Genomic DNA, 277,750 nt, shown 5'->3' on the forward strand with positions numbered 1-277,750 from the left:
CGGTATCAGCACATCCACCGGCAGCCAGACCATCCCCCAGGTGCCTGCAGGTGCCTGTATCCAATCGTCTTGGGTAGAGCCATGCAAGAAGATAGACAATACAGACTGAGTGGACATGAATTTAAACCACCATTGATTTAAATGTACGTAGCTCATGTGCCAGTGATCAGCATGTGGCTCCGGCAGGCTAATCTATAGCAGCATAACTAAAGGGAGGGGTTCAGAGGTGACCACAGGCATGAGGGCTCACTAAGACATTGCTTTCCAGTCAAGTCATAGTCACAAATAGAGTGATGCCAAGACACAGCTGGATGACAGCATCAACATCTCAGATCACCAGAAATCTCAACGTCTGGGGGCCCCCAAGCCCCTACACCTTATTTCACAGTTTCTGTTCAGAGGCACAAACGCTTTACGAATGCTACGTAAACTATGCTGATGCACTTTCTTTACTCGTTTTGTTGGTGTCCACGAGCCAAAATATGACAGATGTTTACAGGGCCGGAGTGGGACACATTTTCAGCCCGGGAGTTTCATGTCCAAATCCGGCCCAAAATTATTTTTCCCTCCCAATCGGCCCAAACTAGAGACTGACATGAGCCGGCCCATCGGGAATCCTCCCGAATCTCCCGATTAGCCACTCCGGCTCTGGATGTTTATATTTACATTTATCATCTCTTAATTACATAAATGTACTTAAACAAGATTTACCATCCCCTCACCATTGCAGCCAACAAAGAAATCATGAATGGGATGTACAGGTGAGCCTTTTTAACTGGGGTCACCAATTCTGACGGCAGCCATCAGAATATGTGACCCCACTGAATCTCCAGGTAACAATAGTACACCGTGACCCCACAATAACAGAAAACAATGAAAAAATAACCCTAACCTTTTATTAGTCTATATTTAAACATTTTATCCAAATGTTTAGAATAACCATTCGTAATGACAGCATCTTGCTTACGATGAAGCTAGCTATTTTCGTGTAAAATGATGTAACTGTCACGTTGTGGGGGGGGCCCCCTACCGGTCGCCCCCGGTTACAGCGGCAGCGGTCCTGTTTTTGGTCACGTGATGTTCGTCCCTCAGGTGGGCGGGACCCGTGATCCGTCTCACCTGAGGGTCGTTTGTTCGTATATATATGTCTTGCCTTTGTACCAGTTGACTGCTGGTTATTATTTCCTACATTTGGAACAATGCACGGGTTTTTGGTTTGCACACTTTCTATTAAACCATCCTCTTTCCCTGAGACTTGGCGTGATCGCTTCCTTTTTAAGTTGCTCACCCTGCCCGTCACAGTAACGAAACATTATTTTTTAAGTACATTTATGTAATTAAGAGAAGATTAAATGTAAATGATCTGTCATCTTTTGGCTGGCGGACACCAACAAAACGAGTAAAGAAACGCATCAGCGTAGCATTCGTAAAGCGTTGGTTCCTGTAAAAAAAAAAAAAAAGACTCGAAAGGACTTGAAATTCCAAGTTTCAGACTTGGGACTTGACTTGACGGTTGCCTGTCTTGACTCGAGACTTGACTTGAGTTGACTGTCTTTGCTTGAGACTTGACTCGGGACTTGAGGATAAAGACTTGGACTTGCAAAACACTGACTTGGTCCCACCTCTGGTGATGGGTGATGATGGTGTGTGATAGATGATGATGGCGGAGAGAGTGTGTGTATGTAAACAGACAGTGTGTGATGGGTGATGATGGTGGAGAGAGTGTGTATATAATTAGACAGTGTGTGATGGGTGATGGTGTGTGATAGATGATGATGGTGGAGAGAGTGTGTATATAATTAGACAGTGTGTGATGGGTGATGGTGTATGATGGATGAAGATGGCGGCGAGTGTGTGTATATGATCGGACAGTGTGTGATTGGTGAAAGTGGTGTGTGATGGGTGATGATGGAGGGGAGAGTGTGTTAGACAGTGTGTGATGGATGATGATGGTGTGTGATAGATGATGATGGTGGAGAGAGTGTGTATATGATCAGACAGTGTGTGATTGGTGATAATGGTGTGTGATAGATGATGATGGTGGAGAGAGTGTGTGTACATAATCAGTGTGTGATGGGTGGTGATAGTGGAGAGAGTGTGTGATGGGTGATGATGGTGTGTGATGGATGAAGATGGTGGAGAGAGTGTGTGTACATAATCAGACAGTGTGTGATGGGTGGTGATGGTGTGTGATGGGTGGTGATGGTGGAGAGAGTGTGTGATGTGTGATGATGGTGTGTGATGGATGAAGATGGTGGAGAGAGTGTGTGTATATGACTAAACAGTGTGTGATGGGTGATGATGGTGTGTGATAGATGATGATGGTGTGTGATGGATGAAGATAGCGGAGAGAGTGTGTGTACATAATTAGACAGTGTGTGATGTGTGGTGACGGCTGTAAAGCCCTCCAGAAGGCCCACGCTCCCAACCCTCCTTCCCGGGAGGTAACGAGCACTCCCTGCATAACACTGAGCTCCACGCCAACCTCTGCGGCATGATGCAAGCACAGCCAAGCTCCCCCGCTCCGTCTGGACAGGTGATTTAGACTCTGCTCTCTAAGCACACATACAGTGTTCTGCTGAGGCAGGACTTTTTGAATGAAAGTGCCCTACGACTTGACTCAGCATTTTTCCTAGAGAGAGCGTGTCTGAGAGGAGGAGGAGGAGAGAGAGAGAGAGAGAGAGAGAGAGAGTGTGTGTGCCACTGTGGGGGAGTGTAGCCATCCATACTGGTAATGAGGAATGGAGGATAAGAAGACTGGGTACAGTTCTTGCTGAAATATTTCTTTCACGCTTTGGATATGGCAAAGAAAAATGCTTTAAACTTGAGTCATCATCATTAAAAAGTAAACATTTCTAGAAATGACTTCCAGGAAACAAGGCAGGTACTGCAGCACATTATGAAGTGATACCACAGCTGAAGCAGAGTTGCACCAGCTGGATTGTGGTGTAGGTGAAGCGAGCGTCTGCTCTCCTGCCCGGGAGACTCTCCACCTCGTCTGTCTGTCATGGACCAGAGTGCACTCAGCCAGCTAGACCCCAGTCACCCATCAGCCCTCCAGCAGGGTTGAGTTGGGGGCAGAGCAGCTGAGGCACTTGACCCCGGCCACGCTGACCCCTGCCCAGAGGGGCAGGATCCAAATAACTGCCAACAGCTCCATCTGACAGCTTCTCCCTTTTTGTCTGGGAAGGTAAAAATGCTTCACGGCGATCTGTGACTTGACCTAATTTCATAACAACAGGTCTTCAGTAAAATGATCACAACAAGAAGAGAAATTACTTCAAATTCATTTACTGTAATAACTTCCTAAATATGTCCTTCGGTGTCCCGTGGTGATACCCGGGCAGGGGAGAAATACTGGCAGAACGTTTTTCACTGAACTGACAATCTACTTCTTTTCTCTTGTAGTATTAAAAGATTTCCTAAGAAAAGCAATTGCACATTGTGGACCAAACCCCCTGAGGAGTCGTCATGCCGATATTAAAAGAACAGTCTGTTACCATTTAGATCAAAAGATTAAAGAATAGAAAACCCTGACATACTTTCCCACTCTCACTGATGTAGTCTTCACAGGAAGCCACTTCAGAAGGCCAAACCGTGAAGTCAGTAGTAGTGAAAGGATACTTAACACTTTCCATTTCTACATCGACCTCTGCTGTGAACATTATTGGACCTGTGCTCAAAACTACAGACAGAACACCGCCAATGCAGATCAGGGAACACCGTGACTACTGCCGTCTCTGACTTCCATTTAGTGGCAAATATTGTGGCATATCGACTATTTTCACCACAAGGTGGCAGTATTCTACCAAGATTGATCCGCAGGGCACCCAAGAGAGACTCCCGTGTATCTGCTCAGGCGTTCTTCTGAAGTCCTACAGTGCTGCCTGCAGTTGTGAACGTTGACTCTCGTTGACCTCATTGGATCAAACGGCTGCTGTGATGATCCGCTTTGATTTGCTGGGAGGCCGCTGTGGGTAGATGGAGGCGGGTCAAAGGAACCCATGCGTGGAGCATACCTTTACATCAGTAATGATACTCTCTCATCAGAATGTTGGATGACATATAGATTACTGCAAGCTCTGATGATAAGCCTGCTCAGGAAGGATGAAAGAGAGAAAGTGTGTGTGTGTGTGTGTGAGTGAGAGAGAGAGAGAGAGAGAGAGAGAGAGAGATATTGTGAGAGAGACACAGAAAGATAGGACTGACATGGCTGTGTATATTTAACTTTTTAAGGCAAGACAGGCCTAAACACTGCATTATAACACAGTACTCCACTGCAACAATTTCCTAAATAGGAATACCCTGTATTTCACGTCCGTGCTAAATCACACGTGCTGGATGAGCTCCGTGACTGTCTGAAGAGGACAGACTCCCAGCAGCAGGGCTGCTCAGATAGCTGGATAATGCCTGAACAACACCAACTCCTCCAGCTCAGAGCCTGTACACTGTCTTTAGGCATACCCCAGATGACCTAATCAAACCACTATTTCCAAACACATTCTCTGGTATGACACGAACAACCATTTCAGCAGCATTAAAGCAGCACAAATCTTTTTAAATGGTTAGCATCTTGTGTTGATCATAAAACAAATGAACGTTTCTGCTGCTTAAAGAGTTAGTCCTTTATCTTTCTAGTAATTACTCATTACAAGAGTTCCTCTGTACTTTCAGTCAGTAGAGTTCGCAGTGCTATGAATTTCACTTGTATTTGGAGAAATGTGACTTTGGAGCTCCACACACTGGAGTGTGATCGCTGTACTGTCATTTTAATAGACAGTCCAGCTTTCCTTATAGTGAGCACATTTGTACCCAGCACTGCTAGGCAACAGTCACCTAGGCATGTTTCACCAACAAACTCATTCCAACCCTTCTGTTTTAGACACATCAAGTCCATCTTCCAGCAAATGAAATAACCTGACAGGGATTCTGTGGCAGGAGATATCCTTGTCAGTTCAAGAAGTTTACTTGAGAGCCCATGAGAGCGAGGGACTGGTGTTCAGATTTGAACCTCGAGGGTTCTCTTTGACTACTTGCCCCACTTGATCATCTCTCTGGAGTTAGTGACGTTCACATTGGTGTGCCCAGACTCCATTTTACCTCCACTAATGGCACTTGGTCAGGTATAGCTCAGAGGGACCTCCCACTGGTATTTTACATTTTCTTTTTTAGTTACAAGGCAATCTGTCCTTTTTTCTGCTGGTTCCTATCAGGTCTCCATCACTGTCCTTCCTTTTCCTGCACGTGGATGTGTGTTTTCTGGGGGGGCAGTGCGGCTGGGCTGTGTTGCTGCCTTGTCTCCTTTCATGATGTTCCTGATGCTATTCTGCTTCTTAAGTCCTTTTCCAAATCCCTGTCACGAAAGGCCGGGGGCTCTGGGGGCGGGGCTCTGCCCCCAGAGCCCTGCCCCCCGACACCCCGTGTTCCATGCCCGTGTTGGGGAAATGCGCACGCTTTGACCTCAGGCATGTCTGACCTCATGCAGCACTGCTTAACATGGTGGACTGCCATCTCATTACCCTGTCACTGGCTCCTTAGTGCTTTGCCCCAAATAATCTCAGTGGAGTCATTCCTCCAGCCCAGAAAATCCTGTCAGGAGGGGAGAGATTCCTGCCCCGCGAACACACACACACACACACACACACACACACACACACACACACACACAGACAGAGTGCTCCTTCTTGTATCTCTTTAGGGGCCCTCTTTGCTTGATATGGTTCAAATGGGGAAAATAAATGCCTTTAAGAAAACAGACTGTAGTGCAGGAGAGGGATGTTTTGCGATTGTGAGATGTTCTTCTTGAGACAGGCTCGTTCCAGTGCCCTTCTCTGCTCCATGTTCGACCTGCTCAGGGTTTTGATCTCATTGTGGTTTTCCTGGAGTAAGATGAAAGCTGACCTTTCCGTTCTAGAGTGTTCCACACACCTGTGCCTAACGTCCACAGTTGGACCCTCTCGTTGTTAGTGAATGCACGTGTGTGTATTTGCTCAGCTTTCGTGAGACCTCTCTCCTCCCCTTAGCTGAGGTGAAATCATTGTGCGTCCATATAACTCTATCATATAGTAAAACAGGTGGATACAGTGCTACCTTTCACCTACATTCAGCTACATTTACTAGCTCATGGTGACTTCATTTCTCCTTTACAGGGCCGTTTCAGGACAGACGCTTTGCTCTGAGAATAAATGAGCGTTTCAAAACACTTTTCCCTTGAGCCTTTCGTACATAGCAGTGGCTCCGGAATCCAGGAACTACTCCAGAAGGCTGCGTCTATGGCAAGACTCTCCTCTCCAGTTATCCCAGGACGTTTGCTTATTCGCCGCACAGCGCCTGCAGGATTACGGTGCATTTTCCGCCTGGTTGCGTGCTGGCGTTCCGCTCCGCTGGGCCTGCGTCCCGTGTACGTGGACTACTGCAGTCTAGGGCTGTGCGGCACGGTGTGAGGACTCACTCACGTCGGGGACTTGCCCCACCTTCTCCACACCCACTCAAACAGGCAGAGCGATGGAAAATAAAAGGCTTGTCCCCATCGATAAAAGCACAACATCCTGTCCATTTACGTAAGAGGTCTGTATGTATATGTGTGTGTCTGAAAGCGTAAAGTGCCACCCTCTGATTCCAGGGATTCCCTAAAAACGTCCAGCTCCATTTTGACACCGCATCACCTAGTGTGAGCGAAAGGGTAAGAAGTGCTGTTCTTAAATAAATGAGGACGTGTGTTGGCTTAGCTGCTCTACTTCGATGAGCGGAGGGCGTTTCGTGGGAACAGCTGAGTGGTCTGTGTGGAGTGTGTGCTAACAGGATGTTGTGCTTTTCAAGGGTCATAACTTCTCTTGGCAGCAAATATACATCAACATGGTGTACTGGTGTCACTTAAGAACTTGGAAGAGACAGAGAATACTCCACAAAGTGTCTCCTGTTAAAACAAAGTAAGTGGGAGAGTTATTATAACATGTCAGCAGTAAAGGGGTTCAGAGGCTGATGAAACAGGATTCAGTTAGCACAGAGGGTTTAGCAAACCCTGACACGTCTCCATAGCCTCTCATCCTAGACAATCCACAAGTCAAACCCCCTTCTCAAAAACACACATACCCTCGCTCTCTCTCTCTCACACACACACACACACACACACACACACACACACACACACACACACACACACACACACACACACACACATAAAGACATGTCCTTTCATCCCCACAGGTGGACATTAAAGTTTGAAACTGGATTTACAGGTCCCCCGGACTGTGAGCACATAGAATATGTGGATTCGCCGCCTGTTTGCCTGATGCAGGTGGGCGATGCCTCATCCAGAAAACGTCTCTGCTTGCCCATTTGTTAGCTGTGCACATCGGGCTCTAAATATAGTCTCTCAATGACCTACTTTTCCCATTAGGACTCATGCATTGTTTGGTAGAACAGAAGAAGAAACGGGGGAGGGGGAGGGGCACCTTTTGATTCATTACAATAATTGATTCAGGAAATGACATGTGATCTTTAGGTTTGTTTGTGCTGCGGGGGGATCTGCAGGAACAGGTGTGGGGTGAAACAGTCCTGGTAGGTTCAAGGCTTCGGGAGACGGGGAGAGGAGATCGAGTTTGTTACCTGCCTGTTTTTGCCCCTCTGGGACCAGGCGCAGAGCGAAGGTGTGTGTTGACGGGCAGGGCGAAGGATGTCCGAGATACAGCTGTGGAGGAGATTGGGCCGACATGCTTGTCGGTTCCTGTTCTGGCCGATGAGGTCACCCCGGGCAATGTGAAATGACTTCTTCCTACCTTCATCTCCATCATGCTTGTGTATACATCAAGTGTATATAGCCATCTGAATACTGGCAGGAAGTCCCAGCATTCATACACACAAACACAGATATACCCTCTGATGTTGCTGCCGTGTGCTCTGAGAGTACACTGCCCACAGGTAGAGAGACTACTAAATATTCAAGACTTACAGATAGCGAATAAATTTACTCAGTGACTGACGGCCCTAGTCTTAAAGTCCATCTGTGAAATGAAATGAAGGAATTTAATATTATGTAGCCCAGCTAAGCAATAGAGCAAACAAAAGATCCTTTTTTTTTAAAGTTCTATACCTTCGTAGACACTTTGTGTGGTCATTTCATTGCTGATTAAACACGCAGCAATCAGTGCTCAAAGTAAATGAAAAAGAGGGGAAAAATATATTGTTGAATTGGTTGTGTTTGTGAAATATTTGAAATTCTTTTCTTTCTGTGAAACTCTGTGACATTACCTGTGATATACGCAGTTAGATTCGTGCAGGTCTTGGGGGTGTTAACAGCCATGAACCAGGAGTGTGTGCAGAAGAGCACAGGGGCTCTGGACACGGCCGCCCACCACGTGCAGCCTGCTGTCACTGTTAGTGAGGATATTAGTGGGTATGAAGAAGATGAAATCAAATCCAGGCTCTGTGTGACAACACGAAACCTTAATATACCAAGAATCTCCTTACGTTTCTCTGCTTAAGGGGCAGAAATAGCACAGAACACAAGCTGCATTTTATTACTGTGCTCCCTGCTGGACCTGTGAAAGGCATCTTTTCATATTGGAAACTCATGGGCTTTCTGAGTGTCCTGAACATGATATGACCCCCAAACCTAAACAGAGATGGCATCAATACACTATTTCATTATGACTTAGGCTGAAGGACAATAATAATATCTGTAAAAAAAGAAAGAAAGGGGGAAAAAAGAAAGAGACCTGGTTGCCCAGGTCTAGATTTTGTTTCAAGACACATCTCTGACTTTTCAAAGAGTCGGAAACTGTGGGCTTGCTTCATTGTTGTTTTGTCCGTTGTTGTTTTGTTGTTCGGTCATTCTTTGGGTGGACATATAACAATGCTAGTAGTTTACCTTTATTTCTGTGGTACTGCTATCAGGCAGACAAGGTAGTATGTATCTGAGCGAAGGCCGTTTTGGAGTATCGGCAGAGAGCTTCAGCGAATGGGGACCCACCATTTTGGTTTCTCCCCTTTGTAATACTAACCCTTGTCTTCTAAATAAAAATGGATGACAAATCAGAACTACATATGAGTGACAAAGTGTTACTGCACTTCTGAACAACTATAAATAAAAATATTACTGCCTAAAATGTCCAGACATATGTAAGCAAAAAGAAACCAAAAAAAAAAAAACAATCTGTTATGTAATGGGCTTTGGCCGAACCATTTCAAACAATTCCACCAGTTCATATTGTTTAGCGTCTGTCGTTTCTCTCCCAGAAAGATGAGCATGGGCCAATAAGACGCAGAGACAGAGAGACTGAGTGCTCAGACTGTCTAAAAGGTGACAGGACGTTTGAATCTATTCCCGTGGTCTCCTTTCTAAAGGACTGAAGTGCTGTCCCCAACCTTGATTAGTACCTATATGTGTCACTGTCTGACAAGGGCAAGTTGTAGTGCAAGTGTGGTGTGTCCTACTTTTGCTTAGAAACCAACACTGGACACACAAACCTTATTTGGAGGGTTTATTCTGACTGCTACACATATGCAAGAGTAGCGGTCGGAAGGGGCTACAAAATGAAAGTGGTGTGTACACTCTAACTGACTAAAACAAAAATAAAAATACAATCAAAGGAAATACGGTAATGGTCTGGAGAAGAACACCACCGTCCCATGAGCATTGTACAACATTATTCCATAATACACAATACAGTGAACATGGTCATGTAGCTATTAGCACAATCCAGCCTCTATACTTACTTCTACTCTTATACAACCAATGGCCTCTACCTCTGCCAGATAGCCACTTCCAACACCACGTTGTCTGGATGATTGTTCAAAATGGAGCTCTATATCACACTGCTGCATCCATACTCGCAAATCGCGCTGTGTCACTTCCTACTCTTGCCAGTACCAACCCACAGAAAAAGGTGTCAAAATAAAAGCCCATACTAACTTATGCACAGAAGGGAAGAAAATAAAAGTCATGTTCCACTTGGCCACATTCTCCCCTGCTTAATGTCATCGTCCACGATGACTTAATACAGAGTTCTAACCTCTTTAACCGCTTCTCTGAAGAAAACAGTACCTAAACTGGTCAACTCTTGGAAGAATACTTCTGGACCCAAAGAAATAGCCTAACAAGTTGTTCTTGGTTCATGGTATGGGTTGGAATGAAGACCAGCATTAACTCTTTTACTTCTTCTGGGTGCAGGTATTGGCCTACCACTTGCGGGTTCTGCTACATCACCCTCCACGCGTACTGTCCCTGTACAGTCTCCATCTCCCTGACGAAACTCAGAGAGTTCCGCTACAGGGTCAACAATACCCTCAGGATGTAATGACGCTGTAAGCTCTCCCTCCACATGATGGAACCCAGGTTGCTCGTGCACAGGCTCATCATCACAGTCTGCACCGGCGCCACCAGCTGAGACAGGGTCCATGTTTGTTCCTTCCCCATCTCTGAGGCTTGTATGATTCACAGTCTCAAGTACTAGACACTCTGGTTCAGAAAACTCCAACCCTGACTCTTCAACTAGAGCTTCTGCTCCGCCCAGGTCTCTAGGTGTAAGGTTCCCTTTAGATCGAGGCATAATTACAGGGTTCACACACGGACGCAAATCAGCCCTATGCACTCTCCTAAGAGGCCCACCTTCCACGGGCTCAACAGCATGTGTAGTGCCCTGAACTTCAACCACTCGGTACTCTGCAGGACTCCATGAATCTTGGATTTTATTTCTGCCTGTGGGCCTATGACGCAAGTAAACAAGCTGTCCGACATCAATGGGCGGACAATACATCTTGTCATTAAGCATCGATATCCTCTCTGCTGCTTTGCGCTCCATGTACTCTTTAGCCTTTTCATGAGCCTCTCTCAGTCTCTTTTGGTGGATAGCTAACCAGTCATGCTTTTGACTCACTACCTCTTCCCGTCCCAACAGGGCATCTACCGGGAGATGAGGGTCAACTCCAAAGAGCAAAAAGTATGGCGAGTATCCTGTGGTGGCATGAGGTGTGACATTATAAGCATAAACAACCTCTGGAAGGTGTTCTGACCAACGCCGTTTCTTCTCAGGGCTGAGGGCACGCATTAAATCATGGAGGGTTCTGTTGAACCGCTCACATTGCGCGTTTCCTTGGGGGTGATACGGTGTGGTTCGTGTTTTTTTAATTCCGTATAGCCTACACAACTCGGCAATCACCTCGCTTTCAAAATTTCGGCCCTGATCTGAATGCAACCTCTCGGGCACCCCATACTTCATGAACCACTCTTTAAGAAGAAGCTTAGCAGTGGTCTCAGCCCTCTGGTCTCTGGTAGGAAATGCCTGTGTGAATTTGGTGAACACATCAGTCACCACTAGGACATTCTCACGGCCATCTGAAGCTGGTTCAAGAACTGTGAAATCCACTGCTACAACTTCAAGAGGGCGTGAAGCTAGAAAAGATTTTGCCGGAGGGTGTATCCTTGGCTGAGGCATTTTAGTTAAGATACACCTCTGACACCTTTTCACCCATTGTTCTACATCCTGATGCATTCCTACCCAGAAGCATCTAGGCCTCAGCAGACCCAAGGTTCGTTCAATCCCTTGATGCCCCATGTTATCATGAACACCCTCCAATACTTCTGTCTTAAGACGAAGAGGCAGCAGTAGTTGCTTGCACTCACCATACTGAGAATCAGCCACAACCCGGTACAGTAACCCATCTCTTTCTTGTATGTGCTTCCACTGTTTTAATAAGCACTTCACTGTCCTATCCAGAGAAGGCCTCTCCTGACTACTGGGTAATTTCTTTCTGTCCCAGAAGTTTCTAAAAACCTGCAGAGTAGGGTCATGGGCCTGGAAGTGAGCAAGCTGCACCTTAGTGTAACTAGGAAAGGTAGCGGTGTTATATCGAGGCACATTATCCTCACTAGTCACCCCAGATTCTAAGGCGCGAATCTGTCTGATCTTACAACAATTGAGCCCAGCCGCTACCATCTCAGGGTCTAAAGGAGTTCCCTTATTCACCACATTACAGATAGCAACACAACCATCATACTCTGCTCCCTCACCATCAGGCTCCCCTGCTAATGGCTGCCTAGAGAGGGCATCAGCTGCTGCGTTTTGTCTACCTGGCCGGTATTTAACCTCAAAATCAAATACAGCTAACTGAGCCATCCATCTCTGCTCGAGGGCACCCAGCTTGGCGGTTTTAAGGTGGCAGAGGGGGTTATTGTCTGTGTAAACAACAAATTTTGATCCTAGGAGATACCCCCTGAACTTCTCTGTGATAGCCCATTTTAGAGCTAGCAGTTCAAGCTTCATACTGCTATAATTCCGATCGTTCTTTTCTGCATTGCGCAGCCTCCTACTGGCGTATGCTATGACCCTCTTCCCATCATCCTGAACTTGATATAGCACGGCACCTAAGCCCTGGTTACTGGCATCAGTCTCCACCATGAAAGGAAGAGTGAAGTCAGCATAGCCTAGGATAGGGGCAGAGGTCAGCTTTTCCTTTAGCAATTCAAAGGATGCTTGGCACTCCTTGGACCACAAAGACTCAAATCCTCTGTTCTTCCATGCCGCATTGCCTTCCTGAAGACACAAAGTGACAACATCATGAAGTGGCCCAGCGATGTTTGAGAAGCCCTCAATAAATCTTCTGTAATAACTACAGAAACCCAAGAAAGACCGCAACTCCTTCACTGAGCTTGGAATCTTCCACTGTTTGACAGCTGCAATTTTTCCTGGATCTGTTCCAATGCCTTGTGCTGATATCTCATGGCCTAGGAAACAAACCTGTTCTTGCAAAAAATGACACTTCTCAAGCTTTACTTTAAGGCCGGTATCTTTCAACCTAGTAAATACAGTCTCTAGCCTCTCCAAGTGTTCACTGAAAGTCTGGGAGTACACCAATATGTCATCAAGGTAAACCAGCATGATCTGGAACACTAGGTCATTCATGGTGGACTGCATCAGACGCTGAAATGTTGCGGGACCGTTACACACGCCAAAAGGCATACGCAAGTACTGGTATGTCCCAAAAGGAGTGGTAAAAGCTGTCTTAGGCTTATCACATTCACGTACTGCGACCTGGTGGTACCCACTAGCTAGATCTATCGTTGAGAAAAACCTAGCCTCCCGCAATGCATCAAAACTTTCATCTATCCTGGGCAGTGGGAAAACATCACGTTTTGTCTTCGCATTTAATCGTCTATAGTCGACACAAAGCCTCAAACTACCATCAGATTTCCTGACCAGGACAACGGGTGAAGCATAAGCACTGCTACTTTCCTCAATCACTCCTTTCTTCAGCAGCTGAGAGATGTGCTCCCTAACTTCTTTGTACTGAGTAGGCGGTATGCGCCTATAGGGCTGTGATACTGGGATATCATCAGTTAAATGAATCTCATGCTGGACCCGGTCTGTGTATCCCAGGTCATCATCCTCAACCGCGAAGATGTCAGAGAATCGACTACACAGAGTGCTCAGCTCAGCTTTTTGCTCATCAGTCCCACCTATGTGCAACTTCCCTAGTAGTTGGTCAGGTTTACCCTTAGGTAGCTGGGAGGCTTTAATGCCAACCGTGATCTGCTCTACCTTAGCCGAAATACGCTGGAACTGAACTTCACAGGCATCGCCAGTACTCACATCCTCCACCGGCGACAAAACGCCTAATCGAGTTCTGGGATTCAGCCAAACATCTTCCTGAGAAAGATTTACCACCTGCACCGGAAACACTTGATTCCTACCTGAGAGAATGGATGGAAGAGGACTCAGACCACCAGGTAGGGGCGCGCTTACTGGCTCCAGTAACATACCATTACAATGTGCGAGGGAGACATCCACTCGCCCCTTGGCCATTACGGTAGCAACTGACGAAGCTGGTACGTGTACTGCATCTCTTCCGGCCACTCTAACAAATACAGCTTTATGAGCACTGTTAGCACTTTGGGCCCGCTGAAATGCCTCTCTCCAGTCTGATTGTAACTGTCCACCAAGTTTTGTGTCAAACCTTGCATGTACCAACTGCCGACAGCGGCTGATAATATTCATACCGATGAGCCCTGGGACCACAGGAGCATTCTCTGTATCCTTCACCACTAAGAAGGCACATTCCGGTATGATCATACCCATAGTTTCAACGTCCAACTCAAGGTACCCTAAATATGGGATGTCTAGGCCGTTGGCAGCTGTGATCTTGAGCCAATTAGATGTGGACAGCATATCTTCATCATCCCCAAAAAGATTCTGTCTAAAGAAGCTTTCCGTTATTGTGCTAACTTGACTGCCAGTATCAAGTAAACATGTAACACTAACTCCCCCGATTTTAACATCTACCACCGGGCAGGTACCAACAGCGCGTTCTAACAGCCTGCTACGACTAGCCTCTGCGTCAAGAGAGCCTATAGCCTTTCCTAGCACTGCATTGTTCATGGCAGCTGCAGGTTCGACTGAAGACTGTGGGGAGCTAGGAAACCCCTTCCGTCGTTGGGCACAATTCCGAGCGATATGCCCCACACCATTGCATTTAAAGCAAATGGGCTGCCCATCCTCAGTGAACTTAGGTTCCATCTCTTGCCTACGGACAACATGCTCAGTCTTAGCCTTGGTCAGGGTGAGTTCTTTAACCGCATAGGTTAACTCACTGATCGCCTTCCCCTGCTCTGTCACTATCCTAAGTACGTCATCCAAAGTCACCGTGGGCTTAACTGGTAAGTCAATGTTAGAACACCTGGCTTCTGACAGATCATCTGACACTACACTCCTATTCCTTGCCCCCTTGGCACTGGGCTTGTCTTCCTCTGAGGACCATGTAAGGGCTTCCTCTCTTACTTCAATGAAGGTTGACTGTGGTTTCTCTCTCACAAACTTACGTAATTCTCTTCTAAGACTGGCATCCCTCACCCCTTCCACAAACTGGTCTCTAATGACAACCTTCTCATCCGACACAGTGTTTGGATACTGCTTCAGTATAGATGTCATTATCTGTGACAGTGCATGCGAATAGGTTCGAAGGTCCTCACCATCTAACTGTTCGCGGCCATAGAAAGTATGTAACAACTGAGATACACTGCGTTTCTCCCTAAATGCAGCTCTCAAACATGTAAAGATGCCACTAGGCTGCTTTGACCCTTCACCTGTCTGCAACCTCACTTCCTCCAAGGCGGCTCCCCGTAACATAGAGAGTACATAGTCTGCCTGATCCTCAACAGGCTGATCCCTACCTCGTAAAACGCTCTCTACTTCTTCAATGAACTCATCAACAGGTCTCCCATCCTTACCCAAGTCTCCACTGAAAGGCTGAATGTGTCTCTCTCTTGGTACGTAAATGTAAGATCTTGAAGACCCTGTATTTAATCTAGCTATAGCAGCCATGGCCTCTCCATGCTGTCTACTGAGTTCTTGAATTTGCTGCTGGATATCGCCCATATTACTTCCAGCACTAGCATCTCCACTAGCAGCATGAGCTACTTCCTCCACATCAGACATTTCTAGAAATTACATTCAATTCAGTTCTAGATAGATTTCTTTTCAGTCCATGTAGCTAGAAGGACATAGCCTGTGGAGGTCCCGCTCCAATTCTCTGTTATAGTTTTTTTTTCTTAGCAGGCGGTGTGCTTCGCTGATGCTCGTTGAATATGCACTCCGGTCCCGGAGTCCAGTTCACGTGGATACGCAGATTAAGGTCCTTCTTTGTCTCTGGAAACTCTTCCGCTGGACTCCACTGGCATCAACCTGTACCACCACCGTATTTCCACTGATTGCACTAGCCCTCTAACAGTCAGAAAATACCCCACTCCTGGTACCAATTTGTGGTGTGTCCTACTTTTGCTTAGAAACCAACACTGGACACACAAACCTTATTTGGAGGGTTTATTCTGACTGCTACACATATGCAAGAGTAGCGGTCGGAAGGGGCTACAAAATGAAAGTGGTGTGTACACTCTAACTGACTAAAACAAAAATAAAAATACAATCAAAGGAAATACGGTAATGGTCTGGAGAAGAACACCACCGTCCCATGAGCATTGTACAACATTATTCCATAATACACAATACAGTGAACATGGTCATGTAGCTATTAGCACAATCCAGCCTCTATACTTACTTCTACTCTTATACAACCAATGGCCTCTACCTCTGCCAGATAGCCACTTCCAACACCACGTTGTCTGGATGATTGTTCAAAATGGAGCTCTATATCACACTGCTGCATCCATACTCGCAAATCGCGCTGTGTCACTTCCTACTCTTGCCAGTACCAACCCACAGAAAAAGGTGTCAAAATAAAAGCCCATACTAACTTATGCACAGAAGGGAAGAAAATAAAAGTCATGTTCCACTTGGCCACACAAGTATTTAAAAAGTTTGTTCCTATAGCAACCAAAAAAAAAACTGCTTAAATAATCACAAATAGTAAGTCTCTGATCCTCCACCTACACATGTGCTTGACAACAGCAAACCTTTCAGAAACTCATCAGCATAGCAACTTTGTGAAGCCTGGCGGTGGCTAAAGGCTAACGGTACTTAAGCAGGTCAGGGCAGTGGGGATGAGGTGTGAGGAGCACAGAGCAAACAGGTCAGGGAGCCAGCAGACGTTTACGCACCTGTGCCCTCCTCCTGGAGGAAAAACACATTAGTACAGTAATAGGTAGAAATGTCACAGGTAACAGAAAAGTAGAAATGGATACAGCAAAAAAAGAGAAGAGCTTGTGTTTAATGATACATGGAGGACAGTGACATTACAGGAATGGTTCTTAGAGCATAAAGCACCCTGTCTAAAGTTCAGGAGGGATGGACTCACAGTCAAACTCACTCCAGCAATGAAAGTTTGGCCCTAGTGAGATTTTTAGAAATTCAGAAAACATCCAGCTGCCAAACATGTGACACATAAATCTTTTGAAGAAATACCACAAACATGAGAGAGAGAGAGAGAGAGAGAGAGAGAGAGAGAGAGAGAGAGAGAGAGAGAGAGAGAGAGAGAGAGAGAATGCTGCTGGAGTAAGTGAGAAAGGGATCATGTTATTGGTGTCATCTGCCAGTGGCTGCCTGCTCTGAGTGTTTTATAGATGTCAAGGTTCAGTCTGCTCTCTGGCCAAGGACATGCTGTCCTCTGCAGCAGAGCCAAGCCTCAGTACAGGAGATCTCAGCGGGGACAGCCAGACACTACGGACACCCCCATACTGGACCACTCCACACACACACTTTATGCCTTACTCATGCCTTAAGTTTTCACACCAATACACAGGGAGAGAGAGAGAGAGAGAGAGAGAGAGAGAGAGAGAGAGAGAGAGAGAGAGAAAGAGAGAGAGGGGGAGAGTTTTTCCCTTAACTCTATTATTTATTCCTTACTCAACTGTAAATGAGTAACAGCCTGCTTTCTATCTGTCTTTATCTCTCTTTATCTCTCCCTGTCTTTCTCTCTCTCTTTTTCTCTTTCTCACTGTGACAGGCTTGTGAGGTGTTTCCTAAATGTTTGCGCAGATGGCTTACAAAAATGTTGGAAGTCAAAATGAAAACAAGAGCTTAAAGCCAACAGACGCACACACACACTCGCACACGCACACACACACACACACACACACACACACACACACAAACAGATGTGTGTGAGCAAGTAAGAATCATGCAGCATTCTTAAATCCATTCTCTCCTCTGGGCTTTGTGGCTGAGACACCTCTTTTCTCCTATTGGTCGACACGTCATGGGCTGTCAAAGAATCATCCAAATTCTTGGGAGGCCTTTTGAGTTCACATCACAAGCATTCCTCCACTGGCATCTCAGCAACGTAAAGAACATCAATTGTCAGTGAAGAAAATCGGCTGTTTTAAATTAAGATGATCAAAAACACCTCTCAGGGCGTGTGATGCCACTGGGGCCTTGGAGGCGATAGGAGCCCAAAGGAGCGAATCAATATCCACCGTTAGTCACTACGGGAAATAAACACAAGGGAATGGAAGCGTCCATGGCTACATGATGAAAAGGTATTGTCCTGTCTGCCATCTTGAATCATCTCTGACAGTTCTCCACCCGCAGTTTCCTAGCCTGCTACCATCGACTGATGCTTTATCCCACAGTGCTGTTTCATGTTGGTATTTTCACATATGGCATTCTGCATGGGCCTGCTTGTTATTAACAAGGTCTCTGGTACGTCTGTCAATCTGCCCCGCCCTGTGAATGATGATGTGAGGTCCTTTTGAAGGTGCTTCCTGCTGGGTTCTGGCGAGGGCCTCCTCTATTCCGCCCGTCTCATCCAGAGAGCTCCCCAAACCCTCTGCTGACACGTCACGAGCAACAAGCAGAGAGAAGAAAATGCAGGCATGAGAAACGCCTCGTGTGGGGGTGGGATATGGAGAAGGAGCAGACTCCAAGAAGACGTGAGGCACTATAATCACTCATTTGTTCCATGTACGTAACCACTGTGTCGAGGTTTTGGCAAAGACAGACGTGACTAAGTGTGTAAGGGCAACTAACACACGCATGCAGTCAGTTTCCGTTAAATCCCTCCACTGTCCATGGAGTGGCTGGCATGGTAGAATCGTGCTGGTATGGCTTTAGATCCTCCAGAGCTCTGACTTCACTTCACATTTTAACCAGGCCTTGATTCACAGAAACTCAGTGATGGCCACCGAATCTCAGTCCACCATCTCTGCATCGCACTGAACAGAAGACTGAAAGGTCTTGTTCAAGCACAAAATAGTGTTTTATTAAAACTTGCATGATTGTTCTAAAAGTGAGAAACGACCCATTGTCTGCTGGAGTAACTGGTGTTGGGAGTCTTTTGCCAAACTCTTCCCCTTTCTGGAGACTGAGAGATTAGATCGGTGACAGTTACACAATATCGTTACTCTTTAAGCTGACATTGATATCATTGTCATCTTACCCCGATTTAGGAGTTTCTTGCACATTCTTTTACTCAATTATTAAGTATTTCTCCAAGAGAGAAACTTCTCTCTCGTCCCGTGTCTCTGTATCTGCCGAAGAGTGGCATATTCCCAGATGTGGAGTTGAATCTACAGCTTTAGATTTTCCCGCGAGTAGTCTGTTCGCCTGGAATGGGGGAGCGCGCCCAAAGCGAGCGCGCGGCAAACCATCACGGAAAAAACCCCGAACGGCGCAGAACATCTTCAGAAGCCTTTGATCGCACACCTTCTGAATCATTTACCGCCAAGACGACGAGCGTACCAAACATGCATGGCCGGCAAGGGATACGAATAACCGCTACAACATGGAAAAGCAGGATCGCTCCCGAGAGGGGTCATTAAACATTAACAAAGTAAAGGTTTAAAGGCGGATGATGGCTGTTCGGTTGAGCTCGGGCAGAAGAAGTCCATTTAAATCCACCGAAACGAAGACAGTAGTCGGCAGTGAGTCGAGAGCGTAATCTTATCTTAAGTCCCAATGCGGGCTCTACCGGCAGATGGGACAAATCATTGAGCTCATTATGTGCGGAACAAGGTGATGAAGAGAAACGGCGAGAGACCGACGGCATGATTAGGGACGCCACGTGAATTGCGTTGATGAAATTTGGTTCGTCAGTTGCATACGTGAAACAACAAGAGTTGACAGCTGATGAGGGTCTTTTTTTTTTCTTTTTGCGAAAGTGATGTATCCAGGCGAACCTTTGATAACACAAAGGTGTGCTTCCAGTCTGGTGGATGAAAGGTGTCGAGCAACGCCTGAGCACGACTTCATTAAAACGTTGACAGCACCGCCCCTAGGGTGGGAAACAAATTAGGATCTCATTTAGGATTCTCCGTAGCCACGCTCATCTGCTGCATGGCCTTTATTACCTCCCCTCTCCAACCTTTAAAACATCACACCATCTTTTACTCACAATCATTTTTACGGATTTGATTTGAACATAAACAGCTCAAAGTGGCATCTCTGGCTCAAACAGTCGATCTATCTTTAGCATAGGAGTGTTTTGTACCTGTTTGGGCCTGCTGTGTACTCATAGCCATCAGAAAACCGTCTTTCATCATCCCCATGGAAACAGGCAACGTCGTGACTACTAACCAGATATATGATTTTAAAAAGTTTCGTTTTGAACGTCTGAAATTCAGGATGATGGGGGGGGGGGATGTACATATGCAAGGTTAGAGTAATACATGATGAGTTACATCATGCAAATGTCTGCCTTCCATGTCTCTCCTGTTACATTTACAACCTAAATTAAATTAGAACTCAATTAGATGAGCATAAAGTTATTTTAAACATTTCCACTTTATGCTCCTGTGCTGGAAAACGTTGTATGGCTGACAACAAAAGCACACGTGTGCTATCTGACTTGAGAGCCAAAAAACTGAAATACTGCTTGTCAACCTAAACAGGCTGAGAAAGCTTTCAACACATAAGGTGCATTCTGACCACCAGTGTAGTTCCCTGCAAAATGGACTACACATGGAATTTGGCCATTTAAGAGAGATTCCAAACAACAGGGAGTTAAAATGTTCAGTTTGAAGACATTTTCAAACTGCGCAGGGAGTGGTGTTTATCACTACGCAGGAAGTTGACGTGAAACTTTACCCATCAATCATTGCCCATTTCATCAAGATCTTCTGGCAAGTCGAGCCTGCTGGCTGGCGGATTATCAGAAAGCAGCAAATGCTTGGGAAAATGTAAGAGTTCACGTGTGTGTTATAAATGTTATAATAATGTTATAAAACGATCAGTGACGTGGAAGCAACCTGCAGAGAAAAAGGGCCCAAATTAGCCTGACAAGCAAGTTATCCTGAGGTAAATATTGGAAATAGCAAACTGTTTAGCTAACATCGCCCAGATATTAGTTTTACGTGCAAAACAGAGCCAGTGTTACACAGCCACCGTTCAGTAGTTTGCTTGCCAGAGAAGCAAACAAAATGTCTAATGGCCCAGCTGTTAAGGGGAAAAAGATCACGACGCGCACGTCTTCTGCGTGGTGACGTTGCAGAGCATCACGAATGAAGGGATTCAATCAACTTCTGTTCCCTTGACCCACATCACATGATTAGTGTGGAGGGAATACAAGGGTACTCCTTAGGTACCCTGTGGAGTAAAGAGAAATTATTTAAGGAAATAATACTGGGGGGTCATGGTGGGAGGCAGGCACAGAGCTGCGTGGAAGCCTGTGAGGGAAACATGTTTTTCCTCATTCTCACTTTGACATCACACGGTATGTGCTTTCATGCGGCGAGAGAGAGAGAAGTAAAACAGCAGAAAAACAAACCCAGTGTTTATTTACTTACCTATAATAATAAGTCATCTATTTATTAGTAATTATTATCATCATCTGCCCACACTGCTAACGCCACAGGTTAGCAGTGAGCATTGAGCATGCATGCTGGACTAGGAATAAGTTTCCATGGAATTCACTTACTCAAAGCAACCTTGTGCCAGTCGGTATGTCACGATAACCAATTATATATTATAATTATATATTTATATAGATGTAAATATAGTAAAACAGCGTAAAGAGTGTGAACAGAATCATGGGAATTTGAGAGTGAATTACCTTAGATAAATAAGGATTTCACATGAAGATGTGGATATATAAAAGTACAATTAACAAAATCTACTGAGTTCTGCCTTGCTACTAGTGAAAAGACTCGGTCAGTTTGGCCATGCTCACAGACTGAGATCTGAGCACTTCTGAGACAAACATGAAGAAAGTGGAGGTTATTAATGACCTGTCACTGAGAGAAGAAAAGCACAGCCTTGCGTGTTTCTCTCTCTCTCTCTCTCTCTCTCTCTCCCTCCCTATTCATCTTTATAGCTACGGACATCGTGGTGGGATGAGCTAATGCCCACCACTGTGAAAAAAACAAGCTATCGTGGAGCAGCCGGAGATGGCTGCACGGGAGAGCGCGTCTGAGTGTGGGAGAGGAGACGTTGAGGGTACGAGCTGTGGATTAGAGCAGCGCGGAACAACGCGCCATCGACCGGGCCGGTGCGTCAGCGCCGCTTGCCGAGTCTGCGGGTTGTCATAGTTACATATTAGAATTAACAGTGCACCCTAGCAACTGAAAGGTCAAAGCAATTCAGTGCTGAGATGTACGGATGTGATTTTGTGCAGGAGCACGTACACTTGTTTGGTACCCACGTTCACTGGACTGCTGTTCTACTAGAGGGACCTAGGTTGACTCCTCTGATCTAATATCTTCCCCTTTGCTAGTAAGCACTGACTGCAGAACACAGACATGTGATTGTGATAATGAGACTAAATGTAATATTTGCAAAATAGCAATCTCTTGAGACTAATTAATCTAGCATGCAGTGTAGCCTACCAACCTTTGACTAAATTAACAGGTGACCTTGTGCTACAATACTCAACTATTTTGAACACACACACACACAAAATGTGAGTGTCAAAAGGTCAAAGTAAGAAGATGGTAAGATCACACAAGGTAAGATCACACAAGTGTATATATGAGTGATGTGTTCACATTCCACATTGTCTTCATGTTCCTTGACATAAATGCTTGCAAAGTTTGAACACAAAACCATTCTCAGAGTACCTCAGAGTAAACATTAAAATCATTAAAATGATTGCTTAAATTAAAATAATATTCCACATATATTTGTGGAGGACTAAATCTGAATTAGTACTTTAAAAACCACATCAAAACACATCAAGATGATGAGCTGCACCATGGTAACGGTGTACACAAGCAATAGTTCACCGTGTGCTTCCAGGAGCAACGGTACCCACTATAGAAACACAGAGTTGCAGCGCTCCGTCTCACTTAAACACAGCTGCAGTCCTCTCACTGATCTCCCGAGCAGAATGGATGTGTGTATTTAGACAGAAGAAGGCTGTGCCAGTCGCCCTCATGCCATCAATCATTAGTAAGGCCACACACCCAAATAAACCACGTGCCTTCAAAGCAGCCTTGTGAGTTAAACGTCCTCACTGTTGGAACAGCCTTGTGCCTTGCGAATTAAAAATGACATCCTGCCACATGTGAAGGGGGCGTTTTGGGGGAGGGCTTGTTCAAAACATCTCGTCACTTCAGGGTCCCTGCATGCTGTCTGTGGTTCGGTGTTGGTTCTAAGCCCGTCATAAAGACCCAAAAGGGAAATAATCATAAAAGGAGGAAGGTTAAAAATATTTGAAAGAAAAACTACAAAGACCGTCGGTCAAAAACAACAATACATTCCACTGTTAGAAACCTTAACATACAAAACATTCTGTCCAGCGTTAAGTAGGAATGACTCGGTCAGTTTGTTCCTTTCTTTGCTTTGTTGATGCTTTACTCTCACTACGAGGCCACTGAGGCACGAGACTGCCGACCACAGTGGGCGGGGCTTCGGCAACCAGCATGTGCTGCAAAACCGATATGTACAAACCGCATGAACGTCAGGGTAAGGGGAGGAGCACACAGCAGACCCAGGGTCTACGTCCACCGTGCAGAAGTGTTGGAAACAGAGGCTCTCGTCCGCAATCTCGTGCCTCAGTGGCCACGTAGTGAGGCGTAGTCTCTGTGAGCATGTGTTGACGTGTTGAGGCTGACTGACCATCCTTTGTTTCTCTGCACATTCAGCTGAATCGTTAAGAGGTCTCCTAGTTAACAGCTTTGATCAGTTCTAAACCGTTTTTTTCTTTTTACAGATTTATGCAGAATGAAATAAGGATGACCAAGAACTAGGCATGCTGGGTAATGTACAGGAGTAATGAACTGGACAGAGGAGTTGAAATGAATGGTGTTGCCCCATTGAAGTTCAAACCTCATTCGAAGGTTTGGGAGTGTGAGAATTCACAGAGGAAGCTTCCATAAAGACACATACACACACAAACACTAAAGTGTGAGTGCTAATCCTTCAGTAAGATGTGTTTGGGAGCTGCAGAAGTGAAGTGAGGCGGCTCGTGTGCGAGAGGAACATGTATGACCTAGATAGAGCTTATAGGGGTGACTGAGTGACAGCAGGGCAGCATCAGTACAGGCTTTATCACAGAGAAACAGCCTAGAACAGCACCAGAAAGGAATTCAAATGATTCCCACAGAACGGCTCTGGAAAAATGGTTTAGGGAAAATGGAGTGAGCAACTGAGCGGAGATATCCTCAGGGAAGTGCCGCTGTTCCTTTGGCGGACACCCTTCCCCCATCATACCCCCATCACACCCCCATCATACCCCCCCATCATACTCCACCCACTCATACCTTTCAAAGTGAACCTGGTGTGTTACAGTAAAACCACAAATGCCAACAACTGTGGTCTGTTTCACCACAAACTGCCTTGTAAATACAATTAAGAAGCAAACAAGTATGCAAACAAAGAAACAGTAAGTAAATACAAGTCACAATACACCACTGCTTGACCACCAAAGGCAGCTTTAAACTTCTCCCTGAATCCAGTGAGTGTTGTCAGCTGCCTTATAGAGAAAAGGGTGCCTGAGGGGCCATGAGGGCCCATTAAAAACTGCTTCAGAGCAAGAGCAAGGCCCCTGAGCAAGGCTGCTGTCCCCTAGCAGCAGCGTGGGAGCTCTGGAAAAGAGCGCAGACTAACAAGGTTCCTACACAGATGAAATGACAACATACTTAAACAGCACAGAGCCACGGCAGGCTGGTTCAGCCCGGAGCTATGTTTTCTCTCCATCATCTCACCAGCTTCCATGAACCATGCGAAAGAAAAAAAACCGGGATGAGGATGACGACGGTGGTGGTGGTGGTGATGGTGGGGCATTCCAATGTTCTCTTGATGCTTTGAAGAACAAAGTACATTTAAAATACAGCTGGGGTGTGTATTCTATCCTTCTCAAAGATAGCCATGTTACCAGATCCTGAGGCACCTCCTGTTCAAAACAGGATACAGAATAAGTAAGCAAGTAAATAAGTACGTAAGTAAATAAATATGCAAAAAAATAAATAAAAAATAAAAAACGGAATCCTCGAAGCCAAAGTTTGGACGGGTGGGGTTTGTTTGTGAGAGGTTGGGAAATAACAGTACAAATTCGGGAACATTTTGCTCAAACAACCTCTGGAGGAAACAAATGGCCAGTTACCACAATCAGATGTTCAACTCCCAAACTCCCATTGTGTCTTCGCAAAAGAACCAGACAAGCGCTCCGGGCTGCTGGGGAGATTCAGAACTGTCGTCGAGTTCTGGTTAATACGTAATTAACACAAGCTGAGAGTGTTTACGGATATGTAGTCCTAAAACCTGAGAATTACGTTCTCGGTCTTCAGTGGAATAATGAAAAACAAAACAAAAACAAGAAAAGTCAATTTTTATTTGTTTCAATGAGGTTTTAACAATATTTTGTAAAATAAATAATCAGTTGTGAAAATCCTTCCCCTTCAAGTTCATACCTCTCAGGATGGTATTGTGCTCCATACCCCAGAGATCCAGACCCTCTTTTTCATACATGATCATCCTTGAATATTTTTATTACTTCTTTCTGCCTAAATCCAACAACTGAATGTGTCGACTGGTCTGCCGAGTGAATATTTCATCATCTCTTTTGCTTTGACACCGTTTCCTGGTGTGGAAGGTGGAGTTGACCTCTTCATGGAACACCCTTCCTTTTGCTGTTTTTACCCTTTGGCACTGGGATTGTGATTTTTGTGCGAGTCAGAACACAACAAACAAAGGAATATTCATTTGTTACAGCTTATATGTCCACCAAAAAAAGACAACCCATATCCTTACTTCCAAACAGGAGGCAGCAAATGGAATAGATGCTTTTGACTAACCTTACCAAGGCTAATTTAAAAGGTTTCTTTTAACTTTATGTAACCTCAAGCCAATTAAAGTGTAATATCACTTAAAGTATAATAACTTCAGCAAGCAAACTTAAAGTTTGATCACGTACTTTCTATTTTTTGTCTGAAACTTCTAAAAACTAGGACGGCCACCCATACACAAACTGCACCTTGTGTCTTACTGATGCAATGACTAGGCAATAGGCTCTACACAGCAGTTTTTGCACAAACCTCGTTCTAAGCTCCTGTGAAATATGGGGGGGGGGGGGGGGAACACCTGCCATCTTTAATTTATTCATTGATTAGTTTATTAATTTAGTAATGAATACATCCAGCTAATTACAATCATGACCTGCATGAGCTCAAGTTAAATTTAGATTTACAAATTCACCAATCCCCTGTAAGCAGCTTTGGCAGACCCCTGGCAAGGCTGTCATTCCCAACGCTGCAGTTCAGGTCAACAGCAAGCATCACTCTTCAAAGATTAAATGGATCCATTGAAGTGCGGCAATCAGTTCTCATGCCAAACACGTATACTACATGATCTAGATCTAGGTGATCTAGGGGGTAATTTGTGAGCATTCTGGGCCAGTACAGTCTGCAAACTGCACTGGTCTAGAAAAATTGGTCACTGGAGTGACCATTAAATGACGTGTTCGTACAGTGAGAGACAAACCATGAAGCGTTTGGAATGTGATGGGAGTGTCCTGGAGAAGCAAAGACATGAACACACTTTAAAACACGGAGCAGGAGGAAGTTTGACAAGTTTGAGGTGAATAATTTATCACGCCAGTGTTGTGACTCCCTTTGTTCTCAGTCCAAAGGATGTGCATTTGAAGCTTTAACAGCATTTGTGGCTGGACTTATTATGTATTATGTGTGATCAAATAATTCTCTGTCCAGGGATTTTCAAAGGATTCTTGTTTTATTTCTCTCAGCTGTAGAAGTTTATGAGGCCACATGGGTACGTTATCATCTCTCCTTTCCCCATCCTTATTTTAAAATTACAAATATATAGAAGTGTCCTGGGTCTTCTATATATAAAAAAAAAAAAAAAAAAAACTCTTCATAAGAAAGGCTTAAATTATTCATAGCGTTAAACATTTATTTTGTTAGAGTCTCACACTATCAAAGCCAACAGTCTTCCAACAAATGCAGGCATTCAGTTTATATCGTAGTAATGTGGCCTAAAACCATCTCTCTTAGTGATTTGAGTTATTTAAGGTTATTGGATAAAGAGTCTCCAGGAACCTGACCTAGATTTAATCACACAATTTGCTCAGGATACATGGGTATAGCGGAACAGTATAACTTCATCACTGAATTAACCAGTGGTGAAACTGATCAAACAAATATGAACTCCAGTGAAAAGAATCTGAAGGTGAAAACAGCATCATAATTTGTATGGTGACTGAAGAAGGCCCTCATCGTCATGTTCCTGACCCTCCGTACTGTTGGTCAGTTTGAGTTTTGAATTTGCCTAATTTTTGCTTGCACAATTAACGTTCTGTGTAAATCTGTGTTAATGACCTGGTGTAATGCGAACACTCGCAAATATTAGATTCAGACACTTGAGTTAATTGTGTTTCATTGAACTGATGAATATTTCCGGTGACCCTAACAACCTCCAAAGGGCAATCTCCACCTGACACTGAGTGATTGTGCAGAAAGTTAATTACACCACATATTTATGTCTTGCCATTCAATATTCATAAGCTTAATAAATAAGCTTTACTGAAGGAACAGGGGGCAATTAATAATACACCTCGGTCTTGTGTTTCAGATTGGCAGAGGACTGCAGTGCAGGGGATCCCTTATAACTCCATTAGCATCACTGAAAGTCGAACCAAATGTCCCCAGGGGTTTTGGGAAGATTTGGGATTTGGGAAGATTTTATAGGTTCAGAATGTGATGCATACAAAACAAGCAACGGTCCGAACTGTCATTCCACTCGGCCAACACGGTGATCCTGTTGAAACCCTCCAAAACTCTCGTGGTTTGCGATGGCTGGGAATCATTTTGCTTCCTTCATCTGCTGGTCAGTGCTGAGGCAGCACACGTCTCCTGGGTTTGGCACCCGGGTTTGGCACGCGCTCCTTAGGGCAGATCAGAGCGAACGTGCACAGCATAATAGTGACAGAACCAAAGCTCCCAGGACTTTGAGGAGCAGCAGGGTATTCTGGGCCTTGGCTGGGAGAGTTCAGGACAGAACAGGGACCCAGCTCGGCCAAACAAGTCCCACGGGCCAATCAGTTGACAGACAGACATCCTTCTTCTCACAGTCAAGAAGCCAGGTGGAGGCACACATATGCCGTTCCAAATGCTGGACTTTGAAGAGAGGTTAGAGAGAAGACGAATCATTCCCCGGATCAGTGCTGTCAAAGAGGTGCAGACGGCCGGGTGGTCCCTTACGTTCAGAGAGAAACGGAGAGTGCAGAACCCACAGACAAGGCTCTGAAGGTTCAGTCAAACACACTGTAATCTCAGTAACTCCGCCTGGTTTGGGACAGGGGGTGAAAACCTGCTACAGGTAAAAATGAGAATAGACAAGCTCCATGTGGAAGAAATCAAAGACATTTGAAGGTTGCTCATTGCTGAAAAACTTCTATAAATGTGAAGAGCCACTATTATGTGCTCAGTAAAATGTCCAGCGCTGACTTTATTTTTTGTCTTTTGGGACACCTCCAGTCCTTCCAAACCTCTTAGCTTTGGCGTGATAAAAAACTTTATAAAACAGTGATTAGTGCAGCTTTCTAATCGTCTTAAATAGAAACAGCTATTGAATCTGACCAGGCAGAAAACAAACAAACAAACAAACAAACATACAACTCCCCCACCACCCCAACTCCTTCCCACAAAAAAAAAATTGTTCCCATAAGTGGTTGGCTCTTTCTTCAGCTTTTCCACTCTGAGAGTTGTGGAAAGGCTGTAAAGGTTATAGGGGCGCCATAAAAATAAGAGCGATTGCTTTGATAGGACGCTGGCGTCTCCCCACACTGCCTGCCTGAATTACGAAGGTATGAGGCTGTGAATGTTTATGAGGGCACAAGCTGAGTTCGTAATTGATTAATGGCTGTCAGGTCCGAGCAGACAGCTGAAGGCCCCGTGGCACAGCAAATGCTTGCACACTTAATACATGAAATAAATGTTAATAAATGCATGTGTGATGCAAGAATGCAAGGCAGTCATCAAATCAGCAACACACCGAAGCTCGATCCAATCACTTGTTCTTCACTGCACTGGGGGCAAAGGGAACAGGTGGTGCGAAGTGAAAGCTGGAAAACTGGAAAATCTTTGAGCTGTATCAATCTGCCAGGATTACCTTAAAACATTTCACTCAGGGTGTGTGAACTCCGATGAGGTTAACAGTTAGCAAAGCACACTCTGGGTTATTAAACTATGCAGCCTTTACTGAATGTCTGAATCTATCATGCAGCTCTGTTTTAGAGTCAGTGTTGGGTATACGGGGCAAAGCATTGTGGGTTTTTTTTTTTTTTATCCAGGTCACCAAGTTTTTTGAACCCATATGTAAGTTAATGCCATGTTGGTTTGCCATTACTCTGACTGCAGCTCACCTGATGTGACCTTTCACTCCTAGGAGGAGAGACCCACACATGACTGCTTCACACCAACCAGTAACCCCAAAGATAAACTCAATCCTCGGTACGCATGGTGGCTTAATTACCTGACAAAATCTCATCATTTTGTTTTCTAAACAGCCTAATGATCAGCCTACTAGCTGAGCACAAAGACAGAAGCACTGAGAGAAAATCAACAACAGCAGTGAAGGGTAAATTAAGCCTTCCCATCCACACCGGGACTAAAATAACACCCCTGGGCGGTGAATCTGCCTGCACGGTCACACAGCTGACCTTTCTGCTCACATCTCACTGAACATCATAGCTCACAACTCTGTAAAAAATAGGAAATACCTCCCTGTGCATGCCAGATAAGTGCACCATATGAACCATTCCGTGAACGCTGTGAATTACAGCAATTTTCAGACGGTGAAAAATGTATTTGTTCACGCTTCACTGCTTTGGGCCCTTCATCAGTGGATCACAACAGTCTTCGTCATGCGGAGTTAACAGAACATCTCCCCATAATCACCTTGTTTAGGATCACATGTTCTTTCATCTGCTTTTATTAACGCAATTGTTCACATGCTGGAAATGTTTGTCAAAGGAAAGCTTTTTTATTAAAAAGGCCAAAAAAAAAATTATATTTATCATTAAATTAAAGTACCTTTAATTGCATTATGAGACGTAAAACATGCTGCATCCAGCAGTCAGTAATGAACAACCTTATATCCCTGTATTTATCCATACGCTTTTTAAAAGCTAATATTAGATATACTTACATTCTTGGTGCGTTTCTGGATGATATATCTGTTATACTCCGTCCTTGAGAAGTAAATAGTGGTACTTCAAATCTGAGCTTTTATGATGCATGTTCCAGTGGCATTAAATGCTTGAAAGGAACAATTATAACTATTAGAATCAAGCTCAAGGTAAGTCAAAGTGCTTTTATATATCACTACAAGTTACTGGAGGAGATTAGTTTTGAAGTTCAAAAGAGGGACCTCAGATCTTTACAGGACACATTTGAAGTTCATAAAGTCATTGGTAAATATCCAATTGCTTGTTCAATGTTTTCTCTTCAATTGACTGTCTGACACTTTTGGTGTCGTTCCCAGTCAAAAGTAAAACTGGCCAAACAATCAATGAAACAAACCCAAAGAGCAAACTACACCAAACGCATCTTTTTTTAGGTTGAGAACTGGGGGCCCCAAATCTGTCTGTGAATAGTGCAGTGTGGAAATGGACCCGCTCAGATACTCCATAAACTGAAGTTGAATCAGGCACACTTGCTCTGGAAACTCACGAAACTGTTGAATTCCAGCCTTCTACAGCCGGAGCAGAGAACTGTGTAGAACAATCTGTGCCTCTTTTCATGCCATGCACTCTCCAACACACGTCTGACATATCCAGGGTGTTTAAGGCACAATTAGTGATGACAGTGAGCATGACCCTCTACCCACCCTGACTCTAAGGTGGTCACTCCCAGAAGAGGGATGGAGTGACCAGAGAGGGCAGAGCAGATCTGAGAGAAGGCAGGGCTGCTCATTGCCCCTGGGCAGCTCAAGACAACCTGTCTCTCTGACAGCCTGTCTCGCTGACAGCCTGCTCTGCTCCTGGCTGCCGTATTTTGACATTTCCTGGAATGTCATTGCACATTATTCAAACAGCAGTTTGTGGAATTCTCCCCCTACTCATATAGCCATAATTCATGAACTACCGTGTATGCAAAAGTGAGATAAAAGCAGGGCATCACAATACAAACCTGCCGTAAAGTACGGCCAGTAACGCAATAGCACCTTGCCTCCTCTCTTTTCTATAACTAAATGTATTGTTTTGTGCTGAGCGACAACATCATTCAGCACCATGGACAGTACTGAAGGTGTTACGAATAGTGTCACGCAGAAAGGTGTACGCAAAAAAAAAAAACAAAAACAAAAGGGTTGTTTGAGGAAGACAATGACTGTCATTTTTTTAACATGCTCTCAAACTTTAACCACAAACCACACAGTTAAGGTTCTCAGTCACCGTTGTATCTGCAATCAGTATTAAACCTTTAACATAAAAGCTATACCATATGTTTAAATGACACCCTAAAAATCCCTTTCTGGTTGTTTTTCGCTTCACAAATGCAGCACCAGGGCCCAGGTGGCTGTTATTACAGCCCTTTCCTGTGAAATCAATGCTGCCCATGACATTTCTCTCTCCAGGGGGATTCACCTAAAATTAAATGATGACACTAAACTCTGGGTGCCACGGTGACCAGGAGGACAACACCCACCCACATTGCAATGTCATGTACATCTGACTTAACAACGGTTTCGTTTTCTGCAAGAGAGAAGTGGGCCAGATTACTACAATTTCAGATTACAAGATCTACCAGACTACCAGACACTGGTGCTAATCATTTCTGCACATTCACCCCAAAATAAAAATTAGTAAATAACCACAGAAAATATTAGAGCTCTCTAAAAGGATCAGGGCTATTCAGAAATGCCTTGACTTCTTCCTGGAGGGAAAGTGTAGGCTCTCTCTCTCTCTCACACACACACACACACACACACACACACACACACACACACACACACAGACTCACGGGAACACATGACAGACATGTTGGCCAGAGGCACCTGCACTCAACATTTTGTTGGTAAATAACAGGTTAGAACAGAAAGCCCTTCTGGACCAGACACGAAGAGCATGTCTTCTTAGTGTGATCTTCAGCTGTTCATGGAAGCAGTTATAGGCTCTGTCCCACTGAAAAGCAGTGAAAACAAACGTATGTGCATGGATCAACACTGTTGACAATGCTGCTCTTATTCAGTGCTGCGGACAGAATCCTCACATACAAAAACCCCTTCATTCCTATGCAAATGATTTTGTTAAAGACTGTTTTAGTTTTTGAATATATTCAGGGTACAGCATCTCTCCACGCTAACCAATCTGCTGGTCATCTCAGAACGGCAGCTGAAGAGAGTCAGAACTCCTCATCTGAAAACCCGACAGCTCAGTTATGTCATTAAACTCTTGAAGGCATCTGGAGGGTCTGTAGGGATGGAGGCTGAGTTCTGGTTTGGCACACGTGACAAGTCTCTAGAGCATATGGGAAAGTTATTTCATTTCATTTTATTTCGTGGATGTTTGAAGCCTCTGAACTTTCTAGTGTGCCTTTTAATTTTCTTAGTACCATAAGGCCTTTCTCTCTATTTGTTAACTTTATGACAAATTCATTTTTTATTTGAAGTTGTCTGCACTATAATTATTCTTTGTATTGCAGTTTTTCGCACTCTGTAAAATACTGACACCTTTTTAAAGACAAGTTTACAAAGTCTATTTCACTCAGACTTTTCAAAGTTCCCCTTATTTGTCCAGACATGTGAACACTGTTTACCTCTGATGAATATAAACACTCCAAACCACACCGTACTGACTGTGGTGGAACAGAACACACTGCATGCAATCACACTACACTGGTAAATTCTTTCCTCTAGGTGTATACTAAAATCCTGACTAAATTAGCCAAAATTCAAACATCAGACTTTTAGAGGAAGTGTCTATGAAGGAAGGCTTCTAAGCATCAGCTAGCACCATTACCTCTTTGAACTCAGGAAAAAATCTTCACTATGATTTCAGGCTGTGAAAAGACAAAACAAACAAACAAGTGTATGACTGTTGGCTTTTTTATTTCTCTATCAATTATTAACATGGGCTGTTTCAGCGACGTCCTCTGGGATCGGTTTCCTTTGGGTTGTTGGTCCAATTTAGTAATCTGAAGAAAATAATAAAATGGTTGCTGAGTTACAGCCAGCTCTCAGAGTGCCAGTGAAGATGACAAATTGAAAGGATTAAATCAAAGGACTCGGAAGGCGCCGGTTAAAGGTCCTTTCTGGGGGCCCTTAAATTATTTTAAGGACTCCATCAAGCTGATTCCAGCAGCATGCCCGAGTGGAAGAAACCAAGGGAAAATATCGCAGGAAAACGCTGTCAGACTGCGACAAAGATATGTTTTCTGGAGGAGTTGGAAAATGAAGGGCGTCCTCAAGAGGTGTCAGGAGAAATGAATGCAAAAAGAATTTTTCACAGGCAACTAACAACCCCGGGGCAGCTGGGTAGGCTATGAGTGAGCCACTGAGAGCATCTTCCTGGTTCAGCAAGTCTTTACCAAGGAACCATTAACAGTTCGACAATATGATGGAGATTTTTCATGTTACCTGGGTAACTTGCCGACAGAGAAAAAAGATCTGAAGACTATGACCCTTGGTCTCAGAAGACCTTGTATTTTGATACAAGATGTAAGATGTAAACATTGTAAAGGCTGAGGTAAAAACTTTATTCCCCTGGATTTAACCTGAGAGCAAATTTGGAATTAAATATAAAATATAACCAATGTAACCACACAATAAAAACAAGGTGACTCTTATGCAAAGAATGTTTATTAAAGCTAGAGATAATGATACAGAGAGGGTTAGGAATGCTTGAAAATACAAATGAAATTTTGACAAAACACTCGTGTCAGAAGGCATGGTGGAGTTCTTCAAGGGTACATTTGAGAAATGGCTTCATAATAATGCATTTCAACTCAGTTTTTTTTTTCTTTTTGCATAATGTTTAGTTTTTAGACAAGGCAAAACATGAAACTGCTCTGGTAGCAGCTCTGGAAATGCCTCTGGGGCACTTTACAGCCATACAGTAATCATCAGTTCATTACTGTGCACAGCAGTGCAAGGGGGCTTTATTTAGGCCAAAAAATCACACAGTTCTTCACCTGAAATGTCCTACACACACTCTGCTGCTATGACATCCACACCAAACCCCTCGACCAAAAACAAGAAAGGACTCTCATAACTCTGGGAATTAATACATATGTTTTGGCTTTTAAATCCATGCCACTTACTAAGAATAAATGCCAAGCAACTACCCCCTCCTGACTGTGATAAACAAATTAAGACTACATTTTACTCCCAAGATGTAATAACATGATTTAGTGCCTCGTGGATGTTTAAAATGTTTAGCCAATTCATGACTCGAAATAGTTAAAAAGATAAAGAAAAAGGAATAAGATAGCAGGTACTACAAGAATGAGCACCAGAAAGAATCAGCAGTGGCCTTTCTGGTTAAAGAATGATACACCTCAGATCTCTCGCTCACAAAATAACACCACAGGGCTGCTGCCCTGCTCACCAGTGGACACGTGATGAGCACTAGAGCAAAGCCCAAGAGAGACGGAGTCCGAAAGACGTATCACTTTAACACGATTCAAAGACGCATCACTTTAATACGATTCAAAGATTTCCTGAAGAGTACAAACAAGCTACAGGTAAGGTCTGCATAGAATTCTATTTAAAGTGTCAATGCAATAACGAAGAAGAAAATTGCATATTGTTATTTTACCTTTACAAAGCTAAGAAATACACCACAGCACGAGGAGGCGTCTCCCCACATCAGAACGTCATTTTGTTCTTTCTCTCAGGTCTAATATGACTCAAGTTCTCGGTTGGACAAAGCATGAAACGCAGCTCCCCTGCTGCCACGGCAACAGACCGGCACCACCCAGATGATCCCGGACAATCCTTCACGTGCATCGCTTAGAACCTTTAAGACTTTTTCTCAGTCACACGTAAGTCACTGTGTGTGATTGTCACACCGTAACGTCAAGGTGATGAGTGATGACACTTAAGCGTTTCTTACTCTGGAAGGCAGCGGAGCTACTTTGCAGGAAGGCTAGGGGGCGCTGACGTGTGCGCCCAGCAGGAGCACAAGCACGTGCCTCTGAGCAGTCCTGGACCAGGACACACGCATGAGGAAGACCACGGTGCCACGAGGGGAAGCAGTCTCTCGGGTTAAAGGTAGCAGCAGTAACCATGGTAGCGGCGGAATACCAGCGCACTCCGGCTTTGGTTAAATACGTTTGCATCTACGTTTGCTCTTCTTGGTCATTCACAGTCCTATTCCGTACACTTAACCTCTCTATGAATTGCATAAGTATATATACATACACACACATACATACACAAGGTAAAGGTAGCTCTTTGGGGACTTGTGTCTCCTCTTGGAATGTAATTTTGGAATGAAGCAGTATGTATCGGCCTACGTGAAGTTTACCTGCATGAATTCAATTACAACACTGCTCTGCAGATCTTATACATTTAGAGTAAAAAAAAAAAAAAAAAGCCAAATACTAACAGTCCCAATTTCTTTAACCGATGTGCTTGGCAAAGTCCTTCAACTTCGCAACTCGACGTCAGCTCCTGTTTTGATTTAGTTACAGATCTCAGACTCTTCCAATCCATTTGCATATCCCTTAACTCAACAAACAATCCTGACAAGCACTTCTGCATATTACAAAAGAACTTCAGAAGAAACAAGAAAGTGTTAAGCTATAATATTATATCTGCGCATTCATGTCTGAATGAACAAACCTGTGAACAAAGGCATATATGCGTATGCTGCATTTGCGACCTGAAATGTGTAAAATATTGAAATGAAACGAAAACGAAGCCATTAGCTGCTCGCTGGGAAGGGCTGATGCAGTAGACACCACGCTGGCTCTGCCTGAGCTGTGCGCTGTACCGAGCTCTGCCAGAGCATGGCGCTATAGGGCTGCAGCTAAGCAGAAACACAGAATGGGATGGGGGAAAGAACGTTCCAGAACTGGCAGAGAGGCAGGAGTTCCACGCACCTCTGCAGGAACCTGCTGAAGGTGGACAATACCTATTTTTCACATTTTGTTCTTTTGCTGGTGGTTGTATGGATTGTTGGGCAGGCCAATGCAAAGAAGCCTCCTGCTTTTCTGCTACCACTGCAGGAAGCAAAGGCACTTCAACTCAAACACCACCAGGAGTCTTCACCACACTGTAGCTCAAACACCACCAGGAGCCTTCACCACACTGTAGCTCAAACACCACCAGGAGCCTTCACCACACTGTAGCTCAAACACCACCAGGAGCCTTCACCACACTGTAGCTCAAACACCACCAGGAGCCTTCACCACGCCGTAGCTCAAACACCACCAGGACCCTTCACCACACCGTAGCTCAAACACCGTCAGGATCCTTCACCACACCGTAGCTCAAACACCACCAGGAGCCTTCACCACACTGTAGCTCAAACACCACCAGGAGCCTCCTGTGTGTCCCAGCTCAAACACCACTCTGAAACTTCAGCATTCCCTAGATTAAACACCACTCTGAGACTTCAGCGTCCCCTAGATTAAACACCACTCTGAGACTTCAATGTTCCCTAGGTTAAACACCACTCAATTTAAATGTGAACCTTTACTGGGTTCTCTACTTACTATTTTGATGGAATCCTTAATTTTAGCATTTTCTCAAGTTTCAGAGGAATATTCTACTTGTACCTTTATAGACTCCTTATATGGTGCTCGTTTAAATTAACAGTCACACTAGGACCCGATGTCTGCACAGATTGTTAAAAGTTTTCTAAGCATACATAAAATATTCTAAACAAAGCTCATAAACATATGAAGATTCATAGTTATGCACTGTGTGTATCTGTGAGTGTGACAGCAGGTAGTATTAGAGTGAAAAAACGTTTAATAGTTTAATAGCATAAGTATGTGTTTTTCCTGCATCGCAACTGCACTGATGAGAATATGATATGATGAAATTAAAACATGATTACATGAAGGAAATGTGTGTGAGAAAGCATGTGCATGTGATTGAGTGTGTGTGTGTGTGTGTGTGTGTGTGTGTGTGTGTGTGTGTGTGTGTGCGTGCGTGTGCGAGAGAGAGAAAGAAAATGTCGAGCTCAGAGGTCAGTGGTGGCCTTGGCGGTCAGGGCCTGGATGCGGCTGGTATTGCAGTTCTTGCAGAGAATATGACCATCCAGTGGGTAACAGCCCTGATTACCCCCCTCAGAGAGGAGACCGCCACAGTCCTGCAACACACACACACACATCCAACCACACACACACACACACAGTACTGTGAGAGTGTACAGGAACACACACGCCAACCTAGTACTGTGTGAGAGTGTACAGACAGGAACACACAAGCACACACACACACACACACACACACACACACACACACACATACCCACCTACCCACACCCAGTACTGTGTGAAAGTGTACAGGAACACACAAGCACACCCACACCCACACCCACACACCCACCCACACCCAGTACTGTATGAGAGTGTACAGGGACACACAAGCACACCCATACACACACCCACCCACCCACACCCACTACTGTGTGAGAGTGTACAGGGACACACAAGCACACCCACACACACACACCCACCCACCCACACCCAGTACTGTGTGAGAGTGTACAGGAACACACACACACACACACCCACACCCACACCCAGTACTGTATGAGAGTATACAGGGACACACAAGCACACCCACACACACACACCCACCCACACCCAGTACTGTGTGAGAGTGTACAGGAACACACACAACACAGCCACACACACACCCACACCCAGTACTGTATGAGAGTGTACAGGAACACACACAACACAGACACACACACACATACCCACCCACCCACACCCAGTACTGTGTGAGAGTGTACAGGAACACACAAGCACACCCACACCCAGTACTGTATGAGTGTGTACAGGAACACACACAACACAGACACACAGTACTATCTGAGTGTACAGTGGCAAAGTCGTGTACACAGACACTAAACCCTGTCCAGTCATTTGTACGCCCACACACAAACACACGTACACACTCTGCACAACACACACATACCTCGCAGCGGTAACACTGCACATGGAAGTCCCTGTCCAGGGCCACAATACGCACGGTCTCCTCCTGGCCTGGAGCAGGCATGATGGGCCCTTGACAAACAGAGCAGCGCGGGGCAAACTTCCTGCACACACACACACACACACACACACACACACACACACACACACACACACACACACACACACACACACACACACACACACACACACACACACACACACACACACACACACACACACACACACACACACACACACACACACACACACACACCTGAGTTCAAACGGCATCAAGTCCACCACACTACACAATCCCACACCACCGACTGGTTAATATGCATCATGTTAGGCACCATCTGATCACACGTGTTACTGTCAGCACCTGCCATTTTCTTCGGCAGAACTACCGCAAATCTGAAGTCACGTGAGCCGAAGTCACGTGAGCCGAAGTCACGTGAGCCGTATTCAAACAAATCTTTGTGGTTTATTGCTCCGAGTGCTGAAGCCGCTGTGTTGAATAACATTTTGTTTCGCATCTTTTGGGGGAGGAAGAGTCAGAGGGAACAGAAACGTGACTGAAGAAACTAGAGGATGCGAGGACAAAGGAGGCTTTCTGGTCTGGGCAGGTGAGCGGACTTCTTCACTGGGTTATTCCAATAAAGTTGGAGAAATGGGAAGTAGCCCACGCCGCTGTCCTGAGACACGGCAGCGCACGCCCAGAATACACGCTGTTCCTCGACACAAAGGGATTTCTGTTGAAGCCACAGTCACACAATTAACGGCTTCCATTTGAAAACCTTTCAGTTCCTCAACAGACACCTTTGCCTCCCCAGTACTGTAGAAGTCTTATTTCTCTTTTTATCGACCTCAGTCTGCACTATGTGCAACGTTCAGTACAGACACACAGACAACCACACAGGCATCGGACAGTTGTGAATACAGCTGCCCACTCCCCACACAACCCCCCCTCCACTGATATTGGGCCATTCAGTACCAGTGTGTGTGTGTAAGTCATGTGTGACATGGAGTGTTACTTGTGGAAGTCCTCGATGCAGTGGATGTGGTTGGAGGCGTCCACGGTGAAGGGGATGCCGTCCAGGCTGCGCTGGCACACCACACAGGTGAAGCAGTGGGGGTGGTAGGCCTTCCCTGTGGCCCGCAGGATGCGCTCCATGATGGGCTTGCTGCAGATGTTACAGGTCTCCAAGGTGTTCTGAAGTCAATCCCACACACACACACACACACACACACACACACACACACACACACACACACACACACACACACACACACAAAGACACAATCCTTCTTTAATACTCCGATCACGAGAAGCAGGTTTAATGGTGAGAGATGGTTGCAACACAGCGGCACGTTGCTACCAATACACAACCATCAACAGATCTGAACACCATCTCCAAAAGATCTGTTCACCTTCATAACCACCAATAGATCTGACCACCATTACTACCAACCCACAGATCTGACCATCCCCACTACAACCAACAAACCTGACAAGTAAAACATTCTGAGTGAATCAAACATTTCCAGCCAGCCGGACGTCTCAGAGGGCAGCCAGAGGTTGTGTATTCAGGAATGCAGCACAGTCAAGCTCCGTGGAAAGTGTGTGTGGTGCCAGGTGCAGGGGCGGGGTTAGAAGCAGGCCACTTATGTAAGAGCAGAAGTGCTTCCCAAGGCCAGGACAGCCTGTGTGTGTGTGTGTGTGTGTGTGTGTGTGTGTGTGTGTGTGTGTGTGTGTGTGTGTGTGTGTGTGTGTGTGTGTGTGTGTGTGTGTGTGTGTGTGTGTGTGTGTGTGTGTGTGTGTGTGTGTGTGTGTGTGTGTGTGTGTGTGAGAAAGGGAGTGAGGCAGTGTGAACCAACCTAGACACTCCACACACACAGGGGGAGGAAAAAGAAGTGGAAATGGAGTGACATTTATTTGGGGGGGGGTTGTTAGGGGGATGGGTGGGGGTAGTTGGGGGGCAGTTGAAGGGGTAAGAAAGGGAGAGAATCATGCAAAGCCTCCCTGTGCACTTTTACTGCATCAGCTCTTTGGCTGTAACACAAATGAACTGTGGGATACGCAGTGTCTACAACACCAGGCAGCTACAGCACAACTGAAATGAATTCTTGCAATTCTTGCGCAATACGAATGAATGATGACATTTTTTGCTATGCATCTCACTTTCCTGTGTTAGTAGCCACTGTTCTAAGGCCTTTTTTCCAATGGCTGCCTGCATCTAATCGTCCCCTTGACCGTCTGAGAGTCACAGTGTGGAGTAGATCTGGTATATGGGAGCGTGAGGGGCAGGCGTTGTGGCTGCTCTCTGCCTCATAAACAGAACAATCTTTCACTCACTCCCTGGTCCCGCTGCAGACTAGGCAGTAAATATGTCTGCTTTCTGATGACTGCAGGCTTCAGCGCCACCTCAGAGCTCACGCAGGTGCCCAGCCGACGGCCTCTCCCACGTGCCCCTCTGTGTAATGTCCACCCGGGTCCATTAGGGACGTATTTAAAACGTTATGACCTTGTCCCTCCTGATTATTTGAACAATTATTGCAAACGATAAAGAAACTGTCTGTGGGGTTTCAATTACAGACGCCTTGTGTGAATGACACTTTGTTGTCTGATTATTTGTATTGCGTGTATGTGTGTGTGTGAGTGAGTGAAAGAGAGAGAGAGAGAGAGAGAGAGAGAGAGAGAGAGAGAGAGAGAGAGAGAGAGAGAAAGAGAGAGAGAGAGAAATATTTCCTAGATCTCTCTTCCAGGTTCAGTGGCCTCAATATATCTCTGCTGGCACAGAGACTGTAGAAAGCAGCTATTTTCTCTCACAGAGTGTGTGTGTATGCATGTGTATGTGTGTTTGTATGTATGTGTGTATGTGTGGGTGTGTGTGTGTATGTATGTGCGTGTCTGTGTATGTCTGTGTGTGTATGTGTGCGCGTGTGGCACTTCGGTGCTTCATCACCCTGCTGATCTGCGCTGGGTCATGTGACCAGGCCTGTCCATCAGGCTGCACTCCTGCACACGCTCAGATGTCACCCTGCACTACACCGGCGGCACCACTGTTACCATGGATACACACGCCGCTAAAGGGACAACGTGCAGGGCCGTTTCCTCCACACAGACAGGAGGTGCTAGAAGGAACTCCCCCCAGGAGCAGCGCTCCACCGCTGGGCCCCGCGGCCCGGCCTGCTGGTTGTCACCAGGCTGAGGTGTGGATCAGAGATCAGCTCAAGCAGTCAAGGCCTCTGAGCTTCAGAAAGGGGGATTTGCATGTCAGCACAGAGTTTCAGACAGAGAATACTGAAGAGGAGGTGTGTGTGTGTCACAGCCCTCCTGACAAAGGAGGCTGGATTTCATAAAAAGCTTCAAGTACACCAGGTCATAATTTCTCTTCTTTCTTCCAAGAGCGTAATATAAATCAACATTACTCTCCCACTGCAGCAGCTATTAACGAGCTTTCTGCTGGGGGCCCGCGGGGTTTCTCCTCAACTCCGACAGAGAGAGAGAAAGAGAGAGAGAGAGAGAGAGAGAGAGAGAGAGGGAGGGGGAGTGAAACTGTGTGTGTGTGTGTGTGTGTGTGTGTGTGTGTGTGTGTGTGTGTGTGTGTGTGTGTGTGTACATAATCCGAGCAGATTCATGGCAGCCTCAAGATGAGGAGCCAAATGCTGGTTCACCTGTACATGGCTCTTCAGTGTGTACCTGTGTGGCCCTGATCAAGAGAGTCTGCACAAACACACACGCTGCACCTGTCGTTGTGTCCTATGCTACACTCACCTCCCAAGATCTGAAACCAGCTTAATCATCCATCTCATCTGAACAGAGGCCATTTCAGCCCAGCTCGAACCGACCACGTTAAAGCGCTTTGGTTTACACGCCGTAAATTCGCTGGCCGACTTTCAGAAAATGGTTTAGAAAAATCCCCTAAACGTATGTCCAATGAAAGTCCTGGGGCAGGCATATCTACCACCACTAGAGGGCACTAGACGTCTGCAAATATTCATATATCAGCCCTTTCTGCCTCTAAAATGTATTCAAGCACATGTATCTCTTTTTTCTCCCTCATGCATTTCTCTAAGTGTTTGCCCAGAAGGCTAAACAAACGTCTAGGCAGATGAGGTAAAGTGAATTTGGGTCAGGCAGCCCGCCGCTGAACAGAGGGCCGTGTGGAGCGCGCTGAAGTCAATCACGGCCACTCAACTGCCTCACTGCTTTTCCAATTTCCTGACAAAGTGCCCGATTGCTCCTTCTCTCTCTGTCTCTCTCTCTTCCTCCCTTTTTCTTTCTTCCCCCTATTTTCCGTTTCTCCTGCTCTTTTCCCTCAAGTCTTCCTTTCTTTCGCTCTTCTCTCTCCTTTTTTCTACTCCCCTTCTCTCTCTCCCTCTCTTGACCTTACAGAGGGGCACAGTACCACACACGCTATATCCCACAGTACCACACACGCTATATCCCACAGTACCACACACGCTATATCCCACAGTACCACACACGCTATATCCCACAGTACCACACACGCTATATCCCACAGTACCACACACGCTATATCCCACAGTACCACACACGCTATATCCCACAGTACCACACACGCTATATCCCACAGTACCACACACGCTATATCCCACAGTACCACACACGCTATATCCCACAGAAGCTCCCCTGTCTTCCGTGTCCCGTCCCGGTGGGGAGGCTGATGGTGTGTTGCGTCTTGACTGAGCTGAGAGTTTTGACAGATGGGCGGAAGGGGGGGGGGGGGGGGGGGTAATTGGCGGGGTATGGGGGGAAAGGGGGGAGGGGTATTGGCGGGGTATGGGGGGAAAGGGGGGAGGCACACTGAAGCCATGTGGTCATGTGAAAGCCAGCAGACACACATGCTAGGTGAGCTTTGCTTTATACCAACCTAATACTTCACAGTCATACTAACACATGGAACCAGCACGTCATCATGCAACAGAACGTCCAGTGTGCATGAGGTTGTATGCATGTGTGAGAGCCAGAGAGGGCAGGAGATAAGATATCTATGGAGGAACCTTTCCCTCTTTCCCCCTGTCGTCCTGCTTTGACTGTGTACCTAAGCAAAGTTCGGCCACCTCGCTGAATGTCTCCTCTGATCTCAGGAACGTCTCCTCTGATCTCAGGCAGCATCGTTTCTGCACGATGCTCTGCTTGCTGCATGGACTTGTTTCGCAGTGAATATTAAAACGTCTGCACACTTTTCAGTGCTTTGCCTCTCTACCACATTAATCTTTGCCAACATCTGGAAAGGACGTTTAAAAATAATCCCTAAAGAATGGAAACTGTGATCGTGACCGTTTGAACCGCAAGCAAACGTTTTACTGTCTAATTTCTCAGATGGATTCGTTTTGGGAAATTAATAAAAATTAATGGCAAAACATTTGCTGTGTACACAGTGTATTTTAATGGTGGATGAAAAGTCAAACGTCACTGCAAAGAGGTCGAAAAGCCAAAAGGTTAAAGTGTCGGGGAGTCACCGCTCACCTGCTTTTTGCTATTCCAAACCCAATTGAAGCTACTGATCTCTTGCCTTAGGTTTCCTGTCTAAAATAAATGTCATACTTACGATGTCTGAATAAATATGCAGGGGGCCAATATGCAGCAAAACGGAACACGTTCAACTTGAAAACCATCTGTTGAAGAGCTAAACGGTGTTAAATTAGCACATGTAAAAGAGTTAATAACAGATCAAACTGGCACTGAATGAGTAGCTCTCAGCCCCTCACAGACCTTCTGCCTCACATGAGCCGTGCAGTAACAGAAACTTCCGTTAACTTTGGTGCCCAGTCAAAGAGCTTCGGTGAACGGCTCAGTTTCAGCTCTGTCCTCCGAGGAGCACAGGGCAAGTCCACCCCCAGTCCTCTCAGGGGACGGGGGTGCAGAGAGAAGACAGGACTGCAAAGGACCGTGGGTAAGACTTCTAAACCAGAGGCATGAGGTTCAAATGCTTTTCATGCTGCGAACACGGAATGAGAATCATTCCTAAACGCAGACAAAAATAAAGAACAATCCAGAAAGCATCGGGCAGTCACTCCCCGGGAAACGTCCGGGCCTGCCCAGAGCGTCACCCAAAGCAGACATCTGAGAGCGACTTAAAAGATCCAGATAACACATACAGGCACCAAGCAATGCAACCTGTGCTACACGCATGCACGCACACACACATACACACACATGCACACACTCACGGCTTCCTACAGCAATCTAACTCACACAAGTACTATCTAATTGGGACTCTCCTTTGAGGAACAACAGTGTGCTAATCATCCCCAAATATACAGAACTCCATTAGGGGCTCCGTGGTACCGAGACACATGAATATTTCATGGCAGAGGTGGGCGGGAGGTCTGGATGATGAACACGGCTGACGTGTTCCTGAAGGAAGCGGAGAGGGTGGCCCTACCTGTCTGCTCAGAGAGCCACAGGCGTCTCCGGCTGGGGGGAGACAGGGACGAGGCGGTCCGGAGAGGGAGCTCCAGCCGGGGGGGGAACGAGCCCCGTCTGCTGCCCCCACCTCCACACCTGTCAGGCAGGGCTGATGGCTGGGTGGGAGGTTGTGTCAGGTCCAATCGGGGGGGAAAGCAGATGAAAGGGCCTCCCACTCTGATGATACCGCGACTTCTGGCTGACTCCCATGCCCAAACTCTGGAGTTTGACTTTAATGAGTGTGATTAACCATGACAGGTGTTTGCTGGTGAGGAGAACAGCGTGGTTTTATTTTTGTTTTTTATATGTTTATATATATTTTGTGTCATCCTCCAGAGAGGTGATGGCACTGTGGGCGGGGCTTTGTGCCAGAGGGTGAGGTGGCGAGTGACAGGCGATCTACCCAATAAGCTGAGAGAATCATGTTAAAGAGGACACCTCCAGCAGCCTGGCACTGCCTGTCGCCATGCTGCCTGGATAACGTCCCTGCACACGTCCGAGACTGGCGTGATTCACCCAGACACACCGCTACACCGTATTTACACACCACTGTGCATTTTAATAATCGGCTGTCAAGTGCTATTGCTGCATCAGTAATATGAGTTAATGATTTCCAGGCACGACACGCAATATTCCTTTCTCCTTCTAAGGCCCCTGTTCTGAATCCAGGGAAAGCTATCAAGCTTTTTTCACGACTCCTCTGTAAACAGGGCGGCGAGATACTTCCCTGTCACCAGAATTTATATCAACGGTTCCCTGAGCACAGTCTCTGAGAAGTGCTTCGTAAAATTAACACCATGACAAATAGCACCGCATGAAGCCACTGGCAACATCAAAGAGAGCGTGGCAGTGCGAGGCTGTGTAAATTACACCTCTTCTCAGCACCAATAAAGAACTCTCACCACTCTCCTCCTCAAGGTGCAACAGGCAGAGTGAGTGGGAGGGCACAATAAAGACCAATCACACGGTTTTACAGGTGATTGACAGGTCACACCTTACAATGCACCTTTGTTCCATTAAATAGTGAGACAAGATCGTTGAAAGGAGCAACCACAAAAGGACTCAATTGAACGTATCCTCAAAAGATAATACACGCTATTAAGTCTGAATCCCAGAACATCACCATATTATCAGCTACCTGAGTTACCTGTATGTTTCATAAGGACACGCTGTACTGGTCACGGAGGTGAATCATATCTCCGTCATATCTTCTCAACTGACGGAAAAGCTCTGAGTCAACTGTTCCTCTCCGTAATGTACAATCTCACAGTGGAGACCACGTTTCTCTTCTCATTATCCATGGCAGTAAATCAGTTGGAGGGACTTGAATGCTTATCTCAGCCAGCCTCCATCCAGCAGGTTGTCTGGGTCTGAATAATCACGCAGTAAAAGACCTGGAGGAGAGGGGCCAGCGCTAAACACGCCCGTTTACCACAAATTATGATCTGCGATTAATTAAACGCCCGAGGCCGTTAAGTGCTCCGACAGTGGTAATGTCAGCTTCTTGGCAGGGACACAGTGATGCGGCCCGGAGAGTCAGAATCAAGAGTGCCAGTGATGCACATCCTCTGGTCCATAATTAACGCCAGGGCCCTGGAACGGGCCGGTCCGGCCACCTGAAAAGCACCAGGACGAGCTCAGACCGAAGGGGGCGTCCCAAAAGGCCACACTGTGCAGATGGGGTGTGCCAAACGGCTCCACGGGTCAGAGAGCAGGGAGCTGACGACTTTGCAGCAGCGAACAGCGGCGTCTGAGACCCGTGACACCGGGGTCGTTCTGTCTGATCGGTTTAATGAGAAAATTACACCAGTTTGGTACTGGTACGCAAGGGCAAGTGCAAGCGCAAGCTCTTGTAACTTTTAACATTAAATGTGTGAAATCTCTGGCTGGCAGTCACGCACGTCTGACGGCAGGTCCACCCTGGCACTGGCTGGCAGTCACGCACGTCTGACGGCAGGTCCACCCTGGCACTGGCTGGCTTGCCGTGGACACGTCTGCTGCTAAGCAGTGAGAAGATTCATGACCCAGCAGACTTACAGGAAGTGGTCTTGTGGAAACGTAAACTGGGTGCCGCTGTTCAGTCTGCGTCTGAATGATGGGGGCTGTCTGCGTCTGTGCGGGGAGACCAGGGGAACTGACAAACACAGATAAGGTGGTGGACCCGGCCGGGGCCCGAGAGACACTCCACCACAAATCCCTCTTTCCAGTGCTACACCCAGCCAGGGGGGGATTTTTTTGTCCTTAAATATTTATGCAGAACAGTAAACACATGTCAGAGCTGATATTTTGCTGGCGAACTGGAGCCAGAGCATCGCAGTGGCGTCTGATGGCTGCGTGTTCTGAGCCTCCCCAGCACCGCTGATGTATGCTAATGCAGCCCAGCACCAGCGGACTGGGAGAGTCGCGGAGAACACACACACGTGCCCAGTCTGTGCTGGACACACATGTCCTCAGCCACTGCTGGACACTTCCACTTCTGTGGAACACAACACAACACACTCAATATGGCCATTTTAAAACGTTTGAATGCTGGGTTAATTAAGCACCTTTAATTTGCGACCGCTGTAAGGGCCTGTGACACCATGCGCTGAAGCTGCCACCAGGTTTCCTGTTAATCAAGGCAACCAAGCAACCACTGGACAAACGTCCACTCAGAGGAGGGGCTAACGCGGCGTTTTACATATTTTAATTTTACTGTTTCCATGGCATGGTTGTGGAGTGACCAAGGCAACAGCCTTAAAAACACATGTACGTACAAGCAGGAGTGTGTAAGCCAGTGCCTGGGAACTGCGGACGTACCCCCCCCCACCCCCCGCTGTTTCTCTGGAGTGCAGTATCCTGGCTCACTCTGAGGCACAGCTTGTAAGCTGCTACCGCTCCACTCGGCACTTGGTCTGTGAATGTTTCTTCTAATCACAGAGACCACAGCGAGCCCTCGGGGCACTTGGGTTCAATCATCCCCACTAACCCCCTGGGTGACTGGGCTCACGGGCTGCACAGGCGAGGGATTACCGGGTCAGAAAGAGTGCTGGTGGCTCTGGGAATTTCAGGGCGGAAACAACTGAGCGCGTGTTTTGCAGATGTCCAATTCCCACTTGGTTATTTTGCATTGATTGACTGAAGACATTTACCAGCAAGGTTTTCATAAAACCAAACCCAAAGAACCGGTCCCTTGATATTCCTCTTGGAATTCCCTCTCCTATATGGAGGGCTGGTATTCTGTAGAGCCCTTTGTAACCATTATCCTGAACCTGAGCCGTTGGTTCAATCAGTATCATCCTCACTAATGGCCAGCTCGGCTAAATCTATTTTACTGCAAATAGTGCATACGAGAAGCCTCCACCTCATTAACACAGAGCGGGAGAGTCCTGAGGCGTCCCACAAGGATTCACAGCAGGCCATCGAGAGGAGGAAGGAAAACCGAGAGGAACAGAACGAGCGTCGCCACACGAACGTGACGACACGATCACAGAGCGCTTCATGCAAAACAGAGGGATTAATTGAGCAGTTTGTGTTCCACGTTCTGGATTCAAACAAGCAACAAGGGGGGACAAAGGCTGATTCTCCGCAGATCAGCCGAGACAGAGAGGTTGGAGGGCACGAGTGATAAGACCACAGACCAGTAGGAAGCAGATGGCTGAAGATGGCACAGAGGGTCTGGGTTCCCTGTCCGTTACTAAAAGGAATGAATGGCGTCTAGTGTTAAATACCAGCATTCACAGAGACGGAAGCTCACTTACAGTACGAGGATCATCCTTAACAAAATATATGCAAAAGCTCTCGTTTGAATAGATTATATCAGATTTTCCATTTTGATGACAGGGAGAAATATTACTGGATTGCAATACTGGATTGCTTTGTTAAACTAAACAAAGTCCCACAGTATCCAGCTCTGCTTTTGTGTGTGCTCAATGCCCCATATATCTACGTCAATTATCCTGAACACCTAAATCACAGAAGAGATTCTCTTCCTGCCAGAAACCTTAAATGCTTGGTAAACAAGTACAGTGCTGCTTGAAAGTTTGTGAACTCGTTGAGCAGTTTAGATTTTTATGTTGTTTTACCACAATTCTGTTATTTTATCAACACTGGCTTTTGTATATAAAATGTCAGGTTTATGTTCAAATCTATTTACTTGTTTTCAGTGAAACGTGTGAGTTGCCAACAGACTACTTGTGCAAAAGTAAACAGCTGCATTAACAAAGTCAATTAAGTAAAACACTCAGGTGAATGCTCAAGTTATCAATGAAGCAGACCAATCAAATGAGATGTCCTTGGGAAAAGATTTAAGTCACACTGATTAAAAGGGAGAGGAAACCAACCAAACCACTATTGTGCCAAGGCACACAGATCAACAATGCAGAGAGGAAAGGAGATAATTCATTTAAATGCCAACCTACACATCACCTCCACAGAGTTGCAGACCTGGCAACTCTCTGGCAGCATCTGGGATAAATGTACATGTGTCTACAATGAAAATCAACAGAAATGACATTCATGGGATAATCCTAGAAGGAAGCCTCTACTCAAGAAAGAACATGACGCCATATTTGTAGAGAAGTCAATGCTGCATATAAAGAGAAGAACCTCCTCCCAACAGTCAAGCATGGTGGTGGAGATGTGAAGGTCTGGGCCTGCTTTATGGCTCCAGACATGGACGACTCCATATTACCCAGGGAACCATCAAATCCCAGGCCAATCAACAAATTCTTGAAGAGAACTCCTGCCATGAGTCAGAGTTTATGCAACAAGATAACGACCCAAGGCATTCCAGCAAAACTATCAAGGAATGGCTCAAGATAAAGAAGATTTTCACCCTTTTTTCCCCCCAAAAGTTTAGGCCTCAATCCCATAGAAATGTTGTGGCAAGATCTGAAGCGGGTGGTACATGACAGATGTCCTTCCAACCTCTCTCAACTGGTGGAGCTCTACATGTAGGAGTGGGCAAAAATACCTAAACGCAGATGTGAGACACTCATTTGTGGTTACAGAAGACATTTTGTTGAAGTAATGGCTGCAAAAGGAGGTGACACAAGCTATTACTAAGAGTTCACATACACAGACTTTTGCTGAATAAAAAAGGAAAAAATATATATCTTTTTTCCTGTGTGTGCCTTATTTGGAAGGTCTGTTTTACAAATTGAAATTTGGTTAATTCATAAGATTATTATTATTTTTATTATATGAAAAACAATGACCATGTATGGGAGGTTCACAAAAGTTCAAGCAGCACTGTAGACACATTTTAAGGAGGGCCTATTTTTAAATCAAAATGAGAAACAAAGAACCACAGACCCAGACAGCCACGCTGATGTCCAGCGCAGGCTGAGAGATGGACCCAGACGGCCACGATACCACCCCCACCCCTGCTTTTAACATCACAAATCTGCAGCCCTGGCACACCGAGAACGGCAGACAAATAACTACATCAATAAATAATCTGGGTCTCGCGCCTTCCGCTGGAAGATTCCTAGAGCTACACGCCGGCCTTGCCCCGAACCTCGCCGCTGGCACACCAGGGGCTGGCGCATCTCTTTAGAGACCCACGTCTCACATTCCTGCTCTAATCACACAGAGGCATACGACCCTGAGGATGGGAAGAAGAGAAAAAGAAATTACTTTCATTAAGAAATTCAGATTTCTCCCCATCCTTTTGATCTCGTGCCAGAAGTACATTTATGCTGATGAAATGCATAAGTGAAGTTCTTAAATTATCCCGTTCCTCTTTAGTGCATGGATGTGAGCTGGAAAACTTCCAGACAAGACAACCACAATCAGGCTGAGTGCTGGTGGATGGGACTGATTTAAGAGGCATGAGTCACTCACGCCACGATGTTCAGGGCAGCGTTTGTTTCAACTGCACACACAAAGGTATGCCAAACAAGTGTGAGATAACGATGGCACACACAATTAGAACACGCCGCAGCCTGGAATCTAATACCAGGACAAAAATAACCACGCAGTCAGTTTCTAGCATCACAAACAAAACAAACTAGAAGAAAAAAAAAGAGGAAAAACAACTCCCATGATATCTCACATGTCCACAACTCACATGTGCAACTGCACTCTCTTACTCTTTCATTCCACTTACTGCAATTACACTGTATTGATGTTCATAGTTGCCAAGGTAACTACTGGCTTTCAGTCCAGTCGCATACCTGTTTATTTCTTAGTAAGTGAAGGTTACAAGGTCTGCTGACAAAAAAGAATCAGGAAGAAGTGAAATGAAAAATGAAGGGAAAACATCACTAATTCGATGGTCCCAGAATTAATCCCTTTATGATGATAATTGCACAGCCCTGAGAGTTTCATTGAGTATAGAGGCCACAGGAGGAAGGGACTACCAAGGATACCCTGTACATCCTGCATCAGCCACTTGTTGGAGTGAAATGAAGCAGAAAGCTTTCTGAAGGCCATAACTCTCAACAAGTAGCGACACACGCAGCAATTAGAAAAGGCAAAGCAACTCTTAACTCTGCTCTGATTGGTTCTGCGCTCCTCCAGAGTCCCGCCCCTCATCCCTGCCTCTTCCATTCTACCGTTTCCTGTGGCGAGCTGTGTGGGGATGGAGAGTTTTGGTGGGGGTTGATGGGCCTCGGTGGGGATGGTAAACTGCACGTTACCACCATGTGAGCAAACCTGGCAGACTTGCTTCTCTGCAGACGTCAAGGCTATGTGAAAAGGCTGCGTGGTTTCTGGTGTGGCCTTTCCCAGACGTGGTTGGGCTTTCTTCATTCTCTCTGTGCCAGTGAGCAGCAGAACAGGTTGGTGAAATCTCTCTGGGCATTGCTCAGGCAGAGAGCAGCCCATGCTCAGGCACTGAGACACCGCTGCATCCTTTACCCAGAATGCAATTCAGCATTTATATGAATTTATATGAAAACAATGCAAGACTTAAAAACCTTCTCAAAGGTTTTTTGTTTGTTTGTTTAGGCATGAAACATTTTTATCAGAGGTACGTGTCTACCGAAGTAAAGCCTCATTCGAACAGTCATGCACAACGTGATGTTTGGTATATAATATTCTAGATTTTGGAAGGAGAAGTGTGGGAAGATTCTGTCTATGGGCTACACACAAAATCCACACTGATGAGGCCAGGAAATAACCAAACCCAGCGTTAGCAGGCAGGTTTGCCCATGTGCCGGTCTGGTCCCAACATGATATGGACTTCTGAACGACTTCAGTGCTGCCCCATTCTCTGCAGACAAGCCACCTGAAGTTTTAATGTTCAGACTTTTCATCACAGCTTGAAGGGGGACAGTCCATTTTCATAAAGACGTCACCATGAATCTGACCAAGTGCAAGTGCTCGGGCATCAGCCTCAGAGAATGTTCTCATTGAACACCCCTGGTATATAAGGTGAGCTGAGGTCAGCTCTGGCCTTTCCTCACCTCAGTGTAAACTGCAGCGAGTGACAGAAGCTCTAAACATGCGTTCTATAGTTGAGGTGTGAAGGAGTTTTCTGACATCATATGCGTGATGTCACAGTTTCTGACACTCGACTGTTGGTATGCATTACTGCACTATTGGCGGTTTGTAAGCCAAACATGAGAAACATTGATGGAGTGGGTTTTGGCATAGGTTGGAGTGGAGTGTTGGAGTGGGCGTGGTCACATGGGGCCAGCATAGGAGTGGGCGTGGTCATGTGGGGCCAACACTGGTGTGGGCGTGGCCACATGGGGCCTGCGTTGGAGGGGGCGTGGTTGCGTGGGCAGGAGATCCTGCTTTTCAAACAACCACACTCACCTTTGGCTCCTCCACACATTCAGAAAATGTGAAATTCAAAAAGAATGGAATGACAGTTCAGCCTGAATCTCACTGCTGACTTCATATGTAGTCCTGTCCCTGCTGTGTAAATGCCTGAGCTCTGGGAAAGTGAGATGATTAAGTTCCTAAGATCTGCAGGTCCATGAAATGTCAGATTTCCCATCTTAGTAGAACTTATCTAAACTTCAACTGAAGAAATAGGAGAATTTCAACAAATATTTTCAGCAACAAAAAAAAAAGGAAGAAAGAATTCAGAGAGAAAAAACAAGCAAATTTTTCGGTTTCCAATCTACAAAGCAGAGTAATCCTATCTGGCATTCTAATGTGATTTTAATACCTGCGTTACATCTCAAATGCAATTTGCCTGAGTGAACCCTTATCTGATGAACTTGGGGATGGAGTGAAACACAGTGTTCAGGCCTTTGCATGTGTGCTTTCAGTATGGGTAATCTCTATGGATTTGACTACAGGCTAACTGATGGGAAGAAAATAACCATGTAAGCGATAGTCTGGGAAGAGGTGAAAGATTATGAGAGGTAAACTGGAACTAATCTACAGCACGCTGCTCTCTGCGTTCGTAAAGAGTGTGGCAAACTTTTTAGATCAGAAAGAAAAGAGAACTTCAAAGAGCATGCAGACAAACTTCCTGTCTTCCCCTTTCTGCTCTGTAGCAACAAATTCAGTGTTATTAGTTAACCATGTGTGTTAGAGAGAGAGAGAGAGAGAGAGAGAGAGACAGACAGACAGTGAGAGAAAGAGAAGAATCCCACAATTGAAGTTATTAAGATCTACCAGTAATGTTAATATTAAAGTAAACTAATGTTAACTCTTAATTAAACTCCCAGTTCAATTTGATCAGTAGAAGTTAATTCAACACAGTGATTTCTCTCTGTAATTTTAGATTGCTCTGTAGGTGGGAACGTGGGATTCTGAGCTGTGTGTGTGTGTGTACGGGCAAAAGATCACACTTACAATGTAGCAGGGTTCGCAGTATGCTTTCTTGTCCACAGCGTAGAAGGGCTTCCCTCTCAGCTTACAGCTGCAGGTGGTGCAGATAAAGCAGTCCACATGGAAGACCTGGTCCATGGCAGTGCAGCCGGTACCCTCCCCAACCACGTTGTCCCCGCAGCTCGCACAGCGGCCTGCAGGAAACACCACACACACACGCACACACACACACACACACACACACACACACACACACACACACACACACACACCTTTCTAAATAAAAGTACTCAAACACAAATACAGATGCATGTGCACACAAAAATATACTCAAATATAATGCTCCATCAAAATATGTATATCGATAAACTCAGATATAGTGCATAGGGTTAGAAATACATGCAATATGTTCACAAGCATATTTGGGGCTGTTTTTACAAGCTGTAAAACAAACAGGGTAGATGGGGAGAAGACACACAGCCATGGTGACTTGCGATGGCTGATTTAACAGAGGCTTCTGCAGATGACACTGTACTTAATAAGTACCAACGTTCAAGAGCACATGTGCACAAACTCCTGGCAAAGGGCTCACTGGTGAACCTGTGGAGTGTCTTAACATCAAGTCCTAGCAATTCCACTGATAGCGGGTCAACCACATGGGTCAGACATTAAGCATTCAGAGCAGTGCAAAATGAATAACTCTGAGTTCAATGATAATTCAATATTTCAGGCATAATGACTAGAATGTTTTCTCCCCACTTTTATAGCGTGACTCTTTCTCCTACGTTCTCTACAGAGATCTGATCTAGAATTGTGTGTCTGATGGATAAAAGACTTTCTAATCAACGTCAAATGAAACTGAACATGAGGAACACTTCTAAAGTTAGCTCGATAGCATCTCAAGGGAATTTACCCCTTTATACTGTTGTGACTTTTTTTTCCTATTTAAAAAAGGGTAAAGTGATCGGATGCCCTACAATTGAAGAAATCTAAGGCATTTAATAAGGTCAGTCCTTTAATGTAGTCCAGAGTGAGCACAAATTCATAAATTATTTTTTTCTTGTTTGGAAATTAGAGATCAATATGATACTAAGACAAATGGTATCCACCATCCATCAGCTAACGGTGTTGGGCAAATACACTCACAGTGCTGTCTACTACAGTCTATGGACAAAGACACAGACAAAAAGTTTTTAAGTTTGCATTACAACATGACATATAGTCTGATTAGCTCCACCAACAAGATGTGCTGTATGTTAACATCTAATACTGCATACATTCAAATTAACCTGACAAAACCCAGCATACTCATTTATTTTCAGTTACTTTCACACTTTTTAAATATTATTTTTTAACTTTCCATGCCCACAGCCCGATGGCCAGCGAGCTGCCATTCTAGTGCAGAAGACACACATAACAGTACCCTAGATATAGCTCAGTCTCACTTTTCATGATAAACGAAACTTTGGCCGCACAGAGCAAGTAAGTTGATTGGGTTACAGGGCATGTGAGGAGATACTATTGCACCCCAAAAAGAATCCAGATTGCATATTGTGGGACACGGCATTTGAATATCTTTAATTGAGTTGAAGATATTTTTAATTGAGTTTAAGATGTCTCCAACTCAATGCAAAGATATCTTCAACCCCATTAATGACGCTAGCAATTTAATTAGTGGTATCAGGAAATAATGGGCTTTAAAACCATATCTTGTGGTGTTTTCCTTTTTACACATCTGAGAAATGATACAATCTTGCAAAAAAAAGAAGAAAAAAGAAAATGTGAGATATTCTGAATTAATTGAACTTTATTCTGTAGCTCCTGCTTTTTTATTTTTTAAGTTTCCTGTCTTTTTGCATCATTTAAAGCAGCCTTTAAAGGAGATTGCTGTTCGGGCTGCACGCATGGCAGAGTTCAGTCATGTCACAGACAAAGAGGCACGAACTGGTGCAGACGCAGCATCAGACGAACGCTCTCTCCCCCCGCTCGCTGCGTTGGAGGGAAGAGAAGAGATGCCTGTCTCTCTGTTCAGATTAGATATCACAGCTTGGCTGGGCAACTCCCTCTTCATCTCAGATCGCTCTCTTCCCTTGACAGTATGTTAAGAGGTAATCTTTTTTTTTAAAGACACCTCTGTTGCCCCCAAGTTAAGTAAAACCCCCTGAAAATATTACCAAAAAGAATAAAAAGTTCTACACTTCTACACTTTAATTATGAAATCACTTTTTAAGGATGATTTAACAGAACAGATCTGAATGGTGTTTCATTAAAAATGAACAACTAAATAAATTCTATTTATACAGAATTCTATTCAGTTCTATTCTACTGAAACCACAGCACCACAATGTCCATGTACCTGTGCAGACTGTAGTGCTTCAGAACTGACTGTGATGACGCATGTGTGCAGGCTCTTGTCATGGATGATGTCTTCATTATGGCATGGTGCCTCTCGAGAGGCAGGTGCATCACTAAAGCATAACCGAGGTTTCATGTTCCTCTAGCCCGTGTATGTGTGTCTGTGTGTGTGTGCGCACGGTTTTCCCCATGACAGCAGCAGTTGCGGTAACAGGTGGAGGAGTGGTGGAGGACAGGAGCGTCTCCCTACAGAGCTTCCCGGGGGACAGCAGGCGGGGGTAATCAGTTTGGAAGCGCTGGAGGGGTGTTGGAAGCAGATCTCGATCACAGGCCTCTCAAAGCCAGCAGAGAGCAGGAGAGGAACGAGGGAGTCGGGAGAAGATAGACAGAAAAACAGACAGAGAAATGGAGTGTAGAAAAGAAAGACGAATATGGATCTAGAGGAGATGGAAGAGTCCAAATCCAAGAGTCCAAGAATCACGGAGCCCACACCACACTCTCCAGGGGCCAAGACTCTCAGAGACACCCCCTCCTCTCCAGGGGCCAAGACTCTCAGAGACACACCACACTCTCCAGGGGCCAAGACTCTCAGAGACACACCACACTCTCCAGGGGCCAAGACTCTCAGAGACACACCCTCCTCTCTAGGGGCCAAGACTCTCAGAGACACACCCTCCTCTCTAGGGGTCAAGTGACACTGCTCCACAGTGTATGAAGCACAGTGTGTGTATGAAAGAGATCCCCAGTACATACATTACTGTACTGGGGATGTGTGACACATTTTGTATATATTTCCTATATTTTTATTTCATTTTTAATTTCAAGTAATGAAAGGAAACAATTACTATACACCACATAACACACACACACACACACACACACACACACACACACACACACACACACACACACACACAGAGAGAGACTGTGAAAATGTGTCACTTGAAAAGGAGGGAAACTACAAATTTGGTTTTAAAACCAAGAAGCAAACTGGTAATATTCATATGTGATAGAGAGCGAGAGAGTGTGTGTATGTGTGTGTGTGTGTGTGTGTGTGTGTGTGTGTGTGTGTGTGTGTGTGTGTATGTGTGTTTTACAGCAGGTCCTTGCCCCAGGGCTGTGAGTGACATTTCTCTCAATGACTCAGTCACAGTAAAGGAAAAGAAATGTAGACATTATCCCCACTCTAGATATGTTACATAAGAAGCTCCAAACACACACACACACACACACACACACACACACACACACACACACACACACACACACAGTATGATCTGCTCTCTCATGTAAAGCTCAATCAATAACAGAAGACAAGAGAAGGTCACATGTCCACAGGTGTCTCCAAAAATGAGGCCATAATGTAGATTCATAATGATTCATTCTGCAAACGGCAGTAATGATTCACTTGGTCTGATGAGGATGTGGATAACAATTTATGTTTGGTTCCACTCAAATATTGTTCATTCAAATGCTTAAGCCAAGTTATCTCAATCGCTGAAATACGACCATGCATTTTGTCACCTTAGATGCAAAGGAATTTTCTCTCACATTAACAATTCTGACTAATAAGACTGTCAACATACATAAATTTGTGACAAAGGATGTTACTGGGTTTCTTAGGAAACCAGCCAGTATGCCCACAGAGCTACGCAGGCTCCCCAGCCGTCCCCTTTGAGCTGGGCAAAGGCAGACCATAAAGGCCCCCACCCCCCATCCCATCACCACCACCCTTAACAACCCCTCCGTGCCCCCTGCTCAGGGAGCGGAAGGCGAGTCTTCATATTAAAACTTCAAATGGCTCCTTTGTAAGCTGAAGGAGTGGGTTCATATCCACTTTATACGGGCGCATTTCTTCCACGCCGTCCCTCTGAAGCCTCCGCTCACTCTTATCCAGAGCAAAAAAAGGGAGGGGGGTGCAAAAGAGAGGGAAGAATGAGGGAAAGAAGAAAGAGTCTGTGTGCGTCGCTGGCAAGCCGGAGGAGGCCGGTGCTGGTTAGGCAGTTTAATTGGATAAAAGAGGAAGATTAAAGCCGTCTTCTCGCTGCTCCATAAATAATTGATTTCTAATGTATTTGTGGTGGCAGCCCCACACCGCTGTTTGGCGATGGCGGATCGTTTGAGTGGCAGGGCGGTTCAGATTCCTCACGCTCCTCCATCACGCTGCTCTTTGTGGGGTTTTTTCTTCATTTTTTCCCCCCACGCAGATACACAGCGTGCTTGAAAGTCAGACATGAGCGCGCACACGCGCGCGTGCGCTCACAACGGCAATTCTGATCTCACATCTCCGGAAATCAAACATCACGCACGTAAAGATGGCACACAAACAACTTTTTTGTTTTTTTATTTTTTATTTTGGAAGGACAAACTTTTCAGACTGAGAAAGGCCTGGCGGTGCAGTGCGGGGGGGGGGGGGGGGGGGGGGGATTCAGCTCTGTATGGAGGACGGTGCTCTTTCAGCATTAGGAAACAAAGTCTACACATGTAAACAAATACGCAGAGCCCACAACATATTCTGGGTTGTCAGGAGTTCATAAACAATGGAGGGTTACAAGACCAAAATAGTGGCAGAACACAGCGCATCCTCGTGGATTATCTTGGTTTTCAGGAACAACTGAAGCGACCAAAACAAAACAAAACAAAAACACAAAAAAGGAGATTGAGAAAAGCATCTGTCGCCATAGCGAACTCTGCTGCAGCCAATCCGGCTGCTTTGTTTCACACGTTTATGACAGACCTACGATGTAAACACACGCACTTTCCCTCTCTTGCTTTCTATCTCTCCCTCACACACACACACACACAATTTTTTTGTGACTTGAGATTAAACAAAAAGGCCCAAAGCCACACAGCCTCTTAACGAAGACGGTATACAGATCACTGAGCGCTGTGCCGCACAGACAGAATCCGTCTAAATGTGTTAGGGCTTGAGCTGCCGGCTCGGTCACTGATCTGGGTTGCACCTCCTGTTTGGATGGAGCAGGTTCTGAAGGCCCCCAGGGAAGGCCCCTGAGCACGTGAACCTGGGCCAGCCTGACTATGGACAGAGTCAGCAGGATTACACTCTTGGGTCAGCAGACAATGGCGAGGGGCCCAGGCAGGGCTCGGGTGGAGCGGGGCTCCCAGGTTGATAAGAGGACAGGAGAGCAGGTGGCCAGTCAGACGGGTGTAATTTGAACATGAAAGAGGGCAGAGAGTGAGTGTGTCTGCAAGTGTCTGTTTCTGGCTGCGTGTCTGTGTGTGTGCGTCTGTGTGCGCGCGTCTGCAAGTGTCTGTTTCTGGTTGCGTGTCTCTGAGTGTGTACGTCTGAGTGCGTATCTGTGAGTGTGCATCTGCAAGTGTCCCTGTCTGGCTGTGTGTCCGAGTGTGTGTGTGTCCGAGTGTGTGTGTGTCCGAGTGTGTGTGTGTGTGTCCGAGTGTGTGTGTGTGTGTCCGAGTGTGTGTGTGTCCGAGTGTGTGTGTGTGTGTGTCCGAGTGTGTGTGTGTGTGTCCGAGTGTGTGTGTCCGAGTGTGTGTGTGTGTGTGTCCGAGTGTGTATCTGTGAGCTTTCAGCTGGACTCTCAGCTAGATCATGTGAGGCTCAGTGAAGTTGTGTAAGTGACGCACAGCTGCAGGGCATAGAGAGAGAGAAAGAGAGAAGGGGGGAGAGAAAGTGGGAGAGAAACAGAAAGAGAGGAGGATAGAGAGGAAGAGTGGGGGTGTAGAGAGAGGGGTGTAGAGAGAGAGAGAGGGCGGTGGGTGGAAGAAAGACAAGGCCTCCACTCTGGGTGAGCTGACCAGACCAACATAAGACAAACCAGCTTCCAGCTAATCACAACACGCAAAATCTTTTGTATTCATCTAAATAGTAAAAAAGGGTTCTAAGCGCAAGTCTTCCTAACAAGAGTACTTCCTTACAAGTGATAAATAATTCATACATACATACTTTATGTTGATGAACCAGACTTGTTGCTTGTATTTTGAATTGTTCTACTGATTCATCTACTTTGTAGCATCTGTGTTAATCTGCAAGTGTAATGTAAAAAATTCAAGTTGAAATAACCAGAGGAGATCATCCATGCTTCCGGGATCCTTTCAGATGACTGACAGACAGCAGAATTCAACTGGCGGCAGACAAACAACCCGGCTCACTCAGGCTTGCTGCAAACATTCTCTCCGCCACAGATTATCACGGCAACCAGACAAAACTGTCTAGGGGGAGCCCAGAACAACTGCCATCACAGGCGCAGGAACAATAAATCACGTCCGCAGCTCCGCGAGCACCTTTCGTCCTGCGCTAGATTACAATGTCAAGGAGAATTCTTTATTGGAAAATCAGATTTGCCTTCAGTCTACAACAGATCTATGAGCAAGTCACATTGCTTCGTCTTTACACAAACATGAGCTGTAAGTACATAAGCTGTTAGAAGCCTCAATAGTCAGTTTAACCACTAACTTCTCATTACCTTTGTGCAGACACATCTGTGTAATCACATATACACACCTCCTTTTAGAAATCTCTGAATAATACTTCAGTAAACTGGTGCTCATAAGGTGCACCAGTCTAGTTCATCTCCAGACCAGTCTAGACAGCTCCAAACCGTGGGCAGACAGAACACTGCACAGCCAACAGACTCACTGGTCCAACATTATTACTCAAGACCGAAGGACTTATTATTTATAACAAAAATAACAATTCCTGCTCCTCAATCCATATGCACCATTCCCACACTAAGGTAACAGCTGTATCTGTTGGCTGGATGTCCAAACATTCACCCCATATTTGACAGGAAGGGCAAGTGCAGGAGGTGGAGCTTAAATAAGGAACCGCCTTGTTCCTCTCCAGGGTTCCGCATTCAGAGCGTAGAAGATGGCATCATCATGCAAACCACTTCATTATCCAGTGCATTAAAAATGTCGGGGATGGATGCTCTCGGAGTTCAACACGCCACCCCTCCCTCGCACCAAAACAAGCTCAAAACACAAACTAGATAAGGATGAGCACGTACCATAGAAACGTGTTTCTAGGACAACGCTCAGAACACTGATGTAAAGCCCTGATTATTACGCCATCATTCCTTCCTTTCCAGGCACACAGACTTCTGTTAGGAACACACAGACTCACCCTAAACATCTTCTGATCCATTTACCTCACGCAGTCCCTCGTGTCCTGGCCCAGTACAGCAGCTAAGCAGAACCTGACCCCTCCCCAACTGTTCCATCATCTTTTCTCCACGCAGTGTTTTGTAAAGGGCAGGGAGACATCCTGATGATGTCACGCAGACAGGAAGGTGGCCGTCAGACAGGTCATCAGACGTTTCAGAGATGTGCAGCTAGCCCCTGAATGCCCCGGCCCGATCGGGAAACGGGAACGAGTGCACGTGAACATGTAGCTGGCGTTCTGAACGGCTCCCTGGGAGCCACTCACACTCACCCTCACAACTCTCAGCCTTCGAAGGTAAGCTGAACTCTTCCTGAACGCTCCAGTACACCTCACACCTCTGGGAAAATAGATATATAACGTTTCATATTACGTCTGTCTCCACAGAAACCATTCTTTTCACGATCACACCGCAGGACAGCTACAGCGATGACGGAGCTGTACTACGCCCGCCAAGCACCACCGTGGAGTGGTCAAGCCGCGCCTGCGCACGGGTTCCCGCGGCAACTGTAACGATGTGACGTGATTGGCCTGTGCGGCCTCAGACGGCGCAGTCCTCCCTCCAGACGTCTGGAGCAGGAGGGATCTTCACCCTTCACTTCCACCGCAGAAGTCAAGGCCTCCGCTTGATTACCAGCTCATCAAAGCGATTAGTAACACCAATAAAAGTTCATTAGAGGAGGACAAAGACCACGTCCAGCAGAGACACCAGGGCCTTCTGGTTAATTACTAGCTTTGGGGTTTCCCTTCATCAGAAACCCCTAACAAGTCCTTTTAAAAAGATGAGTCCTGAACACATGTAGCACGATGCACTGCAATTACAGAGCTCCATGTGCTCTGGGGGGAAACTTTGATCAACGCTGTAGTGGTGAGTCTTGTCCGACCAAAGACTTCAGGGACCTCGGGGAAGAGAGGCGAGTCCCAGCGTGCGGACAGACAACCAAGAGACGGAAGAAGTCCGTGTTTTGTGCAGGATCAGCCCGTTTTCTGACCGACACACTAGAGGATGGCAGGACGTCCCTGGATGGGTGAGGAAGTGGGCGTGGTGCGAGACTCCCACGACACACGCCACGCCTCCGTGTTTAGTGAGGTCTACTCTCCTACACCACTTTTGGTTGGTGCCAAGGAAGCTTCCACAGTTGGGGATGACAGTCACGAATTGCACGGCTCGATGTGAAACGGGATATAGAAAATGTTTGACGACGTACTGTTCAGAGTCAAGATTTAGATACATGTTGCACTGCATACTGCAATATGTTCCACTGTGTTACGGGTGATCTCCACGAGGGCTCCTTGGGTTTGTGTGGCACTTGTGCCCCCTGCTTTTGCAACACTGTTGCACACGTTTCTGGAGTTACTGTTGGGTTCTGAGGATCGAAACCTTCTGCTCCAGGGCACTCTGACAGAAGTGTACCCTAAGGCAGAGCCATCTCACTCTGTCTAGTCCACTCCAAGTGTGTCTGGCAGAGGTCTTTTCAGCACAAATAAATAAAGGATAGAGTATGAGTGAGAAAGAGAGAGGGAAGGCGCAGGGTAGAGCGGCCAGGTAGAGCGGTCGGGTGGCTGTAGGTCTGCTCTAGAAAGCAGAGGCAGGAGCTCAGAGTGCTGAAGCTCAGCAGACTCGTCTCACAATTTCTCCTTCTTCTCAGACTCCATCATGCAGCTCCACCTACGACCTGCTCCCGCCGCCGTCACTGCTTCTACACCGCCTCTGGCCAGCAAAAGGCGTTTGTTCACACCGGTGATGGGCGTGTGTGTGTGTGTGTGTGTGTGTGTGTGTGTGTGTGTGTGTGTGTGTGTGCACTCTAAGGTAAGAAGTGCTGATGCACTGTAGCTGAAGGAACGCTGTGCATTTCCACACAGGCCTGGTCCCCACCCGCCCCTGCAAACCAGGGCAAACCAGACACTGAGGTTTGTGGGTAGCCTTGCGGGGCACGGGACTACAGCACGGGACTGCGTGTGCGAAGGCAGCGAGCTGTTACACGTACAGCTACGCGCTTTCATCATCGGCTCCGGCTGGAAGGCAGGTTGAAAGGGCTTTGGTGGCGTGTTGAGGGGGTGCGGAGGTTAGGTTCAGATGAGGAGATGGAGGCTCTGGAGGCCACGACTCTTCAAAAGGACCCCAAAAAAATGCCAAAGCGAGCAAGAGTCAAAGAGTCAAAGAGTGAGAAAGAGAGAGAGAGAGAGAGAGAGAGACAGAAGCAAGAATCAAACATGCACTTGAGAGCATCATTGGCATGAACACCACCGGATTATTCAACATGGCATCTCGCAACGAGGTTCTTTCGTCACATTACGCAAAGCACTATAATGGGAGCTGAGATTGTACGCGGAGTGAAAGTGACGCACACTTCACACACACTTCACCACCTTTGTCAGGGTTAAGTTCACTTCTGCAAAGTGACAAGCGCACCTGTTTGCGAGATGGAAAAGAAGAAGCTTTCTCCCATCTCCACATGCAAATGAGGCCCAGGCAGAGTCCGAGGCAGAATAAACAGCCACATCCTGATTTCACACAGCTAATAATAAGTCAATAACACTCCCAACCACGTCTCCCCAGCACCACCCCCCCCCCCCCCCACACACACACACAAATATATACATGCATGCAAAAAAGAAAGAGAAAGAATGAGGAGACTCAAAAGAGGGGCATTAATACACGTGGTGTGACTCATTAAAGACATGTCAGCAGATTTCTGCCATAGAACATACAATGAATATTTTCTTCCTTTCTCTCTCTTTACACACACTCACACACACACACACACACACACACACACACACACACGACAAATGCAGAGTACGACTTCTTGCCTCATTTTGAGCTCGGAGGGCTTTTCTGATTCGCTTACCCCATGTGTGCATGTTCATGTAGGCATGTGTATGTAGCCTTGGCCCAAACGGACCGCCCTTCCTGCACTAATCTAGGAGGTGCGAGAGGGACTAACCGAAGTACTCCTCCGTCGGGGGGTGGTTCATATCGTACAGCATCTTCTTGGTCAGCCTGTCCAGTTCCTCGTCAGGACGGGCAGTGGGTTGGCCTAGGCCCTGAAACACAGTGACACACACTTTCACATACACACACAAACAAAAATGTGCAATGTTGACCCTCACCCCCCAACACACTAACAAGCTGGTCACTCCCATCCCTAGTTGAGCATATAACTGACTGGTAGTGATGTGCGCAGCACACTGGGAGCACTGGGAACACTGGCAAGCAGCTGTATGTCTCAAGTACCCCCTCCCCAACACTGAAACACCATGCACTTTCCAACAGCGTGCTCAGCAGTAGAGCAGCTAGAGCAGCTGTTTGGGTCAGAGCAGAGTCTCAGAGCAGCAGCTGTCTGGGTCAGAGCCAAGCCTTAGAACAGCAGCTGTTAGGGTCAAAGCAGAGTCTCAGAACAGCAGCTGTCTGGGTCAGAGCCGAGTCTTAGAACAGCAGCTGTCTGGGTCAGAGCCGAGTCTCAGAACAGCAGCTGTCTGGGTCAGAGCCAAGCCTTAGAACAGCAGCTGTTTGGGTCAGAGCAGAGTCTCAGAACAGCAGCTGTTTGGGTCAGAGCCGAGTCTTAGAACAGCAGCTGTTTGGGTCAGAGCCAAGCCTTAGAACAGCAGCTGTTTGGGTCAGAGCAGAGTCTCAGAACAGCAGCTATTTGGGTCAGAGCCGAGTCTTAGAACAGCAGCTGTTTGGGTCAGAGCCGAGTCTTAGAACAGCAGCTGTCTGGGTCAGAGCAGAGTCTCAGAACAGCAGCTGTTTGGGTCAGAGCAGAGTCTTAGAACAGCAGCTGTCTGGGTCAGAGCAGAGTCTCAGAACAGCAGCTGTTTGGGTCAGAGCCGAGTCTTAGAACAGCAGCTGTCTGGGTCAGAGCAGAGTCTCAGAACAGCAGCTGTTTGGGTCAGAGCCGAGTCTTAGAACAGCAGCTGTCTGGGTCAGAGCAGAGTCTCAGAACAGCAGCTGTCTGGGTCAGAGCCGAGTCTCAGCAGGTGTGCTAGAGCTGCTCACAGAGGTTCTGCTGGCTTGATCTTTACAGGCGTTAAGTTAAAAGAGCCTCGTCTGCTACACACACACCATCTTTAGGAAACGTGTTTGGAAATGTTATGCACACTCCGACAACATGACACACCATCTCAAATGAATGTGCTTACAAACATAATGTATAATCTTGCACTACTGTGTGTGTTAACATGGTAATGCAATTCTGGTGCAATGGCTTTCTAACCCTTAAGGGTAATCCGGACATATGAGCACATACTGAACGGTTCTGGCAGCTTAAGAGGAGTAACTGGTGTCTTCCTGACCCCCTGATTTCACACACACACACACACACACACACACACACACACACACACACACACACACACACACACACACACACACACAGAGCCATAAACATGATCACAAACACACAGCTTGTCAAAGTGATTTTTAAAAAATCTGAAACCAGTGTGTGAAAACCAGCATTAGCAGCTGCTGTGACAGGACCACACCAAAAGGTCCTGACCAGACCAAACATTGATGCTATACCCATAATCACACACACACACACACACACACACACACACACACACACACACACACACACACACACACACACACACACACACACACACACACACACACACACACACACACACACACACACACAGCTGTGGAATGCACCCATCTGAAGCCAGTGGTCTGGCACTTTCTAGCATTGGTCTTTGGACAGGATGTCACAACAGGACAGGATGGACGACGGGAGATAAGACGACCATTTAAGGAAACAAATGACACACTTTCCGCCACCTCTCTATTACCGTCGGTGCTGAGGCGTGTCACACATCCCTACTTCCTCTTTCCTTTATTTAGTTCTTTATGGAGTCATGAGCAGTGTGACCAAGCAAACCGCTGGCCTCTGTACTTCTGATGATCACACTCCTCTCACAGAGGAACCGTCTCCCTCAAAGGCAAATCAGCTTCCTGCTGCTTCACTGCTTCTGTGCGAGCTGGTTAGCATGGAGTCACGCCACAGACACCTGTGGGCCATATAACGAGGGCGAGTGGAGGGAACTGGCCTGCGCTTAGTCCTTCCTGTTCCTGTAACTTCACCTTCCTGTGCCCTCGCGCACTGGCGCGTAGCAGCCAAGGAATCAGAAGGAACTTTGGTAACTGTCAAATGATGCAGACATTTCTTGGTGTGAATAGAAGGAGGTGCGATTTTAAGGTTCTGACAGAAAAATCAAAACAGGAATAAACAAAGAAAGGAATGAATTAATATTTCACCACTTTTCCCCCCAAAAACGCATCATTCACGCAACCTGTATGGATGCCGTTTCAGACTCGTTATGAAGTACAAGTGAGAGAAAGAAAGAATAAAAGAAAGAAGGAAATAAAATGGAAAAAAGAGAGCGCTCACTGAAGTTTCGTTGCATCACGAAAAAGAAAAATCACACCATCACCACCGTGCTTCTGGTTAGCTCATGACTGACAGGCTGGTTAACTGGTTAGCTCCTGATTGGCTGGCTGGTTAACTGGTTAGCTCCTGATTGGCTGATTGGTTGAGCTGCAGTGCTGTAACAGGACTAGAAGCCTCTCCTACTATATGTCCGCATTCTGCCAGACACTATGAGACCAGGTGTCGTCTTCCGCCCCACTGCAAGTGCTCTCTTAACACGACCCCTCTCAGATTACACAGATTTATCCACTGAGAATGCACTTGTATTTCGTTCTACAAAGGAAACGCTTCCTCTATTTCTTCTTTCAATGCCTTCTTTTCATGGAAGTATTTGCTATGTGTGGGTGCACATTGGATTAAAGCATTTGTGTAGGTCCACACTGGATTAAGACATTTGTGTGGGTCCATGTAGTATTAAGGCAATTGTGTGAGTTCACATTGGATTAAGGCTTTTGTACAGACACACACAGACTTATGGCATTTGTATGGGTTCATATGGAGTTAAAGCATACTGTTGTTGTGCCAAGTGGAAGGTTCTAGCAGTTTACAGGACACAGGCACTTTTAACAAAACAATGAGAGATTAGAAGATGAATAAAATGAAGAAATGTACAGTTAGACACTGTGTGTGTGTGTGTGTGTGTGTGTGTGTGTGTGTGTGTGTGTGTGTGTGTGTGTGTGTGTGTGTGTGTGTGTGTGTGTGTGTGTGAAGGAGGGAGAGAACAGGTGGCTCCTGCAGAATGAAAACTGAATGTTTCCTGTTTGATGTGGCTGGGTTTCAAGGTTTGGATGCTTCTCCAGACGTGTTGTCTCCTGGTGTCTCTGTACACACCAGCAGCAGAAGATCCACTGCTCCCCACGTCTTGCTCAAAGAGACCCCCGAATGTGTGCAACTCTTCAGTTTAAGAGACACTTCAGCCAGGTCGAGAAGAAGGATCTTCTGACTCTAATGCATCAGAGGTTTCAAAATGTAGACACAAGAGGCAAAACGAAAACACCTTGTGTTTAACTGCACATTCAGATGAATTCCCAGCACAGCCGTTCGTTTGTGTAAGATACATGGAGAGCAAGATACAGAAACATAGAGAGAGAGAGAGAGATAGAGAGAGAGAGACAGACAGAAAGAGACAGAGCAAGAGAGACAAAGGGACGGAGACGGGGAGAGATAAAAAATAAGGGAGAGAGAGATGGAGCGAGGGAGAAAGAGTAAGTGAGAGAGACAGAGAGAGGGAGAGACAGATAGAGCTGTACGATTCCCAGACACACAGGGCCCGTGGCTGTGTTACAGGACATCGAGAGGCTGTAGATAAAGCTCAAGGCCACCTTGTGAAGATCACTTGCACGCAGAGAAAGGAGACAATTTCCTGCAAATAAAATGGGTCAAGTTGTTTCAGCTCTAATTAAAACGGGAGTGAAGAAGAAAAGCAACCAAACAGAAATAAACCCCGCACACGTCTAAAGGAGTTAGTGGGCTTGACTGGGAACTGTGGGGAGTGAGCAGACTCTTTATAATCACTGATGACGCTAGTTCAAGGAAGTTCTCTTATTAGAAGTTTGCACCAATGAACAAAGAATACAAACATGTTCAATTGATTGCAAATAATCATTTGACTTAAGGTGCGTGGTAAAACTTTGCCAGAGAAGTATGTTGATGTTTTGTGTACAAGTGGAATGTGTGTACATGAAAGTAGGTCAAGATTTGGAAACTGACATCTCCCTGCTGCCTGATAAGCACAAGCTTAAAGTGCTAAGAGGGGCAATGCAAGCAGGGTAGGAAAGAGAGAGAGCGAAAGAGAGAGAGAGAAAAGAAGGAAGGAGAGAAAGACAGAAGGAGAGAGAGAGAAAAGGGAAAGAGAAACAGTCAGATGTAGAGCAGAGTTCAAACACTGAGGAACAATCAGAGACATCTGGCCATTGTCTGCCTATAATTACAGCATTTCACCAAAAACACTGTTTGAACGGAAGATATCTTATTGTTCTGTCCAACGTTCTGCTGTTGTCTGCAGTCTGAGGTGTCATTAAGTTATATTTATACATTTGTGTCGGCCATAATGAAGATGTCCACAGGTTTGCCCCTCTCTTAAGTCGTGTCCTGGCCCGGCCCGCCCGCCCCGACTGGGCCGCACTTTGGCCCGGCTCCTCTCTCGTTTGCTCCGGGAAGGCAGAGTGTGGTAAATCCTCTACACCAGGAGCCAAACAGCTGCAGGCAAATGACAGATGATTTAAATGGAGGGCTGAAGGTTATCTCCTGTCCAAACACCAGCATCCTGAATTACCTCCTCCACCAAAAACGCACACAGCTCAGCTACTCAGACAAACACACACACACACACACACACACACACACACACACACACACACACACACACACACACACACACACACACACACACACACACACTCTCTCTCTCTCTCTCTCTCTCTCTCTCTCTCTCTCTCTCTCTCTCTCTCTCTCTGAGTGAACTAGCTCTCAGAGAGTAAGAGTTAAATCTGAGCAAACTAGCAAAAAAAAAGGCAAGGCTGTAATAATGAATGACAGAGCGATAGGCTGTTGTGAGCGCTGCTGGCCAGCAGGGGTCGCTGTAATGCAGAAGTGCAGCCGAGTTCGACACGTTCCCCTCCACGGCCATGGATCTGTGCTGCGGTGCATCTGCGCTGAGTGGCACAGCAGCTGCTGAGCTGATCAGGGAAACTCCTAAGGCACCGAAACCTCAAATAATGCTCTTTAATCAGCGTTTCAGTAAACTACATCATTCTCATACATAAGGCCAATTAAAAGAACCCACTGGCAGTTGTCAGGACGGGAGCGGCGACACTAGGAGATATTTATCCTTCGTGTTGGTATTGTGCAGTTTTGTTTATTCTTTATGTTAATGCCGATTTCGCAGCAGTCAGCACTCAGATCGTCAGAGCAGTGGCACTGGCAATCTTTTCGTATGCTGCTTTTACCAGTGAGGCACTGATCGATCTTTAACTTATCCATATAACATTAATCAAACGTCTTTAAACCCTTTTTATTACTCCCTTGTCACAAGCATAACTTAATCCACTGAACAAGAGCCCAACACGATAAATAAAGCAGCGCATCTCTGCTGCCAAGTTAAATGCAGGAAAGATTTCTGACTATTACAGTATCAAAGTAGATCCTGTGCTCATGTGAAAGACAAAAAAAAAGACTGCAAGAAAAGATAGAAAAGGAAGAAACTGATCTGTGGCTGACCTCTTTCAGATTGTGATCAAATGCTGATTTCTAGATAAGAATGGTGTCTGTTGTACTACTAACTGGAGAGCAGAGCTGGGCCTGCCCACCACACGGAGATGTCACCCTGCTACACGGAGATGCCACATGGAGATGCCACCCCGCCAGACTGAGACATTCACATCCACTGCTCTCAGACATCTGGCTCATTCGCAGCTCGGCTTTCTCACGTCTCCGCCGGAGAACACAGCCCTGGGGAATCCCCCTCCATGCCCACTTATTAGGCCCAGAGCAGTGAGACTTTGACCAGCATGGGCTCACATGGAGAAAAAAAGGTCTGATCTGATGGTGAATTGAATCAAGTGCGAGTTAATGTCATAACAACCTGAGAAGGGTGAATGATAACGCCCAGACTTCTCAGCGCGTTGGGCTTCTCAGCGCGTTGGGCTTCTCAGAGCGTCAGACTTCTCAGCATGTCAGACATGCTGTTTGTGCGAGTGCCCTGGAAATGCTGAAAGAGGATCCTCAGTGGGAGTACGAGATCTCCAGGAAGCATGACTAACAGCAAAAGAGCAAGGGTCACAGCTGAGGGGAGAGCCCCCAACACGGCTGGGACGGATCTCCAGGTCACAGCAGAAGGGAGGTTCTCCAGATCTGGAGATGTAGAGCTGCTGTAGATATGAGAGTTTTGTCATCAAAATGATCTGAAGTCTGATTTTCAATGTTAAGATTTGCTCTCAGGATTTCGTAATGACTGAAGTCGAGCAGCGTGCTCAGGCATTTTAATCAGGTATGTTCCCTTACAATAACATTACACAACCCACGGGAGGTGAGAATTGCACCAAAGATGCTAATCAGAGTAACATTAAAGCTTTGATGGGAGCCCCTGTCCTCTGTCTCAGCCACTCCCAACTGTCTCTTCACACTGTGACTTTACTTCAAGTATACCGTAGAGTCCTCTTTTTTCTTTTATTTTTTTACAGTTTCTTAAATTAATTGATAATTGAACATCCTAAATAATATGATATCCTGCCCAGTCCTACGAGGAACACGCTTTCATGATTTCACGATGAGGACGTGAACTGCTGTACCCCAAAAAGGGAGGACTTGAAGCGGGGAGCAGGGTTGCAACCCGAGCACCGCCGCGTTTCTATTTACGACCCCAAACCATCGAGTCAAAGTGGGTGTGTGACCTTTGCTCTATGAAACATGCAGCAACCAGAGAACACTCAACACCCTGAGCTTGCTCCAACTGCCTGAGGTGGCGGAATTAGAGAGAGTGATTACGGGCCATAGCTCAGAGCGAGCGGTGATGAGTCAATGAACCGAACTGCTTTCACTGACAAAGGTTACCTGGCTGGCTGCTCGAAAAACAGCTAGAACTTTTAACATGGAGACTCGGAGATTGAATTAGGTGAGCACACATCGCACTGAGCAGCTCATCATACCCAGCTGGAGAGGACAGCCAGTACCTTCCAGGTGTTTTTGAGCCATGTAATTATATCTTATCTGCCATTACATTAAGTACCAGGTCCAGCACTGTCCCTCACTACTGTTGGTCTTTTCCTCTAGCTCCCAATCAGAGGCAAGCTGTCCACAGACATTTTAGCCCCTCCCACTAGCCCTGACTACTGAGCATGTGTGTGACTTAATCCCTCCCTCCTCCTAATCTTGTATTTTTGTCTATCTGCTGTATTTAAAAATGTTTTTAACCCGAGTAGGTTGATTAATACATGCTCTGTCATTCTTCAAAAGAACGGCATGTACAATAATGCGCGTCAACGTGCACACACACGTACACACTGTGGAATGCGCGCGCACACACACACACACACACACACGGTACACCAGGTACACCAGGTATACCAGGAACATTCCTTTCACACACTGCTAAAAAGAGATACACAGGTGCAGTTTGTCGAGGTAAAGGTTTAGAAATACAGGTGCAGTCTGGCAAGGTAAAGGTTTAGAAACAGGTGCAGTTTGGCGAGGTAAAGGTTTAGAAGCACAGGTGCAGTCTGGAGAGGTAAAGATTTAGAAACACAAGTGTAGATTGGTGAGGTAAAGGTTTAGAAACAGGTGCAGTGTGGAGAGGTAAAGATTTAGAAACACAAGTGTAGATTGGTGAGATAAAGGTTTAGAAACAGGTGCAGTTTGGCGAGGTAAAGGTTTAGAAACAGGTGCAGTTTGGTGAGGTAAAGATTTAGAAACAGGTGCAGTTTGGTGAGGTAAAGATTTAGAAACAGGCGCAGTTTGGCGAGGTAAAGGTTTAAACACAGACAGTTTAGTATGAGCATGTGTGCTGAATCACTTTTGGTACTTTTCAAATACCACAACAATAATGATAACAAGCAGTGTGACATGTGGGGGCAGTGTGATCATAGTGAGGCTTGTGTGCTATACAACCTTTGTGCTTTTATATGTCTTCTTCTTCAAAACTTTCAGGGATTTTTATGCTTCCATGACTGAAGAGCATGTATAAAAATGGAATGTCAACATGACCTGCCTGGGCCATTTTGAACCCAACATCTTGCCCGTTTGGTCACAGGCTGGAGGTGCAGGAGTTGGAAAAAGGTTGAGTAGGTAGGAGACAGCTACGTTATGAGGAGACATTTTGGATCAAGGCTAGGTGTCTCAAGGCCCGGTGGCTGGTGCTGTGCCAATGTGACCGACCCTTACTACAGTAGCGTGGGCTCAGGGCAAAGGTCATGGACCTCAACAACACAAACGTGTCATTTATGCAGTAATGCCCCTTTTGATGAGAGATGCTATTCTTCACACAAGTTAATGACCAATCTTTTGGGAGCATATGAAAAGGAAGTAGTTTAAGGAGAAACAAACAGAAAGCTGAAAGCTGGCCACCGAGTGAATCATTCACCACTCCAGGCAAAGCAGGAGGCGGAAGCTCAAACAAACAGATCCACGAAAGCGAGAGAAACGAAATTCCCCTCCACACATCTGTGGAGACACCTACGTTTACTGAAGCATCACTGTCATGTTAAGAGAACTGCCTTAACCACGAGCATTTGATGTCATTACATTCGATGTGTTATGAAAAACCTTTAAATAATAGAGACACTCCAAATGTCCTCGAAAGTGTGAGGGAGGGCCTGAAGACCCGAGTTCAGAGCGCGTGTGTTAAGGTTTTGAGGGAGGGCCTGAAGACCCAAGTTCAGAGTGCGTGTGTTAAGGTTTTGAGGGAGGGCCTGAAGACCCGAGTTCGGAGCGCGTGTGTTAAGGTTTTGAGGGAGGGCCTGAAGACCCGAGTTCGGAGCGCGTGTGTTAAGGTTTTGAGTGAGGGCCTGAAGACCCGAGTTCAGAGCGCGTGTGTTAAGGTTTTGAGGGAGGGCCTGAAGACCCGAGTTCGGAGCGCGTGTGTTAAGGTTTTGAGGGAGGGCCTGAAGACCCGAGTTCGGAGCGCGTGTGTTAAGGTTTTAAGGGAGGGCCTGAAGACCCAAGTTCAGAGTGCGTGTGTTAAGGTTTTGAGGGAGGGCCTGAAGACCCAAGTTCAGAGTGCGTGTGTTAAGGTTTTGAGGGAGGGCCTGAAGACCCAAGTTCAGAGTGCGTGTGTTAAGGTTTTGAGGGAGGGCCTGAAGACCCAAGTTCAGAGTGCGTGTGTTAAGGTTTTGAGGGAGGGCTTGTTGCTCCCCCCTGGCAGCCAGGCATTCCTCCCGAATGCTGGAATGGGAACAGCTCGTTAGCGGTGTCGAGCAGAGCAGCCCCCAGACGTTCACCTCTCAGGGCCTCTGCCAATCAATACAGCACCTCCGCAAAGAGGCAGACGGCCAAAGTCTGGCTGGCCACACAAGAGGACCCCTGGCCTGAATGGAGAGGGGCTGTGTGTGGGGAGGAGGAGGAGGGTACATTTTTGCACATAAGCCTCCTTTAAGTAGCCCATAACAAACATAACTCGTTAAGATTTTCCAGAGGAGGCAGCACAGCTGCTGCACAATACAGGGCGCTATTTCAACAGCTGATCATGGAGAAGCCCCAGAAGCCCACTACTCTGCTGCGTGGGCTGCTACCTGCAAGCGCAGCTGCTGTGTGGGGCCACAGGGGGCAGCGGTGGGCACGGGCCGAACACCAACCCCATGGAACGGCGGCTGTTCTGGTTTCATTTCTGATGCACCGTTAGCAAAGACTCTTGTTTCCCACCTGCTTGCTTTTGTGAGCATGCACAGATGAACGGTTTATCTGACCTTAGACGAGAGCACATCAGAAAAGCTATATCAGAAGCAACAAAATAAGACCTCTGGGTGCCACTTGTAGTTGGTTGTACCCCAGGCTACAGCACTTGGAGCTGGTTATACCCCAGTCTACAACACCTGGAGCTGGTTATACCCCAGTCTACAGCACCTGGAGCTGGTTATACCCCAGTCTACAGCACCTGGAGCTGGTTATACCCCAGTCTACAGCACCTGGAGCTGGTTATACCCCAGACAACAGCACCTGGAGCTGGTTATACCCCAGTCTACAGCACCTGGAGCTGGTTATACCCCAGACAACAGCACTTGGAGCTGGTTATACCCCAGTCTACAACACCTGGAGCTGGTTATACCCCAGTCTACAGCACCTGGAGCTGGTTATACACCCCAGTCTACAGCACCTGGAGCTGGTTATACCCCAGACAACAGCACCTGGAGCTGGTTATACCCCAGTCTACAGCACCTGGAGCTGGTTATACCCCAGACAACAGCACCTGGAGCTGGTTATACCCCAGTCTACAGCACCTGGAGCTGATTATACCCCAGACAACAGCACCTGGAGCTGGTTATACCCCAGTCTACAGCACCTGGAGCTGGTTATACTCCAGTCTACAGCACCTGGAGCTGGTTATACCCCAGTCTACAGCACCTGGAGCTGGTTATAACCCAGTCTACAGCACCTGGAGCTGGTTATACCCCAGTCTACAGCACCTGGAGCTGGTTATACTCCAGTCTACAACACCTGGAATTCGTAGACCAGTCTGCAACATTCTATGTCCCCTTACTTTATGGTGAGAATTTTCCATCAATCACCTTTGATATCTATTGTTTTCTGACAGCTACACGTCTCAGCACTAGTTTTTTATTTTGTATTTATTTATTTTTTTAAATCATCAATGATCTGGACAAGTCAAGTTAGCTGCAGGCGCAGGCTCTCTGGGGTCAGGTCAACACCTCACACTGCCAAAAGATGTATGAAAACATACCAGAAACCACAGAGGTCAGAAAACTGTTGCAGTGCAAGCTCAGTACATCCACACCACTCTTCTACTCTTCTGCACTGCTCCATACACAACACCCACACAGGTTCCACAGTGAGCTTTAATGTAAATTTTGCATGGCAAACGCGGATCGTAGCAGAAGGCCGTGACATTCTATCAGAGGTCACAGGACTTGGGAGTAGGTGGTGATGACTATGACTATGATGACCTAAGCATACACATCTTATTATCAAAGAAAGCCATCTCATCCCCCCCCCCCCCCCCCCCCCCCCCTTACACCCCAGCCCACGCCACCGCCCGCCCCCCCCCTCCTACACTCCAGCCCACGACTCCGCCCCAGGTTATTTTAGGTAGGTGCTGACCAGCCTGAAAAGGCGGGGCAACAGTCAGTGGGAGGAGTCAGAGGAACAAAGTGAGATGACAGCTGAAGCCACCACTGGCCTTCTGAACGCCTGGAAGGGATGAGCAGCTCCAAATTATCGCCTCCCCAACTCGGACATCAAACGTCACTCAAACTCAAAATACAGCTAAGGCTCTCTCCAATTTATACACACACACACACACACACACACACACACACACACACACAGAGAGAGAGAGAGAGAGAGAGAGAGAGAGGAGAGAGAGAATGAAGGGATGAGAGAAAGAGAGGGAAAGGGGAGCTGATGAGAATGACTGGGAGACAGAAAACACTTCTAATTTGTTAATTGAAGCAGCTCCCATGAAATCTCCCCCCAGTTGAAAACAGAGATCAAACATGTGGTAGCGGATTTGTGTAATTAAGTGTCCTTGAGCTGTGCTGATCTGAAAAGCTCTTTCCCATGCACCTTATAGCTCACATCAAATATGTAAACCAATCAGACAGTGGATCCTGAGGGGTCAAACACCACGGCAGAAGCAGCAAAATCAGTCAGACACTATTACAGACCTCGTATAACACTGACCTCCCGCGAACACTCTGAATGACTCTCCTTGATCTTCATAAGAAGACACAAAACCCAGAGACCCCCTGTGGTGTTAATCTGAGCTTTGCAGGGTAAAATGTATACTGAACTGCAGAAAGAAATATATGGAAATACTGCTGCTAACCATTTGATAAATAACCAATGTTTTGGTATTTGCACATCAAATTAAGAGGAACACAATGTACTTGAACTAAGCACATTTTATAGTTCCTGCAGAGTGACAAGTGTGATGATTCTGCTGCCCAACAGACCCGCCATGTTGGACAGCTTTTTTTTGCTTGTTTTTTTACTTCGGCGGTAATGTCAACTGAGTTTTACTGTTACAAGATAACTAATATGACGCAGTCTTATTCCAGACCAAAGTTCCCAATGCAAATTATATTGTGACATTTCTACCAAAACACATCGACTTTCGCAGACTGTGATCTCTGGGGGGGTCGAAGTTTGAGCCTGACAGGCAGCCAGGGGCAGAACTGCAGGGCAGATGACAGCACCGTGGGCAGTTCACGGCAGGGTCGGACCCCCTGGCCATGCTGTGACCCAGGGATCCCCGCTGACCCTCATGCTGGTCACCGCTGCGCTACCGTAGTGAAGCAGGCGCTCTTCATCTCACTGATGGGCCATACTCACGGATGAAGAAACCACCTCGGGAAGCCACACAAATGAAAAGACTTCATGTTGTTAAGGAGATCTCGTAGCAAACCAGGCAGCAGGACACTGTGGTGTTGGCTGCCATTATAAATTGGAACTGAACAGCAGCGGATCTCACACTGCCCTTACGTCAAGTGTCGTTAATTCCATAATCATGTAACAAATGACATTTGAGAAAAAATAAAAGATGAATCTGCTCAAAGCAGACATTTGCACTGAGCAACGAGGTGTTAAGACAGGAAGAACAGATGAGTTTTAATCAACAGTCTTCAAAGTGCCTCCTGCTCTACAATTTAATGATTCGTGCTCTAATTGTTACACTTTCAAGAAACTCTACCCAGAGCATTTAATAAGAGCAACTTTTACAAAAGCTGAACGAAGTGTGCTGTTCTACGGCATGTGAAACCGTGAGGTCATGTTGTTCATTTTCCTTAAAGTGGTCGCTAATTGTTTCAGGATGGTTTGCTGTGACTCCTTTTAACTTCCAAGCACTGAAGAAAATATTTAGCACATCATGAAAGCATGCACTGGAAAAAGCTCTTTCATAACAAACGCCGGTTTCAAACGTTAAACCCATAATCAAAGTTGTGAAAGATCTAGAAATTAAACGTGTCATTCACACTGTGCATCATACAAAAGACTAGAGCATTCATCTAGAGGCAAAATATACTTAAAATACGCTTTTATTTTTTATTACACACAATATTAATTAGTTTTCTTAATACATAAAAATGCTTGTTGCAATATGGCATTTAATTTGTGTTTAGTAAAACACAGTACTTGATGAACTATTCCCTACGGCTGGAGTTGTTTGTACTTGCATGAACATAAAATCCTTGAATTAGAGGAGACTCGGGGGTCTGTTGAGCACCTCAGGCAGTCATGGAGTGTGTGTGTGTATGGAGACCACAATAAGTCTCCCTGTGGAGCACCCGTGGGGCTGACACACACGGTTCCCTACGAGGTAACGGCGCAAACAAACAAACCAACCAAAATAATGAAACTGAACACAGAGTGTCATTTTCAAGAACATCCACACACACTGCGTGTGGGAGAAAATCTAAATCCACTCGGCCTTTGATGTCTCCGGGTGACGCATCGCAAATCTGATTGCGTCAAATGAACCACAAAAACAGAAAAAAAATGAGAAAACAATTTTAGTCATGACAACTCGCTGAAGACAAATAAGAACATATGAAGATTTTAATAATAAAAACAACCCAAGTAGCTGTGAACCTCCATCCCAACCTGCATATTTGCATTACTGGAATATTATATTATATATACACACACACACACACACACACACACACACACACACACACACACACACACACACACACACACACACACACACACACACACACACACACACACACACACACACACACACACACACATATAAAGCTTCCTGTTGAAATGTGTTTAGCCTGAAAGTGACAGTGTAGCTGGGCTAAAGACTCACGAGGCAGTGACATGTTGTGAGACGCACCTGTGGCATTCCTGCCACTCACATCACTTTCCAGGTGTTTTCTCTGGCACTGACCAATCTCCACTAGATTAACAACAAGCTATCAGCACAAGATTACCGTTCTTCATGCTCAACGATGAGGCTGCCTGGGGTTCATATTTTAAAAATCTGAATATTTTGAGAAATTGATTAAAGTTTTCCATTTCATTAAAGCAACTGAAGCTGTGTCAATGAAACTGCTATTTTGCATGAGCTAAAAGCCCCTCATCAGCACAACATCTGTGAATCTTCTGAGCTCCTCCGTTGTGAGGGCAAACATGGCAGCAGTTGATCAAGGCTGGTTGTGTACCTGCAGGAGGTGAACTCTGAGAATGTGAGCAAGTGCTGTGAGTAGGAGTCCAAGAGGAAGGAGGACAGGAGGAAGGAGGACATGAGGAAGGAGGACAGTGTGAAGGAGGACATGAGGAAGGAGGACAGGAAGAAGGAGGACAGTGTGAAGGAGGACAGGAGGAAGGAGGACAGGAGGAATGAGGACATGGGGAAGGAGGACAGTGTGAGGGAGGACATGGGGAAGGAGGACAGTGTGAAGGAGGACAGAAAGAAGGAGGACATGAGGAAGGAGGACAGTGTGAAGGAGGACAGGAAGAATGAGGACATGAGGAAGGAGGACAGTGTGAAGGAGGACATGGGGAAGGAGGACAGAAAGAAGGAGGACATGAGGAAGGAGGACATGAGGAAGGAGGACATGGGGAAGGAGGACAGGAAGAATGAGGACATGAGGAAGGAGGACATGAGGAAGGAGGACATGGGGAAGGAGGACATGGGGAAGGAGGACAGGAAGAATGAGGACATGGGGAAGGAGGACAGTGTGAAGGAGGACGGGGGGAAGGAGGACAGAAAGAAGGAGGACATGAGGAAGGAGGATGGGGGAAGGGAGACAGGAAGAAGGAGAATAGGGACAAGGAGGACAGGAGGAAGGAGGACAGGTAAAGAATGACAGGAGGAAGACTGGGAGAAGCAGCAGGTATGAAGGCCATCACAGAACTGAAGCTCCTTATTTAACATGCAGCTACCAGGGATTTTTCAAGAGTCATTTTTCTTTCAAACTTTAGTCATTACACATTGCTTGGTGTACAAAGAGATGCAGCGGTGGTGGTGGTGGTGGTGGTGGTGGTGGTGGCCAGCCTGTGTGCCCCTGAACCTTCTCTGCTCCTCATTACAAAGTCGAAAGTGTATAAAGCAGCTATCGCGCTGGCAGACAACAGCGTCCATGGCGATCCGACACTTTTTGGGAAATGAAAGCGGGCTCGGCCTAGTTCAAGTGGGGGCTGGTATCTTACACCACGCTTTGTCCAAAGGTCAGTCTGCACCTTCTGTGGTGTTTTATTTAAGGCAGCTACCCCCTCTCCCAAGTTTCCAGGTGAATCATTTTAGATGCTGTAACTCTTTTATTTTAAATGTACACATTTCAAAGCGGTCCTAGCAGGTCTGACCTGCTGACCTGCTGACAGGTGTAAGCGTGCCGAAGCCTCTTCACGCATGCGTCATAACACAAACACACAAACCCATGCACAAGGGGATCACTTCTCACGTGGATACGCACTTGCACAAACAGGGCCACGCTCTAAATGTTTTTTTTTTCCTTGCGAAGGTGTTTCTTCATCATGGTGTGTTTGATAAAGATGAGCAGTGTGTGTTCACTAACGTTCATCCCCATACCTGTGGGTTACTGATAATCCATCCCTGTACGTCACAGGGCTTAGTGTATCCCTGTCTGCGCATTCCTGTTATTGTGCGGTTAATTGTCTTAACTGTCAGGATCTGGTAAGACTGGTTAGGTATTGCAACGATTAGGATAAAGTGTGACGACAGCAAAACGATTATTCCTACCTTGTGGGAGGGGGCAGGTCCGGCTCCGTACGGCGCCAGGCTGGCCGGAGGTTCGGTGAGGCCGGTCTTCTTCGGGGCAGGGGGCTGATAGGCCTGACTGTGCGGCGGGACCGCGTGATGAGTCGGCTCCATCCTCCAGGGGTTCTGGCCCCCGTAGGCTGGAGCTCCACCTCCGTAGTGCTGATCGTGATGCCCGTAGCCTGGAGAAAAGCCCGGCTGCGGAGGCCCGTATGCGAAGTCGGGGCCCCTGGGCTGGGCTGGAGCATACTGCACAGGAGCAGGGCCCCGGGCGGCCTGCTGCTGCTGGGGGCCCGGCTGCGCCGCCCTCACCTGCACGTTGAAGGTGGGCTGGCTGGGGGTGGAGGCTGTGGTGTAGGAGGCGGGGACGGGCTGGGAGGCGGGTTGCTGCACCCGCTGTGTGGGAGGGGCCACTGGGGGGGAGGCGGGGCAAGGCTGAGGCTTGGGAGTGGACTTTTTGGTGGCCGTCAGAGGAGGCTGGGTAGGAATGACCATGCGCTTGTACCCCGTGACCGGAGCACTCGGGCTGGCCGCCGACGCCCCTGCTGTATTCTGTGGACAGGGAGGAGGAGCAGACTCAGAACTCACGAAAACATCTAGCACTCAGAAAAGACATTTCGCCAAGTCAGTTTCCACAAGTTCGATTTTGACTAACTCGGCTTATTTAATATATGGTTTATTTAGGTTTATATAAGGCTCCAAATACTATTGCGGAGATAAAAGAACAAGATAAATCACCCTGCTGCATTTAGACATGTTTCCCTTGACATTAAAGAGCTTTTCCCATGGTTATAATTCACCTCCAGCGTAAATTTCAGTGTAAAATGTCATTCCAGGACGTCTTTACATTTGCAATCGTGAGTTCATCACCTCTGAGTGAAGACCTAACTCCTCAAACGCCACAGAGCAGGTACGGTGGTGATCGGGGGGCGTGTGGCTAACATGGGAACATGCAACAGGGACCCTCCTCTCAAAAACAGGAGGCTCATGACTCCGCCATGCCAGGATTTATTCCGTTTAAGGCATCGTGTGTAAGTAATTACCCGGTCCATCCAGTGACCATCGATCCAGCGTGGGACCAGCTACCTCTTGGCCGGCGGCAATATCCAATCATAAAGCAGAGGCAATAAAGGAGCGGGCGGAGGGCCAGCGCGGGGGAGGATGGGGAGAAATTGTTTTGGTGGAGTCAGAAGCAGCGGTGATGGGTGACCTGGCAAGGGTGCCGACACTTGTGCTGACTGTGGGACTGTGGGGGCAGACTGGGCTAAATCAGGGAGATTTGTGCGCAGAGGCCGGGCTGACGAGGAGAGAACGCAGCACGGAGGACCAGGATGGAGGCCCAGGATGGAGGCCCACACCGCCCAGGACAGCAGCCTACACGGCCCAACACGGAGACCAACACCGCCCAGGACAGCAGCCTACGTGGCTCAGGACAGCGGCCTACACGGCCCAACACAGAGACACACACACACACCGCCCTGGACAGCAGCCTACGTGGCTCAGGACAGCGGCCTACACGGCCCAACACGGAGACCAACACCGCCCAGGACAGCAGCCTACGTGGCTCAGGACAGCGGCCTACAGGGCCCAACACAGAGACCCACAAACCGCCCAGGACAGCGGCCTACACGGCCCAACACAGAGACACACACGCTCCGCCCTGGACAGCGGCATATACGGTCCAACACGGAGACCCACGTGGCCCAACACGGAGACCCACGTGGCCCAACACGGAGACCCACGGGGCCCAACACGGAGACCCACGTGGCCCAGGACGGAGAGTTGCTGGCTGCTCCCCAGCACACGAGCACAGGACAGTGTTGGCTTATCGGTTAAGACGCAAGATGAGCTTTAAAAAATCAAGAGAAATACCAGCAGTGCTCATTAACAGGCTTTTCAGCGATTTGTTTATGAACTGTTTGATGATGTGACAAGCTTTAAGAAATTACGTTCTTCCCCCCCCTTGTTCCTGTTCACTGTTTGGCTGAGTCTTTAGATCTGTAGTAGCCCACCATAACTAACCAGCTAAATGAGGACCACAGGGACTGGGCCCTAATTTCATGATGAAACTCGGAGTAATTCACTCTGTGATGGCACCATGGACTCAGGCACTATTTTGTGTTGTTTTTTTTTCTCTCCACATCTATGGTGCAAATATGCTTATTAAAATGTTTTTTTTTTTATTCTTGTAGCCAAGCTCTCCATCCACATAATCAACAAGTTTGGTTATGTAGGTAGAAGCCGTGTTGCATCAATCACACTATGGTTATCACTGGTAGAAGCTGTTTGCTGAGTTGAGCGGGTAAGAGCCAGTGCGACTGGCCGGGTGATCAGTCACAGGTGAAGTGCATTTCTCTCACGCACGACTGGCACTGCATTGGAAACTGTTGCATCACATGCTCAATCACACGCAACTAAGCAGGCCTGATTTCTGATTTTGTTTGCACACCGAATCCTATTGTTTATCTTAACCTACAGACGAGCAGACTCTGATAAGCTGACTGGATGAAAGGTACAGCGGAACTACTGCAGTCTCAGTCACCGGCGCTTTGCCATGTTACTGATAGAGACCACGTTGAAATGAGTAAATCGGGCCTCAGATGTAACGGATGCCGAAGGTGACTGTCAGAAGCAATCACACAATAGCAAATCAAAGTGGAATAGTGGAGCTCATATCCAGCACTGTCCTAGTGTCAGATTCTTGATTGACCTACAAACTGGCTGTCATTAACCTACGCTGTGCTTTTTAGGTTACTGCCTACAGCCACAGAAAGAGAAATCAATTACTGTCTTTATCTCGTGATGAGAACAACGCCCCGGGCAGCAGGCGGCGAACTGCTCCGCAAAGACACCGCTATGACCTGTTATAACTGCTCGCGGTACCGTTCCGACACGGGCCCTAAAGCCCAAGGCCAGCACCTCCCCCGCGCTTCATTAGCCAAACCAAATGAGGAGAGCAGCTCGCTTCACTCAGACTCTTCACGCATCGCAGGGGGCAGCGTGCCGGCGCCGTGGCGACCTCGACCTTGGCTCCGCGGCCCAATCCGCAAAGGACCGAGCCGAAGGACAAAGCGCGCTCCGGTTCGGCCGCGGAAGGAGAGATCACAGGAGGGCAAATAACGCGGAGCGGAGGAGTGCTGAGGACGGAGAAACGGCGAGCGCTGAAGGAAGCAGCGCCGTCCCGTTTGAAGCTCTTCTCTCTGCTCCAGGCCGTACTACACATGGGTATCGACATCCGGGGGAGAAAAAAAAACGTCTCTGAAAAATTTCATGCTTTAAATACAATTTCCGATTAAGTGATTAGCTCAGATGTTTATGTCTGTCCGCATGCATATGTAAAACAGCCTGAACATACCCTTCAGGAGCTGAAATTACTTAATTTAAATGTTTCATGCCTTTTTAAATACTCCAGATTATTAATTTATCTATAAAGACCTTAAAACGTAACATTTACTTAGCAGAGAACTAGAAATGCAAATAAGACCCTAAAAATAATTATACTGTCATGGCAGATTTTACACTTGTTAGATGAGAGGAGAGAGAATGAGTTCTTTATTCAGTGATGAAACCACGCGCAGGATAAAATCACAACAAACTGAAAAGTGGATTTTGTTTTTCACTATCAAATTTATGAACTCAAAATGTGCCAGAAAGATGATGGACACTCGCCATCCAAAAATAAACGAAGACACTACATCAAACCATGAAACCCGGTGCCATAACAGACACCATACTGGTTCAGGCTTTCAGTACCTCCAAACTATTTCTATAAAAGCAGCCCTGTCTCCACTCACTAGATCACCAGATCACTCCCTTAACTGTGCTGACACATGGACCATCACGCTCTTGTGTTCGGCAAGGCCCACGTTGACAATAAATGATTCGACAATAAACGTGTACAGTTGTCAGAGGTCCCTAAAACATAACTTGCCAAAGGTAATCTGTGTAGGATAACGGTGTGGAACAAGAGTCCTGTACTTATAAAATGAAAAAAATGTACACAGTGTTGGACAGTTTTTGAGACATGTCAGAAAGTCTTTCCGGTTAAGAGACATGACAGCACAGGACTGACAGGCCGGTATATATGATGGTGAAATATGTCCATGACGGTGGTGAGGCTGAGCTGCTGTCTGGAAGGCATGCGGACTGTGTTCACGCTTCATGCATCCCTGCTGGTTTTTGAAAACAGGAAGTTTGCATGCCGAAGAACAAGCTGGAGACTTAGGTGTATGATGTTGTCACACACACACAGAGAGAGAGAGAGAGAGAGAGAGAGAGAGAGAGAGAGAGAGAGAGAGAGAGAGAGAGAAAGAGAGAGAGAGAGAGAGAAAGAAGGGAGGGAGAGAGAGAGGGGTGGTGGAAGAAACCTTAAAAAGCCTTCAACCTACACATCTCCAGTCCGGGATATGATATGGTTTTCTATCATGTCTGTCATGTCATGCTGCATAGATAGCAAAGCACTACTCAGACATACCAACGCGTTATGATCATAACGGAGAGGACCTGGGACCGAGTGATCAGAGCCTGCCTGGGGAACTCTGCTCCATCTGACACACACAGCTACTGCCCTTCTGAAGTGCCCGTGTATTGTGTCTGTGTCTGACCCCATGCAGGCATGCTTCAACAAGCTGACACCCTGCGTGTCATGTTAGGCGATCCGGCATTTGGCAGACCGGGCTGCTTGTCAAACCCAGGAGCCGGACACACGGGTTGTACACGCAGGCTGGACGTGGTCAGCAGCTGCACTGGTCTCCTCCATTTTTGTAAAAATTATAAGGGTTTTTTGTTTGTAAACTTAGCAACATGCATTTCTATCCGTGCTGGGAGGCAGATTGTTTTGTGTCTGGAAGTGACTATGATACATGGATCCTTACTGTAAGAGCCTGGGTATCTCAGAAACGGGAAGTCAGACTGTGACACATGCAGACACTCAGTATTCTGAAACAATTTCCCCCTTAAAACTCTTGATTTGAACTCACTTTTGCAAACTGAGTGTGAACAGTATCTGAGTCTCCAAAGGCAGTATCTTTGACACATTACAACAGATTAGGAAAGCCCGCACCAGGCTCTAGGGGCTAGCTCGATCTGTTAAGTTCCCATTTCAAACTGGGTGGATGGGGTGGGGGCTGGAGTCGTACTCCACGGTGCTGAGGGAAAAGCTCTCTGCTGCCCAGATCACCACTTCTCCTTTTCCACGCGTCTCAGACCAGGACTCTGTTGTTCCCCTGGTGTCTGACATGCCTCAGGGTCAGCTGGGGTCAGTACATAGGCAGATGAAAAGCAGAGGGCACCTGGCACAAGCGTTTCAGCACTCCCATCACGGTCTGGCCAGGCCAAAGGAACGAACAGTACACGCGGTCCTGTAGCATCTGATCTCCTCGCCTCAGCCACCGGATCCACACACAACCTTCTGCTCTCCAAAATCCACATCAGTGGATCTCCGCATCAGCACTCTGCTGGAAATCGTCCGAGATAAGGAACATTAAATATGATTAACATTCAACTTTAAATATGATTTAAGATCCCTTCCCTAAGCTTGCAGAGACCTCTCACGTCTGCAGATGAAGCACCTTTTTGAGATGTGGAGAAAGCTGCCACCCTCTGCATAATAACTGCTGTGATCAGAGGTTAAGCCCAAGACCAGCATTAGGTGGGGGGAGTTCAGACCAGGGCCTTGTTTAGGGCTCACACACATTACATGACTCTCACCAGTGCAAACTTTAAGTTGATCAGGAGTTCAGTGTGTTACGCTGCTCCATGTGGACCAATCCGTCTCATCCGACGGCCGCGGAGGTAACCCCAGTAGTCCGCTCAAACTGCATTCCAGTCTTCCCAGTCTCTTAGCACATACGACCCCCCCCCCCCCATACACACACACCACACTCCCTCCAAGCTCAAGTACCCCTGGAAAATAAGACTAAATGAATTGGTGCTTGAGAAGCCATGCTCTGTGTGGCAGAGGTAAAACACAGAGCGGGAGAGAATCTAAAGGCTGGCATTAAGAATACTTTGATGTGCTCAAGCAGAGAATAGCAGTTAGATCTGAATCTGCCACCATTCCCCTCCTCCGATAATGGGCCGCCTTTGAATGCGTAAAGTAGAGCAGCGGCGTGCTGTAGGGCTGAAGCAGACGAGGCAGCCATCATGACACTGTCCATCAAAGACATTCTCCCTAGAAAGACTTCCATTAAGACGGTGTGAGTGGGAGGTAGTGTTTCAACCCCTCCCCTCAAGTGAAGATCCATCTACAGGGTTTTCATACCACCCCCCATCCAACCCTCCCTGGACTCAGTGGCTATTTTATCATCTCTCACTGCACATCTGTACATGTGATTACCAATAACTGCTCAGAAAATAAACCACAAGCTGTTAGGAGAGTTTTTTTTTTGTTTTTTTCTCTGCAGAAAGATGTATGACCATGACTTGAAGATGTCAGACGTGTTGAAGAAAAATGAACTGATGGTCAGGTCTGAATGAATCTTTTCACAAACAGTGTCTCAGTGACATCAAGACTAAGGCCTACAGAAAAGTCGGATACGTAGTTCCAAGGAAAGAGAAGAAAAAAAAACAAACTGTACAAAAACATCTCAGTGATGCCCATGTCATAATAGGCAGCGTGGCTCCGGCCGCTTGGCGGTTTGTGTGAGGCTTCAGCACACGCGTGTGGTGGAGAACACGTGAGAGAATGTATGTGAGGGAGAATGTATTTACACATGTGAGAGGATCGGAGGTGGTATTGGTGGTGTCTGTGGTGGTATCGTTGGTGGTGTTGGTAGTGGTGTTGGTGCTACGGTGGCACGGTGCCGATCAGCTCTGATCAGAGGGCCACGTGTTCTCCCTCACACGCATTCTCTCACGTGTTCTCCCTCATTCTCTCATGTGTTCTCCCTCATTCTCTCATGTGTTCTCCCTCACACGCATTCTCTCACGTGTTCTCCCTCACTCTCTCACGTGTTCTCCCTCACTCTCTCACGTGTTCTCCCTCACTCTCTCACGTGTTCTCCCTCACTCTCTCACTTGTTCTCCCTCACTCTCTCACTTGTTCTCCCTCACTCTCATTCTCTCATGTGTTCTCCCTCACTCTCTCACGTGTTCTCCCTCACTCTCTCACGTGTTCTCCCTCACTCTCTCACGTGTTCTCCCTCACTCTCTCACGTGTTCTCCCTCACTCTCTCACGTGTTCTCCCTCACTCTCTCACGTGTTCTCCCTCACTCTCTCACGTGTTCTCCCTCACTCTCTCACGTGTTCTCCCTCACTCTCTCACGTGTTCTCCCTCACTCTCTCACGTGTTCTCCCTCACTCTCTCACGTGTTCTCCCTCACTCTCTCACGTGTTCTCCCTCATATGTATTCCACCTCATACGTGGTCTCCCTCACACGCGTGTGCACAAGCCTCAGCTGAGCACTGAGCAGTGCGGTGAAGCCTCAAACAAACCACCAGGCAGCCAGAACCACGCAGCCGTCTGCATCACCCTCCGTGTTGAGTGGTAAACAGTCCCTCAGGCCAAAACGTTACATGCAGTTATCAGTCTGTAACATGCATTGCTCAGTGGGCTTCTCAGTCATGGGCGGGTTCTCCACCTCATTACGGAGGTGACAGGAACCTACTCTGACCACTGTCCTCAGGGGTCTTCTTTATCTGGGTGGGGAACTTGAGCTACATCAGAAACATGAAGATTTCTTTAGAGCAGTGGTCCGGCCCCCATTAGGGTCCTGTCTGCCCCTCAGCAAGTGTCTGGGTTCCTCTAGTTCCTGCTGGGGGAGGTCATTCAAAGTTTAAAATTGTCCCTTGTGAATGTGAAATTCATCTCCAAAGCCAATCAGTGTTCTCTTTTGCCCAGGAGGAGGGGCCACAGATAAAGTGCAACAACAGGTTGATGCGTCTGTCAGTGATTCTCCGAAGGTAAACTCTGTAATGTAAACAAAGAAGATTCTAGAATCTAAAGCTGCAAAGCAGCGCAGGGACTGACTGGCCGTCCGTGACAGACGCGGGTGAGACGGTATGTGCTTAATTAGACGAATGTGCACCGACAGGAGCCTACTGAATGCCAGCAGGCACACTCCTCTCACTACACACAGCTGCTCCTGTCAAAGCACCAAACCTGCTGCCATGCTGACCTTAAGGTCAACAGCTGCCATGAGCAAACAAGCACACCCCACCCCCACTAACCCCTCCCCTCATGCACGCTAGCTCTCTCCTTCTCTCCTTCACTTTTGCCTTCATCCCCAGCCTCCCTACATCCCTCCCTCCCTCCCTCTCTCTTTTCTCTCTCTTTCTCAGTTGCAGACAGCAGGTTCCGGCGAATCCACACTTAAAAGCAGAGGCAGCAGATGAGTCTGACCTTTCGGGAGAAGTTAATGAGCAGAGGTGCCAGGCGGCTGGAGCGGCTCAAGCTGGCATCATCTGTGGTCAAGGGTGCTCGCCCTGGCACCACCACACAGCTGACGTCTGACCTTCTGCTCATGTTCAGGTAGGATCCTCTTAATTAAGGAGCGGACAAGACTGCGGATGGAACGTCAGTGAATGTACGTACAGGCTCACGGACGCACACACGCACGCACAAAAGCTGCTCAAATCACCTGTTAGGTATTGATCAGTATTGATCTCGTCTGCCTTGTAGGACATATATCTGGAGATTTGGGCTGGGCTGAGTCATCTCTCTCTGTCTATCTCCCTAATCCCAGCCTGGTCTGTTCTGCCCTTAGGCCTTTGATCAGAAGACGTTTCTGCATCAGTCTTTGAGGAAAGATTAATGTGTTCTAATCCTGTGTCATTTGGATTACTTTCTAACAACACCAGGCTTAATTAGCTGTTACAGCACTCACTGCAAACACTGGAAGCAAATTACAGCCCCCCACCCCCAAAAAACCCAAATATCTTTTTATCTTTTAAAAGATTTGCTTCTGCGTTTGCTCCATTCTAAGGAGCATGAGTTTGAAAATGACGTGTGTCTTGTTTTGAGATTGAGGCCCTCCCTGTTCACAGCATTACAGGTCAGGCAGCAACACACCAGCTACTGAAAATCATCTAGCCAGCAAAACTCACACTCCACCTTCCACAGCGGATGGAGGAGATGAGCAGGGCCAAAAGCGCCAGAGCGCCACCTTTCTCGCTGATGTCAGCACGCACCAGAAGGGGGTGGAGCCAAGGCACCGCCACCTGTGAACTCACGAGCATGGGGGAGTACTGTGTGCGTTTATGAGGTACGGCACCTGTGAACTCACGAGCATGGGGGAGTACTGTGTGCGTTTATGAGGCACGGCACCTGTGAGGGTGTATCACACGAGTTACACAAACACTGCGTTAACGACAAGCTGTTTCTCACAACAGGGACGCCCAGGATCTGCCAAAACGTGTCCATTTTGTTAAACGCCCCCAATGCATGCGTTAAAATCTAACATTAAAAATATTTACTTACTAGAAAAGAAAAAACCTCTCTCCAGGGCAAGCAAACATGACCTACACCTGACCTCCGACCTGTGCTTTGAACAGCTCACCGCCCCCTCTTTCTCCCTCTCACACACACACACACACACACACACACACACACACACACACACACACACACACACACACACACACACAAAACAAAAGAAAATAAAAAACTGAAGTGAGTCGTCTCTCAGCAAACAGAGTGCTGAGGGTGTATGTGCTGAGAGGCGCAATGCAGGCACAACAGTAGGTGTGGAAGATAACAGACGCGCACTGTCCACCTGCTATGGCCAAAGAGGCCGTCTGGACGCTGCCCCTTGGCCGGGCTCGGTGGAGGCGTGCCAGGGTGAAGGCTTCAACAGAAGAAAGGGCCGAGGTACAGTGCGGAGAGTCAGCACTTCTTCTGCTCCAGAGTGCAGGCAGAAGTTACAGCTTAAACTCCATCTGGGGGGCTGAGGAGGCAGGCGGACACTTTCGAGAGATTTATATGGCTAAAAGGAATAACAGTTCAACTTTCCCCAGTCCGCGGATGATCTTAAGCTCTAATCTTACGGTTTGCGCGAGGCAGCGCCTCCTCCCGCTCTCGTAAACAGCTCCTGAGCGCACAGAAAAAAAAAATCAATCATGCTCAGTCACACTGACGGAAATTTAGTGAGAGTTAATTTGTCTATAAAGTTTGAAATGGGCGCAGTGAGACGCTGTTAAAACTAAAGAACGGAGGTGAAGGCTGTGAGGAGTGATTTCAATCAGAGGAGATTTCCCATGGTCTATGGCAAGCCAGCCAACGAATGGATTCCTTAATTACAATTCAGAGACAAAGCACAAATTAGAAACAGGGGAGCAGTGGAAGAATGGGGGGGGGGGGTCTCTCCCTGACTGGATGTACTTTGATTTAAAGAGGACTTATGTGCCTCTTCACAGGGCTTTCTTTTAAAGGCCTAGTAAATGACTTCATTCAACAGGGTTAGTCATCCCTTTGGTGGATACTTGATCCAATCACAATTTTTGTGGTACGGTGTGTGTGTGTGTGTGTGTTAGTAGAGAGATTTCAAAGCAGTTGGACTTTGGTTGTTCACACTCTCCCTTTTAGCCTGTGTAAAAGCTACATTAGTTATAAATGTGAATTCATTCATGTCACAGATTCTGTCACGCTGGACATGAGGCACCACACTGCAGCCATGCCGGGGTAATGTGTTGACATACAACATGACAGGTGTGTGCGTGTGTGGTGTGGGGGAGAGAGAGAGAGAGAGAGAGAGAGAGAGAGAGAGAGAGAGAGAGAGAGAGAGAGAGAGAGAGAGAGAGAGAGAGAGAGAGAGAGAGAGAGAGACGGACGGAAGGGAAGAACCCTATCAGGGCAGGTGTGAGAGATGTTCCATCAACAGCAGGACCAGGCTGAAGAGTTTGGCAAGCTGCTCTTCCACACGTCCGACACCTTCCTCTCCGACCCAGAGAAACACTGCTGAGCTGAGGCAGAACCCTCCACACCACAGCAGGGGCCTCACAAGGGCATCGGACAAAAATATAGCAAAGCAAAATCAAAACAACCAAAATGAAAGAAACAAACTAAGTTAGGAGCCACTCTGCTGAAATCCCCATGAAAGCCTTGCGGAGGTGAAGTGACTGTGTGTAGTACGTGGCAGAGTGATGCTGAAACTCACTACAGCCTTTTAAGAAGTAGAGGAAAATTAGAGGAAGTGCTCAGAGGTCAAACACACAGTCATTTGGTTGGGTGATTAACCCTTTCACCTCCCTCAACAAGCACCACACTGAACCCAAGTCAGCAGAGGAATCCTAGCGACACGTTTATAATTACAAACCATGGTGACTTTTCAGCTGCCCGATAACCTCCCCACAAGTTCTGTGCCTCCACCCACATCGCCTCGGGCATCACTCGGGCCTGCTACACCCTCTGGACATTCGGGCCGATGCCAGGCAAGGACGACACCGACCACACACACCCTTGACTTTACACACACACACACACACACACACATCACAGGTTCCTCTGCTGCAGTCACAGAGCCGGTGGTATCAGACAAGCTGGCACTCTCCTAGCACTCTTGCTTTCACACTCACTCCTCCTCTCCTCCTCCCGTCCTCTCCTCCTCCTCGACCTTCTCCATCCCACCACAACATCCCATCCTCGGTGCAGGCGGAGGAGGAACACGGCTGATGGTGCAGGAGGAAAACGCAGCAGGTCTGTACGGCTCGGAGAAGCGAGGCCATCAATATTTCATCTGGGATGCTGTGCTGGTCTCTCCCCTGAGCACACATCAAACAGACTGGCCCGTAAAAGCTCGTTAACTCCACATTTACACTTCGTCTTTAAAGCCTCTGAGGGAGTGTAAAGAGGAGGAACTACACAGCGTCAGGTCAAGAGGTCAGTTGGGGCATGCGGTCATGCACAGACCGGTTTCACCCTGCCTGGACCACAGGTCTACGAGCCACAAAACTGTGGCAATGGTCGGATTAAAAGAAATGGTGAAATGTCGCAAACAAATGGCGAGGGGTGTGTGTGAGGGGGTGTGTGTGAGGGGTGTGTGTGAGAGGGGTGTGTGTGAGGGGGTGGGTGTGAGGGGGTGGGTGTGAGGGGGGTGTTCCAAGAGCAGAGGCAGATTTCAGTGCGTGCTGGACGTCTGCTCCTCTCTCACTGGGCCACCCAGAGGCTCGTTTGTCTGCTTCTTTCATGACAATTCAAGATCTGAGGCAACTCACTGCAAAGGAGTGTGGGAGGACGCAAAAGCGAGAGGCTGTTTGCTAGACAGCAACAGAGAGAGAGAGAGAGAGAGAGAGAGAGAAAGAGAGCTAGAAGAAGAGTTAGAGAGATTTGGAAAGGGATGTGGAGAGAGATCTAGAGAGAGGAAGGAAACAACGCTTACACTGGAACTCTGAAAAGACCTTCTTGTCAAACAACTATACTTTTAACAAAGTAGCAGATTAAAAGGCTGGCAAGTAAAGAAAAGATGCTTTAATTATAGTCATTTACTAATTTGCTAATTGCTTGCATGTTGCCAGATGACCTCAGGGTCAGGGGTCTCCAGGTGAAAGAGGTAAAGGTCAAAGAGGTAAAGGTCAACGTGGTCATCTCTGCATGTCTCGGACCTTTGTGTTACACTCATGCACTTTCTGCATCTGTGAACATGAAAAAGCATCAGCACAAAACCCAAAAAGCACTGCTATCATTCTCCAGAACCAAACAACTCACACAGACATTTGCTTCAGCTGTAGAAGCCACCTATAATTAAACCTAATACCTAAACCTAATGCATAATACCTAAACCTAATACCTAAACCTAACGCATAATACCTAAACCTAATACCTAATGCATAAGCCTAAACCTAATACCTAATACCTAAACCTAATACCTAATGCATAAACCTAAACCTAATACCTAAACCCAATGCATGAATCTAAACCTAATGCATAAACCTAATACATACATACTTAAGCCTAATAAAGGTGATGTGGTCGGAGGAGGTGCTGTGATTGGGCCCAGCCTTCCCTGAGTGCACACCTCTGCTTCAACTCAACAGTGCATTATCAGCTTGAGCAGGTGTGTTAGAGGGCAAATGTCCCGACGGACCTGTAGCATGATCACGCAGGAGAGCAGCTGGACATTCTAGTCTAGTGCAGAAAAAGGCAACCTGTTTCTCTGACAAGCCCAACAAAGCAGCTCAAAACACAAGATATTCAGCTAAGCATCTGAGCTCCAGTCAAGACTAATGGGATTAGTGAGACCTTAACATCTGGTATTGGCAGAAAATCTTTTATTATTATTAGGACTGTCAATGTCAGAGTGAAAGGGACAAGAAGAGACATTCGTTATCAGCTTTTCTCTCCACTCTTGCGATGGCAAACACGGGCGTCTCTGCGTGTCCTAGCACAACCCTCTGCCGTGTTTCAGCTCTGCTGCACTTAATTAAATGCACAAATGTTGCCGCTGCATTTTCAGCCTGAATAACTAGCCTTGATTACATTTTCAGGCTCTTGAGGGAGGTCATGGTGGTCTTGCTACGTTTGGGATTTCCAAACTCAGGCTAGTCATTAAAGCTTTGCGTCCAAGAGAGGCTGTCTCTCAAACTCTCTCGTTCACAAGTTTGTTTTGTGGCAGTTTGTTAAAGGTTTCGACTAGCCCTGAGGACCCATGCTAAAATTGTCCCCTGTTGGAGGAGTGCAGAAGTCACTCTGGTTTACTGCGTCTCCACATCAGGGTAACTCATTCTACCCTCCTTCTGCAAGGAAAAAAAAGACAAGCAAAAAAAAAATCATCAAAATTCAAAAAAGACATGTTCTTTTTTGAGGAGGAAGCAGAGGAGGAAGAAGAGGTGTGTTAGTGTGGTAGGTGAGGCCTGGGCCATGTAGCAGAGCTAGCACACACTTCAGAGAAGCTGCTAGTCCCTCAACTGTCTCAGTGTCTCAGAGCTCCACTGCCCAGAGGGCCAGAGGGACCTTCTCCAACGTTCCCTTCTGACACTTACAAAAGCTCTTTGGAAACTCTCCTGTAACAGACATTCTTCTGTGGAGCGCTAGCCACGCTAACCATCAGGAGCTACTTCTAAAGCTTCTACTTCTACGTCCACGGGCCCAGCGGTGGGGGCGGAGGGACTTAAGACATTAGCAGGAGTACGACCATATATGCTCTCAGAATCCCGCATGTACATCAGACAATGACAAATGTGAGAATGCTGTCAAAAGGAGGCTGGGGGAGGTACACTTCACCACACTTAAGACCCATTCACAAGCTCCATCGACAACAGTTTAATTCATCTCCTTTAAAGAGATGGAGTTTTGATTGTCCCAGTTCATATGTGGAATGATTTGCATCCACAAATAAGTACACACCACTCTTTTCAAGGACGGCTGGCTCCTCTCTTTGACATGGAATCAGACTTGAACGCAATTCTTGACATTGACTGGAAAATAATGTCAACAACAAAAAATACCCAACAACAACAAATACCCAACAATCAAGCACGATAACAAGTATGTGAGAAATGTACTGCATTTTGCATTCAACAGAAAAAAGCCGTTACAATCTTAACAAACAAAACTACTGTGCTATTCGCACCAATGGGTAGGGACAGTATGAATTTTCTTTTCTTTCTCAGGTAAAATGTATCGCATTAGAAGGTTCTTCTCATGATGTTCTTGCTGGAATATTTGAGATGCTATTACACCCCATTAAGTGGCGTTTAAAACAGGCTTAAAAAGAATCGCTTAAAATGAACCAGTCTAAACATTCCTAAATTCCCAGGTCAACAACAGAACAAGACACAACGATAAGAGAAAGAAATCTGACTAAACATCACAAACTAGGAGACAATCCAATGTCACTTCAAGACTGTGAAGACTTGGTAGTGTCATCCTCCAAATTGCCTCTTGAATGGAGTCGCGTGTGCAGGAAGCCACAGGGACTTATAATAATGATCACATTTCATTTCCCGGGGTTATGCCATGGAGAATACAAAATAAAGGAAAATGGAACTGCTCCAATGTGTCAGAGGCAGCTTCAGGATTTTGTTACTTAACCCTAAAGCAAACTCAGCTCATGGCCTCTGAGCTGGTGTCAGACAAAACCCACGTTACTGTCCCAACAGCTCCGCCCCTTGACCAGGGGGCGGAGCCTGGTGGAGACTTGGGAACAGAGGATAAGCGTCATTCTGCTTACTCAAACAAAGCCTGAATCTCCAGCGCTGGTGACAGCAGAGTCAGCTATCAAATATGGCACAAGCAATTCTACAACACTATATAAGAGAGAAGAGAAAGAAAAACAGAAAGTAATCTTTAAAAGTGCCAGGTCGCACAAAATTTACTGGTCATAAGCAGCGGCTGGTGTATGTATGTATGTTTGTGTGTCTGTGTATCGATTTAGTTATAGATTTTGATTTTGTTAATTCACTTTGCATTTTGTTGACAAAAACAAACTATTGACGGTATTTTGAATGCATTCTTACAGTGTTGCCCCTCAAAGCCCCTCCCTGCCCCTCCCTGCGGTGGTGAATGTGTGGACTTGTTGTGTTGTGATTAACTGTCACTTGTCTTGTTTAGTTTAGTCTACGCCTCTTTCAGGTGGTGTGTGGTAGATGTCAGTAGTCACACCACGTTGAGCTAATTAGGTTCAGCCTTATTTAAGCCGTCCTGTTTAGTGTCTGCTGTCGGTCATTATAATGTTATTTTGGCTTATGTTATTATTTTCTTATCTGCTGGTTCTTCACCCATGACATACCTGCCTAAAACTTTCTTTTGCTAAATTATATAATATATATTATATATTATATGTATATAATATATACATAAATATTTAGCAAGTGGCAAAGCCTTGGTGACCAAACGAAAACAAATATTAAATCTTTACCATGGGTCTTGACAACTTATTAAAGAATCTTATTCACCACAACACCAGCAAACTGATATTCACTCTATATGACTCTATATGACCCAGTGTTGGATGGATGGCTGTCCTGTCACCTGCTCGACTGGTAATGCCTGGCAGGATCCTGCCGACAGGACACACGCTGCCGATGGCTCAATGCCTACCAGAACTCAGTGATTTTGTTCCCTGGCGCTTACAGGTGTGCATAAATTATTCAAGCTCTACTGATAAAAGCTTTTGGAATCCCTCCTGTATGTACCAGCACTTACGAGGGACTCTTTTTAAAATAGAGATCTGCACTTATATTTTATTTAGCAATGACTTATCTGGCATTTCAAAAGCTAGAGCCAGAACAACCTCTTCAAAAATGTGTGTACGTGTAGGCAGTGAGTTGGAGAAACTGTGTGTGTGTGTGTGTGTGTGTGTGACATATATAGTGACATATATTAACAGTACTGTGCTCTCCCTTTAGGATGAGACATGAACGCATGAATGACATGACACACGGATGCATGAACGCGTGAACATATGAACACATGGAAGTATGAACATATGAACACATGGACGCATGAACATATGAACACATGGACGCATGAACATATGAACACATGGACACATGAACATATGAACACATGGACGCATGAACATATGAACACATGAGCAGCTGCTAACTCCACATTTTTGACTACTCATTGCTCCAGAAGGAGTTCAAACTTGTGGTGCTGGATAGCCCCTTACAGGCTAGGCAAATGCACACTGCCTTACAGGCTAGGCAAATGCACGCTGCCTTACAGGCTGGGCAAATGCACGCTGCCTTACAGGCTGGGCAAATGCACGCTGCCTTACAGGCTGGGCAAATGCACGCTGCCTTACAGGCTGGGCAAATGCACGCTGCCTTACAGGCTGGGCAAATGCACGCTGCCTTACAGGCTGGGCAAATCATGCACCATGTTTGAAACACTGGCTTGGGAATTGGTTAGGAACAAAATACATACATGTTCTTGCCAGAGAATATGTGTGAATAAAATGTAGGTTGAATTGAACACTATGGATTTTTATAGGCAAGTTATTAAGGTATGTGGTGTCAGCTTCAGAGCAACCGGTGGTGAAATGTCTGGCTCTCAAGACGAAAAAGATCTGGAACGCAGGAGATATGACTTTCTTGCTTCACTGACTTCAGGAGCACTGAGGACTTTGGTACTGATCATAAATGAGTGTGTAGTCTGCAGACACAATGTCTGGTTTATATTTTTGAGACCTCTAGAGAATAGCTAATTAAAAAAAGATGTGAAGAGAGACACAAATAAGAACAGGTTGTATGCTTCAGGAAATAGAAAACAGGCGTAGCTCATTTCACAGATAGCTCATTCCTTTCACAAGAATCTTCTAACAGGTGGAACCTGCTTGTTCCAAATGCAGTACCATTGACTCTAAATGCAATGGCCTACATTTATTGTGTCAAACTATTTAGCAAAGTGCCCCGGGCTTCAGCTTGAGCAGTCTGCACTTAACTTCATTTAACATCTATTAATGATATGGGTCATTATAATTTTAGACTCATAACACTTTCCAAAAATGAGAAATGACTGGTACACTTAGAAAATATGCATTGCTTTGTATCTTTATATTTATTGTGTTTGTGACCTGAATGATGCACAATTTGGGCGTATTTACTGGCTGATCAACTGGCTGACTGGGTGATGCTTTATTTTGGGTTGGGCTGCCATACTTTACAGCAGGGGTTTGGTGTCAGACACGACTGGGAACTATGATGAATGGGAGATTCAAGATTCACATGCTGAATTACAAACCTTCACCATTATGTTAGGATGGATTTACCAGCTCACCAGTAGCTATAGGGCTCTATGTTACGCAGGTTTACTGATGAGAGTGGGGAGTGTCTCACCTGCAGGGAGCGGGTCTTGTATGTGGGGAGACAGATACGGTGTGGGGAGTGTCTCACCTGCAGGGAGTGTGTGTTGCATGTGGTGAGACAGATACGGTGTGGGGAGTGCCTCACCTGCAGTGTGCGGGTCTTGTATGGGGAACTGCTCTCCAGATCCGCCAGGATACTGGTCAAAGAGTCAATCTCAGCATCAAGGCTGGAACGCCTCTCTTCCAGGGTTTTCTCTGGCCCCTTAATCTGTCACACACACACACACACACACACACACACACACACACACACACACACACACACACACACAAGCTTAGAACCATCACAGCCTTTTAGAACCGAGCACCAGTGTTCACATGTGAGATTGTAAGTGAGGCACGTGGGTGGAAGGGTTTCTGGGAACATCACAATGTTTGCAACGTTGTCCTCATCAGACAGAACATGTCCTGCCTCAGGCTGCATTAGGATACAGTCTGACATGTGTGGACAAGATCTGCACCTTAACCCTGGACATGGTCTCTCAACCTGAACTACAGAAATATTTTACAAAGGGCTTGTCTGGGGGAAAAAAACAAAAAGAAAAAAAAAACAGTAAAATTTAAAGGAAAAAAAATGCCTTTCCATTTCACTCTCGGGCCCCCCAGGCAACTGTCGTCTCGTTTCCAAACCCTAACCCTATCTGCTCAGTCTCCTCTTGGGTTTACTCCCAGTTTTGTGAGATTAAAATGTATTTGAACTAAATCTGGTTACCAAGTCTGGCTAATGTCTGGCTAATCTGCAGTCAAGGCTACTGGAAACAAGAGGTTACATTTCATCAGAGAAAGACAAAAGAAGCCAAAGGACAGAACAAAGATCAGAGGTGAAGAACGGCAACACATGCCTGGCTTTAGTCACTCGGCCTGACATGGAATGAGACAGATTATGAACAACGTTGCCAGTCCAGAGCAGGGTGAGCATTGTCCTAGTAACACCAAGGTCATGTGTTCAATCCCCAGCGAGTGTGTCCTTATAACACTCTGGAGAAGAGTGTTTGTCAAATGGTGAAATGTAAATGCATCACGTCTGTAAGTCAATCTGGACAAAGGTATTAACCAAACGTAAAAATGCATTAATTCAAATTTATTTTAGGTCGATGCTGAAGGTACCATACGAGTTATTGTTAGAAGAAACAATTAAGGCTAAACCTCATTTGCATAGGGCTCACACCCTTTGCCCCATTGGTGGAGGGAAGTAAAAGGCTGTAATGTGATGAGGGGAGGGGCACAGCAGGGGGCGGGACTTATGACAACGACACAATGGTAATAGGAGGTAAAGTCTAAAGTCATCAGGCCTTCTCAACGCTTCTTAAGTTTGAATTGAAACCAGAGAGTGTGGAAGAGCAGTGGACATGTTGACTGGTTGCCGGCCCTTGTCCTCTGCTTGTCTCCTGAGCTGGGAGAAACGAGGGACAAGTGATGAAGAAAGGTGCCGTGTGCCAACAGTCTTCTCTTTCCTCGTCAAAATTTGGTAAACTGGAAAACGTTACACGGTGCAATCTGTGCTAGCAGAGGGTCATTCCTCAGGCCTAGGTGGTCTTTGCTGAAATAGGAGGTCTTCTCCGACCTTCTCAGACGAGGTCCCCACTCTGGGACCTACTCAGAATAATGTGTACACAAGGAGGAGGGAGAAGGCCCGATCCAATGGGATGGCGAGCATGCACAGAGCCCTGCGCGCCTCCCCCCTCCGTGTCCGTGCTCTTGGACAGGTCTCAGAGAAAAGGCACTTGGCACTCAGCATCAAATCTCAAGATAGCTGGGGAGAAACCAAATAGAAAGGGGGGGGGCAGATATGTGCTGTAGCTACTGCAGATTCCTGAGGAAACTTAATAGACTCTTAAACACACACACACACACACACACACACACAAAACCAGCATGAAAAAACAGGAGGTGGTGGAGAACACCACATACAGCTGAGCCACAAACTTCCTGGGAATTTCTCACAGCAGTAGTGACGTGTCTGTATTTTTAGAACATGAAACTACATTAAACCCTGTAGGGAGGAGTGGAGAACAGAGGAGGAGGACAGCGATGGAGAGGCGAGGAGAGGAGGTGACACAGGAGGAGAGAGAAGAGGAGAGGAAAGGAGTTGGAGAAGAGAGGGCAGGGGAGGAGAGGGGAGAGGAGAGGAGAGGAGAGGAGAGGGGACTCTGGCCATATCGGGGTGCTGCCTATTGCACTTTGAACTGTGCATCCCAGCACATCTGACACGTTGTGGAGTCACAACCCACTACTGCCCCCCTGGCCTTGATTACATGTGTGTAGGAGGGCAAACAATCATGGCACCTTAACTGAACCAAGTACAAACTTAGTTTAGCATATTGGTTACTAACACTACTAATATGCGAACTGCCCCAACAGAGATAAGTATATGAATCCCAGACTACAAAACCCAAGGGTCTCTGCACATATCAAGACAGAGTGAATTGGTTGTGTGCTATTACTCCTAATGACAGAAACGTACAGACTGTTAAGACTGGATCTACACTTTGGACACCGGTTAAGAAATATAAGGGGAAAACGCTCGAACACAAGGGCATGTTCCTATGGAAACGGAGGAACATGTGTCTACGATTCATGCTTACTCCACTAACAGGTCAATAAAGAACAATTTATGGGTCATTTAACAGCACAGTGGTAGAACAGACGGGGGCGTGGGCACACAGAATACTCCCCTGTGTCCAGCACACGCGCTCACGACCTCCGCTGAGTACAAAAATTAACACGCTAAAGAAATTATCCCCGTTCAAGCAAGAGAGACAAAAAATTCAGGCAGAGGCTTGAAAGAGGAAAACGGGTAGTGTGTCTGGGGGGCGGAGCTGAGAGGTAAAGGGGGGCGGGTCTCCTCGAGGAGCCCCCATGGAGAAACTGCGCATATACATCCCAGGACATCCAACTGCACCGGGCTGGAACAAAGAGGGGACGCGGCTGTGGTCCAGTCTAGACTGCCACGTTCACAGAGCAAAATATGCTCTCTTCCTCTTCTTAGTTCTGCTTCAGCACAGAAATAATTTAACATCCCTGTTCCTAAACCCACACCCCACCCAGCCACCCACATCTTCCCATTCATGAAGGCTGTCGCCAATCGTCGGGCTGGCGGGAGAGCGGAGATGTTTCGCAACAACGTGCACGCACACGCACACGTGCAGCTGGAACACCACATGTACACTAAGTGTTTGTTGAGAAGAGCTGCTGCCCTTAGGGAAGGGTGTGATGGACAACTCCAGGGACACTGGAGACATGCCCTGTTCTGGACTCCAGGGACTATTACTGCACTGACTTGGCACAATGAGTCACAGCTACCGGTTAAGCCACATCTCCGAAAATGTGGCTAATCTCTCTGTGTAAGTGACCAGGCCCTCCTTCAGGCTGTAGAGATGACAAAACAACCTTCACTCACAACAGCTCGATCAATCTCACGTGAGAGAGTCTCACGTGAGAGTCAATGCCTGACCGACGCATTCAAAGACTCCGCCCATGTGGGTGGGAGGAGCCAGTCAGAGGTCATTACTGTAGTCCCCCTCCCGGAGGACGCCAAACTGTTCAGTGGCTGGGAAAACAGGTGAGCGAGGTGGGTCTGTCCTGCTGGGTCATTCCAGGTGACGGAGCAGCAGTGGCCCCACACACACACACACACACACACACACACACACACACACACACACACACACACACAGATCACTTGGGAAGCGGCTGTGTTCCAGGGAAGCGGCTGTATTTCAGGATAAAACACAAACGGTGATACACAATGACAGGACCGTACAGGACACTCTCGGTGGTGAGGTAAACAGCTGCATTTAGCATTCCAAAATTTACAAGAAAAATGTCTACAATAAGGAAATCCAAGTATGGGAAAACAGCTGAGCGATGCCGACTTATGAAGGCCGTTTGTCTCTGAGGGAGCATTTCCACTGGGGGCAGTGACTGGGCCGGCCAACAGGGGTCAGTCTTCCCTATAGCCTCACTACCTTGAAACGTAGGTCATAAGGCACAGGGTCTCAAACCAGGTAAAGCTCTGCCAGAAACATGTTTGAACAAATGTGACAGACAGGAGGATTTACAAAGGAGTTGCCTGAGGGTGTGTGTGTGTGTGTGTGTGTGTGTGTGTGTGTGTGTGTGTGTGTGTGTTTGCACACTGCAGTCTCACCTGAAAGCCGAAGTCATCCACTGGTGGAGGTGGAGGAAAGGGTGTGGCGGAGGTCAAACCACTCGTGTCCACTAGGGGTGGGGGTGGTGGAGGGTAGTCACCTGCACAGTTCAGAAAGACCACGGAGAGTCAAAGGTCAAGCACCTGAAAAACGCACCCCATTCGACTTTCAGACACTTCAAAAGAGCAGAACACTTTCCACATCACAGTATCACTCCAAACACATTCCCCAAAACAGCAGTCATCCAATCAGCTCGGCATCTAAAAACACACCATGATGGACAGATGAAAAAATAACCCCAGTGTTCAAACAGGAGTGCACAGGTCCTCATGTAACCCGAGAACGTAAATACATTGTTTGATGACTAATTTTTGTATTTTAAAAAATTTTGGCAGGACAACCAAAACAGACCCCATGTCTTTATAAAATGCTTGCCTGTGTAAATGCATGTGACTGCGTGTGTGGAAGGGATAACATTCTAACCATAGTGTCCCTAGAAGATAAATACATATAATTGCAACAATTTGGTTACACAACATTACCTAATCTGTGGTAAGCAGGTGTTTACTGAGAATGAAAATGTAAGTTCTGTGTTCAAACAGGGTGTTTGTCTAGTGGAACAGGGTGTTTGTCCAGCCAGGAGAACGCAAACAAGCCAAATTTAGAGTTCGAAAGTCCAGTGCAAAGCGTGGACTGGGATCCAACATGTGTTCCAGGCAGGATCTCACCAAATGAGATCCTGCCCTGCCTGTACTCTGGATCGGATCATCTCACCATGTCCTTCTAAGCACCAAGCCAGATGTGTGCTTTATAAATTAAGGCCTTTTTACAAGACAACAGGAATTTGGTGCTGTGTTAAGTCTTCGATGCAGCTTGTCCGAAACTGAATTTGCTGCGTTCTCTCCTCATTCCTCTTTTTGTAGACCTTGTATTTGCTTTTTATTACAGCCTAATTTATGTCATTTTTGCAGTTTATCAAAGTCTGCTGACCAAATTAATTAACCCTGGTCTTGGGATGGCTAAATAAAACCCCAGTAGAGTGAATGTGTGTCCATAAATTACACCGCTGCTTTGCACAGGACCAAATCTCTCAGGCTGGGGGCTCGACATGAAAGATTCCCTGAAGAAAAGGAGTTCTTGGTGTAAACGGATTATGTAATAACCTCACAACCTCCCCAGTACGGCTGCTTGTGTTCTCTTAGGTGTTCCCAAAGAGAGAAAGACAAAAAGAAAGAGAGCGAGAGAAAGGAAAGAATCCTGTGCTCAATTTTCACCTCTTTTTGTCCTTTGTTCACTCTCAAACTCCTCTTTCTCAATTTGTTGTAATATGGTTCTTGTTTAGTTGTGGTCCAATGCTAGATTCATGACGTTAAGATCCAGGCATGGGTCTCAAAGATGAGGTTTTTTTAAATGGGATTTTTATGTCAGAGGGAAGACAAGTGAGAAATGTTTGTCCATGATTCACTGAGGTTGGGGGAGGACTCTATTGTGATTGACAGCTCTTCCATTGGTGACACTGAGCTTGACCTTGGGTCCTGGACCTGCTATGACCTGACATGGAAAATGTTGTGAATGTCCCATGTGCAGGTTGTTTAACATGAGCTGCAACTACAGTGCAACGTCTCCTTCACGTCTCACCGCAAGTCAGAGAAAAACTTTGAATCTCCGTTTGTTAATATTTAAGATTTTGACTGTCCAACATTTTTAGCTTGGCCGGCCACATCACCACATTTCCCAAAGACCTCAGGATATTAAACAAGTACAAACGCCCATGCAATGGCCAAAGAAAACAAGGTCAAAAGCAAAAAAAGAAGGTGTGTGTGAGTTTTTCAAAATGCAGCATGTTCCTAAAAGGAATGGTTGGTCTGGACCTTCAGCACAGCACATGTGTCTCAGGCCCAGAGAGCAGGCACACAGCCCCTTGCCCCTCAGACGGCCGTGTGTCGTACGCAGCAGAGTGTTTAGGTGAAGACCTCAGCAACTGTGTGTTTTACTCAGTTGATCCGCTGCTAGGTCCAACAACAGCTTGACTCTTGCTCTGGCTGTGCGGCTACAGGAAGGAGGTGGTGGGTGGAGGTTTGAAGAGGACACTCTCCGCTTCTTTACAGACAGGGAGAAACTTTGACATGTTTATGGATGTTTGAAAAAACGTGGCAGTGCTGTTTAAATGGCGATGAGTGTAATGGAGATAAGAACTCAAGATCATATTACTGCCAATAAAACGGAGACATGCTAGATCAGAAATGGACACAGCCAGGCTGGCATGCACGTACACACATACACACACACACACGTACACCCACACGTACACACACACACACACACACCATAAATTATCCTGCTGCTTCATGTACTGCTGATTATGCTATTCTGAATTTAAATAAACATTTAAAAAATGAATCTGACATAACAGGTCATCACTGTAGTCCCAGAAATATTTGGTCTTCACAATAACCAACCTTTAATATTTTTTTTTTGGACATTGCACTGTGCATTGAATTTGGAACATATAATGAGGTGTTTGGAGCTGTCTGCTGTGACTAAGACGTGTGTCAAATAAACACGGTCAAACGTACCTATAGTACTTGTGCTGCTCGAGTCAATGGTGGTACACAGACGAAGCAAAGTGTTCTAGGAGCAATATGAAAGTCATCTACAGTACTCCAGACGGCCGAACACACTGTACACGTCTGCAACTACCGTGTCTTTAAGATGAGACCAGCATACCAGAACGACCGATCTTTTCATTTAAGGCCCCCGAAGAGTCTGGTTAAGACGCATGTACAGTTTAACGAAAATCTCCATGACCGTCACGGAGGGTGACTTGTTAAAAAAAAAAACCTCCTTCAAAGCAAATAGCTGAGGACAGAGACAAGAAGTAATTAAATGATGGACTGGTAACGAACAGTACTCTTGAGATCACTAGTACACTTGAGTGAGCGTAATATCCTGAGCCTGCCGAGCAGGGATGGGGGTCAGAGGTCGGCGGGCTTGGCCCTGTGGGTCGCCGGGGCGGTAAGGACAGGCCCGTGCCGTGAATGTGAGCGGCTCGATTTGCCGCGGCTAGGGGGGCTTGTTCGGCGCCGTCCTGCTCATGAAGAGAAACAGCAGGAACTCCTGCTTAATGGGTCACATTAGCCTTCCTCTTTATTGAGCCATTATGCACAAGTGGCTGCTTCGTGAGCCCTGAACTCTAATCAGCAATTAAAGTCATTTGAGGGGGCCATGAGAGGTATAATTGGTAATCAGAACATGGTTGTTGTTAAGGCTTTGATTCAAGAGACTGAGGAGAGTCAGGAAGCCCACATCACCCACCTTCCCACAGAGCAAAAAACTGCTTGCGTACACATTTCAGACAACTTGTTCAGTGTTTTGTTTTTTCCTTCGGCTAAGTACACTCAACAAGTGTCTAATTTGGAAACAAGAGTGTGTTTGCACTACAACATGTACATGTTATGTAGGATAAAAAAAAAAAAACAATAGAATGTTTTGATGTACACAAATCTGCATGTAAGGTTAGACATAACCTCTATTCGGATGAAGTAGGAACATTCTAGAAAAATATGCAACTTAGGAAGCATCTGGAATCCTAAAATCTGTCTGGAAAATTGTGTGGAAGGACTCTGAGCAGGCTCAGTGCATTATGTTTATTATGGTTGGTTTGAGTTTTTTTTTCTCCTCCAAAGTCTAAATCTTCTTGAAAATGTGATTTAGTGCAGAATCTACACAAGTATTTACCAAGACCGCGGTAAACGAGACTAACTGCTGGGTTCGTGTGGATGCGGAGTATGGCCAAAGTACCAGAACTGATCTGGGAACAGCTCAGGAATGAACGCAATATCACCCGGACACCTGCTTTCTAATGTATTTATACAGCAGGTGTCCCTTAGCCCATTTAAAAATGGCTTCCCTCTTTTGCTGAGACTCTATGAATGAAACTGTTGTGTTTGTAGAGATCTGCAGACTGTGTGAAGACATGCAACAGTGAAGAAGGGAGTTGCTCTCCTCCTCCTCCTCCTCCTCCACTCCAGCAGCACGGAACGCGAGACGTCTAAATAAAACGGAAAGCGCTCTTTTCAAAAGATGCTACCGAGTGCCGTGAACCCATAAATCCCGCAAACCCAAGATTCCCTAACAGACACAGGGAAGCGGGTTTGCGATGACCTCTGTGTGACCTCTGGCTCTTCACCCCTGCACGAGGACAGGCCTCCATGCTAGGGGAGAGCAGGCCATAGCACTTTAGCCCTAATTATCCAGACGGTTTGTCTCCTCGCTACCTTCCGGAGCGGCCGTCTCACCGAGCGGTATTCTTACACAGCGGTGACGCACCACAGACTGATTTACGGCTCGGCGCTGAACCGCCGTGCTTGTCCTCTCAGGGAGGAGGGAACGTGCTTTGGGACAAGCGCGGGAGGCGACCCACGGGTGGGAGCGCAACTCTGACAGGATATGAAGCTTCGAGATTTAGACCTGAGGGGCAGATTAAACCACTGTAAGCTAAGGAAAAGAAAACAAAAACAGTGGTGAAGGGAAGAGCAGAACCAGCAACCAGCGAGATGCCAGGACTGCACTGCCAGGACACACCAAGGTTAGGGGTTAGGGGTTAGGGGTTAGGGGTTAGGGGTTAGGGACAAGCACCCTGATAAGCATGTCTGCACCAGCGAGGCCTAGCAGGGCGTAACCATACCCGAGAGGGCCACATGCACACATGGTGTGCTCAGTAGAGCACGCTGCCGGGCCCGTGTCAGGAGCATCTCCAGCTTCCTCTGCAAGTAAGGGTAATCTAAAGTTCAGATAGGACACGCCCAGCTCCATCAGGCTCTGGCCCCACCTACCACCACCTAATGGGCACAGCAGGGACGCTGAAAGTGCCAACGCAGGAGTGATGTGATGAGTGTGATATCAAGAACGAATGTTTGTGAAAGGCTGCTGTGCACAAGTATCATAAAACGGGAGAACAGGATGTGTTGGCTGCCACAAGGCAAGAATACAATGATTTAACTCGAAAGGAAACCATCAGGGCCTTTGAATGTACTATGGAAACATGTGAAGGAAGGGTATGGCAACACTGGAGTATTGTGAAGGAAGAGTAGAGAGACAGAATATTGTAAAAATGAGGTCACAGTAAACTCACAGAGTGGATGTACGCAAACACCCAGCTGTTAGCCACAGTCACCATCACAACATGTCTTCGTAAACAGAAAACGGGAAGAGGCAGTTCACAACCATAAGTTTGTTGAGCATCGTATCTGAAAGACCTTTCGTCTAAATTAGCAGCTTATGCCTGTGGTTTCTATAGGAACCGTGAGATTCTCATTGGTGGGTTTCCTGTCAACTCCCCACAGTGAGACTCCAGTGGGCAGTCTGACATAACAAACAGCCGTCAGTCAGCTGATGGGCAGCCATGCAGAGAGGGGAGGAGCAAGGGGGAGAGGGGAGGAGCAAGAGGGGAGAGGGGAGGAGCAAGAGGGGAGAGGGGAGGAGCAAGAGGGGAGAGGGGAGGGGCAAGAGGGGAGAGGGAAGGGCCAAGGGGGAAAGAGACAAAACTACATAAAAAAGTACAAAAGTGGCAAAAAAATAAGAGTGTTCTTTTTAAAGGTTTAATAAAAAAAGGCTTAATAAAAAAGGTGGGCACAGAGGTTCTAACACATTTGGTTTGAGATATAATGCATACACCATTTCACATGAAGTGCTCTACAGAGCTACACTGATAGCTTTGGAAAAAAACATTTGCATTAGTTTGAAATGTCTAATGTCATTTCTTCACTTCTCTGTAAAATGATCTTGCCACGGGCCAACGACCAAAGACAAAAATCGGTGGCTTGTCGGCAAAGTGAAAGTGTCACGTAAGTCATGATGTTTCCTGCCGATGCAGAAAGGCAGCGTTATCGTCCGTGGTCCTGTAGACAGGGCGGCTACACAGACATGGACAACCAGTGAGGAGCAGAAGGACCAACTGCCAGTCACTTCCAACCGATATGAAAAGACCGTTTGGAAATGGCAGTGTGACAGAAGTCATGTTAAACCAAAGCTTGTGTGGTGTTCACTTATCTACCGGATGCCACCACTGCAAGAAACTACTGCATTTATTTAAAAGTTTGTGCCTGAGTTAGGGTTAGGGTTTAAGCCTGAGGAAAAAATTAAATAAATTAAAACCTGGGAAAAAAAATACAAATTTTTATTTAGAGGAAGCAAATCACTCTAAAGGATCACTTCGCCACAAAGAAACGTATGCACACTTCTGAAATAGCTGAACTAGGTTCATGTTTCTTAGTACACAGACTGATGCTGTCTGGCATATCGTGGGCTTTGTTAACTAAGCCTGTTGCTTGTGGCTGGCAGGGTACACTGGCGTGAACACCGGTGTGAACACTGGCGTGAACACTGGCATTCACATTGGTGGGCACTCTGCAATTACTTGCTGCCTTTCCGAGAAGTTCCCCACATTAACCCAGACCAGAATAAACAAGGCAAGAGTGAGATCAAAGGAAGGCATACTGCACCTCCTTTGCTGCTGCTTTGTGACCAAAATCACACACACACACACACACACACACACACCCTGATGAAAAGACGGTGCAGGGAGATTTTTCACACACTCACTCGCATCTCTTACTCATTCATCAGGAAACCAAGGTTAGCAGGTCCTACGGTTTTTGATGATACTTTACCCAAAGATTCTGTCCTTTATTCTGCCAAATTCTTCCTTTCCTGACCTAGTCATGATGAAAACGTGGCCAGACGGGTAGCGCATCTGAACCACAGCCAATCCGTTTGCTTCAAATGCCAAGACAGTTGGGGTCAAGACGTAAACGTGTACAGGGCAGGGAGCACAGACATCTGTTCAGGTTCATTAACTGTACCAGAGAGAAATTCTGCTGTTACCCGTCAACATGAACTGTTAATTAAAACCAAAAGGACAAGAGTGTTAGTAAGTGTTAGTAAGTGTTAGTAAGTATGAGAAAAAATTTGCCTCTTGTTTCTGACTTTTATTAACTTGCACACAGACACTGACAGGCTATAATGAGGACTGTTTAACTGTCTTGGGTTAAAGTGCAGATCACTAATCAGGATATTGAAATGCCCAGGAGTTTGCTAGCAGTATTTTAAGTATGGTGAGTTTGGTAAACCTATCAGGATTGGATCAAAGGCAAAAACATATGACCAATATCTGCATGGTCCTGCCTCTGGGGAATGTTTACAACTCTGAAGGCATTATCATTTCTGATGTGAACGCTTACCATAAACAGGAAGTAACGCGCATGATCGTAAAAAGACCTGAAAACGTCCTGGAGGGTTTACAGCGATGATTGGAGGGGCTGCTGTAGTGCTGGGGCACATGGGTTTGTCAAACTGCCCCTACCACCCCAACGTGCCCAGTATGAGCGAGAACTGCCAGCCATGTGATTTGATGGGACCGGACGGGAGAGCTATAATAGGTCTGCACCACCAATCTTTCCTGTGTTGGTTTGAACAAGGACGGTGACCTCTGACCTGAGTGGTGTTCAATGTTCTCTACCCCTGTCAGGGAGGTGTCTGAAAACATGTGAAGTGATGGCTGGAGACAGCTGCAGGTCTAGTCTGGTAGTTTAGTGTGAGTCATAAGTGAGGATTCCTAAAGCACATCCATGGGGGCCTTCCAAGAACGTAACAGTGAGGACAGAAGAAAGTAAAACGCTAGCCGAGATACCCAAGAAGCAAAAAAAAAAAAAACAATTTCATCTAATTTTCTTCTCTCTTGGTTCAATGTGTTCTTCATTCACTGCCATTCATCAAGAGCGTTTGTGTGGCGCGGCACCTGTGCTGGTGCTGTTTGATGGAGTGGTTGGACTCATCTCTCCGACAGGCACGTCTCTTCCACCTGAAGACACAAGGTCACCCTTATGGCCGCCTTTTAAAAGACCACGGACGTTCCAGTTCTTGAGAGTCCAGTACAACGTGGCCTCTCTGGCCTGCAGAACACCAGCCGGAAGCGGCCCATCTCTGCCCCAGATCCGACGCTCACGCGGTCCCCAGACACCTAACGAGCCGCCAGCCCATGTAGAACAGGGGCCCTCCCCACGCAAACACAGCAGCCCCAACACCATGCCGGCACCACGCAAACACAGCAGCCCCAACACCATGCCGGCACCACGCAAACACAGCAGCCCCAACACCATGCCGGCACCACGCAAACACAGCAGCCCCAACACCATGCCGGCACCACGCAAACACAGCAGCCCCAACACCATGCCGGCACCACGCAAACACAGCAGCCCCAACACCATGCCGGCACCACGCAAACACAGCAGCCCCAACACCATGCCGGCACCACGCAAACACAGCAGCCCCAACACCATGCCGGCACCACGCAAACACAGCAGCCCCAACACCATGCCGGCACCACGCAAACACAGCAGCCCCAACACCATGCCGGCAGACAGCTTCCACGCTAATTTGAGTTATGCAAATTCTCTGCTTTAAGTCAACAACACATACAGTTTGATATTAGATAAATATTAGTGTAAACGACCATAATCTCCCTAATGTGATGGGCGTAGAACATGCAGGATCAGAAAGGAAGCAAACAGAAGTCTCCAGCTGAAGAGTTTAATGAATCAAACGAAGACCCAGCCGAGTGTCGGACTGCACCCGAGGAGCAGCAATCCAAAGTGACGACAGCCAAAACGGAAAGCGCCTCTAAAAGGCACCACGTCGTAACATAATCCCCCAGGTGGGGTGTTAAACGAGGCACAACACACATCGCCTGAGGGAGGTTTGGCGCCAAAGCAAAACAAACACCATGTGCAACAAAAGACAAACAAAAGCCCAGGTTTAACTGAGGATACTGGTGTGTGTGTGTGTGTGTGTGTGTGTGTGTGTGTGTGTGTGTGTGTGTGTGTGTGTGTGTGTGTGTGGGAAGGACTGGGTACAGAAGTGGGGAGATTTGCCTCGTTTCCTCGACAGGGACCTCGAGGTCAATCTCGCAGTGATGCGCAGAGACCACGCCCAGTTTCATCACTGCTGTGAAGGAGCCGGTCCGAGTGTTTTCCCCGGTTCAGTTGGGTCCCAGCGCTGTGCCTGTGAACTGCAGTGTGTCTCCGTCCTGGTTTTGGACAGCACATCATTGTTTCTTTATCATGAAGTAATAATTATTCTGACCTTAACAACTTCTAATTTGATTTCCTTGTCAACAACAGATTTGCCTCCAGCAATTAAACTAAGTAAATTCTACAACAGCAGTGGGTGGAGTTGTTCCCTGAGCCTCTCCGTGTATGTACTTGCCAGGTGGAGTGTGTGTGAGCACGTAGCACGCAGGTGGAGTGTGTGAGCACGCAGCACACAGGTGTTGAGTGTGTGATCAGTCTCCGTCTCATTTTCAAGCTGCTACAACACAAGACATATTTAGCAGCTCTGTAAGTGAGCACACACCTGCTGCTGAGTTCAGCATAGCATTTCTAAGAACACACACCAAAACAGTGATCATCTAACTGACAGTACCGCTCAAACATTTGGACAAACCAATACGTTTTGTGTATTATTACCATTTACTAAATAAAAAATATATATACAGGGAAGGTGTCAAATCAATAAAAAACGTGACTATTCTGGTAAACACTGGCTCTCTTAGATTTGAGAATCTTTGAAGTAACCGTCCTGTTTGCACACTTTTGCTGTTCTGTTAACCAGCTTCATGAAGCAGACCCCCGTCATGCATCTCCATCAGTCCTGAACACATTCTCACACATGCGGAGCATCTGAAGGGTGAGGAACTAAAGATCTGAAAGAAAACTATTTGCTGAGGTGCATCTAAAATTGGCTGTGTGTTTTAAAAACGAGTTCATATATAGACCAACACCTTTGCTAAATTATGTTTGCTAGAGAAGCAAACTTAAAGGGATATTAATAATAAGGATCATGCTTATTACTATTAAAAACATTCTGGTAGGTGTGTCCAAACATTCGACTGGGCCTGTAAGTAAACATATAACGCAACTCTGCTTAAGAGCTACTAATTTAACAGAGATTACTAGAATCTCAAATGGCAAACTGCTTTAGGAGAGTTTTAAAGAAGGCACATTTGAGAAGAGACATGACATGACCATGAGCATGATTCACCATTATACCAGTGTTGTTTAGTTTAATGCACCACAGCAAGTCTTTAATCTACAAGGTTTGCATTGGCCACCACAACATTTTGGGATTGAATCTTCTTTACCATTAACACACACTATGGAGTCAAGACAAATGATGTGCTGGTTATTAGTCTGTATTCCATTTCTGAAAGTATGTAGACTGCTGTTGCAATCTCCAAACCAAAGCTACGTGGACACCCTAATCCAGGCCCAGGGTGTGGCCTACAGGTCACCGTTGCCCGTAAGTGTACTCTTACTTCACACATTTCACATAAGGTCTTAAACTTTGGCTAGATCTAAATCATTTGTTTCTTCTCACACTCTGTGGGAGTAGATTGGTAATTTGTGGTTTGTCCAGTTTTCCCAGTGTGAACAAAAAACCTTTATATGCTATGTGAAGTCTTGGCATGAAAAATGTAACTCCGATATTGGCTCATTGGACGTTTTAGAGGTTTGCTGTAGCTATTTGATTCTATATTAAAATATTAACCATATTAAAGACAACATTTAAATAGAAAGAAGATCTAAATAAATGTTATTTGTAGACATACTGTAAATTTATATGCTTTAACTGTAGACAACATAATTGATTTGTGGGAGAAAGACACCCGCATTTTGCTGGGATGTTTGTACATTTTGCTTACAAGTCTACCAGGTGTGAACGTTTGGACAGGCAGATAAAACAAGAAGAGAAAACAGAAATAATTCTACTTACATTAATAAAATACTGTTATTAATTTGCAAAGAACATGAACATGAATGATGACGACAGATTCCATATAACCAAACAAAAAGAACAGGCTTGCTGTGCACCTGCCAATGGGGTAATGGATGCTCTGTGTGTAACACGTGTGCTAACACAGCCGTCCCTGCAGGAAACTGGTCAAAACAGCACATATATTTAGTGATCATGGAACATTATGGAACATCTTGTTCTCATTTCACCTGTGTCATGGTAGGCCGGCCCCAAGCCGTAAGGGAGACGCCCACAAACACCCACGCATCACACACCCCTCCCTCCTTCCCAATCGCCCATCTATTAACCACTTATGATCACTGCATTCACCTGTTCTCAGTTCCCTCTGTTCACTATTTTAATTCCTCAGGTCTGCTCGTCTTTACCCACCTCGCCTCCTGCTCTCTCGTTCCCTCCGCCACAATCTGCTTTTCAACAAGCATTTACGTTCTATAAGCAACATGACGCAATGCTGGATCGTACTAATGGTGGGTGTGTTCATTTACACTAATAAGGCTTCATTTGTAACAGTTGCAGGGGAAATTCTCTCCAAAGTGAAAACAAACAGAGATGGCATTGTTCAGACCGAATTATCTTCACCTCGTTATCTACCAAGTTCTCTGTCTCTGCCTGTCCTTCCAAACTTGGTAAACCACCAACATGAAAACAGGAGCTGGTGACCTATCACCTGAGTTATCAAAAAAATGCACCAGTGCCAGTTTTGGATGGGGGTGAGCATCCAATCACCCACACCCAACCAACTCTTCAAACACACACACACACACACACACACACACACACACACACACACACACTGATTATAGCAGCTGCCTATAATCATTTGGTAGTCTGTTCGTAAATCATTTGGTAGTCTACTTGTAAATAATTTGGTAGTCTATTCGTAAATAATTTGGTAGTCTATTGGAAAGCTGTACGAAGCCATGGTGATGACAGCTTCAAGTGTCATCCTAGCCAAGAAGTCCTGGCTCTTTCACTCCACCCACAAATGTAATTTCCCTTTATCAGATGAACACTCTTATGACACTCTTACAAGCATTCACGGCCATGTGCACTGTGCCAGCGTCATGAGGCATGCCGAGAACACGTGGGGTCAGAGACTCGACCTCCAGGGGGCTGAAGAGTCCCAATTTCTCATGTATTTTAGCAGGAGGGACATGTCACATGCGTGACGGGGTCTGTTTGGTGACGACGGTAGTCTACCACACACCTATACGGGTCCAGCCCAAAACACAGGCCACAGCTCGGAGGCACTGGACTTCAGCATCATAAGGGTGGAGCAAAGTCCACCAGGTGCTGTTGCAGCAGGAAATGCCTCCCTTATGAACTAAAACCCCAAAACACAAAGACCCAAAGTCCCATGCTCATGTTTGATTTCATTAGCATTAGCATTTTCATTAATTAGCATTTTCTCTGGTCCTACTCCATATTCTCTCATTTAAGGATTAAATCAGATTTTTAATTTTATTTATTTATTTATTTTTTGGGGGGGTGGGGGGGATTTTTTAACCATAATGTTTACACTCTGTGGCACTGCTAATAACAGAGGCCTTTGCCAGATGTTATTTTTCTTGTAGCATAACAGAATACTTCCAGCCCCAGCCCCTTTCAACACCAACACCATTCTACCAGCTGGTAGGGCTTGTTGTAAGAGGGGTGTGTGACAACTAAAGACAACTAAAAAGTTTATAACGTTTTATATGTACACAAACCAGAATTTAAAAAAATATCCAATATTATAATGGCATTGCAATTCTTTTTCTAAATGTGAAAAACCTGCTAAACCTGCAACAGCAGCAAATTGTATCAGTATCACTACTAAAGAAATGTGCCCAGAAGAGTCGGTCTGCCTCGTAAGATGGCAAAATGTCCTTTCATGCGTTTCGCTTGTTTTCTTTTTTGCTTTTGTTTTCCTGTTCATCTGAATGTGCCAGTTCCTGTTTTGACTGTCCAAAAATGTTCATTCGTTACGCAGAAGGAATGCAGGTGTCTAGGAGCCGGCTAGGTCAGTGTCAGCAGTTAAACACCCCGACGTGGGCTTGGTGAAGAACCCTCTAAAATTTGATAAATGCATACCAAGACAAATAATTCAATGTGATTTCAATTGAATGAGTTATGCAATTTGAGCTTTTTAATCAAGAAATAAATAATTATGCATCAAAATAATTAAATTGCAAGTATGTCCTTTTAGTGCTTAAAACTGTATTTGAATAAATTGGAACAGAACAAAATGTTTAAACTTTGAATTTGAATTAGTTTAATTACTGAACTATGATGCAACCATACATGACAATACATATTATTATTGTTATTTATAATAATAATTAAAATAAAAATAATAATACAATTATGCACTGAGGAATAACTTGCACATCCTAGAGAACTAATATGTGCCAGTCCGATGGACATGCCACACATTCACAGGCCAGAAATCCAGTTTTTCTTAGCCACATAACCTCAGTGAGATTAGTTTAATATGAACATCACTGCAGAAAACCTCATTAACCATGCACAATAACACCCAGAGAACGCACATCCTCTCACATCCGGCCAGACGCCGTTTGAATTGCTCCCTAGTACAGTTCGCTTTATCTTCTATTACATTCTCCACTTAATACAAAGTACACTTGGTCAGATAATTGACACGTTCACTTATCTCCACTAATTCAGAGTCAATTAGCGTACAGCGGAGCTGAGCTTATCCGCTGTAATGCAGGCCTAATGAACTCCACTCAAATCAAGACCACGTCTCCTCCATCATTGTGCAAATGTCTTCAAATATTCACCTCTTCATACAAAGGACCCTTGGCTAGAAGCCTGTTAGGGGGAGCATCTGTTATTTTCTTTATCTTTTCTGTGACCTTCATTATCAACATTGGAGACCGCAGGCCAGAGGAGCCCAAAGGTTAGTCTGACTTTAAGAGCTTAAGCATGTAGGGGATGCTCTGCTCGGGAGAGGACCACTGCCCAAGACTGGAGTCCACTGCTCACAAGGTGTTCTAGACCAGCTGGATGTACGGTGGAGAATTGGACCATACTAGAGGAGCACACAGCACATGATTGTTTGTTTTCTAGTCTTCACTAATGTCACAAACCAGTATCTGATTTATACAGAGGATATCCCCTTAATCAATAAACTAATCAATCCAAAATCTCTCTTTGACTCATCACTGTCACCAGATTTCAACACCCCCCCAAAAAAAAAAATCTTCTCAACGTTAGAAGGCAAAAGTTCAGCACATTGAATTTGTATATTTAAAATATTCACCATAAGCCCCTCCAACAATATTCCCTTTTTGATTATTCACATTATTATTATTGTTATTGTTATTATTATCATATAAACAGCAAGGGCATGACATTGATAACAAGAACATTCATGTTTGAAAGAGGCCTCTGAATACCTTACATAACCATACTACAAGTCCTCTCTTACCAAAACAACTTCTGAGACACGTGGTGCCCACGTGTGTTGTGATGGATATCTATAACCTCTCTTTCAATGAATCTTAACAGGACTATTACAGTAGAACTACACTGAACCACCTTATTCACATCAAACAGGTTCAAAGCGTCTATATTAACCCTTTGAAATGGTTTCAAATGAAACTGTTTGCAGATCTTTCCTGTCAGATATGTCATATAGGAACACTTGGTTTGAATGTACATGTGAGATTAGGGAATTCCCCCATAACCAGTAGCTTTTAGTCAAATATTCCAGCTATAGGTAACTACAACATACAACATAGTTGTAACTATAGTGGTATAGTAATGGCAACTGCACCAGCTTAAAGACTAGCACAGTAAAAGTTATCTACATATCCGTTTAAACATTAAAGCCTCCATTTTCACCTTCCTGTGTCTAAAATGAAGTCTGACAAATGATGATAATGATGATGATGTAGTTGTTGTGGATACAGTATGAACTGTATAACCACATGCTTACAGGTTCAAATATTTTAACATACTGAAGAAATAATGTAAAATATTCGTGGAGAGATATGACCAGTGATATGGGATATATGACCTAGCAGTGATAAAGAACTTTTTAGTGTAAAGATGAAAGTGACTATTGTATTAGACAGCAATACCCTATTAGAGAAGTGAAAAAATGTTATGAAATCCTTACCATTTCTGTGGCAAACATTTGACAATCTACCTGATAACAGGGTGGGTCCAGATGTGTTTTTATATATAGAGGCATCCTTACATTTGCAGAAGTGTGAACCACAAAGCCCTTGGGAACCTTTCGAGCACAGCAGCACAGAGGCACTTCCTGGACCGTCATATAACTGGAACAGTCAAGCCATATTTTGAGTAAAGAGGAACACTTCCAGGAACCCTTGCAAACTGAGAGCAGTTTCAGTAAAAACTGAAGCATGCATGGTTAAAACCCAAAACTCTGTGGTCAGACGCACCATGCAACGTGACTTTCAAATTTACTGTAGACGTTGATGTTACCTGTCGGTGCAAAGTTAACAATCGATTTCATTTGAAAGCCACTCTATTCAAAGAGAAGCAAGCTTATTAATAGCATCTCCCTGAACACGCTCAAAATGGCACACGTTAATGCAAACGGGGACGGTACTTAAACTACCAGGATTCAGAACTCTGTTCTCATAACAGATGTCCAAATATTTGTGCATGAGAGTGAAACCTCAAATTAAAGCCAAGGAACAATAGTTGATAGAGAAGTGCACCTTACATTTTAAGGTGAAACATGTTGCTATTAAAACTGATCAAAGTTTACAGGGAAAAATATCACTCCATAATGGTTATGGGTGCGGAGGTGTCGTGCTTCACAGCAGACATATTCTGACACTGGGGTGACAGAAGACTTTAAGCCTCACTATGTGCATGTCATGTGAACAGCTATGAACTAATAATACATACCCATGCGGAACATTTTTTTCTTGTTTTCTACTTTTATGATAGCAGCCACCAGTTTGGACAGCTTCAGGCACTTTTAATACGCTGTGTGTATAATGCTTACATAGCTGTATCTTTAATTCATTGCATACTGCAAAGCATCTTGGAAGAATTCATGTAATACAAATTTAATCAACAAACATTTTTAATCAAATTAGGAATGACATGCTGTCCAATAAGACTTCTATTTGACACTTTTGTCTTTGTGTACCAGTTGAAAAATTAAGCCATAACATCTAACATTCAAAGAAATGCTTAACAGCACAATTCCCCAGCTAACAGTGTAGGTGCAAGCAATGTCTGAGAGTCTGAATACTTCAATAACATGAGGATGGAACACCTAAGATTATAAATACTCTCAATATATTCATTACATGAATGAATTAATGAATAAGTTGCAAAAAAGAATAAAGTGATTCCCGGAGCTGTTCATAATTTCTGTCATAAGTGTAGTTTTAAATACAGCATCCTGGAGCTATTACAGGCGTGACAATGTCTACACTTATCTCAAATCCACTAAATACATCTGTCCAAAACCAAGTCAATGAGCTCAAATGTAATACAAGTCAGTGTGAGGAAAAGGAAAGATTTTGTTGGAAGCATCTAACAATACTAGTGTTGGGCACATTTCTCAGCTCTGGTTGTGTCTATTAAAGTGCATCCTGGGACTAAATTAGGTGAATCTGACAGGTATGCACTGTGTTTAATGACTAAAGTGTTTGTGCAACTGTAGTGAAATGTAAAATCTAGGGTGAATTCAGCCGTTTGAAGTCTTTCTTTAAATTTTTCATCTTTTCATCTGTAATTCTCCAACTAACTACGCTAAAACATGCGGCTATCATAATGGACCCAGCAAGGTCAAGGACGACAAGGAGCTCGATGAAACGCACTGTATTTGGTGGTTCTGGGACGGCAGGTTGGTGCATTAGTGTCAACATGGAGCCAAAAGAGGAGGTCACAAGGTTATCAGAGTTTAAACGCGTGTCAAACTAATCAGCACCTGCATTCTCCACTACGGTGCATGTAAGCCACCTCTGACTCCACCTGCTTCAGCATAATGGAGAAAATACAGCGCACGTGAACACTGAGAAGATCGTTAAAGATTACTGTAAAATATTTGAGCTTTTCTGTGCTGTTTATCTCTTATATGTCAAAAGGGGCAAATTCATTTTATGTCCAAAAGAATAGACCCACTCCGAGCTTAACAGAAAAATAAAATAAATAAAAGGGAAAGAAGGCGGAAAGGTTTAGGGGAAAGGTGAGAGTTCCGCTGATTCTCAGCAGGGGTGCAGTTATATCTCCTCATGGTTCAAAGAGAGGTTTCTCCTTCTGTCTGTTAAGCATAATGTTTTCCGTCCAACAGAACAGACCGAAATGACTAGTCACACGTCAGGAGTGCAAAGAACACTTCAACCCTACTGCCAATGCCACTCACACAGAAGGGATCTACAGTTTCTGTCATTATCAATATTGAACTTCCACAGTCATAGATACAGAAATCCTAAACATCTTATAATGGCTGTAGATATGTTGAGCTATACAAATACTTTCTTTATATTATGTTGTGACAATAGGACCCCAGCCTGCAATGTATCAGACTGAGTCTCTCAGAGATTACAACTGGGTGTTATCATCATCATCATCATCATCATCAGTAGTAGTACTACTAGTTAAGCCTCAAGAAATGACACAGTTCCCATCTCATCCTCATGAGACCTCTATTCTTATAAATGAAACACACACACACACCTCAACAACACAGTTACCACACAGTGATTATATATGACTGCAGAGACAACTGTACATACTTATAGGTGTGCATATATGTGTGCACAGAAGAACTTCAACAAAACAGTTGCCATTACAATAATTATATTTGACTGCTCAGAAGATCATATGGTTTCCTACACATTAATTCATAGGATTCACGTACGGTAAATCCTTCTTCTTCAACGCTGGCTGCCCTAGCTTTGTGTGAAATACAGAAGTGGATCAAACCAGCTGTAGCCAGAATCACAAACAAACAAAAACCGAATATGTACAATCCCTCTGCTTTTCTTTAGGTGCCTCGTCTGATGAGTTACTGCTAAATTTGCTTTTACAGTATGATGCAAAGCACACGGACACTATTCTATCAGACCCTACTATAGTCAAAGCAGTGTGTTGTCAACTAAAAGCACTTGTCCAGAGGGGGCAGGTCACCGTCAGGTGCCCCGGACACCCTTGATTTCCACTATTTGCCCTGCTCCATACTGAGTTTGACTCAAATTGACCCTTCTGCCTTGAACCCTCCGCGTCTCCAACAAAGACTCTGTCTCGCCTCTCAACGCTCCTGCGATCAAAGCCAAGCAGGGACTAAAGGCACTGCAGAGAAAAAAAGAAAGAGAATAGAAACCCCTTCAAACCTTTCACTCTATCTTACAACACTGTGAAATGTACCAAAATAGAGCGGCTTAATTAATACAATTTTCATTGCAAAGATAAACTTTAAGTCATATTTCTAATCAGTGAGCTTTTTAGGGTCCAGAAAGCCTCCACAGTAACCATGGAAACATTGCTACATCTGACAGAGCTGCTATCAGCCAATTAGCAAAAGAAAAGAGTTCTGTTATTGCGGAAACAAATTCCCTATAATAGTCTTTAAAATAGAAATGAACAATTGACCAAAGTGCAAGCTGTTAGAAAAGCCACTCATCTCGCGGACAGACGGAACTGGATCCCAGGTTGCTGGTTGCTGGGCTAAGGTCCTACAAGGTAGTTCTAAGGGGGAGTCATGAAGGTAGGTGAACACAACCCTCAGGGTCCAATCCCACTAGTTCCTCAGTAATTACCTTCATCCTCCTCTTCTATCCAATGCCTAGATATGAATTCAGGACCAACCATCATGAACTGTTTTATATAGGGTGACAAAATGACTGGATAAACTTTGCAAGAACAGTTGTAATTTTACTGTGGTAGAAATCTATTTCTGAAAATGCAGCAATCGACCATCAAGCTCTAAAAATGGCAAAGAGTAATTCAACATCTGTACTAAAGACTGTGTTAGTGTTGCACTGTAGCCAACCACACCTCAACCTGTCCACTGCTGATGAGCAGAAGAAGCCAAAACAGCCTCCGAACATCAGGTTGTTCACCATCTACTCCACAATGTGGAATTGCACCCTCAACACCACCATGTAGAGAACAGGCAGGAGTTGGGGTGAAGGTGGACTGGAATACATCTGAGGTTGTATGGGGAGAGAAGGTGGATCACGGAACACTTTCTAGGCCTGGTTCTCCAGGCAGGAACACATGAATACAAAGCCCCAATTTCAGACATCTCCAAACCCACCATCCAGGATGTGCAGAGACATGGTCCAGCAAAGACCTGGAAACCACCTTTCGACATGGATGAGGAAACAACTGGTTTAAACGGCGAGTCTGTGATCGGAGCAGAGACTTCTGTCAAAGCCATGTCCATCACATGGGCCGATTGGAAGGCTTGAATCACACTATGGGGTTGCTTCTCAGCTCCTGAAGGACAAACTGTTAGAGGGAAAGACCAGCAAGTAACATGAGAAAAGACCTTCCTGTCTGCTGAAGACGTCACACCATAGGGGAAAAGGATCAGGACAATGATCCCGAGCACGAAGCCCACGCTACTGAAAGAACGTTGCTGTGTTGTTGAGCTGCCCAATAAAAGTCTTGGGGGGGAAAAGACTGTTAGAACTAATGCCCAGTGTTCAGCAAAGAGCTTGAAATCGTCAAAGAGAATGAGGAAAAATCTCACCAAGTTATGGTACAAAAATGTCACCCCCTATCCAGCTGTAATTACTGATAATGGCTTGTTGATGAACAATACATTCATTCCCACATTCCACCACGTTCTTCTGAAGGCTAGCATCCCTTATTACACCTCTGGGAGATGCGCAGGCAGTTGAATATTATCAAATAACATCTCCATACTTTCACAGGTCACTGTACACTGAGATTACTACAGTTTATCTTCGATGTTCAGAATGATGAATGCAGCTCTGATTTAAAGTTTTGACTTAAGACTAACTTTTGTTGTAACAATGTGACGATTATAATGTGATGAGCATTATTTACAGTAAAAATGCATCTTAGCAAGTTAGCACTGTGTCAGTTTTAACCAGGTAAGGACCAATGAGCATGCAAACATTCCATATCTTTCATATATGATGGCCCAATATAGTACAAAACATCCCAACATCTGTGTGTCTAGTTCACAGAATGACCAACACACTAAACAGGGATCCTGATGGATCAGGCTGGCAGGCTGATGGTTAGTCAATGAATCCTCAGGTAGCTGCAGACCTGTTTGGTGATTAGGTGTATGAGAACGGTAGTTCAACATTTTGGTAAATGGGTCCTTCTTATCTCATATTTCCCATGATAAATTCAGAAATGCCTTCTCCCTCGGCAAGCAGATCAAAGGGCAGGCTACAACCACTTAGTCTAGCATTAATCATCAAAAATGTCGAGAAAACCTAGCCACCTTTTCTAAGAAGAAACCTACCAGTAAAGAAGTCACACAGACCTCTGTCACACTGTGCTAAATTTATCTGTTACTTTTTATTCAAAGCATGTTTTTTTAACCATATGAAGTTAACAGAAAGAGTCGATCTACTTCTTGAACACGCACTTTATAAAAACGCTGCGCAGAAGCTCCTGTTCGTCCTAAAGGTGCAGTGAGACTAAGGGCGTACTCACACTAGGCTCTGTGATCCGGGCCCGGGCACGGTTCGTTTGGCTAGTGTGAGCGCTCCAACCGTGCCCGGGCCCGGATCAGTTAACCGTGCTCGGGCCTGCTTTGAAGAGGTGGGCCAGGGCACGATTCATGTGGACTCGGGCACGGTTCGCTTCTAGTGTGAGCGCTATCCGTGCCCGGGCCCGCTTGGTGCCTCGTCTGATTGGTTCATTTTGCTGGAACTCAAACATGACATCAGTGATGCGACGCTCACGTTAAACAGTCATAGCGGCAAAGCGATTAGCAGACAATCGTTGTGTTAAATTATCGATAAATCTGTGCTTGCACCGTGTTTCTGCACTCCCAAAATACAATAAAAAGAGAATCGTGAACTCTATAGTGTTGTGCGAGCGCGCTTTTTTTCCAAATAAAGCGGCGTTGTGATGACGTAAGCGTGCTCGGGCCGGGTTGCTGAAGCAGGTGTGAGTGCAGGCCAGAGGGGGAGTGGGGAGGGGGGATAACCGGGCCCCAGCACGGAACGAGCAAACCGTGCCTAGTGTGAGTACGCCCTAAAAGACCCTCAAGGCGGGACAGCCTGGCAGGACAGGGCAGTGTATTCTTGGTACTGGGCTCGCCTGTCAGTCCAACCACAGGAAACTGATGCTCTCCACTCAAATGGAATGTTCCCGCTCAGCGCTCCGCACAGAATGTGGACATCACGTGGCCCGGGGGGCCTGGGTTATCAGCATGGATCACACACCCCGTCCACCCCGACCAAGCATTTCACAGGCGCTCCTGGTTCTGTGGGCTCAACGGCCACATTTACATTAATGCTTCCAGAGTGAGCCGGTGGTGTTGACACGGCAACGTGAGATAAACATCTGACAAAGCCACATTTTCCAGATTGATCTCTACACATGGCACAAGGTGTTGTTCAGGCAGCGAAGATCTGTAAACACTAATTAAGCATAGCAAGAGGAGGTATGATGACGGCCTTTCTACTGAATTCAATATTTTATTCTCTACTTAAGACATTCAACCAAAAACCTTTTTTTAAACATACTACTTCTATGGATTTATTAAAAGTAACCACTATGCAGGTTATGCATCTCATGTTTCTCATTTTTGGACACGGGGGGGGCTTACCTGCACTCTCGTGCCCAGGGTCCCCTGGCTGCTTGTAGGGGTTGAACTTGGGTTTTGGAGCCACCACAGGGGCAAACTTCTTGGGGGCTTGCTGCTGTGACACAGAGATGCTGGGGCTGCCCATGGGGAAACTGGTCTCCATTCTGGCAGTCACATGACCATGCTGGTCGCCGTCATTCTGACCACTCCACATGCTTCTACGCAGGAGAAAATGGGAAAAAAAAGAAATATGATGTTAAGTAAATATTTATTCACCTAGAACACTCTCACAGCATAAACCTTAAGAAACCAGAGGCCTGAGATTTTTTTTATTATTCAGTTAAGATAAGAAGTAAGAATAGCAGTAGAGCTTTAACGCACATCATTGAGAGTCAGACTGAATTTCAGCAGTGCCAAAAGAAAAATCCAATTCCTCCAGACCACTTCAGAAATTCCAGATTAGAGAACTACCTGACCCTCATTCTGAGTTAATGTTTCTCCCTGTCCGCTTGGCTGGTCACAGTGTCACCTTCAACCAGTTCAAGGCACGAACACTCTCAAACGATGGAGCTTCTGGGCACTGGGACAGCCTTCACAACAACAGGCTGTGGTAATCTTTCCTCGAATCCTCCTGGCAGTGCCGAGGCTGTTTGTGGACCTATAATTGAATGTGTGATCCCACGCTGAAACGGGCACCATGACATGTGTAGCGATGGCCTGTATCACAAGCCCGGGCATGCCACGCAGGTTGCCACGGTGACTCCCGCTTCAGGTGCGCCTGTAGCTGCTTCACGTGTTGTTTTTTCCAGAAACATCACCCGTCCGGACATGGTGACAGATGTCAACGCCACGCCACGCCAATCTTTCAAATTATTAAAAACGCTAAACAGTCGCTGAGGTGAACGTGGGAGGGGCTTAAGGGAGGGCGGTGGCTTGTGAGGGTCAATCTAGTGTGCACCACCAGCTGACCACACTGTAACTGCTTGACGTTGTCCAGGCAATGACAGGAAAGAGGAAGATGCAGAAGGAAAGGGAGAGATGCGAGAACTTCCTGTCCTTGAAAGGCTTTACACTGCACCATTACACACACTGGACAGGCAGGAAGTGCAAAGGTGGAAAATAACTGAACATGGTGCTATTTGGAATCAGATATCCCTGGTGTGTGTGTGTGTGTGTGTGTGTGTGTGTGTGTGTGTGTGTGTGTGTGTGTGTGTGTGCTGCCAGTTGCGTGCTGTATAACTGAATAAATAGGTACACACATGAGGTTAAAGGTCACTGGGTGTGTATTACAGAGAAGAGCGCAGCAGTATCAGTCCAGTAGCACGCTGGAGTCTCCCTAAACGAACCCTAGACGAGACCCAGACGACCCCGTCTGGTACACGTCTGATAGAATCAAGTTGATCAGAAGGGAATAAGGTCCAGATGAGCAGCCATCAGTTACAAACTGAACCTGTGCTGTCCGACTGTAAAGACAGCAGTTGATAACAATCAACAGAGACAGGATAAACTTCACAGGTATGATGATATCTTCAGGTTGAGGGTTCTGGGTGGCATAGGGAGTTAGGGTGTGATCTATATGCTCAGCATTCTGTAACCGAATAAGTTATGCAAAGGGAATGGAGCCGATACATCAAGGGAGAGCTATGAAAATCTAAATGTTTAGGATATCTACAACACAAGACCCAGGATGAAACACAAAATAAGACATCGCCTGTGTCATTTCAGATTACAATAACCACATTAGTATTTCCTTCTTTTGTGCATAAAGTTATGAAATTGAAATCCCGGTCTGTGGACATGTGGACTAACGTGTGATGACAGAAATCCTGTCTGATGGCTCAGACCAGGCCTGGAGTGAGGAATGAACTCCATGACTACGTGAAGACAAGGACACGCAGGCAGACCCAGGGCTGCTTCAGGACATGCAGCAGTGACCGCATGACCACACACGCACGTTTGCACACGTTTAAGGAACCAAGGGGTTCACAAGGCCTGAGAGTAAACAATAAAGAGGTCGATTTGAACTCGAAAACAACGTCTAGGCAAATAAGTATCTTAAGAAGTAATCAGAAAAGAAGGAAAGAGAAAACTTTGTGCTGAGAGAGGACACAAACAGCTGTGATTTTACCATCCCCACAGTGTTGAAAGAGAAAAAAAGAAAAAACTACTGAAAACTGTTGTATTTCTTTTTTTCTTTCCTTTTTTATTGCTGGTTTCTTTCTTTTGGAAGCATTTTTTTCTGTTATCATGTTCTGTTGTTGTTGTTGTTGTTGTTGTTGTTGATGCTACTTCTGTGCTGTTTGGCTGCTGCTTTATCCTCTTGCTGATTGATGCAGGCTTTCCTGTTCCCTCCGGAGGGGAGCCCAGGCAGCCCACGCACAATCATCCTTTAATATCTGCCCCACCACCCTCACCACCCCCACCCCATCTCCACCCCCACTCATCGTACTGAGAGAATGTACCCACCTCTTTGTCTCAGGTTCTGAATTGCCTCCACATTCTCTCTCACACTCTCTCTCCATCTCACACACACTTTCTGTCTCACACACACATACTCTGTCCCTCTCTCTCTAATACACACTCTCCCTCTCGCGCACACACACAGACTCTCACACATACACTTTCTCTCTCATACACACACACATGCTTTCTCTCCTCCTCAGACACACACACTCTCCCTCACACACTCTTTCACTTTCCCTCTCACACAGTCTCCATCTCATACACACGCTCTCTCTCTCTCCCTCTCACACACACACACAAACTCTCTCCCTCTTTCTCTCTCACACACACACACACACACACACAAACTCTCTCTCTCTCTCTCTCTCTCACACACAGACACACACACACTCTCTCTCCCTCTTTCTCTCTCTCACACACACACACACACACTCTCTCTCCCTCTTTCTCTCTCTCACACACACACACACACACACACACACACACCTGTTTGCATGTTTGCTCCTCTCCTTGCTTCGACTACTCTAACGTTTTATTGGTTTCCTTAATGAGGCATGAAGCTCTGCATCACTAACTGCATTAAAGCAAACTTAATAAAAAAAGGGAAATGCATTACATCTGTGTTAAGATAATTAATTTGGCTATTAGTTTCTTTGTCTGGACTGATTTAAATTACTGTATTTTTGCAGCAATTATTGGTCTACTTAATGGTCTAAGACAGAGGGAGCCAAACTCCAGCGCTGTTTTAAATTATGTTCCAAATCATGGCCTAAGATCAACTTACTGATGCTTCCAAGTGTGAGAAACATTCCCGTTCAAAGCCAGGAATGTGCTTTTACACTCCACTAGCCAACTAATGTCCAAAGAAGGAGAAGGACAGAAATAATTACAATGGGGATTTGGACACGCTGTCAGTGCTGCTCTACTGATCATCACACTACACAAGTCAAGACACAGAGAACACTGCACCCTGCACAGAACAGACAGAGGAACAGGCAACATGGCAGTATCTGTAGTGCCCTTTGAAAAGGTCTAATAATTATTAAAGCTTAATAACAGATAAAAACGGCGCTTTCTCCTCTACAAGGCCAGATGAGGGGCAAGAGCTGTGAGACAGTGCAGCTAGAGGGGAGATTCCTCAGAAAGGCAGGACAGAGAGTGGGCAGACGTGTCCGTGCAGGAGACGGATCAGTCAGCGTCTGCTCAGCGTCTGTGGCCTGTTGGTGCCTTGACCGTGAGAGCCATCCCACCAGCCTGTGGCAATCTGACGAGTCCCGTTGCGATGTCACCTCGGGACGTTGCGGGGTACGTGCTGCCCACATCGCAGAGTGTCCTGCCTGACCTGAAGACTCGAGCGACAAGTAAACAACACGCAAGACACCGGGGAGAACACGCCAAGCCTGCCACCGGCAGCACACACACACACACACACACACACACACACACACACACACACACACACACACACACCATCCACTCGCCCTCTGGACGATGCAACCCCCATGCAAACACCTAAATCAGCTGACATTGCATCCAAAATCGCATCTGTCCTTCCCGAGATGGTCACAGCTAGACTCACCTCTGTCTTGGCCCATACAACCGAAACTCACAGAATATAACAGTTAACCATGTCCATTAAAAATGGGCCCTTTGTTTTCACCCAGTTACCATCATGTACGCCTACAGGCTAACGCTTGGATATATGGTCCCTTCAAGCCTCTATGGACTGCACCTGTATTAATAGCTAATTGCAAGCTTTTGTTTGGTTCTGTAAAGCCCAGTACGGAACCGCAGCCACCTGGAAACATTCAGGACTGACTGTGAAATGTCAAATATGAAACTTCAAATATAAAAGCTCAGCTCGGTCTCTCTCAGTGCGTGGCCTCTCCCTGCGCGGTCTCTCCCAGCGCGGTCTCTCCCAGCGCGGCCTCTCAGGAACGGCCTTTTTAACTCACCTCCAGAACATGCGCACGGACAATTGTCTGTAATTACTGCTGGCCCACAAGTACACACACTACTGTGTCCCACCCCCCTCAGAGCAGGGGGAGGGGTCTGTGGGGTCAGTGACTCATTTTGAACTGAAGCGTTCAACATCAGCTCACAAAGAAGTCCCTGGGAGTGGTGGAGGCCATTTGCATATGGGGATCAAACCTGCACAGACTTCACAGGAGTGAGTCCAGACTTGAGACCCGCAGGGGCCTCAGACATGAGGTGGGGGGTTTATCACTTGGACGACCGGCGTGTGGGAAGCATTCACACTCTTTGGCTTGTCCCAAAGCAGCCAGAGCAAAAGGGTGTTAATAGTAATCTAAGGACTCTGTCTGAAACGCTTACCACAAACTCTGACCCGATGACCCTTGTCTGTGATGCGGTGCGCTTGGTCTGGTTTCCCGTGTTTGGTTCTGATGTATTGACCCACAGAGTCTGACTTAATGGTGTAACCCCAAAGACAGCAGCTCTGCCACTCAATTTTTCTGTAGATGCAACCCAGGTTGGCAGCCTGCCACGAACCTGTTTCAGGGGACTCGCACAGTATCACCACGCACTCTTTCAAACACATGGTCTTGCTTAAGCAAAATGCTTTTATGCAAGTGAGTCAGAGCATTTTAGTCCATTTCTTAGGAGCTTCTCAGCATGACTAAGGGAACCAGAGGGAGCTGTCAGTTGCCTAGAATAAAATACGCACCTAAGCCGACTGCAGACACACGGAAAATGAAATAAAAAGGTCCAACGTGAGCTTTGATCAAGAACAAAACCTTCTGGATGGGAGGTTCACAAACCCGCAGCTTCCATCTAATGTAAACGTACGTGGAGACACGTCTTCCTCTCCTGCTCATCTCCACCCCCTCCACCAGCGTGTGACACACTGAACCACAGAGGCCAGCCGAGCCCAGGCACTGTGTAATTATGGCAATTTACTTAATTATCAATTACATCTGTCCACTTTATTAGGGATAATTGGTCAGTAAATTAACTTGCTCTCACCCTTGTCTTCGAGAATTATGGAGTGAATTGGTCGTTTGGCAGAGAGCAGATTCCGGCCCCCTTAATGCAGAAGTCAAGTGGAGAGAGTAAAAAGCCAAAAGCCAGGATAGAGGTCACGGGCGGAGGTCATGGGCGGAGCGGCTACCGTGAGAGCCCCCTCCGCCGGCCCGAGTGCGCCACGGTGCCCTCCTTCAGTGCCGGGGCCTGCCAGTCAAGCCAGCCATTACGGAGGCTCCCCGTTCGCATAAGCAGGGCTCAGATTTGCTAGGCAGATGAACCCATGAATTCCTCTCCGTCGTTTGGATTTAACTGTTGCTACGTGAGGCTGAGCTGCTGCGTTGGGTCTTTTGTTCAAGCTTAATAAAGGTTCTAATTTAAATACGTTTTCAAGATCACGTTTGATCAAATTATTTTCTATTATTGACAAAGCCGTAATTGCGTAATAGCAATGGCCCCGGAGCTATGAGGGTACCCAGAGGGTGGTGTGGTGTTATTCTTGACAGCAGCTGATTTGGTTTTATTCTTGAACAGAAGAAAAAGCAAAACGCTGGGATATGCTGTTCCCTTCCAAAAATCACCATGGTAGCCAAAGGCAGCAAAGTGATTTTGCTTATTTATTAATCCACTACATTATGTAAGTCTCTAAAGTTACACACATTAAGCAAACAATGTAGGAAAAGCAGAAAAGTGATCCTAGAAGGAAAGAACAACAAACAAAAAAGTGCAGTTGCTATGGTAGCAATGTGATCAGTGACCTGGTCCATCCAATCAGTAACCAGTGTTTCTGTCTGCTGTCTTTCGAAATTCCAAAGGCGGGTCTAATCAACCGTGCCCTACATAAAGCCAGTTTACCTTTTAACAAAACACCACCAACCCAAAGTCTGCATGGGCAGCAGAGGGCTTTCTATAAACATGCAGAACAGGGAGATGTGAGCATCTTTGCTAAATCACACGTGGGTAGTTTATATTACAAAAAAAAACATCGTTATAAAAGTCGATTCAATTAAAATTTTTTAAAAGCATCCAATAAGAACAGAGGCAGAGAGATCTGGCTCATGTCTGGCCAGATCAAGTATGAATCCTGATTAAACAAAAACATTCACTAGACACAAATTCACAACAGCAATTTACCATTCCAAAGCTACGATGTCCGAGACAAACCGAACCTAAACGTGTGACAGGTGTGCTGCTAGGTGGTGGGGAGGGTGAAGACCGCTAGGTGTAAGGGAGGGTGTAGACCGCTAGGTGGCGGGGAGGGTGAAGACCGCTAGGTGTAAGGGAGGGTGTAGACCGCTAGGTGGCGGGGAGGGTGAAGACCGCTAGGTGTAGGGGAGGGTGTAGACCGCTAGGTGGCAGGGAGGGTGAAGACCGCTAGGTGTAGGGGAGGGTGTAGACCGCTAGGTGTAGGGGAGGGTGTAGACCGCTAGGTGTAGGGGAGGGTGTAGACCGCTAGGTGGCGGGGAGGGTGTAGACCGCTAGGTGGCGGGGAGGGTGTAGACCGCTAGGTGGCGGGGAGGGTGTAGACCGCTAGGTGTAGGGGAGGGTGTAGACCGCTAGGTGGCGGGGAGGGTGTAGACCGCTAGGTGGCGGGGAGGGTGAAGACCGCTAGGTGGTGGGGAGGGTGAAGACCGCTAGGTGGCGGGGAGGGTGAAGACCGCTAGGTGGTGGGGAGGGTGAAGACCGCTAGGTGGCGGGGAGGGTGAAGACCGCTAGGTGGTGGGGAGGGTGAAGACCGCTAGGTGGTGGGGAGGGTGAAGACCGCTAGGTGGCGGGGAGGGTGAAGACCGCTAGGTGGCGGGGAGGGTGTAGACTGCTAGGTGGAGGGGAGGGTGTAGACCGATAGGTGGAGGGGAGGGTGTAGACCGCTAGGTGTAGGGGAGGGTGTAGACTGCTAGTCGGCGGGGAGGGTGTAAACCGCTAGGTGGAGGGGAGGGTGTAGACCGCTAGGTGGAGGGGAGGGTGTAGACTGCTAGTCGGCGGGGAGGGTGTAGACTGCTAGTCGGCGGGGAGGGTGTAAACCGCTAGGTGGAGGGGAGGGTGTAGACTGCTAGGTGGAGGGGAGGGTGTAGACTGCTAGTCGGCGGGGAGGGTGTAAACCGCTAGGTGGAGGGGAGGGTGTAGACCGCTAGGTGGAGGGGAGGGTGTAGACTGCTAGTCGGCGGGGAGGGTGTAGACTGCTAGGTGGAGGGGAGGGTGTAGACTGCTAGTCGGCAGGGAGGGTGTAGACCGCTAGGTGGAGGGGAGGGTGTAGACCGCTAGGTGGAGGGGAGGGTGTAGACCGCTAGGTGGAGGGGGGGTGGGGTTGATCGAGATGTGGTTTGAGATGAAGATGCAGGTTTCTCAGCCATACAGATGAAACAACTGTAAAAATGAACAAAGATTCCCATCTGTGGACAGTTCAGCCGTCTCTTCCTCCAAGTCTCAGCCCTGCTTCTCTGTCTCCAGCTGCACGAGCAATGGCTCGCTCACACACACACACACACACACACACACACACACACACACACACACACACACACACACACACGCATGCTCGTCTTCTCCCCTCCACACATGCGCCCAGTGTTAGGAAACGTTCATGCTTAAAGCACAAGCGATCGAGTGATCTTTACGGATCCCAGAACATTCCGAGCACGCTCAGTAGGAGGACACCACAAGGCCGACACTAAGCCTCGTGCTGACACATTAATAAAAGCTAACAACTCTTCTGGAGCTCTGCCAGCTCTTTCAGAGGAATCGCCGCTGCAGCAGAGATGAAACCCTGAGTCAAGACGGCAACCGCGAAGATACTCCACAGACACTGGAGGCTGCTGACTGATTTGTTTTATAGGTAAAACATTATGAACAGTCAGCTTCTGTGTGACACTGACCTGGGGCACTTCATTTTAGACTACATGACATGCTATTCACCAGGACCATAACATTCTTGCTTTAATGATTATTATGCAATATGTAGGTATCCTTGTGCAGATTCTTCACAAACAAAGCGTGCGGATTTGCAGATGTCAAAACTGGCGCTGTGGGAGTCATTAATATTTCATCAAGTTTGTTTGACCTTTATCTAATCAGGCAGTCCCACAGGGAGAGAGTGAAAGACAGCTGTAAGACTTTGTTGGGAAAACCACTTACTACAACCACCAGCAATTAACAGATGTTAAAAACCAGGTCAACAAACTTAGTTATGTGCTAGATTATGGCTTTGCTTTATTTAGAGAGAGTGGTATTATTCTTGTTCTGTCAAACATTCATTTTTTTCAATGGCCAAAAGACGGTGAACCTATTCCAGATCAGAAAACACACAAACAGAGAGAGAGAGAGAGAGAGAGAGAGAGAGAGAGAGAGAGAGAGAGAGAGAGAGAAAGAGCGACAGAGACAGGACATACGCCAACGTTAACAAGACATTAAATAGAGTTAATGAGGCTGGACTTGTTGGGTGGGTTTTTGCTGGCAACGGCAACATTGCCATAGTTGGCCCACTGTTACAGCCAGCCGATGACTATCTGTGGAAAACCTCTGCCTTTGTGTACTGCCTATTTGCCTACTGAATCGATTCATCCGGCAATCCATCTTGGATCACAGATAACAGCCTTAAACTGTCTCATGACAGCATCTGCCAGAGCCCACTGGCAGTGTGTCTACGGTTAGATACACGATCACACACTCGCCTCTGATAAGAGATGCATACAGAATTCAGGCTACAAACATTTGCTTATCAGACACATTTAATGTGTGGTTTGCTGTTGGCTCCTGAGCCGGTGTGGCTGTGCAGGAGAGGGTGGAGAGGGTGGAGGGTCAGGGGGTGCTGGAGGTCAGTCACTCCTCACCAAACATCCCCAAAGCTCACACCTCACATCCACAAAGACCTCATTAGGCTAATAGGGAAGCCCGGCAGTACCAGTGCTAATCAAAGCACAAGGCCATCACTGATCTGCTTCCCAAATTAGCAGAGTGTTTGACGAGCCTCCGACCTCCTGGTAGGCATTGCAAAATGGGACTGAAACAATGCACTCCAAATAAGGCAAGATCTACACCCTCCCTCCGTCAGAGACCGAAACGTGGCCACCGTGCAAATCAAGGAGAAGTTGGCGAGTGCCGGCCGAGTTTAGCGTATCGCCTGCCGAGCACCTTTGCACCATGTATACGTGTGATAGTATTTGTAGAAGACAACCACATGTTCCCGTGTTGGTTTTTTGGGGGCAAGACGGGTCCAAACGGGTCTGCAGTGCCAGCTCCACCGTCTGTCACCAGATACACGCTCCTCTCCCGTGGTAATAGAACATGTTTATCAAAACCAAAAAATTTGAAGTCTTCACAGCTTGTCAGGAGGTTTTCTTATCTGTCTGTTTTGTGGGACTCTCCAGTTCAGTTCCCCTGTGACACTGACAGCATACAACTGTAAATATGGAAAAAGAAGTTTAATAGTTACTGGCAGCCCTGTGTTGACACAGGCAAAAAAAATCAAATGGAGTCGGACAGCTTGCATAATGCGAGGTGTCTGATCTCCGTGGTGGAGCAGTTTCTCCAGAGCCCTGCCTATTCTCAGGTGAGCAGACTGTGAATAACTGATGTCTGTCAGTCTAGCGTCATTTCACCGCTCAGCTCTTCACCTCCACAGATTCCAAAGGGGAGCTCATGCCAATAAGCACACAGCAACAAAGGAGGAACCGATTCAGAAGGTCAACCACCATCTTAAACAGCTCTCTGCAAAGAACTGTTATGGGAGAATAGTGGCTTCACAGAGCTGCATGTGAGTGTAATGTGAGTGCACAGTCTGTGGCGAAGGCTGACGTCTCCTCAGAAGTCCAGCCCTGGGTCTCTAGTCTACGGAAACCCTGGCTGGTTTCCACCTCAGCTTCTCTCTGCTGGGAGCAGGCGCAAAACACTACCGTCTCCTCCACAAAAACACAATTTAAGGGAAATCAATGAGGGCCTGTGTGTAGACCTGTGTGTAAACCTATTGTGTAGACCTGTTGTGCAGGTGTAACCCTAGGTGTAGATGTGAAGGTGCAACCCTAGGTGTGTAGGTGTAGCTCTAGGTGTAGGTGTGTAGATTTAACCCTAGGTGTAGATGTGAAGGTGCAACCCTAGGTGTGTAGGTGTAGCTCTAGGTGTAGGTGTGTAGATTTAACCCTAGGTGTAGATGTGAAGGTGTAACCCTAGGTGTGTAGGTGTAGCTCTAGGTGTAGGTGTGTAGATTTAACCCTAGGTGTAGATGTGAAGGTGCAACCCTAGGTGTGTAGGTGTAGCTCTAGGTGTAGGTGTGTAGATTTAACCCTAGGTGTAGATGTGAAGGTGCAACCCTAGGTGTGTAGGTGTAGCTCTAGGTATAGGTGTGTAGATTTAACCCTAGGTGTAGATGTGAAGGTGCAACCCTAGGTGTGTAGGTGTAGCTCTAAGTGTAGGTGTGTAGATTTAACCCTAGGTGTAAATGTGAAGGTTTAACCCTAGGTGTGTAGGTGTAGCTCTAGGTGTAGGTGTGTAGATTTAACCCTAGGTGTAGATGTGAAGGTGCAACCCTAGGTGTGTAGGTGTAGCTCTAGGTGTAGGTGTGTAGATTTAACCCTAGGTGTAGATGTGAAGGTGTAACCCTAGGTGTGTAGGTGTAGCTCTAGGTGTAGGTGTGTAGATTTAACCCTAGGTGTAGATGTGAAGGTGCAACCCTAGGTGTGTAGGTGTAGCTCTAGGTGTAGGTGTGTAGATTTAACCCTAGGTGTAGATGTGAAGGTGCAACCCTAGGTGTGTAGGTGTAGCTCTAAGTGTAGGTGTGTAGATTTAACCCTAGGTGTAGATGTGAAGGTGCAACCCTAGGTGTGTAGGTGTAGCTCTAAGTGTAGGTGTGTAGATTTAACCCTAGGTGTAAATGTGAAGGTTTAACCCTAGGTGTGTAGGTGTAGCTCTAGGTGTAGGTGTGTAGATTTAACCCTAGGTGTAGATGTGAAGGTGCAACCCTATGTGTGTAGGTGTAGCTCTAAGTGTAGGTGTGTAGATTTAACCCTAGGTGTAAATGTGAAGGTATAACCCTAGGTGTGTAGGTGTAGCTCTAGGTGTAGGTGTGTAGATTTAACCCTAGGTGTAGATGTGAAGGTGTAACCCTAGGTGTGTAGGTGTAGCTCTAGGTGTAGGTGTGTAGATTTAACCCTAGGTGTAGATGTGAAGGTGCAACCCTAGGTGTGTAGGTGTAGCTCTAGGTGTAGGTGTGTAGATTTAACCCTAGGTGTAGATGTGAAGTTGCAACCCTAGGTGTGTAGGTGTAGCTCTAGGTGTAGGTGTGTAGATTTAACCCTAGGTGTAGATGTGAAGGTGCAACCCTAGGTGTGTAGGTGTAGCTCTAGGTGTAAGTGTGTAGATTTAACCCTAGGTGTAGACGTATCTGTGTATCTGCCTCCCCTTGTAAGCACGTTTGGAAGTACCACCTGTACGTTAGTAAGTGAGCCCAAGGTACAATATGATTACATGTAAAACAGTTTGCAGCATCAGATAAGAACACTTTTTCTAGCGTGTTTTCTATTACCATGGTTACCATGCTTAACTGGTGCTTTTTTCTGCTTATTGGTTTGTTTTAAAACGTTCAAGTGTGTAAAACCTGAACGGCTGGGACTGTCTGTCAAGCGCAGTGAAGACAAACTGCTCCCCTTCTAGGAACATCAGGCCCTTTATGTGGGGGGGAAACACGAGACGAGTAATTAAACTATCCAGCAGGGCACCCAGGACCTGGAGACTGTTCAAAAATAAAGCATCATAAACCAGTATAACCTCTCACTGGCCCTGATGGGTCATGTATTTCCCTGTTAGAGCATATGGGAGGTCCCAAACACACCCAAACACACATGCGCGCGCACACACACACAAATTGCACTTTGTGAACTACTTGTAAATAAGCGAATCTCTAGAAATAAATTATTTCGACATTCTGTGAGTGCTATGCAGTATTCTGGGTCACATGCTGAGCAGTAAACATAGTGCAAGCCAATTTCACTTAAAGGGGCTGAGCTGACTGCTTTGGTTGGGTTTTTAATTTAGGTGTTTTTTACCCTTCATCTTCTGTCCAGCCCTGGTGCCACTGGGTCAGTGCTGGAATGCTGGAGCATGCGTTCAGTCACGGTCTCAACACCACAACGTCAGAAGCCTTGCTTTCTCGTGAATCATGTCAGTCTAATCTCAGGATGAAGGCGAGTGATCTTGTCGCAAGTGTGTTTCAGAACTTATGTGACAGAGGAGACAGCGTCAGCCTACAAATCTGGGCAGTCAATGAGGTCACAGGCGCACAGGAAGCGCGCATCTTTACAGACGCCATTCATCACCAGCAGCGTTAACTGCCCTGCCTTGCGCTTGGGGGTCTTATCGCCCGAGGGCGACGGAAGGCTTATCTTAAAGGAGGATAATTTGGACCTCAACCTGGGTGAACTAGCAGTGTGCGAGAGAAAAGAGGCGAGATTGCCTCCTTGATCCTTTGGTTCATCATGTTAATTTCAGAAATTACTGTCAACGTTAAAGGCCAAACTGCGGGTAGGAGAGGGCACTCGTGCGTCTGTCCTCCGTGTGTCTGAACCGCTGCACTAATTTGCTTTAAGTCAAAGAGTTGCCTCTGTTGGCTTTGTCTGGTTTAAAGTGTTTTTTTAGGTTGACACCAATTGACAATCAGAAATTTGCTCTCTGGAGATAAGCTTCAGTGTGTGTGTGTGTGTGTGTGTGTGTGTGTGTGTGTGTGTGTGTGTGTGTGTGTGTATAAGAGTGACTATGCAGCTGAAATTGATTGCAAGAGGGTTCTTCAACACCCAGCATAGTTGTGGCGTCAGAGAAAGAGTAAGAAAGAGAGAATACCTACACCACCCACCCACACATCCACACACCCACATACTCCATTTGAAATGCAAAGAAATCTCACTGTGGCAAACACAAACAAATGCACAAAAAGGCACGTGTCTGGCCACACAATGAAATCTGCTTCACTCCTTGACTTTCGACTTAGAAGTGATTTATAATGTGGGTTTGAAAACATGCAATTTTGAAGAATATTTCAACGGCCTGCCGTATAGTAAATCAGTGTGATAACTGTGATTATGACACAGCAACCAAGTCCTTCTAAACTGCATTCATAAAGTCAAAGTGAAATATATTTGTAGTTAGCGGTCAAAATCCCAAAAGAGTCTGCACCGTGCCTTCCTCTGGGTTTACATTCAGAATGCGACAGCAGCGTTGTCAACATATGTGGCATTTTCATGACTTCCAAAAGGAGAATTCAATGAAAGTACTAATTAACACAGAGTTAAGGACTGGTAATCAGGATTCCACTGTGTTTAGGCAGTGAGACAGACTTACTGACTTTGAAAGCAGTCAAACATTTTTTTTTTATTCGTTCAGTTTATGCGGTACTCTCGGATTCTATAGCATTCCTGAAATTCATGTATCCTTTAAATTTCACCAGCACTGATTACTGTAACAGACTCCTACCTGACATTCTCTACAAGGTATTCAATAACTCCAGTTTAATCAGATATGCTGCTGCGAGACTTTCAGCCAAGAACAGGACACGTTACTCCAGGTCGAAAATCTCTACACTGGCTTCCAGACAGCAACACAGCAGATTTTAAAGTTCGGCTACTAGGTTACAAATCACTGAAGGGATTAGGCCACAGAAAACATGCTTGGTTTGCTTAGAGACTAAACGCAGTGGGACTCTTAGATCTCCATCAGCTATACAGCCCAGAATATGGGCAAGTATTTAGCATTTATGCCAAGCAGAACTGGAACTTTCAGAAACATAGATCCAGATCCAAATGAAAAAACATTTTGACTCTCTTGTGACTATAATTGAGTTCAATTGAGTAATAATATACACACGCACGCACGCGCACACACACAAACGCACGTGCACACACACACACACACACACACAAACGCACGCGCACACACTCTCACCAGCCACTTTATTAGGTACACTGTGGCATAGATTCAACAAGGTACTGAAAACATTCCTCAGAGAGTCTGGTCCATATTGACATGATAGCATCACACAGTTGCTGCAGATTTGTCGGCTGCACATCCATGATGCGAATCTCCCGTTCCACCACATCCCAAAGGTGTGTTCATAAAGGGATGGACATGGTCAGCAACAATACTCGGGTAGGCTGTGGCGTTGACACGATGCTGCTCAGTTGGTACTAATGGGCCCAAAGTGTGCCAGGAAAATATCCCCCACACCATTGCAGCACCACCACTAGTCTGAACCGTTGATATAAGGCAGGATGGATCCATGCTTTCATGTTGATGCCAAATTCTGACCCCACCATCCGAATGTCACAACAGAAATCGAGACTCATCAGACCACACGTTTTTTCCAGTTTTCTATTGTCCAATTTTGTTGAGCCAGTGCAAATTTTAGTCTCAGTTTCCTGTTCTTAGCCGACAGGAGTGGCACCCAGTGTGGTCTTCTGCTGCTGTAGCCCATCCACCTCAAGGTTCAATGTGTTGTGCGTTCAGAGATGCTCTTCTGCATGCTTCAATTGTAACTAATAATTTGAGTTCTATCAACTAGTCTGGCCTTTCTCCTCTGACCTCTGGCATCAACAAGGCATTTGTGCCCACAGAACTGCTGCTCACTTTTCTCTTTTTCAGACCATTCTCTAATTGCATTGAGTTGCTGCCATGTGATTGGCTGATTCAACATTTGTGTTAATTAGTAATTGGACAAGTGTCCCTAATAAAGTGGCCCACACTTTACACACACACACACACACTTTTGTTTCACTTTTTTAAACTTCTCTACATAGATTATTTGTTATACTTTTATTTGTGAAGCATATTAACTTGTGAATGTGCTCTAAAAATGTGAAATATATAAATAAACATGCATGAAATACAATATATAAAAACCTCAGCAAAGTGCGACCATGCAGATATATTCATTAGAAAGCATTCTAAAATCATTTTGAAGTTTCTGCATATTGTAGCTCTACATCCATATAGTGTGTCACACCAAAAAGCGTTTCAGCTATACATGTCCCACCAGAAAAAAATAATACATTTTAAAAGTTCATTAATGTTGAATGTTAAAAGGATTAAATGTGTTGGGAGTCCCGTGTGTACCTTCACTTTTGACGTTAGTATGGAATCTCACGCACACATTAATTAAAATGTATTTTTGATATCACAATAAGTCAGCAGGCAGCAGTTCAAAAAGTGCCTATAGAAGGGGCTACCAGAAATAAAACAGGAGGCCAAACTCAAATGTATCTGTAAAGAGCTAAAATCCCTCTGAAGTCCAGGTCTGGTTCTGTCTTTAATCCATCTATACGAGCGGGTTGGTCACAAACAAAAGTCAAAACTAACCTCATTCTGCCATTTTGTTTGTGTACAGACACGTTCAGAAGGTAAAACTCTCACTGGCTGAAAACAGACTGACAAGTGAATCTCAGGTACTATCCCTGATTCATCCATTAAATCCACATCAGTCAATACGGATAAAGGAATTAGAGGACTTTTTAACAGGTTTGAGACAGTTGAAGCCATGGATTGTGTATCTGAGGCAGAACGCATAATAAAACAAAACAAGAACCAGGTGTGTTGGGTACAAAGTTCACCGAGGTGAGACAGTAAAGAGCTTTGGTGATGGGGGGGTTGTTGAATGCAGCATTGCCCTGTATGGATGTGGACAGGACTATAGTCAAAAGGCCTCCAGGCAGAGTCAAAGCAGAGAAGGTCAGAAACAGCATCACCAGAAGAGAAAGGAGCCCCCCAAGAATCCTGCAGATGGGGAAATTCGGCCAATTTCGAAGGGGACACACCTACTCAAGGACACCTCACGTTGTGTCTACAGTTGTAATTTCAAGTTGGCACTCCATTATTTGAGCTATATTAGCGCTGATCTGAGCCATAAATATTACTGTTTGGCACAATTTTGTTCTTTAAGATCTTATAAAATGACATGTCAGTGTAAGTGAATTAAGATACTCAACAGTTAATCAATTGTACAATATCTCAAGAATCAGACAGATCCAAACTGTTTTTGCTCACACAAATCAGCATAAACGCAGTACTAACTCCTCTAATTCAGTTTGCTTTCTGCCTCGTCTTACAGCTGAATGTTACTTGTGGCCATAGACTTGTTTTGAAAAATGACATAAATAGCATCAGAAAACAAACCAGCAAAAGCGTTCATTTTTATAATAATAATAATAATAACACAAATTACCACAAGAACAGTACAAACTACAGGCATTCATTTTCCAATTTAATTCTAGATGGACCAAGTTTATATTTATCTCACTGCACCAATTTCGTGGGTCCAAATAGAGCTGTAAAGTCTAGAGCGCATACATACTACATTTACATACATACTACATTTACATACATACTACAGCAATGGGTAGATGTTCCTAATTCAAAGCAATGTTAATATACATCATACATACCTGCACTCCTTGGGAATGGAACCCATGACCTTGGTGTTATTAGCACCTCACTCTATCTGCTCCACCTGAAGAGCTATAGGAGACCCCAGGGCCCGATAAAGACCATCTCAAAAAATTGCTACAATGAGTCTGATGCTATAAATCAATCTGTAGACAGGAGTGTCTGAGCAAAGCGGGGATGCTCTAAGTGTTTTCTCTGTGTTCCACCATAACGCAAGCAGTGGAGCAGTCTGGTAAACAGCCCCGTGGTTAATAGCTACCGAGACTGTTGTCGGGTAGCTACCGAGACTGCACATCGTTCGTCTAATCAAAACAGCTTCATCACGGGCAGACTAATCATCCTGCTAGCTGCCTGCTTCAACCTGGACCGGACCAGGTGCTCCATCGACGAGCACGGGCAGCTCTGACAGCGTCTGGGTAGCGAAAGCGGCCCTGAGCAGCGGGAGAAGAGGCGCTTCACATGAGACAGAGGCGTTCCGCGTGAGGCAGAGGCGCTTCGCGTGAGACAGAGGCGCTTCGCGTGAGGCAGAGGCGCTTCGCGTGAGGCAGAGGCGCTTCGCGTGAGACAGAGGCGCTTCGCGTGAGGCAGAGGCGCTTCGCGTGAGGCAGAGGCGCTTCGTGTGAGGCAGAGGCGCTTCGCGTGTGACCTAGGCGACAGCGCCTAGACACGTGAGGCACACCAGAAGATCCAGCGGGTCAGCCGGGATTCTGCCCATGAAAAACAAGCACGAAGCACACACAAGAACGTCATGGCAACCACCGGACGAGCTTCCTGTGCAGACAGCGCTTAGTGTGTATTCTGCAGGTGCTAAGATAAAGCTTCGTAGTTTTATTCATTCTTTCTACAATGGGGATTGTAAAATCCACCACGTCTATCAAATAAATACCTACAATATAAACATGACAGAAAATGCATCTCTTAAAAGCTTTAGTTCTAATTTCAAATTGAAACCTCTATACTGCGTTATGTGCAAATTTCATTAGGTGTGCTTAGCATGCAGTGTGAAATGGATCCAGGTAACCGAAGAGCAGTTGCTTGATATACGCACGCACGCGCGCCCACACACACACGCACGCACGCGCGCCCACACACACACGCACACACACCCCTCCTGTAGGGTGTCCTAACTTTTTCCTCTATTATAATATACATTTTTGTTCATAGCTTTTGTTTCATGAGTAAAACAATGTTAATTTTTGTTGTTTAATTGCATATATATATATATATATATATATATATATATATATATATATATATATATATACACTATATATATATATATATATATATATATATATATATATATATATATATATATATATATACTATAGATATGTACTATATATATATATATATATATATATATATATATATATATATATATATATATATATATATATATATATATATATATATATATATATATACATACTTAAAATTGCCTTAACCATGGTCTGTTTATATTTACACTAGTAAGCGTGTTTACTAGATCTCTTCTCTAAAAAGCTTGGGTGATCATATAAACCAGAAAAATCTAACACATTTGGACATCGATTATTCATCTGTCTCCCTCTTATTACATCAAATCTGGATCAGAGATGAGAATAATCATAGTTAATCCTTCCCGACATCAGGTTGAATGTACTAGAGGAAGAGAACACGCCCACTTTTACCAATTGGGGCCTCTACAAGTCTCTGAGAGGATTACTGCAAAAGTTCAACCATTTAATTCTTAAACGACTGAAGGTCGTTGTTGCTATGAAGGCTTACAGCAAAACCCTGGCCACTTGCCCACAGTAATCCATGCAGCTATAAATCTGTCTTATTATCACACATGGGATTGTCTTGGCTCTCGAATACTCAGAATGTCTTAAACACATCTGAGCTTCTTTAATGTTAATGTCTGGTTTTGCAGAACTTGTTGTGATATTCTCATAGAAAAAGTGTTCAGATTACTAACCTAGATTAGTTCACAGGTTTACATACTCAGAGTAAACCTGAAGTCGACCTTGAGTCATGCCACAGTGAGCGCGCACACTAGCTTTTGGCTAGAACTACTAGGAAACAAAAGTTCAGTTCTGATTTACTGAGGCAAAAAGGAGATGTGCAGCCTGTTTAGGAGTTTGAAGAGAAGTAGGTGTGAGCTTCAGGAAGTGATGCCCATCAGGCAGTGCTGGATCACAGTCTGCCCATCAGTCATGCAGTACCTCGCCTGCTTTCCATAGTATCTGCCAGATAACGATCACATGTAGAAATGCTAATGGCAGACCCTGTGGGCTCACTCAGCATATCAGATTTTCAACGGCTACAATTAATCTTCCTTCATGTAGTGGAACACTCTCTCTCTCTCTCTCTCTCTCTCTCTCTCTCTCTCTCTCTCTCTCTCTCTCTCTCTCTCTCTCTCTCTCTCTCTCTCTCTATCTATCTATCTATCTATCTATCTATCGTTCCCTTTTTTATTTAGAAAAGAAGGTTCAGGAGATTGACGAAACGAATGTACTCTGAAAACTCCACTACCACGCTTGAGGGAAACGCCTCGCCGATCCTGGGAGCGACGCTCGGGAGGATGAAGGCAGGGAACCTTGAGCCTCATCCCACTAATGGAAGCAGGTTTAATGTTAATGAGGTGAGCGCCCCTGTGGTGACACGCGGCATGATAAATTAATTACTCCGCCTGGCTTCCTGTGTATGGCAGGGTGGGTTGTGCCTCAGCTCTGGCCACGCTCGCATCCTGTTTTGTTTCCCCCCCCATTTCATTTATAGCTCTGCTTGCTTTCTTACGCCACCAGTCTGGGAAGACAATGACCAAAACACATTTCTCCACTGTGAATGAAGTCTTCAATCACATCTCCTTGAACACTAAACACCATCGCAGAGAGCTTTAGGACGCAACAGAGAATACCCAGCACTTCGTTCTGGTACAGAAACGGCGTTCTGTACCAAAGAAGCGATTGTGAAAAATGTTGCACACTAAGACCGTGTTAATGATCCGAGTGTTTAAGTCGTTTTGTGGTTGGGCTTTAGCCCAACTCTCTACCAGTGTCTACCATGCCTGTTCAAAGTGTTGGATTTAGCACCTTTGAACAGGCATGGTAGACACTGGTAGAGAGCAGCCCACACCTGTGCAATTCTCTCTTCCACTATCCCTACAAGTAATAGACTATTTGCATACGAAAAGCACACATTTGCTGAGCAGATGCCAACAATTGTGCTGTCGTTTATCTTTACACAGCGATCTGTTCTACTGATGCCGATCAGACAGCTGGAGTGGATGGACACACGTTTGTGGTATTTTGTCACTTACTCCGGACTCTCTTTACCATTTGTGACACATCTGGAGTTGACTGAAATACACAGTTCAAACGAACACCTTCTACACTCTCTCTATTGCTCCCTTAAAGGCATTCAAGCCATTACCATCTTCCCCATAGGTAACCACATTACTAGTAGGTTCTGAGGTCACGTGTAGTTGTGACTCCTTGCACATCCGTGTCTGCAGTAAGTACTAAATACTCCCTATTGTTTCTGGGTTTGCAGACAGTATCTCCAACTCCAATCAGTCTGTGCAACACAAACTGGGCACACCAAAATTGTCCTAAAAAAAGAAACATATAGTATATTCAGCAGCTCCAGAATACTCAGCCCTACTATACTCAGCATTCAACAACCCCCAGGTCAGCGACAGAAAACAACAGCACAGGAATATGACCAGAGCTCTGGTGAAAGCCCCACCTCCCCAAACAAATGGGACTGATATGAGGAGACCCCTCCAGAACGAAGGAACGGTTCACTAGAGGCAAAGATGCAAACTCAGTACATCAGGAACAAGCGCGCTAGACTACAGTCTGCTGAAGAGTCCAGAAACAGCTCTGAAGTGCTTGTGAAAGGTGATATGAAGATATGTGACAGAGGCATAGTGAACAAAAACTCACAGAATCTCACAGAAATAGGCATTTTCAGTCATATATATAGAAGTGTCTGGAAGCTTCTGGATACACAGCTGGCACCAAATTTAAAGTCCGTGTACAGAAAGCATTATTAAACAAACTTCTCTCAGTGTAATCAGTGGACAACATTGGTGGAGCCTTATGAGAGTGTGTGTGGGTGTGTGTTAAAAACCTGTCAGTGCAAGTTCACCTCTGTGAATCTGAACACACGATGTGCGTCTCTCAAAAACTAAGAGAGAAGACAGAGAGAAGGAGGGAGAGTGCGAGGGAATGAGACGTAGAGACAGACAGTGACGGAGTGTGGGAGACGAGTCCTCTTAGCTGGGTCAGAGTTCTTCCACTGAATGGGTACCTGGAGACTTCTGACGTGTCTCTGAGCGAGTGGGACATGGCAGTGAGCAGATAAGGGAGGATGCGTCTCAGAAACACAGCCTGAGCCTCTACGGCCAGCTTTTTACTGCATGACCCAACAAATAAAGGAACCCGGCCAAATTCCCAATAGGGTGGACCCTTCTAATCCACTTAGAGAGGCACTCTGTGAATTACCTTGAACACTATTAAAAGTACTGATGTTCCTGGTGGATACACTCCATTTTTAGAACCACAGAGAGGGGAAGAGACAGAGAATGAGGAAAATCAAAATGATGAATTAAGAGGTGAATGGATCATGAGCATCTGGACTGGTGACATCCTGCTGGTGTGTACCTAACCCAGGTCTTGTGATGAGAAAAGGAGGTTTCAAAGAACTACATCATCACTCCAGAGACTTCACAAATTCATGAGATCAATATTCAGTATTGGAAGAAGGAAGCTGTGTAAGCAGTTGTGGTTACACACACACACGCACACACACATACACACGCACACGCAAACCACACTTCATAAGATAAATCTCCTTCAACAGCCAAAGAGAAGAAAGAATAAAACATTACTAAAATTAATGAGTGATATGCACAAAGCCTGCATTTTATGAACTCTGTGGATATTATAGACACATAATCGTGTTTAACACTATCCAATAAACTATCAAATACTACCAAAATTATATACTACAATAATTATGTAAATGAGAAGCCTATTAAAATGACGGAAACAGTGCCACTGGGTTATGAAGCAGTGCCTAGCAAATGGCCTCTTTGTTTTAGCTGCTCTGATGTCTGGTCCAGTCCGAGATGGCCACTACATACAGCGTCTGGATTAATGACCAGTGGAGCTTGGCTCCAACTGGCTGCCTGAGTTTCAGTGGCGATTCACCACACTGAAGCATAAATGTGGCAGAGTAGCCATCAATAAGGTTGAGGGGCACGGACAGCTCGTCTTTTTAGTCCCATCTGATTAAAAAGCAGAGGGACAAAAACACATCCAAGGTCGGAGACAATGTCCAAAACATTGAGCCTAGACGATGGACATCTGCATGTTGTGACCTGACACACGGAAGATAAAGAGTCTGATTACAGCACAGATTACTAACCCTAGCTGTAGCACGGAGCAGGTGGAACGGGTCACATTTAGTCTGGGCCTGTCCTGGACTAAAGACTTGGAGCGGGACTGGGTCTAGGGAAAAAAAAAAGAGACAAAGGAAAGGTGCACACCAGTGTGAAGGTTTCTTTGGGGTGCGACATACACACACACACACACACACACACGATGACCCCTAACGCCACATTTATAACAGCTGTCTGGGATGTGTATTCAACAGGAGATGCGTGATGAGGCTCCAAAAACAGACCATAGGACGCTGTAGAACAAGGCACAAGACAAGGGACCTGCAACAAGGCAGAGGATGTTCGTGTCATCGGGTCCCGGCGGGATTACCATGAAGTAATTGTTTCTGCGTGCGGAAAAAAAAGGAGCGAATAAAGCCAAAGCCATGATGAGAAAGATCACAGCTGGGACAGGGCCAGCACACTCAGGCCACCTGTTCCACACTGCAGAATCAGCACACAGCAGCTCACACTCCCACCAGAACTCCAAGCCATCTGTGCCTACCCTTACATAGCTGTGTGTGTGTGTGTGTGTGTGTGTGTGTGTGTGTGTGTGTGTGTGCTTAACAACTTACCTGTACTGCGGAAATGCCTCTCTTGCTCTAAACAGCCCTATATGAAGAGCTTATAACTAACCACTAAAAACCACGCAGAGGAGATCAAACTGGATTGAGTGTAATGAGCTAGATTAGAGGGGAGGTTGGGGAGATGTTCTCCTCAGTGGAGAGATCAGTTGTGCGAGTGGCGCTTCGAGCAGGCGTGCGAGACTCAGCCTGCTGCAGTTCCTCCTCTGCAGGCGATCGTTACGGGGATTTGTTCTGCTTACGCTTATAGTCTTACCAGATCAATGGCAAACACATGCACTCAATCCCACTATCAGTTCTGAGGGCAAAGCCTTCGTTTGGGGGGGGGGGGGGGGTGCAGTGAGGTGGGGGTGGGGGGGATTGTCGTCCACGCTGCTGCCGGTTTGGGGCTTCTGTGTTCCTGAGCCCCAGTCAACCCCGAACAACTCCCCCCTCCGAGATCACAGAGCTAATCGATTAGGAGCTGAGAAGCATTTAGTGCCATCATTACACGGAGAAACAAATTCATTTAGTGAAGCGCTCATGTTCGCCTTCAGAGGCCTGCTTCTTTTCTTACCACTTTAAAAACATACAAACAGCGAGAGAAAACACCACGCGTACAACATGGCTGCTAAGGACACATTTGAAGTTTGTTCAGGTGCTTTGGGCATGTTCCATACTTACCTGCTTTTCTTGTTTTCCTTAGAGACTACATCTGTACTATGGCATATACTTTAAAGTCATTAGAAATACAGAAATCACTTGAGAACACTTTCCTGTACAGGTCAGGAATCTGGATTTGCTTTGCCACACATTACTGCGGTTCTAAGGAGTTTCACAATATTTCCTTTATCTGCTCCTCAAGTGTGTGTGTGAGTGTGTATATAAATGAATATGTGTATTAACGTGTGTGTGTGTGTGTGTGTCTGTCTTCGGGGTTGCAGAGATGTTTTTTTTTCCTTCACTTTTGGCTAGGAACACTCTGCATTAGCCAATTACAGCAGGGCATGAGGACATGAAGGTGGGGTCTACATGTGTGGGGCTGTTACATCACTGAAGTCATGTCCTACTTCTCTGGTAAACAGGACCAATAAAGCCAAATCGAGTTTGCATCTGGAGAGCTGCAAAGACAGGGGAACAGTTCGGCTACGTTCACACGGCCAGGCTGAAGTGCAGTGATGTCTTTATGTGACTGATCTGATTTTTTCAAGTCCATGTGGATACACAAATCTGATCTTTTCAAATCAGATTTGATTCATTGTGGCCATGGGGCATGAATGAGATGGAGGTTCAGGTGACTTAACGGGGTCAGAACAGAGGAGAAAAGCCCTGACCACAGTGACTGACCACAGTAACTGTTTGTTTGCTGTTTTTCAGCCTTCTCCCCCCGATCATGTGCAGGTGAACTCTGGTACATGAGCTACTAATGTGGTCACTGTGCCTGTTCGGGTACGACATTTTTTTTCTCATTGGTGACGCAGGTGGCCTGTGCAGAAACATATCAGTGCGTGCAAGTGTTGTTCTGTAGGTCAGACACGTTGACGTTACAGACACACTTCTAATAATGCTAACCGAATCCTATCCGAGCAAAAAAATCGGATTTGAACTACGAGGCTTGTAAAGTGACCATAACCAAGTCCTATCTCTTACACTTCTGACCTCTGACCTCTTCATGAAACACACTCCAGATTACAGACCACTACTGACTGAAGCAAAAATGCACGCGCGCACACACACACACACACACACACACACACACAATTGTTCTGCCCTATTTATAGGTAGATGCAGAGCCGGAGTGGCTAATCGGGAGATTCGGGAGGATTCCCGATGGGCCGGCTCATGTCAATCTCTAGTTTGGGCCGATTGGGATGGAAAAATAATCTTGGGCCAGATTTGCGCATGAAACTCCCGGGCTGAAAAAGTGGCCCACTCCGGCCATGGGTAGATGATCATGTAAAAATGATGGAGAGGAGATCACAGGAGGCACTGATGAGTTACCAGATAAATCAGCTAACTGAGAATTAGTAAAACAGATAGACACAGATAGAAAGAAGAGAACGTGAAAGAGAGTGAGACATTGGGGAAGAATGAGACACATATTTTAAGTGCATTTGTTCTTCACTTCTTGATATCATAGTTCATAAATCATGCAAAATACCTCTTCTGACAGTGTGTTCACCTCAACATTGTTTACAGACCTTTCACCCCCCCCCAACGAGTGCTACAGGAGATTCTCCTCTGGTGTGCTCAGACACGCAGTCCGGATGCGCGGGTAACAGGAACGGGGGCGCTGCTCTCTGAGGGCCCGTCCTGGCGCTCCCTACCTGAGGAGAGAGACGCTTTTGTTCTCTGATAAATCAACACTGTCAGTTTCCCACGTTGCCGAGACTTGGCGGAGACCGCGGGGGAGACAAACTGCGAGTTCACCGAGTGATCGCCGTGGTTTCGCTGCTACGCACGCGCCCTCCTTCCTTAACTTGCCACTTTTTTTTGCGTGCTTTTTAAATCTGCGCCGTCGCCACTAACTTTCATTTCAAAGTTCTGATTGAGGGTTCACAGACAACAGAAACCTCTTTGTGCTCATCCAGATATCAAAATGTGGATTCTGACGTCCACATCATCTGGGAACAGATGTTAGTTAAAAACTGTGTGTGTTTCACACACATCAGTTAAAAACTGATGTATATCAGCAAAGATAAGCAACACATTCAAACATGCACCCGTAATGGTTTCACCGGTCATACATGTCCAGACTCCTCCGATTTGCATGCAGTCTGTACACAGTCTGCCCATCCAGGAACGGCCGGACGCTACAGGAGTGACACCACGACAAGCAGAGTCTCAGAATCTACAAATACAAACTACGGTTTTCCCTCCTGTGACAGTGTGTTCACACAGTCATGGGGTTCGAGCAGTCCCTGGCAAAAATACCCAAACTCTGTGGTTAGGCCAAGACACTGCAGTATTTCGCACCAGGACAGAGAAATGTGAACTTGTCCATGACACCTTTTCCTCAAAACATCATTTCCCTCGCTGCATATGAGAGAAAATGAGGCTGTTTGGACAGGCTGTGTCAAACCTGGCTGCCAGAGAAATGCAACTGGGGCAGAGTCTCCGTCTGAGCTGGACACAGGATTCACCACAGCGCAAAGGCCCAATAAATCACACACACCCCGATCAATTCTCCTCAGCCAGCAGCCACAAGTGGAGGCCTCAGCCGAGGACAATTTACGGCACGTGATTCTTAGCGACAGGCTTATCTAATCGCTATATTAATTACTATCATTACAATAGTATCCTGTCAGCATGATGTGCAACTCGATCTACATGCGTAAAAAAAAAAACAAAACAAAAAAAACATTACATTACATTTGTACATTAGGGAATTCATTTCCCATCACAGAGGAATTTGCCATTCACAGATGTGACAGGTTGAGATGTTGACTCCTTTACTCTCCTAATGTAAGGGGGAAAATGGCACCTTGGCAGCAATTTGATTTCAATTCCAGTACCATTAAGATCATTGAGGTTAAACCACTTTCAGACTCACATCCTATTCAGACAAAGACAAGGAGACAAATTCTCATATTATCAAAGACATTCGCTTTTCTGTCTGAGGGAGTGGAGGAGTCTCAAATCGTATTTAAGCAACCAGCCAATACAAGTACATTAAGTCATTAACACATTTCTAAAGAGGCCAATTTGTCAAAGAAATGCAGTTCAGCTTCTGAAAATGTCCCTTCTCTCAAATGTCGGAAACGATTTCTCACTGTGGGAAGCAGGTGCGTGAGCCGGATGGCCAGATGCAGCCTGGCCTGATCTGAGGAGAGAGAGCAGGAGGGTGGAGGAGGTTATGTAGGAGGGCGGAGGAATGTGTAGGAGGGTGGAGGAGAGCCCGGAGGAGGGTGTCAGGGCGGAGGAGAGCCCTGAGGAGGGTGTGTAGGAGGGCGGAGGAGAGCCCAGAGGAGAGCCTGGAGGAGGGATTGGAGGAGAGCCCAGAGGAGGGTGTGTAGGAGGGTGGAGGAGGGTGTGTAGGAGGGTGGAGGAGAGCCCGGAGGAGGGTGTGTAGGAGGGTGGAGGAGAGCCCGGAGGAGGGTGTGTAGGAGGGTGGAGGAGAGCCCGGAGGAGGGTGTGGAGGAGGGTGGAGGAGAGCCCGGAGGAGGGTGTGTAGGAGGGTGGAGGAGAGCCCGGAGGAGGGTGTGGAGGAGAGCCCGGAGGAGGGTGTGTAGGAGGGTGGAGGAGAGCCCGGAGGAGGGTGTGTAGGAGGGTGGAGGAGAGCCCGGAGGAGGGTGTGGAGGAGAGCCCGGAGGAGGGTGTGGAGGAGGGTGGAGGAGAGCCCGGAGGGCGGAAGAGAACTCCTCCCTCACCTCCGTGCCGGCTGCTCCCTGGGTCCTGACCCCTCCTCCCCTACTGAGTCTTTACACAGGAGAGTGAGATGGCAGCCCTCCTGATGCCTGATAAAAAATACATACCCCTTTCAAATCACCTTCGCCATTCACCTCTCTCTGTTCACAGGATATAAATAACCACAAGTATGCTGGAGCCAGAGCTGCGGAGCGAAGTGCACTACATGAACTGAAGTGCACTACATGAAGGGAGCGACTGAGATCTCCTTTCATGGCCCCTGATAATGTGGCACAAGCCCACGAGGAGCAGGAGGGCTTAGTCGTCCCAGTCGTCCCGCGGTACTCAGCCGTGTTGGGAGGAAGCAGGCAGATGAGGTTCTGGTAGTGGGGACTTGTAACCACTTCCAGGACACGACTGCTGGTGTCAGGTAGAGTTTGGTGGGCTGCTCGTCGTGTTGCCAGTGACGTTAGTGTCACCATCTTGGTCCGTCTGTCTGCAGGGCTGCAGTGTTTATTATTCATAGGAAACGATGACTTCCTCGAGCCCATCAAGGTTTCTGTGGTTTCATTTGGAACACAGGTTTCAGAATAGAGAAAGTAGGCCAAAGTTAGCATTCTACCACATGTGTACATTCTACAAAATGTTGCCTAACACGACTGCAGTGTACAGCCCTTCTGATTTACATCCTGTCAGAGGCGCCTGATTACTGTCCTGTGGGAGACACGTTTCTTTTCCAGACACATGGCTGAGGACTCATCTGCTTCATGCAGTGTGTGTGTATGTGTGTGTGTGTGTGTGTGTGTGTGTGTGTGTGTGTGAGAGAGGCTGGTGGGTAATTGCACAGCAAGTGAGTGGGTCAGAGTTCTCCCATTGATCTGAGTGAGCAACTGGTGCACATGGAGCATTTATCACAGCAGCCATCAGGGGTTCTTGCGGGACATTGGGAGGCACCTCAAATCCATTTCACACTCCCAAATAAAAACAGCCTGTCGGCACAAAACAGCCTATCGGCCGCAGCCATCAACGTGAAGGACGGCCCTCCAGTAAATAGGATTTGGAGTCGCGTGCAAGACTTTTACACGCTGCAACAAAAACAGAACAAACTCATAACTCTCCCGTTTGAGCGCTAGCCTCACATGCCCACCCCCCCCCCACACACACACACACACACACACATCCCAGCACTCTGCTGTTTAACGAGGCCTCACGCCGTCCCGCTGCCAGAGTAGGAATGCCCGCTATGCCAAGAATGCAGGATGGAAGCGTTGTGCGGAGCAGGCCCTCCGTATAAGGAGGAAACCACAGCGTGGCCCCTCAGGCCCGGCCTCTTCCTCTACGTCTTCCTCCCTCTCCTTCCTCAGTTTCACCCCCCCACTTCTCTCCAGGATGACAGTGAAAGGAGCACACGTGTCCTCAGCAGCGCTCCGGGGACGACCTGGGCCTCCTCAGGACGGCACGTTTACACTCACGTCATATGATTTCGCACAAATATAGCTGCTCTCTGTCGGACAGTTGATGATGATTCTGAACTCCATTAGAACCAGAAGCAGCTATTGGCCATTTAGACACGATGAAGGAAACCCAGGATGTGTTTGAAGAGCTCGGCACACACAGCCCAGCGCCACTTCCTGCTGGACCAGGACTCTTCTGTGCTGCAGGTCAGAACAACACTAACGGCTGTCTGGAGATGACCAACCACACCATCTGATCTTCCAGAGGCTGATGTTTCTCCTGGTGTCTCCTTCCTGGGTGTCTCTCTCTTCCCCTCTTTCACACTCAGGACGCCCCTCCACTCTCTCCCTCCCTCTCTCTCTCTCTCTCTCTCTCTCTCTCAGAACATGTGCAGTAGTTCTTCTGCGCTCCACTTTGGTACTGGACTCTCCAGTCCAAACAGACCGGCAGGTCTCACTTCGCCAAGGCCACAGCGGCTATAAATCACAGATGGGCTCAGACCCACGACCTCCGAGGTGAAGTTATCACACGCCCCACCCCCCAGCACGCTCCGACTCCAGCAGGCACAGGAGAGCAGCAGTGTGAGGGGATTATCTAGGGGAGGCCTCCATCTTATCCAGATCTGATGTCAACACAGATGACTCTCACTGTGCTGATTAAGGAGCTTCTCTGAGACACTTTATATATTGACCATCACTAGCAGATACTAGAGGAGAACAGGAGGTCTCCTGCCACAAGAGGTATGCTCCTGTGCCACACACACACACAAACACACTCACACACACGCACACACACACACACTCTCTCTCTCTCTCTCCCTCTCTCTCTCTCAGACTGGACAGGATGATCCAGTAAGGAAACGACTCCTTCAGTGATTAAATAAACTCCTGAGGCCCCTTTCTCCCTCCCTCCTTCTCTCTCTCTCCCTCTCTCTCTCCCTCTCTCTCATTGAGTGACTGCAGCCAGGCTAAATGAATGCATGCCAGAAAGGAGGTTTGAGCCCCATTATTCCAGCAGTACACACTAATGTGGCAAAGTGCACTCGAGCTGCTAGTCCCTCCGCCCACACCCACACCCACACACAAACACACACACACAAACACACACACACCCACACACAAACACACACACGTTTCTCTTTTAATAGAACAGCTCAGCTTTCATGGCCAAACCTCTTCACTGCATTAATACCCAGAGGACAGCGCAGAAAGCCATCGGCCCAAGCCTGTGCTTTTTGTTTTTGTTTGTATATTTTCCTTTCTCCGCTTTTTTGACAGCCTGCTTTAAAAGCCGTCAGACTGTAATCCATGAGGGGTGACTGGCCAGCTCAGAGAGACCCAACTGGAGAGGGCAGAACGCGATGTGCAGGGCTGATGGGGGGTGGAGGGGTTGAGACAGCAATGCCAGCCCTCCAGGTCCACTGTCATCTGATCCTTCTCCCTGTAGTGGAGGCCACAGACGGGGAGAGGGCCGCAGACGGGGAGAGGGCTGCAGACGGGGAGAGGGCCGCAGACAGGGAGAGGGCTGCAGACGGGGAGAGGGCCGCAGACGGGGAGAGGGCCGCACACGGGGAGAGGGCCGCACACGGGGAGAGGGCCGCAGACAGACGGGGAGAGGGCCGCAGACGGGGAGAGGGCCGCAGACAGATGGGGAGAGGGCCGCACACGGGGAGAGGGCCGCACACGGGGAGAGGGCCGCACACGGGGAGAGGGCCGCACACGGGGAGAGGGCCGCAGACGGGGAGAGGGCCGCAGACGGGGAGAGGGCCGCAGACAGATGGGGAGAGGGCCGCAGACAGACGGGGAGAGGGCCGCACACGGGGAGAGGGCCGCAGACGGGGAGAGGGCCGCAGACGGGGAGAGGGCCACAGACGGGTAGAGGGCCGCACACGGGGAGAGGGCCGCACACGGGGAGAGGGCCACAGACGGGGAGAGGGCCACAGACGGGGAGAGGGCCGCAGACGGGGAGAGGGCCGCAGGCGGGGAGAGGGCCGCAGACGGGGAGAGGGCCACAAATGGGTAGAGGGCCAGATCTTCACCTCAAGATAAAGGCTTCTTTAATGAGCTCTCTGGACCTGCTATGATACAACTTAGCTCTGTAGCACCTTGGAAAAACCCAGTCTAGGGTTAGAGCTAGGCAATAATAATAATAATAATAATAATAATAATAATAATAATAATAATAAGGTGTTTAAACTAAAAGAAGAAACAACAATGCCAACAAAGCAATAATAATATTGGGCCAGTGCAAATGTACATAGTAAAGAATTAACTTGTCAGAGTTTGGCTTGTGCCTGTTAATACTTGTGTTGTAGTATTTTGATTTCATCCTGTAGACGCAGGATCAACCAGTCATCACCTCGCTCCTGCAAAACCTTTAGGCAGATAATTTCCAAATTCACAACCTTGGTATGACAGCCTAAACATGCGAGATTACCTGGATTACCTTAAAACAACACATGCACGTTCAAGAACACGCGTAGTACATCATCTAAGGATTGAGAAGTTGGGTGATTGGTATTCTGCTAGAGTCCTGTTTATTTCCCCAGCCCCCTCTCTGCTCTCTGATCTCTTTAAGAGGAGAGTGGTGTTCAAGTCATTGCTGGTTTATTTCATTCATTACTTTAGAGCTGTTCGAGGATTAGCTGTTCATAGTCTCGTGTGACACAACTGGACTCAGGCCAGCACTCTGCTTATTGAGCATCTCAGACCAAACAGAAGCCTCGCAAACGGTGCCTGTTACCTCATATCTCAGCAGACCTGCTACTAAGTGTGTATGTTACAGTGATGAGTACACAAGCACGTGACCTTAACGGCTGTCTGAACCACTTTGGGTGGTTCAATATCGGGGTGTCAGGGCACAGTTCAGTCCTGTCTGGTGTATTCAAATGTCCTGCTGACTACAGTTCAGGACTGGGATGAGGTAAAGGTAACTCCAGAAGAGAAGCTGCCTGACGCCATGCAAGCTTTTCGAATCCCAGAGTCCTGCCATAATGACGGAAGCCGTCAGTCTGAAGCTGGGGTCAGAGGTTAATCAACTCAACTCCAGGTCACTTAGGAGGCTGAGGTGTTACTTAGGGACCAGTTGCCATGGAGTGTCACACTCGGATGCAGGCGTGATGGCAACGATGCCAGCAAGCTTTGTTTGAATGTTAATGGCCCATTTGACTCACTCCAGACCCATCAATAACTGTTACACTGGTAACGATAAAATCATGCAGTCCAATTATGCATATGTACATACCGTAAACTCTTTATGCAAATATTTAAATGTTGTTGAATCATTATGCTCCGATCACGTCAACAGCTTGTAAATATTTTCTTATCAGTAACTGTGATCTCCTCACGCCCGTAAGGCCCAGCACATGTGAATAGATATTTAACACGTCGTTTTTATTCGCCCTAACTGCAAAGTCTATAAACACTGAGTGAATTTGCTTCCATCACAGTGCAGGAATGCCTGCAGTATTGCTCACCAACACTTCTTCCACTGACAGGGGACACATGGATGATCGTTTCCTGTCGGTGTGAAATCTCATCTTCCTCAAGTAGACTACTTCCACTCCAGCTGGGAGCCATTTCTGCAATTAAAACCTCTTGCTTAAGAAAATTGCTAATTTTGGGGTTTTTTTTTATTATGTAGTTATTTATGACATAAAAAATGAACTCTTATATTAGAATTGATTTCAATTATTTTTTCCTGGAATGTAAAGCACTTTGTGCAGCTGCAGAATAATCACAAGACCCTAAATACCCAAATGGCTCCATGATAACGGTTGCACTCACATAGTGCTGGTCAGAAATCACTATATGAGCATGGGTGTTATTCTGGACCAGGGCAGGTCATTCTGTCCCAGAGCAGCATACCGAGGGCTACAGCACGTCCGAGCGGTACCTCTGCCCCGACAATGAATACTGCGAGAGCCAGAAACATGCTGAGACCTCCGATCTGGTCTGCGTGTGGCACAGAACGTGTTCATGTCTATCCAACCTGTGATAACACAGGGAGGACTGACCTGCCTGCTTTAAATATACAAACATGCCACTGCTAACACGTCTCTGGCCGAAAGGCTAAAAATCACTTTCACTTCCTCCACTCTTGAGGGGAACAGAGGAAATTATTATCCTGCAGTAAGGCTCATACAAAAACGCAGAAGCTGAGAGTCAGCGGAACATTTGCACTGTATCCTTCTTCTCCTTCACAAAAAACCTCGGCCCACATCCCACACCCCCCTCTCACCACTGGGCTCACACAGTCAGACCCCTGCTTCTGTGGAAAAGGCTCCAACAATGACCAGAGAATTTGTGTAAAATGCCAACAGTGGCAGCTAAAACGAGCAATCCGAGTTCTCCATAGAATACAGAACACTTTGCTGGTCTATTTAATAAGCCATTAGAGCTCGTCCGAACCTTTCCCAGTGCTCCACATTGTACTGTGTAATAAGAACAATTCCTATCAGAACTGCAATTTAAAAAGCTTTTAAAGATTAGATTAGACTTGTGGAAAGCAATGAGCTAAACGTAGGCCAAGAGTAATAGCAGGAAACAGCTAGCAACATTAAACATCTTGGGCAAATTTGATAACATTATACATCAATGCTCTACAATTAATTACAGAGAACTAAAATGAGTACCTCAGGGTCCTAAACTTCTTCATTTATGAATACTGACATACTGACATGACCTAAGTTGCACTACAATAAATATTAAAATAACTGGACTCATCACGTCATCCCTACGGCAAACCTGTCGTCTCCATAGCAGAAGTGAAGAGAGGAAGGAGGCAGGGCAGGTGTGGTGTTAAAAGAGAGCAGTGTTGCAATGATCCGTCTGTTTCCATGCCGTGTGTGTGTGTGTGTGTGTGTGTGTGTGTGTGTGTATTAGCAGGGTAACCGACTAATAATGAAATTTAAATATGCTTGACCTGGAAATACCACACACACACACACACACACACACATAAACACACACTCACTTTTTTATGGCCAGACATACACACCCACACACACACACACACACGTGTAGTTTTCACTTGAACTCACTGCAGAGAATTTAATCAGCACGCCACATTGTAAAGAGCAGACAGCCTTGAGAAGAAACTGTACAGAACGTTTTTGTGCCACTTCCTGTTCTTGTCTAAAGTCCGATGAGGAGCCGCTGAAGTGAGAACATCTGCTGTAGTAACAAAGCTGAACCCGAGACCCTCTCAAGGAGTATTGGCCATCAGACAAACATCTCACGACTGCTGCTGCAAACAGGTCCACAGGTCAGCTGCTTCACGTGCCTCGTGGAGACGCGTGCCTCGTGTGGACGCGTGCCTCGTGTGGACGCGTGCCTCGTGGAGACGTGTGCCTCGTGGAGACGTGTGCCTCTGCTACTAGTGGTATTTACCCCCTTTTGTATAAAAGCAACCACATATCAAAAGGGGCTCCTCTAAAATCTGACCCACAGTCCAATGTATAATGGCCAGGGCAGTGTGTGTGTGTGTGTGTGTGTGTGTGTGTGTGTGTGTGTGTGTGTGTGTGTGTGTGTAATGTTGTTGGGAGGCAAGGAAGTGTTAATGCCACATTTTGCCAAATAACACCTGCACTACCAAATCTCACCATCATAACACTGCATTACAATCAGCTCTCTGTGTGGTTTCAGTGATGTGAAGTACAGCAACTCAAATCCAGAAGTGCTCAGAGCAGTCCTCTACGTAGCAGGTCTAGAAGTGCTCAGAGCAGTCCTCTACGTAGCAGGTCTAGAAGTGCTCAGAGCAGTCCTCTACATAGCAGGTCTAGAAGTGCTCAGAGCAGTCCTCTACGTAGCAGGTCTAGAGCGGTTAAGCCATTAATTACTTATAAAGCACCATGATTTAACTCCACCTGTCCTGCTGCTTCACACACAGTTGGAACTTCCAGGCAGTAGTGAACACTGCACACATTTACAGCTCCACAGACGTGAACAAGATCCAGTTTTTGTGAGTGTTTATTTCAAACACAACTCAGATAGCTTTCACCGAGTACTGCAAATAAGAAATCTGAAAAGATGCCAGCAATCTTGTGTACCACAGTGTACCCCAACCCTGTCAGCTGTGTCTATAGTCAAAGCTTTTTACTGGAACCTCTCCTACATCGCAGAATATGTGCGATTCAGACCTGGAGAACGATGTTCATGCTCACACAGAGTCAGATCCCCACAGCTGTGAAGAACTTCAGATACCTGAAATTGGGAACATGTCACACTGTGGCTTCCTCCTCTTTTCTAGCGCTCATCACAATGATTTCACACCATCAGTGTGCACTACTGCCTGCAGGAGATTGGTAATGCTGAGATTAGATGGCTGAAGCTGGAGTTAATCCACACTCTCTCAGCTGGAGTCCCATTAAGAACAGCAGAATTCTGGGCTGCCTACGGCACACAATTAGGAGAGTGTCCAGTGATGCAGGATGTCCAAAGATACAGAATGCAGAGTGACACAAGATGTCAAGTGATGCAGTGATGCAGGACGTCCAGTGATACAGGACGTCCAGTGAGACAGGACGCCCTTACGATACAAAACACCCAATAAGGCAGAATTCAGAAAGAGGTAAAGTGGGCTGATAAGCAAGAGTGACTGTTATTATGCTGAAAATATATAATGATAATGAAAATATATAATGATATATATAAATATATAATTATGATGAAAAAGAAGTGCTAGTTATTGTTAGCAGCGTTTTAAGCTAAACCAGCTGAACCAGGGATGGGCAACTGGCGGCCCGCAAATAGATAGATAATAATTTAATAATTAAAAGAAAAAAAAAAAACGATAGAGCAGGACTTTTTTGTTTTTGACACGTAGGGCTACGCCCCCCTCTCCCGTGTCGGTGTTGTTCCTTGCCCGGTTATCCCGCCCTGCGTGTCTGTTGTCCTGGTTTCCCTCTGTCTGCCATGCCCGTGTCGTCATTGTGTTCAGCTGTGTCTAGTTTAGTCCTGTGTACTTGTATCTCTGTGTTTCGCCCGTTGTCTGTCATTTGTGGTTTGTTCGGTTTTGTGGATTATCTCCGTCATCGCTGTTCTGGTATTTTCCGTCTCCGTTGTGTTTCTCCGTTGTGAATGGCTCTCCTGTTACGACTCCTGCCTGTCCTGTTGACCACTTGGACGGCTCTCCCGTTTTGACCCGTGCCTGTACAAACGACTTCACCTATGGAATTCCCCTTATTAAATCTCGCTCTTCTAAGCATTTGTGTCCGCCTCCTCGCTCCGCAGCACGCTACGCGTTACAGTTTTTTGATATGAAGGAGTTCAAATTCCTTTTTGCACTATTTTACTAAGCAAATGTTTTGTCTTTGTTGCTTATTAAGGACAAGTTAATGCATTTATATGCAGAAAATACAGTTGTGATCAAATTTATTCAACCCCCACTGAAATAAAGTGTTTTGGCCAGTTTGACATTGATTTTGATCATTTCAGTCATCTTATTTACAATTATATCAAAGAGGCACTTATAAATTAGACAAACATAACATAATATTTATGATGGAATAACCACAAATGTCTTTACTGTGCTCACATCATTATCAGTTTTATTCAACCCCCTAGTGACATTATTTTTTAGTACTTAGTACAACATCCTTTTCCAGTTATGACAGCTTTCAAGCGTGAAGCATAGCTTGACACAAGTGTCTTGCAGCGACCTATGGGTATCTTAGCCCATTCTTCATGGGCAAAAGCCTCCAGTTCAGTCACATTCTTAGGCTTGCGCACTGCAACTGCCTTCTTTAGGTCCCACCAGAGGTTCTCAATTGGATTTAAGTCTGGTGATTGCGATGGCCACTCTAGAATGTTCCAGCCTTTCATGTTCAACCATGCTCTAGTGGACTTGGATGTGTGCTTCAGATCATTGTCCTGTTGGAAGGTCCAACGTCTCCCAAGCCGCAGGTTTGTGACTGACTCCATCACATTTTCCTCCAAGATTTCCTGGTACTGAAGGGAATTCATGGTACCCTGCACACGTTGAAGCTTTCCTGTACCATTAGAAGCAAAACAGCCCCAAAGCATAATTGACCCCCCGCCATGCTTCACAGTAGGCAAGGTGTTCTTTTGTTCATAAGCCTGGTTCTTCCTTCTCCAAACATAGCGCTGGTCCATTGTCCCAAACAGTTCTAATTTAGTTTCATCTGACCACAGTACACTGTTCCAAAACCTTTGTGGCTTGTCCACATGACTTTTGGCATACTGCAGTCGACTTTTCTTGTTCTTTGGAGTCAGCAAGGTGGTGCGTCTGGGCGTTCTGGCATGGAGGTCTTCGTTATGCAGTGCGCGCCTTATTGTCTGAGCTGAAACTTCAGTGCCCACATCTGACAGGTCTTTTTTCAGTTCCTTAGCAGTCACGCGGGGATTTTTCTCCACATTACGCTTCAGGTAGTGCACAGCAGTCGCGGTCAGGATCTTCTTTCTGCCATGACCAGGTAACGTTTCCACTGTGCCCTTTAACTTGAACTTGCGAATGATACTTCCGATAGTGTCTCTTGGAATACTTAACAACTTCGCAATCTTTTTATATCCATTGCCATTCTTGTGAAGAGCAATAACCTCTTCTCTTGTCTTCTGGGACCATTCTCTTGCCTTCACCATGCTTGGAAACACACCAGTAGATGTCTAGAAGGAGCTGAGTATCACAGTCCTTTTAAATCTGCCTAATTGGTGCTTATCATGCTTGATTGCTGCTCGTTGACATCCACAGATGTTTTCAATACCTGATGGAAAACACTGGAATGAACCTCTGTTCTTAGGAGTGGTAGTCGTAAAGGGGTTGAATAATTGTGTCAATGAAGAAATAACAAAAAGGCCATTTAATACTTTATGACAAAAAAAAATTGATGCTATCTTAGTTGCATTTAGTTCTTTAACAAGTCCTTGTAAGATTTCATTATGAACACAATTACAAATGTGCACTGAATTCCATAAAACCCTTCGCAGCATTGGGGGTTGAATAAATTTGATCACAACTGTAGATGTATGTTGGTGCAATAAACATACAGATCCGAATTCATTTAAAATGTGTTCTTATTGAGAATAATTAGTAGTGTCTTTCATAAGTGTATGGTCATGTGGCCCTCCAATAACAGTGCTGAAAAATTTTTGGCCCTCTTTATCATGGAAGTTGCCCATCCCTGAGCTGAACTAACAAGACGATATGGCATGACAAATACCATAAAAGGCCTGGCTGGTGTGTTAAGATATGTTCACTAGATAGGCAGCTACAACCCAGCACACTACAACGGTGACTCATATCACAGGGACATGGGTGGGATCCACAGGCTTCATTTTGGACACGCTAACACTCGCATGGTCTCTGGGGCTCAGGAAACACGCACCTGCATAATAATAGCTGACTGAATATAGGATTTAGTCCGTTAAGTAGCTAAGAGAGTCTAATTCTGTGTGGAAGTAGGGTAGGGAGTCTGGGCCTTATGTTTTAGAAGGTAACGGTAACGCCCCACTTTAAGAAAATCGTCCTCTTGCGGCTCATACGGAAGCGTCAGATAATTTCACAATTGCTCAGGCTACGGTGGAGGACCACAAGAACGCGTTTAAGACCGTGTGTCCTGCTTGCGGCTGACGGAGGCCACGTGGAAACCAGACACGTGAATCTTTCTGAAGAATGAGACTTCAAAATGTTGAGCAATGGCTGAAATATACTGACCAGAGTCAGTGGCCTAAAGGTGAGTGGTATCCTTTCATCAAACACTACCGTGGGAAGTATAGCGCTTCTGATGCACTCGACTACCAGTCAGAAACAGGTCTGTACACTGTTGAGACTGCTAATAAAGGAATTAGATATAAAAAGAGAAAGTAATCAAACCCTTAATTTGAATCTCCTTTCCTAAGCAGATAATCACACCCTTATTTGACAATCTGCCCGAGCATCTAATTGTACTCGTTAATCAATCTCGAAGTTTATTTGTCAACAGGAAAGTCCTTGCGGATTCGCTTCACACTGCAGAGGCAAACAGAGCGTCATCTTCGGTCTGAAGGCCTACGGCAGAGAGAAGAAAGCGAGACCAGATTAAAATCTTAATCTGGTCTCTTGAGATACGACAGGGGAGCAGTGGTGTGTTTTCTGAGGCAGCAGTCAGCATGTAACCTCATCCCCTATGCTAACTTGAGTGAGGAGATACGTTGAGGTCCTCATTGATAAAGAATGTCACAGCACAGGAAGGATTTTTTCTCCATGTTTGCTTTTCTTAAGTGATTCTTCAAAAAAGAGCCAAAAACAAAGCAATCATGAGGCTTTTGTTCCAACATACAGGGCTGTGGACTTCTGACATGAACAGAACAAGAACACCTCAATGGTATGTGGCTGAATAACGCTGACAGAGCCCTAGCTGTACTAATGAATGAACACAGGCCAAAGAATTTTTTTTTTTGTGAAATGTTTTGTTTGCAAATGATTCTACAATTTATTATGCTTGATTCTCCCTTATTGGTGGAGAAATTCGTAAGAGGAATAAAAAAACAAATCTGTGCTACAGCAGGAACCAAATGGTGGAGGATTGTGGCGGGCGGGCCTGGAGCCGAGCGGACCCGTTCAGCACGCAGCCAAAGGGAATGGGATTATCACACCGCCCTCTCGCCCGCGCTGGGAACATCACCCCTCTCAGCTACGTAAAATCCTATTACAGACTACCTTCTCCCGCTGCCTTTGCCATGGTTTGGGTTACGGGAGAACGCGTAAACAACCAAACAGCACTCGCCGTCACGGCTGCCTTTAAGTCGATGCAAGTCGTGCGCGAGAGTTCAACTCTCGCAGGCGTCCCCAAACACGCAAACGTGCTGCCACCTCCACAGCACGACGAGCATGAAAGCGGGAGGCAGCAGACGTAACAGCAACATTAAATGCGTGGCAGGACATTCCTCAAAATGGAGACAAAATAGATTTTGGCATTACTTGTAGTTGATTGAATGAGTAATGAAGCTCTTTGGCCATGTTGTCATCACACCTGACTCTTAGAGAAGGGGGGTGGGGGGGGGGTGGGGGGGGTGGAGACCCTGCAGGACCTGGAACCAGAAGGCTGTGAGATGCGTGTCCCCAGCAAAGTTCAGGGACACGATGCCACCTTGTTGCTCGGGTTGTAGCTAGACATCTTGTATTTTAGTCATTGAATGGTAAAAGCCAAAAAAAAGGAGAGAGTTGTGGAGAAATGTGCAGTTGCGATGCAGATAGCGTTGTGTCCCAGACACGGCGGGCTCTGCTCCCATTCACAACATTCTTTGACCAAACATGGAGATGTTGCAAGCACAAGAAATGCTTCTTCCTGAAAGGAATGAAAGGTAGTATTTTTGCTCCTTCCAAATGCATCAAGGCCCAACTCCACAAAAACTACTGATACAATTTCACGACTCCCACAGCAAGACAAAAGCATGTCTGCTTGTCACGGCCACAGGACCCTGCTGCGACAGAACCAGCTGCCTGCGTGTACCACAGGGACACGTGCTCAGCAAACTCCCAGACGCCAGCTCCCCACAGACAGCCAGGGGGAGATGATATTTGGATAGGATCTGAGCCCCTGCATTATATATAGGAGAGGATGTGTTTGATGATGAGCTGATTTCAGGAATCCTGGGCCAGGCTATGTGCATGTGACGTCTCCAAAACGCTCCAGTCCAGAAAAAGCATCTACCGCCGAACTTAGCGGCCCACTCCAACACACGCCATGCTGGACCTGTTGCAGGTGAAGCCTTTAACGTACGCCATCATGGAGCATTATCCAGCGCACGTTTCAGCCTAAATGTGCTGGAAGCTTCCTGCAGTAGAAGAGAAGGTGGCACTGAACACACACAACAACAAAACAACAAAAACCACAGCAAGCAAAGTGCTGAAGCAAGAGTGGGAAGTGGGGAGTGTGTGAGACAACACACACAACAGAGAACGGAGCACACGCAAACACACCACAGAATTCAAAGCACACACAGAGAGAACATGGAGCACACATGCAACACAGAGAACACAAAGCATACACACACACACACACACACACACACACACACACACACACACACACCACAGAGAGCACAGAGCACACACCAACACCATTTAAGCGTGGCAGTGACGGCAGCACAGGCTTCAGGCCTCGGCGTCCAACATTACCGGAATGTTTACAGAAAAACCACAAAGGAACAGCAAGAGAGCTCAGATAACTAGTTATCTAAGTTTTTAGGCCTGTAACACATTACCAGCAGAAACTGCAATATTTACACATTTCAAAGCAGAAATTTAAAAGCCATAGGAAGTAAGAAATAAATAGATGAAGGTTATCTGAGCGCAGAAAAATGCATAGAACACAAAGGCCTACAGCTGTGTTAAATGTGCAACTGAACGGCACACAAACCTGCCACTGGATCACTACTACAAAGAGAAAACGTGCACAGGTCTCACTGACACCTGACACAAAAGGTGCGCTTTCCTCTGCTCAAGCACATAATGGTGTGAAGCAGCAGTGAGCATGCCCCGTGCACACGCGTGCGAGGCCACAGCTGCTCCACAGGGGGCGTGGGGAGAGCCCGGTTCGGTTCCTCAATCATCCCTGACCCAACACATTAGGCACAGTGAGCTCAACGGGGCTGTGACAGGGATCCGTCCAGCACATCACAGCAGGGGTAACAAAACCTGCACCAGCACACACTCCTGTGCCCCAGCACAGAGTGAGGCACTCACACACACACACAGGAGCAGAGATAAGGAAGGGAGAGAATACTCACTGCATATCCTGTGTGCCTTGGAGTGCAGAGGAGCCGTGACTCTGTGGGAGTTGTCAGTGAGAGGGGTCGACAGGCAGGCCTTTATGCTGTTAAAATGACTCACACGCCTTCTTCCTCCCGCACTGTGCAGCTACAGCCGTGGAGAGGTAAACATTCCCAAATATGGAGACAAAAATGGGAGAAAGATTGGGGGCAAAAACTGATCGAGCTTGCTTTTGCTGTGTGGAATGCCACTCCTCATACTGCCCAGCGTCATTGGGAAGCCAAAAAATGTGGTTCGTAACGTTTGGAAAGATGTCAGAATGAGAGTGATCTAGTGGCGGTGAGTTCTGAGAGAGGCAGCCAGCTTGGATCTGGTTGCGAAAGGAGATCCAGGAGAGCCTGCTCCATCCTGGAGGCCTGTGAGGAGCACGACGGAGCCCAGGTGAGGCCACACAGGAGGGGAGTGAGGGAAGCACGTGTGTGTGTTAAAGATGGAGGCACAGTAAACGTTTGTCCATTAACAGGGTGATGAAGCACAATAAACACTCCCGTCTACAACACAGGGCACCTCAACACAAGGGCAATGTGAGCACTGTGTAGAATTTGTGTTGAAGCGTTCTTACACACCCACATTCCCACACTCATGTAGGTTTTGTCTGATTCAGCAAAAAAAATAAATCACGCAATTTGTGTGTACGTGTGTGTGTGCGCGCATGTGGTGCGCGTGTGCATGTGTGTGAGACCGCCCAAATATGAAAGCTTCTGTAGCAATCATCAATCAATCTGAGTGCACAAAAGCCTATTAGCATAAGTTTTCATCAGGACCCACAAAGCGCTAGTTCCTGGAAAAAAAAAACTCCAGACACACCACTAACATTATCTAGTACACACCACTAACACTATCTAGTACACACCACTAACACTATCTAGTACACACCACTAACATTATCTAGTACACACCACTAACACTATCTAGTACACACCACTAACACTAACACTATCTAGTACACACCACTAACACTATCTAGTACACACCACTAACATTATCTAGTACACACCACTAACACTATCTAGTACACACCACTAACACTAACACTATCTAGTACACACCACTAACACTATCTAGTACACACCACTAACATTATCTAGTACACACCACTAACACTATCTAGTACACACCACTAACACTAACACTAACTAGTACACACCACTAACACTATCTAGTACACACCACTAACACTATCTAGTACACACCACTAACACTATCTAGTACACACCACTAACACTAACTATCTGGCTGTATAGTAAAGGATGATAAGCTTGCTCAGCTTTCATGGCCGTTTAGCTGCAAGATGCCAACCCAGTGAAACTACAGACAGGCGAGGATCCTTCTACTCCATCACTCAAAAGCAACGCACCACCACGCCAGCCTCCACAAACATGGACTTGATAAGCTCATACTTACTGTGTGGGTTTGTTCTCCGAAACACGCAGGCCGTAATTACAATGCGATGGAAAGTAGGTTATTCGTTTCATATGGTAAGACAACCACAACATTTGTAAAAATCACAAAACGAACTCTGCTGATTGGTTCACATAAATAATGGAAGAATGTGGTATGAAACTAGCATCATCTTCACATAAAACAGATAAACACAATTAACAATGTTTAGTGTTGACAGTCTACTCTTAATTTAATTAAAGTCAATAAACACAGAGCCGTTTTTGTCCTCTGAGCTGATCAAATGGCCAATACGCTGGTGGAGAGTTGGGGAAATCGCACTCCCTTTTCTTCAGTCATTAAGCAAAGTGTTTAAATAGCGTTTCACTTTCGAGCAGAGCTAAAATAAGTCTTTCATGTCTGAAACCACAGAGGGGGGTTTTCAGAGGTAATAATAACCCATTTATAGGGAGGTTAAAGAGGGGCAGAGTGACTGAGTCCAGGTGATTAAGAATGCCTAATTAACCATGGCCGTGCTCCCCCTCCGAGGGGTGGGGTGGGGTGGGATGGGTGGAAACACAGCCCAGTCTTCAACACACTGGCGAGAAACAGAAGCCACCCCCGCCCCGCCCCCAAATGAGACCCTAAGCACAGGAGCAGAGAGAAAAGATGTGTGATTTTAACACATCCTCTGATCTGTAGTCTCTTCTGATCAGGGTAACGCAAAGGCAAATCTCCATAAGTGAAAGAACATCCAGAGACAAGAGTTTCTATTCCTCAAACACTCTTAAAGGTCTCAGTCAAAGTAGGGGAGGCTATTATATGTACACATACCTAAGTAAGAAATGATAAACACATGGAGAAAGATTATTATTTAATAAATAATTTCTGCCTGATTGTATGACAAGAATGACAGGGGTCCAAGCATCTCTATATGCACACAAGCCAAGACAACGCCAGTGATTCAAGAGCTTTCTAAAGACTTTAACAGTTACGAATGTTCACACTGATTCAGTAAAAGTGCTTTCCTAAATATACACACAAACTTAATTTCACATTGCATTGCCTATATAGAAGACATTTCACAATCTAGTTGCTATACGGTTCAAATGTTGAATGGATTGGACACAAATTATGTGAAAACACTATAGAACGTGGGTGCAACAAAGGACCATCGCTCACCAAAGCTGCTCTATGGCATCTGGCAATAACATAAGATCCTGAGGAGAAAAAAATATACTTATAGAGTACCTTCATGTCCTAGTCTTAAGATCCATATTGCATAATACAGAATATAGAAAGACCATTCAGACAGACCAACTACAAAATGGCATATAATCAAATGTTAATTCTAATGTCCAATTCTCAGCCACATCTACGACAAAAACGATGACTGCTGTCCATAAGTGGTTTAACCATGCAGGCTATTGAACAGACATACCTCTAAAGATGGATGACGACCATGACTCAGTCCTGAGTCCACTTACACTCCAGACAGCTGTTTTTCCAGGGTTAGACAAGGACACACATCTAAATCTCAGGGCTGAACAGAGAATTGCAGCTCTAATTCAATTCAGCTGGATCCCTTTTGATCAGCAGAGTAAGTGACAATCGACCCAGGCGGAGGCAGACTGCCGTCTCGAACTGCTGTTACACACGGATTGACATCTCCAGAGAGTGAAGACTGGCCTATCACGGCAACAATACAAACACCTCTGACTTGATAAGAGAACCACTTTGGTAAGTATAAGACACTAACAGGAGCCCAATTCTATCGGCACTTGACTGAAAGGTAAATTGGTGTAGGTTTCAAAGGAATGGGCCTGAAGCAGATATGTAAAGACATGAAGGTGTTATTCACAAACATGAATCATGAGCAAGCTAAGAAGAGCTAAGCTAATTCAGACCAGGAAGGCCTCGTTTATTAGACAGACTGTCCGTATCTCACAGTATGCGTGTTTATAGACTAGGGCTTTATTTCATTAGGTCCTTAAAAGCTTACTTAGGTAGTCTACGTATGTCAGGTAGTCTATGTATGTCAGTCATGTTTCAGCTCATTCCTTCCAGGGGCGCAGATGGCACTGGGGACGGGGGGGACATGTCCCCCCCAGATTTATATTGACCCCATCCGAAATCTAGCATCTAGATTTCGTGTCCCCCCCAGATTAATATTGGTCCCCCTCACTTCAGAATTTCCATCTGCGCCCATGATTCCTTCTACGTTTCTAGGTTAGTGGAGGCTGGTATTGGTTTTATGGTAGCTACGTGTTGTGTGAACCACAGGACAGAGGACCACAATGGCAGTGAGGCTTTGCCTCCAGCCCAACGCCCCCACCACCTCTGTACGCCCCCACCACCTCCACCCCGCCACTGTATGCCCCCCCAACCTCCACCCCGCCACTGTACGCCCCACCCCACCCCCACCACCACTGTGTTCGCAGTGAGCATGGTGAGAAACAAGGACAGGGCTGCTGTAAATCACAGCAGTGTCCATGCCATCTAGACCTCTGGTGCAGACCCAGGACGGCCCGCAGCCCACAGACGGATGCACTGCTTTGGAAGGCGTGGCCACGCTACACCCACCCCCGGTGCACCCAGCCTGCTCCAATCACATGCCGCCGGGCGGGACTTTCACACACTGTTTCACTCACTGTTCTTTATTTCCTCCCATTTCTAGCAGGTCTTATTGGATGTGCGACCCACCTGGAAGGCCCAAAAACTGACTTACAGAACGAGACTTTTTGTGCATAGGTGTGAGAAGGAAGTTCTCCCATCCCCATGAGCAACAGCAGTCACCTGCAGTCCGTGCTTTAAGAGTACCACATTGGAGTGTAGAATTCCTATTCATAAAAAGACCCTATTGAAAGAGCGAAGGGACATATAGCAAAGACAGACACAACATTTAACTCGAGCATCAGTGAGCTTGTCAAATGTTTGCCTTTTGAAGACAATCAGGTTCGACGTTGCTGAAATTAAAACGCTCAGTGAGAAATGACAGAAATTTAGTTTAATGATGGAGCTCTGGTGAGTATTGATTGGTGATTTTCAGATCAATAACAAGCTTAAATATAATTTTTTATAACAGATGAATATCTCACACACATTAGTTACTTGGGACTAGTCTTTGTCCTAGACATGTTTGCCAAACTATGTTAGAAATGTGTGCTTTCCTGAAGTTAACCCTTTTAGGCCAGCATAAAAAAGGAAGTCTTCAAATGACTTCCTGTAAACCCAATTATGTATGAATGTATGGAGCACATCACTGATAGACAGGACAGGTGTATCATGGCAGGACCTTACTGAAAGAAATTAGATACCAAGTGACACATGAAAACTACTAGTGACCAGAGCAGTAAAGAGACAGGGTGGAGAAAGACATGGAGGTTTGGTTATGATGGTGCAGGCTTGTAGTTGGGGAAGAGAAAGAAAAGATTCAAGACGATCTATACTGAGCTGTAGGTTTTCAAAGGTTTAATCAAGGCACACAAAGACTATTCACATAAATGGTAAGTGTTAACAATAACAAACTAGTTCACGCTGATAAATGCTTTGAAATTATGCGATCAAAATGTCAGTGGTTGGGTCTGACTCATATCATTTGAACTTCCAAACCTACACCTTCCTGTCCCAACACATCAATATACCACAAGATTAGACACTTACACGAGACTAGAAAGAAACTCTTCTTGATTACAACCACATCTTTGCAGCGAAATGTGATCATAAATGAATAAACAGTTCTTTAACAAAGCGGTATCATCGGAAAAAAGGGGGAACTGTACGTGGCTAAAGTCAGCTATGTTTAAGGATGTTTTAAAACACTGATTGTTTTCAGCTCGTAACTAAAAGCACAGTTAAGTGGTTATGTGTAGCCCATGAACCTCTAACATTACAGTGATCAATGACGAGCTGCTTCACGGGAGCGCGCAGCACCAACAACAATAAAAACAAAACACTATGCACTCGGAAAACCTAATGACTGTCACGCGCCAAAAACATTTGTTTGCCGATAAACAAGCTGCTCCAAAACACGACGTTCACACGGATACATTTAGCGGTGAAAGCCGCATCTTGGAGCAGATGTGTAGAAGGTGGCAGGATCCCCACTTCCGCATTTTTACGCTCTATCAGGGGCGCGCGCGAGGAAAAGTGAATTGCACGCGGATCCGTGCAGCTCCAACTTCGCCATGGACCTGCTGTGGCACAGCTCGACAACCCACCCGACACCGGCAAAAGCCACACTTTAGATCCCGTCTGTAAACGTATAAAACGGCTTTGAGGAAAAGAAAGCCCCCTTGCCGGAGCGAAGCACACGCCCTCCGTTTGAACGCAGCACTACACGCCGTTCACCTTCTTGCAAACGAACAAACTGCACAAATTCGGCTCGGTTGCACGTTTCAAGCGTAGAAAGAGAGCGACGTTGCTCGAGGCCTCAGACCAAACTCGGATGTGTAATTTGGAGAACCGTTCGCGTTTTGTTCGCGTGTCTCTTACCTCGCTTTCTAAGAATCTGGAGTTTCCAATCCCAGTTAAAGTGAAACTTCTTTTTCCCAATTCTGGGAGAGTAACAGGCAGTGACGTCAGAGTGCGAAATTCCAGCCGCTAGCACCGTCGGTCCAGAAAGTTGCCCATGTAAGGCAGTCTAGCTTAGCTTTGGTGCAATATTGGTTCCTCATAATGCATATTATTGTGCAAACAGTGTAGCAGCTCACATTAATCACGCAGTGTTAAAGGTGTGTCATCTAGTTGCAGAGAGCTGGATATTGCTTGTGAAACAAAGTCCACAAACAGACTTAAAGGCATTTTAGAAGAAGCTTAATAGTATTTTTTAAGGTAAAGTTCACTGACGCACGAGGGGTCCAACAAGAGTGACTTCTAAAGAGTACTTGTGAGTGGACACGCAAGACCGATTCATGAAAGTAATAATTGACAATAAACAAACATTGATGCAAAACAAAATATTTACTTTGAGTTAGGGAGGGAGAGCATTGAAAAGTGACAAAGAATACTACAAAGAAATTTGCCCCCGGTGGTATACATGTTTATAGACAGAAGATGGCCACACTCCCAGGCAGTGATACGTTTTTTTATAAAGTATTTATTTAACTCAGTAACACACCACACATGGCAGATCCGAACGGTCTCGTTAAGTCTGACAGCTTCAGTCACCTCGTGATCTTTTTCAGCAGGAGGGACACGGATAGCTCCGTGCAGACAGTGCGCACACACGTTCTACGATTTGCATTCTCTGTGCATTTTTGTTCAAAATACAAAGATCATAATGGCATCACAACTGCACTCGATACACACAGCCAGTCTCTCTCTGCACACAAAAAGAATTTGCTACAGTCGCACTCAGCAGTGATGCTGGCAATGGTTTTCACAGCCACTGAAATGTGTTCACCACATTTTTCTCTTCTCGGCAGCATTGTGGGACTCAAAAGTTGATCCATTGGGTTTTCCATATCTGTCTAAATCTCAATCAGCCCTTACAAAAAGGTACACCATGCTATCTCATAAAATGAAGATTTTGGCATAAAATAAGTCCCAAACACTTCCAAAAATAATTGTTTCATACTGATGCAGCAGTTTACATACAGAAACCATTTTACATTCATACAACTGACACTTTCTCCCTCTTCGTTTTATAATGACCTGCCTACCCTATGACAGAACTATCCGTCAGCAGAGGTGGACATTCCAGGTTCAGAAAGTAAAACGGCTTCTCAGGATTTTACTCAAGTTGGCTGAATTTTCTAATTAGTGCAATGCAGGTAAAATTAGTGGAAACAACATAATCCAGGAAGCCTGAGCAAAATCTTGGTGAGGACTTTTACTTTCTGAACCTGGAATGTCCACCTCTGTCCATCTGGATGGTCCAGCTGCAGTCTCTGTTGTTCGTGGTAGCAGTTTTGATAATGGCCTCAGCACACAGAAGAACAAACACAAGTCCGGCACGTTGGGCTAACAGACCAGTATCTTTCAGATCAGTGAGAGAGTCGCGCTGTGTCTGCGTTCATTGGTGCTATATAAACATATTCATTCCATGATGACAATACATGCCCATCAAATGTCTTGTAACTGACCTTAGGAAATTCTATTATGTTTTATTAAAGATAATGTAGAAAAAGGTTGACCTGGGCCTTGTAAATTGACTTCATTTAAAATAAGCCTGGGGTTACTGATTCTTGCAAAAGTTAAAAGTAAATGTAATGATAAAGAATGCATGAATCCTGAACTTCATTCATGAGACTGTGTTCGTTGCAGTTAGAACTCTAAAAGACCTGCTGTTCTGTCCAAATTATACTGGAATACACTGATAAAGGTAATAATTTTTGAAGAACAGAAAAACATTCTAAATAGGCAGGATATTTAAGATAATATCATCCCTTTGCTGGATTTTCTCTTGGATTACAGTAAATACAAATATCAGATTTGTGAACATTCTCAGTTTCTAACAGATTATCACAGTAGATTTTTAATGACAGACGTTTCCCTTCTGGGTCAAATGCCAATTACATGATATATCATCATCTACCAAATTGACAGTTTTACTGTCAACAACCCACTATTCCATGAAAAATCATGATATAAAAGCAGACTATTTTAGAACCCCTAACAATGCAATTACTATACATTTCCCAGCTAAAACAAACCCCATGTTGTGTGCACAAAGTATGTTTGAATTAAGTGATGATAATAAATTGGGGCTATCAAGATACAGCACTGTGTTGCCTCACTCCAGACGTTGTCAACAACCGATTAACTCACGCTCCAAGCGTTTTGTCAACTACTCTGCACAACATGCTTGGTAGAAACTGCAATGGGAACGGCAGTGGAAGATGAAGATGGGAGATAAATCAGCCGATGGTGCCTTGTTTTGCCATGCCTGGCCCTGTATCCCCCCGTGTGCACGTTCTAGGGCATCTTGGGAAGGTAATCTCATTTGTACTGTGTGACAGCTTATTTGCAACTTTGCTTACTGGCAATTTTCTAATGGGCTTCTCTAGTTGTGCCTCCTCACACACTCCCATTCCCCTCTTGCTCTCTCCCAAAGTTGATCAAAAAGACGCCCTTAAACCCATCTGAAGACAATTACACCACACTCAGCATTAGGCCCTTTCCCCAGCCATCAATCAAGTGGCAATTAGGGCCTGCGTTGAGGCCTAAATGAGCAGTGGGTGTGGCAGGCAGGCTGCAGGACGGTACCGCGCGGGGTGAGTAAGCAGGAAATACAGCGAAGACGTGTTAGTCACTCCAGCATGCAGTGTGCATCGAGCTCATATCACACGTGTGAACACCGCGTGGGCTGCGTCGGCTGCGTCTAAGATCACACACAGAAGTGGAAGGAAAAAAAAGAAAAGACTAAAACAAAACTGAATGAAGCGATCAAACAAAAAACGATTGCGTTAAACTCTTGGATCCTTGCGATATCCCCCCCCCCCCCCCCCCCCCCCCCCCTTTATCATCTCTCTGCATAAGACTAACGTCTCCAGTGTCGGATATCCTGTTGTACGTGCACTTGGTTGGGGGCGACTCTTGCTGCTCCCTGTACCACTTCCTCTGAAGTGCAACACAGGCCTCACACAGCTGTGAAGAGCTCTGAGAGAAGTTGTGTGCCAGCAGTGTGACACAGCCTGTGTCACACTTCATCCAAGGCTTCAAACGGGGCCTGGAACATTCCACATTCCATCCAACCAAACCATAAAGCAGAGCGGATAGTCAAAGTGCACAGACCCATCACCTTCTCCTCCCATAGTCATAGCTAGCCCACACCCTTCCTAGTGTGATCGTGCAAATGCTCAGTTAACAATATACAACGATACAACCAATAACAAAATAAGGCAATGCACTGGAGGGTGATTTTTCCAGATCCTAATTAAATCTAGTCAGAAATTGCACAACTACACATAATTTAGTGCAAGTGTGGGCTTAATCCGTCCATAAAACTGGACCTAAATCAGCTATAGAGAATATGAGAAGCAGCTTTGATATTGTTCATGTGCTGAATGCAGTTCTGGTCTCTTATCATTTCCTCCATCTGTCACTGTGGTAACTGCAGTACAAAAACTGGCTTGCTGAGTGAAAGCAAGAGGACAAGCCGTATATTGTGAACTAGTGAGCGTGTCATTGAAGGAGCAGACCTCACGTTAGGTCAAACATTTTGCTCTCTTTTTGACCCAAATGGCAGCCACTCCAAGCTCTATATAAAAGCCTTTATGAATCCTGATAGAGACGGCAATTCACAGCATCACATGCCTACCGTTCCAAACACAGGCTTGAAAAAGAAATGTGAGAAAAGGTGGAAGACACAGAAACCAAGCACAAAACCAATGTCCTTAAGCAACTAATCAGACAACTCCACATCTAGATCTAGACCTAAGATTATGCTAATGAATTCTAATTTGAATGTTTAAGCATGTAAATATTCATCAGGATAGTACACAATCTGAGCCTGTGGCCATGGTTTTTGAATTTGAGTATACAACAGGAGAAGTAAACACTTAATGTGGCTTGCAAACACGGAGACATCTGGGCTGCTCCCCTTTTTTGAAATGCGATGAGAAGGTCGTCGTCAGGGCTTTTGTGAAATCCATTTTGGGCTTGAATGTTGGAATTCTGTCACTTGGCTTGCTGCTTCGCCTGATCCTTTTACGTGTTGAGAACATTCAACGCTTTCTAAATATGTTATACTCTCAGTGCAACAGAAGGATTTTATGACTTGGTCAAAAGTTTGTTCGGAAGCACGCATGCATAGACCAACTGTATTTTAAGGTGACCTTTAAGAGTTAAACATTTAAAGTTATCCGGCTAGCGCTGATGACTCAAAAGAAGGATAAACAGAAAAACAGATCAGCAGGTAATTTTTTAGACAGAGGTTAGACTTCACTGGAGGAAGATTAAAAAACACAGTATGAGGGAAAAAAAGTCTTGAAATGAGCACGGTGAGGATTCTCTTTTAGTAGATTCTTTTGTTCCCTCCAGACAACGACGTAGCCACAGTAGATAAGTAGTTTGTGCATATCTGAAACCACGCATTCTGAGAATACAATGGCACTGCAGCAGTAAAACTCTGAAATTGTTGTCTCCTTCTTTAAGAAAAGAACAGCCCCTCCAGGGAGTGAAATTATCACAGTACACCACTGAAAGACAGACAGTGTCTCCCCACATCAAACATCTTTCTGCTTATGTTTGCATTGGAAAAGAGTTAGCAGCCAGACAACATGAACCTGTGTGTGTGTGTGTGTGTGTGTGTGTGTGTGTGTGTGTGTGTATGTGTGTGTGTGTGTGTGTGTGTGTAGCAAGTGCATTATAGCACCTATAAGCTTCCGTTTTGCCATGTGAGGAAGTTGCTGGAATAAACAATAGGATTTCACCGTCTCTCTGAGCTGAATGTGTAGAACAGTGGAACACATTCAGTCAGGGCCTGCTTGAGCGTTAGAGAAATTCTCAGAGCTGATAAGAAGTGTGAATGTCCCCCCCCCCCCCCCTTTATTCCAGAGCCAGAGCTCAAGACAATGATGCAAAAATGATGCAGTTGACATGCTGTGAGATCTGATGGAACTACTGTGCTCAGTGGGGACATGTGCACCCAAACAGGGGCAACTAAGGCAGAGGGGGTGGAAGGCACCTGTATAATGTGACAGAGCTGACCAGACAGCCCGGACAACAGCGCAGGGGCAGCCGAGTCTGTCCATCTTGGCTTTCGGTGTCAGCCTGTCTTTCCCTCCCTCTCTTCTGCGCACGCCTTTCAGAATGTCAGCGCCACGGTGCTGACAATACCCAGCAAACCTGCACTGATTCACTCCTGGATCCTGGCAGGGGCCCTGACAGGCATGGTATGATCCGTGCAGACTGGGTGAAGTCATCATAAAGTCTCGTAGGACAGTGGCACCAGAGAGAGCAGATATGCACACTGTGGGGGCTTCTCACTGTCAGTTTAACAGTAGTGTGTTACTGATGTTTTTTTCCAAAGACTGGAATATAGACTGCTATAAATGTATGCATACTGTATCTGTAGTGATGTGCTGTATACATTCACAAGGCAGGAGGTAAAGGCTACAATACAAAGGGGCCAATGCAGTCATTTATGGGCAATGTGATGAATTTTGAATATGATCTTGACTTATGTGGCATATGGAATTTGACTCAGAAGTATGTTTTCAACCAGAATTTAGGCATGGAGGACAGAGAAAGCATGAATGATCCAAATGAAACATAAGAGTTTGTTTCCTGGATAATGGCAGGTAATATTTTTTAAAGTATTGAGTAAGATGGCCAATTAAAAGGAAAGAAGCCTAACAAAATGATCATAGTTCAGACCACGTGTCCATCTGACTGACCAGGCCCGAGACATTTCCTGTGATGGATCATCTCCTCTTTTGCTAAATGTACAGGGCTCAAACAATTAACGTGGGGTGTCAGAGCATTGGGATCAATTCGCATTAAATGTTAAATAAATGTTCAAATAAAAAACAAGAATATGAATTTCTAAAAATAAATGCAAACCGGTCCCTGACAACTTTGTGAAATCTTTTACATGTGATTCAAGCCTGAGTGATTAATCAGCCTTTGTATGTGTGCAGGCACACAGGACCATCTGCAGCACTTAGAGAATGAAACGGTCTCCTTTCACATTAGTCGATCCCTGACAGAAACCTTACATGCCCTGAATTACATACCTTCTCTTGAATTTCTCTCTTTTAGGATCAGTATAGTTGGGAAATCTATCTTCACTTTAAATTTTGCATATTTCTGTAGTAAAACAATTTGTAATCAAGGCAAATAATAGTCTGGGTTAATCAGACACCAAGGGAAATCCTTGAACAAGAGGATTTTGAACACGTGAACCTTACATTGAATACCTTTAAAAGGAATGTATCTTTCAAGCAACTCACAGTACTATGAAATTCTTCTATTTGAACATACAGTAGCTTACACACGCTACATACAGTATTCAAAGACAGCATCCATCCTGTTTTGTGAACCTATAAATGCCACCCAATGCAAACGGGTGAGATTAGGTCTCTTTGACCTTTACTGAAGCAGATACCAGTCCCTGTGCATATCAGGGAGCATTGCACCAACACATAACACGGCCACTGTGAGAGGACCTAGATTACACAGCCTCAAAGTCACAGTAAGCCACCTCTGCTGTTATGAAAAGTCATTATCATAGACTGACAGTGATTACAGGATCACTGGGTAAAGGTCACTGTGAGCACAATAACTCCCCATCTCTCCAGGAACCTCTGTGGGTGCCTTCAACGTTGCTCTTCACAGACGTCGGTCGACTGAGACACGCACACTGCACACACCCAGGACCAGAACGAGAGGGACACTGATCAAACCCAGGGGACAGCCACGCCTGCTGTGCTGTGTGCACAATGGGTGTGTGTTAATATTTATATTTACCATAAATGTGAATTGAAATTAAATGTATATCATATAATGATTTTCATATGATATTTATGCAAAATATTCTCATCTGTCTCACAATGTACATGTGTTTACGGGGGAGTGTACGAAGGTTTAAACAAATAGTGGTCAGTATTCTTTAAGTTACATATTCATGAACCACAAAGTGTGTATGGCATTAAAATACAGAAAACTGATATAGATTTACAACAGTTTACAAGATGTGAAAGATCTAGGTCAGAACCTTATTCTACTGTCAGCTGGGGCCACAATGAGAAGACCAAATAAGCCTACGATGGCATTGCAGGATGAACAGGAAACTGAGGTTAACTGATGTATGCATATATCATAATATGCATGATCATATATCAAAATATCATCATGTAGATAAGTAAACCTTCTCTGAAGCCGAAGGAGCTGTCGCATGTGTGGTAAACACTGCCTACGCTGCAGAACACCGCGTTCGGTGCTTTCATTCGCAGACGTCTGAACCTGAAGTGAAGTGTCACACATCTATGGGGGGGTAGAGGCTGACCTCCCCGGGCTGAAGAGCTGTTAGAAAAATCTGCAGCAACATCCGGATTTTGCAACATGATAAAACGTACAAGATAGCATGAATTTCCCGTTTCACAAAATTAAGAGAAAAAAGGAGGCCCTGTTGAAAAACAGGGCAGTACATGTTGTCATATCTGTACATATCTGCTTTGTATGCATGTTAAAAAAAACGTTAGCAGACATGACTCATGGCAAACCCGTTTCTATTATTGCTTTACTTTTTTGTCTTAACTGGTGACAGTGCAACAGAGAGAGCAAGTCACATTACACCCTCAAATGGTGTTTTCTTTAAGTAAACACCAAAATCATTCTATCAAAAGTATTCTTTTACTAAGCTTCTTCTGTGCCCAGACCAAAAGAAATAATTACGCTGCCTCTATCTAACTGAGCTCTTAAGCTTTTCTGGCCTGAGGCAAAGTCTATTAAAAATATTCTCCAAGACAGAATCCACTGCTAATGGTGAACGAACAGGGATCTGACTCAAATGTGGAGATTTGCATGTGAAGAGCAAGACTCAAAAGTCTAAAGACAGTGGACTAAGCCCACTGTGAGCCTATCAAAGACCTCGTTCTGCCCACTGCCAGCCTATCACAGAGCTCGTCCTGCCCACTGCCAGCCTATCACAGGCCTCATCCTGTTAACACTTAATTAACATAGAGGGTCAATGGAGACCACGGCGGGCTTAAAGGGAGCCTAGCTTTTATAGATTAACACTGAGGTATATTGTGAGCAGAGGATTCCTTCAGGGAGTCTGAGTCTTGGCCTACTGACACATCTAGGCCAAGGGTCTCGATGTTAATGAAACAAAGAGTGACTCTGCAAAATCCATATAACACTGAATCAATGAATCATTTCAACAGTCTTGGTGTGACGTCTTGAAACCACCACACGGTCTGTCATGCGGTGACTGTAGTAAGGAGTGTTATCTTACCTGCAGCATGTCTGCCTTGTATCATGGCTAAGAGTGCTTTGACACATTAAGGCCCTTTCCCCAGACGTGGATTACCTCTGCTCTCAGGATTACATTGCTAATTGATATAATGGCTTAGATTCATAAATCAAGTTAAATTTATCATTCTAATATGAAACTAGATTCATGGAAACATCTTTCTGCTCTGATTTTTTTACTCGGACTGAGTTTGACACTCTCACTCACACCTAGGTCTTGACTCAGACTTGATTATTTAAGGTCTGTGAAATCTGATTTAAGGTCTGATTATTCAAAGGTCAGAGCAGAACCAGTTCATGGACATAGAGAATAATGTCAATAGAAATAATGTACAGTTCCAAGTTATAACAGACAATGCCAGCAGTGTCTGTCAGACACAATGGGTGATTGACCAAGAAGGTATAATAATCAAACTGAGATTACAATGTATTTCAAAATATGTCATTGTTCCCAAAATACTGAGCTCAGCAAGTGAAGAGGCAATATGGCCCATTCTGACTGGCATAATTGCCCAATTTGCAGTCTTAAACCATCAGATTGCTGATTGAATAAGTCTGGAAGTGATATCCTGAGTGATGTAATATCTGCTGGAATCATCTTAGGTTGATGAATGTTCTGGGGCACTGTAATGTTTGTTATATAAAAGCCCTGTTTATAAAACAATGTGTCATCGCACTATATGAAGTGCTCCAATCTGGCAGTGGGCCCGTGGTCCGTAAGCCAACACATGGTTTACAGTCATTGTGACTCAATCTGAGTTCAGATAGAGTGTCAGTCAAACATATTGCTGGGATTACATCAAGAGCTGTTTAATCAGATTTTTACTTCTTTTTATTCATCTGTATATCTATTTGTTGGGAAAAGACAGTACACCCCACATATGTAGCATTCAGTGAGGGTGGATCATGTCATTACACAGCAATCATGCATGCAGTATACCTTTTAGTTCAGAGTGCCTCTGATGCCCTGTTGACCGGTGTCCTAACACAGAGTATGCTCAGGCAGCTGATGTCCTCTTGACCGGTGTCCTAACACAGGGCCTGCCCAGTCAGCTGATGTCCTACTGACCGGTGTCCTAACACAGAGCATGCTCAGTCAGCCGATGTCCTCTTGACCGGTGCCACGCTGACTGTGTTATACTACTCTGACTGTGTTATGCCACTCTGACTGTGTTATGCCACTCTGATTGAGGAATGCCACTCTGATTGAGGAATGCCACTCTGACTGTGTTATGCCACTCTGATTGAGGAATGCCACTCTGACTGTGTTATGCCACTCTGACTGTGTTATGCAACTCTGACTGTGTTATGCAACTCTGACTGTGTTATGCCACTCTGACTGTTATGCCACTCTGATTGAGGAATGCCACTCTGACTGTGTTATGCCACTCTGATTGAGGAATGCCACTCTGACTGTGTTATGCCACTCTGATTGAGGAATGCCATTCTGCCCCACCCTCTTGTTGAAACCCCTGAGCTTCTTTCCAAAAGCCCCAACTGCTAGTGCAGCTCTATGACAGATAAAACCCCTGACGTCCACCAGCCACAGGCATCTGGTCAACTCTGCCCACAGCCCCACATCACAGTCTGTCTGCTGCACAGTTCCAGTGAGGCTTGGTATTGGAGTCATAAGTCCTCATAGCCCCTTGGTTTCCAACTCTGCTCCCACAATGCCCCACTCCACGGTGAGCATGTCCTCCGTGTCTCTAAACCCCCCCCCAGGAGTTCTGAGCAGAGTTAAGCATGTCAAGCTAACAATTATGACAAGATTGGGGAGACCAGTAAAGAAATACTGAACAAGTATAATCTATTAAAAAATTCAGAAATGCATTAAGAAAAAAGCTTTACGTTTACACTCGTAGCAAAGCAGGACTTGTTCAGAGGAGAAGACTTCAGAGAAAAGAGTGGACCTTGACTCACTTCAGGCAGGAATATTGCTGTAATAAGAGACTGTGCTTATAATGTATCAGTACTGCAATTACACATATTACATGTCAGATCACACTGAACACAAGGAGCATCCCCTTAACTATCAGTGCCATTCCACCTACAAGCATAATGTAATTAATGTAATTAAATGAATGTGAAAAACTCAAACGCTGTATAAAGTTCACATGACAACCAGTGCTGCATGTGACCTAATACACAGCGCCAGATCAAATGCGTTTTAATATAAGAACGTCAGATGGGCGGGTTAAAAATAACCTACTCGCTGGAGCCAAAGACCAGGGAAAGTGACTGAAGTGTTTTAGACGACTGTTCCTGCTGATTAGAGGTTGTGTGCTTTCTCCTCTAACTTCTTAAATATATAAACTTACACAACTGATATTCACCAGTGTATCTATCTACACACATCTCATTCTCTCATCTCATCTGACCTCTGTTAAAAACATGCAATGCTCTTTCCATACGTTCACATCCGTGCGTGAGCAAACATACTAAAGTGAGTATTAAAATGCACTTCATGGGCATTTCACATAATACCAAAATTCTAAGACACGTGATTACCAGGAGGCTAAACTCACCCTCCCCAGGGAAGAATGATCACGGTATGTACTTCAACATCCAGAAATACCTCTACAGGGAAGGATCGTGTAGAACAATAAAGGGTGGAGTTCAGGGTCATTATTGTCTTTAGATTGCAGGAAATGGAGAAGCAACATTAGAACAAATAAAAACAAACAGCAATTACTGCACTACATCCATAACAAACACTACACTACAGCAATTAATGTACTACATGCATAACAAACACTACACTACAGCAATTAATGCACTACATGCATAACAAACACTACACTACAGCAATTACTGCACTACATCCATAACAAACACTACACTACAGCAATTAATGTACTACATGCATAACAAACACTACACTACAGCAATTACTGCACTACATGCATAACAAACAATACACTACAGCAATTAATGTACTACATGCATAACAAACACTACACTACAGCAATTAATGCACTACATGCATAACAAACACTACACTACAGCAATTACTGCCCTACATACATAAACGCTACACTACACTACACTATGACTGCAAACTGAACTGGTCTCCAGTTCTCTGGAGTGTGTATTTACAAGGCTCATCTGGCCGTGTATAAACACACACAAAAAATATATTTTTAAATGTAATTCCTCTCATTTTGCTCTCATGTGTTCATGTTTCTCCAGCAGTGTGAGGAAGATCAGCTTCATGGGCAGAGGTGTCCTCACAGTGCAGGACAGGACAGTGCAGGACATGGATCTCTGACAGTAGAGGTTCATCCTTCTCATACATGAAGGGGGTGATACAGGGTTCTCACTGGGGAAAAGAGGAGAGGTTGTTCATTCAGAGCTTAAGGAGACGTAGAAAGTTTCTGAATCTGCTTCCTGAGTTGCTCCTCAGAGAGGGAAGGCCCCTTCTGAAGCTAGTGCTAATTTCTGGGACTAGTGCTAGCTAGTGCTAATTTCTGAGTTCAGTGTGTAGGTGGAACCATCAGCTAATATATGGCAAGAAAAGATTATAGCACAGTGAACATTCCTGACACAAAGTCTTTTCTGTCTCAGCCATGGCTTTATCAAGAGCCAAATGCAGGTTTGACATCCATCAAACTTGACAGTCCCGATGTCCAAAAATTAACTGTCAAGACACATGGTCAGGGTTGTTGATAAAGTAGGAATCAGAAATGCACAGATGCCTGAACTGAAACAGAACTAAGAACTTTGCAAAGTGCTAGCAGGTTTTTCTAACTAAAGTAGCCTTGACATCCAAATCGAAAATGATTGGAATATGTTGCACAGAAATATTATCTGTCCCAGGGTTTGCAGGCAGACCTCTCCAACAACATAGATTTGGAACACATATATTATTGTCATTTTTTAAACTTATCCAGCAACATATACTGCTGCTGATCCCAGCTCCAAATCCAACGTAACTTGATATTTTATTTAAAGGCCAGAAAGTACTTGTTTATCTTCTTTTTGGGTCTGTGGAATTGGTCGGAGATTGAGGCAAGCCAAATCAAATCTGTTGTGAGAGGGAATTGCTTTGGTCGAATTGGTTTGCTTCCAGGCCGAAATCTCCTGCTTCCATACACCACTTGATGCCTTTAGGGGGGCGGAAGACGCCTGCACAGAAGCCCACACCAGCATAGATCTAACGGATATACCACCCCTTAGGCAGCCAATGCGTTTAGGCCAGACTGACCAATATCAGCTGTTAAAAGTGTTTGGCCAGAGCACGCTGCTTGCTGCTGACTGATGTTTAGCCAAAACCTCTGAAATAAAGCCATCGTAATAGCTGATGCAAATTACAGTGATTTGATCAAACTTCAAGAGATCCCAGAAACCAGAAACCAGAAACCAGAGAATCTGAGAGAGAGAGAAAGAGAGAGAGAGAGAAACCATGGCTGTGATGGACAACGTGATAAAAACTGATGGTTCTAGTCCAGAGAAGGTTGTTGTGGTGGTAGCTACCTGGAATGTCTTGCGTTGCTAGGCACCAAGCCTGTGCAGGAGACACACATCCTGTAAGGTGAGCTGAGCTGTGAAAAGCAGTGTAGTCCCCTCACTCACCTGCACACAGAGGATGAGAATCCAGCGGAAAGTTCCTACTCAGAGTGGAAAACCACAGGCTGGCCCACCCGTGTGGGAAGGGCCAGGCTTTGCTACGCTACGAACCCACAAGAGGCCTGTTGATTACCCTCAAGAACAAACTGATGACACTTAAAGAGAGGATGAGTTAATTAGAAAGTTGAGTATACCTTTTGTTTTTCAGCATCATCCCTTTTTCCCCTTGTTAACTATTCAGAATAGCTTTTGTCTTTTTAACAGATCTGATGTGGACAAATGAACAATCCTGTTAACCCCCGGCTAACCTGGGAACAAAATGTTACGTCAGCATGAATATGAAGCAAAACACAGACTCACAGTGAAAGGATATAACGTCTCTGCACTCAGAGTGAGCGGCTCTCCTGTAGTGCCTGTCAGATCCTTAAAAGGTTGTAGTGCCCCGACCCTCTAAAAGGTCACATGAGAAACATTTCTGGTTAAACTCAAACACTTTATGCTTTTGAGACAACTCAAGTTGTAACACACAGTTGCACATGTTTCTCTCAGCCAAGATTGTACATAAACGAAATCCCAGGGGAATAATTGGTACCATAACCAAAGGACAGTGGGGAGGAGATTGGTTTAGATGTGCGACACAGCTGGTGTAGTTGCAGTGTGATGGACCCTAAAAGGAAAATACATTTGACAAGTTGGTAGAGAACTAGTATTGACCTAAGGCACAATGCAAAAAAACCCACAACAAACAACCTCAGATGGCCTTACAGATTAACGAGTGGCTGAAAGAACTTACAAACAATGGGTGTTGTCTGTTGTGGCAGTGACTGCCCTGTAGTGGAAGAGGTCCTATACTAATAACGTCACACACTGAAACACACCGCGAAAAGTGGATCACAATGTCATGCACACTGCGTGTTAAAAAATGTCATTACTGCACAAGTGAAAAATGTTTTAACTTTATGTTACTGTTTAATGTTAGTTGCTTATGTTTTTGTAGCACTGCAAGCCAAATCTAAACTTTGCATTCAGTCTGTGAAGGTCAGGTTGGTTAAATCGGGAATGGTTGGGTGGTTTGTTTAGTTTGTTTTGTATATTCAGGACATTTCTGTTGAAATTGGCCACCTTTTGTTTGCTGAGTAATAGTGTGTCTCACTAGCTGCTCTAGAAATTGGGGGGATCCACACTGCTAGGCTAAACTCGTGCTTGGCGTCGGAGCATAAAGAGCAGAATCCAGAATCCCGAACACGACTTTTGCTGCATGGTCCTGACTGCAAAAGTGGGCTGTTGCGAAACAAGGCATGCTGATTGGACCAGGCAGAAGTAAAAAGGGGTGGGGCTATGAAAAAAAAGAGCCATTTGTTTACACTCTTCTCTACAATGTGCAAGCTGATCATTCCTCTTTCTCTACGAAACTCTATGAATATCAAAAGCAGGCCATGGAAAGTTTCGGGTATTGCAAGGCTACCACAACAAAGGTTAAAAATAAAACACAGATTAGAAGGTGGTGTGTGTTTCCAATAATGTAAGACAGAAACAGACAGTGAGGGACGTAGAGCACCAGAGGTTTGATTTTACAGTGTGTACACTACCCATGACAAACTGCAACTATACATCCTGCTTCGGGAAATTACACCTAGCACTGTCTTCTAAACTTGAGATGAAAACGGAACGTACAACACTCTGTGTCTGTTTCTCCACCAGGTGGCACAGTTCTGATAAAAGTGGAGTTCCTAGGAAAAACAAGAAAAATTCCAAAATGCTCCTCTACAGCACACTGCACTTCTGGATCATTTCCAGTCCATCAACCCCTCCCCCCAAAACCCACCCACACACACACACACACACACACACACACACACACACACACACACACACACCACACTCTTCCTTCTCTCTCTTGCTCCCTCTTCTTCAGCAGTCAGTACCGAACACTTACTTTTTTCCATACTGCCCGTTTCCAAAACCAAAGGTCTGTGCTGCCTTTGAATATTGCTACCGCCTCACTCTTGAAGACAGAATATCGCTACAATTTCACTCTCTTGAAGACAGAATATCGCTACATTTTCACTCTCTTGAACTCACTTGAGCAGGTAGTCACTAATCAGCCAGGCATCACAAAACCCTGCAAAGCTTTAAAAAAACATTTCAAACAATATTTAAAGATCTTATAAGTTCAGAATGCAGTTCAAATGCCCTCACAGATGTTTGGAGTTTTTTTTGACAGACAGATCAGTAAAGCAACACACGATGAAGGCATACTGACGACCACCTGCTGTCTCCCCTCCTCTACTGACATGAATACCTGGTAGTTCAGATTCAAATACCAGAGAGTAAGGCACTACAGCAAATTGGAGTTAAAGAAACATGCAGGAAAACACACACACAGTGCTTCAGTCACTGAAAACAGAACCACAATTACACAAAAAGCCCACACTGGCTGGCCAGCCTTCTAAGATAAAGATGTTACCAGTGTTACCAGTGTTACCAGTAGTGAAGTCCATTAGACAGTTGATGACACTGACATGACATTTCTTGTGAAAGGGTGGGTGTGCTCTAGTGGTTTCCATTCCTCTGTGGATGTATTTCACTGATGCCTTGGCAGCAGACTGAAATGTGTCAATGAGCTATTACAATGGGCATTATGTCAGAGACGTAGATTGTGCTGTACAAGAACAGTGTATGACTAAAACAGTGTAATAATAGCATGGTTGTGAGATGGTGTCTCACATCTACGGGGTGTCAGTACAACTGTCAGGCGTATGACGGTGAGTACGGTGTGGTGCTCTTCCTCCCTCAGAAATGCATCGCACCACGCCTTTGTGCCCTCGGGGCTTACAGGTAAAGACAACAAGCCCAGTGAACACACTATGTAGTCATGATTTTCACAAGTGAAAAATGGCGCAAGAACTTTATTTAAAAAACAGGAGGACGACTAGATACAAGAGGGCAGTCTCAACCAGGATTCTCCTGATCTACACTAGTGTTTCATCTCTTACTGCCCTGCTCATAAACCTGCCACAAAGACACATGACTAAACTTAAGTACATTCACCTCACTAAAAGTCCTTACATGACCTAAAAGCCTTTACATTGAAGATGATTATGATTATTGCGAGGCCTATTAAGGAGATTAAATCTGGATTAAGCCTGGAAGAACTCTCGTTAAATGGTGATTCATTTTGTTGATTTAAAAACAATACTGCATTATTTTCCATATGCACTGAGCATTCACTACGTCACTCACTAGTGCACATACAGGAAAGCCCTGGCTGATATGTCAAAATCGCACACGATGGGGCAGCCAATGCCACACTCATGATCATTGTGCTTATGTCAGCTTCAGACATGCTAATAGAAGCTCTGAAATATGTCTTACCAAAGAACAAACACACGCGAGCACCCAAGTAAGCACTCACGTTTTCAAGCAAGGCCTTCAGCTGATGCCTGCTTGCGAGAAAGTTCAAGAAATGGCAGAGAGGACGCGAGTGGGTTGCAAGACAAACACCAGGCCAGACCGCAGGAGTCCTCATGCTCCTGCCACCAAGACAAAGGGGAGCAAAACCGTGTGGGTGGCGTTAACATGCCAGCTTCACATCAGGCCTCTGTCTGAAGATGGTGAGTGTGTGTGGTCTCTCCATCCTGCAGCGCTATCTCCTCCACCTCCGCCACCACCACCTGCTCTCTGAGAACTCACTAAACCTGACATGACCTTGCTATCTTCCCCCAGACACACTCAAGAGAGAGAGAGAGAGAGAGAAAAACACAGAGCTCTTATTGAAATCCCATAATAAGCTCAAGACGTGCTCGTATGAACCAAACGAGATCAATATAATGAGTTACATATTGGCTGCTGATAAATACTTAAGTGCTTGAAAACAAACAAACAAACATAAACAAAAAATCTAGCCTTTCTCCGAGCTGAGATGAATAGTGTTGATATGAACTTTGACCCTGAAGTCCAGAGCACACTGACCCAACATTCTGCAACAAACCCCGCTGTCATCATTAGAATGCTGGTGTGTGTCAGTGCGTGTTAGGTCAGCACGCTCAGGGCTGTAGTGTTTATGCCAGAGGTGAACTGTGTAGGGGGGGTTCACACCTCATCAGATGGCTAACCATGACTCACACTGAGAGGACAACTCACTCCTACCTGCTTTCCAGCTCTGGTGCTCTCTAGACACACGCTACAGTTCTGTGCGCGTATGCTGAGGTGGTGTTTTCATATCGTTTCTGGCGAGGACAGAAGACCGCGTGTTTGGTTTTCCTACCGCGTCATCACGAGAAGGCACTGCAGTCTCTGACCTGCAAAGCCAGGTGACGTGGAGTTGATAGGCAGCCAACGCTTCTCTGATTCAGCACGCGCTTCTTCACTGGGGTGCGTTTCTGTCTTACACGGCTCAGAAAAGAGACGCCTGTGATGATCTGAGGAGCTCAGAAATACATCTCCCATCACCTTCCACATATGCATAAAAGCATGTCAGTGTGAGAAAAACAGGTAGAAGGCTGACTGATAACGCCACTGACACTCACAGGCATCCTTTCATCACCGACAGCAGTGCACAAAGTGCACTTTCACTATCGGGGTAATAGATTTTATCGATCGGGGTACCAAGAACACTTCAGATCAGCACATCATGTTCTCTGAATCATCTGACCACAATTTCATCTATAAGAGTTTGGTTAAAAATTTCATCGACACAAAGGTTTCAGAAACCTCAAACAGCAACCAAAAAATGTCACCTACAAATGCCTTTCTGTCACATAGATTCATGTTTTGTATTTATTTTGCAGTTCCACAGATGAATATTGCATACATGTGGCACACATTGGGGTGACCATTACTGCTACAACTTATGAACGTCTTATTATAGGTTAGTGAGCACTATTTCTATGGTTTTATGTTAGTGACCACTATTTCCATGGTGTTGTTATTAAAGGTTAGTGAGCACTATTTCTATGATATTAGTGAGCAATATTTCTATGGTGTTCTGTGAAATTAATGCTGTCTACTAAACCACTAAACCACCATGATTCTCCTCACACTTCATATCCAAGACGACCGGGTTTGTTACATTGTTTCTCTTTCATGATGCAACAATCCTTTAGGCATTCTAACTTTGCCAGGTCATGTTCCGATGTCTTTCTTCTCTAAGCTAGCGTCTAAATCAACCCATAATAAAACAGGCTGTTTTGATCTGCGTTGAAGGACTCACGGGGTCCGTGAGCAATATTTAAACAGTGGTGGCCTGCTTTACAACGAAACCAACCACAAAAACAAAAAAAAGACAAGCTAGGCTAGCCAGGCTAGGCGTGTGACAGTAACACCATGACAGGAGCCTGAACTGAGCATTAAGTTTCTGACATGAAAAACAGTTAGGACCCATGCTCCAGTCCCCTACAGACACAGAGGGAGGAAAAACCTCCTTCAGAGTTAATACTTTTTAAAGAGGAACTGAGAGGGCCACGGAGTGCTCGCCAACAGCAGATCCGCACCACATTACAGTGAGGTTGCATCATTTCTCTGCCAAACATGGCCGGTTCAAGTCTTCACTGACAACGAAAGCTGAAGCTCGCAAAAAAATTTGCTCTAAAATGAGGGGACATTTTTTGCCGTTCATGTTTTAAAAGACAGATAGAGTGAGAGAGAGAGAGAGAGAGAGAGAGAGAGAGAGAGAGAGAGAGAGAGAGAGAGAGAGAGAAAGGAACTGTGGAACAGTATCTGCTACTCAACCTCTTAATGGCAACTACTCAACAGCAACTAATTCAGCACCATATTTACAATTTTGAAAAACATTTTGTTGTTGTTGAGAATCCCTATTAGGAACTCTGAAACTGCTTATTTCTGTCCAACCGCTGCTGTTAACATCACTGCCTCTGACACAGAGTACTGTAAGCAGCTAACGATGCAGCCAACATTCCTTCAGTACTAAAAAGAATCCTAAGTCATAAAAATATTCACAAAGAGAAACAACAAAGGGAGCATCTTAATCTTATAATCAACCAGATTGGCAATATTGGTAAGATAAGCGTAATCCAGGACAACACCAGCTCTCATTAGTCCAAGCTGGGCCACTGCCTTTTCAGCTACGTCTCCTGGGGGGGTGTTACCATGGAGGAGCTCTGTGATGTCACCTGGAGCTACCTCAGCCTGTTGCTCAGTAACACTTAAGCGCTCATCTAACGAAACAAAATCTCACGGATGACCGATCAAGGTTTCTCTACCACCTCACCCCTCCTTCACATTTTCTATCCTTTTGTCTAAATGGGTCACTTATTTTTATGGGGAACTGCCTGGGTAATATTTCCAAGGTTTCGCTGTAATTATCTCATTTGCGTGTAGCTGGGCACTGCAGGGGGCCGGGGTAAAATACACACCTCTCTAGAAACCCCTGGATGCTCTAGGCCTATGTATTATGCATCCTTTTGCAGGAGCGTCCTAAATACCCCCCGAGTGGACTGAAATAAAGTTGACGCTGCTCTTTGTTTTGGAGCTGCATGCTTTTTATTTGCCATTATATGGAGATTGTTGAGAAGCAGGGCTTTAATTATTTCAGAGAAGTTCTTCCCTGTTGGTTTGTGAATGCCTGGGGTGTTTTTTTTTACTGGGACGCCTGATCCAAACGGGTAGATCCAAACGGGCAATTCCAGTGGGGATATTCTCCTCCTTTCTAATTATGACGAGTCGGAGCAGGAAGGTTAAGAAAATATGTCTGTCCATGAGGAGTTGAAAACCTTTACTCCTTAATACTTAGTTAGGGTTCCTTCCCATAAAGTCTTCCTAATTTATTATTATTATTTTTAGAGTAGCCACTACCTCATTACCCTTTTATTTTCTATTAAGGGTTGAGAAGAGGTCATTGGATCTTATTCTATAAACCTAACTTAACAATTAGTCTCACCAGTAGCTAAACGTCAAAGAACCTGTATATACTGACATTAAGGATCATTAAGAGTTTAATATAAGCAATTACATGACCTGAAAAGGTTACCCGCAGGGAAAGCTTGTAGACAACAGTTTTCAAGACACTTAATGTCTGCGGTTCTGGTTTCGATATTTCCTTTAATTCAGCCTGCTCATGAGAGATCAGTGAAAGAGTAATAAATTTGTTGGTCAAAGACAAACAATTTATAAAGTTGATTCAGTTTGCTTCAGGCAACACAACAAACTAGGTCAATTGGTGTTAAGCAGGAGAAAGTGGAGAACTTCTCTCACGTCCCAAACCACCCAGCATTTTATATGGTTTTCTGGTAAAATTATGCTGCACGCGGACGGCTGTCATCACTCCAGTCGCAGATATTCAAGATGTCAAGGACTGCTGCTGCAATAACCCATCAAAGACAGAGCAAAAGCCAGCGCAAAAACCAGAGGAGGCGCGTGCACTGCTCTATAACTGCTCCATAAAAATCAGCCCCCACAATACAATGCAGCTCATGGTAGCAGAGTAGCAGACTCTATTTTTAGAGCCTGACTTCCTGTCTTTCTTACCTGAACTCTTGACAACATACTTTACTACTGTAAGATGCCAAATGCAAATAGGTGGGTGAAATAAATGCATAGATCATAATATGAGATATACTGCAAGTTTTATGTTTTATGGATTTAGTGTTGAAAAAAGACCACTTCTGTAATCTATCTATAACATTATATCAAGTAACATTTCTTACATCCTATTATGGAAACACAAAAGCATTTTCGAAAGGAACTCATCCTAAATAAAGAGTTGCACTTAATGTGTTTAACAAAAACACACACACACTCACACACACACACCCCAAAAGACATGCGCACACACCAACTTAAGGTCAGTGTTTGAAGCAGTCAAAGTCCTAATGCATAAGAGTGTGTTTGAATAAATGTAATATGTATGTCTCCAGGGACATGAAGGAAACCAGGTGATTTGACTCCTTTTTGCTGGTGAGAACAGTCTTACCAGTTGGACCATTGGCTGCTATAGACTCCATGGCTTTAATTTGTTTAGCTCCTTTCTCAAAATGTTTATAGGTTGGCAGTAGAACCTTGTAAAAAAAAAGGATCCAGTGTTTCACTATTGTGATTAATAGAATAACTGGTCAAAATGAGAATGTGATTGCGTGAGGCTGTTCATCTGTCTGGGTTGAGAAAAATTACTAATAAAGTCTTGATTTCTAATCAAAGGTTTCATTTGATGATTCAAAAACCTGCTAAGCTGTAATATCAGTCATTCTAAAACAGATGCGCAGGACTTCATGAGGCAATGAAACTACTTTCGGTTTCTGATTTTAGGCCAAATAAATTCTTGAGGGTGGAGAGCTGAAAAAGGCAACAGAAAGTGAGGTCAGTTTACAAGAGTAGAATTCCTCTCATGGCGGGTTTGATAAGAAGACAAGCTTAGAAGTTTCAAATGAGAAGTTATACAGTTCAGCGCCCATAGAAGAATTTCAAACAACCCTTCCATAACTACTCTATCACTGCAAAAATGTATGTGAATAGTGAATAAATATTAGAAATATTAATGATAATAAAAACAGCAAAAACTGTTGGAAGCCAAGATAAATGACTGATAGAATTGCTGTAAGTTTATAAAGGTGTTGTAAACACCTCAGTTTATACTGCACTGTTTACAGTAAACATGTTATCTGTTAACAACTCCCACGCTATTATAGCAAAATGAGGTAATAAAAACATATTCCATTTGTGCTTCAAAATGTCCTTTATACTGTCCCATGAAGCCCGAGTATTGTTCCCGACTCTAGAGCGGTTCAAATGACTCGTGTCAAGCTTTGCCACCTTGCTGTAAATCCATGACTGTGGCTTAAACTTACAAATGCATGCAAGAAATTCTGCGTTGTATTTTCATGCCATGGACAGCTCATGTTGTACACTGATATTTTTCACATAATAAACATGCAAAAGCCACCTTCTAATGTCAGCATAATTTTGTTGACACAGAGACGAAACGCACGACCCAGTGTGCCCAGTAGGGAAAGCCCTGGTCAGTGGCCTGACGGAGCAGGGACACCACTGGTTGTTTCTAGCTTCACCTCCGGACGTGCAAGGCCCCGCGGGGAGCACAGCTGCTGGAGGTTTCACTGGAAAGGAGCAGCCAGTCTCCCAGTCCAGGGCCTGCGTTCTGCACCAGGCCGCTACAGCAGGGTGGGGCGAGCCTCGGTTAGCATTCTCCTCTCTGCGTGTGACACACTCCGCTGCTCGGTGGCCCTTTTCTTGCAAACACGGAGTCATGTTTTACATACACTGGACGAGGAATGCACAGCTGTTGCCCACCCACACTGGTAGCTCTGCTCTACAATAAGCAATAAGCTCTATTAAAATCTCAATTGATTACAGTTACATTTTGAGGGAGGCTATACAAACATTTTTATTTTAATGCAAGAGAGCTGACTCAAAAAGATTATACGGGAGAGGAGGCACATTTAGATCTGACAAGCACTCAGGTCTCATCTACAAACCATGAAGCCAGCAGCCACTGGCTTCACTGTTCGAGCACTTGGCCTTGTTTACGCTACAGGTGACACACTGAACAGAGAGGAAGCACCCATGTGAGACATCCTCATCATCAGTGGGGACACTTTAGCCTTCGAGTAACTTAATGTGCACAGAAAAATGCATTTGAAAAAGGTTTTTCATAAAATGTTTTACCTCCCATATCACAGGACACACACCAGCCTTGGTTTTGATTTAGTTAATGTATGTGTTAATTAACACTTAACAATAAAAGTACTAACTATTTAATATAGAGATAATTTACATTTTAATTTAAAAAAATCATTTAATGCAACAAAAATTCATGCTCTCTCATACTAAGCACTCCACAAACAAGTCAAGTGGTTACTTAATACAGAGTTGCTTTAAAAGTCTGTTGTTTCAAATGGGGATAATGAGAGAATGTCATTGTAAATTTCAATTTCCCCCACAGGTCTGCAAGTACTCCCCATATAGCGGAGGAGGTGCGGAGGGAGGGTGAGGAGGTGCGGAGGGAGGGAGAGGAGGTGCGGAGGGAGGGTGTGGAGGTGCGGAGGGAGGGAGAGGAGGTGCGGAGGGAGGGTGTGGAGGTGCGGAGGGAGGGTGTGGAGGTGCGGAGGGAGGGTGAGGAGGTGCGGAGGGAGGGAGAGAAGGTGCGGAGGGAGGGTGTGGAGGTGCGGAGGGAGGGTGTGGAGGTGCGGAGGGAGGGTGAGGAGGTGCGGAGGGAGGGTGTGGAGGTGCGGAGGGAGGGTGTGGAGGTGCGGAGGGAGGGTGAGGAGGTGCGGAGGGAGGGTGTGGAGGTGCGGAGGGAGGGAGAGGAGGTGCGGAGGGAGGGAGAGGAGGTGCGGAGGGAGGGTGTGGAGTTACCAGGATGAGTGCAGACACAACCACTCATCCAGCTCAGTGGAGGTTAACAGAAACAGTACATATGAGTTTGGCTTGCATAATCGGCACATGTTCAACAGGTCATGTCTTCAAGGGGCTTGCCTTGCACTTGCTTTATTATATGTGAAGGCAGTGGAAAACCGGAATAAATTAATTATTAAAAATGATTTTAATCATTCGACAGAGATCCTTACATCAGTTCAATGTTTCCATATTCCATGCACCACTTTCTTATTTTTACTCAGATCAAATGTTTTATGAAAAATGGATCTGTGTGTGTGTGTTCTCATTTAGTAATCAAAAGTACCATTCAGTTACCACTTGATTAAATTAGGCTTTAGAGTACAGAGCCACATACTGCCATACCATACTCGCTGAAAAAGATAAATATAGTGGAAGAAATATGGACATAATTCAGGACATAGACTGGAATCAAAAGCTGGTTTTAACACACCAAACCAAAATAGCTGAAATAAGGTTAGATACAAACATTTTATTATATCACTACATATTAATTTCAGTGTAAAAATACAGCTACAAAAATAATGAGTTTACATAAATACATATATTTAATAACAGTGGGAAGCTTATTAAAAACTTTTTTCATAGATAGAATTATGCATGACATTTTAAGAAGTGGCACATGGCATTACTTTTCTGAACCTGTAAGTATGTGTAAATTGCAGACATAAATACTGGACCAACATGAACTGCAGACTACTCAAATTACAAAACAAGAGACTAACCTCTCTCCCAGCACACAAGCCCGAGACTAGAAATATATGCGCGCAATCAAAACAACAACAACATGAAAAAACCCACGTGCCAAATAATGCAGCTCAAAGATGATTTTTTTCTGTATTACAATTGTTTCTACATTTAATAGAAATAAGTAAATAAATTGAGCCAGCTTATCTGTCCAACCTGCTTATCGAAAAGATAATTGTAAAGTGCTTGCAGCGTAAGCCCCTAATGCTTAAGTAATAGTGATAAAGAGCAGCACGTGAATATCACGACAAACATCGCGCTTCACTGTCAACAGCCGAGCCGTTTAGAGAAACTCCCGTTAGCCTACGGCAGCCTGCGCACGATCTTGGTCTGTCGTTTAAATATGCTTCCCTATCTAGTAAAAGCCAATAGACTGAAGTCGGGTTAAATTCAACAAATGTGTGTAACTTGTCGTATATTGCAAGTCGCAGCATCAGTGTTTTAAACATAGGAAGGCGGTTTAAGTACTTGACGGACACACACAGGGACACCGTTGCCAGTCTGTGGTTCTAAACTTGAAAACTTTGGGCCCAACAGCAGGTTGGGGAAACGTCCCGCTCCATGAGCTGGTGTAACACCACTAGTTAAGGTTCTGGGTCAGGTAAGAACAGGGTCACCTCAGTGATCACACACATGTCAACCCGCTTGCGCAGTATCGTGGCCTTCCAGTTATTGGGGTTTTTTTGTTTTGTGTTGTTTTTTACAGGCCTGCGAAACCTGTGACATTTCGAGCTTGCCTAACAAAAGGAAACTAAAGACTAACGGAGCTGGCCGTTAAGGCGCAGTACTAGAATAATAATAATAATATTGTTTATTATTAATAAAATAATAATAATAACAGCAACTTCATTGGACCAATTTAAGTGCAAATCCCTCTAACGCAGACGGTGAAGTGACAACCTGAAACACGCAGAAGAAAGCTGGTTGATCTTCACCGCCGTATTTAAGTGAAGACAGAACACATACTGGTACCGCAGTGTTCCGTAACATGACGACCACATGGACCCAATCGATTAGGATTAGGATTAATATGCTCGATTCTCGCGCAGTGCGGTCACAGCTTGTTTGAAATGTCATCTTTTCACAATAATCTAGATAGATTTATACCACAAAAAAAGACGTATGCAGTGTCAACCGTGACTTTCTAGCACGTCGTGGGGCCTATAGAAATCACCTTTGGACACGATTACGAATAAATACCTGGTAGAGTCTTTATCACGTGCGACTAACATCGAGGAGCCAGTCGGGCTGCATGTTGGAGCCCAATTAAATCAACAAGCCTTCAAAGTTGCATCGCTTGCAGGTTCGGCTCGCTCGGGTCAAGTGTGAACAAGGCGGCGGGCATATTTAAGCAGATGTTACGCAGCTCAGCTGCAACTGGATCCGCACCGGTGTCGACATAGTACAGCCGCTGTATACACACCAAAGTAGAAGAGATCTAAAGTTTTAAAAAGGTCACTGGTTTAAAAAATGAAAATAAACGAATAGCAACGTTATAACAAGTGTAATTACCGAACCGCGTGGACATAGTTGAGGTGTATGGGACACAGTGTGTGTCCACACGTCCACTATGGTGTAAAGCCACGCGCGTTATTAAACACGTTCATAAAGCCCAAGAGGCGCGTGAGCGGAGACTTCAAATGAAAGCAGCTTATAAATCAAAGCGTCCAGATGTGAAATACAGTCTCAATGTCTCGAGCGTTCATAAATAATCCCGTTCAAACAAACCCTGCTCAGCAATCCGTGGAAAGGATGAACGACAACTGGAACGTCAAAAGGCATCGCCGGAACAAAATGAGTATTATTAATAGTAATAAATGAAAAGACAGATAAGCTTAGCAAGCTTGTCCGTGTGAGTGAGCGCTCCAGATATGTTCTGCATAGGTTACGTCGTGGGTTTAGCGCAGGGAAAGGCAGAGTGGACGGGTTGCTTGTGTCATGGAATAGCAAATTAGTTCTGAGTATTTTGAGGCTGGGCTAAAGACGCTGGTTACGTTGCCAGCTTTTCAGGCCCACGTGACCGTCTCCGTCTGGGAGAATCCAAACCAAAGGTACCTATGGATATTTCAAACCGCTCACTCACACCATTTATAACAAAATATTGTATTCTCCGGAAGCATCTAAATTTCAAATACGTTCGAATCAACATTAAATGGTTATATTTGGTCGTACGCCTAAAAAACGTCGGTCAAGATAAAAAAATAACAGCGTACATTAAAACAGTACACACCCCCGCCCTCTTGAAATGGTACGGTCACAAGCTCAAATTCCGAGAATTGAGCTCTCCTGATTCTTAGAACAGGGGTTCTTAGAAGTGGTGATGCAAGAAGTTTCTAGGAAAGCACTACCAGGTGATTTTTTTTTATTCTTCTTTTCCTCACTAATCTGGCGTGTTGCTGCTGCGATCCACGCAAAATATATGCTTCATAGCGCATCGTTTATAAATGTTTATTTTTGTGTGATTTTAAAGTTGTTGTGCACTGTTGAGCTGTAGTTGAGTGGTGATCTCCTGTGAGCTTTGGCTGCTGGTTCTGGTACACTTGACAGATGCAGCAGGAGACCGCCTTGTTGGTTCCGTATCGCTGCGGGTATTCGGCTTCGGCCGAGACGGGATTGTCGACCACGGTGTGCATGCAGCTAAAACGGTTGACGTGTTGTGTGTTTCACGAAGGCGGTCCGAACGAGAGGATTAACTAAGTCGCCCGAACTTAACAGCAGTTATAAATAATACGTGTTTGCTCGCTTATAAGGTAGAACCATTGGTGCTACTGCTGGGGTCGTCGGCTCACATTTTTTTTGCGAAACAGGCTGATGCCTCGTCCAAGCACGAGCGATTAGACTAATAAGCAAAGTGCCTTATTTAAGACTCAGGCTGTGCTTTTCTGCTGTATAGTTTTATTTTATTCCGGTGTAGTTTCTATTAGTTTTATGGCACATCTGTTTTATATTAAATGATACACTTCAGAAGTGTCAGGACCGTCCGGGGCGGGCGGGTACTGATAACACAGCTCTTGGCGTTGTCCTTGCGCTAACACCCTGTTCAGCCTTCATAACAGGAGCGTTGAGCTTTTCCCACTTTGCTGCTGGGTTCAGTGGGCTTCGCGCACGAGCTCCGAACCCCTGTGTGCAAGCGCGCGTGCTCTGAAGCCGTAGGCACGCATCGTGAAGGACGCTTCATCCAACCTGTTGCTTGAATGAGACGTCATTTGAGATTATGCGTGAAACGCGTAAAAACGCAAAATGTCTAAAAGTTTACGTGGAAGCGTCACTTTCGTGCAACAGTTCACGTCGTTCCAGGACGGTGTTAAGTTACAGTTATGCGTAGGCTACTGTTTCTCGCTCTATTTAGACAGGCATGGGTGATACATTTTGACACTCCAATGAGCTTATTAAAGGCTTCAGCAAAGTTTGTGCAGTCCGATATTCTTATTGCTGACAGTGTTCAGAATCATGTGTAAATATCCAAATGCCACGAGACGTATTTGTATAATGTATGAAACGAGCGATTGCTCCTTCACCAGACTTTGGCATTTAGCAAGAGGGTCATAAATCTGTGTGAGATGTTCGCGTGTTCTGGAGCGCTGCACACGCTATCCCTGGAGTGAGCAAAGTTGTGTGTTAGGTTACAAGCAGTTCATCAAAGTAGGTCATGCGGTGGACACAGGATATATATATTTTTTGAAAATTCAAATACCAGAAATGACTTGACCTAACTTGATCTTACAGATGAGAACACGCTTTAAAATAATGCATAAAACACGTATTGTTTTACATTTTCGGAGCGTTCAGTACCTGTATTTGTGATTTGAAACAACTTTTCTTAAACTGTTGGTATGTTTGAGCGAAACACGCAATAAATACATTTTACCGATGTTTTCTTTCTTGATGGTTTAACCGATTACTTAGCGTCATGGCAAAGAAGTGATACTTTTCTAGAACATTAGTCTCTTGATGACATATTGTGGTCGTAACCTACAAGAAAACATTGTTTTGAAACGACTGAAGGTGGTCCTGCTAATTTGGGGAACACTATTTGAACTGAAGACAGGAACTGGGAAAGCGTCCCAAAGAATATGAAATCTGGCGAAGTGCCCGATGTTTTTCTAAAATGTATTATTTAAAAATGATATTTCAAAATTGCATGAAGCCACTCTCAAAATGCAACATAAGGAATGTTCTTTATTCCTCTGAAAAATCAGTTTTCCTGGTTTTTAAGAAGTTTCATCACTATGCATGGCCCTTCCCAAGCGCGCGCGCTCCGAATGTGGGTTAGTGAGCGGACACCGTCACGCGCTTCCACACGCTAAAGGAATCTTGATGCTGATACAAAATGTTCAACATGTAAGAAATGTGCACTGTGTAAGTATAGTCGTAAATTGTTGGCCATTTGGCAACGCATTTGACGGCACAGTTAAGATGAAAGGAAGCCGATTTTCTGATTTGGTGGAAAGTTTCCTATAAGACCTTCCACACCAATACCTGTAGTAACGATCACTAAAACTGCACCTTAATGACATGAAGTTGTTAATATACAATGGACTCGTGGTGGCAAATACTGACTCATATCAAGAGAACCATAACGTACCTAAAAGCATGTCGTACATGGCTGAAATATGACATAAAACAGAAATCTTTAAGGGATGCAGACTATATATGCGGTACGTCCTCACTCATTTGTTTTTGTTTGTTTGTTTGTTTTTTGTTTACACAAAGTCCAATAAAACATTTTTCATAACTACATGACTACTCTTAGAAACCGCGGTCTTATCGATTTATTTATTTATTTGTACTTTCGCTGTCATTTGGCGCCGCCTCATGGCAGTACATAACATTGTGGATGTCACTTGGTCTATTTAAGTACTCTTCGTTAGTTGATTAGTAATAACGTATTATTCTGCTTCTATTACATTTGGTTTCACCGTGGTAAAATCCAGGCTAACAAACACGGTATCCAGTTTGTAATGTTTCTCTTAATTACATTAAATGCAGGAATGGGGAGGGGGTTATATTCCCAGTGGTATTCTTAAACTGGATGGTGTCTCTTTACAGATCTTGACAAAATGTCTTGTGCAGCAGACAGCTGCATCCAGTTCACGCGCCATGCCAGCGACGTCCTGCTCAACCTGAACAGGATGCGTAGCCGGGACATCCTGACAGACGTCACCATCCTGGTGAACAGGCAACAGTTCCGCGCTCACAAAACCGTGCTCATGGCATGCAGGTGCACCTCCAGCTTTGTTATAAAAACACTGTTCCACATGTTCCTCGTGGATGCTGTAGGGAGAACGCCTGTCCTAAAAGTTCTGTGCTCACGTGCTCCTCTCTCTGCAGTGGTCTCTTCTACACGATTTTCACTGACTCACTAAAGTGCAACCTAAACGCGATCAGCCTCGACCCGAAGGTGGACCCAGAAGGCTTTGCGATCCTCCTTGAGTTCATGTACACGTCGCGTCTTGCGCTGAAGGAGAGTCTCATCATGGCCATCATGAACACGGCCATCTACCTACAGATGGACCATGTCGTCGACACGTGCCACAGATTCATTAAATCCAGGTACATCATATAGGCATCAAGAACGGTGTCACTTTACTAGTGGCGCAGAATAAAGTGCAGCATTTTTATAGTATATGGATATTGTGCATCAACAAATACAGATTTGTTTGTTTTCCTGCAGTGACTCGTCCATGAAGCTGCCCAGGGAGGACTATCTGGTCAGCCCTCTGATTTTACCTCAAGATGTTCATGGCTTCAGGCCCCATGAGATGTTGGAGAACGTCTCTGGGCGTTCAGTCCCTTTCCGAGACGGACGGCCTTACGCTGCAAGCATCTTCAATGGAGTCAACACTGCCAGCAGCTCCTACCATCTTTACGGCCAGTTCCCCATGCAGGGTTTCCCCTTCCCGCTCTGCAAGCTGACTGACGCCAAAAGCGCTTTTCCCGATTTCTCCAAAGGAGGCGTGATCCAGCACAAGCACTGCTCGCCGCCCGACGGCCCGGTTCTGGTGGACTATGCCCGTGCCGCCGCGGGCGTGCCGCCCAGCGCCTGCCACATGGGTTCCCATGCCTCGCGGGAGCTGGCGAGGAACGAGGAACTGAAGAGGGAGAGCCTGGAGGGCTTGGTGCAGTCCATGGGGATGAGCTCGCGGAAGCACGGCCCGGCCAGTTCCGCCCACGACCAGCAGAGGGAGCCCGGCCAAGAGCGTGGGCCTCTGTCTGAGGAGGACCTGAGCCAGCAGCACTACTCCATGGCCTCCAGCGCACGCAAGGCCCTAATGAGCAGCCCACAGAGCCCTCTCAAGTCCGACTGCCAGCCCAACTCGCCCACCGAGTCCAGCAGCAGCAAGAACGCCGCCCTGTCGCACGCGTCACAGACTCTGACTCCGCAGGGCACGCAAGACCCTAAAGCTCGGAACTGGAAAAAGTACAAATTCATCGTGCTCAACCAGAGTAGCAAGGAGGAAGCGAGCGGCGCCCATGACCTGGAGATGCACCCCCAGCAGAGGATGGGACTTCCTGCCTTCCCCCCAGCCTCCGAGTCCGATCACCTGGACTCACAGGCCTCCAACACAAAGATCAGTGACCACAGGGACGATTTCACTGCTCCACAAGCTAGTCGGCTTAACAACATCATCAACAGGTGAGCACAGTCATCCACTTATTATTATTATTATTATTAAGACGATGTGCTTTAAAGCATGTATGTTGGTGCAGGTCTCTTGAATTCAATGAAGGACTGCCTACAAAAGAGTCAGAGCCTTATTTTATTAAAGCTCCAGTGGGTGCAATGCTAACTGGCAGAGTGCATTGTCTAAATATGTACGCACAGGCATCGCAATCCTTCATACTGGTATCCATGATCTAAGCTGTTTTGTCGAGGTTGATTTGGTGTACCAAATCTGGCTGTGGCATGCAGCCCCCCTAAGCAGCAGCATGCACAACTGTGCCCAGTCCTCTCCCTCTCACCTCCTCTATAAACACAGATTGAATTTTTCTTCATCCATTCCAATCCTCTTATGACACAGTGAGGATTTGCCTTCTTAGTCAGGACGTGTGAAATTCATCAAATATCCTAAAAATGAGTGTGAGCATGCCGGCGGGGGAGGGGCTGTTTGCTTCAGTGTGGGTGGTTTTTTTTTAATTTTTTTTAAATATATAATAAACCTCCCGTTTCTCCCTGGCAGAACTCTGGAGGGGTCTCAGAGGAACAGTGATGGCCACTCTTCTCTCTTTATGAGCCACTTAAAGTGCACCTCATGTGGTGCACAGTCCCCTCAGCACACAGACGTCTGCCCCAACACTCCCGGCTCACGGCTGGCTGAGGAAATGTCGGAACTGCACTCCGAGTATTCGGACTCCAGCTGTGGTGAGTGATTCAACATGTGTGTGCGTGCACGTGTGTGTACGTGCGTGGGCATGTACACGCACACACACACACACACACACACACACACACACACACACACACACGAGTTGGTCAAGATGGTCATAATTGGTCATTAAGAGCATGACCATTCATCTCTGCCTTTTGATTCATTTTTAATTATTTTTATACATGTATTTTCCTTGCAGAAAACGGTACGTACTTTTGTAACGACTGCGACTCCAAATTTGCAGAGGAGGAGGTCTTGAAGAGACACACACTGCAGGCACACAGCGACAAGCCATACAAATGCGACCGGTGCCAGGCGGCCTTTCGCTACAAAGGGAACCTGGCCAGCCACAAGACCGTGCACACAGGTAAGGAGCAGGCACCGCTCCTCCAGCAGGACTCCTTCCTCGCCAGAGCTGAACCTCAGCAGCTGCTCCCTCTTGCAGGAGAGAAGCCGTACCGGTGCAACATCTGTGGTGCCCAGTTCAACCGGCCCGCCAACCTTAAGACCCACACGCGCATCCACTCTGGAGAGAAGCCATACAAGTGTGAGACCTGTGGGGCCCGGTTTGTCCAGGTACGTCCTCGTGTCCTGATGTCGGGACAGAATGGCGCGAGGGCTTCAGCTGTATGGCTGAACTCCCAGTGTTTTTATGATTGTCAAATGCTTGCTTTTCTATTATTACAGTTGTTAAAGTATGTTCTAGAAGATGCCGAACTTTCTTTTAAACTACACATTTCAAGCCATTCTAAAACGTTAGAATGCTAAATGGCTACAAATGCAGGACACATGCGTATTTTCTGTAAACGGAGGATTGCTTTAGAAGCACCACTGGGAATCTTGGCAGTTAAAGGTCTAATGCTGGATTGCCAGGTTGCTCACCTGCGTGCCCACGTGCTGATCCACACCGGGGAGAAGCCGTACCCCTGCGAGATCTGCGGGACCCGCTTCCGCCACCTCCAGACACTCAAGAGTCACCTGCGCATACACACAGGAGAAAAGCCCTATCATGTGAGTCCTGATGCAGGACTTTACCTATGATGCAATGAAAAGTAATGTCTGATGTAGCATACAAGTGCACTGCACATTTCCAGTGTTGTAAAGAGAATTGGCACAGAACGATTTTTTCTTCTTTTTGTCTTGCAGTGTGAGAAATGCAACTTGCACTTTCGCCACAAGAGTCAGCTACGACTGCACCTTCGACAGAAACACGGCGCCATCACCAACACCAAGATCCAGTATCGGACGTCAGCGGATCTGCCCACTGACCTCACTAAGGTGTGCTGAGCAAACCCAGGCTGGTCCTGACCTGAGCCTGACTGAACAATCATCCAGAACTGTAGTGCCACACTGTGTCGAACAGATGAGGAGAAAGAGAGAAAAATCTAGGCATTAAATGCCTTTCTACGGGTTTCCTCTACATGTGAACATAGAACCACATATGGTCTCTTGTCACTTTATTGTTTATATTTGCATATAAATATACAGTAATGTTCGTGTTTTTAAGCTGTAAGTTACAAAAGCTTTATTTTGTTGAAAAAAAACATAGGATGGAATGTAAAACATTTAAATCCAGTTTTTGAGAATACAGTATTTTATATCAAAACGTACTTTTCTGAACGTATTGGGGGAATTTTAATTGAAGGTTGGTATATTTTAAGGCAGTGGCGTAATAGAATTGTCCATTGGCTTTTGTACGTGTACAGGTTACACCACATTTGAATGGCCTCTCTTAAAAGGAAATCGGCTATTACTACATTTAATATATGAATTGGTTCTATTTGTCTATGGGAATGATGGCTGCTCTGTCCAGTTAAAAACATGCATGAGGTGGGTTGCTACTGGTAAACAATCACTAATTAATTGCATAAACATTGTGACAATGCATAATTATATCCCCAAGATTGCTCTCTGCTGGCAGAACCAATCTTTAAATATTAAAATATGCATTAAAAAAACTGGTACTGCTACGGTACGACCAATAAGAGGTTTTGCTTCAGTTGTATTTGTATAAATGTGACATTGTTTTTTATTTCTATTGGCAAGTGAAGGTTTACAGTTTTGTCATTGTACTAGAAGCTACAGTAAAGGGTTACAATGCCCTGCTCCCCTCTGTCTGTATATACACTGTGTATTCAAGGTGCCTTTCTCAATGGCGACTGAATTCCTTTCCATTCAGCTCAGCTCTAAGGTACAATAAGGTCAAAGTGTCACCTTTTCCCCTGTGTGCCCGTTTTCTACATGCTTTCCACTGACTTTCAAACAGCTAAAATGCAAATTCATTTATTGCTTGAGCTGTACATCTTCAGGACTCATTTTGAGATTGGGCTTTTTCTTTTTTTAATGCATTAAGCTAAATGTATTATATAGGTGTATGAATGTAAAATAAAAGTATTGAGTTTATGTACCAAACAGCAAAGCATCGCTGTATCCGACAGGGACCGGATTGTGCTGAAGGCTGGATTTCTCCAACTTTAAGCCTCTTGCAGTTTTCTTGAACTTGCATACATTCACACGACAAAGCTTTAGGGAAAAATCCTTCACTCTATTTCCAGACACCTTATTTAGGATATTAGCACAGGAAAAAGTCAGAGTACATTCCTCATGGCTCACACTGCTGCAACACGCCACTAAACCGGCTGCCAGTTCTGGATTCTTGGACTGAGAAGCTGCATCCCCGTGTCACCTCACCCTGCTCAAGCACAGCTGACGCAACACTTCAGTGAAATCAAGTTCAACCAGATGTGCAAGACTGGGAAACGTGGAGAGCTGCAGAACCTCCAGGAGGCGAAGTTAAGGAACCAGAGCTGAAGGGCAGAGTGGAAGTGCTGTGGGCGCACAATAGTGAAGTTGTTAGAGAGTCGCAGCACGAGGAAGTTCACCAGCACAGTATGGAGTAGTGAAAAACCTGCAATAGAAGCTCCACACCTCCACCGTTTCATTTCCCTTTTTTTCCACTAACACAGCCACAAACAGACAAACGTTTTCTTCAGAAATAAATGAAGCTTTTAATCACAGTCTATAGTGCACCTACCATCATGGCAGCGTCAGTGTAAATTAGCCTTTCATGGTCAGGAACGTGTTGTGTGATTTGGACCCTGACACAGCAGACATCTCACTGCACTATAACCCAGAGACAGGAGGCAATTGTGGCAGCACACCACATGTTTAGAAGGAAGCTAGCACACTATGACATGACAACCTCCTTCAGCTGGAAAAGGGTGTTACACTGGATTAAAGACACATGTCCAATAACTGATGAGAAAAGTTATACACTCAGGGGCATAAAGTAAATGTGCTTCGGTTAAAAAGAATATAAGGAATAAACATTTAAATGTAATCTTTTATAGACTCATATGATCAGTGTGAAAGAACCTGTCCAAAGATGCTCTATGGTGATGACAGAGGGGTGTGTGGGTTTTTAACTTTAGTTAGGACTAAAGGCAGACCCATCCTAAACAGAAGTTTTACAGTGTCAGTAAAGGTCCAGTTCTGGTCCGGGTCAAGGGGAAGAGAACCATCTCCCTGGTTACACGTTTAAAGCATGCTGTTACACCTTTGTATTCTTTTGAATGTACACAAATGACAATTTTCAGCTACGACACCTGCATCTGGGCTCCCTCCATCCACATCACCTGCTCAAAACAGGATTTATTTCTGGAGCATGACAAAAAAGGCTGACGGTTTACTGGAAAATAAAGAATGGACCTGGGTGAAAACACAGCACTTTTCCACGGCTATCCTAACACCACACACCTAACCGTTCTGCTCGTTTCTGCATAAACATAAATGAATGAATGACAGTAGTGTATTGTATGACATAAGCCAAGAAGGTATCACATCCGTGTGAGGCCACTAACTTAGATGGGTACGAGAGTTCCCGCTACGAGAGGCCTTACGAAAGTCAATCAAACTGACCTAAAGTCAACTACTGTTATAACAGGGTGTCCTTTCACCACCTTAAACACGGTTTCCAAACATTTTGTTCAGTTAAGAGAGTGGAGAAACGTGGTTAAACTTTAATGGTCTGCTAAAAACTTGGGCATAATTAGCCTATCCTAAATCAAAACTCACCTCAAGATCAATTTACAAAAATCACGTATAAATGGATTTTCAAATTTATTTAATTGGTTAATTTAAAAACAGGAAATACCAGCATTCTTGCAAGTTCAGCAAAATGTTCAACAGAGTCTCACTCATGCACAATAAACTTCAACACACGTTCCGGTTCAACAGTCAAACAAGAGAGTATCGTTGGGGTCGTCGGGTCCGAGCCTCAGGTGGTTCTCTTTTTTTGTTGAAATCTAAAAAAATACATCGGATTTACCGCAGAAAATTGCTAAACAATATGCACGTCTCACGGTGCCCACACTAAAGAAGAAGCAGACATTTTCTGTACCTCTTCGTCCGACGGTTCACAGAGTGACGAGTTCAGCGCTGAACTGTCGCTGAAGTGTTTCTCCATCTAGAAAGCGGCAACGAAGAGGTCGAATTGAAGTTCAAATGTCGAGGACACCGTAAAACGAGACAGAAATCTTGTTAAAATAAAAATAAAATAGAGTGGGTGAACCCAACTCGCCTGTTTCTCAGAGGCATTGCATGGAGGCCGCCTGCTGAACTCCGCACACACGCTCTTGTCCATCGGTCCTGCAAGCAGCTGCAGATCACACAGATAACGGGCGTGAACCGGGTGGGTGTCCTGCTGGTGTCTCCATCCACCACCACACACCCCCCGACCGCTGTGACAGATAACGGGCGTGAACCGGGTGTTTGTCCTGCTGGTGGCTCCGTCCACCACCACACACCCCCCGACCGCTGTGACAGATAACGGGCGTGAACCGGGTGTTTGTCCTGCTGGTGGCTCTGTCCACCACCACACACCCCCCGACCGCTGTGACAGATAACGGGCGTGAACCGGGTGTTTGTCCTGCTGGTGTCTCCATCCACCACCACACACCCCCCCGACCGCTGTGACAGATAACGGGCGTGAACCGGGTGTTTGTCCTGCTGGTGGCTCCGTCCACCACCACACACCCCCCGACCGCTGTGACAGATAATGGGCGTGAACCGGGTGTTTGTCCTGCTGGTGGCTCCGTCCACCACCACACACCCCCCGACCGCTGCGGTGCTGATGAAGTCCGTGAAACGCGATTTACCTGGGCGTACAACTCAACTGGGGGGTGACATGCAGACGTCCGAAGCAACTTCTACAGGCTTATACCGTGTTCACCAAGTTACTGGGTTCGTTATTTGTTTATAAAGGTACACAATAGCATATCAGGCTGGTAAAAAAAAATCACAATTTTGTGAGGAAAAAGCTTGCGGCTACTCAACGTAAAAACACCAAGTCTTCAGGCCTAGCCACACACCACCGCACCGCGATCACGGTTTTCAGTATCATACCCGTATTTAGGTCGGAAATGTCATGCTTGATCTACACCTGAACCTTGGTATTACCAATCATTAATTAGGCCAGAATATATGGCATTAAATACAATTAATCCTTCACAGTATATACTTAGTATGTTCCATCATCAAATGAGTTCAGTCGTCGAATTTACTTTTATCGACATATTATTTACACATCTGTCGGTTTTCACCTTGCGTCACTTGCCTACTTCACTTTCCTCAGGAAATTGCCAATGTATTGCAAGTTAATTGTCTAAATGATTCCTCAAACTGCACAGTACATGCGGCCTTAAAGCGCATCTAGTGCGCATGCTTCTTGTTCTTCTATCATGCGTTCTGTGATAACGTCACATAAAATGAGTGAAAAAATATATTCAGGCAGATCTGTATAATTTCTAAACATAAATATTTTTGTTTGCAATAATCTCTCATCTCATGTTCTTGTGTTTCTCACCACAAACTTCACATGTCCACTACCTGCATCATATTTTTGCTTAAACCTATCTGCCAGTTCACAGTATTTAGTGACTTGTTCTGGTGTCTTGTGAGGAAAAAGAGAACAGCAATGGGTCCGAGAGGCCCCATGGCCTGGATGGACTAACATTGTTGGAGATCACTAGCAGATGCACATAAATGAGCACAAATCAAGAGTCACGTTGAAGGAGTTTCTAGACTGAACAGAACTAGAAACGGTTATAATTCACAAATAAACACTTCCGTATGGTATCAAAGATATTTTTGCCAACAAAATACAAGTGACACTGAGTCTGGATTTACAATGTTTCTCTTGATTAAAAAAAAAAGAAAAAAAAAAACAAATTTTTTTATAAAAGGTTAAATAAATTGGACTACGATGATGCTAGTAGAATTTAAACATAAACATCTCCATTCGCTAGGCCATGACAAGATAATCTTTGATAAAACAGGGACCAGTTTTACACAATTTTGGAATAAGAAATTCCCATGGCAAAAGAAAAGAACAGTGGGAAAACCTCTGAAAATTGAAGTGTTAAACCTCTTGTCTGGTTTAATCATATGCCACTCATGTCAAAACAAATTCCATACACAGAGTCACAAAAAACTATATAACATTTCTATCTAAAACAAAAAAGGCAAATCACCAATTTGACTTTTTCATTTGAACAAGTCCGTGACAAAATGCAGCAGATCACTGTTTCTGCTGCATGGCTTCTTTGCGGGCTGCGTCCTGCAGTAGCTGGGTGTCCACCTCGTCTGCCGGGAGCTGCACATACCGCACCACCGAACCACGGATGAAGCAGTTTTTCACCGACAACTAAGGACAACCAGGATAAAACAAGGGACTCAAGATATAAAGGGACGAATAAAGTCACAGATGGTAGAATGGGAAATGCATATGGTGAGCTCAAAACAGTATTGGCCATATGTACTGCCGGAACATGCAAATACAACTAACAGGTCTTAGCAAGCAGCAGCGCTGCATCATGGTTGGAGCTGTACATCAAATTATATTCTGAACCGTTTTGAGTGTTACTTACCATGTGGGGATACTTCTCAGGGTCAGTGACACTGATATCCGTTAGTTTGATGTTCAGATACTGTGAGGGGGAAAAAAGATACGAACACAAGACTTTGCTATTCAGAGATGCCTACAGAAACACTATAAAATAAAAATATTTTATCCAAAATAGTTTATAGACGAACCTGATCTACCGAGTGCAGGGTACCACATATGCTTAAGAATTGAGAGACCAACGTTAGTGCAGGCAAATTCATACAGGAAACATGTCTGCATTTAATACACTCACAAGCTCATTCAGCTTGTGTATACTTGTGTGAATTTACAAAGAATCTGTTGAAGTCCGGAGCATCTGCGTTAGTGTCATGACACGGACTAACCTCAGGTCATTTTTTAATTCCACCACCACGTCTTTGCCCACCAGGGACTTGAAGAACGAGTAGAAAAGCTGCGGAACAAAATTGATATTACAGACATTAATCAGACACATTCAGCATTATCCACACAGTTAGGTCGAACGATCAAGTTGGTGTAATGATCTAGATCTAGTTGATCTAATGGTCTATATAAGTTGTGGGCTCGTCCATATTAGTCTTCTCAAACCAAGTCCCCATCAATGTAATCAGACTCGATACGCCAAACAATCGGACATCTTGGTTATCCGACTAGTTTATGGTTAGCCTAAAAAGCTAGTCAGCTAGCAACCTAAACGTGCAATATCTGCTACCACATCTGAGATATGAGGACTCGCGAATCGTACATTCAACAGAGAGTGTGAAAATGAAAGACTTCGACGTTCAGTAACTTATTCAACAACCAAACGACTGAAAATAAAGACAAAATAAGAACAACGAAGCTCACCATTTTCACGCGCTGTGTGTACCGAAAATAACTTACGTCATCAAAAATCGGCCGGCGCGAACAAGCTGCGCACCCATTGGTAAGGAAAGTAAACGCGGTCCGATTTATTCTCGCGGGCCATTGGTTGATGTTAAAGACGTCATAAACACGAGACTTTTGACGTCTATGTAATTTTCATTGCAGAAAACCTCTTATCATATCCTGTTTCTACTTTTACTTTATTTCTTTACGTAAAATTATTATTTTGTTCAGGCAGCAGTCACATAGACAGGACACATATAGCTAGCTAAAATAAACAAATTTCTGTTGAGGGTCCGCGTCCTAGTGAGAGTCGTATCTCGGCGATGTGACTCAGTGACCAGTAGGTGGCGGTATTTACGAAGCAGTTTTACGCCTATTTTGTACATTTGCCCAAAAATGGTTGTTGCGTTTGACCAACGAATAATTGAATTCTGCATTCTGCAAACGCATTAAAATGTATGACGTCCTCTACACAAACGTACAGGATTGCATCGGGGTTATTGCACTTGTGTTTGTTTGTTGTTTGTTTACAGCAAAACGTTTTTACATCGTGCAAATAACTTACTCTTTATGTAAAACCAAACTTTAATGGAATATTTCAGTTTTGGCAACAAATTGTTCTTTGTCTACAATAAATCCAATTTAAATTCTCGTGTATTTCTATTTCATTTACAGTCATATGAATGTTGCAAAGTAAAAATTATATAGCTAAGAATGCTGTCAACAGACCTGCTGCAAACGCTAAAACTGAATGGAACATTATATTGCCATGACGTAACGACCTGATGAAGCAAAAATGTCGAAAATACGCAGATCCATTTAATCTGTTCGAGAGAAATTCCCCCTTACTGATAACAAGAGGTGCACAGTTATTTATATGACCAGTTTACAATGTTCTTGCATAAATAAAAACATCTCTTTAATTGCTCTACCCTTGAAAGAGTGACATATTACTCATATACTTACTGAGGTATTTTTATTCATACCATAAACACAGATGCAATATAAAAAGGTGAGATTCTAAAGGTAAAAGTGATTACACTAGTATCTTACAAGGAACACTTTGTTCTGACATTTTAAAGACTTAACAGTTTTGCATTAGCACTGTTGTAAGGCAAAATTAGTAGTCATGACTTGCAGTTGATGATGTTAAGAATAACAATGCAATCCTCTATTGTTCGCAATCTTTTTTTCTATATAAATTAAAACATTGAGTATAATGTTTAAAGGGTCTAGACTAAACAGAAGCTAGACAGCTTGTTGCACTGATGATGTACAGATCATTATGCAAAGCAACAGCAGTAGAATTGCTGTGTTGCTTAGATGATGACTAATCTAAAGGAAGAGTGCTATTCCACTTTGTGGAAATATGATTATTAATATTAATATATTATTAACATTTTTAAAGGACTTCAACTGGCTACTTAGATATGGATGATTTTATTAACCAAAAATACCTGTCTGCTTTAGTTTACTTAATTTCATAGGTGTGCAGACATAGACATCAGGTGGTGCAAAAGCACCACCAACTCTGCCCTTTATCAATGAATGTGCCCTTTAGAAACTTCGGTTTAAAAAAAATATTATTATTATTAACATTTTACTGAGGTCGGTTTGAAATGATCTTTTGAAAACCTGAGCGATTAAAAACAATGCCCTGAAATGAGCCACCACCTCACACACACCCGACCTCGCGCTGCAGCAGCAGTTCAGTTCAGTGAGTGGACGGAAGCGTATTCAGCACAGCACGCACGCTCACAGATAGACTTCTTCTCCTGTGCCCCACCAGCCAGGTCACATACACATCAAGTACAATCGTACCGTTTGCACTCTAAGCCCAACGTGAAATCATTTAAATGTCTCATACAGCACCAAACTACTAAGCATTTTTAGCCGACTGGTCACCTGATAAACTAGTCGCTTTAGCCCAAATCAATGATAGATAACGTGAGGACGACCACATACAAATAATTAAGGTAGAGTTTGCAAATCTATGTGTTAAGCTGAACGTTTTCTGTTGTATAGGTTTTGTTAGGCAACATAAATTAACACATTAATTTGTGAAAAGAAACGGGAAGTTCCCCATTACCTGTAAAAAATGCCCATCTGCATTCATGTAATGACAACACTCAGTAGCCTATAACTCCTTCTCCTACTTTTTGGTCTTTTTACTGTCTTAATTGTAGACCTACATTGATTTACTAATTGCAAAATATATGCAACAAGGCCTGCAGACAGTGGAACAGCAGTTAACAGAAGTTAACTGAAGGACTTAACTGACTGTATATAGTTAATATTTGATATGGATTTTATCAGTTGGTGGTGTGGCTTTTTTCCATTGAAAACTCAAGTTTAGAGAATGTTACAAATAAAAGTCAAATTTCATTCAACATATGCGTGTAATTTGTTTTATAATGAAGTGTTCCACGTGCGCTAAAAAGCGTCCTTATCCCCCCCGAGCACTTGCCCCCCAAAATGTCTGTGCACGCCACTGCATTTATTTATTTACTTTATTTATATATTTATTACTTTGCTTTACAATTTACTTCTCACTGCTGCATTTAAACAATGTCATTTGAGCTGAATGAATGCTTATGAATACTGTATGAGCAGCTGAAAATGTATGTGACTTATAAGAATCAAACATAACAATTTAGGTTCTTAACATCTGACCCTATCTGACTGTGAGAGGCAGATGTAAACACACTGTGGACACAGTCCCATATGGGATGAGTTTAATGCAAGGTGTACAGGCATAAGAGGAAACGAATGATTGTAGCTGGTCAGATATGAATGAATGGATGAATGCTGAATTTATATAGCGTCTTTCAAGATACCCAAGGTCGCTTTACAATTTTTTAACACAGGTACAACTCTTACACAGCCAATCACACACCGGCGATAGGCGGCAGCCAATTGCGCACAGCGTACTCTCTACCGGGATCCACAGCCCCCTGGGGGACTGAATGGGGTGCAGGAAGGGGAGAGAGGACAGACCCTAGTGGCAGAGCACCATCCACCACTGGGCACACAAGCACACACACATTCATGCACACACACTGAGACAACTGCTTTTATTGGACATGAAGAGACATGGACACACTCCTCCATGTCTTTGGCCTGTGGGAGGAAACCAGAGACCCCGGAGGAAACCCATGCAGACACGGGGAGAACATGGAAACTCCACTCAGATAGGGACTTGAACCCAAGACCCCAGTGCTGAGAGGCAAATGTGCTAACCACCAAGCCTACCATGTTGTGTTTTCAACACTAGGCATAAATGATGTGATACTGTTGGCATTATTATGTTTATTGTTGTATGGTGCCGTGGGGACCTGCTCCCTATAGTAGAGCCTCAATTCAACTTGAGCATCAGTCCTACATTAGGGTCTGCATATGAAAAGTGAGGTGAATGATGACCATGCACGATCGCTCAACTACAGCAGTAATCAATACAAATATCCAGATTCATACAACCATAGGAAGAAGCTTTTGGTCTAAAAAAATGTCATCATATACAATATCACAACAAAATAAAGAAGAAAGGTAAATTAATCACATACACTGTACATTCAAGATGCATTCAACATGACAGGCAGAAGAGAGGTTGGGAGTATGACTGGAGCTTTACAGTGGACAAATATCAGGAAAGGACTTTTATTGTGCTTCTCTGGAGTTCAGGAGGATTGTGTTAGTTATCAGAATCTTTTTCCAGCATACAACAATACTCCAGTAATGGAGGCATTTACAAGGAAAAGGCGACCAGATCTCATTTTAAAGGGCGACCTGCCTTTGGAAGCGGTGTTGTCTCATGAGGCACTGGGAACAGGAAAAAAAATCATTAAGTCAATTACTGTTAATCATTTTTCAATAAAATTATTGTTTTAATGCCGTATCATGATGTCAGTATGTTGTAGCTTTGTCTTCCTTTACAATATATAAACATTGATTTTGTCATCTTAGCACGTGCATCATACCGTCCTTGGGCAGAGGGTGGCTTGGTCTTGCAGGTGGCTTAAGCTTGCATGGTAACTCGGAGCTGTCTCTGTAGTCTCTGGGCTTTAGCTGGGCCTCCTGGCCTGGCCCAGGGCGGAATTTCACCGGCAGCGGTGGCTTCCCGGTCATCATCATCATGCCCCCTTCCGAACGAGAGGGCACCACGGGCTTTTTGGAGTAGGCCGTGGGCTGTAGGCCGGTGGCACTGGCGCCCACGCCGGTGGGAGGGGGGGAGGGGGTGTGCGGTTTGGTGTCGGAGGAGCAGGTGAAGGATCGGTTCCGAGGGGTCGGGACCGGGGGAGGACGCTCCGACTCTGGGTCTGGGGGTTTGGGGAAGGGGAAGTGTTCGGGTGGAGATAGCTGGTCTTTCCGTGAGGTCTCTTGATCCTTGCCCCCGCGGGACATTGAACCGTAGAGGGGGTTGTCAAACATCTCTGCAGGCTTCCCGTCCTCAGAGCTTAAAATTCAACAATGCAATTGAAATTAAGATCGACTTCAATTCGAAATGCACGAACCGCAAATATAATTTAATGCTGTATCAAAGGCTTTAAACAGCATGTGGTTTATTTATTGGGAGAAATGTCACTCTTCTGTATGAAAAATGAAAACAGCAGGCAGCTACGTGGGCATGAAGCCTGATGTACTCACGTGGGACTGAAGGCCTTCCCTGTGGGGCTTTGCACAGAGGAATCATAGCCGGCCTTTTTGGGAGAGATATTTCCAGAAGCCATGTCCTTCACTCCATGGCCAGAGGAAGCCCCAGCTCGAGGGCTGAAGCTCCGCCCCTTCTCTGATTGGCTGCAGCCCCTATAGTCCACACTCAGATAATTAGGGTTGCTAATATCAGTCGGTAGGACCATAGATGACCTGTAGGTTTATTGAAAATCAATTTTGTTTGTTTGTATTAGAATTAATAGAATGCAAGTTCATATACCGGCTCATGAAACTACTGATTTGTAGAAAGGTCATATATTGGAGTTTGACCTGCCCCCTTTGTTAGGCGTCTCACAGACAGGCATTAGTTATACTGAATGATCTGTAATACTGAAAGATTACTGAATGATGTACTGAATGTAACATTGGGAAAAGGTAGAAAGGAAATCTCACTTGCTCATGTGATCTCCTGGCTTGTATTTGCTGGCCCCTGAGTCATCACCAATCTTAATGAAATCTGCAAAGAGGAGAGCACACTGAATCAAATCTGACATGGATTTGTTCGCTAACAATAAAATAATTTGCTGAACATAAATCTATTGGTTATCAAATAGGTGACTGTGCATTTCAATCACTTTGCACAGGATTTGTGGGTGGAGCTATTCGGTAAGTGGATATATGAGGTTTCTATGAACAATGCCTGCTGAGCATTGGGGCAGCAGAATGGGTGGGTGGAGGTAGGCATACAGATGTAGATGGTAGTTGGAGATGTCTGTGGTAGAGCCACAGCTGGGCTGGATGGGACGGGGGCGGTGGTGGTGGTGGTGGTGGTGGAGGCAGGTGTAGGTGGAGGCAGGTGTAGGTGGAGGTGGTGGTGTAGGTGGACGCAGGTGTAGGTGCATCCACTCACCATACAGCTTCTCCGTCTGTTTCCCCTCGGAGGTACGCAGCTGTATGCCCCCCGTCAGCGTACCTGTGCGTTCTCCGTGATGCGTGAGCACTTCGCTGAACTCTGTGTAGGCTCTTTCAGCAGCACGGAGTGCTACACACGTCTCGCCTACGGACAGGTGAGACAGGTGAAGACTGGCGTTCACTTCCAGCCATGACGCTCAGCAGGGTACATTTGATTTTAAATAAAGGAAGCCTAAAGTTAAACCCGGGTCCAAAAGATTTAGACGAGGGCAGATAAGAATGCCACCTTCTTACTCCACTTATTTAAAGGGAGCACACAAGGACCCAGGTTGCATACTCAGAAAACACAAGACACAACAAGACAAGACAACTTTCTACTCATGTTTCAAGCACACCTACCATATGACTCATCACTGTCTGTAGACTTTATACTTATGAGGATGTGCTGATCCAGTAAATATTCTGGGTCTGCAATGATGGGTTTGAGCTGTAAAATGGTTGAAAAAATGCTTAGTCACTGTGTGGGACATTTAAGCTAAAATGGTTCCAGTAATGGTGTCAACAATAAGCAGCAGATTACCTCCACCTGTGACCCAAAGCGAACCTTTATGAACCCCTCCGTGTTCTCCTGGTTTTCCCCGTCAGGTCCCTTAACAAATTCTATTCAATTCAATAGATACGATTTTTACACACACACATACAAAAACCATATATTTAAGCTACAAGCTGACAAACATACAAATACGCTCTTTGTTACGAAACGGCGAAGCAAAAGTCTTCATACTTTCCAGACAGCTTGAGTGGTACTCGATGTAAAACTTGGTCTTGGACTTCGTCATCAGGGTGGCAACACAGTTCATAAAGCTGATTGCACCCTCAGACACTTTTGTGGGATCTGCAGAAAAGACGCAGTTCATCATCCATTACATTCATTTGTGGCATGATCTAGTATGAAGGCAGAAATAGCAGCAGCGTTCAGTTCTACTATACCACGCTGTGTTAATGCGATGATGGCGTACAGTCGGTGGTGTGTCCCAGGAGCGAGGCTAGGGTATTTTTAGTGGTGCTAGAGCACCACCGTGAAGTTGCTCAGCACCCCCTGGCTCAACACATTTTTTAAATATTATATTATGCAAAAACCTTGCTCTGCACCTGCGCAATACTTTGGTATTGTGCCTCTGTGAGCACTGGGGGCTGGGCACCCCTAAAGACCAGATCCTAAAATCGCCCCTGGTGTGTCCTATAGCAAGTTGCAGTCTGTCAGATGTTCGATTAAATATAACTTGAAACAATGAATTTCTAAAAACTTATCCAAACCGTTGGATATTGTAGTGACCCATGACTACAACACCATTGTTAGGAGCGGGGGAAAAAAATCATACCATTCTTTGAGACAAACTGTGAAGTCACACCAACATCAAACGTCCCAAATACCGGGGAGTGGTCACTTGTCATGATGTCATTTGTGCATCCTGATAGAGGAAGGAGAGACTTCAGTGTTGAACAGTAGCGTAATGTCTGAAGGCTTTAAACAGAAAACACTGCATTGTTGCCCCACAATACAAGTAGCTTGAAGCTTCAGACTCCTCAACCAACCATAGGAGTGGCAGGTCACATGCACCATGGGATAGGACTTGCGTAGCACGCGATCGCACCACGAGGGCAGGTTATATTTGGTCTGTTAGTGAGACAGAGAGAAGGGCGGTTAAGTGTGTGCCTCGCCGCTGTTTCAGACGTGCAGGTAGTGTGTGTGATGCTGCGGTACTTTCTAACAAACTACGCTTTGAAGCGGACAAAGAAACGTCTGGCAGTTGTAAGCTGACTGGAGTTTCAAGGCTAAAACTGATGAATAAGTATGAAAATATCTGTAGAATTTTACTTCAAGTTCAGCTGATTTGCTATAACACTACACGGATAAGTACACAGCTTCTGCAGACACTACAACTGAAAATGTGTGCAGATGTGTTTGGCTCTAAATAGGTCTATTTAAAAGAGTCAGATTAATCTTGCAATTGGAACCAGTATCTACAAGAAGAGAATCGATATTATATTTGTTGCACTTTCATTTAGGTACCTGGAAAAAAACACATGAGAAAAGAAAACTGATTGTACCCCTGTTGCTTTTGCTTTGGTGTAGACGTATTTGTCACGTGTGTCCCTTTCAAAGCGATATGTTGGTGGGAATGTGATCTCTTCTTCTTCTGTAAAGGAAAATGAGTGGAGGTTAGATGAAGGCATATGAAGATGAATGCAAGGTCATTTTCATAATTACTGTTCAAAAACATGAAACACTTAACAGTCAAAAGCCATGTGGTAACACAAATGCTATATGTAAAAGATGAACACTGGTGAAGGAGGTGAAAGGGCTCTGTCTTGTTACTTTCTTTGAATTGAATCATTTGATCTCAATTTAAGAGTGAAATTCAGCCTACTTAAACCAAAGAATAGAAAAAGATTCATTTGAGTCACTCAGATGACAAAGCAATCACAGTCAACCAGGCATTAGAGAAAACCAGACTTCCTGCAGTGTGCATTGCACACTGTTTGGACAAGAAGTGTGGCTCAGCCATCTGATGGGCACTGTCGCCCCCTGCAGGAGGGCCGTCCTCGCACCGTAGTTCAGGAACACGTTCTCCTCGGCCCGCTCCATGGTCAGCTGGTCCCGGTTCAACAGTTCCTGATACTGCTGCTGTTTGATCTTCGTCACAATGTTTTCTGCTTCCTGAAAAAAGAAAACAATGTAAAAAATAAATAAATTAATTAATAAATAATCTGCAACTTCCTGTTTGGAAATGTCAGCAGCTGCAGTGTTGAAGAGCTTCTCCCTATGCTGGGGAACCGTGCAGGTTTTGAACACACCGGTCACCAGCGTGATGCCTCCACAACGGCTTCTGTCTGTCAGCCACACTCAAAGGACAGCCTATAAACCTCATTACATAAACAGGGTTTTTTTCCAAAATAATTTTTTTTTTCATTCCTCCTGTGTATTCTGATAATGTAAGACACATTTTACTTTAGTTTTTGTATATTTCATTTTAATATTTTATTATAACCAGTTCAACATCACTGATCATGTTCCTTTAAGAAATATTACAAAACCTCAGTGTACCGTTGTTGGAAGATCAAGCCGGTAATTCAGATCCCCGAGCCAGAACAGGTGTGTGAAGCGACATGTGATGTCAAAAGGGTTCACTTTCTTGTCTCCAAGGCACAAAAAGCGTAGGATATTGACATAGTTCTGATTCCGCCTGTAATCAGCGGGAATAAATCGAAGAAGCAATCACGGCAGAATCAGAACAATCACGGCAGAATCAGAACAATCACGGCAGAATCAGAACAATCATGGAAGAATCAGAACAATCACGGCATGTTTGTTGTTCAGGTTACCTGATCTTCTTTTCACTCCCTGAAGTCAGGTGACTGTTGACGAAGCCGAATGATGTGCCATTGAACATAAAAGACACTGCCACCGCTCCTTTGTTTCCTGAACAAAACCACAACAGCAGCCAAACCAACATGGGCCTTTATCCTCCTGTTGAAATTCAGCCTTCACTATTAATGTAATCTTGGTGTTAGACCTGGAGGTGGAGGGGGACTGACCCAGAGCGTTGGCTATTCCAGTCTTCACACTGTCACAGAAGATGTGGGAGATGCGATTCTCATGTTCTGGTTTGGCAAGTACAATTATTCTAATATTCCACAGCGTCTGAGTCGCTACCTGTAAAGAAACAAACCCCAATCAAAACCGCACAGTTTAACATAAATGAACCACAGTTATCATTAAACATTAAAATAATTAACCTAAATAAGCAACTTGAAATAGTTTGATGTAATCTCTCTCTCTTTCCTTTTGTTTCTCTCTCTCTCTCTCTCTCTCTCTCTCTCACACACACACACACACACACACACACACACACACACACACACACACACACACACACACACACACACACACACACACACACACACACGACCCAGGCCTTTCTGCTAGTATGTGACTGACCTGTTTAAAGCTGATGTTAGTGATGTCTCGGAGGGTTGTCTTCACGATATCTACCCACTCCTTCTCTCCCAGCGGGTCCTCCTGCGTGCCAACGACGTAGATGTCATGGGGGATCTGACTGGCTGTGTCATCGTGCGTTTTCCCCAGACCCTTGGACTGAAACCAGGACGTAATGTTTGGTGGTGGGTTGGCATTTCCTGTGTATGGAGAAGCAATTCACACCTCAGTTTTATATATGAGCAGATGCTTTCAGCTCATTCAGCAAATGGTAGAATGATGAAAATGTGCTGATAAGGAGAAATGCACTGTAACTGTGTGTTAAGTTGGGGAAGACAGGAAAAACATAAAACATCTCTGTAATATCTCTGGTCTCTGTAAGACAGTGACGAGATATGATGGAGACAGATATGAGACTTTTAATTGAAGTGATTAAGATCCTTATTTCACATCTCTTCTTGAGTTTCAAGCACTGACCAATAATAAGCTCTGAATGGTGTGGCCGTGGGAGTGGCTTACCCATGTTCCATGTGCCAACAAAGACGCTGATCATATCAGGTTCAGGCTTGCCTGAGTGTTTGTTCTTCATCTGCTGAAGTAATTGACAAAAACCTTCTCTCTTCTGGAAATGCAGAAACCACACACACACACACACACACACACACACACACACACACACACACACACACACACACACACACACACACACACACACACACACACACACACACACACACACACACACACACACACACACACACACACACATTAAATGCTGTATGAATTACCAACTGAAATAAAAAAATATCTAAATATTTCAGAATCATTACATAATCATTGTTTCTGTGCAAGCTGAGTATCTCAGGGATACATCTCCTCTGGATACACATGTAGAAGTGACAGCTGACATATCAGCTACTGTCTATAATAGCTGACATTGCCTATAGTATCTTTGATTTCATGATGTATGATGTTCACTTCCTCTTGATGGTTAAACGTAAAGAGCCGAGTGTCAGTGCAGATGACCTTTGTGTCGTTAAAGATGAATTCCTGACGCTTGGTTTTCTCCTTCTCTGTTGCCACGACGACCACAAGTTTGGTGTGCATTTTCTGCACTTTCACCAACTGCAAGACTAAACATTTGGAAAGACAAAACAGGATGCTTTGAATTAATGAATAAACATATGAAAAGGTACATCATGCACTTGTTAATCTTACAGTCTGTATTTCTGAAAGATGGACCCGTGAATCACAGTAATGACGAGTGAGCTCAGGTCCTCAACAGGATTAGTTAAGGCGGGAACGTCTACAGGTAGCGTTTTCCTTTGATAACTACATGAATACGTACTTTTATTGTGCACAAAGTATTTGTCTTCAGGCCCATCTTTGGACTTCTTGAAGAAAACCTTCCCACTCTCCACGTCAACCTTTAGGAACATTTTGGTAGAAATGCCGAGGGACTCTGATTTGACCTGTTAGCAGAGAAAACAAACAAACAAACAAAAACACAGGAATCATAACGTGTGTTTGACATTAGGACGCGTCCAGCGGCCGGAGATGGGCTGTGGCCAGCTGTCCAGATGTAACGGGACCGTATCTTGCACATTTAGGGCCAACGTGCCTCCCCCATGTTTGCATGTGGCTTTTGAAAGCAAAGCTAGCCCAGCTGGAGCACAGAGAGTGAGGGAGTGTGCAGCCCCCCAACACTTTCAGTGTCTAAGAACATATATGAATCAGTTTTAGGAGCACTTATCATCACAACAATTAGACTTCTCATAAGCTACACATCTTTTGCAATATGAAGAGGCATTTTGTAGTAATACAGTAATTCAAACAGAATATATGAAATCATACTGAGAAATATCAAGTAAAGAAAGAATAACATACAATACAACAACAATAATAAAAACAAATCACAAAGATTTAGATTGAACAGGAGGAGTTTCATATTTCTTACTTCAAAGGTAACAGGTGGTATAAGTGATTTCCTGTGGCCTCCGTCATATCCCACTGATTCAAACACAGTATTTTTGGTCTGTGAATACAAAGTATTTCATTATTAATGGTGTTCAGTAGATGTTGAAACTATAATACAGCAAGTTTCCAGAGAAACAGGATGTTTTAGACAGAGGTCCTTCATCAGCTAGACAATTAAAGTGCTTCACAATAACTCAGTGAGTCTAAGTGACTTACAATGACTCAAATACATGATTATGAAATTGCGGAGGGCATAGAGCCTTTGATACCTTTTCTTCTATTGAACATATAAGCTTAGTTATTTGCTCAAGTCGAAATTGAACAGACTGGGTGGTGTCAGCAAAAACCTGAAACAAAAGCAAGACAGTTTCTCATGAATCTGAAAAAAACACAGCTATATATATTTCTTCCTTTTTTCTATACAGTGTAATCATCTAAAAAAAATCCACAGTTGAATAGATGATGGAGAGTGCTAGTCAGGAGATCTTTGACCTGCCCCCGAAGCCTCCCAGTTCCTGGAGACAGAGGTGGCTCTACAACCTTCAGCAGAGCTTCCAGTGTTGGAATGGAACGCGAAATCTCACTATCAACAAAACAAGCATATGAGATTGCAGACTGTCATGTGCTCACGTCACTTGTGTGGGAAGTCACATGTTCCCATATATTACTTAGAAACTGTGTCAGCTGTGTCTTAAACATGATGTTGACAGACTGCACTGAGGTCTTTTTACCTGTTGAGACCCTTGCAGATGGTCATAAGAAGTTGCTTCAGGTTGGGGAGTGTGGGATTTCCATTCTGTACCTGCTCAGCGTCCAGACTGACTGCTGAGCAGAAATAATCTTGGATTGCCTTTTGATGGTCTTCAGAGATGCTGCACAACAGAGAGTTCAGTCAATTCATACGGAGTGACCCTGTGCAAAATGACACTGTACCAACTACAGATGATTTGGAAAATTTGCTTTTTAAAACTAGAATCTTAATTTCAATTAAAAGAGTTAAACAGCCAGAGCCACCCAGACCTTGATTCATGAGGGCCAATTCCTGCAATAGACCCACTTTGAATTTAACTGAATCAAGTGTGGTGACGCCAACGCCAGTCAGTGGAGCCAGTTGTTGACTGGCTGCAAATGTTTGTACACACTGGCCAGGACTGAGTCTGACTAAACAACTGCCTGTTCCTGCCATAGGAGCACAGTTACAGTGTAAGTGATTCAGTACTGTGACATGTCGACGTGCTGAAGGCGCTGATTGTAAGTGTCCATGATGGACAGACGGCTTGGTTCCACGGCCCTGGACGAGTCGCTGTGGGAATCCCGGTTCTCGCTCTGGAGGATGTTCCTGGGTGGAAGCTGAGGAGGTAAGATGGTTGCTTCTGTGGGAAACAGACGTGGTATAAACGTGGTATAAACGTGGTATAAACGTGGTATAAACGTGGTATAAACGTGGTATAAAGCCAAGTATTAATGCGTTAATGCCCAAATTGCATGGACATTACTCTCAAGTTTCTCTCTTTCCCCAGTGTGCAGAAGAATCATGGGTGTGTCCTACCTGGTTCCTCTTCCAGCTCTTCCTCCTTCTGTACTGGGTACTGCAGGTGGGTGACTAAGCCCATGTTCTCCTTACGGTAGGCCTCCACTAAGTCTGAGAGCACAGTGAAGAACCGAATGGGCACTCCCTCAGACGCCTGCAGTCAGAAGTACAGCGAATGTTTATTAGTGCGATCATGGTCCATAATTAACACACACACACACACACACACACACACACACACACACACACACACACACACACACACACACACACACACACACACATGCACACTCTCACTCTTACACATGCACACACACACACTTTTGCTCACTCTTATACACACACACACACACACACACACACACACACACACACACACACACACACACTCACACACACACACACACACACACACACACTCATACACACTCCACTGCTCAGTCACATGGTGGAAGTGGACCCTTAGTGTTTATGCAGTTCTCATCACTAGGCCGTAGAAGACTTAGATACACATACATAGCGTAAATCTGTAACCTTTGTAGGAGGTTTTGACCATCATGGACTAACGCCTTTTACAAATGACTGAGTCCAAGCCCAATGTTTTGTGGCATGATGGCATTTATGTTGGCTGTTTGATCTATATTAAAGAGATTTTATCAGGACACTTCTGTGATTGACCTATGACAAAGTGTTAACTCATGGTGACGTATGTCCTCGGACTGCCGCATGGCTGTTACAGCTCTGCTGCAGCCACAGTTCCTCTCTTAAAATCGCATGCCTCCCACGCATTTTTCACACGTCAGCGTAACGCTTCAGCTAGGCGCAAACTGCTTTTTTATCAACCCTAATGAGAGATGAGAACAACTTGCATTTCAGAAACTTTCCACCCAAGACCCAGCACAAGACGAACCCTCTGTGGGTTCCTCTGTGAGCTCCTGTGTGAGCTCTTCTGTGAGCTTCTGTGTGAGCTCTTCTGTGAGCTCCTGTGTGAGCTCTTCTGTGAGCTCTTCTGTGAGCTCCTCTGTAAGCTCCTGTGTGAGCTCCTGTGGGAGCTCCTGTGTGAGCTCCTCTGTAAGCTCCTGTGTGAGCTGTTCTGTGAGCTCATCTGTGAGCTCCTCTGTGTTCTCCTCTGTGAGCTCTTCTGTGAGCTCCTGTGTGAGCTCCTGTGTGAGCTTCTGTGTGAGCTCTTCTGTGAGCTCCTGTGTGAGCTCTTCTGTGAGCTCTTCTGTGAACTCCTCTGTGAGCTCCTGTGTGAGCTCCTCTGTGAGCTCCTGTGTGAGCTCCTGTGTGAGCTGTTCTGTGAGCTCCTCTGTAAGCTCCTGTGTGAGCTCCTGTGTGAGCTCTTCTGTAAGCTCCTCTGTGAGCTCCTCTGTAAGCTCCTGTGTGAGCTCCTGTGTGAGCTCTTCTGTAAGCTCCTCTGTGAGCTCCTGTGTGAGCTCCTGTGTGAGCTCCTGCTCACAGCAAGGGTTCGTTTAACAGTGCAATTCTGCAGCTCTGCTCTGAAAGAGGAAGGCTGTGATGCAGAGAGAGATTAGGGACCATTGTAGACTTTTACACCACAGGGTCATTTGCACCTTTTGCAATGAGGACTCAGCTAAGACAGAGTGCCACTCTGTTGATTTTGTTGTCTTCGTTGTGGTGAGCTGCAGTGTATTCAGCTAGCCTGTCAGACAGCAGTGCAGGGTTCACCAAGACGTGTGGCAGGTGAACACTCCCAGAGAGGACCAGGTTCTGCCTAAACAGCATGGACTCCCACAAGGAGTCCACACACAACACACAACTGCCGTGAGGACACACTTTCAGAAAAGAAACCTACAGCTCTAATCAAAACTATTGGTGGTTTGTGAGACGTTTAATGCCTGTGAAATTGAACAATGTCCTAATATGTGACTTGGGACTATTCCACCACTGATGGGACATGTATGAGAAGGCTCTCGTCTCTCTGTCCTTCCAAAAATAAACCCTGCTGCTTATTTATTTTGCCCCAGAATTAATTTTACAGGTCATATGTAGGAAAAGGACACCGATCTACCACAGACATATCAAGTATTCTTTTCTTTGAATTCTGAGGGCATTACCTGTGCAGTAATACTAGACCTGTTTGCAGCATGAGATTATAATGTCACCATTATTACTTTCTGTTATAGGCACGTCTCTTCCACTGTACTGTCTTTTATCACTACCATGGAAACGTGGTCTATGCAGTATTTATTTGCATATCCTGTGGTAATCTACAAGTAGATTAGATAACCCAATAGTAATTTATATATTACGCATCTGTCCTGATGCATATATTGTCCTACTAACTGTATTTTCTTTATGAATATATTATGTGTGTAATCTGCAAGCTGCAAGAACCACAATCATAATACACTTACTACAAAACACTCCAAAGAGCCAGAATCATGATACATGTACTGCTAAACACTAAAAGATTTAGGATCATGATACACTTATTACAAAACACTCAAAGAGATATTTTCATGATACGCTTACAACAAAACACTCATTGAGTTAGAATCATAATACACCTACTGCTAAACGCTCAAAGAGTTTGAATCATGATACACTTACTGCAAAACACTCAAAGAGCCAGAATCATGATACACTTACTGCAAAACAATCTAATCACCTGTGTGGCTGCAACCATAGTGGCAAACTGCACCACTCAATCCCATGGCCAAATCCGACATCACTTCCCTTTATTCTAAATGGCATGGCAGTGTGATCTTTATCGAGCAGACATTTAATGTAGACACACATAAAGGTGGCACAGAAATACGCTAAGAATGAGCAACATAATGAAACATAATGTACAATAATATTCACGCAGAGCCCGAGCTGCTAGTTACTAGCGCCAAGGCGTCAGACTGGGTACTGTGTCGATCAGCACCCGTCAGAATGAATGAGAAGAGAACAGAAGAGGTGAGAACTGACTATTTCTACCCCATCTGTTTCACACTGGCCCCCAGAAAGGCCGATGTCGGTGCAGTCCGTGTCATTCTCTGTGTTCGTGTGAGTCTGTTACCTGCACGGAGAGCTTCTTGTCTTCGTTGGGCAGTATTCTGTAGGTATATACACAGTTCTGGTACCTGAGTCCAAACAAAAGAATTTGTTTAGATTAAAATGCAAAAATTACAAGATGAGTATAGAATATGTTACATTAGAGCCCATGAAAGCTGAATGTACAAAAAAAGAAAAGAAAAGAAAAAATGTGAGTTCTAACAGGAAATACTGAAGCTAATGTACATCTGTGGTTCTTTACAGGTTAGACGCTGGCTGCTAAATTTAGTGTTTTGATATTCAAAGTATTGAAAAAGTCATGTCCTTTCTCTGACTATCAGCACACAGTGGTAGTTCAGACTGGTTCTGCTCTTTGGTCCGTTTGGTATTTCTTATTAACAGGCTTTATTTGCATATATAGAAGACCAGGTGGCTGCGCATTTCACATTTACTGCGTATGCAAAAGACTGCGTTGATTCAGCATCAATTCACAAGACAGGTCTATATGTCTCTAACCTGTAAAACATTACAGCATACCAGCAAATACTATGTGTCAAAAACCAGTTTAAAAGAAAGGAGTCTGCAAGCGGTTTTCAGTTCTGCTCAGTGACACCAGAGGACATTGCATAAACTTTTTTGTCTTGTGGAGCCCTCAGTCCACCATGCATCTCTTTTTTTCATTGACAGTGGTCACATGCTACACATACATACATACATGCATGCATTCATTTACACACACACACACACACACACACACACACACACACACACACACACACACACACACAAAATATATATACATACATACATACATATATATATATATATATATATATATATATATATATATATATATATATATATATATATATATATACACACACACACACACACACACACACACACGCACACAGGTGGACGAGAGCACCAAACAGCTAACAGCTACTGTCATTACTGTTTTACATCATTACATGACTGTCCGTCAACAGCAGGGGTTCGGGTCCCCATTAGGGAAACTACAGATACTAGTTGTCAATGGTGTAGGTCCGGCGGACCTTAACCGAGTCAGCTCTACTTACAGCACACAGAGGGCATACGCTCCTGCAATGGACTCGCTGTCACGGAGGAGGAAGCTGCCGTCTTTGCCTTCTTTGGACAGCAGATCCTCTGCCATGGAGCGGGTGATATTGCCATGGTACCAAGGCTGGCGGGTTAACATCCTGTCCCACACTCCCTTCCTGTTAGACTCGCCGTCGCGGACAAACCCGAGTGTGGTCTGGGTGTCAGTAGCCGTCGGGCAGAACACAGGGCCAGGCTCACAGTCCCTCCAAGGCCCACTTCATGGTACTACTTGCGTCAGAGTGCTTTTCCTTCTCTCTCTCTCTCTCTCTCTCTCTTTCTCTCTCTTCCTGTTAAAGAGGCGAAAGCTGTAAAAAAGGAAGCTACCACAAAAGGGTGAACTTCCTCATTCACTGCGCACAAGTCAGAAAGAGAGACAGAGAGCATGAGAGAGAAAGAGAGAGAGAGAGAGAGAGAGAGAGAGAGAGAGAGACATCAGGGCTAGTTCCCACAGCTACACCACAGCCTAAAAAAAGTTGATGAAAGTTATTCATCTATAGGCATCCACTGTATAAAGTCAGGGTGTTCTATATCACTGATTAACCCTGCTAGCTATGTTTATTAGACCCATGCCACCCTAATGTTAGCTATGCACAGTATAATGCAAACATATATGCAAATGCTCAGGCTGAGGTCCTGTTATTTGCAGTGTTGAAACATAAGACATGGGGCAAAGCACCAGGGACATGTGGGCGTGGCTTACATGCTGACATGCACTCACATCTTCAGCGGTTAGGGTCCTGTTATGGTTGTCTAGTCACACATTTTGCATATGCATAAGGGCACGAATTCACAATAACGTGATAGGGAACACCCTTTCTCAAAGCACAAATGCATCCCAGAGGAGAGGGAGTGGCCCATTTTAAACATCTCTTTTGAATAAGCAAGGCATGAAACATCCATTTTCCAGCTTTTATCAATTCAGTCTTAAAGGCTTCTCTTTTTCTGGGTACTTGTCCTTTGAAGTATTGTGCAAGTGTGAGTGACCACCAGGGCACGAGTGTAAAATACACACGTCTGCATCCGGCAGTGTATCTCTTCATGTAGCCCCTCGTGTTCATCAGTCGAGGATGATGAGAAATGTTTCATGCAATGGACATTTTGCACAAATTTGAGAGACAGCCAGAGTGAGAGAGGAAGAGAGAAGCTATCTGCTGACATAACACAGTCTGAGTCACATGAAAAGAGAACCCAGAGAGCTCAACTGCATGGGGGTTTCCGTCTTCTTTCCATCTCTCTCTCTCTCTCTCTCTCTCTCTCACTCGCTCACATGCACACACTAGACTGAAAGCATTTGTTCTGTGTGCTTAATAAGAACACAGGGACGATAGCCACACAGCACCGTGAGAGAGTGAGAGGCCCTTATAACACACCGAGCTGTTGACAAGTCACACAAGTCTTTCTGACCATTGTGTCATTTCATGACACTGCCATTCTGAAATGGTCACATGCAGAGAGGCAGTGCTGTCTGGACAAAGGAGGAGAGAAGTAGGGTTTCTGTGCAAAACCTATGAGCACCACACATTGTCTCAATGAGAATGAAACCTCTTTGCACTCTAGGAGGTCATGTGATGCTGCAGTATGACCTCTCCTCTCTCAAACTCCGTCCTGCAGTGTGACCTCTCCTCTCACACACTCCGTCCTGTAGTGTGACCTCTCCTATCACACACTCCATCCTGCAGTATAAACTCTCCTCTCACACACTCCGTCCTGTAGTGTGATCTCTCCTCTCACAAACTCCATCCTGCAGTGTGACCTCTCCTCTCACACACTCCATCCTGCAGTGTGACCTCTCCTCTCACACACTCTATCCTGCAGTGTGACTTCTCCTCTCACACACTGCATCCTGCAGTGTGACCTCTCCTCTCACACACTCCGTCCTGCAGTATAAACTCTCCTCTCACAAACACCGTCCCGCAGTGTGACCTCTCCTCTTACACACACCGTCCTGCAGTGTGACCTCTCCTCTCACACACTCTGTCCTGCAGTGTGACCTCTCCTCTCACACACTCCGTCCTGCAGTGTGACCTCTCCTCTCACAAACACCATCCCGCAGTGTGACCTCTCCTCTCACACACTCCGTCGTGCAGTGTGACCTCTCCTCTCACACACTCCATCCTGCAGTGTGACCTCTCCTCTCACACACTCCGTCCTGCAGTGTGACCTCTCCTCTCACAAACACCGTCCCGCAGTGTGACCTCTCCTCTCACACACTCCGTCCTGCAGTGCGATGGTGGGTATTCACCACTGCAGGAAGAGAAGTACACTTTCGGCACTTCACTGATGTGTACTCAGAATCAGATCAGACACAGCGTGAATATACCAAAGCATTTAATTTACATAATGATTACAAACTGACAAAATTGTGCATCTAGCACATTTTGTACAAGGAATGTTGAAATACAGAAATGATAGCCACAGAAATTGCACAATAAATAGTTTTTCATATTCAGAGGTGAAATCAATAAACACATCAAGATGTTTTAATCTTCAATAGGATGTAAAAACTCCAACATAACTGATCATTACACATATTTTAGAACTGCATAGCAAAGTAAGTACTGCAGAGGTTAAGAGTTCCTCCTGAATGCAATAAGAATTGAAGGTCCATATACAGTTACAGAACAGAAATAAACAGTACATATTGTTAAGTTTATTAGTCATTAGCATTTTCTCATGGTATTCAGTGGTTTCTTGTTACTTCCTAAAACATTGGAGTAAACCTAGTAAAGCCCAAGGCAGGTCTAGAATACATGAACAGGTATACACAACAGTCTATACACAACTGTCTAATGTATAAAAAATATATACATATTGGTTTGGCATTAAGTGTTTAAACATACCCACACATGGTCTTGGTAATATAATTTCGCTATCAATTAACAGTTGCATTATATTTTGCAAGCCAGTTTTCTAAAGTATTTTGAACTTTAAGTTGCCCCATTCAAGATTAAACACTTTTTCTACTGGTTAATGTTTTGTGAGTTAATGATATTATTTATCAAAGTTGAATTTCTGTCACATTGTGCAATAAAAGTGATAAACACTTTTTTCCCTATCTAGATGCAACTTTCCTTCTTGCAGCCCGAGCTCATGCAGGCAAAACACACCAGAAGGTCAGCCAGCACAGGGGTGTGGTGTAGGCTCCACTCAGGGGTGTGGTGAAGGCTCCACTCAGGGGTGTGGTGTAGGCTCCACTCAGGGGTGTGGTGTAGGCACCACTCAGGGGTGGGGTGAAGGCTCCACTCAGGGGTGTGGTGAAGGCTCCACTCAGGGGTGTGGTGAAGGCTCCACTCAGGGGTGTGGTGTAGGCTCCACTCAGGGGTGTGGTGTAGGCACCACTCAGGGGTGTGGTGTAGGCTCCACTCAGGGGTGTGGTGAAGGCTCCACTCAGGGGTGTGGTGTAGGCTCCACTCAGGGGTGTGGTGTAGGCTCCACTCAGGGGTGTGGTGTAGGCTCCACTCAGGGGTGTGGTGAAGGCTCCACTCAGGGGTGTGGTGAAGGCTCCACTCAGGGGTGTGGTGTAGGCTCCACTCAGGGGTGTGGTGTAGGCTCCACTCAGGGGTGTGGTGTAGGCACCACTCAGGGGTGTGGTGAAGGCTCCACTCAGGGGTGTGGTGTAGGCACCACTCAGGGGTGTGGTGTAGGCACCACTCAGGGGTGTGGTGAAGGCTCCACTCAGGGGTGTGGTGAAGGCACCACTCAGGGGTGTGGTGTAGGCACCACTCAGGGGTGTGGTGTAGGCACCACTCAGGGGTGTGGTGAAGGCACCACTCAGGGGTGTGGTGAAGGCTCCACTCAGGGGTGTGGTGAAGGCACCACTCAGGGGTGTGGTGTAGGCAGCACTTCCTTGTGTTATCACTGGTGAAGACTAAAACTGCTTCAGAAACCTTCAGCCAGTCGATACCAAAGCACATGAACTGGGTCTAAACTGAGGTGGCTCGGGGGAGGGGGCAGTGTTGCACTAGTGCACGGGTTCACGTTAGACTCCCGCTTTCTCACAACTCAGACTTGGCACTAAGGGAGCTCTCGTGTGTTCCCTTAAGGTCTCCGCTTGTAGCCACGGAGCCGCCTGACTTATCCCTGCAAAGGAGCCTTCGCACGGTGCCTCGAAACTTCTCAGCTCCAAACAGGTAGACCAGGGGATCCAGAGCTCCGTTCAGACAGGTGAGGGAGGAGGTGAGACGGTTAGCCAGGGTCAGCCCACGCTGGGTTTGGCAGGACAGGTCCGGGTGGCCGTAGCCCAGGATGAAGGTGGCGCGGCTCACGTGGTAGGGCAGGAAGCAGACGACATAGATGAGCAGGACCAGGCCGATGGTACGCAGGGCCCGGAGCTTAAGCGCCGGCTCCAGCCGCAAACCCTTCTGCAGGCTGTTCACGATGAGCAGGTAGCAGGCCAGCGTGGCCAAGAAAGGGGGCGTGAACGCCACGGCGAGAGAGATGAGAGCTCGGCGGGAGGCCTTCTCTCTGTACAGCTGCAGGCACACCGTGGAGCCGTCCACTTCTGCAGTCTGCTGGGTGACCAGCAGGGGCGCCATAGACACAATCACCAGGGCCCAAAGAGCGAAGCTGGCTATGTGAGCAAAGCGGGCTTGCCGGACCTTCAGTGAGCTGACGGCGTGCACCACGGCGAGGTAACGATCGCCTGCTACACAAGCCAGGAAGTACAGGCTGGCATACATGTTGAGATAGAACAGGAAGCCGGCCACACGGCACGGGACCTCACCGAAGGGCCAGTGACCCCCCGTCAGGTGGTAGGTAGCACGAAGTGGTAAAATGATTATGTAGGACAGGTCGGCCACAGCAAGGTGCATTAAGAAGACGTTGGCCGGGGAGGACACTCCTCTCTGCCGTGAGAAGATCCACAGGGCAAGGCTGTTGCCGTTGAGAGCAAGGAGGAAGACGACGATGTAGTAGAGGCCGAACAGAAGGTTCTCCCCTCTGTTGTCAACAGGTTCACATTTCACTGCGCTCTGATTGGTCAACAGGGTAGGAAACACGGTTGCCAGGGACTCCATTTTTATGTCTGCAGTAAGAGAGGAACAGGGAAAAATTAGTGAGAGAATTAATGCTCATTTTAAACGAGTGACTAAAGCAATACATCACCCTCCTCATAATAACCTCATGCTGTTAAGAAAAACACAGAGTTGAGCTTGAAATACTTTATGTGGTGATTAATGTTTTCATTAAGATGTCTCCATTATATAAAGCCAGTACCAGACCAAATAAATGATAAAAACTCCCAGCACACTTACCTTTGAAAATTCCCAAAGGAAAATGTTTTTAAACACTCTCTTTACAAAACTATGTTTGGACAAATAAACCTGATGCAAAGATTGAACCACTGAGTAAATGACACACTAAAGGAACTGGATCGTCTTCAACGACAAGGCGTGTTAAAGGTTTCAGCTGTCTGAAGTATTTGTGATTAAATACCTCAGCCTTGGGCCCTTTGCCAGTGCAGGTTGCACTGCAAGCAGATGCCCTGTGAAAGTTCTGAACAGAGCACATGTTTTGGTTCTCTGTGTGCCTCAAGGAGATTGAGAGGAACTGTTTGGGAATTTGGTTGTGATAGGTTGGAGATCCTCTGAGAAGCAGGAGGCGCCGGCTGAGGGGGTCGTGCAGATGTGCAGGCCCGTACTGCTGTGTGCAGCTGGGTGCTGGTGGGTGGTAGCGGAGTGTCGGCCGCACCGTTGCCCCGGGACTCCGGAGTCACACCCTTCATCTCCCGCTGCTCAACATGACTGGGTCCAGGCCAACAGTATAGAGAACTTGTCGGGTTTGAAGAATGAGACAAAGTTCGTAAGCTAAACTGAGAGCGCTAAACAGAACCACCCCCTAACTGTAACCGTCAATAATGATTACAACGGTTCCTGCAGAATTCAGCGATCCAGAACTTCATGGCATGGTGGTGGGCACACCTGGTCCAGGATGGACTGGGTCATGTTTTAATGGTGAATGGAAGCACAAACGTCTCCTAACAAGTTTACACACTCAGATGGTATGAGGCGTTGGTTCAGCGTTTAACAATTACTAATTGGCTGAAATATTTCATGCTTGACGGGTTGAGAATGTAAATCAGGAGTGAATGTTATCTTGAGTTATCCCTGTTCACACTCACACTTCAGTCAGCTCCTACCATTTCATCTCCAAGATGATGATTAATTAAGTGTGAAACCTCATATTATTCTGATAAATCAAATTGGGGCAAAACAAAAGATTCCCATTTAACAATAAGCTTTTTGCCAAGAAAAGTTTAGATGTGCTTTATTCCTAGTGCTGGAAACATTGGGAGGCAAACATTAATATTTTCAAAGCATCCCAAAAGTATGAAATGGGTGTGTATTAGGGAGTGTTTCAAGCCCCTTGGGGTCTGTGCTGTAGGGAAGAGCCACATGTTGGAAGCGAGTAGGAGGCAATAACTCGAAGCCCCACAACTCACCGAACCCCCTCGCGGTCGTACAGATAAGAACGAACTTCAGCAGGACTCAGGCAGCCAGCTTGATCTGTGCTGTGGTGAAGCTTCAGAGACAGGAGCTCCTATCCTCCCACAAAACTGGCAGGTGTCTGAAAAATGTGCACCGAAAGAAAAAACCCTCAAGAACAAATGTTGTTCTGCGGGGACTTTCTCAGAGTGAACAAACAAAGCCGGGCCTTTTAAAATATGACGACGGCCAGGCTGAGGGAGGTTAGGGACTGCTAGGCAGAGAAGGCAGCAGACACAATGGGGACAGAGGGGATGTTGGACAGAGATTAGGCCCAGCTGTGCTATAGTCGACCGCCCGTGTGTGGGCGTCCGTGTTAGTGACCCTATATGCACACTAACACGTGCTGGGCGCTTCACAAGCAAAAGAGCTCAAGTCCAGTGGAACTGATTCACAAAGAGCAAACACAGCAGGACTAACCAGGAAAAACAAAACCTTCCCAGATATCTTGCACCTGAACCTCTTTGACTGACCCTCTGCCTGAGAAACTGATCTCAGTACATTCTTCATATGTTCGTAATCACAGGCAAACTCCCACTGTCGAGGTTAGAAGTGGTACAAGCACAACTCCCACGAGTCGGGATGTGCCTGGCCATCCAGGAGCAGGACTGCTGAAGGCAGTTCACCACACACACTGCTGGATGGGGAGACGTCAACATAATCAAATAATTTCTGATGATAAAACATCTGTGTGGGAAATAACAGCATGTCATAACTTTAATGTTCCTCATGGGCAAGAAAATTTATTTTTCACAAAACAGTAAAAAAAAAAGTAAAATAAAAAAAACTAACCCTAATGAAATTTGATTAGTGAAAATGATGTTCAGTGTAAATCAGTTACAAATGTTTTATTACATACAGTACTTTAGGATTACATAAATAAGGAGACCATTAAAACACACCCATACGCAATTCTATTAAAATTGCCAAAGTCTACACAAATGTTATCATTTCATACAACGGCAGACTCCATGCTTAATTACAGAATCATGCCAAATCATATATGCATACATATATTCTTAGAAAAATTTTAAATTTAGTGAAGTAACAGTATTATTAATAGTCTTATTAGTAATTTACTGAATATTTGTCTACTTCTTACATCATTGTCTATTTTTTGCCATGGTCAAGATAACTTCCTCAGTCTTAAGGATCAGTTTTGTGTGCATCACCCAAACCCCAGTTTAAAAACAGTTTAGACCCATTCCCTGAATCAAACAGACCTCACTGCCACTGGACCAGCAGCACCAGGTCAGTTAGTGAGAGACAGACACTCACCAGAGTTGTGTCCTCTTGTGTCTGGTCAGCGGTGTCCAGTGGGAGTGGAGAGGGACCCGTGTGGCTGCAGCGGTGCACCGAACTAGGGCTGTAGTCTGACTAGTTTGGATGTAGACGTGGGTTTGTTAACAGCTGCTGGGAGCAGAGGGTTATCCAGCCACTCCTCCTGAGTGCGGTGCTTGTAGAGGAGTGAAGACCAGGCTCTGGGAGTCTGCACGGCCCCCAGATGCTCACGGCTGGGCCCCACCTTCTCGCTACTTCTCAAACACGTTCACTATGGCTCTTTTTTGTACGCGGAAATTTGATTACAAAAAAAAAAAAAAAGCAGGCCCAGCGGGGAGGCTCCGGCGTGACCTCTGACCTCAGCCTTTCTGCTCAACGCCATTCTCGACTGAGAGGCACTTGTACGTGCCACAAAGGCTCGAGTCAGAAGACGCGGTGCATTTTGACAGCGCGAGAATAATGGAATGCTTTCGCAGTGCGGCGCCATGGCAACAGGGCCTTTGCGGCGCACGGCATTCCCCCGCCACAGAAAACCCTCCCGAGTGCCACAGTGTGCCACCGTATCAGTGCCCCGAGGAGCATGTGATCAATGGGGTGGTGGTTTAGGGGGAGAAGCCTGAGAGAAGGTGGTCACCCCACAGTAGAGCTATGCCAGGAGACCCAGCAGGGCAAGTGGCTGGGACGAGATAAAAGGGCCTCCGGGGCTTCAGCACTGTGGGGAGGGGGGGGTTCTCACAGATCGGGCCACTAGAGGGCAAATATAATCACCACACGTGATCTACAGACAGATGTGGACAGGAGGCCCAGTGGGTAACAGGGACAATAATCTGCCTCTTCTCCTAGAAGGCCACAGCTGTGTGGGGTAAACATCACCCTTTTCTCCGCGACTTGTGCGCGGCTTCATCGATATGCAAATACAGCATCCTCCCTTCAATGCAGACACTATCTGGGTTCCTTGTACACACCCAGACTTGGCCCAGTCTTGACCCAGACGTGGCCCATTAACACACTGCCAAGTCTCTACTGGGCCAGTTCCAAGACCCTGTGACTCGCACCCCTCGTTTTTGCCCTGAGGCAAAACATTATGACGTGGACATTTAACCAGAATAAAGAGTATTTTCTTTAGTCACACAAAGGCAGGAGAATATACTTTTAGTAAATAAATTCCCGTGTTCACATGTATTGTTAATATTATTTCAAATATTATAAATCTATTTATAAATAAACTCTCTGGACATCACTTTTAATGATCCTTCATTTCATGTATAATCATAGGAATAAGCCACAACATAAGCAAAGAACAACCATACTGTGTGGACATCTGGCTCGTTACTTTGAAACTCACAATGCAGAAAAAAAGTCATTCATTAAAAAAAACACAGAATGTCTCTGCATGTCAGAAGCGTCCTGATTACATTACTGTTGTATACATGTAGTACCAGTGCATATATGTAGTACTTCTACCTTGAAAATAAATAAATATGAGATTAGAGGAGCAGAATCATTCTTAGCATCCTTTATCCTCTGGTAGCCATGGAGATAATTTACCCAGAAACAGAACAAATCAATCAACGAGCAAACATAAAATCTTACAGGAATCTAAAAGATATTGAGTGGATATAAATCAACAAATGCATTAAGTATTTCATAACTGTAGTTCACCACATACTGCATAATCCTTTTAGTAAATATAAGGATGCGTTGGCGTGTAGGTGCTACTAAGGTCATCCTTAAGCTTGTCAAGGTCCTTTGTCCCCTGGTGTCAGGTGTCCAGTCAAAATGTCAGTTTCTCGCCCTCTGAACTTTCCTCTCGATCAGATACATGTTGACATAAGATGTCAGCAGATCATCCATTTTGTAGCCCTTAGGGAGTAACACAGACATAGTTGTTGTTTAAAATATATACATTTTAGCTTGTTTTTTTTTTTTTTAAGAAAATGCGGTGGACTGGTAAACTGGTCTCTCTCCATCACCCACCAGGGAGGTTTCACACAGAATCTTGGTCCCTTTGACGAGGCTCCCTACAGTCATGTGGAAGTACGTGCTCCCACTGCACCAGTTCGCAATCTTGTTGAACGGATGCATGACGAGGACGTCCTTGAGAAGCAGCGAATACAGACACTTAACAACTGGATAGACGCCTAGCAAATACAGACACTTAACAACTGGTTCACAAGACGCCTAGATATCCTGAGGTTTAAGATCATAGCTGCTCGACATGAATGTCAAAGGACATGACTGTTAAGATCACCTGTTTGACCACCTTATCTGGTGTTTACCAGTATGGTTCACTAAACAAACAGCAATCATATTTTTTATGATGTTTTGTTTCGTTTCCTTTTGGCACTGGTAATATTTTGCATATTGCATGTGCTTGGGTTATTCTGTCTATTGTGTGTGATTTCTCACAGGGATTGATGAAGGACTAAATAACTATCTTTAAAAAATTCCATTTCAAAATCTCCCATTCTCTAAATGCATCAATGAAGAAGTCAATTGCCTCTAACTGCTGATAGCGTCGTTACCTTGGTTTTGGGGTGTATGATAGTAACCCCTTGCTTGCTAATGGCGATCCTCACAATGTCAGGGAAGTTGGGCTCAGACGTTTGCTGCAATGAGACGGAGCGTTTACCATTCCCAGCTAGACAGCTTTAAAGCAAACACACTCAGATCTCTCGGTGGGGACTTCCTTACCTTCACTTCGAAGAAGGCACAGCCAAATGTGGGCCACTTACAGACGACCTTGAGAAAAGCTACCATGGCCTCGTCCACAGTCATAGCTGCCTGTTTGTTGTAGGCAGCAGCAATGTTCTTTAATTGGGATATTAAAGAACAATGTATCAGATAAACTGTGTGTGTAATTAGTGCGTACAAGGTACAGTAGGGGTGCCGGCCTTTAGGCCTGGAGACCTACGGCCCTGCGGAGATTAATTTCAGTACCACTGTGCGTAATGTTCAAATGCAACTGAACACTTTGAAAAAGGGGATGGGGTATGTTATACTGCAGTTGGGTGGATCTCTGCCGTGAGGTGGAACTCCAGGGTCTGGCAGGCAAATGAAAAACTAGAAAAGTGGAGCAGCTTACAGTAAACGCCAAACACTGAAAAAAACTAGAGAAACTCATCATTCTCATCTTCGAAATAAGAGGAAATTCAAAGCCTTGTGAACTTATTCCACAGTTGTGAGTAATGTCAGTGCACACATGACTTGTCAGAGCTGTACTGTGTGGAAACGTTTCTAACATACCAAATCAAATTCCCGTACTGGACAAATAAAGATTCTGAGTGACCATTTTGAAAGTTCCAGCATTGGTTTTACCTTCTTCCAGTCGTCAGCTGACATGACTTTCAGCTGGTCATTGGGCACCAGTTCTTTCATCATCTTGGGGATCATGACAACCTGGGTCTTGTCATTGTCCACTTTTACCCTGAAGAGCAGGGCAGCCAGGGACACCATGTCCTCCTTGGAACAGCGGTGATACCCACGCAGGTACTTGGGCAATTCCTGGATGGACAGAAAGCTAGAGTTAGATCTTCATGAACAGCACTGAGTCGAAGCTGGAACTCTCAGTTCTTCAGGTCATGTTTAATTTAACCAAAGGTGGTTGGTCTGGGGTTTGAGGAGCACCTGTGGAAAATGAAAGATGCGGTCAGCCTCGGGATCTCTGCCAGGGATTATGCTGAACCACAGTTTCCTCATGAAAAACACACTGTAGGACACGTTCATTTGCCCTCCTGCAGGTCAAGGACAGTGATGTAATTCCATGTCTTATATTTTACTGTGAGAACTGAATATTTTTCTTGTTTTGTGCTTATACTCATTATATTTCTAATGATTTATAAAATGCATGTAAATGGTTCCCTAAAGGCTGATTTATGTATTTAAAAGATAAGTAATGCACTAAACAAAAAGGAAATACCTAAAATAGAAATATGCATGATCCTATTAAGCAAGGCAGATCGTGACATCTGAAAGCTGCCTGCCATAAACTCACATGAACTCACATGACTCCCATGAACTCACCATCTTTCGCCATCTTAATTTTCTTGGACCAATCAGTGATCTGTCTGAGACTGTCAAAGAAGTAGTCTGCCTCATTTAGACTCAGAACCTGACAGAAACACAGTGGAAGCCATCCGGCAGTGAGCATTCAAGGTCAGGTTTAAACCTGCATGTGACATGCGTACTGCAGTGTTGAAGACGCAGTCGTCAAGGGCAGCAGTAGCACCTTGTCTGGAGTTTTGACGAAAATGCTGAACCCGTCCTCTGATACCAGCTGGAGCTTAGTGGCGATGCTTTGGACCAGGTCTCTGATCCGAGTGTTAGTGGCCACTTCAAATACCTGAACACAAAAACAAACAAACAAAACACGTAAACATTGCACTCCCACTCTTTCACACTCACACACTCTCCTCCACTCTCTCTCTCACTCTCTCTTTCTCCCACTCTCTCTCTCTCCCTCTCTCACCCCCCACTCTCTCTCTCTCTCTCTCTCTCCCCCACTCTCAACTCGGGTCCTCTACACTGCTGAATGCCAGATTTAGCCACAATGATGATGTTATGATTATTTGTTTATTTGTAATGTCTTGGCTCACCTCCGCTGTGTCATTGGGGAAATGGATTTTGTGGAAGATCTGGGTGCTGTTCTGCTGAATGGCGTCCACCTCTACCTGGTGCGGAGGGAGCTTCCGGGGCTCCATCCTAGTGGGGGACGAACACAAACACCCCCGTCTCATTTGCAACACATATGTGCATTTTCCATCACAAGTACACAATCGACGTCAAATCCACGTGTTTTATAATAAATGAGGCACGTTCACCCCTTACTACTCCATCATTCAGGACACAGCGACATGTTTCTGGCACTCTTACGCATTTGGCATAAGGCGCCATGCAACTGCAACGAGGTGACAACATGCAACATGTTCAGGAACAGCACAAAAGCAGAGCTACAGTCTTATGATATAATGAAATTGGTGTGAAAATCACAAAGACCATAATGATAAAATCATCATCATCACTGTATGCTGGGTTGTCCATGTTAAACACAGTACAGCGCTCAAATGAGTGGAAGCTGAACGACGGCCTGGCTCTTGCTTGGACAATGTGCTGACTGAACGACGTCACACATTCTCTGAGGGGCCATATTCCATAGCTGCACCCTAAAGGTCAGACTGCCAACGTTCAGCTCCTCAAAGACACGCCTGTCCCCACTTACAGCCACATGGTGTGCAAACGCCATACTGCGAGGCCTCAGGTTTTCCTCCTCTATGATCAACTCTGTATATATACACTTCTTTGCCGTTTTGTCAGTAAGCAATAATTCGAGGTCCCGTTTGTGTGAATGCACTGAGATCATGCGGTCACAGTACCTGAGAGCCGCTTGCAGTCTGTGCAGGCAGTCAGGGCCGAGGGGCTCCCGCCGTCGGGTCTCCAGGAACCGCTGCGTGTGCTTGAGCAGAGAATTACTGGGCGTGAAGAGGCCACAGCAGAGCCAAAGGAGCTGCCAGCCCTGCTCCACGCTGTACCTGAGAGAGACAACCACACATTCTGAGCACGTGGGCTTGAACCAAGGGGCAAACAGCATCTGGCATAGAATGCCAGACCCGTTATGACAGCGGCTGGATTAACTTGTGCAACTGTGCTTTCATAAGCTTAACATGCAAGAGGTAATGGCTTAAAAAAAAAAAACACGAACGTTTCACATTTATTTTTAAACATACAGAGGGAATTTGAAAAGCATTGCAGCTGGGCCTGCCAGTGCGTAGACCGGTCACTGGACCAGGTCTCTCACCGGTTGGTATTGCTCGTCATTTGCTTCATGATCTGGCTGTAGACCTCATCGCGCAGCGCCTCGTTCTGAGTGGCAGGGCCAAAGATCTGGTCGGTGAGTTCCACTGGGTTCTGAATCTGCCTGGTGGGGTAGTCACCCATGTACTTCAGGATGGGTACGCAGCAGATGAGTAAAGGATTTCCAGACACTACTCAAAAGTATTATTTTGATACTCTTACCAAAGCTTTCGTATCGACTTTTTACCTCAGACATATCCGTCATAAAATATACAACGCAGTGTGTATTTGAGGTCTAAAACCTGCCGGCATGATCGTAAAAGGATATCAGTGAAACACTGGCAGGCCTGGTGACCGAGTTCTGGATTGCCCAACAGTCTCTTCAGCAGGGGCTGCCGGATGGGTTCTCTGGAGTGGACCCAGAGCCTCTCGGGTGCTACGTTTTTAGAGATCACCTGCTTGTTTACGTCTTTTGTTGGAGGTCTTGGCAAGAGGAGACAAACAGGAATTCTAATAATATGTCCATGATTATCCCTGAGGTTACTACCAAAATAACAGTATTGTTTGAAATAAAAAGAGTTATGGTACAAACACTAAGACTCCTTGTTTCTTGCTTTTGGATAATTACATTTCAACTTTCCATATTAATTAACAAAACTATGAGCAAAAATAGTGAACAATCATTAAGGGCGAAGGAGGCTATGTTATGGTCAGAACTTCCTGAAGCTACCTGAAGTACTCAATCGAGAACTCCTTGAGTGTTGCAGGAGCCACTCTTTCAGGGGCAGTTCCTTTGAGCGTGTTGTTTACCATGGTCTTCCGCTGATCTGGGGACAAGCTAATCAGACTCTGAACACATAAATCACAGGCTGGGATTAGTGTGGCCATGCCAGGAATTCATGATCTGCTAATTCTACAAATATCTGTGGAACAGGATTAGAAGCAGCGTAACACACAGCACATGCATCATACACGAAGTGAAGACATCAGAGCTCAAGGTGTAAACCCAAGCCCACGTGACCATGTTTATATTCAAAACCCCTTACCAAGACCTCATTGGTGGGTTTGGTGAGAGTGGGCAAAATCAAGATGCCATCCATGGGTACCGCCCCCTTCTGGCCGGTTCTCTCATTCTGTCCCTTCACCCAGCCACGGTTGGGAGAGAAGTCGTCATCTTTTATGAGGAGTATAAGCTCTCCTTTTTTGAAGCTAAGAAGAGTAGGGTCATCTGAAAGAGGAGATCAGTCTGTCACTAGAATGAATTATGTTGCTACAGCTTAGATTACAAAATGAGCTTATGATTAATAAGACATTAATTCTGACTCCAAACTGTGTATAAATCTTATGTGCATGTGTTTATACATCCAAAACTGTTATGCCAATAAAACACAACTAACAAAGTACATGCTACAAATTATTGTTATTATATTAATATTAATGCTTGGAAATCCTGAGAGTAGAGAAATGTGTGGAACCATGGCAACCTAATTAATGTTAGCAAAGCTAACCACTCAAACGGCACATAATTGCTGCCTTCCAGTGCCTTACAGCAATTTGGAACATTTTAATTTCATCGTCTGGACAAATTGCATACTTCCCAAAAACAAATTCCATTGCGTAAAAAAAAAAAAAACACAAGTAAATAAGGACAATTTAGTCATTTGATCAGTTGTCATCTATTAGTTTCACATTAATAGAGAATTAGTGGCTGACTGTAAAGGTTCTGTGGGAGGTGACTGACCTTGTCTGTTCACCTCCTGCAGGGCTACTGCATACTGGGACCGCTCCGTTAGGCCCGCCAGGAACAGCGCTACCACATCAACGATGTTTCCAGCCGCCACTGCGTTCAGTGTGAAGTCTCCTTTCAAGGTCAGTAGACAGACAGACTGGCCAAAGGACTTCCCTTCTCTAGAGTGAGGAGAAAGGCCAGTCATCAGGTCAGGGCCAGGTCTTGAGTTTGACGGAGCTAATGAAAGCATTAATCTAATTGTTCTTGGTGTTGATAGTTTCAGTTTTCAGATTAGCATTACCTCATTGTGTTTACCCCAGTCACCATTGGGTAGGAGAGTTCTAGGAACTTCCTCTCTCGTTCATCTAGGAAAGTTATCCCAGTCCAGTTGATAGCCATGATGAACTTGTTCTTGGGTAGAGAAGGACCTGGCAGCGTTTCATGATAAAAACACTGAGCCAAGTTGCACTGAATGTATTAAGTAACCTTCCTAAGCAGTAGGTTATTTATGATATGTTTACAGAGCTATTTGCTTCAGTGCTTTGCATACCTGAAACCCTTAGAACTTCAAAGAACCTCGAGAAGAACATGGGCCACTTCTGACGAGCAAAATCCACCACTTCTGCTTTAACCCGATCGGCTCTGGTCTTTGAGTTTACATACGGGCCCTGACCGATGGACAGAAAGGATGAAAGTCAAGAAGCAGCTGCCCACATGGTCACCCTCCACATCCATCTCAGCACAGGCAAACATCAGCCTCACCTCAACATGCGCCACCTTGACCATCTCAGTCCACGCGGCCTCCGATTTGGCTTCCAGCAGTTTGGAGTTGATGCAGTCTTTGACCACACTCTTTGCATTCTCCATACTGCTGTCTGAGCTGTACTGGACGAAGAAGTGCTTAGCAGCCAGCTGGACAACATCCTCCTCCTGACAGACCGCAACACACAGCAGTTCTTATAGCGCACTTGCTGGAACTCTTCTTGGTCTGCATTTGTTTGGCAAAAACTAACGGCTTCTTAATGGCATTCAGAGATAGCAATGCACAATACACCCTGTGTAAATGTGCCGTCTTACCTTGTCACACTTGTACTCTCCATACTTCAGGCCCCGGATGACCTGTCTGTAGATGAGGTCTGTGCTAACGCTGTCCTGGCTACAGTTGTGCCAGGGGGTGAAGATTTCCTTGCGGAAGTAGAGGCGCCAGGGAGCGTGCTGCTCCAGCCCGCCCTTACGCCTCACTTCCTGCTCGCACTGTGAGATGGCGTCCATCACGTGCTCATGTCCGTTCCCGAGAGCCCATACCTGGAGACACGGGCGAGCACAAGCAAGAGCTATTTGATGTGCTAAAGTCTTGCTAAAAAAAAAAAAAAAAAAACTCACAAAACATTAAAATTAAGATATTTAAAAATATCTTGATGATCTTGCAGGAAGTCTAAGGACTAGAAATAACCTACTTTGTCATACAGAGCCACATAAAGAGAGAAGCCAAAATTGTCCTGTAGTTTAACTTTCTGTGAAAGCACTTCACATATTTCTTTAGAAGTAGATGCGGAGTCCACAGGCAGACTGATAGTTCTCCCATCCATAAGTGTCACAGAGATGGCCATGGCTTTCTTGGTCTTGGTGGCCTATGATCACAAATGATGTATGTAAGGAAAATTTTTACATTTTTTAAAAACAATTTATCAGGAAGATCATCAAGTGTGAAACGACATGGATTTGATGAGAATATGAACACCTGTAGTTCAAGCCAGCTTGGGGGTTCTCCTCGCACGCCATTGGCCACTGTCCGACGCAGTCGCTCGGCACAGTACGGTGCGTACCCAACCGGGCCGAGTCGGATGAAGCTTTGCAAGTACTGGTGGGGAAAAAAAACAGGCTTGATGAACTTCATTAACCAAGCTGATAAAATAATGCACAGGCAGGTGAGTTCGGTTTAGCCTCCACACTGAAGAGAAGGACATGCCAAGCTTACTTTGATGAAGCGTTCAGTGGGCGGGAAAATCCCCAGACACAGAGACAAGAGGATCCAGCCTCGGAAGAAGCTGCCACGATTCCCGTTCTCCTGGAGCTGCTTACAGATCTGGCAGTAGATCTCATCCCTGGGAAAGACGAAAGATGACCTTTCACCTTGCTGCACAATTCCTAGGACACTGTCTTAATATTCACTATGTAAGGGGAAAACCAGTGGTTAAGAGTTTGGATCATTTCCTAACGGTGTTAGCACATCGCTAGCCCACCTGAGGTCACGTCGTACAATGGCATATCCCACAATAATGTGCAGTTTTTCAAGGGATGTGAGTGGGCGATCCAGGGTGGGTCCTTCTCCAATCAACATCTCATCTTCTTCGCTAATGGTTTGCACAGTTGGAGGCTTGGAAATCTCAGTGCCATCCTCAGGCTAAACAGAGTAGAAATTAAATGGACTTTTAAAATAAAGAAATAAAGAAAAGGGCAACGCTAAAGGATTTAAAGACGGGTTCAATCAACAGGCTCCATTCTACCTCTTCTTCAATGGTTGATGGTTTTCTAGAAGTCAGTCTGCTTGATGAACCTTCTTCAGGGATTGTGGAGGTCTTTCTGTTCCGGGTCAGTAGATCAGTGAAGGTAGAAGCCTTCCTGTTTTTGGGACCTTCTGAAGGTATGGCTGAAGCTTTCCGGTTGAGCACAACTTCTTCTTGGGCTGTTGATACCTTCCTGTTTCGTGACAGCAGATCTGAAAATGTTGAAGACTTTCTGTTTTGAGGAGTCTGGTCTGGGACAGTAGAATCACTCCTTTTGTTTCTCAACACTCTCTGCAAAAAGAAACATTTCCATCATATATTATTTATCCACAGACAAATCTAAACCTCACAATAACTATTCTACAAAAATATGTTTTTTAACTGTGCCACAATCAATCCAATACAATAAACATCTAGAGATCAACTAAAACATTTTTAGAGACTGATCAGACGATACTGAATCATAGCTGTCCTGCCTCTGCGCAATAATGCTTCAAACCTGAGCCCAGCCTCACCTGGTCTAGCCCAACCATATGACTCAACCGTCTGTCCTGCCTGGAGGCCACATCCTGCTGCAAGGAGCGATCAGACAGAGCGGACCCTCTCTTCCTGACCTGCTGAGCCTTTGGCTCGGGGAGATCTCCCAGGAACCTCAGAATGATCCACCACACAGTCAGAGACGCCTGGAGAGAAATGCAACGGCTCAGTTCAGAATCGTTTGCAAAATTAGTGCTAAGCCACTGTCCAGTAGCGCTGACATGGATATAAACCACACAGCCTGAATTACCACCACATCGTTCTCGTCTTCATGGTACAGAAGCGGCTGTCGCAGTCTCTGGCGAATGTGTGTGGGCGTAGCAGCACCCTGGAAGTACATAGACGCAAACTTGGAGAAGGAGTACTCATCCAAATCATCATAGTCTTCCTCAGGAAGTTCATCAACCATAGGAGCATCATCCAGGTCGACTTCCTCTAGCACAGTTCTCTTCCCCTCCAGATCCTGAGAAGAAACAACATTTAAGCAACTTTGTCCTAAAATAATACTTAATCCATAAAATTATCAATCCAAGAGCACAGGTGAAATGGGTGAGATTTCTAGACACATTTCAATAAGACGATGCATCACAGATAAACTTGATAAAAAAAAATAGCTTCCTGACCTCAAAGCCCTTAGGCGCTTGACCTTCCTGCCCCCCCACCAGACTGGGCAGGAAGCCAAAGATGGTGTCCACCATTTCCTGGTCAGTAACGGCCTCGGACTGTTCTGCAGCCTCTTGTTCTCTCTTGTGACGGAGCACTTCCTCCAGCTTCCTCTGTCGTTCCAGAATGGCCAGTTCCTCTGCCCTGCGCTCATTCAGCGACAGGAACGCCTGCGAAACACGGTCACTAAAGCTGAGCCCAACACACACCGTCCTCACAGATCCGGGACGGTGATGAAAAAAAAAACGACAAAACTGCAGCACAATATAAAACAGCAGCCTGAGGATGCAAACGTTGGGAATACGGCTGAAACAGGATGTTTTTTGTTACTCAAAACAATTAATGTACTCATTGCCAAAGTAAGGAGATGAATATAAAACTTTGAGCAGAATGCGAAGTTCATAATGAGCTCACGTCTCTTTTCATCTTCTTAACGGCCGTGCGGGCGTGCATTCCTCGGACGTGGGCCTGCAGGAGGACGGCTGCGGTTCTTCTCCTCCTCCACTCCGTCCGGGCCAGATAGCCGTGGATCTGAGCCTGGAGCAGCAGGGTGGCCTTGCGCTCCAGCTCATAAACGCGGGCCAGCTGACGCGAGCGCACCGTGGCCTGAAGACGTGCGAAACCCTGCTGGACCTGCACGCGAAGGATGACGATCACAAACACAGAGGAACGTCACGTCCAGACTCGCACGCTCTTGCGGAGTGGGCACCATGTTTAGAACTGCTGCGGAAATGCTCTGGTCCAAATGATGCAGGTTCCGATAACTCACCACTCTGTAGTGTTTTCTGCCTTTGTGTCCACGCCAGAACTTCTGCACAACCACAGCTGCAGATCTTTGTTTCAGAAACTGCTTCCTGTAAACACAAGAACAGCAGCAAGATAACTTCTGGCCCAGAGAAAAACTATTATTTTCTGACAGCCTTGTGTGTCATTTACCTGTGCTTGTATCCCCTGAGGACTTTCTGAATGAGAAGTGCTTTCTCATTCAAAGCCTTGTCTCTCTTCAGCTCTAACATGGTGTCATGGAAATCCTACAACAAGGATCAATGGCTTGAACAATAAGTTATAAAATGCAGTAATAACTGAAGTATACCTCTGCTAAATAAGCTCACCTTCAAAAACACTTTGGTTTTGCCAATCTTCCAGTCATCCTCTGCAGTCAACACATTCCGACAAATGCTTTCACTGCATGCTTTAGCATTCTCCTAGCAAAAGAAAATAAATATAAATAAGAAAACCATCAATACATATCCATAAATAATTTTCCACCAGATCATTTTAAGGGCTCTAAAAGTCTCTTACATTTTTTGGGTCACATGTACTGGAATCGAGCAGCACGCGGTATCGGTCCAGGAACTCCTGGAAAGTGTGTCGGATTGGGTAGCCGGCCTTCCTGATACGGATAGTCTCCAACATTCCAGAGTAGCGCAACTGGCGCATACACAGATCCCTGTCAAAAAGCTTCACCACAGAGACAGATGTACCATTTCAGATACCGAAGCACAGCGAGAGAGAACTAGAACTAAATCACGATTTTGTTCCTTTGAAGAGGTATAAAATCAAGGATCTATGCATATAAGGTTGGCTGGATGATTTTGAAATTACCATTGGCTTCTTGAAGTCATTAGGTTTGATGCAACGGATGAAGTAAGGTTGGCATGCGGCCAAGGTTTTCATCAGAGAGTCCAGAGACTGGCGAAACTGCCCACACAAAGTGGGAACTTGCTTCTTAGCGTCTGCTGCTTGCTGAGATGAATAGGGAGGAACAGGAGAGAGTGCATTGGTGAGCATTTTTGTCTTGCTCATTTTGAAATACTGTAGGAGTAGGCCATCTTATCCACGAGGGCAGTGTTCTGCAAACAGGGAGAGGAGCAGCTGGTTCCAAATGGTGGATCAGCATGTTCCTACCACAGGAGCCCTTAGTTAAAACTATCCAACCCTGAAATTCTGACACATTCATACAACTTACTACACAGCGCCTTTCTCAAAGGAAAGCAAAATCTCGCCTGATTCTTACCCGCAATGAGTTTCCGGGGGTAATGAGCATTTTGGGGTTGACACTGCTCTTCACCTCATTGGTGGAGATGTCATTGTGGAAGATCAGTTTGAGGAGCTTATTGGTTGAGGTTTCCACCAATTGGATGAGGTCAGAGCTCAGGGCGTCTCTGTTCTTTTCCAGAAAACCTAAGAATGGCACAAAATACAATCAAAGCTCAAGGTTGGTGGTTATTTTGCAGTCATTTTGCCCTCGGACATCAGGAAAACTCCCTCCTACCTTTAGAGTCATAATAGACAGGCCCGGCGAAATGCTGGATCCCAAACTTTGTGTCATGGTTGTTCTTAGGAGGGACGTAGATCTTGCTCCTCCCATGAAGCTTGTCCATCTTATGTAGCAACGTGATATCCGTACCCTGACATTAAAAATGGGAACGTACATTATTTAGGCATCTCACTTTTAACCACATCAGTACAGTACTGTGTAAATAACTCATGTTCTATACCCAATGAAATTATAAAGCATCGTCTGTTTAATATCATTATGTAATGATCAACTATATGTGATTCTAGCTAAGCTGTTCTTGGCCCAGCGCCTGCACTGTAAACACCAACTCGGGTGTATCTGCACCTTAGGGAAGCGACTCTCCTCGTCGATAAGTGAGAGGATGTTGAGGGGTTTGGTAGCGAGCACATCGAGAGTGCTCTGGTTGTCGGTGTAGGTGACGCGCGTCCACACGATGTTCTCGCGGGCGTACTCCTCCTGCTCCAGCCTGAACACGTGCTTCACGAAAAACTGCTGCAGTTGCTCGTTAGCAAAGTTGATGCAGAGCTGCTCAAAACTAAAGACAAGAGGAAACCGTCTCAAAAACTGCGCCCCCCCCCATCAAAAACAGGATGAAGCCCATACCTAACCGACACCTGCTCTTAATTTTCCCATCAAACACCTGTTGTGAGTGAAGTTCTCAAAGCCAAAGATGTCCAGCAGGCCTATGGAGTGGCGGGTGTGGGTGGAGTCCTCGTACACTGGCTTGAAAATGGCCGTGTTTATTTTCCCCACGATCCACAGAAACAGCCTCCCGTAAATGGCCTGTAAAGAACATCGCCCTGATAGAACTGAAACATCACGGCTTAAGATAATAATAAAAAAGAGCGGGGGATTATGTTGTGATCTCATATTTACTTCTGATACAGGGTGCAGTTACCTTCACAAACGCATCCCTGCCATCGACTGCTTGCACTGAGCTCAGAGGTTTCGACACACTTTCTCGGTTCGTCATGAACGACCTCTGTGTTAAACTGACATCAAGTGTCTTTGGCTCCACCTGCAAAGAGATAGTTGAAGCATGTCTGTTTCATCAAGTTTTAAAAGAGCTATTTTCATTATAATTAATGACTGTTAGTGAATTACCTGCAACAATTGGGCAGCCATATTGAAATGACTAGAGGTACAAATATCACAGCCCTCCAGATTATTTGAAATGGTAGCTTGGGAAGAAGAAGTACAAAAGAGAACCTGAGCATTAATGCTCGTATTAAGTATTAAGACTTGTTTTGGCTTATCTGTGACTAGGGTCCTCTGATCTTAAACCACCAGCTTTAAAGCCTCATCACCTTCAAAGTCCACATTGCCGAGGTGAAGAATGGCCGCCAGAAGCTTGTGGATCTCCCAGGAGTCATTCTCAGTGAACGTCAGGATCTTCATGGCAGAGCGGAAGTGGGCATATTCCTGTATATCATCCCGGCCCTCACAGGAAGTGCATTTACCCTGATTTAACATCACAACTTCAAATTGATTTCATGAGCCACCAACATCTATTCACGAAAGCAGATAATAGTCATGTTTTAGAAAACAAATCATCGCTGCTCAGTACCATGGTCAGGTAGTTGTACTCAACAGCAGTGCCCAGAGATAAGATTTTCTTCTGTTCAGCTGCCATTCCCAACAACATGTAGTAAAAGATGTGGTAGTTTCTCTCTTCTTTAGCCTGGATACATTTGTAAAATCTTAGTTGAATGATTGATTCGTTGGCTACCATTATATTACATGTCTCCTCTCACTCAGACATTACAGTTGTACCTGTCGACAGACACGAGATTTCTCCAGGAGGTACTGCTCAATGCGGGCCCCTTCGATAGTTCCTGCCTTGGAGAAGTGGATGTCGATGTACTTCCCAAAGCGACTGGAGTTATCGTTGCGTATGGTTTTTGCATTACCAAAGGCTTTGAGGACAGACGAACATGAAAAATTAGTTTTACACCTCTACTCACATTCCTTCATATGCTACGTCTATGACGGACATTAACTTAGCAAAGTGTGAAACGGTTTCCAATTGGGGAATGTCTCGTTTTTTCAAAGTGGTGTTGATGGAACTACCTTCCAATATGGGGTTAGCCTCTAGAATCTGCTGCTCGATCCAGGAGTGTTGGCCACTCACTGCTGCCAGGAACTGGAGCATCAGTTTGGTGCTCTCTGTCTTCCCTGCACCAGACTCCCCACTAATACGCACAGTTTATGCACATGTTCCACAAAACACATGGTTAGCAAAACCTGGACAAACCAGGCCACTGACCCTCTAGTGCCCCTTTGGATGCTGGGTACCTGAGCTCCAAGCATGGAGATTGGCCTGCAGTGGACTGACCTGATGATGCAGCACTGGTCCTTGAGGTTTCGGCGCATGTTGAAGAAGCAGCCGTCTGCGATGGCAAACACGTGTGGCGGCAGCTCGCCCAGACGGCGGTCTGTGTACTGCTGCACGTGTTCCAGAGTGTAGAGCGGCAACAGCTGGTATGGGTTCACTGCCACTAGAATAGACCCTGTGTATGTCTGAGGGGGGGGGGGAGAGAGACAGACAGCAAGAGAGAGATAAAGAGACAGACAGGGAGAGATAGGAAGAGATAGAGAGAGAGAAAGAGCAAGAAAGAGAGATAGAGGGAGACAGAAAGATAGAAGGACAGAGACAGATAGACAGAGGGAGATAGAGAGACACGGAGAGAGAGAGAAAGAGGGAGAGTGGAAGAAAGGAAGAAGAGAACATTCATTAATGTCAGCAAAAACTCTATATATTATATATTATTTTGGGTTACAAGAAGAGCAATTTTAATATCACAGGTTTATTAATCACAAGGTTCTTTTATCACACTAAAAGACTAAAATGCATTTCTACTGTTATTCAGCTAATAAGCATATTTAACATGCTGTAGTCTAAACTACTTTGACCATGAAAGTCTGTCCTGTATGGTGAGTCTGGGATGAGTAGAAGAGAGAGCTCTCCAGAGAGGAGACCAGGCACTGCCCTGTTTGGGGTGAAACAATCAAACTTTATACAAGCAAATCAGACTAGTGGCCACATGCACAGATGTGCTGCAGATACTCTGGTGTCTGATTCTCTCATTAAACAGAGGCCTATTCGTTCCTATGGAGACAAACAATCCTGCCATTAACCAGAGGGCAAAGTCTGAGACAAGCAGGCAACTGACAAAGCTCAGAAGAACCTTTAAATTCAGTAAGCTGAATACTGGAATCATTTTAAAGCAATGACTATTTGTTTACAGAGAAACCAGCTCATGGACATGAATGGCTGTACTGAGTCTTGACTCACATAGATGATTCCCTCTCTGTGGCGGACCAGAAGGTTCCTGAGCAGGCCGGCCTCATTGAGGTCCCCCAGCCGTATCATGTCGTCCACGCCGTTAACAGACGTGGGGTGCATCGGCTTTAGAGAGCTTTCCTTTGCCTTGATCTTGTGCTCCTGAGAATTACGTCAAGAATCAGCTTTGGCACACGCCAAACATTCGTCAGACATAATGGATCAGTGAGGGTCTAACGAGCGCCGGTACCTTTCCCTCGTCGTCAAGGAGCTGGAGCTGGCCCGTGTCCGTAAGTCTGACCTCAGCCCCGATGGGCACTCCGATGGTGGAGTCCACCCAGACATAATCTCCCTGTCATAACACACACACACCGCAGTCATCAAACAGGTCCTGTTAATTAGCAGAGCAAAATGAGAGCAAAAAGGAATTCTTTATAATCCTTTATAACCCTTTGATAATATTTATTTTTATTAGAAAATAGTATAAAGGAGCAATATAAATTAAGCTTTATATAAGAATACTTTATTTTAAAAGAACAACTTACCTTTCTTAACACCACCATCACTGTATTCTTCCCAGCCCCAGACTGTGAACAATAAGAATGAAAGACTTTCAAGCCTCAGAATACTTAAATACTTCAGGAGACGTGTGTACTTATGCTGTACACCAGGTACAGGACATCACGACACCTTCTCCAGGGCATGAGGAGGTTATTACAGGTCTGTGAGCTTGCCGTGTGGTTTCCTATTCTGCTACGCATACGTTATGATCGGTGTGCACTTTCGAAGTTTACATGGCTGTACACTCTACTGACACAAACATCACTGCAGTGAAACAACAGCCACTCATTCTAGTGCTCAAAGATCAGCATTATTAGTATAAATAACATAGTAACATGGGAGTTCAAACCACCACTGTAGCCCATGCTAAGCTCCTTATATCCTAATATCATCCTAATATCTTTACTGTTGTTTGCCTTTACCTGTTCTCAGGTTTTGAGGACCCAGTGTGAGGATGTGCCTGGTCTCTGCTGACCCCTCAGTCCAGTTCCTGCCAGTATGGAATGTCAAGCGTTTGGGTGTTTCCCTCGCCACACCAGCCGTTTATGGCACTTTGACTTTGCGCTCTAGGAACACATCCTCCCTGTACGGTCATAAGGATGGTAAAGGGCCCTCCTCTCCATATCTCCACAGTCCACAGCACAAAGTGATGAACTGTTTACAAAACAAGAGTCATCAGAACTTCTCCAGGTTTGTGCGAGCCATCCTCTAGCCCTGGAGTGGTGGGCAAAGTCTGACCACAGGTCGTCCGCCAGGTGGTGGCGTTTAAAAAACCCCAACAGCCCTGCTGAACCTAAACTCAAACTGCGACACTTAGAACCATGGCACCATCATGCTAAGCTAAGAACATTTCACCTCTCAGTTAGCATCCAGCTAGTGGTGCAGATGGACCTAGTACTGCCCAGTACTGGTGGCCAGCAGGTCAATAATGAAGTGAGTGGCGAGTGTACTTTTTTATTATACAGGAAACTGATTATGGCACTGAAGACATGATAGAAAAAGTTCAACCTTTGTACTGTAATGGCTGTTCACACACACTGGACTGGATTTAGTGCAGTGGGGGCAGGGGGCAATCAGGCTGTAAAGAACTGGAGTGTATGTGGCACACAGGAGTGGAGTCATTCTGGGAAATCATACTGACTGATAAAGACCTTTTATCAGAAATGAAAGTAAATTGAGTCTTACACTGGAATAAACAAGCAAAAGATGTGAAAAGTCTGCTGGAAAAGCACATATGATAAACACACAGTATCAAAATATATACACAGGCGGAAAACATTAATCTCAGAGAAATACCACAGATGAAGGAAGTGGCACAAGCTCAGCTCTACACGACATTCACACGTCCTGGGACACCAACCAGATTCAAAATGAAATCTCATGAGATGTAAACACACAGAGAAGGAAGAGTGGACGTGCTGGTGGTACGTTTGCTCAACCACTTACCAGCAGGGGCAGTGGGGGTGTCGTCTGCAGCCCTGGAGTAAAGTGGACACTCGCTCAAGACTCCACACACACACACACACGTACGTCAAGGCCATCCCCAATGGTGCCCCACCACCACCCTAGAACTTTCACCTATTCCATTTCCCACCCTGCACGCAGGGTTGCCAACTTTCACGCATTGAGGGTGAGACACACGCATTTGACCGTCTTCACACGCTCTCACGCCACACTTGCGATATCTCACGGCGAAAAAAAAAATCTAGTTTAGCCTATTTACCTCCAGGTTCAAATCTCACTCCAAGCGATCTTCAAACAGGCCCGTAGCCAGCATTGTGATGGGGGGGATCTTTTTCCCCCAAAAGTGGAGTGAGGGGGGGGGGGGTTATGTCTTATATGTTTCACGTTTTTTTCTGCCGAAACTTGGAAATTGCGCATTAGTTTTTCGAAAGGTTTGGATGGAAACCCGAATAGATGTAGATCGAAGATAAATAAACTAGATTTTTTTCAGCGTGAGAAATCGGATGTATGGTCAAATGCGCGTGTCTCACGCTCATTGCGTGAGAGTTGGCAACACTGTTATAAGTTTGTTGTGAGTCTGTTGTTGCTGTCCTTATTTGTTTGTCTGTATATTCACCGGAGATTAACAATTCATTCATTGAATAGCCTACCTATCTTGAGGGGCATGTGTGTACGGAGGGAGGGTGCGGGTGCGGGTGCGGGGGCGGGGGCGGGGGTGGGGGGGGGGGGGGTATGGGATCGAACGAACCCTTCGATCCCCCCTGGCTACGGGCCTGTCAAAAGTTGGCAACCCTGCTGCACCTGGGGTCTGTGTGGCTTATTTTCACTGCTTGAATGTTTTACGAATGTAAAGTACAAAACCCCAAACACTACAACTTGCTTTCATATCTAAGCAACCACCGGTGTTCTGAATAATACAGCTTTTTACACTTTTTCCTGTGCTTTGCTTTAACTCGTGCAGTAGGGCAGGTAGTGCCGCATTCCCAGCTTTGGCCTCTAGGGGCGCAGCATAGGCACATCGCAAATGATGGTAGAGGTCTGCACTCCCGCGCTAATCCCGCGGGTCCCGCGGGACCCGACAGAATATCTTGCGGCGCGGGACAGAATTTAATTGTTATTGGCGGGAGCGGGAGTTGAATTACTCCAGGCGATGCGGGAGCGGGACCACATATACATGTAGAAAAATCCCGCAAATTAATAGTCTAGAAAATTATAATAATAACAACGCAATGATTTCCATGCATAAGGAACATGACGAAAACAACTAATCATTCAGTAAGTAAGCAATAAACTAATTCAAAATATTGGCTAAGCAACTGATCACGTGAACATGAAGTGTGCGTCATTTTGATACAGAAATGGCAGAGACTGTAGACCAGGGGTCGGCAACCTTTGAGACATGGAGTGCCAACTTTAACATGTCCAGTCAATGAGTGTGCCACTATGGCGGCGAGTTTAAATTGTTGACCGAGGAGGGGGGGAGGTGTAAATCGACACAAAAAGTATTATATCGCGATCGATCGCCAAGTTTAAACGCCTCCGCCGTTCGAGCGAGGTGTGCGTGCGGAGTCGCGCGCTACGGTCACTCGCGAAAGTATAATCCATTAATATAATAATTTATATTAAAATATATATATATATATTTTTGCTGATGCTGGTCCAGCGTGTCGCGTGCCAGTGACTATGCCTCGGTGTGCCAATGGTGGCACGTGTGCCATAGGTTGCCGACCCCTGCTGTAGACGGTCAACCAGTTTCAGCTGTGGAAAATTCTATTAAAACAGGCGAATACACCACAATTAAGCCAACTACAGGAAAGTCTGATGTATGGAAGTCATATTCCATTGTAATTAATGGAGATGGAAATCGGCTTGTTGTGATACATGTCAGAAAGTGTTGGTGTATGTCACCTGTGTTTGGACTGTGATAAGAAATGGGACAGCGCGATCAATCGCTATATTGCTGTTTTAATAAATACATAAGAAAATTTCAAGTACTAAATCTAATTAATTCAATTCATATTAGGATTGCGGGCGGGGGCGACAGAATTGTGTATGTGGTGGGCGGGTGCGGGATTAAAACAAGCGATTTTTTGGCCGGTGCGGGCGGGAGCGGGATTAAAACAAGCAGGTGCGGGCGGGAGCGGGATTAAAACAAGCGATTTTTTTGGCGGGAGCGGGATTTAAAAAGCAGTCCCGCGCAGACCTCTAAATGATGGTAATGTTAATAGATCAACGCTGACCAACATACTGCCATGCGTTCTAGAAGATGACAGAGTAGCACTCTGGAAATGGAGCTTAGCACTACAAACCCGCCAGGTCGTCAAAGATAAACAAGATGCGTTCTCCACATTCCTCCAATGTAAAAAAAATACACAGCATACCTACAATCGCACATAGATTTTGTTTACTGCAATAGTTTACATAGTATACAGAGAACCAGAAGAAAAACAAATGTACAAAAGAGTCCAAAACATTCCTCAACACCAGGTACAACATTCACTTACAGCCTGCAAAGAACCACTTACACTGGACACCAACACAGTCTCGCAGAAGACAGGAAAAAGAATACTTACAGTTAACAGCAGGCCATATCCATTAGACTCGTATTCTGAGGTTGGAACAGGACTATTCACACTTTATTACACAATTACACTGTTCAAGTACATATCGATATCTTTATATACCACAATGACAGCTCTTAAATGCTTGTTTCTTCACTGCATCTGCTTAGTGTCCATTTAGCGAGTCACAAAACCTTGTACAGGATGGATGTGTGCTGAGGGGAGACAAAGAGGTGAAGAAATTCGCTACCATATTTCAAATTTGTACTTAGAAAACGTGTGTCCAATATTTTTAAAATGGACCTGAAAATTCTGCCTCCTCGGAGTGTTGACTGCAAACATGCAGACATCCCAACAGCTCGACTCATGGATGAAGGCACTGAAGACAGGTGCTGATCAACTGTGTTGTGCTTGTCTGGGCACTTGGCCATGTCCATAATGGGACAAGACAAACAAGGACACCTCCATGGAGCACAGAGGGGACGTTTGGAAAAAACACTACTCCACTACAACTACTAAATGAAAACCGAAGGTAAGTAAACACTTATAAAAAGGTGAGTTAAAAAATATTCTTAGGAGGAAACTGGTGCGACCCCATGAACCACTGGGTAAATGAGGTCTTTAATCCTACACGGCCCCCAAAAGCAGGAGCTCCACCGATGCAGTCTCCCTCTGTTCACGGCTCGTCCCAGCAGAGAGGCTGAAGGTTTCTCAGAAACATAAATGACCGGTGATTGTGCACAGCAACCTGAAAATCCACCACTGATCCAAATACTGCACCAAATACTGTCGTTGACCTTACTCGGTGCATGCATTATATATGAAACACACAGACAGAGGGAGGGACGAGACATCTAGGGGCACTCCTCGGGCATCTAAGGGCACTCCTCGGGCATCTAGGGGCATTCCTTGGGCATCTAGGAGCACTCCTTGCGTTTAAGCTTGGAGCTCTTCTTGGCAGTTCCATTTTTATTAAGCAACTTGAGGACTCTGTCTTTATGGTCCAGAACCTTCATCATGGTGTCTCTTGCCTCCGTCACCTGATCCATCACCAGCTTACATCGCTGCATGTTACCCTGGAGAAAATGCACGCACACACACACGCACACACACACCCGTGTTAATTTCAGCTGCTCCATTTCAGCCATGGAGCCCCAGGGCTGCTCTGAGCGGACCGCCCAGGGAACCCTGCGCCCCGGTGGACCTCATCTGTACCTGGATCAGCTCGTTGATGTGGTGCAGGTCGTCATCAGCTCCTGCTCTCTTCTTCGGGATGAGTCCCTCCTGCAGGGTGGTGAGGCGGCTGTACACGTCATGTTCCAGACTGGTCTACAGACGGAGCGGGAAACACCACGTTACCGTGAGCCCATCCTAAACCCTTTGGCCTCGGTTCTGGTTCCTGCGAGCGAGACCTACGGAAACGGCTCGGCACCGCGCAGCACCGTGCAGGACTCGACGGGCCACTCACCAACTGCATGAGCTGGGCGGCACACAGATGCACCTTCCAGCCCTGGGCCCGGCAGGCCACGCCCCTCTGACTGGCCACGTCCTGGAGGGAGCTCTTCTTCTCCTCTGGAGGACACAATGGAAACGGTGAGGCCAAGAGCAAGAAGCCACGCAGGGGACAAAAAGTCAACAGGCCTTTACAAAGAACGGAAGTAACCGATAACCAGCTGGTTACGTTTGGACCAACGAGGGCCGGAAGGGGCGGAGAGATCGCCTGCAAAACTATTCACGGAAATTAGCAGCTGCAGCACTGACCTTTGACCCGGATGTTGCTGTACCTCTGGAAGTGGTGGTAGGCAGCTTTCCAGGGGTTGCGGTAATGGCGCAGGAGTGTGACGGGGGGGCGGGGGCGTACGGGCAGGTAGCGTACCCCCTCCTCGTCTGGGGAACAGGAGAGAACACAGCTGAAACCTGCAACACTGCCTGACTCACAGCACCACTGTCAAACAGCACAGAGGGCCAAACACTAGATGAACACGACCTAACAAGGTCTGAAACTGAGGAGACCTAAAAGAGAAGCTGCTAGCATCAGGTAAACGCCCAAAGACAAAGACTTGACACTGGCCCACACACGCACACACACACACACACTCACCCACATACTCCCTGGGAGGAGACTCGTGTCGGTCGGTCTTCCCTCCTGGTGGCCGGCTGCTGGACCTCTCTTCGTCCGTGCTGTTGGTCTCCATCATCTCGCTCTCCTCAGTGGAGATGACGTGCTGCTGTTTGCGGGGCTTTTTGCGTGGAGATGCCCCAGGCAGGAGGTCCCCAGCCTGGGCAGCGACAGCATGGCCCAGCGCCCCAGAGGACAGCCCTGGGGCGGAAGCAGCCAAGGAGGGGACAGACACTGCTGACACACGAGAGACACTCGGGTTTAACCCACCACAGAAACAAACAGCACTGGTTTCATCACGCTTACACTAATAAACACCAACATGAGCATCATTATCATTATAATAAACACTGCACAACAACATCTTTATTTACTGCTTTTATGTGCTAGTTATTAGATCATTTCTAGTGATGTATAAGATCTTGTGATATCAAGGACTGTAAATTATGGTGCAGAGAAGTTCTTTATCAGAGCTCAGGACTGAGAACGGCAGTGTGATGGTAAATGAAGAGAAAGGTGTAATTACCAACCTGGCTGTGAGCTGTCCATCGACTCCGCCTCCTGTTTGACCTTGACCTCCAGCAGGGCAGAGGTGTGTGTGGCTGTGCTGCCCGCCGCTGGTTGGGTGGGGGAGGCCACGGTATTGGCCATAGACGCAGAAACAGGGGGCGTGACGGCCACAGCCGCGGGCAGGGTGGACAGGACTGTGGCGGGTTGGGAAGGAGGCGTGGCAAGAGGCTGGGCAAGCAGAGTGGGAATGGCCTGTGATAGGTGCTTGCCAGGAGTTGGGAGGGGCTGCTGCTCTCCACCGTGAGTGGGCAGGGCTTCCACGGCTGCCATTACAGGAGGCGTCATGGCAACATGGACATCAGATTTGGGCTTGACTCTAAGAAAAAAAAAAGTGAACCATATTTTGTGGTTTAGAGCGTACAAAAGCGTCACAGGCTTGAGCACCGCACACACGAGTGACTCCTAGAACCAGCGTCATCAGTCCGTCTGCTGCGTTTTTCGGGGAGTATTCCAGAGATGGGAGGTGAGGCAGGTCTTACCCCGCAGGCCCGACCCCGCTGACCCGACCCCGCAGGCGTTATCCCGGAGGGCGTGGAGGTCCCACCAGTCTCACGCCACTATCTACTCTCTGAACTGGGTTCACTCGGCTGCGCTGGGATTCAGACTTTTTAACCACACCCCTATAGCCTCTAGAAACACACCCCAAAACAGACCTTAGAAACACACCCCAAAGCGTCCACGCACGTACACACGCACGCACGCACGCACACACACACACAGTTTCTCCGTTACCCGCGTTACCGCTCGTACTCCTGCCCCTTTAGGGCGGTCTCATATGAACCGGCTTGAGGGTTTTCTACGTCTGACTAACACACACAAGGTATTGATGGATAAAGATCCCCAGACACTCACCCCTCGCCCACTGGCTTCTTACGCAGAATGCTGGGTCTGGGGGAGGACACTAGGGTGGGGCCTCCTGTTCCCGCCCCCTGGGGGTGTGTCTGAACGATGGTGGTGGCGCCCTGCGTTGCATTGAACGTACTGCCCACGGGGTTGGTCACGAACGCCGTGCTCTCCGCCAGAACCACGCCTGCTGCAAACAACATAACAGCGTCTCATTATAACAGCCCGTCGGTACGGAACGTCAGGTGAGCTTCGTTCGTGCAGCTTTACCTGATGGTTTGGTCTCTGGCTGTGGTTGCTGGGCAGAGACCGGGGCCTGCTGGATGCCCTGTGCGCTGATTGGTGCAGTGGCGTGCAGTCCCTGCACTCCGATTGGTGCAGGTTGAATGCTCTGGGCAGCCATGGAAGCCGGTTGGATGTTCTGGGTGCTAATCTGAGCCGACTGCAGGCCGATGCGATCTACAGTCATCAGCTGCATGGGGTTCAAATGTACAGTGGTGGCCACACCCACACCAGCCTGTGCTGGGAGGGCTGAGCTGGGAGTCTGGGCGGTAACTGGGAAAGGGAGGAGAGGCCAATAAGAAAAGAGGAAGGAAGAAGAGACAAAAAAAAAAAGTGCCACCACATAAAAGTAACGTTAGCGTCTCAATCAGACTGTGTAGAATAAGAACAGGAACCAACAGCAACTAGAACCCTAACAGGAAGGAACTGCTGGGCCTCATCTGGAAGTGAACAAGCCCCAGAAACATTCATGGTGAATCGTGCACAAGCACCATGAAGACAGATGAGGAATGAGGAAAATGACCCACGAGGTCAGGGGTCACGCCTACCTGGGTAGGGCCGGATGGTGGACACGGAGCTGGTGATGGGGGTGTAGGTGTGGGTAAGTGGGTAGGCAGACGACGGGTACGTGGGCAAGAAGTACTGGAACTGGACCGGCACAGACGGCCTGTGTACACAGACAGAGAGCAACAGAGAAGGGTTCATGTCGCGGGGAGAAGCCACCAGATCTGGGAGGCTGATCCTCACTGTCCCAGGACCAACGAGCCCTTGATCCGGGATCTACGGGCCCTTACTGCAGCATTCAGGGAGGACTGCAATGACACGGGCTCAGAGGCAGACCATTACCCATAATTCATTGAGACAGGTGAGAACCAATCACGGAGCATTCAGAGCAGCATGACAGAAGAAAAATATTGGTGAGTGAAGAAATGTAATTAGGTACCAATTTATTATTAGGTGCTAAGAAAATTAAAAATAGTACCTTTACTAATTTCAGGTTACTGTCAGGTACAACATATAGCATCACTTAAAGCAAACTCACTGCACACTTATAAATTAAACACTCCAAACGACTCAAAAGGACAAAGCCCCAAGCAGACCTGTCGTAGCCAGACCGTGACCTTTGAGGAGGTGCACGGGCATATGTGACTGGGCTAGACAAACGTCTGAAGGTCGTTGAAGGTCCCAGGTCACCTATTGTCGCTGCGGGCCTCCATGGTGACGGGGTTTGGGGAGGAGCGGTGTCCTGAGATGGGGATGAGACTGGTCCTGTCCCCAGGGTACTCGGGCTGGATGCGTGGGGATGTGTGCGTGATGGGTTGAGGGACCACCTTAGCTGCACACAGAACACACCGCCGTGGTGAGAGCCAAACCAGTTCAGACACGTCCACAGTCAGAAGCCCTATAGACTCTGGACATTATCTGATCTCCCTGTTTGAGTTCAACTGGTTTTTTTAAGCAAAGATCTTGAGAAACAAACACATCTGAAACTCAAAACACTAGCCATAAACAGCTGATACCTGTTCTACTGATAGGATTCTCCCTGACCAATCAGCAACTGATTCTTACTGTGCTGATATGACGATTTGTCCAATCAGCAGCTGATGCCTGCTCTGACGGTTTGTTACAGAAGTCCAGGGTTCTTACCAACAGGAATTGCCGAGCTGGTCACACTCGGGGCGTGTGAGGAGTGGGAAGTCATGGTGACTATAGCACTGCTGTTCATCTGTGTGTGGGGCGCAGAGCCTGTTGGCATCACAATCATGGCAAACCAGTTCACATGGGAATCGTGGAGAATCAGTTCACCTCAGAATAAGAAAGAGGCAACAGTGTTTGCTCAGGAAACCTGCCTGTGGCGGTGGTTGATGGAACAGTGTTGGTGGCCAGAATGGGCGCAACGGTTGCTGCAGCAACAGGAGTCACAGTGCTAAAAATAGGCTTCTGGAAAAATGAGAACAGAAAACACACTCATACACCCTTCCTGAGCCTCCATTAAGAACATTTTAAACTTCTAAAAACCGTCGATCTTTGCTAATGTCTGCCAACGTCTAGATCATTTTGCATCCTATGATGTGTTGATATTCTAAGAAACGTGATGGTTTTTGGCTGGTGTTGAAGTACACAGACCTGGGTCATGGCGTGAGCATTTTGGCCTTTCTGGGCTCCCATAGCTGGGTGGGAGGGCAGCGTGATGCGTGTGGGCGTGTCTCTTGGTGCAGGAGGACGCTGGATACTGATGGTCGTCGGAGGAGGGTGGATTGTAAGGCCTGGTCGCCTGGCAACACAAACAGCAACACCGTCACTGTTACAAAGGCCATTTCAAACATCAAACCAACTGAAAGTGGGTGTGGGGTCCATACCCGTGCACCAGCTCGCCAGAATGAGAGATAGGAGGGCTGATGACCGGTGACTGGGTCCTCGCTGCAGAAATGTTGGGCAGAACCGCAGGGGAGTTGGACCCTGCTGGGCGAGACTGCACACACACACACACAACAGGTCCAGGTTTAAAATCATGTCTCCACCAAATCCACCTTCAGTAAGGAAGAACCCTAAACAAATGTTCTTGACATATGAAAAGAATCTACACATAATACAATGTTAACAGCAACCCACAAAGCCCAAATACATACAGGCATGAATTCTAACTGTTTTACATTTTACGCAACTGGCATTTAACGCAACTGGCAAACATTCTTATCCAGAGGGACTTAAAACTCTAATCAGATTACAAATGTAAATAAGTGGAGTATTAGGAGACTTGCTCAAGGACTCCGATGGGAACAGCACAGAGCACCATAGGAGAGGCAGTGTCGCTACCCACTAACTACACCACCTGTAGGACTACACCACCTGCACTAACTACACCACCTGTAGGACTACACCACCTGCACTAACTACACCACCTGTAGGACTACACCACCTGCACTAACTACACCACCTGTAGGACTACACCACCTGTAGGACTACACCACCTGCAATAACTACACCACCTGCAATAACTACACCACCTGCACTAACTACACCACCTGTAGGACTACATCACCTGTAGGACTACACCACCTGCACTAACTACACCACCTGCAGGACAGGACTAGACTAATCAGAATGGACCTGAATGGACTGATGGATGAGGTGTTGAACAGCTGTGGCCTGGCTGGGTGGAGCATTCGCCCCACACGCTGGACGCAGGACGGTGGGTCCTTTGGTGCTGGACATGACTGCTGCTGCAGCGGCACCTGGACACACACACACACACACACACATAATACTACTGTAATAAATGTTTAAATTGCTAGGCAAGCTGTCAAGTAAGTCTACTAAATGCCCTCTTAGTCATGCTTCTGTGTTCTGGGCTTTGTCTCAGTCAAAGGCTCGACCTCACACAGCCCTGCCTGAAGTGGAACGGTTTCCACAGCTCTGACCCCAGGAGCATCACTGACCTCTGGGCAGGTGGGAGGTGAAGGTGTGAGGAGGCGCAGCGGCCGATCCGATCTGCAGCGCCGGCGTGCTGCTCCTGATGATCTGCACATTGGTGGCCATGAGGTGGTGCAAGTTACTTTGTCCCTGGAGAACGAAAAACAAAAAGTTTCATGTCTTCCAACGGGCTCCACGTGCAGCCAGGCGAGGGATGAGATCCCCGACACCACAGGACGTAGCAGCCCCACCTGCTGACTGCTGATGGTGGCCACGGGGATGGAGGTCGGAGTCATACTGCTCTCCAGAGTGACCGTTATATGAGCGGGCACCTTTGCGGGTCCAGGGATGTGGCCCGGACTAGCCGCAGGAGCGGGAGCAATAAGTCGACTGGCCACAGTGGACTTCATACCAGCCTGGAGGAGGAGGAAAAAGACCAATACAAGCATTAAGAACTGCATGGATTATGGCTGAAATGGCAAATTTTACATGATGTTTTTTGCATAACAGCAGATTAGCACTGCAGATTAACAGCAAATTAAGTGCATGATGCACTTGTATTGGCACCACATCAATAAAGTAACATCAAGCCACCTTCACTGCTCCCTCAGAGAAGGCGGACTGTGGGACCTGAGCCAGGTGTGTGGGAGGGGCGGCCACACTGACCGTGGCGCTGGCCTGAACAGGCAGGTGCTGAGGCAGGGCCGGGGGCGGGGCTGGAGGCGGGGCCAGATGCGGCCCTAAAGTCTGCACTTGAGGATAAGGCCTGACCACCACCGTCTCCTGTTTGTCGTCACGCAGTGGTAATGCGCCTCCCCCAGCGGTGCCACTAGACAGAAGGTCCTGAGGGCGGTCCGCCTCTCTGGCGCCGCCTTCTTCTCCACCTACACCAAGGTAGTAAAGAAGTTAATATTCAGCAGTAATTCCAAAAATATTTTACACGTGAAGAGTTAGAATAAAAGTAGGGAAAGTGCAATTACCGGGTTGACTTCCTGCTGTAAGGTTACTGTTGCTACCAGAGGAAGAGCCTTGTCCCACCCCTGCAGGAGGTAAGGACGGTCTAGACAACTGCTGAGAACTCATCTTCCGTCAAATACCTAGAGAGGTTGAGAAAGACGGTTGAGTGGGACGCTGAGGTTTCTGTTAAATAATCTACGACAAATACAACATAAAACACGTCCGTCTCTGTAATGCAGCAAAGCGAAGCATTTACTAATCGCCATCCTTTAAAAAAACCTCTGCAAAAGTCTCCCACTCACTGTTGTGTAGCACAGTTGGCTAACTCAGCGAGGTTATACTCTGTTAGCCAAGTTTTCTTTGCTGAGTTTGTAACAGCGATAACGTAGCAAACGTTAACGGACTGTAGACAACTCACCGATTTAAGACATTGTAATGTCAAAACTAGTGACTATCACTCTTGCGTGCTCACACACACACACACACACACACAGACACACTCTCTCTCTCTCTCTCTCTCTCTCTCACACACACACACACTCACACACACACACTATCACTCTCTCTCACACACACACACACACACACTCTCTCTCTCTCTCTCTCTCTCACACACACACACACACGTCATTAGTGCAAATCCAGACATCCAACACAGAAGACAAACGTATCCGGCTAGCCTAGCCTGCTAGCGTAACTTAGCTATCTAGCTACATAATAGTGTTGCCGTAGCCCGTATCGGATGAGTAAAGCCAACTGTCCCGTTTCAAACACACGGACATTTTGCTCCACGCCGTTTAACGGGTTTATTAGAAGTTCAATAGCGTCGCAACCGACATTCGCCAAACGGCCCATCAGAGTGTAGTTAGCACTTAGCCGCCTAGCCCAACAGTCTACCAGCCAGGTCTACAAACACGCCAACAATAGCCCCATAAACACTGTGCACGTGTGATCACGGTGGACCGTCGTGTTTTTGTACACGGTATGGCCTCTAACTCGCGAACACAACTTTGGTTTTGTCTGGAAACCTCGAATGAGAACAAAAAAACAACAAAGATGACAAAACTACCGAGATTCTGTGGTTAGTCCCGCTCCATAATTGTAGCGTGAAAAGAGCAGCAATGAGCAAGTAACACATTAGATGAGTGAAAAACAGGATATTTTTCAAAATAAAAGTTGTATTCCGCTTTCACCAAATTTGTCAAACGGTAAAAATTGTATCTGGTATTTGCAGAATTGTATGTATTAACCAACTGGACATATTACAGATATGCTACTGTTTATTATTTTCCATCAACAGATTGAGGAAAATCCTATTGTCAAATATTATTTGGGTATTGGATAGAGCTAGGCAATAACTAACAAATGTCACATTTCTTTTCGTGCCACTAGATGGCAGAATTAAGTTACTGGTCAGGTCAGCCTGATTTACCTTCCACATTTTATGCACACACACACACACACATACACACACACACTATATATATATATATATATATATATATATATATATATATATATATATATATATATATATATATATATATATATATATATATATATATATATAATTTATTTATTAAATATATATAAAATTTATTTATTAAATATATAAATTTTCTTCAGAGCATAACAAAACTGACATTGTCATATATATATGTGTCTGTGTGTGTGTGTGTGTGTGTGTGTGTGTGTGTGTGTGTGTGTGTGTGTGCGTACATAGTGATTAAAATCTTTACATGAACTAAAAATGGACAATGTCAGTTTTCAGTTCTGCTGTTATGCTCTGAAGAAAAGCTTATATTCTCAAAACTGCTTATAAGCTGACAACGGGAACCACTTCAGGGAACATATAACCACTTCAGGGAACATTTGCTCTCTTGATGTTTTGGTATATTTGACCTGTGGTGGTTCTGATTCCTTACACGCAATATAAAAGCCCATAGGGGGATTGTCCATGAAAATCAGGATCAGGAGAACAAATGTTTCGAGCTTCCTGTCTGGCTCCAGTCCACATTGCATTCCAAGGGCCTCCACCAATATTTACACAAGACATTCCTCCATATTTCTCCCAAAAGTGAGTATTGAGTAGAGTTGACTTCCCTACATCTGTAATCCAGAGAAGCTTGCATATTTTAGATGGGGCAAGTCATTTAGGCCTAGTTCATAATTCACTTTTTTGTCAGGCATACCAAATCCTTTGGTTTTATCAGATGGAAATAATTGTTCCAAAGCCTTTTGGGGTTTGCTCGGAGGCACTGTGCTTGTGTACCATATTTTAAATAAGACAGGAGGGTTTGTAACTCTCCAAGTTAACATTGGGCAGTACAGTATAATAAAAGAAAGAAATACTTTAACTGGATCTCACAACACATACTATTACTATCACCTCTACATACTATTACCTGTACGTACGATTACTATTGCCCCTACATACTATTACTATCACCTCTACATACTATTAACTCTATATACTATCACCTATACATACAAATACTATTACCACTACATACTATTACTCATGGACGTAATTTTGATTTCAAAAGTGGGGGGGACATGGATTTGTCGCTAGTTAAATATTTGGTTTTAACCATAAAAACTGGGGGGGACCAAAGCCGGCTTTTGAAAAAGTGGGGGGGACATGTCCCCCCCGTCCCCCCCCAAAATTACGTCCATGCTATTACTATCGCCTCTACAAACAATCACCTCTACGTACTATTACTATTACCCCTACATACTATTAATATCACCTCTACATACTAATACTATTACCTCTACATACTATTACTATAACCTCTGCATACTATTACTATTACCTCTACATTCTAATATTATTACCTCTACATATTTTTACTATCACCTCTACATACTATTACTATCATCTCTACATACTATTGCTATAACCACTAAATACTATTACCTCTACATGCTATTAAAATCACCTCTAAATAATTTTACTATTATGTCTACATACTAAGGCTAAGTAACATGAACTAAATCAAATCAAATCAAATTTATTTGTATAGCTCTTTTCACAACACATGTTGTCACAAAGCAGCTTTACAAGATTTACAAGATTAACAATCTTATGGGTCCAGATCCCTAATGAGCAAGCCAAAGGCGACAGTGGCGAGGGAAAACTCCCTATGATGGTGGGGATTACGAAGAAACCTCGGAAGGACCAAGACCCAAAAGGGAACCCATCCTCCATTGGGCGGCCCATTAGCACAAGTCCGTGGTCACAGGGTGGTTCTACAGTTCTACAGTAGTAATTACGGTTCTTGTTCCCCAGCCAATTAGTCACAGTCCCTTCGGTGCAGATGGTGAGCCTCTGATAGGAGCTAGCATCCGCACGACCTCTTGTGGCAATGGCACAACCAACCCCGGCATCAGTACATCCACCGGCAGGTGCTTGTATCCGAATAGGTGCTAAATCAAAGAACTAAATTCTAGAAAGTGTGAAATTGTGGAATCGTGGCCCCTGACAAGATATGTATTAACACAGCCACCCCGTCTACCTTGTCGTGGTTAAGAAAACATCAGTCCTTTCTCCCTCACTAACACATGCGGTGTGCTCAGGTTGGGGTAGGCCATATGTCTCCCTCACTAACACATGCGGTGTGCTCAGGTTGGAGTAGGCCATATGTCTCCCTCACTAACACATGCGGTGTGCTCAGGTTGGGGTAGGCCATATGTCTCCCTCACTAACACATGCGGTGTGCTCAGGTTGGGGTAGGCCATATGTCTCCCTCACTAACACACACGGTGTGCTCAGGTTGGGGTAGGCCATATGTCTCCCTCACTAACACATGCGGTGTGCTCAGGTTGGAGTAGGCCATATGTCTCCCTCACTAACACATGCGGTGTGCTCAGGTTGGGGTAGGCCATATGTCTCCCTCACTAACACATGCGGTGTGCTCAGGTTGGGGTAGGCCATATGTCTCCCTCACTAACACACACGGTGTGCTCAGGTTGGGGTAGGCCATATGTCTCCCTCACTAACACACACGGTGTGCTCAGGTTGGGGTAGGCCATATGTCTCCCTCACTAACACACACGGTGTGCTCAGGTTGGGGTAGGCCATATGTCTCCCTCACTAACACACACGGTGTGCTCAGGTTGGGGTAGGCCATATGTCTCCCTCACTAACACACACGGTGTGCTCAGGTTGGGGTAGGCCATATGTCTCCCTCACTAACACACACGGTGTGCTCAGGTTGGGGTAGGCCATATGTCTCCCTCACTAACACACACGGTGTGCTCAGGTTGGGGTAGGCCATATGTCTCCCTCACTAACACACGCAGTGTTCTCAGGTTGGGGTAGGCCATATGTCTCCCTCACTTACACACGCGGTGTGCTCAGGTTGGAGTAGGCCATATGTCTCCCTCACTAACACACGCAGTGTTCTCAGGTTGGGGTAGGCCATATGTCTCCCTCACTTACACACGCGGTGTGCTCAGGTTGGAGTAGGCCATATGTCTCCCTCACTAACACACACGGTGTGCTCAGGTTGGGGTAGGCCATATGTCTCCCTCACTAACACACACGGTGTGCTCAGGTTGGAGTAGGCCATATGTCTCCCTCACTAACACACACGGTGTGCTCAGGTTGGGGTAGGCCATATGTCTCCCTCACTAACACACACGGTGTGCTCAGGTTGGAGTAGGCCATATGTCTCCCTCACTAACACACACGGTGTGCTCAGGTTGGGGTAGGCCATATGTCTCCCTCACTAACACACACGGTGTGCTCAGGTTGGGGTAGGCCATATGTCTCCCTCACTAACACACACGGTGTGCTCAGGTTGGGGTAGGCCATATGTCTCCCTCACTAACACACACGGTGTGCTCAGGTTGGAGTAGGCCATATGTCTCCCTCACTAACACACACGGTGTGCTCAGGCTGGGGTAGGCCATATGTCTCCCTCACTAACACACGCAGTGTTCTCAGGTTGGGGTAGGCCATATGTCTCCCTCACTAACACACGCAGTGTTCTCAGGTTGGGGTAGGCCATATGTCTCCCTCACTAACACATGCGGTGTGCTCAGGTTGGAGTAGGCCATATGTCTCCCTCACTAACACACACGGTGTGCTCAGGTTGGGGTAGGCCATATGTCTCCCTCACTAACACACACGGTGTGCTCAGGTTGGGGTAGGCCATATGTCTGCCTCACTAACACATGCGGTGTGCTCAGGTTGGAGTAGGCCATATGTCTCCCTCACTAACACACACGGTGTGCTCAGGTTGGAGTAGGCCATATGTCTCCCTCACTAACACACGCAGTGTTCTCAGGTTGGAGTAGGCCATATGTCTCCCTCACTAACACACACGGTGTGCTCAGGTTGGGGTAGGCCATATGTCTCCCTCACTAACACACACGGTGTGCTCAGGTTGGGGTAGGCCATATGTCTCCCTCACTAACACACACGGTGTGCTCAGGTTGGGGTAGGCCATATGTCTCCCTCACTAACACACACGGTGTGCTCAGGTTGGGGTAGGCCATATGTCTCCCTCACTAACACACACGGTGTGCTCAGGTTGGAGTAGGCCATATGTCTCCCTCACTAACACACACGGTGTGCTCAGGTTGGGGTAGGCCATATGTCTCCCTCACTAACACACACGGTGTGCTCAGGTTGGGGTAGGCCATATGGTAGCCCATTCTGGATCTGCAAGTCTCTGAATGCTGGTGATAATCCCAGAGCTTTAGCATCAGGTTGCTCTCACATGTCTTTGGGAGCATTACATCATATGGATATCAGGGGTGCTTGGCAGCTTCAGGTCGATATGTGATCCGAGGAGTTGTAGGTGTTTTCCTAGTGTACCAGTGTGTTATTTATGTCACAATCCATCCCTGGCATCTGTAAAACTCAGACATACCGAAAACGACATGCCATAAAATGACAACGTTACCCAGTCAGGTGCTTGGTACACATTTTGATTATGAGTTCACTTGTAACACATGCCTGAATCAGAGATGAAGATGATACCATCTGAATGTCTTTTGAAACATACTTTTGAGAACCTTGTCTTTGAGTTTGCATGTGCAGGGATTTGTGCGGTACACTTTATACTGTAACGGAGCAGACAGGTGCTAACCTCATACTTTTCTGTCATGCTGATTAAGGGGTAATAAATAGTCATTTACTGTAGAAATAACAAGCTCTGTTTGCAGGACCAAACCTGATAAATGACCATAAACTGATGACTGTATATCCATAAAACTGCTAACAATGCAGAGGACCGTTGTGCATAGTTGTGATTGAGACCTTGTATAGTTCACTGAGGGCTTCTTTATCACATTATTCTAAAGTAGTCATGTGTTTGCCCAAAACAATAAACAGCTTTACTGCACTGTGAAGCCAGCAGCCGATCCTGGTCACACTGTATTATTGTGTTGCTATTTATTGTAGCTACAAATTATTCTGCCACTGGTTATACTCCAATGCTTATCAATATTATTTTCATGATTTGCATGATTATTTTCATTATTTAAATCAAATAATCATTGATTAAATAATTTGTGGTTTACTTAGAAGCACTTTATATGGATTCTATGAAGAAATATAATAGGTTATATTCAGTTAACCCTTAAGATAAATTAAAGTGTACATGGCAAACCCACAGTGTGATGTTATTCATCCTTTCCCCAGACCAACCGTTCCTGTGTTTACTCTGCCTCCAGCAACCTTCACGTTCTGTACCAGAATCAGCAGTGAGATTGGTGATGGATGCCAGATCTTGTTTCTACAGCAATGCTCCTTTGCCCTACTTTCACAGACAGCAGTTTATCTGTGAATGAATTACTCTCCACGTTTGAGGAGAAAGGGTGTTGCTCAACGTCTTTGAATTTGCGCAACGACGTACTGCATGTCGGAAATCCTGACAGCTGCTCCGGGAGGAAACGCCAGACCACAGAGTCACTAGTGATTAAAGATCAGACATGCCCCTATTGGTCTAAATATTAAAGATCAGACATGCCCCTATTGGTCTAAATATTAAAGATCAGACATGCCCTTATTGGTCCAAATAGCAAACGTGATTTGTGCACTAAAGGAGAAAACCCTAAAGTCTGGGAGTTTGAGAAAGAGTGAGGTGTTTGACGTGCAACAGCTCACGTTTCGCTGAGTTCATACCACACGTCATTCCAAGACAAGAATATATTTATGCAACACAATTTGAAAGCCTCCATCAATGTATTGCCATCTGGAAAATCATAACAGAGGTGTGTTAATGTCCACTCAGTCTTACTGCAGGTTTTTCTTCCTCTTCATCTCACAGTCAACACAGTCAGTTGTTAAGAACGTGTTAGAAATTCAGGCTCCGCCAAGGGCAGCAAGCTCAGGCCGAGAGCCACACAGGTCCACCACAGGCCTTCACTGTAGCAAAAACAGACTACTGTCGTGAACCTTGATACGACAGTAGTCTGTACATTGCTCGTAGGATACAACCCACCAATCGGTTAGTTTTCAACAAGGGGAAGATTCCACAGGAAATACACTATGGTTGAATTCTAAACTCCATGGCTTCTAGTGCCTTATCCTTTAAAAATACTTCAGATTCTCATATGGCTTCAGAAAGTTTAAGGTGTGCTTTGCACAAAAGAACATGACATTTCAAACTCCTCCCAGTACAAACAGCAGCAAAATATGTAAATATCCATCAGCGTTTAGTGAGGTTCTCCGCTGTGGACATGCCAGTCATGTTTCTGTCCCACACATGGCCCTTTGTCAATATGAGGCTTCAGACAACAACCGTGATGTTCTCTCTCTCTCTCTCTCTCTCTCTCTCTCTCTCTCTCTCTCTCTCTCTCTCTCTCTCTCTCTCAGAGACGTGGTAAAGGCTGTTCAATAATGTTAAGTATGCGCCAGCGCCTTCCTTCACCTGTTAGTGCTTTTGGCTTTAATGGAGCCCTTGTGAAATGGACATTGTGAACATTCCTCCAAGCAGAATGGATCACACGGGCTCCAGAGGGGCCCACAGGGACCTCTGCATGGCCGATCCTGGGGAACACATCATCGAATAAATGGTGAATTGAGCACATCTCGAAAAAACACAAACAGAAAGATCCCATCATTTAATAGCTGGTTGTTAAACTGTGTAACATCACTCCCCCTGGCACTATGATGCAAAAGCTGGACTTCACAAAGCCCACTTCTCCTCAGAGCTCTCTTGGCTTGGTCCAGGATCTCATTGGGTCATTTGAGGACTACAGCGTATTTGCAAGGCTACAAATCTTTTCCATCACTCAGCAGGCCTTGCGTGCCCTCTCTCCTTATTCATGTCTATTGAAGCTAGACAGCAGCAGGATCTTTTTTGATCTGTTTTGAGCACATTAGATCACCTGACGGTAACACCTGCCTGTTTCCACAACAGCGGATAACCAACACAGCAACTGTGATTACACGTATGTCTGTCTAATCATGCTGCATACTAAACTGATTCCATGTGCGTCTGCAGAAGAAGAGCTTATTAAGAAGGCTGCATTCGGAGTGACAATTAGTACTTTTGAATGACCTTTCCTGTTAATATTATTCACACTGTACTGGATATCAGGTGTTAGTGTAAAGTGAGCTTTACTGTCTCGTCAGCAGTGGATTTGAACTAAAGGACACAGAGCTGTTGCTGAGTGTGCTTTGCACAGGTAAAGTTAATAGTAGTGTGTGGTCTCCAAATAAAACTTTGGATCAAGGTCATGTGATCAAAGTCGTGTGGTATGTGAATGCGGACCTGCTTTGGCTACACACCAGCGGCTGGAGGCCTTACTCTCACACCAGCCTCACTCTCACACCAGTCTCACTCTCACACCAGTCTCACTCTCATGGCAGTCTCACTCTCACACCAGTCTCACTCTCACACCAGTCTCACTCTCACAGCAGTCTCACTCTCACACCAACCTCACTCTCACACCAGCCTCACTCTCACACCAGCCTCACTCTCACACCAGTCTCACTCTCATGGCAGTCTCACTCTCATGGCAGTCTCACTCTCACACCAGTCTCACTCTCATGCCAGCCTCACTCTCACGCCAGTCTCACTCTCACACCAACCTCACTCTCACACCAGTCTCACTCTCACACCAGTCTCACTCTCATGGCAGTCTCACTCTCACACCAGTCTCACTCTCATGCCAGCCTCACTCTCACAGCAGTCTCACTCTCACGCTAACCTCACTTTCACACCAACCTCACTCTCACACCAACCTCACTCTCACACCAGTCTCACTCTCATGGCAGTCTCACTCTCACACCAGTCTCACTCTCATGCCAGCCTCACTCTCACAGCAGTCTCACTCTCACACCAACCTCACTTTCACGCCAGTCTCACTCTCATGCCAGTCTCACTCTCATGCCAGCCTCACTCTCACGCCAGCTCACTGACACAGGTCAGATGGGCGTACACAGGGCGTACTCCACAGAGGACAGCCCTATGGTGTGTGTTGCTGGGAGGGTGAGGCAGTGTGACTTTGCCTGAGAGGCTGTGAAGGAGAGATGCCACTCTTTTAGACTCTAGAGAGTCACTGTGGTCTGCAACCCATCACAGCAGGAACCTGCTTTCAGGGCAAACCATCCACACCATAACTGTTTTCCAACCACACCATAACTGTTTTCCAACCACTTCAAATGTTTTGAGAGGAAATGCTTCGTTTCTCATACTGTGTGTATTTGGGATCTGTGTTAGCTACATATGTTGTCAGTGGGAAGTTTAGTATATTTAGAACCTTCAGAGAGATAGATGAAGGCAATAAAGATTTATTGTCTGACAGACAGACAGACAATAGCTGAGGGACAAATGAGAGAGGACAGGGAGGACCGTTGAGCAGAATGGAGCTGAAATGAGAGGGTAGTGACCTTATTTATGTGCACAGAAAAAAGAGGAAGAGGAGGAGGGGCAGACACGTTCCACGAAGACTCCACACAGGACGTTTTGGAATCTCCATGGAAATGTAAGAAAAACACAGCACTTAACTAAATTACTTTTTCAAATCTTTCTCTCCATAATCTTGGACCACAGATAAGTGCTTGGGTCAATATAAGGGGTCAGTGCTTTTAATGTGAATATAACTATTGTATGTGTGAAGGATGTCGCTTACTCAAACACCTGTAATGACATCGTCTCTATTATATACCTAAATACCGCTGATACAATGTTCAGAACTTCTGTTTACTACCTTTTGTCTGGAGCAGAATGTCTAGACCAAACACAAATGTGTCTAAGCAGTCCTGCAGTGTGTCTGGTTTTCTTTAATGAAGGCAGAACCTCCAGAACATCTTTTAGTTTTCCTTGGAAAACTACAGCCGTGTCTGGAATGCATCCAGTCTCTGCCCATGCCACAGCCGTTTAAGGGGAAACACAGCCTGCTGAAACCAACAGCATGCCAGAAATGAGATTCCCTACAGAGAACACTTCAATACTGAAACACACACACACACACACACACACACACAGATGTTAAATTACCATTCAGCAACATAACGCACAACCTCTCACCTGGAACAAAACCAAAAAATCCCTCACATAGTAGGAATGGAGCCTTGTATCTGGACACAATAGTTGTTAAACTGGTAATCCATGTGTTTCAAATATGCAAGCGCTGAAATCTGAGTCAGCCGATACATGACTAAGACCTGAATGCTGCCCCATTACTGAAGATCCACAGCTCGGCCCGGTGAGGAGGGAAGAACCTGCGGAGTGGCCTTGAAGGCATGCTGGAACCACCATGTTCCCCACACGGTGGACAGGGTGCGACATTCCTGCCCCCCCCCAACCCAACCCCCACACCATCCTCATCCGAGGTCGCACCCACCTGTAACGACACAATCCACTGGCCCAACAAAAAAAAAAACTTCTCGAAACATTTCAGGAATGCCATCCCGCACCTATCGAGATACGCACAATGGAAGGCAAAATATTCCAAACACAATGGTGAGTGAAAAACACACTGCCTTTGGGCCTAATATGGTGTCTGCTGTGTTAATATACCAACATCCCTTAAGACATTTTTATTTCATATGGTCAGCAGTAAAAGCTCAGCTTGCTTATTGCCAGAGCTGAACCATTCTGGGGAAATGTTTACGCAGAGATAATGGCGAGGCGATGGCATTCAGTGGAGGGCCAATCACAATGGCTCCCTGTGCTCACCACTCACTCATCATCCCTCGAGGAAGGTGAAGATGAAGCACTAGACAGTCCTCATCTATCTATGAACGTCTAGCCGAGACACGCACCATCTTTGCTCATTTACCACGTTGTGAATTGACTGTCTGAATTCTTGAGTGAACTATTTTAAAAATGTGCCCCGTGCACAAAGTCTGGGAGTGAAAGTTCTCAAGAGATTAATGACACTGTCAGAAGTCAGAACGGGGAGGGAAGGTGAAACCGTTCCAGATTTTAGCCATTAATAACTGAAACAGTTTCAACCATCATAAAAGCACCCATGAAGTAATCCTTTAGTACGGCCTAAGGAGTAGTTCCCAGAAAAGGAAATAAAGGAAAAAGACAGAAAAAAAACTTAATAAACACATGATTGTTAACATATTTGAGATCTTCCTCCTGGAAGGAATGGAATGTATTGTCCTGCATTACTTCAGTTTAGATATTTCTCCGTCACTCAAGTACAACTTGTGATGAATGCACAAAATGCACTTTTTTGAGCAGCTCTACAGGATTAGCTTTGTTGAAGGCACATGAGGTCTGAGCAGAACCCTCCTGAGAAAAGCTGAACAGTGTTGCAGTGGGACATGTCATGGATGTGGTGTTGTTCATGATATAGAAATAAAATCATGGTTTGTTTTCCTTATTAAACTGGCACTTATTAGCATCTAAACTTTTGATTGCATGTAATATACAAATGTGCCTCTGAAACATAACTTATGTTTTGTTGATCCAATTTTGCTTATGGTTACATAAACTGAAGTCCTAACTTTGTGTTTCAGCTGCTTTCTTTAATTTCATTTAATTTTTTTTTTACTTAAAATTAAGACATTTCTGCCAGCAACAAGCACGTGATGTCACTGCCCAAAATATCATGTTGCAGAGTTCCGGCGGCAGACAGGTGATTCAGAGTGGGACACAGCCCAGGGGTTCAGCTCCACGCTGAAGTAACGGACTCAGAGCAGCTCACCTGTCGGCAGTGAAACAGGTGGCACAACAGCTCTGCTGTAATCAATAAGGCCGCCTTCTTCTGGTTGTAACGAAAGACACCGTTCATGCCAAAGGGGCTCATAGGGGTCTGTACAGACATGCATGTGCAAAAAATGTCAGTGGATCAGCCTGCAGCTGTGTCCCCCTCCCCTTCAGCAGAGACCACGCAAGACATCCTTTGTTTTTGCACCGAGAGCATAAACAAAGCAACACAATGTTTTTGAAAAGATATATATTAAAGTTTTATTCAATTAATGAAATGTTAATGGAATACAAAAAAAATCCACAAGTTCACAGCAACGTCCTAATATGGGTCAACCAATCAGAGAAAGGCATTTACACCTCACCTCAAGGTTTCTTTATATAACTTATTTGCAATGCAAATCTTTGGCATTATGTTCATGTCACTACATACCATGATGGCACAATAATATACAAAATATATTAATGTCTTTTCTTTCAAACAGTCCTTTCTGTAAACAGTCCAGTACAGAGCAAAACAAGCTTTCCAAAAGGCTTATGACTTCTCTACAAATCACTGACCAGCAAGTAACTTGTGGAGGAGGCAGAGACGCGGGGCTGACTGGCCGTCACAGTGCTACCAGCCAATCACACGTCCACAGAAGAAGGTGGGAGGGTCAGTGCCGGACCCCCTACTGTAATATTTACCCCTGTGTAGGTCTACGTCCACTTTATCATTTACCCCTCTGTAGGTCTACGTCTACTTTATCATTTACCCTTCTGTAGGTCTACTTTAACGTTTACCCCTGTGTAGGTCTACGTCTACTTTAACGTTTCCCCGTGAAGGTCTACGTCTATTTTAACATTTACCCCTGTGTAGGTCTACGTATACTTTAACATTTACCCCTGTGTAGGTCTACATCTACTTTAACATTTACCCCTGTGTAGGTCTAGTTTTACCTACAAATTCACATCACACACCCCACACAGCTTATTTTTGACCACAGAAATGTAAGTCCCTTGTGAGTGTAAGACAGTAATGTGTTTAACACACAACCCACTGGACTGCCACTCTGAGCTGCAGTGAATGTATAAAAGGTGCGGTAAAGGTTATTATTATTATTATTATTGTTATTATTATTATTATTATTATAACCAACAGAATCATGAAACGTAGTCAGATGTGGTTAGATGTTCCCATGCTGTATGTCACTACCCCGTGATTTGGATGGTCATGGTAGAACCAGCTACCAGAGCTCTGTGGGAACACCGGGTCCCAGAGAGAGGCCAGTGGCCCGGCAGCAGTGGGAGGAGAGCTGCTGTCTGGGCGTGTCAGTGAAGGACACACAGGCATGCTGGGTAGATAAGCAGTCATTTGTAACATCAGCTCCTGTCCCTCCCGACGGTGACACTTCTCTTAAGTGTCACTAAAAGAGGCGGCAGGCTGCATCCGCTGGAGGATTCTTCTCATTCCTCCGCTTAAAACAGGGAACTGACTGGCAGTCAATTATAATAAGAACACCAACTGTAATGTTAATTTAAGGAGTGCCACAGTTCAGCCGGGCGGTCTTCGGCCCACTATTCTGGTAAACAGCGTAATCCTAGGCTTGCACGAGTTG

General features: G+C 45.6%; 7 protein-coding genes across 18 annotated transcripts; 1 reads left to right on the plus strand and 6 right to left on the minus strand.

The window, feature by feature from the left end:
- Positions 1 to 33,617: 33,617 nt before the first annotated feature.
- Positions 33,618 to 196,274, minus strand: lpp (LIM domain containing preferred translocation partner in lipoma). 4 transcript variants are annotated; one of them, XM_077015103.1, is made up of 13 exons: positions 195,526 to 196,274; positions 183,574 to 183,663; positions 183,121 to 183,219; positions 181,173 to 181,966; positions 122,941 to 123,137; positions 101,306 to 101,406; positions 97,244 to 97,366; positions 79,396 to 79,965; positions 63,531 to 63,630; positions 53,112 to 53,281; positions 38,968 to 39,146; positions 37,935 to 38,055; positions 33,618 to 37,098 (listed from the first exon to the last, which is right to left on the minus strand). In XM_077015103.1, the coding sequence occupies exons 4-13, from the start codon at positions 181,271 to 181,273 to the stop codon at positions 36,970 to 36,972; spliced, it is 1,791 nt and encodes a 596-aa protein (XP_076871218.1). In that variant the 5' UTR covers positions 181,274 to 181,966; positions 183,121 to 183,219; positions 183,574 to 183,663; positions 195,526 to 196,274; the 3' UTR covers positions 33,618 to 36,969. The 4 variants fall into 4 exon arrangements, with proteins under 4 accessions (XP_076871218.1, XP_076871221.1, XP_076871220.1 ...); XM_077015106.1 differs by lacking the exons at positions 181,173 to 181,966; positions 183,121 to 183,219; positions 183,574 to 183,663; positions 195,526 to 196,274 and adding exons at positions 145,198 to 145,280; positions 170,221 to 170,389; XM_077015105.1 differs by lacking the exons at positions 181,173 to 181,966; positions 183,121 to 183,219; positions 183,574 to 183,663; positions 195,526 to 196,274 and adding an exon at positions 170,221 to 170,388.
- Positions 196,275 to 196,520: 246 nt separating this feature from the next.
- Positions 196,521 to 203,906, plus strand: bcl6aa (BCL6A transcription repressor a). Of its 3 annotated transcripts, none has more exons than XM_077015102.1 (9): positions 196,521 to 196,676; positions 199,375 to 199,546; positions 199,657 to 199,878; positions 200,000 to 200,962; positions 201,507 to 201,688; positions 201,895 to 202,062; positions 202,141 to 202,271; positions 202,569 to 202,706; positions 202,842 to 203,906. In XM_077015102.1, exons 1-9 carry the CDS (start codon positions 196,646 to 196,648, stop codon positions 202,980 to 202,982), a joined length of 2,148 nt encoding a protein of 715 aa, XP_076871217.1. In that variant the 5' UTR covers positions 196,521 to 196,645; the 3' UTR covers positions 202,983 to 203,906. The 3 variants fall into 3 exon arrangements, with proteins under 3 accessions (XP_076871217.1, XP_076871216.1, XP_076871215.1); XM_077015101.1 differs by lacking the exon at positions 196,521 to 196,676 and adding an exon at positions 196,689 to 198,983 and having other exon boundaries at positions 201,940 to 202,062; XM_077015100.1 differs by lacking the exon at positions 196,521 to 196,676 and adding an exon at positions 196,690 to 198,983.
- Positions 203,907 to 207,755: 3,849 nt separating this feature from the next.
- smx5 lies at positions 207,756 to 209,580 on the minus strand. The gene is made up of 5 exons (XM_077015107.1): positions 209,464 to 209,580; positions 208,983 to 209,050; positions 208,788 to 208,818; positions 208,622 to 208,681; positions 207,756 to 208,398 (listed from the first exon to the last, which is right to left on the minus strand). The coding sequence occupies exons 1-5, from the start codon at positions 209,464 to 209,466 to the stop codon at positions 208,273 to 208,275; spliced, it is 288 nt and encodes a 95-aa protein (XP_076871222.1). The 5' UTR covers positions 209,467 to 209,580; the 3' UTR covers positions 207,756 to 208,272.
- A 2,622-nt stretch (positions 209,581 to 212,202) lies between these two features.
- inpp5d (inositol polyphosphate-5-phosphatase D) lies at positions 212,203 to 226,995 on the minus strand. Of its 2 annotated transcripts, none has more exons than XM_077015108.1 (27): positions 226,637 to 226,995; positions 225,583 to 225,646; positions 222,573 to 222,708; positions 222,243 to 222,396; positions 221,755 to 221,895; positions 221,516 to 221,606; positions 221,293 to 221,370; positions 221,004 to 221,081; positions 220,395 to 220,518; positions 220,073 to 220,179; positions 219,566 to 219,668; positions 219,050 to 219,246; positions 218,647 to 218,764; positions 218,434 to 218,530; positions 218,156 to 218,294; positions 217,660 to 217,768; positions 217,159 to 217,247; positions 216,643 to 216,724; positions 216,429 to 216,518; positions 215,831 to 215,941; positions 215,627 to 215,706; positions 215,446 to 215,533; positions 215,045 to 215,191; positions 214,588 to 214,651; positions 214,129 to 214,347; positions 213,462 to 213,937; positions 212,203 to 213,303 (listed from the first exon to the last, which is right to left on the minus strand). In XM_077015108.1, the coding sequence occupies exons 1-27, from the start codon at positions 226,774 to 226,776 to the stop codon at positions 213,254 to 213,256; spliced, it is 3,372 nt and encodes a 1,123-aa protein (XP_076871223.1). In that variant the 5' UTR covers positions 226,777 to 226,995; the 3' UTR covers positions 212,203 to 213,253. The 2 variants fall into 2 exon arrangements, with proteins under 2 accessions (XP_076871223.1, XP_076871224.1); XM_077015109.1 differs by having other exon boundaries at positions 214,129 to 214,287; positions 226,637 to 226,993.
- Positions 226,996 to 228,990: 1,995 nt separating this feature from the next.
- On the minus strand, positions 228,991 to 234,680 carry gpr17 (G protein-coupled receptor 17). Its single transcript, XM_077015110.1, has 2 exons — positions 234,440 to 234,680; positions 228,991 to 231,702 (listed from the first exon to the last, which is right to left on the minus strand). The coding sequence occupies exon 2, from the start codon at positions 231,692 to 231,694 to the stop codon at positions 230,675 to 230,677; it is 1,020 nt and encodes a 339-aa protein (XP_076871225.1). The 5' UTR covers positions 231,695 to 231,702; positions 234,440 to 234,680; the 3' UTR covers positions 228,991 to 230,674.
- A 940-nt stretch (positions 234,681 to 235,620) lies between these two features.
- On the minus strand, positions 235,621 to 252,323 carry myo7ba (myosin VIIBa). Its single transcript, XM_077015111.1, has 48 exons — positions 252,237 to 252,323; positions 251,799 to 251,840; positions 251,504 to 251,605; positions 251,266 to 251,415; positions 250,306 to 250,490; positions 250,041 to 250,162; positions 249,744 to 249,886; positions 249,538 to 249,651; positions 249,278 to 249,431; positions 249,075 to 249,151; positions 248,869 to 248,988; positions 248,611 to 248,753; positions 248,295 to 248,505; positions 247,944 to 248,079; positions 247,686 to 247,852; positions 247,274 to 247,414; positions 246,971 to 247,129; positions 246,781 to 246,873; positions 246,605 to 246,699; positions 246,438 to 246,522; positions 246,083 to 246,301; positions 245,629 to 245,838; positions 245,256 to 245,468; positions 244,984 to 245,151; positions 244,469 to 244,759; positions 244,205 to 244,365; positions 243,940 to 244,066; positions 243,703 to 243,822; positions 243,419 to 243,592; positions 243,039 to 243,266; positions 242,724 to 242,891; positions 242,512 to 242,629; positions 242,263 to 242,389; positions 241,974 to 242,140; positions 241,279 to 241,460; positions 240,963 to 241,081; positions 240,561 to 240,715; positions 240,237 to 240,390; positions 239,815 to 239,970; positions 239,038 to 239,143; positions 238,671 to 238,784; positions 238,466 to 238,553; positions 238,070 to 238,176; positions 237,761 to 237,946; positions 237,137 to 237,253; positions 236,968 to 237,051; positions 236,420 to 236,539; positions 235,621 to 236,305 (listed from the first exon to the last, which is right to left on the minus strand). The coding sequence occupies exons 2-48, from the start codon at positions 251,814 to 251,816 to the stop codon at positions 236,225 to 236,227; spliced, it is 6,675 nt and encodes a 2,224-aa protein (XP_076871226.1). The 5' UTR covers positions 251,817 to 251,840; positions 252,237 to 252,323; the 3' UTR covers positions 235,621 to 236,224.
- A 3,342-nt stretch (positions 252,324 to 255,665) lies between these two features.
- On the minus strand, positions 255,666 to 265,176 carry sap130a (Sin3A-associated protein a). Of its 6 annotated transcripts, none has more exons than XM_077015116.1 (20): positions 265,094 to 265,176; positions 264,048 to 264,164; positions 263,734 to 263,951; positions 263,319 to 263,483; positions 263,094 to 263,217; positions 262,765 to 262,889; positions 262,014 to 262,126; positions 261,781 to 261,928; positions 261,504 to 261,594; positions 261,301 to 261,399; positions 260,848 to 260,989; positions 260,202 to 260,320; positions 259,642 to 259,926; positions 259,381 to 259,561; positions 258,489 to 258,844; positions 257,941 to 258,195; positions 257,601 to 257,726; positions 257,308 to 257,411; positions 257,055 to 257,168; positions 255,666 to 256,915 (listed from the first exon to the last, which is right to left on the minus strand). In XM_077015116.1, exons 2-20 carry the CDS (start codon positions 264,148 to 264,150, stop codon positions 256,757 to 256,759), a joined length of 3,027 nt encoding a protein of 1,008 aa, XP_076871231.1. In that variant the 5' UTR covers positions 264,151 to 264,164; positions 265,094 to 265,176; the 3' UTR covers positions 255,666 to 256,756. The 6 variants fall into 6 exon arrangements, with proteins under 6 accessions (XP_076871231.1, XP_076871232.1, XP_076871230.1 ...); XM_077015117.1 differs by having other exon boundaries at positions 257,941 to 258,192; positions 259,381 to 259,558; positions 263,662 to 263,951; XM_077015115.1 differs by having other exon boundaries at positions 259,381 to 259,558; positions 263,662 to 263,951.
- Positions 265,177 to 277,750: the final 12,574 nt, after the last annotated feature.

This window comes from Brachyhypopomus gauderio, chromosome 8, assembly GCF_052324685.1.
Source record: "Brachyhypopomus gauderio isolate BG-103 chromosome 8, BGAUD_0.2, whole genome shotgun sequence".
In the NCBI taxonomy this organism is placed as follows: domain Eukaryota; kingdom Metazoa; phylum Chordata; class Actinopteri; order Gymnotiformes; family Hypopomidae; genus Brachyhypopomus; species Brachyhypopomus gauderio.

What these genes read in the sequence shown, in the direction of transcription:
- lpp (XM_077015103.1), bottom strand. Translation starts at nt 181,273, where the DNA reads ATGACCCTGAACTCCACCCTTTATTGTTCTACACGATCCTTCCCTGTA. An exon ending in ATCATTCTTCCCTGGGGAGG is followed by an intron (nt 123,138 to 181,172) that starts GTGAGTTTAGCC and finishes TCTCCTGCGTAG; the next exon opens with AAGCATGTGGAGTGGTCAGA. An exon ending in GACCTGCCCCCTCCCACAAG is followed by an intron (nt 63,631 to 79,395) that starts GTAGGAATAATC and finishes ACTGTGTTTCAG; the next exon opens with GGCCTAGGCCAACCCACTGC.
- bcl6aa (XM_077015100.1), top strand. Translation starts at nt 198,860, where the DNA reads ATGGACTCGTGGTGGCAAATACTGACTCATATCAAGAGAACCATAACG. An exon ending in GGATGCAGACTATATATGCG is followed by an intron (nt 198,984 to 199,374) that starts GTACGTCCTCAC and finishes GTCTCTTTACAG; the next exon opens with ATCTTGACAAAATGTCTTGT. An exon ending in ACCGTGCTCATGGCATGCAG is followed by an intron (nt 199,547 to 199,656) that starts GTGCACCTCCAG and finishes CTCTCTCTGCAG; the next exon opens with TGGTCTCTTCTACACGATTT.
- smx5 (XM_077015107.1), bottom strand. An exon ending in GAATTAAAAAATGACCTGAG is followed by an intron (nt 208,819 to 208,982) that starts GTTAGTCCGTGT and finishes TCAATTCTTAAG; the next exon opens with CATATGTGGTACCCTGCACT. An exon ending in CCCTGCACTCGGTAGATCAG is followed by an intron (nt 208,682 to 208,787) that starts GTTCGTCTATAA and finishes TCCCCCTCACAG; the next exon opens with TATCTGAACATCAAACTAAC.
- inpp5d (XM_077015108.1), bottom strand. Translation starts at nt 226,776, where the DNA reads ATGTTAACCCGCCAGCCTTGGTACCATGGCAATATCACCCGCTCCATG. An exon ending in GGGAGTGAAAAGAAGATCAG is followed by an intron (nt 218,295 to 218,433) that starts GTAACCTGAACA and finishes CGCTGATTACAG; the next exon opens with GCGGAATCAGAACTATGTCA. An exon ending in CCAGGAGATCACATGAGCAA is followed by an intron (nt 214,348 to 214,587) that starts GTGAGATTTCCT and finishes ATAAACCTACAG; the next exon opens with GTCATCTATGGTCCTACCGA.
- gpr17 (XM_077015110.1), bottom strand. Translation starts at nt 231,694, where the DNA reads ATGGAGTCCCTGGCAACCGTGTTTCCTACCCTGTTGACCAATCAGAGC.
- myo7ba (XM_077015111.1), bottom strand. An exon ending in AAACCAAAGTGTTTTTGAAG is followed by an intron (nt 246,700 to 246,780) that starts GTGAGCTTATTT and finishes TCCTTGTTGTAG; the next exon opens with GATTTCCATGACACCATGTT. An exon ending in TGAAGTTCTAAGGGTTTCAG is followed by an intron (nt 242,390 to 242,511) that starts GTATGCAAAGCA and finishes AAACGCTGCCAG; the next exon opens with GTCCTTCTCTACCCAAGAAC.
- sap130a (XM_077015112.1), bottom strand. Translation starts at nt 264,150, where the DNA reads ATGAGTTCTCAGCAGTTGTCTAGACCGTCCTTACCTCCTGCAGGGGTG. An exon ending in TCCATCAACCACCGCCACAG is followed by an intron (nt 261,400 to 261,503) that starts GCAGGTTTCCTG and finishes TGATGCCAACAG; the next exon opens with GCTCTGCGCCCCACACACAG. An exon ending in GCCAGAGACCAAACCATCAG is followed by an intron (nt 259,562 to 259,641) that starts GTAAAGCTGCAC and finishes TGTTGTTTGCAG; the next exon opens with CAGGCGTGGTTCTGGCGGAG.